The sequence below is a fragment of the Macaca thibetana genome, chromosome 7, assembly GCF_024542745.1.
Source record: "Macaca thibetana thibetana isolate TM-01 chromosome 7, ASM2454274v1, whole genome shotgun sequence".
Lineage (NCBI taxonomy): Eukaryota > Metazoa > Chordata > Mammalia > Primates > Cercopithecidae > Macaca > Macaca thibetana.
Window position 1 is genome coordinate 52,937,882 of NC_065584.1, and position 256,553 is coordinate 53,194,434.

Below are 256,553 nucleotides of genomic sequence, written 5' to 3' on the forward strand. Positions count from 1 at the left end.
CAACCTTCCCTACAACCATTGGGGACAGAAGGTCTTGGGCTGATTATGAGTCAGGGCCAGTGATAGATGTAGTGACTGTCCAAGGGAACAAGAAACTTTCATGAGAATTTGAATTCCTGGCTTGTGTTGTCTCTTCAGCTCCTGTCTGTGTTAGCACATGTAGTATGTGTGGATAAGACCCAGCTCTGGACTCCTGGATTAAACCCCCTGCAGCCTCTTCCAAACCATTGTGCTATATACATGTTCATTCCCCTCTAACAAGTGGCATTAAATCTCACTTTGGAATGGGGCTGTTGAGGGGCATCCCAACTGCTTTACTGTGTGGGTAATGTTTTCTCCAGGAATGAACATTCTATAACAAAGATCACTGGCAAAGAGCTACAGCTTTGCTGATGAAAATCACTAAGCAACCCCACTTCAGACACCATGCTGAGCTCTTCATGGTCCCTCTCCTTTAATCTCACAACTCTTACATTTACCCTCATTCCACACATTTCAAAGTGAGGCTCACATTTTCTCTTGCACACTTCTCTCTCCTTCCTTTATAATACTGCAGTCATACTGAGATATAGCTCATCTGGGTTACAAGGATTCAACTTTGTGAGGAATTATATTTTACATCTCAGCCTGTGAGAAATTTTGTTTCCAGGGACCAATTTCGATTTTACATGTCAGTTGAGCAGCTGAGCCTGATGAAAAGGGAGTCACTGTGTGGTCACTGTCATAATGTCAAGCTGTGGCTGCCTCTCAGAACTCGGGTTGTTAGGTGGCAGTAACCTCTCTATTAATACGGTTTTTGTTTTCACCTTTTATTAGAGGTTTAATTATATAAACTTTGAATATCATAAGCCAAAAAACAAACCCAAGGCTCAGAGACGTCAAATAACTTGTCTAAGATCACACAGCTAGAGAATGCTTGAGCCAGAATTCAAAACCAGGTGCATCTCTCCACTCATATGCTTAACTGACACAATAGTTAGAATACATATCATACTGGAATTAGAAATATTAGAATGAGATTTAAGTCATGGATACGTAAGCTCCAAAGAGGCTGCTGTTTCTTGATGCCATGATTAAGGTGTGAAATATTTCAAAGGCAATGAGGGGAACAAGCTATAAATAGCAATGTCTGCAAAATTAGAGTTTGTATTTAGAGACATGTCCCTAAGTCTGGTGACACATTTATTGGCTATTATGGGCACAGATGAAACTGCATAAATAAACCCCTCTCTCCATATTTTTGTTAAAAAAAAAAAAAAAAAAAAGCTCATAGCTGAAGATGTGGCATGTGCAGAATGGCAAGGTGTAGGAATAGTTAATGGAGATCCCATTCTGGTTTTTCCTTGAGGGGGCTATTTGACTCAGATCTTCTTTTCTTCTTCTTTTTCTGGTCTTGTCTTTTTTTTTTTTTTTTGAGACAGAATTTCCCTCTGTTGCCCAGGCTGGAGTACAGTGGCGCCATCTTGGCTCACTGCAACCTCTGCCTTCTGGGTTTAAGTGATTCTCCTGCCTCAGTTTCCCTTGTAGCTGGGATTACAGGCGTGCACCACCATGCCTGGCTAATTTTTTTTGTTTTTTTGTATTTTTATTTGTATTTTTAGTAGAGACAGTGTTTCACCATGTTGGCCAGGCTAGTCTCGAACTCCTGACCTCAAGTGACCAACCTGCCTCGGCCTCCCAAAGTGCTGGGATTACAGGCATGAGCCACCGCACCAGGCCTCAGTTCTTATTTTCTATTCAATCATGTATGTTGAAAAAAAAACAGACACACACCAGTGTTACAAAACCTTGTATTAATCATTTCCCTTCACTTTCAATATAACGTTGATATGAAATATAGCCATGATTCTTAGTTACATGGGAGGAAATGAATAATAAATACATTGTAGCAAGTTTAAACCACAAGGGTGTTTCACTGGTAACAACATTTGAAAACTGTACACTTGCAAAGAACAGCATCTTCAAACATTAGTATATCTGTATATCAGTAAAGCTTTTACATGTAACAAACATGCTCTTTCCATATATGACAAATTTAAAAAATATGCATTGCTTGGCAACATGAACTAGGCAAAAATATTTCTTTGTTCACTAACTTTATACAGGAAAACAGGACGAAAGGCATGCATGTACAATACAGATGCCTGCACAGGGCATGCAACAAAAGAAAGCTTTTTAAAAGTCAGCTTACATTAGGCATAAATACATGAGGATTATATATTAATAAGGGAGGAAGTTTTCTGTTCGACATTATTAACATTCCTGTTTTCTTCCTATTCCTCCCAGAGGAATACACATTCACCTTTAAGTAAAGATAAAGGAATTACAAAAAAATAAAACTCACTTTGCAAACATCTCTGATGACTTGTAAAAAAAAAAAAAATCAACATTAGTGTTATCACAGCTCCATGTGCAAATTATCCTTCTGCAGGTTCTTCTTGTAACAGGCACACCCGAGCGCCTTGGTCAGGCTGCTTCCCCAGGCCCAAGCTGGAGCTAACTGCTATAGACATCTCCAGGGACCAATGAGACCGGGCCTGCTTTTTGTCCCCTCGCCCGCCTTCTGGTTGCATGCCTTTGCATTCAGCCCAGCTCATCCCCCCAGCCCAGGCTCCTGGGGAACACACATCTACAACCTTGCACCGGCAGTAGCTACAAGAGGTGCAGAAGAACAAAAGACCTGGAGAAGGCTCCCATCCCTTAAAAGGCAGCCAAGGACACCTCAAAAGAAACCCTTGTTTCCCTCAGTGTCTCTTCAAACGAATGGGAGAGAGGGGGGCCCAGCTGTAGCTCCAATCCTGAGTACCAAAAAGGAACCCTCAATACACAGGATTTGAGAGCTCGGTGCAAAGAGCCGCCCCGACAGGCAGACCCAGCCACGTCTATTTTGCTTGCTGGCTCTCGTTTAAAAAGTGAAAACTCAAAAGCATGTGAAAAAACAACAACATATCAGCAGCAATGTTTCATGTCTTGTACACAGTTCATGTGTTTCTTCCTACTGTTTCTGGTAAGAAGCCACTATGAATAAAAAGCACCAATAAAACATCATACATGATAACAATATTGTAGAATACCACTGTCCCTAGGACAATGTAGAGATGCCAAGTACACACTGCTTAAATCAGAACAAGGGGGAAAACATGTAGTGAAATAGATTTTACTCTGAGATTTTAAAATTGTTACTATTTTCTTAATATAAAACAGTTGCATTTGGTGGGGGTCAATGGGTAAATACAAAAAAAGGCACTGCTGCTTTTATTACTAAATATCTGACTTCACAGCCTTATGCATGCAACTGTTTGATTCTTTTATAAATAAAATTCTTTTGCTTTAGGATTTTTAAATTGAGCTGTATACCTGTAGTCAACACAGGACTCAAAACAAGGTGGGGACAGGCTCTTAAAATTTATCAAACACTCAACTTAAAAAAAAAATTAAAACACTAATAGCAAAACACAACTAAGTAGATAAATCTATACACTGTCAATGAAAAATAAGCTTTTCTTCTTTAAAAAAAGAATTATGTTGTTATTAATAACAGACTTTATCATGGTTACCAGCCATAGCAAGTTAATAAGTAACATATCCAAAATAATATCTCTAATAATCAGATAACCATTGTTTCTATATTCAGTGAAGGAATAAATAGAAATTCAGATTTGCAAATACTTTAAGGTCTTCTTCCTTTTAAAGGATTCATGCGAATGTGATTGTGTTCACAATCTGTTTTCTGAATAACATGAGTCTTTATGGATATATGTGTTTTTGCAGCAGATCCGAATGCTTTCCTTTCTCAGCGAGATGTGTAACACCATGGTTTTTTCTCCTCTTTATTCGCTTTCTCAGTATCCTACAAACCCACATTCGCAAACCCTCTGGTCTTACCTTTGGCCTTCAACCTTTGACCTGTTCTTCCTGCCTTACATGTGATCATCCATCCCAACACATTCCCCAAGTAACACTAAGCTTGTTTAGAAAAGGGATGTGGGGGATGAATGTTAATGGCACTTGGTTAAAAATAATCAACTAAAAAATGCCATCTTTTTCTGCACATGGATTTGCATCTTTAGAACTTAGTCACCCAAGGAGAGGTCTGAAACTTTTTTTTTTTTTTTATTCATTGCATGAAATTGTGGCTTCAAGCCTTCTATGCTCACGAAAGGCTTTCTATGGTTACATTGTTCTCACCTTCTTAGACTCAAATTGACTTCAAAAACCTGGTGGCGGCATCCAAGACTGGGTTGGGTGTATGTTTTTGATCTTGAAAGTAAAAGAAAATTGTTCAGATTTCATTAAGGCCTTTTAGGTCTGTATGTAGTTCATTAGCTTTAAAAAAAAAAGAGACAGTGATTTCCATAGTCTGATCTTCTGAATTTCAACTCTGACTTCACATACACACACACACATACACACACACACACACACACACACACACACACACACACACACACACAAAAAGAAAGGCACCCGACTCATCCATGTAACAAACAGGTCTTGTACCATCTCCCTGATCTTGCCTCCGGCCGAGCATTCATACCTTCATTTACACAACCTGATTTTCCACACAGTTAACTCCTCTTTGATTTCCTCTAATACCCTCTACTGCGTCAAATTCTGAAATGTAGCCTTTCTTGCCCTTCATAGACAGAGCTATTACTTTGTGGTAGGTACCATAGTTTCTCAATCTCCCACCAAGTAACCAGTGTCTTTTCCCTCCCCTCTGTGTGGATGGATAAATCAACCAACACAGCAAATCCCTAATTCATACTGTGCGGATAGCGCTGTCATTTCCATCGTGAAATCAACCTTTCCTACATCTTTCATCGCCCACCGAGGATGGTGGGGCTGCGCCGTGTGGGCCAAACATCTCCCTTCCTGCGCTCTCTGGCACTTGCTGACGGACCCTCTGTACACTGTTGCTGGGCCTTTCTTCCCTCCTTTTCCTCAGCAGTGATGGGTGAAGTGGATGCAGCCTCCAGGCTCGAGTTCCTACAAGCGATCCTAATGTAAAGGTTTTGAGCTCGTTATCTGGGTATCAAACCTCTCACGAGGGGAAAAAGTCCATCCTTGCCTCTTCTCCTCCAGTGGAACTTGTACCCACCTGTGTGTGTGTGGGGCAAGGCTGGGAGTGACAGGATAATGCCCCATGGGTGGGGAGGAAAGGGAGGGAGGCCTCTCCATGACATGCAAATCCAGCACAGAAAGAGGCTGCAGGATTCTTTGAGAATCTCTGGGTGCCCTGCGAGCAAACCCATAACTGATCACATGATGTCCTCATCCTTGTGCACTCACCCAATGCTGTGCTCATTCTGGCCACGTCCATGTCCTTCAAGTCCACCCACACGCTCCTCCCGCCTAACGGTGAAAGACGGACAGCTCAGGCCTACGTGACTGCATCCATCTTCCCAAGAAACAGAGCTCAGCAGCCGTTTTAAAAAGACACTCTGCTGCTCTTACAAAAATAGAGGAAAAAAATGAATCCATAACAACAACAGATCCTTTACAAAAACCATAGTATGAAGAGAGGTTCTATCCAAACTCTTTACACATTATGTACCCTTTAAAATTATTATGTAAACAATACACAAATCAAAGTTTAGCTGAAGTTTTGTTAGAGGGAATTTCTTCCTTCTTTCCCCCGTTGCCATGGGCCCTCTCCTATGGCTGCTTCCAGCAGGGGCCTCAGGGAAATCTAATCAGGATTGGATTGGATATAAAAGGCAAGCCACTATCTTGCTTTGGGTGCACATGCCCACAATATCCTTCTGTGGCCTGCCTGTAAAGCCAGGCCTTCCGAGAAGCCTCCCCAGGGCCAGGGCTTCTGCCGTCCTCTTGTGTGTCTCCTATCTCTTTCATGGCAGTACTCTTTCCCCTGCCCCCTTTCCATCCAGGGAGCTACCTGCATTCCCTCCACTCCCTCCGCCCCCCTCCCAGTCTCATAATTCCCTAGAGACCCCTCCCCACCCCACACACCAAACCATCCCATGACAGAAACAAATGACAAAATAACCAACCCCAGGTCTACTGATATGTTTACGAGGATGACCTACGCTCTCACAAAATCAAAACGGGAGAGGGACCAGGGGAAAGAAAGGCTGCAAAGTATCTTGGAGGATTCTGTGCAACCCTGAAGATGGCGGACACTGGACCCGCAGCAGTCGATTTCACGGCCAGCGCGGTCACTCTCATCTTCAGCTTCTAGATTGTGGAGGTCCGGTCAACCCCGTCTGGGAGAGAAAGCAGCAAACAATGGGCACAGGTGAGCAAAACCATCCTGTTCGTGCCCACCTATGCCAATGCCATGCATGGTGGGCCTCCCAGCCTCTGAGGGCAGAGAAGGGCTCCTGTGTTCATGTGTTCATGCATTTATATGCCCACCCACACAACATCTGGGAAATAGCTATTTTTGCCAGGAACCATATTGAACCTGAGAACCAAGATGAAAATATCTAATCCTCACCTCCCAAGTACTTATATTTGAGGGTAGACACAGACATGAAGCCAGACAATAATGCTGTATGTGATCATTGCTATAACGATCCAAGATAGCAGGAACATGGAGGAAGGAATGATGGCTGCCCAGTTGGTCTGGGAAGTCAAGGAGTTTCAGAGAGATACAAAGTGACTTTTGTAGCTGGTGCTGGCAGGAGAAGGAGGAGGGTGGGGATGGCGTGCGGTGCACACATAGGCGGGATGGTAGGTCATCCAGTGGTGGAGCTGAGGGTGCATTGGAGGTTTAGGATGAAGGGTGGGGAATGGAGTAGAGGAGATAGGGTGAAGAGCCAGGCAGGGGCTGCGACAGACACGCAGGTGGACCTGTCTAGCTCACATCCCTTTCTTTGGCAGCCTCTCCTTCTCACCCCATGTCTCTGATGAGAGACTGGGGACAAGCTAGCTGTGACCCTGTCCACAGCTGAGCAGACCATGAAGGATGGATACATCTGATCCAAACAAATCCAGATTCTCTGTCTCGAGAATCTGATCAAAGGCAGAGATGTCTGAGGTAGGTGCTGTGGGCACTTAGAACTGAACAGTCTCGGGGAGGTGGGAGAGTGCTGAGGCCGCCCAGAATCTGCCACATCTACATTTTGGAGAAGTGGAAAACCCAAGCTACAGAGAAGGCAGGCGATATGCCCATCAGAGGTGTGAGGCCTGCCCGGCCCCTTTTTGGCTATCTGCTTACACATGGATTCTAGGAGGGTCCCCAGGAGCACACCATAGGGTCTTACATACCATGAACAAGAGCTTAGAGGTAGGTAGTTGGGGAATTATAAGCAGTAGAGTAATCAGATTTAATTTGAGAATGGTTTATCTGGTAGTTGCATCAGATAACCTGAAGAAGGATAAGGCTGGTGGCGGGTGGACCAGTTAAGAGGCCCCTATAATGGTCTGTGCCAGAACTGACAAGGGTCTTTTCCAGTGAGCAAAGACAGGCATGGATTAGCCATCACAGGCGGTAGAAATAACGGCATTCAGTGACCACTAGATGTGGGTGAGACAGGGCTGCGGGGTGCCTCTCTTTGCTGATGTCCCAGTCCAAGCCCCAGTATCACAGAACTGGTCCACCAGATGCAGCATCTCTGCTTGGCAGACCTCGGGTGTGAGAAGGGAGTGGCAGTGTGTTCCAGGGAAAGCTGGAGGACCCAAGTGATAGAGGGGGCGTGCTGAGGCCACCACAGGGGGTTCCTGGCCTCCTCGTGGATGCAGCCAGGCTGGCAACTCTGCCAGTGGGGCCTTGGAGGAGAAGCACTTCTTCAGTCAAAACTTTTGAGATAACTGTAGGTTCACATGCAGTTGTAAGAAATAGTCCAAACAGACCCAGTGTACTTGTATATAAGTTCTGTATGATTTTAGGGGAGATTTTAAAGAAAGGAAGCAATGGTCCCTGCGTGTGTCAGTGGTGTCAGATCACCAATCCTAGAGGCCAACAGATGTGAGCCTCTTCCTCCATCCCTGAGTCGCAAGCATCAGAACCTCTTTTACTGTGCTTTCCTCTCCCTGCCCATTCCTCTTCCTATAAAATGACTTAATTCATTGGCATACTGTCTCCAGCAAGGTCATCTTTCCTGGCATCTGGAAGGGGTCAGCCAGGAGAGAGGCTCTGTCATATTGGGAGGGCACACTGCCACTGTGCCCAACTAGGCCACCCTGAACTTAATTTGCATTCTCTGCTCAGGAAACTGCTTACGAGGCTTCCCACCGGAGGGGATTATTGGGAAAAAACACAGCAATAAAAAGGCTTAGGAGATTAACCTGATGAAAACATTAGCAAAAAACCCATAAGTTCAGAGAGGTTTTCTGTAAAAATAGAACAGACTGAAAAAAAATGAAGTCTTTTCAATGAAAACCTTCCTTTAATAAAGAGCGTTTGGTATTCTTGCTGCTAATGATGATAATGTTAGTACTTAGCAGTTTGATATGAGCCTCCAAAATGCCAATTGTCTGAGATGTATCAAGCCCTGGGAGAAAAGGTCAGTTCTCCTCCTTCTCTGGTCAAAACCAGTGAAAGACTGAGTCAGTCCCCCACCCAGCTGGCCACTGTAGAGCAGGGGAGCACAGGGACTTCCCTCCCCATGTCAGAACTCTGGCAGGCGCCAGCTCAGGGGACTCACTCACCAGCTGCCATCCTAACTCTGGTCCCAGGGAGACTCTCATTACTACTTTTAATTGAGATATTTGCATATCATAAGTTTCACCCTTTGAAAGTACACAATTCAGTGGTTTTTAGTACATTTGCAAAGCTGTGCAACCCTCACCACTATCTAATTCCAGAATATTTTCATCCTCCTCCCTTCAGCCCCTGGCAACCACTCATCTACTTTCTGTCCCAGTAGATTAGTCTATCCTGGACATCTCACATAAATGGAATCATAATGCTCTGTGGTCTTTCATGCCTGGCTTGTTTCACTCAGCATGTCAAGATTCATCCACTGCGTTGCATAGGCGGTACTTGTTTGCTTTTTAAAGGCTGAATGCTGTTTCACTGTATGGCTACACATTTTCTTGAGCCATATTCATCCTTTGGTGGACATTTGAGTTGTCTCCCATTACTCATTAGGGGGCTGCTGACCCAGTCTCCTCTATGAGGTAAAGATGAGCTGGTGGCACCTCCTGCCAGAGGTGCCAGGGATGGCCCAGTGATGTTCCTGAGATCTGAATGGCCACGGCAGAGAGCAGTGGTTCGCAAATGAGGCTCTTTATAGAGCCCCGGGAGAAGTCATAGAAGGGGCTGTGTCTTCCCACCATCTGTTTGGTGAAGCCCTGTGATGCCCTTGGAAGGCCTTCAGCTCCCCCTGGTACGGAGGTCAGGTGGGTGTGGTCCTGGCCCACCCCTCTGCTCCATGCAGAGCATTGATCTATTTCATATTTGGTTTCAGGATAAGATTGTGTTTGCAGAGACTAAACATCTAACAACCTTAGGTCTGGAGGACAAGGCTCTCTGAAGCAGCAGAGGATGGCAGTCTTTTCCTCACACTGCCAGGGGTGGTGCACATCTTGGCTCTAGGTGTGTGTAGACTGGAGAGGGCTATTGGAAAGGCTCATAGGAGGCCTCTCTGTGTCTCTGTGGCATAGAGCCTCCCAGGAAGCTGACAGGAAATGGCAGGCATCTCTTCTCTCCTCTGCCTGCCAAGCATTGTAAATATCCAGGCCCAGAGAAAGGTGCCCGCTTAGTACCAGGAGGGAGCTGAAGGCCTCCCAGGGCTGCTCCCAAGCATGGCTTCCAACCAAACACACGCGGGAGCACGGCTGCTTCCGTGAGCTGCGTGTGGAGCTGCAGCCCTGCACGGCCCAGCCACCATTCCTGGCTTGGGGCAGTGGATGTGCAGGCCCCTGTAACTCAACCTGTCCCTGTCACACAGGAAAGGACACCTCAGCCTGCTTTGGGCTCCAGGTGTCAAGAAAGCTGTTTGCAACTGGGAGATACACAAACAAGCTGGGTTTTCTGTTTTTCAAAAATTCTATTTTTAGGGCAGCTGGGCTACGCTTGGACCAGGCCGGGGGATCTAGTGCAGAGAAGGGAAGCATCCAATGTTGTACGGGATATTCCCACTAAAAGCCATGTCTCGTGTCCCTGACTCCTCCAGGACTGGCACTTGGCTGGGACAACCGCTGTGGTGTGATTTCCACATGTACCGGGAGGTGGAGCTTCTGGGGACAGAGGGACAGCTCTGATCTCCAGGTCCCTGACTCACCTCTCAGAAAAGGAGGAGGAACAGGGCACTGGCCATTGGCATGGTGCTGCTGGAAAAGGGTCCAATAGTACCCTAAGGTCACTCTTTCTCCCTGTCCCCTGCCTATCCCTCCTTGTCCTCCCCCAGTTCTCCTGAGCTCCTGCCACAGTGTAGGCACCAGATGGCCAGAAGTTCTCCCAGGCACGTGGTAACAGGGACTTGGGGACATGCAGGAAGAACACACTCACCTCCCAGGGCGTGTTCGGTCATACTGAGGCACAACGACTCCAGCCTGTTGTTGATGTCAGGTTCGGTCACGGGAAGCTGGAATTCTGCAGGGGATAAAGGGTTATGTTGGTGACAAGGAGGAGATAAGCAGGGTGCCACCTGGTTCCACCTGCAAGAGAAGGGTCTGGTGTGCCTCCCCGGGAGGACGTGGGGACTATCAGCGCTGGCACGGAAGGGGCTCCACTCAGGCTCAACCAACCTCTAAGGTCTGTTAAACACAGTCCACTGTGAACTTGGGAACCTGAAACAAAACAGAGACTAAAAATAGCTGGTCATGTCATAGTCTGTGCTTCCTCTGCTCAGAACCCTCCAGCGGCCTCCCATCCTGCAAGGCCCCGTGTGATCCAGGCCCTTGTTATCTCTGTGCCCTCACACAGCTCTCTCCTTCCTCCACTCCGCCCCAGGCCCCCTCCTACCTCAGGGCCTTTGCACCACCGTTCCCTGGAGTGGTTTCCATGGCTCTCCCTGCCTTTACATTTCTGGCTCTATCGTCTCCTCAGAAAGGACTTTGTTCCTTGTATGAGCCATGCCCCCACACTATCCCTTTCCCGTGCTTTATTTTTCTTCATAGCATTCGCCCACAGCTGTCATATTTGATATTTGTATTCACTTTCTACTGTCCCCCTCCCCTGACCCCGCTGAGTGCTCACCTCATTGGAGCAGAACTTAGCTCTGCCCCCTGTGCCTAGAGCAGGGCCTGGCCCGCATCTAGAGCGGGGGCGGAAGGCCAGGGCCCGGCACACACCTCTTCTGAGTGCGAGACCACGTGGGGGGCTTTAGGTGTGTGGGCTCCTTGATCCACCCAACAAGCCCAAGTGGGGTTGGGAGAGGTGAAGCCACACATCAGTTACCCAGTTCACATGGAGCTGGGGCCAGGCCGCCTCTGACTCCAGAGCCGGGCTCTGCCGCCTGCCACAGCAACTGCAGGTGACGGTCAACGCCCTCAGCCTTGAGGGCCTCTAGAACCAAGGGCTGAGATGCCCACTCTGCAGGCAGTAGGGGCTCAGCTCCCACTGCCCGACAGTGCTGTGCACATTCTCACCGCAATCTCCCCTCTATCTCCCCAGGTTCCAGTGTCGCCTGTCGTGAGCAGGAGGCAGCCCCTGGGAGCCACCTCCTCTCCCCTGCTGGGGCTCTCGCTGTCAGCACCTCCACAGGCCTCATCCGGTGGCGACTTTAAATGTCCTCAACTATCTAGAAGTGCCTTGCGGACAGTGATGATGCTTCCCTATCTCTCTGAATCTCCCTCAGCGCCCGGCCCTGGCCTTCTGCCTCATACATGTCTACTGAGTGAAGAAAAAGCGAAAGAAGTAGAAGGAAACTCTGACAGCTAAGAGTTGTGAAATCCCCCCTTTTTTTTTTTTTAAACATTTTGTGACACTAGTTTGAAAAGAATTGCAAAATCCTACAGGGAGAGGCAGAAAAAAAGTCCCAGAGGCGGTGTCCAGAGTGGGGTGTGTTCCAGGTGACCGAGAAGTCTCCGTGTTGCCACCACCTTCCTCCGTGAGCCTGGGAAGCTGTTCCCTGCTGAGGGCCTTAGCTCTTCTACTTGTCAAGTGGGGAAAGCATTCTGGGGTCCCACTGCAGGCCACCTGCCTGCTCCTTCATGTCTCCACCAAGGGAGCACATGGGCCAGAGACAGAAAGAGAAGTGAAACGAGGTTGGTGGCTTGGCGGGATAGGAAACTGAAACCAGTGGTTAAACCAAAGTTTTGTTTTCCTTGATTTGCTATACATTAAGATAAATCTCTGCAATGTGTGTTCCCATTGTCAGCTAATTCAGAGGCAGATGTTGCTTCCGTTATTTAAAAATTGCAAAGAGAAGGCTGGCAAAATGGAACGCTATGGAAAGCACCAGAGAGCTGACTGTGTTCTTCCTGACCCATGTTCCGGCGTCGATGGGTTTGGAAGACAACCGTGCCAGTTCGTGAGCAGACGGAGGCTGACTGAGCTTCCAGGGAAGTGGGGTGCCGCAGAGAATGGCAGGAGTCTCCACCGCCCCCACCCACTAGTTGCTGTTAGAGTAGGGTCGGGGCAATTAGACAATTCCAGAGGGAAGAGATTTTAGTATTTTCATCCATTCATGTGAAAATCATATGCATGCAAAAATTAGCAGTCTTCAGGGTGTGAAATCTATAAAATAGAAACACAATTTTATATATAGCGAGTTAGCAAATACGAAAAAAAACAAACCTCAGCAATTATAGCCATCCATATGCTCATTGTAAGATTTAGTTTACTCTCCAGCGCTCCCCTTTAAACAAACACTGTGGAGAGATTTGGATAAATAAAGATGCTCGACATTTGGAGAGAAGTGTTTCAGCTGCAGGATTTCTTGCCAACACGCAGCAAAATGCCATTTTCCAAGCCTGGGATTGCGTGTTCCAAAAAGGGGGCTGAGAAACGCAGGGCTCTCCGCTCCAGAATCCCCAAACCTTCGTGGCTGCTCTTTTAGGTGGGAAGTGGGGGTGTTCGCTCCTTCTCCCCAGCTCTTTGCTTCCAGGCGCTGGGGAGCCATGACCCCCACCACTCTGAGTGGCTCTGAAAAATTCTAAGTCTTGGGAGAAGCCCATATGTTCACACTGCAGAGTTTCCTAATAGTGTGACTTTTTAATTGTGTATTTGATAAAAACAGATCCATGCCATCTCGCCGCACGTATAAGACAGAAAGACCAGTTGGGTGCAAAACAGCTTCCATCTCAGGCTAGGAACCCTCAGCCGCATGGGGCTTGGTGCCCCAGAGGGGCATTCGGGCAGCTCTTGCCCCACAGACCAACGTAAACCACCAGGCCAACCCTTGCTGTGGCTCCTGTTAACCCTGAGGGCCCATCTCATTTATCCCAGGCCCCTGCCCCTACCAGCCACAGACCAGGCAGATGGAGATCTGAGTCCTAGGAAGGCAAAAGTTAAGACCCCTTTTTAACTGAGCCTCCTCTGCTGTTTCCCAAAGGGGGCATGTTTCTTCAGCTCAGATGGCATCTCTGAGGACCGTTCCAGTATTCAGTAAGGACCCCCAGTTTTGGAATCCCCAAGGTCTCGGCTGACTTGAAACATTAATTGTATCTTTTCAGAAGTCTCACATGTATGGAGTAGTCCTGTGCTCAGGCCCAGGGTCAAGAAGATTCTGGAAGAGAACGCTACCCATCCCTAATGAGGTGTTGCTGTAGCACCCCCCTGAGGAGCCCACAGGGCTTGTCCTTGGCAGTAACCGTCCATCCCTACTGGGTCTCATGTGTGGCACCCTTGGTACAATTCTGCAGTGCTCTTTCTCCAAGGCACTGAGGGTAAGGAGCCAATTTCTTTAGGACTTTAGAATAAGAAACAGGCTGGGGCATTCCAGGAAAAATCTGTAGAATCCCATTTTGCCAATGACAGCTGAGGCAACTCTGTTGGATAACTAGAAAGGTGTGGAGTCTGGTTCACTGAGGAGCAGGGTTGCTAGGAGGAGAGAAAGCAGGGAAGACAAAAAGGGACAGAGAAGTGGGACCTGGACCACTGTGATGAGATGAGTAAATAAGAAAGGAAGACAAGGGAACTAAGAAGAAAGGGGGAGGATGGTAACAAAAGGGAAAGAAATGGCATGGGTAGGGAAACAGAGGGGCGGGGCAGCAGGCAAGCTGAGGATGGCAGAGACGGCCATGGAGGGTGGCAGGAGGGTATGAGTAATGAATGGCATCCCTGAGTTGGCTATGGGAACACACCTTTTCTCTGGTGGCCTCCTAACATTCCTAAGCCTGCAGAAGAGGGTCAGTGCCTGTGGAGGTCCTCTGGGACCAGAGCTTTCACAAAAAGTGATGGGTACATGGTATAAGATGATATTGTACCATCTTGCCCCAAGTTGATGCTCAGAGGGAGGAGGCTGTGGGCCCAGCTGGGTTCTTGGCTATGACAGAATTGATTTATCAATCTCCCTACCCATTGTCTGCCAGTCCTGAACAGGGATGTCTGCCTTGATTTATTGGAAGACATGGAGGAAATATTTATCCAGTACTGTACGTGGGTCCCTGTTCTGGTTTCTGCCTCTGCATGGCAGCCCCTTCCACTCCCTAATGGACCCAGTGCACCAATAACTAACTCTCTATTCTTTCTAAAGGCAGTTCTCTGGAAGGAAATGAAAAATAACAGCCTGGAGTACTGTGCTCCCAGATATATGCCGAGTGCTTACGGTAGAAGAATCCCAATTGTGAGCTGGTGCTTAAAGGAGGTTTGCTGTGGTGAACAGGTAAGTCACACCATGAAATGCTGCCACGTGAGGCGCCACTGGACCCAGCTCACATCCAGCTGGTTCACTACCAAGGGTAGTTTGCATGTGGCTTTGGGCAAGGGAAGGATGAGGTTTCCAGAAGGCTGTGCAGCCTACCCTTCTGAAGGTTTTCCTTTGAAGACTGCTATGGGGTTCCCTGCCCTTTTCTGTTAGGCCCTCCAGGGGGTAAAGAACCTCCATGATCTCCTACTGTTGAGCCACAGCCACTCCAGGATCCTCTCCGACTGGTCCCAAGGACAACTAAGCCTGGGTCAGTAGGAATTAATTGCTTCCAAAATAAAGGATCCCTCTCCAAGCAATTTCCAAACCAATTATCTAGTTGAGAACACACCCTGCCTCCATGAGGAACGTGACCATTTGCACAGGCGCCACACTTGTTTTCTGGTGAGCGTATTATACCTCGTAGTGTTTCCTATTCATCACCGGCAATAGCCACCTTGAAGGCTCTCCTGGCTGGTCCCAGGAAACAGCTAAAACTTATCCGTGTGGAGGTGGAGTTTGCAGTGAGCTGAGATCGCGCCACTGTACTCCAGCCTGGGCGACAGAGTGAGACTCTGTCTCAAAAAGAAAAAAAAAAATAAGAAAACTTGTCCATGTGGGAATAACATGAAACACCACTCCCGAGGGGCCTCCAAGTGCCTGTGAATTGTGTAGAACCAGGAACAAGGGAAGTGTCCTGTAAACCCGAGCAAGGTGACTGATGAACTGATCCACAACTTGGAGGTGGGTTCTAGCCCTCTGTCTTCTCTGTATGAGACGTTTAAAGTCTCCCATCAGTAGAGTTATTTTAGGTTTACAGAATCAAAGCATCCTTCAAATGCATTGTAGTCTTCAAGATCTGCCCAGTTTACAATGGATTCTCTGAAGACATCTAACAGCCAGGAGGAAAACACTGCATTCATTGCATGATAACAGTTTTCTGAGTATTTACTTTTGGGCTGGTTACACATCTCAATTTCATTTTGTGTTCGCTATTACTCCTGTTCATGTACAGATGAAAGCCACTTTCTGACTTCCTGATTTTTGCTGTCCTGACATGATATTTGTAGTCTAGTTTTAACGCCTGGCCACAAGCCCCGGGAAGTCTCCATAGCGAACCAGATTGCACTGCTTCGTGTGGAAAGGCCCATCTGCAGAAGAGGCTCTGAATCCAAGATGAGGACCCTGACTCTAGGATGAGCCTTCGTTTGGACCTGCTTGGAGGTCAGAGGTATTGTCCCTGGGTAGGAGGCTGCCTCCTTGGGGGGAAGGAAAAGTCACTACAGTGACCCGTGGCCTTGACAACCAGCATTTGATTGGCAAGGGCTGGGGAACCGCAACCCTGTGCCCTTAAGCAGGGACCTTCTGCAGCCTCCTTCCCCTTCAGCGAGGGATCCTGGGTCCTGGGTCCTGGCCAGGCCCTGCCCTGTCGTGCCCTTTATGCATGTCCTGGAAGAGCCACCCAGCATGGTGCTGAGCATGCTGGGCAGGCCCTAGGAGTGGCTCCTGTCCAGCGCTCAATGGTTTATTTGCAATCAGGAAATTTAGAGCGGGCTTTTTCCTGTGCTTTGGCTGTTATTAAAAATGCTGTGTGAGGACCTTTAAGGCCTTGCTGGAAGTGGGTTTGTAATACTTGAGAGATTAAAAAGAACACTCAAAGGGTTCCAGAGTTTTAAGTCCAGTATGCGAAGCACATTATTTAGAGACTTGTAGGTAACTACAGTCTGCTTAAAGGGGTTGTGCCTGTGGGCTAGGGAGGGGAGGGGAGAGGGACAGTCACTTTTGCTTACAGGCCCTTCTGTGTTATTTGATTCTTTAGCCACAGGAACAAGAGGCTTCATATGAAGAGTGAAAATGATATTAGGTTCATAGTTGCCCTGAGCACAAGCCAGCCACTTGGCACTGCTGTGAAACAGTGGAGCGGAAACAAAGGTATAGGTGGAAGATTCTATCAACAAACCCAAAGTGCTCCGGGACGACCCAGCTCTTAGAAGGGGGACTGTCTGGACCTAGTCTTCCCAATTAAGATGGAGAAAGCTCAGGGAAGATTCCATATGAACAAAGAGGAAGGCTGAGAACTGGCAAAAGTGGCAGGAAGAGAAAAAAATCAAGAAGGCCTTGAGAAGATATAAAGAATGGAAGACAGCAGTCACTCTGCTGGTGACACTGAGGCCAGGGTGAAAGACCCATTCAAGGTGAAAGATCTCCTTGTGTGCAGGACCTCTTCAAATCTTGTCCAGAATCTCTTTTATTGGGAATGGATTCTACATAATTCTGTGTGAAAACAGAGGATGGGATGAAAGGACCCCGGGAAAAAGCCTTCACAACCCCCAAATGTTGTCATGTTTCTTCCCAGGAGGAACAATAGCTACATGTATAGAAATGGAGAAAAGGAGCTTTAAAACAAAAGTGAGCAAATAAGAGTTTTGGAAGTCAAGAAGCAATGTGAGCAGGCTTCTGCGCTGTGGTGGCTGTCGCTCCCCTCCCTGACATGCCGTTCCCAGCGGCGGGTCCTCTCCTTCAGCGTCCTCCTCCTCCCTGGCCTCCCAATTTCAGCCTACCTCCCTTCCATCCTGCATCCTCCTGCCTGACTTCTACTCGGAATCCCCCACATGGAGGAATCCCCCCAGGGAGAGTGGCCAGAGTCCAAGCTCCTCAGCTTTGGATTCCAAGTCCCCCACCATGGGCCACAACCTTTACAGCTCCCTGGGTCCACTTTCTGCTACCTCAGCCAGACCCTTCAGCCAGCCATGGCTTCTGGGCCATGCTGTGGTATTCTGGACCTTTGTGGTCTTGCTCCTGCGTTCTTTCTGCCTGTAACTTTGCCTTCCCTCTCTCTACCCTCTGCTGTGCCCTGAAGCTCAGCTCCAATTCCAAGAAGCTTCCTTGCCTATTCCAGGCCACAGTGACACTTCCCTTCCTTAAACTCCTATAGATAGGACTTACTAGACAGAGCGTTTCTACTGTCCAGGGCATTTTCCTACACGTATAACACATCTCTGGTTTGCCTGCCTTGGGTGGGGGGGTCCATCCAGATAGGTGCAGTATAATTGCCTGAGTGGCTTGTTATTACCCTTGGAGTCTACAAAGTCTACAAGATCACTGCCTGCATAGAGAAAGGGTTCAAGTATTCATTAGCTGTGCATAATTCCAACCACTCTGTTTTAGGAAGCATGATGAAAGCTGAAATTGACTTGAAGTGTGCTAAATTGCGCTTTAACCGAGTAAAGGAAAGATGGCTGGTACAACAGTCATCACTTCGCAAGAAAAAGCCCAAACCAGGGGGAAGGTCTCAGCATCAACAGTTTTCTCTTTCTCTGTCTCACTCTCACTTTCTCTTTCCACACACACACACTACACATGGAGCCCTCCCACCTCCCCACCACCAAAGCCCTCTTGTGCTATCTCTGGTTTAATCAATCTAGAAATATGACTAGTATCAAAAATATCCCCATCAGATTGCAACCAACTCTGGGGCTCCACGTGCTGGCTCTCAGCCAAGCCGCCGCTATTCATGCTGGCAAGGCACAGTTTAAAAAAGGAAAGGCTTCTATAAGCTCCAAAGAATGCACGGTGGCAGTCAAGGCTAAGCACTTTCCGGCTGGGTTCACTGGGGCATCTATTTTGGCCTCCCCTCTGTGTCAAGGGGACGTGAAGCGCCGGGCCCTACCTGGCTGCTGGAACATCAGCATATTCTGTGGGGAAGTGTGCACGGGCAGCGAGCGGGTCCTCTGGACTGAGCTGTGGGTGCGGCTTGGCATGCTATTGCTGCCCCCGGGGTTGGCAAACCACAGGTTCTAGTGAGAAAAGCAAAAGGGGAACTTGTTAGTTCAGCCCCGCTGGGGTGGACAGCAGAGCCTCCAGCAAGAATTTGGGAGGCAAAGATCCCAGGAGAACTCTAACTTCTAGAAAAGGGGCTTGCAGGCCAGCACTAGCATCTGCATATTTACAGAGAAGGGTTTAGATTCCATTCACTGTAATTTCTCTTCACCTCAGTGCTGGCCTTGCTGTAAGCCTCAGCTTCATCTGGACACCGCTCTCCCTGTCTGCAAAACTCTTTATCCCAGTTGTTGCTTTTGCTTTTTCCCTGCCACTCTTCTAGGAAATGGGGGAGTTCTATAAATGTATGCAATGAAGAGCACAAACTATTTCAGGGCTCTCATTTTGATTTTTTTTTTTTTTTTTAGATTCTTACAATGTACTTCAAAGCGAGGGGGAGAGAAAAGAACCTCTCAGCTGGCAATGAGCTGGCACAGCTTAGCTTGTGTGTCCCAGTAGTGACGTCTTCTTGAACTGATCTGGGGGCTGGGGAAAATGGTCAGAAGACAGGGCTTTCTGGTACCCAGGGGAGTGAATCCTGCCCATCTTGCCTGAAGCCCTTTTCCTGTTTTTAAGCTGATCTGTCATCCCTTAGTTTCTCCTGAGACCCCAGAACCTCAGACCTACTTGTGTCCCTCCGATGCTAATCCCCACCCACAGAGCTTCGAGAAGCTCTGGACACGCAGGCAGAAGGCACTAGGCAGGGGTGAGGACTGGGGCTAGAGGGGTATGAGCGACGGGCCAGAGAAGTCAGCTCTAAATTGCACAGCAAGAACCTCTGGGCAGGCTGAGAATGTGTTAACTTTCCCCCTGGCGCGCACTCTCAGACTATGTCCTGTGGATGCTCCACCAGAGCTGGGACTAATACAAGGGAGCTTTTTGCCACAGATAAAAAGGGAAGGAAAGTTCTCTAAGTACCAGGCTCTCCTGGAGCCCAGATTTGGGAGGTAGAAGGTCAAGCATGGGGCAAGGAAGAAATAGGTCTTGCATTTCTTTCCAAAGATACTCTTGTGCAGGGTCCCCAAGGTTAAAGTGGTCCTCTGGGCATCCTAAGCACAGCTATGGGGTTGCTGTGTCTCCCAGAGAACAACGCAAACAATGCTGTTACCTCTGAGGAATAGTGGCAACTGCCCCCAGCATAGTCCCCCTTGGCCTCTCTCCCCACCCTGGGGTCACCTGGGGGGACATCTGCAGCCTCAGGCCTTGGCTTGGCCATCCTCCTCCCTCCTCGGAGCAGAACAAACCTGTCTTCCTTGTTTCATGATGGTGGGGGCAGCTGTGGTGTTGCGCTGGTTGGAGCTGACGAATCCACTGGTGCCCAAGAGGCCCAGGCGGGCGGAAGGGACGTTCCGAGAGGGGATCTGGTACTGGCGCGGGTTCCGTCTGCCCATGCCACTGCCCATAGAGCCAGCCGTCGGGAGGGAGTTGGACTGCCCAAAGCCTCGACTGTGAGAGCCAAGAGAGAAGGAAGAGACGATCAGTTATTATTCAGCCCTTTTCAAGCCACAGGCTTCCCATGGGATGTTGCCTTGGGGGGTCTCTTCACTTTTTTTTTTTTTTTTTTTTTTTTTTTTTTTTTTTTTTTTGAAGCAGGGTCTCACTCTGTCACCCAGGCTGGAGTGCAGCAGTGAGATCTTGGCTCACTGCAGCCTTGACCTCCTGGGCTCAGGTGATCCTCCTATCTCAGCCTCTGGAGTAGCTGGGACTACAGGCATGTGCCACCATGCCCAGATAACTTAATTTTTTTTTTTTTTGTAGAGATGAAGTCTCACTACGTTGCCCAGGCTGGTCTCGACTTTTCAGGCTCAAGCGATCCTCCCAACTCAGCCTGTTGAGTAGCTGGGACTACAGATTTTTATATTTTTGTTGGAGACAGGGTCTACCATGTTGCCCAGGTTGGTCTGGAACTCCTGAGCTCAAATGATCCTCCTGCCTTGGCCTCTGAAAGTGCTGGGATTACAGACATGAGCCTACCGCGCCCCGCCTCTGCTCATACTTTGACAGTTGTAAGGCCTACAGGGGCTCTGTGCCAGCGAACAACTATAATTAAAACAGCAGCTAACATCTGAGAGGCTATATCACATGTAACTTCCTGGGACTTGGACATTATTTTTCGATCCTTGCAACAACCCTATGAAGTAGGTGCTCTCTCCTTTGTAGCTGGAGAAGTAAAACTGTGTGTAATCCTTGTGCACAGGCCACACAGCCAGCAGGGGGCAGCACTGGCACGCAGGCCCAGCAGGTTCACCAGCACTCTGCCTTCTTCTGCCTCCCCGCCGCATCTTCTCCAACCCATCCTGCTGCAGATGAGGACACAGGTCTTGAACACTCACATGCTCTCGAGAGGCCACATAGCAAGAAAACAGCAGAGCCAGGGTCAGAACTGGGTCTGACTCCTGTCCCAGTGCTCCCTTCTTTAATCCTATCATTGTTTCTCCTCAGCCTGTGTGGCAGACTTGGAGAAGCCTGTGAGGCCCACCAGGATGTAAGCTCCATGTCTGTCCTCATCCATCCTGCATGTCCGGTGCCTGAATCAGTTTCTGCACAGGGAATGCAGTTAAATGAAGGAACCAATGAGTCTCTGCCATCATGATGCATCCTCGAATGAGAGAGCCGATGCCACCTGTGGGGCGAGGGATATAAGGTCGGAGATGATGTTTGCGAATGTTCTGGACCTAGGACACAAACTGCCTTCACTCCACAGGCCCTCCCTGCAGAGTGGGCCGCATAAAGGCCAGGGCAGGTCCATGCTTCTCCTGGGTCCGCGCAGGGAGGCTGCCAGAGCCCCTAGCATCACATGCAGATGCCGGCTCTCCCGTTGGGTTGGTTGACCTCAGCACTGAAGAATGCATCCTCTCCGACACGCCTCAGGTCTGGGAGGTTACACAGCAGCCGGCAGGGTTTCAGGAACCAGCACATTCTTTCCAAGAAGAGTCAGCTTTAGTCATTCACGGATGAAGTCGAAATGCATTACCTCCAGCGGCCACAAGATGGAAGAGATCTACTTTTCCAGCGACACAGGGGAGGTTTGTACCAAGCCTATGGGGAGACTCCGGGAAGCTGGGCTGACGTAGTTTAACCAGTTGAGGGTGATAGGGGCCTGCGAACAGTCATTTCCTGAGAAGCAGAGCTGTGCCTGTGTGTAGGGGGAGGGGCATCTGAGCCAGCAGTGCAGATCTCAGAAAATCACTTTCTCTTCTCCCCAGAATTCCTAAATTTCCTAGGGCGAGAAGGGGCAGGGGGCAGAATTCTGGGCTTGTGCCTTTCTACTTCCATGCTTTGGTGGCCGTGGAAAGAGTTCTAGATTCTGGTCAGAAGTTCATCTAAAGGTGGTGAGGAGGACACTCACGGGTTCTTGGTATCTTTATCTTGGCCTTTCTTCCTTTTTTCTCCTATTTTCCCCTTTTAAAAATTTCGTTTTTATTTTTACTAAGGCTTAAGACTTTTTGGTTTGAAAGAAGAACTCAGGGCCAGGAGGGGTAGAAGAAATTTCACATGATGAGAGACCTCCTTTGGTGGAAGGACAATCTGACTATGTGAGGTAGACACAAGGGCCGAGTGTTTTTTTTGTTTGTTTGTTTTTAACGATGAAAACTAGTCCTTTGAGTTTTGAAGTCGGAATTTTGGCCACCTGGTAGATGATTCAGTATTCTGCTATGATCTTTCCTTATTTAGTGTGGATAGCATTTTCTCACTTTCCTTTTTGGTTGGATTTTTAAAAAGTTATTTCATATGCAAAATACAGAGTCAATGAGTGATGCTAAAATGATATGTGCTTCCAGGAAGGCAAGACTGTATTCTTAAGCAATATAATCTGGGCAGAGGACTCTGTTATGGGATACTTAGTCACTGGAGAAAGGAGGGATCCAGGGACTCTTAGGACTCGGCTGTATAGGGGAGGGGAGTAAAGCGAGAGAGTAGGACCCATCATGTCCTACTCTCACGCTTTACTAGATTGGCTAGGCCATCTTTCTCCTGATGGTAGGACCCTTCGAGGGTTGTTACAAAGCCAGCTTTGCAGAGGGTTGCCACTGCTGGCAATCAGAGTGAATGCTTGGATTACTTAAGATTGCTAGGTTTAATGAAATCATCGATGCTTTCTGGGGAGAGAACAAAGTGACAAAAGCAAGTTTTCCTTTCTCATTCTCTCGCCTTACATTTCTAAATCTGATTTCATTACATTGAAATGTTGAAATGCATGAAAAGTCTTTGAGAAAGTAACATTAATAAGAATCAATTAATTTGGGATTTATGATAATCCAAGCAGGGGCTGGGTTGCAGTAAACTTTGTATTATTGGAGAAAGAGGTCTTCAAAGCAAATTAATAGCACAAAAAGATCCCAGAGGAAATACTTGTGAGTATAAAACATCTTCCAGCATTTTGAATTGAATTCCAATTCCAATTGAATATCCACAAGCGATTCATTCTTATCTAATCAATAAAAAGACGTCCATTAGGACTCCAACCTGGCAAACCTTGGGTTAGCCCAATCCAAGTGTTACTAACACCCTGGAGAGGTCAAGGTTCATGCCCCCTGCTCCACCTCCAAAAGGCTCTCAGATGTAGACCAATGACAACACAGGGCTGACAGAGGCCAGGGTGGGACTTTTGGAGGAGCAGCAAAGAGCTTAAAAGCCCCATCTTCATCTCCAACCTCCAAATGCCTTCTTCCTCTTGGAACTTGTCTCCCAAGGGCCCGGGGTTGCAAGAGGAGTCTGGAACCTTTTCACCTGGGAAAAGTATTGCTGCTCTTAGAGAAAAGCCACTTGGGATGGGGGTAGGCCCCAGGGCAGGAGGCCAAGGAAGCTAGACCTTGCCTTTCATCTGGGCCATTGGGAATCCTCAGGGCAGAGATAGTCTAGTCCAAGAGCTTGGGGCCAGGGAACTGGTCCTGAAGTGTCGCTTTGCCTGAACCATCTTTTCCACTCATCAGCCTGAGACCATGAGAGTTGTCTGCTTCCACAGGGTTAAGAGCATGGAGCTGGAGCTGGTGCCAGCCTGCCTGGTTCAAATCCCCGATGCTGCTGCCTACGAACTTGTCTGTAAACTGGGGTCAACAACAGCAGCTCTACCTCACATGGTTGTCACAAGGATTAAATGTATTAATATTCTTAAAGTGCTTGGATACCACTTGGCATATGTAAGTGCTAAATAAATGTTTGTTTAATAAATAAGCGTTATATATGCTGGAATGTGATCACACTTCAGTTTTAAAATTAATCTTTCATGAAGTCTTTTCACAAACTCCAACTGGCCTCATCTCCCTTAAATACAAAACAGTGATGTTTTAAGGCACACTTATGCAAATAAATGCCCCAAATTTTAACACCACGGGCAAAGAGCTTCTATACATGCACCAAGAAATGAAACAAATTCAGAACCTTTCAGGTGCAAGTGAAGACATTATCTGCTCATGTTTTAAAAGTGTAAAATAGAATGTTAATTTTTCAGGATGTTTACATTCTCATTCCCTTATGTCCCCAAAATTCCCTATCATTGTTTAAGGCTTAACCCTTCCTCTACCCTTAATTTCTCCCACAAATTGTCACTGTAGTTCATCTTTAATATGCATTTGGATTCCTCAATTTAAAACTATATTAAGGTAATGGGTTCTAAAGTACAACCAGGCTTATTTTTATCTGCGTGCAAGAAGCTGAAGTACTATGAAAAAAATCAAGAATTGAACTGCTCCACTGTGAGACTGCAGACCAAAATAGACTAGCCCTGGGCTCTTCACCCTGCCACCAACTATAATTAGCTTGTCTACAGCTAGAAGGGGGAAAAAAATTACCACTTAAGGTGCTGATAGAACAACCCATTTTTATCCTTTCAGATCCCCCTTTTGTGGGTGATCCATCCTGTGTTTTGCCTGCATTTGTTAAATCATACCCACTCTCCCCTCTGATACCCATCTGGACTATTACCATCATTTTGACAATGCAAACGGAGTCACAAAAGCTCACATTCAGCTCTTCCCCTGGGAGTGCTCGCTCTCACAGCCTTTTCCCAGCCCCACCTGTTTAAGTAACGCAATTTGGAACTCGCCACAGGGCATCTTCATGAACAAGGAATGGTGCCCTGCCATATTCCTGCCCCAGGAACTGAGGTAGGCAAGAAGGTGCCAGGGGAACCACCATGCATTACAAAGAATGAAATCCCAACATACTTTCTTTGCTGTCGATATCCTGATATGTCTAGAAGGGTTTTCCGAGGGAAAGACCGAAAGAGCTTCTGCACCTGCTGTTTCCATGACAACAATCTTTTTTTCTGTGTCTCTGTAAATGCCTGCAAAAACAAACAGGACTTTTAAATGGGTGACACAGCCTGGCATTAGAGGGAGAAACATGCAATTAATAGGGGAAAACATTGGAGTCTCTGCAGTTGCCTTTTCTTCACCTGTTTCTAACCTGGTCCAAACAGTAGTCAGTTTAATTTGGGAGCTGCCTACTTTGAAAATTTAAATTATCTGACATTGGAGGTGCTTGGTAAGGTACATGCATCAAACTGTTGATAACCCTTATTTTTGGTTATATTTCTGGCAGATCCATAGCCACATTCCCCCTCCCTCCTGACTCTACTCCGGACTCTATTAACCAAGAATGAATTGCAAAATTGATTGGTGAATACTCTGGGTTTTGCAGGCCCCCCTGCATGTTCATAATCAATGAAAATTCTCAACCACTCCAAAAATCAATCTGCTTGATGGTGTGTGGCCACCCTAGAGTGGTCTCCAGGGTGTCAGAGAATGGACTCTATTCTCTGTGTTTCAGGACTTTGTTGAGAAATCTCCAGTTAATGGGTCTCTTGCCTTACAAAAATCCCAGTGTGCCAGTCCTGACTTAAACCTTCTCTAAAGTTTGGGAAAATATGTAGGTCTGATACCTTCAGAACTCTTTTCTAGCAAAACTGGTGTGTGTGTTTTGCCTACTGCCCTGTAACAAACTCTTATCTATATTATAGTTCCTTTTGCATTTAGCCTTTGTACTTGCCACAGACTAGGAAAGGACTTTACGTGGGTTAGGGGTCTCCAAGGCAGGAACTCTCAGATTCATGATATATTAGAATTAGCCAAGGGACAGTCAAAATTCAGATACATAGGTTCCCTTCCACAGGCCCAGAGCCTGATTTAGTAGATCTGAAGGAGTGTCTAGAGAGTTTGTGTTTGTAGCAAGTGCCCTGGTAATTCTGCTGCAGGTAAAGCATGAACATGGGGTGTTCTAGGTGGTGAGGACACCACGTCATATATGAATCCCCTGCCAAGTGCCTAGAACTGTAACTTAGAACATGTGCTGTTGGAAATCCATGTGATTTGATTGATTCACAGTAACAAGGATGGAGAGAAGATTCCGAAGTAGTTTTGTCAATAAGGCATGAATTCCTTTAAGTAGTCATAAAATATTACTCAGTAACAGACTAAATGACTAGTTCCCATAAAGGAAACAGATTCCTTAAATGGAGAAAAAGAAATGACAGCTTAATTGTCCCCCAGTGATGCTTAATCTTTAAGGACCTAAATACCAGGAGAGCTCTGTGGACAAAAGCAGAAGAATGTTAATCATGTGGCAGAAACGTCATTGAGGACTTACAAACCCCTTCTTCCCGGGTGACCTTAGCCAGATGCCACTAAGAATACGCATCAAGGCAGGCTAGGAGGCGAGGGCGTGGCTCTCCTCCACAGTCCTGCCCATTGGTTGGTGATGCTCCCTCTGCGTGTCCTGCTACACATGAGGACCTCTGAAACCGGGCGAAAGGCGAGCGTTTCTGCTGGACTCACACCGAGAGGGGATCATTTCTGCTTTTGACTGGCTTATTCAGCCACATGTTGTGTGAGGATACGTGGGCATGCTGGTCAGGGTGACCTGGGGAAGAGAGTTGTGGGCCAGAGGAAGGCTGTGGATGCAGACGGGCAGGGCTCGAATCCCTGCACACCTTTATGCACGTCCCTCTACCCAAGACTCAGTGCCTCCTAGAAACTGAGGATAATCTCTCTCTCAAAAGGATGTTGTGAGAATGAAATAACACATGAAAAACACTTAGAATACCTGGAATGTGCCTCACTCTTAATGATTCAATAGATGCCACTCACAGGTGTCACACTGGGGTTTGGTTTTGGACTGCACAGACCGGCCGTTTGGTGGTGGTAGACAGCTGTTCATCACATTAGACATTCAATATGACCTTGCACTCCAACAACAGCACACAGCAAATGACTTCACAGTCTCTAAACTATGATACTGAGCTGATCTGGAGCCAGCCTGAAGGACAACTGGCCTGAGTTTCCAAGTGACAAAGGAGTAAAGGGCTCATTTCATGGATGCGCTTCCTAAGACACCATTATAGACATGACATCTTCCCTGGTGGGAAACAGCACCCGAGAAGGTGGGAATGTTGGTGCCTCCACGGGGAGGGCAGCGCATTCCCTGAGCACCTCAGTGGGCGGTGGGGTTCCTTTCCTTCAGAGCTGCAGATGGGAGCCAGCCCCTTAGCAGTGCTGAATGAGAGTGGGGGCGGTTCTCAGTTGGGGCTGTGGTGCTTGGTCTTGGCTGGCTCCAGGAGTTTCTGAACACTGGTTCCTGACCTACAGAGGAGTGCTCAGTTACAGGCAATCGGCATTGGCTATGATGCCCAATATCTCACTGCAGCCCCAGGCTGGGCTGGGGAGCAGCTTCCTGAGGGGCCTGGAGGGGAAGGGAAGGCTTCATGCCCAACAACTGCCCAGGCACCCCTAGTCGCCACTCCAGAGTTCTGGCCCTCTCAAGCCTAGACCAATGCATCTGTCTGGAGGAAGATGGCTATGGTGTCCCAGTGTACGTGGCTGGATGAAAAGGCTCATAAAGAGGCAAGAGCCATTCTTCCCAGAGCCACCTCAAGACACAGTGAAGTGCCCAGAGGCCTGGGATTATCACTCAGGAGTCAAAGTGACTGGTCTCAGAAATAAAATTCAGAACTTCCCTCTCCTTCCTTTCATGACTCTGGGGACTCGGTCCCTCCATCCTGGGGAGGAAGGGAGGTGTCCTGGCCCAGTTAATACCTTCCCTGCTCCAAGCCAGCTAAGGAACAGCATGTCCGGGCTATGAAAGGGCGTCCTGTCTCTCTGCGCCCGGGTGAACCTTCTTCCAGGATGGAGGCTGTGCGCCTCCATGGGGCCTCACAGGCAGGGCGTGTTCTGCCCACACAGAATAACCAGAGGCTATGGAAAATTATTCAGACGCTTTTCCTCTCTCTCAAACTAAAACCATAAAAAGCCCTGAACAACATTTTCCCTTCCAAAGCGGCACGCAGGCCCCTCCATCCTGACTTGAACTTAGCAAGCAGACACCTCACCAGCAGCTTCCTGCCTGGGGCCCCCAGCCGTGAGAGGCCCCTCCGGGCCATCAGAGGAGATCACTTGGGGCTGCACGGAGGTAAAGGGGAAAAAACAAAACCAGAGCCAGGATACCCAGGGAGGACACCCAGGATGGCGGGAAAGCGAGAAGCGTCAGGCCAAAGTTTCAGGGCTGGCGAGGGACAGTTAGGAAGCCTGTGGATTGTTGGGCACGGGAAGCTGGAGGACTCATTATTTCTGTCTCAGGGGCTCAGCTGTCTTGAGGCAAGGTGGGCAGTACCGTGTCCTCCAATATCGATGCTGAGAGCGGGCGTGGGAGAGGAAGCAGAGTTCCGGTTCGCTTTTATCAGAGGCTGAAATCCTCCCCATGCTGTCTGCCCCAACCCACCCACAAATGTCCTACTTCCCAACAAAACACGGAGCCCTGCAGACATCGCTCTCTTCTGCCTCCTTATGAACCGAGTCTCTACCACCAGGACTCTCGCTTGCCTTCCAGGTTTGAGTGTGGAGAGGATTCCTCCATGGAAATGCCCTGTTCTGGCTCCAGGTTTGGTGCCCGTTGCTGCTCCTCTGTGCTCCGGGGAACGCAGGGATGACCTTATCAGAGGCCTTCTCATCATGGCTGTGATGGCCTGTTTCTTTCTGTCTCACCCCTTCTCTCACTACTGTAACCTGCCTAGTTCGGGACAGGGACTAGGTGCTCAGTAAGTATCTATGGAATGAACGAGTTATAACATTCTTCACTGTGTTCTTGACTTCTCTTCCTTCGTTGCTTTTTCCTGGCCAAAACAAGTCCAGTGTCAGGATTGGAAATAGAAAAGGATTACTCAAGCTTGTGGGGAGAAGGCCTTGTCCCTGAAACAAAGTCACAGATAAGCCTTCAATACAGGCTTTTGACAGTGCCTGGGTGCTCTAGGGAAGCCATTAAAGAGGGAAAAAAACATTTTTATTTTCAGTGAAAAGTCTAGTACTTTGGTATAGTTGAACATTTCAGAGGATGGCATGTCTGAGCCCCCAACCTAGGCGGCTGGTCACCGTCGTCACACTGACAGCTTTGGCCAGAGCCGCTTGGGCACGTAAGAATCCATATGGCCAAGAGGAGAAACTGCAAAAATGAGGGTCTGGGGAAGTGGGGAAGGGGGAGCTGGGATGGAATCCCAGAGGACAACTGTACCCTTGTATGTGAAGTGTGGGTAGCAGATGAGGGCCCTGAGAACTGAGTGAGACCTTCGATAGCCCAGGGCCCATGCGGCAGCTGGGAGGGTGAGAATGTGAGAGGGAAGTGGAGAAGAGGCCTGGCTGCTGTGCTGGGCATCTCCCTTCACCGGAGCCCACTGGACTCCTGGAGTACTGGCTGCCAATGCAGCAAAGGTGAGGAGGCCTGAGGCCTTTATTATCTTTTTTTTTTTTTCCCCCGAGACAAGTCTCACTCTGTTGCTCTCGCTGGAATGCAGTGATAGGATCATAGCTCACTGTAGCCTTGGCCACCTGGGCTCAAACCATCCATCCTCCCACATTGGCTTCCCAAGTAGCTGGGATTACAGGTGTGCACCACCACACCCGGCTATTTTTTTTTTTTTTTTTTTTTTTGCAGTGACAGGGTCTTGATATGTTGTCTAGGCTGGTCTCAAGCTCCTGGCCTCAAGTGATCCTCCCACCTCGGCCTCCCAAAGTGTGGGGATTACAGGCGTAAGCCACCGCCCCAGCTCCTTTACCATCTTATTCTCACATTGAAATCCTACAAAAAGACTTCGCCACCGTAGGTTTATCTGGTCCCAAGTTCTCTTTAATCTAGGCCTTGCCTCTGTAGCTCTTTGTGGGGAGGGAGGGGAGGGGAGCCCAAGGAGCCACTGGAGTTTCAGGTCTGAGGTGCAACTCCCTCTCCCTCATGCCCCTCAGGGACAGCCACCAGTGCAGATGGCTGCCGAGCCCTGCCATGCCCAAGTGTCTGTCTCACTCTGTATATGAAGACTATGCCTGAGAGTCCAGTAGGCACACCTGCAGCCCGCCTCAGGCCTCCTCCAAAAGAATATATAGCAAATATGATTCCTATAACAATCGCAAGCCCCCCCCCCCCCCACACACACACACTCATTATTTCTTTATGGGCTCTTTCTCCCTTCCTCTCTCCAGTTCCCTGAGCTAAAAGCCAAGAGTTCAACACAAGATTTTTAAAAGACTTGAAAACGCCCAGGGCTAAGCAGCAGGGCTCGTGTGTTATCCTGCGAGGCTTGGCCACCCGAGGCTGCTTCCCCAGCCAAAAGTCATCTCAGGCGTTCGCTGCACATCAGAGCACTCGGTCTGGGCAAATCTTTGGACACCAAAGTAATGTTCAAGCTGTGTTTGGGTTTGAGGCTGTCATAGCCTAGTTCTGCCCAACCTATTATTAATAACTGTCCACCACTCAAAAACAAGTTGTTGGAGACTAAAATGATCATATCACAGAAACTCTGAGAACCTTTTCTAAGCAATAAAAACAAAAAATTGGTTTTGTAAAACCTGTCACTACTCACCTCATGAATTAGACACTTGTCTATGAGCTGTAAATAGGAACTTATATTTTCCTCATCGGGTCTGGAGACCAAGAGCTGTGTGCACACTGTAATTAAAAAGAAAAGATGAATTAGACAAATGCACCCCTTTCTAATCTCTGGGACCTGACTCTCATTTCCCTTCAGGACCAACACTCTGAGAGGTATGTGTGTCTGCAGCTTTATGTGAGGCTCACAAAAAAGGCCAAGAGGCTCCTCATTCCACAGAAGTCAAAGGCTCAGACACCGTGGGAGCCCTTGCCTTGAGAAGCCCCTTGGGTTAATTCCAGTCGTGCCATTCCATGTGAAGCCTTCTGCAATAAGACACTTCGTGAGAGGAAGAACACAGCACTGAATAGTGGCGTCCTGAGCTCCATCTTTGAAAGTGGCTCTGTGTGAGGGGCTTCAAAAGCATCCAAGACCCTGACACTGTCAGAGAGAGCAGCCTCCGTGATTTTATGAATGAGCGCGCACCATTCGCCAGGTGCAGAGGCAGTGGCGTTTGTGTTTGGAGGAACGAGCTGGCACCTCCTGGAGACGGGGAGGTGTGTGGGTGTGCACATGTGCAGGAGGCCTGCTACTCACTCCTCGGAGGGTTGCTTTCTCAGAGTGATATGCACATTTATGCACACATAGGCGCAGGCTCACCTACACACTCAAGTCAGTGCTAATGAGGATGGAGCAGAGTTAGTCTGCGGGTAGAGTACACACACGCACTGGCTTTCTCACCGCTACGTTACTGTGGCCCATTCTGGTCTCATCATAGAGGTGACGATTCCCCAACTTTCTTAGTAGTGTTTACAGGGCCAGGGTGGAGATGGGTGGACAAAAGGAGTCAACCAGAGAGTAAAAAATGCCTGACACTCAAGAAGACCAAGCTTCAAACCTGGCATCATACTTCATTCCTCCCTGTCCCTAACCCTGCATGGCCGTTTGGTCACACAATCCCATTTATTTCTTGCCTTTGCACGTAGACTTTCAGTATAACAATGTTTGTCATAACAAAACCTTGTAAACCACCTCACTGCCTATTCATTGGGACTTTGTTAAATACATTACGGTTTATGCATACAGTGGAATAGTATGCCACCTTTAAAAAAACTTTGAGATGGTGCTATTTGTATTGATAGAAATATTGTAAGTATATATACTTTTAAAATTTTATTCTTTTTTTTTTGTTTTTGAGAGACAGGGTCTCACTATGTTGCTCAGGCTGATCTTGAACTCCTGGGCTCAAGTGATTCACTTCAGCCTCCCAAAGTGCCGGGATTACAGGCATGAGCCACCGAGCCCGGCTATCGTATTTTTTAAAAACCCATCAGCCTGTAGAAAAGAATGTAAATAAGGTCTGCGTGCGTATAAAAGTGAATATTCATGTGCTTATGTATGATGATGAAGTTTCTGAAAGGATATCCCAAAACTTAATAGTGACTATCCCTGGGAATGAGGATGGCAGGGTTTGGGGTGGGGGCAGGGTGGTTTCCACTTTCCACCATTTGGTTCATTGGAATTGTGTATGCTGAGCGTGAACTGGGGTTACCGTTTCCTTTAAAGTAGTTAAAATATAAAGAAGCAGTGCCATAGCAGTGTGGGTCTCTTAAGAAGTAGGGCAATGTACCGCGTGTTCAGTAGCTGCTCCACTTGGGCTTGGCGGAGCCGTGTCTTCACCCATGGGGAAATCTGTTCTAATCCAACACAGCTAAGGGGTGGGTGGGGGAGAGTGAGGGCCCACCCTGGCCATCAAGCTCCAAGGGAAGCTGTGAGTCATCTCTTCCACCAGATTACTATGAATTTAAGCCTTTTTTTTAGGACATGCCTTAAGGTGGGTGGTGGAAGGGTGGGAGTTGCTCTTACTGCAAACTGGGTTTTTAAAAATGGTCTGAAATATTGGACAATAACAGAGAAAAAATTGTTTTCCCCTTCCAAAGGAAAAGTGCTGGCATTACCACATGTTAGAAAATAATCAAGATGTCTTATAAGACACCAGATCAAGCATAAATTATTCTAATGGTGGATATTTTTGAGGATATGGAAATAAGGGTCTGCCCCAGAAAAGGCAGAGGGTAGCCCAGGTAGAAAGGGGCACTCTTACCCAAAGGACCACGCTGTGGATTCTACCCTCCCCGACAGGCGTGCACCCAGCATGTATGCTTGGATGGTCTTTGGGAAGGCCTAACTTTAGATACTGGTGTCATCGCTCAAGTTTTGCACCACCTACTTATGAGGCATCTACTGTAAGCACTGTGCTACAAGCAGGGTATTGAGTAGCTATTAAAAGTGGTCTGACTGTGCTGCAGACTAATGAAGATACAGTCAAGCAAACAGGCAATTACAGTCTAGTGTGAACTGGGCTAAGACAAGGAAAGTAAATTGGGACGTGGGGCAGGTGAGAGGGGGTACCTCACCCAGCCCAGTGGATTAGCAGGCTTCCTGGAGCATGTAAGGACTTGGCTAAGACCTGGAGAAGGAGGCATGACCCAGGTGAAGGGAATGGGGTGAGGAAAAGAGTGTTATAGGCAAGGCTGTCCCATGTGGATGTGCAGGCCGTGCACTACACAAGTGCATGCCAAGGTGAGTGCTAGCAGTGCCGTGTCCACCCAGACAGGGCACCATCTTGTAATTCACATGAAGGATGAAGGCTTTGTATAAACTAGTAGGGGCCTAGGTTCTAGGCAGAGGGGAGATATGTACAAAGGCTCAGAAGCCAAGAAAATATGCAAACTTTTGAGAACTCAAAGATATAAAGTCTGAAAGATATAAAGTCTATATCTTTGAGAACTCAAAGACATAGAACTCAAAGATATAAAGAGTATAGAATGGAAGTGGTAAGGGCTGTGGAGGTAACAAGGAGACACCAGATGACATGTGACTCTTTAGGTTTGGATTTTGTCACCTAAGAGCAGAGAGAACCATCACATGAAACTCTACCTTGTTCTATCTTGAGCTGATAAGAAGGCACAGTGGTAACTATGTGCATGATGGAGAGACTGCAGGGTTCAAATTCCAGCCCTGCCATCAGCTGTGTAAGCTCAGGTGGGCTAATTAGCCTGTGTGCCTCAGTTTTCTCCTCTGTAAAATGGGATAACTTGGGGATTAAGTAAGCTCTATAGGTAAAGCATGTGTCTGCTACAGAGGAAAAGTTAAATAAATGCAAGCTATTCGTACTAGAGCATTTCGCACGGCAGGCCAGCCGTGAAGAGAGAATATAAACACAGACACGGGAGAATGAGAACAAAACAGTTCCATGCTGGGAATTCTCCAAACCCTGGCCACATCTGAGAACACTTTCAGTGGTGACGAGAGGCCACTGCTAAGGCTGGCATCTTTCTACACAGGGAGATCTTTGGGCTCTGGCTAAAGGCGTCTGTGCCCCTTCAGTTTGTCACTCATTTTCTGCCACTTTTGCTTTGGGGAGAGGGTGAGATGCTGAGTGAATGGTTTGTTCCCGAAATCATCTTTTTCTGAGTCCTTCCCACCTTCCTCCCGCAAGGGTCCACTGGCCCAATGAGCACTGTCATAAAAGGGCTGGCATCCCCTGGTCTGAGGGATTTGGGAGAGAAAGGAGCCGGGATTAAGGAGTAGGTGTCCGGGGGTCACAAAAGGCTTAACCTCTCTGAGCTGCACGTTCCCTATCTGTAAGATGGAGCTAATGATGTCTACTTGGACAGGGAATTTATCCAGCACCCAGGGGAAGCCCCCAGGAGCCTGTCGCTCTGGTTAGTGGGATCCGAGAAGAAAAAAGAAATGGGCACATCGGGCTCTACCTTTCCCCATGACGCGTGTGAACTGCCCGGGGAGGTCCCCCTCCGGCAGGGGGGCGACGGCCAGCTCCCCATCGCAGCTGCTCAGCTGGTGCGGCTGGAGCCCCCCACTGGCCCCGGCCGAGGGGGTGGCCGTGGCGCCAGTGGCTGTGGCCCCATCTTTGCAGTCGGGGCTCTGGCTCTCAGGGCCCATCAGTGAGGGCTGGCGCGGGGCCTGGGGCTCCCGGGGGCGAGCCTCGGGCGTGGTGCTCGGGGAGCCGTAGGCCTTGATGGGAGTCAGGATCATCTGGTGTAGTTCCTGGAGCGGGACGCGCAGGCTGCCCCCCTCGATGATGTCCTGGACGAGGAGAGCAGGAAGACCTCTGTTAGGCTCAGGAATAAGGGTGGTCCACCCCTGTACCTGTCCTCCCCTGCCCTGAGCTCGGGATTCGTGGCTGCTGGTACCCTCATCAGGATGTTTTTGGGAAAAGGGACCACTTTCGTTTCATCATTCTAATATTGGCCCAGGTAGAAAATTGGAAAATACAGACAGGTATAGTGAGGAAAATACACACCATCAGAAAATCCCACTATCTAGAGATGACCACTAAAACAGTTTGGTGCATTTCCTTTTCTGCCTCCCTCGGTGCATTTCTGTAAAATGTGGTTATACATTTTACAGTCACACGCTTTGGAAGCTGTACAACAAAGTTGGGTGACACGATGGCTTTGTGTCCTGTGTATGCTTTGTTCTGGATGAAATAGCCCATTCACACCTTCACTAAGTGCACGGCACAAGCAGCACAGGGTAGCGATTAAGAGCAGAGACTCTGGGTCAGAGGCTGGGGTTTGGATTCTTGCACTCCCATGTGACCCTGGGCAAATGGCTTAACCACTTTGTGCCTCAGTTTCCCTGTGTACAAAATGAGCATATCGTAGCTGCCTCACTGTCTTTAGGGTTCCCCAGGGAGTTGACATCCAGCAACGAGATTACTATACCATGCCAGGGGCTGTGGTATGGGCTGGGGCTGCTGTGAGGGGAAGCTCCTGGAGAGGGTGACACTGGTGCAAGGACCCAAATGAGCATGGGCATGAGGATCCTGGGGAGAAATGCCTCAGGTGGAGGGCACAGCAAGGGCAAAGGCTCTGAGCGGGGAGTGTAAGGAACAGCAAGGAGGCCTGCGATGGAGCAGGTGGGCAATGGTGTCCCGTCAGCCACCTAGGCCTGAGCCTGGAGGCCTTGGGCCGGGGCAGGGATGCTGGAATCTAGTCTAAGATGGGAAACCAGGGAAGGTTTCAAGCAAGGGAGTGCCAAGTTTTACAAGAATCATTCTGGAGAGGAATATATATAGAACTGTAATATAATATATACATGTCTTTATGTGTTGTATAATAACATTGGATCATTCTGCACATATAGTTTGATATACTGGGCACTACTTATTAAAAACAGAAATAAAAGTTGATTCTGATAGATATTTCTCTCTGTGCCAGATGCTCACAGAGGCCCAAACACTGTGGCTTGGAGCATGGCTGGGGCTCGGGAGCCTGGGACCCTGCCTGGCATGGTGGCTGGGATGGGCCCTCTGCAACAAAGCTGCTCCCCCTGTGTTTGTGCACATCAAGGTCTTCCTAGGACCTGGAAAGGACATTGACAATCAGGGCCCTGATTATTTATGAAATATTTAATTTTTCTTTCTTTTTTTTTTTTTTCTTTTTGAGACAGAGTCTTACTCTGTTGCCCAGGCTGGAGTGTAGTGGCATGATCTCGGCTCACTGCAACCTCCGCCTCCTAGGTTCAAGTTATTCTCCTGCCTCAGCCTCCTGAATAGCTGCAATTACGGGCACGTGCCACCATGCCCAACTCATTTTTGTATTTTCAGCAGAGACGGGGTTTTACCATGTTGGCCAGGCTGGTCTTGAGCTTCTGACCCCGGGTGATCCACCTGCCTCAGCTTCCCAAAGTGCTGGGAATACAGGCGTGGGCCATCGCACCCGGCCCAAAGTATTTAATTTTCTGAGAGCTCAGAATTGCAAGGACATTTTAAAAAGGCTGATACATAAGTATCCAATCCATTCCTGGGGTCCTCTCTTACACTTGCTTGATGGTGTCAGGGAATGCAAACATATGAAATGTGATAATTTCTGCACCCAAACATTTCCAATCAATCCATCAGAAAAAGGAAAGCTGAGGACGGCAGCCTTGAATGTGCCTGTTTCAACTGTGGGCAGCGAAGAACACCAACAGCCACACCCTGTGGTTGGCAGGAACCGGCTTTGTTTGGCGGGGAGGGGTGGGAAGTGGAGCCTGGATTATGCCTTAGCCTAGTTGGCACGAAGGGTTTATGAAGGAAGTGAAATTTTAATTAGCCACGAGAACTGTCTCTCAAACCTGGCCAGGGCCACTGTTCAGCCTATTTTAGGGGAGAAAGTCCCTTTTTCTCTTTGGAGAGTTTCGCGTCTGCCACCTTCCTTCTACACATGACAGATGTCCCTGCAGCAGTCAGGCATGCTCCTGATCACTCCTTCCCTGCTGCCCACAGTAGACCCGGCCCTTTCCCAGCATCTAGACACCATCATGTGATCGGCTTCCTTGACTTGACCTGGTGATGTGACCAGGGAAGGCACAGGGAGGTGAGCTAGCTGACCCATGGCAGGAGAGCACCTACCACCTTTTCTGATCAGACTGCATGCTAACTAGGGGACCCCTGGATCCTACCGTGAGGTCCTGCCAGTGGCCCAACCAGCCCCTGGGTTGCGGGGGACACTGACCTCCTTGTCTAGCCCCTGACTAAGGAGGGGAAGGGAAAAGAGGGATGAAGCTTCCCTATGAAGAGGGGCTAGGAAAACCATGCTGGGGTGATCACATGGATCCCTACCGTGCCATCCCATGCAGCTGCTGTCAATGGGATGAGCAAATGCATGCTTGGGACACTCTGTCAACTGCACCAAACCCCTGCCTGCTCTTGTCACATGGCAAGAAGGTTTCTCCAGCTAGTGGTGAGAGGAGATTTTGGATATGTGAAGAGACTTCAAACAGGAAACATATGCATGCTCCATTCAAATCTTATCTGATTCTTCTATTGGAGGCAACCACACCAAAAATCAATCAATCAATAAATGAAAACAAAAATCAAAAAAGAAACCAAAGACATAATGAATAATGTTGGACACTTTCTATAAAATATAACTTCCCAGGAATCATGTAGAATTTTGTTTTTCCCTCATAGACATCAAGCCATTGTCTCAAAGATAACACTTGGCTTACAACCTGTTAGCTCATCCCCTGATCAAGCTGGCATCAGTAGCATGGCACTGTGACCATCAGGTCATGTTCCTGACACTTAAAAATGAATTCCTGAACTCAAAACAGAGTGCCCAAATTGAGAAGGAACAGGGAAATGGCCAGAATGGAAATCAATCTAGCACCTTTGACTAACTGTGAGAATTAATTCTCCACGTTGACAAAAAAATAAGGAATCCACCCAAGTCTTTACTGATCTCTCATACAGAAAATATAATCCCACACGATAAACACAAAGAGGCACAGTGAAGCTGTTCATTAACTAATGTGCTGTTACAAAGCTGAGGAGCTCCTTTGAGATCAGACAGCGGGAAGTCTGGTCCACCACTGACCACAGCCATCACTCAGGAGACAAGCAGGAAGGAAATTACTTCCTGACTTATACTAGCCCTGGTGTGGCTAACTTGGGCCTCGGAGGAAGGTTGGTTCAGTGCCTTTCCTGGGCATATGACAACAACAAGCTGCAAACCATCTGGAAAAGAGAGTCTTGAGCAGCCGAAGTGTCCCCAGCACTCATGTGGTGTCTCTAACTCCATCCTTTCCTTTGCGTAAGAAGAATTGGGATTCTCGCATAATAGACAGGACTCCTGTATCTAGCGCATTTGTTCTTTCCTCCTCTCATGCACCCATCAGCTGCTGAGCCCTGTCATCAACCAGGCACTGTTATACACTGGGGATATGAAAGCAAATTAAGTCATAATCTTTGCTCTAAGGTGCTTACAGTTTCTGGGACCCACATGGTATGATGGGCATCAGGGCAGGGAGCTGTGGGAACATATAAGAGGGACCCCTGACCACCACTGTATGTTTCAGGAAAGGAGAAACAGCAGGAAAGGAACAAAGGATGAAAGGACGCTGTACATGGTCGAGCAGGGCTCATTGAGATGAAGCTCAAGAGCTTTTCCAAGTCCTTAGGAACCAACTTGCTAAGGAGTTTGGACTCACTCGAGTTTCTTTTTCTTAAAATCAGGATACCAGCAGCTCTCCTGATTACCTTAGGAAGTTTGCTGTATGGGCCAAATCCACCGATAGGGGTGAAACATTTTTAAAAAGTATACAATGTACCTTACTAGTATAAGGCATTATTACCTCGGAAATATTTAGCATTTAATATTAAGTTTCTCTGCTGCTTCTCTGCAGCACTTGATGGAATCGGGGGTCTCAGATCTGAACCCAAGAGGACAAGATCTGGATGTGTCTGAAGAAAAGGCACAGGCTTACAGAGAAGCATTTCCTCCTCCTGTAAGCAGCAATACATGGAAGTGAGGTGAATGCGTGAGTGTGTGTGTGTATTTCCTTCCTCCATGCCAGGGACCCAGGCTCAGAACATGGCTTAGCTTCACGGTTTGAGAGTGAATTGAAAAGCCAGGATGGTGAATAAAACCACGTGGAAACATTTTCATTATTCAAGATAAATGTTGAAAAATCTGCTCCAGTGACCATTCTAATTTCCCTTTTCCACCATATACCTTGAGAAGTCTACAATGCTATACCCCATGGCCCCTCACCCGTTCACACCAACTGGTTCACAGGCTTCTGCTTCTGTTTCCTCCCATTCCCCTGAAACCCGTATCATCACGGCACAGTGACCTGCTGAGGGCCAGTTTCAGAGGACAGTGTTTCATCTCCATTGTATGTGACACTTCCATGGCACCTGGCGGGATTCCTTCCTTCAAACCCTCCCGACCCTCTGGGCGAGCACAGCCCGTATTATTGCTCAGCCCCTCCATATCTTACAGTGCTCCTAAGGGCCTGTCCACGCTCTTGACACACACTTCCCGGGAGCACCTATTATCAATTACACTCAGACGACGCACAATCGGTCCTTTCAAACCTTGTGGGCCTCCTGGACTGTAGGCCTGCTCTCTGGCCACTGACTTGCCACTTCCACTTGGGTGTCTCACAGGCACCTCACACTCAACCCTTCCCATGGACCTCCATTTCCTGCCCCTACTTCTCCTATCTTTTCAGTCCCCAAATGCTGTGACACTCAAACCCAAGCCTCGTCACAATCACTGGACTCCCTCTAAATGATCTCTATCCTCCTCCTCCATCCTCACTGCCTCTATTTTGGTTCAAGGTCCCATCAAGACTTGCTATAGTTTCCTAATGAGCTTCCCGGCCAGCGTCCTGCTCTTCTGAAGGCTTTACACCTCATCACTGCACAGCGGTCTATTTCACCTCAGGAAGCTTCCCCACCTGCTATGGTGATGACGTCGATCAGACTGGGTTATGGGATAATATGGTGCCATATCTAACTGTCCCAATGCACGTCCCCAGCTCCCCATGGCAGGAGCCATGTATGACTCACGGTTAACCTCCAGTGGATGGGGCAAATTGTGTCCCAGGCAGCTGCTTGATAAGGGTTCAGTAACTGAACAAAAGAGCTCTGCACACAGAGCTCAGACAGCCACCACTGATTATGAACTAACTATGGGCGGGGCCCCAGCTATCTCCTTAGAAATCTATGTGAGGTAAGAATATGGGAGGCAGGCAGGGGCAGATGACTCTTTTCCCAACAGCATCATCAGCCCAACGGTGTCTGGGAATGCCTGAGAAATGGCTGATTTGAGTCTGCCACTGGTGCCGTCAGTGGTAACAGGTTACAAACAACTCACTCCCTTGCAAAGCAAGAGTTAGGGGTTCCAGAGAAGAGAGGAGGGCCAGGGGATGAGTCCTCAGTGGATGCCTGAGAGAGATTCCCTCCCGCCCCAGCTCATCAGCTTAGGCAGGGACAACACACCGGATGTCCAAACATTCGGGTATTCTGACTCAGGCTCAACCCAGTCATCTGACACACATCAGCTCTCCTCTCTCAAAGAAGTCAGGCTCGATAAACTCCATTTCTTTCCACTTGACCACTGGCTGCCATCACACTCTGCTCTGTAGGTGGCACCTTTTAACTTTCCCATTCCAGCGAACAGGGGAGTCACTATTATTCTAGGTGCAAAATCTGGGACACAGAAAACATCACTGACTTATCAAAGGCTAGATGGAAAGTCAATGGCATGTCGGGGTCACCCTTGCTACTGGGCTGCCAGAGTGTTCCCCGTGCTGACTTCTGCCAGGCTGCAGGGAATAAAGCTAACAGGAATTTGTCTCCCAGGTGGGTGCGCTTTCCCAGTGATGGAGGATATGAATGAATCCTCAAGGCTGCTCCAGAAAGAAGGGAAAAAATCACTCTTTTACCATAACACTTAGCAATCAAATCCTTATGCAAAATGTTTTCTGCACTTTCTAACAAAGGAAGAGTAAATTGGTCTTTTGAATGTTCCCCCAAAGAGAATGGTTTCTCAATTTAAAAATGGCAATAGTCACTTAGACAAACTGCTTTCTAAAGTAGTATAAAATTAAAAACAACAACAAATAAACCTCAGGTTCAATTGGATATCTCACTTGTAATCTGTAATTCACTTTAAGTAAGAAGAGGTCTTTAATCACGGATGTGCACGTGAGAAGCCTCTGTCTGTCTATCTGGCCAGAGGTTTAAAAGAAACGTTCCTTACAAAGTTATATATGTATATTCTGTAAATATATACAACATATATGCATTGAATAGAACTTTATATAGTCTATATGAAATTATACACACACGTCTTTGTGCATCCGCTGAAAAGTTACCACTCCATTAAATGTTTATGTGCTCACAAAATTTGCTTTATCCCTACCTCCGTCAACACTCTGTCCCCTTCCAAAATCCAAAAGCTCCCTAGAATTACTAGAAGAGGTTACCTCTAAAGCTCTGCAGGCTGCAAATAGCCACAGAACTTCCCACCCACCACTCCTGCCTCCCAGTACTCATGCATAAGAATGCCAGCCCTGAGGCAGAGGCAATGCTGGTTCACTTGTGTGAGGCACGGGGCTTGCCCTCCTTGGGATCTTAGATGAAATCTTGTCGTCATTAAGTCCTAAAAATGACATTGTTACCAGGGCAGCATCCAGACACAAAGGTAAGAAGAGGACCTGTGTAGGCAGCAAACAAAATGGGACAGTAGGCAGCTGATCACTGCTTTTAACGTTGGAATAAACTTTTTTCAGCATTTAGCATTTCTGAGATGGTTCCTATCAGAGTCACAGGGACCAACTCTGTTGTTAAGTTAAAGCCTGAAATGATTCTCTTGAGAGCCAACTATGTCTGCCTGCCAAATGCTTCTGACCGCCTCTATCTGCAGCGTACCTGTTAGTATCACCACTCGGGGGCAGCTTTTCTCAAAACAGACCCTCCCCTGGGAGGACAGTGAGACCAAAGCACACTGCGCATGCCCTGCCCTGTTTTGCCAAGATTTCAGCGTCTGATTGTGAACTGGTCACCTCACTGATCTCTACAAATGTATACGAGGCAGAGACACAAATGCATATAAAAAGGGTGCATTTGAAAGCACTTCATCAGGGCTCTGGGACAGCTGGGCAAGGCAGCCTGGGCCCAGGGAATAAGCGCACTGAGGCATCGGCTTCCAAAGAAGCACGTGCAACCGGGAGGTTTCACTTCAAAATCATTCTGTTTTCTCTGACTTTGGGAAGGAAACCGCATGATACGCTCTAGCAGGTCTGTCGATGACACTTCCAATGGAGAATTTTCCTTAGTCTACTTTCCCATAACAAAAGTGGAAATGTTCCCTCATCCAATAACTTACCCTTTCCAAAGACTTCAGGAGATTTTGTCTTTCTTTGAGCTTCTGAATACTGATGACAATTTTGTGTCTTGCACCTTTGGTAACATTCTGTAATTAAACAACAAGTTACATTTAAATGTATATTTAAAAACATATTTTTAAGAATCAGCTTACAGGTTCTTGGAGGCTTTTACTGTCTTCTTTGTTCCTCTATTTTCACGGGCTCATCAATATCCACTTACCTCTTGCATTAGTACCCATCGTCATAAACCTCTTCTTACTAAATATTATTATTATTTGTTGAGACAGAGTCTCACTCTAGTTGCTCAGGCTAGAGTGCAGTGGCGCCATCTTAGCTCATCGCAGCCTTCACCTCCTGGGCTCAGGTGATTCTCTAACCTCAGTCTCCCAAGTAGCTGGGACTATAGGCCGCCACACCTGGCTAATTTTTGTATTTTTAGTAGACAGGGGGTTTCGCCATGTTGCCCAGGCTGGTCTCAAACTCCTGGGCTCAAGCGATCTTCCCGCCTCAGCCTCCCAAAGTGCTAGAATTATAGGTGTGAGCCACTGTGCCTGGCCATCTTCTTAATTCTAAATCCATCTGGCTACACATTTGCCTGTGTCTTTTGACCATACTTTTTATCTGTATTTGTATCTTTCTGTATCTTAGAGAGAGATGCGGAACGGCCAATTATTCTACTCAGCATGAAATTTCTTCACAGTCTTAGAAGATAATTTTTAAGTCATGCACTCTTCCTTTTCTCCAGGCTTTATAATTTCAGTCCCCCTCAGTTTCCCTGAAGGTCCCAACCCCATACAGACATTCATGGCTTTCTCAAACCCTCCCTGTGTTTTTACCCATCTTGAAAAGATGAGCAGCCCAGTAGAGTCCACATGGAGTGTCATAAAACATGGGGAATTTCTGCTAGGTTGCAGCCTGTCTTTTGTTACTCTAAGGAAAACTAGAATAGAAAATTACTTAAATTCATAATTCAGTCATCTCTTCCAGTAAATGATTAGGATTCACAGTAAGAGTTGTGGATTTTATCTTCTTAACTGGGTAGCAGTGGTGAGCCTAAGGATTTAAACAGTTGTTGATAATAGATACTGCAAATTTCCTGATAGACAGCCCTTTCTCAAATAAGGTCTCTAACTCAAATGTCTAGCAACTATTCCATAGAATTCTTCTTAAAGAAGGAAAAGATAGGAATATCAACAACATCTTTACTAGAAAAATAAAGACTCAAATGACAAGTGAACCCAGTCTCTAAGATGAAACACTAGGGGTATATTTCTGTTTACCCTTAACTTTGGGTTCTAGTGAATTAAATTACTCTGAAAAGTTTGTGCTGGCCTCTGGCTTTGCCCTCAATTATTTCTTGTTTTTTTTCCTCAAGTTGAACAACTGATGACTTAGATTTTTTTCAACTCTGACCCAAACACAAAAATGCTCTTAGAAACAGTTCTCATCAATCCCTGGGATTTCAAGGAGCAATCAAGATTCAAAAAGAGGTGGGAGAAATGTTAGGAAGTTGAAATGAGTGCCTTTCATTCTCTGAGAATGTGCAGTGACTTTGGGCTTTGTGTTGTGTCTCCATATTGGGAGTCCGCCAGGCCTGCAGGGTTAAATGAGGGTACCGAATAAGCACTGGGGAACCGGTGATCTGCGGGGAGGTGTGCATCCAGACCAGCCATGCCCAAATGGTACAATCTCCTCTTCCTGCAAAGGAAATATTTTTAGCCTATTCAGACCATCGATTCTTTTAAATCATTGCTGAAAGGAAACTGAGGCCAATGTGAAACATGCAAATAGCATTTTAAACAAGGGAAACAAAGACATTGGTCAGATCCATTCACCCGAGCACAGCGTAGCAGGAAACATGCTTAGTTTCAGGGGTTCTATTGACTGGCCTGTGGCATCCACATTGGGGAAAGATGCCTTAGGGGAAATGAAATTTGAGACCTATGGAAATCTCATTCTCAATGATTGTCTCAGGTTAGAAGAAAAAAAGTTTGCATAATTTTCTCCAATCTCAACAAAGACTGGCATGGACATGGCTTTTTTTTTTTTTTTTTTTTTTTTTTTTTGAGACAGAGTCTTGCTCTGTCGCCCAGGCTGGAGTGCAGTGGCCGGATCTCGGCTCACTGCAAGCTCCGCCTCCCAGGTTCACGCCATTCTCCTGCCTCAGCCTCCCAAGTAGCTGGGACTACAGGCGCCCACCACCTCGCCCGGCTAGTTTTTTTGTATTTTTTAGTAGAGACGGGGTTTCACCATGTTAGCCAGGATGGTCTTGATCTCCTGACCTCGTGATCCACCCATCTCGGCCTCCCAAAGTGCTGGGATTACAGGCTTGAGCCACCGCGCCCGGCCTGGACATGGCTTTTTAAAAATGTTGGGGTGGGTCTGAGGCATGACCTGGTGCTTCTACTCAGCAGTCCAGTTAGAAGCTGGCTGATTTGTAACTGGACTAGACAACAGACAATGGATCTGTCACTTCCCAAACAAGCCAAGCCCTGCTCGGGCAGAGGGAGGGAGAGAGTGAGAAAAGCAAAGGCAGGGATGTAGATTCTTTGTGGCATGGCCAAATGTTACTTCTCCTAGGAAATTCCACCGATTCCTCCCTAGCACCTGGAACTTTCGAGTGTGCCGAGATTATGCCTTTTCACACCACTTGATCTCACCCTCATGACCCTGGGGTTATCTGCTTGTCTTCCATCTCCTATTGGACTCTGAAGGCAAGAATCCACTCAGTTTTGCTCACCATGGAATCCTGGCCAGCACCCCACAGTTCCCATGACAGGGCGGGTTACTGTGTGGGCATAGGTATGGGTCCAGACAAGGTTGTCCAGGCCTTGAACTTCAGGTCCCGCCTGGGGCACCCTCTCAGGGAACGGTCACTTCAAGCACATACCTGCGCCTCCAGCTGGCACTCGGTGAGGGCCATCATCTCCTCATAGGTCATCTGGGAGAAAAGCGCAGCATATTTGTGCAGGCGGAGGCTTTTTAGCCAGGCTGGAACATCTGTGGTGCAAGATGTGCAAGAGATGGGGGGAGAAATGAGAGGGAATGAGAAGAGATGACAAGAGATGTAGGAACAGAGAAAGGAAAAGAGGGTGATGGTCAGAGGACAAAAAGGAAAAAAAAAATCTTTATGTTACTATGCATTTAATTTTAGCTATGATGCAGAAGTCTCAGGCCAGCCCTGACATTCCTACTGGTGGGCTCCTTTACTCTACTTAGACCAGGAGAACTAACTTGGGGTCCATGAGCTTCAGGGCATTCACAAATTCCCTACAATTATATCCCAATTTGTGAGTAGATGGGAAGTTTTCTGGGCAGAGGGCCATCCATAGCTTCTATAAGATTCCCAAAGGGGTTCATGAGCAAAAAGATGGCAGGAAACAACTGCATTAGCTGGACCGCTTCTTCATTGAGTTGGAAAGAGCTGGCTTCGAATGTTAGAGCTACATGAGCAGACTACGACCTCAAGATAATTTTTGTACATTCAGTGTAGATTTTCACACACTGTTTCAGCCACTCCCACAGTGATAGGAAAATGGTGGAGTCACCCATTCCTAGCCTGATCTTTCCCCACGAAAAATGCCTCCCTATATATACCTGAATGGGAAAAGGGGCATCCTGATTCCCAAAAATGTTTCTGTTGTGGGGGTGTGTCCACTGACCATTTCTCCAAGCCATGAAATGTATCCAGATGTATCTTTGACTTTTTACTTGATTGTCAACCAAAAATATATCAGGACTTGAAAGGCCCAAAGATTGGCTAGGCCATAGGATAATGGAAGTTCTAAAGTGCATCTGAAATAACCTCCAAGTCTGAGATTCCAAAGTTAAGAAAAGTAAATGGTAACTGTATTGAAATCCACAGGAGAACTATTACCTTGTTAAATAAAACCAAAACAAAGTATTTGCCTATATTCTTTTAGTCAGAGTTTTTGAGCTGATAGGATCTTTGGAAAGTTTCCAGAATCATCTTCCCTCATCCCTGGATCATTCTAAAGAAGAAGTCATGACTCCTAGATCAGAGAGCAAGTGTATGGTGAAATGGGAACCAGAACCCAGATCTCCTGATTCCTAGCTCTTTCCTACAATGTACCAATTCTTATAAAATAAGGACCAAACAGCCTATCAGTGGCTGAAAAACAGTGACAGTAAAGTACTCTGAAATGCTAAAGCATTGGGTAAATGTTATTCTTGTTTTTCATGAAGTATTATCCATCACCAACCATGTTGACTGCAGGATTCTATCAATTGCTAAATGCTTTATTCTGAGGCACTGACCACACATATTCCAAAACAAGCAAGAACCTTCCAATTTTTCAACGTTTAGAGTAGATAAATGTTGAGGTTGATGAAAGAGGCCTGGACTATTCTGAAATCAGGTCCTGCTTCCTGAGTGAAACACCTCTAGGTTTAGGGAATGTGGGTGTGGGATAATCTCCTGAACTCAAAAGACTTAGGTGGGGATGATGGGCCTGGTGAGATTACTTGTTGATTTGCAGTAAGGAAAAGGTCAATGAAGGGGAATTTCTGGAGAATTGAAATTGGACCGTCAATGGCATCTTAAGAACAGACTCAGTTATCTCAGGCTAGAAATCACTCCATTCTGTGCTTGAAAGCCCTTCACTCTACTATGACAATCAAGAGTCCCTCTGTTACCATTAATAACCACAAACAGACAAGGCTTCCCCAACACATCATACTAACCCCTTACATCATCCTCAACTCAAATTGCAGTTGGATCAAGAGTCTGGGACATGGCAGCTCAGGAGTCTGGAACCTTCCATCCTGCAACATCCTGGAGCTATTTTACCAGACTTCATTTTCCACCATGCTTTTATTTCTGCTGAAATAACGCTAATGCTTCTGCAGAGTGAGCGGCACCTATTTTAATTACGGCTTTGGCTTTCAGGCCAACGGCATGTTACCACTCTGTCACCAGGTTTCACGTTTGCTATTTACATCCTGAAAGTCCCAAGTCACTGCTCAGAAAACTCAATGATCATGATTCAGAGAAGCCTGGGTAACCCAGTGCTGCTCTTGGGCACAATTCATCACAAAAGAGAAGGGAGCAGTCTCTTGGAGCAAATTTTCACTGGGTGCCCTACAGCTGAACCGTGCAAAATCCACTGATGATGAACAGAATCCTGAGCTATTGAATCGTGTTGTAAACATGGTGCTTTATAAGCCAAGGTGATAATGTGGTGTTTTAAGAGTCAGAAATTGTGGGGTGGGGTGCAAATCCCAGCTCAATCAGTACTAGCTCCTTTTCTATAAAACTATTTTGACAAGTTAGAATTGCCCTGGTTACAGGAGTGGAAAAGCCGGCCTCACTCATTTAGTCAAAATGGGGGTCCATTGGGAGTAGGTTTCCTAAAAAAGGCTCCTATCCAACTTCAAAACATGATGAGTTAGGCCTTCCTGAAGAGTTACTTCTAGATGCATTCCTGGGCAATGTAAGCGCCTTTTGGCCCTGTGTTTCTTGAGGCAGGTACACATGGATACTGTTTTTAGAGCAAGCATTGTCCTGTCTCAGTGCCATGTGCTCAAAGAGCACTCCCTCCTGTAAGGAGAACAGATAAACAAAGAAGAGGAAATCCCAGTTCTTAAGAACATAGCCTACTAACCTTTCACCCTCTGGATTGTGGTGAGGCACCTTTCCTTGCCAAGGATTAGAACAAAACTGTTAAAAGAGAAACAAACCAGAGAAGCAAGAGCCTTGACCATTTCATTCCCCTGAAGTCAGGAATTCTAATGACTTGGATGCCGGGTTCTGTAAGCTGTTGGCCAGGGATAGACTCAAGTCCTTTCCCGTGGTCCAGATGCCACATTGTTGGATGCAATGCTAAGAACCACCTACTGTAACTTCCCATCTACCTTTTACATTCTGTGAAGCTGTGGGCTGTGGCTATGGTTGGAAAATACAGACAAACAGGGAGAAGCAGAGCTGTGTCCTGCAGAAGCTGACATGTGATTGAAGGCATGCATGCCTCTGGCTGGCACACAGCTGTTTAGCTTCCTTGGATGCTCCTGATGGACATGCCACTGGGGGTCTCAAACTAGAAAGTCATTCTCTTATGCAGTGTGAGAAAGATAAAGATGCTTTTGCTATATGCTGGGCTGACTTCTTTGCCAAGTGTGGGAATCCTGATATTTGCTCATTCAACATTTATTGAATGCCTATTATTCAATATTGAATACTGAACAATATTCAATATTCAATATTCAACAATATTGAATGCTTGGGGTCCAAGCTCTGTGAAGACGTGACCCTTTCATTAAGGAACTTCTAATCTAGAGAGAATGGCTGACTTACACCAAAATTATAATAGCAATAGGACAAGCGCTGAGTATACACAGTGTTCTAGGGGAGCACAGAACGATGAGCCTTTTGGTTTGCCATAGGGAGTGAAGGGCAGCTTCAAAGTACAATAACTTGGAGTCTCCACTAGGATGGCCACAGTGAGGAAGCCATTTCAGGAAGCAGGAAGGAAACACAGAGTCAAGAGGGCAGAGCAGGGTAGAGCAGACACATGGGTGGATGGGGGGAATGGCTAGAGACAAGGTGGGTCAAATAGGCAGGGGGTCAAATGGCTGAGATATGCCATACTGAACAAAGAGAGTAGACTTCATCTTGTGGGTGGTGAGAAACTGCTGAAACCTGAGTAGCAGAACACAATCAGATGAGTGTGCTAGAAAGGCAATGGCTGTCAACGTAAAAGGCTGGCCTGGCAGATGGTGACGGTGGAGGCCAGGACATGAACTTAGGAAGATCTTGATGGTGGCTTGGGATGCATGACAGAGGAGAAAGAAAGAATGGAAATTGACAGTACTTGAAGCTCAGGGAAGAGCAGGGGGTGACAGAGACAAAGTAGCTGGAGATGACTCCTTTGATTCAGGTTTGGTGCGACAGAGAAAACAGGGCAGCAGCAGGTGTGGGGTGAGAAGAGAGAGAGGGTAAACTCGATTTGAGATCAGCTGGCTGTCAATGCCTTTGGGTCATACAAGGGGAGAAGTCAACCAGTCAAGGTCTTGGAAGAAAGGTATGAGCTGGAGAGTAAGTTTCCTTGTCAGTAGCTCATGGTGGTTGTTTTAGCCACACAAGTGGGTGAATCTCTCTGGCGAAGAGCATGGGGTGAGACCCACGGTAGAGCTCTGGGAGTAACAGACTTTCAGGGGGAAGTGCAAGGAGAGAATGCCAACAGGTAGGAGGTCTCTGGGACAAAGCACCACCACGTATGTGCACATCAGTGGGTCTCATCCCACAGTCTTCATCCTTCAGAAAGCTCCTTCTAGACCTTGCTGCAGTCCACACTGATTTATCTTCTCATGGTCATTCTTGATAATAGTGCTGCACCCATCTTGTATATGCTCTATATTTGCCTGCTGGTCTTTACCAGTGGGATCCAGTTTTAAATCCTGCTGATTTCTATTTCCTTTTTAGAATTCAGATAAATCAGCCACAGGGAGGCTGTGTGGTGTGTACAACAGTTTACACAGAAGCGGGGCTCCAGTTAGAACTGGGACTGCTTGTCTCTAATGCATGCTGCAGAAATGGCTGCAAATTTGACTCAGATCAACAGACCATGCAGCACCTGACCCACAAACAGGGAAACCCCAGAAGAGAGAAAGATGGAATCAGTATTGCTGAAGAGCCCAATATCAAATGCAGCATGAAGGGCAGGGAGAAAGGCATCTCTGGCAGACAGAAACATGAACAGCCTTGTTCCCATGCAAGGGCTCACGTAGGGGTGGTCCTGCTAACTGCAGATGGAAGGTCAACTCCCATTTACCACAGCAAGCCAGGCTATTCTCAATAGCTCTTTCCCTCCAAGATACGACTGCACCCTTGGTCTCTGAGGGGGAGAAGAGGAAAGCCAACTGAGGGGTAAGAAGGTACCCACTCTTCACGTTCCTTTAAAAAATGAAGAGAAGTTTAGCAGCACCATCAAGGTTACAGAAGCTTGTCTTTATTTCTGGCCAGAGCAGAACAAGCAGCTCAGCTCTGTTCCAGCCTCTGTGCAAAAGAGAGCAGGATTGGTCTCAGGCCTCGTTGGAGCTGGATCCTCCTCAGTGTGCTCCTTGATGCCGGGAAGTGTCCATAGAGGCCTCCGTGGAGTCTCCAGGCTTGCGGGAAGCATATATGGGTCCTGGAAGGCGAGAGGTGGCCTATTTTGGAGTAAAATACCCACTTTGACATGTTAGATACAAAGAGGGCCTAATTTTCTCCCTGCAGTTTCCATTAGAGATGACAGGTGAAAGTGCTGTTTTAAAGCAGCCTGCTTTGTGTCTTTTTTTTTTTTTTTTTTTTTTTTTTGAGACGGAGTCTCGCTCTGTCACCCGGGCTGGAGTGCAGTGGCTGGATCTCAGCTCACTGCAAGCTCCGCCTCCCGGGTTCACGCCATTCTCCTGCCTCAGCCTCCCGAGTAGCTGGGACTACAGGCGCCCACCACCTCGCCCGGCTAGCTTTTTGTATTTTTTAGTAGAGACGGGGTTTCACCGTATTAGCCAGGATGGTCTCGATCTCCTGACCTTGTGATCCGCCCGTCTCAGCCTCCCAAAGTGCTGGGATTACAGGCTTGAGCCACCGCGCCCGGCTGCTTTGTGTCATTAAACAGTGGCTGTGTCCATATCAAAGGCTGCCCTCCATGTGCCTGCACAGTCCTTAACACTTCAGAGGAAAATATATGCTTGGTAAGGAGTGAAGGTTAAAAGTCTCACGACTTTTCGAATTTGGGGGGATCCTGAGGATTTGCTTCTCAAAGACCTCAGGGCTGTCAGCCTATCTGAGAAGAGTTAGCACAGTTCCTGGCCCAGGAGCACTCATGCCTGTGGGCCATGTCTTGGCATTTGGAAATTAAAAACAAAAATAAAGCACATTTATTCAATACTGGCCTTCCTTTAAGTGAATTCAAGCAGGCAGCTAGAAAGTCAACATCAAGAAAATAATGACCAGTGTCAATGGCAGCCATGCTGAAACAAACATGTCCCAGCCACTCATGGGGCTGTGCCACTCCCACTCCATCACTCAGACCTCTATGACCCTCGGAACTGCTGTATTTTCAACCCTTCTTACAAAGGTTTCTGACAGGTTCCTTTTTCTTAAAGAGGATCTCACCTCTCCATAACTTTTCCATTCTCATTCTGGAGAAGCAGAGGTTCAAAGGTCTGCATTTCAAAAACAACTGAAAACCCCAAACTGGCTATTTCAGAGTAGACAACATATTTCCTTTACTACGGAGAGAAAAAGTTTATCTAAGTTTCATCTAACGAAAGTCTCCTTAGAAAAGGCAAACAACATATTTTCACAGTCAATGGCCCCTCCACTCCTAATTGCTATATTTCCAGCAAGGTTCCTGGAGCCAGTTGTTTCTTTTTCTAGTTTTATCATGTCTATATACAAACGATGCATCAGTTTCAATGACTTCTATATTCGTGTGCCAACATAATGCCACACATCATAAGCATACCCGGTTGGTGTTGCTTCGTAACGGTGAGGCTGAAGCTCACAGCATGAGAAACAGAGTGCCAGTCTCCACCCCTCTTCACACAGGCAAGTACAGCAAGAAAGTCACAGAGCTCCTTGCTTCCTAGGAGCCCACATTTATGGTTTTTTCTACCCAGCTACCTGGAATGAAGTCCCTCAGATGAACTTGGTTTCAGGTAAGTGTAATATTATGCTGAAACTGCAGGTGAGGAGAGGAAGTTGGAGCTGTTAGCGAGGCTAAGCCAACCAAGAGCATGGTGCACTGTGGGGCCCATTAAGGGGGTTGCACACCTCCACTGGAATGTTCTACAGTTCCCACACTCACCAGGCCCCATGCTGCCCCCCCATCCCCCATTTCTGTTTCTCCTCCTCTATGCCCTTTGCCTTAGACAACACTGTGGCTTATCCAGATGTTCCAGGCAGACACCTGGGCATCGTTCTAAATTTCTCCTGCTCCATGCCTGTCTATTCAATTGGTTACCAAGCCCTCTCAGCTCTATCTCATGAAGAACCCTGAATACTCCTTTGTCTCTATTCTCACTGCTGCTTGCCTCGGTCCCACTTCCTTTCCCCTCTCAATTACTGAAACGTCCTCCACCTCTCTGCTGGCCTTCAAATCTGGAAGCCCCTGTCCCTTCCACACTTGGATGTATATTCCACTCTGCTTTGAAGGTCATATTTCTAATATGTAGACCTAAGCAGGTCATTCTGCTGCAGAAGTTCCTTCAATAGCTTTGGGATAAAAGAGAATGTCCTTTGCAATGCCCAGGGTCTGGTTTTTCCCTCTCCAGACCCCTTTTTCCCATGTGCCCTTAACACTCAAGCCATGGGATCCATTTGGTCAAGCGCCCTTGTCACTGTGATTTCGTGAATGCTGTTCCCTCTGCATAGAATGCCCTTCCTTCACTTACTATTTGGCTGACCTGTAGTCGTGCTCCGAGACTCAGCTCTAGGCCTCTCCTCCTCTAGGAACCCTCCTCTAGGAACCCTCCACCACTTTGAATGAGGGTCATTCATGGTGCCTGCCCTGACCCAGGGCAAGTCTTTAAGACAGCGTATTTTCACAGCAGGACACTTGCATTAAGTGTCTGTGGTTTTTTTTTTTTTTTCTTATCTGATAGTGATTCGCTTCAGGCAGGAACAGTATCTCTCACCCCTGTCTCTCCAGAAACTAGTTAGTCCAAAGTTTCTCTCAGCAGGTGCTCAAAAAAGTCAATTGACTTGAATGAGGACAAAAGTAACCTGTGAATCAGTAATTTCCCCCTCTCTTTGCTCCCATATAATGCAACCACATCATTCATCACAGCTGTGGCATTTTGTTAAGTCATAGGGTGTTGGGTTTATGCACCATCTTTGAGAACATGGTGCTAATGTAAGTGGGAAATGTGAGTCTTCTGCCAACTGACTTCTATACTTTCTCTCCAGGAAAGTAAGAGAATGTCTTTTCTCTCTCTGAAAGCCTTGTATGAGACAAGAGGCAACAGAGCACATTCCACTCATGAGTTGCCCAGGGAAAGAATGGTATTGCAGTTGAGTACCAACTCACAATCAATAATCTTTCCCCTGAGATGAGTCATAGTGAAGTTTTTGAAATGAACAAAGACACCTGGATGTAGAAACCAAACCAGCCTCCTTAGTCCAAACATGTATAACCAGTAGCCTCCACAGGGAAGGGTAAAAAGGGAAGAAAGTTCATATTTCAATTGTTTCCCACTTCTCTTGGGTTAGTTTCAAGTTAAATGGCGGATCTCATTTTTTCTTTAGCTAGAGATATTAGCGTGAGATCTTTACCTCAAGAGACATTTAATCTGTACTTCGAAGTCTACTTAAACCATAAGGATGGACATTTACTAAAGAAGGAAAACCAAAGCACTGTGGGCAGATGTGTTAATCCTTTCAGAGCAGGAGCTGGTCTGCTTGGAAGAGAACTTAGTGACAGTCCCTGGTAGGGAGTGCTAACACCAAGACGAGAAGGGGGCTTGATCCATGCGTGTGAAAAATGCAAAGAGCAAGAATGCTGGACCATGAGATTTATTCCATACGCTTGGCCCAAGAGGTACACTCCTAAGGGAGGATATGTAGCCAGACCTGGCCAGTCTAGCTGGATGAAAGGAAGGAATGGATGAATACCACAGTGTTTCAGAGAGATATTCACAGCTGTTGGCTGTAAAAAGGAATTCACACTAAATCAAGTTCAACTATAATAACTTTTTATTCTTTTCCCAAGGTGCAACGTGAGGGCAAGACACATTCTATATGGATTTGAGAACTCTTCCAATTCTACTAAGCTTTCTTGTTGTTCTTCTAAACTGGATGTTTAACTATTAGAAAAATAGCATTAGATGATGGCACCCCAAAGTGGACCAGCAAGTACTTTAAAACAGCTGCGACTCCTGCCAAAGGGCCTGGGTCATAGAAAAGAAAGATTGTAGAGCCAAGAGGAAGAGTCAGCTCTTTTTCAAAGCACCTCACTTGGTTTTATATCTCATTTCTTTATTTTTATTTTTTATTTTTTTATTTGAGATGGAGTCTCGCTCACTCTTGCCCAGGCTGGGGTGCAGTGGTGCAATCTTGGCTCACTGCAACCTCTGTCTCCCGGGTTCAAGTGATTCTCCAGCTTCAGCCTCCAGAGTAGCTGAGATTACAGGTATGCGCCACCACACCTAATTTTTGTATTTTTAGTAGAGATGGGGTTTTGCCATGTTGGCCAGGCTGGCCTTGAACTCCTGACCTCAAGCGATCCACCTGCCTCAGCCTTCCAAAGTGTTGGGATTACAGGCGTGAGCCACCACACCCGGCCATATCTCATGTCTTTAAAAGTGTGAGTTATTTTGAAAATTTAAACCAGCACCTGCTCTTAGACATGGAGATCAAATGACAAAGCCTTGGGTTATAAGCCGGGCTGCTTCTTGGGTGCACTCCTAGGAAGCCATTTCGAATAATATCTGGTGGCAGAAGAGTCCTCAGGGTCCTTGCAGCAGTGGCATCTTGCAGCAGGGCTGGGGAGGGACATTTGTATTGAACAAATACTGGCCCGTGACACTTCGGAATGCTAGTGTTTTTGGGTGTGGACATTTTTTCTGTCTGACCTGTCAGCTAAACTGCAAATATACTTTTCCCACAAATAGAATCCTTCATCATCTATAATGTTTCTTCCTTCAAACTTTTTTTTTTTTTCCATTTAACTTGCTATTGACTTTATACTTGGAATCCCAATCCAGTTCTTGGAAGAAGGGAAGTTCAGTAGGTCAGAGAAGGTGGAAATACATCAGGCCATCAAATAGCCTGTTTTCTGCCTGCACCCCTTGGGCCTATAAAGAAAATCCTGGATATGAGATCTTGTCTGTGTCATTTTTCTGACTGAATTGGCTCTGAAGAGACAGTTCTCACCAATTCTAACGAAAGGACTTGAATAGGCTTAGATATGGTATATTCCTTAACCTTTGCAATATTTTGGCTTTTGTCCTAAAATGGGGATAGGGCATTTATTCAACTTTTCTCTCATTCCTCTTTAAAAACCTGTTATCTTTATTTCTCACCTCAAAATGGCAGCACTCAATGAGCATACCTTGACCTACTTTGGGAGAATGTCAAAAGTGTGCATAAGGGCCTCAAAAAAAAAAAAAAAAAAAAAAAAAAGAAAGAAAACAAAGTAGAAGGGAGAAGAATATATATCCAAAAACAAGACAGTGGAATCAGCATTCTTCTTTGGGCGAGATCTTTCTCCTGGTGAATGGCCCTTCTCTGGGATCCTCCTTGCTTTTCAAACACAAAGGCCAATGCTTCATCCCCACAGTTACCAACTAGAACCGCAACGTGGGCTTTCTTGGAAACCATCCAGACACTGAACTTCACCTGGAAAGAAGCTAGTTAAAAGCAACGGCTGTCTCAGCCTCCCTTGGTCTTTCAGCTATTTTGATGCCGATTGACAGATGCCAAGCCAGGCTTACCTAGAGCAGGGTTGAGCCTCACTTGCTATGCACCACCTGTGGCTCAGCTGCTTTAACACATAACCATGTAGCATAAACTCAGAAATGAGTTTTGCTAGTGCTCCAAAATTGTGATACAGTCCCCTGAAAACTCTGAAGTAGAAAGAAGACACACATCCCCTTCGTACCCAAGTGACACATGGCTTTAGCTGCCTGTTATACACCTTTAAAGACCCATTTGTATCACCATTAAGACACATCCCCTTACTCTGGGCACTCAGCACTGGAACCATCAATGAAACGGGCGTGGGATGGAGAGGGCGCAGGCCTAAGCAGGAGGAAGATTCAAGGAATGTGCCAGGGCAGCAGCTTCTTGTCAGCCTGATTCTCAGAGTTGACAAGCTCCATTTTTCAGCCTGGTGCTCCCTTATAACCGGTAGTTGGGCAGTCATGGGCATACTTTCTGTGCCAGGCTTCCATGAAGACAGGGGAATCAGTACAGGGCTTCCTATGTCAACACTGATCATTTACAAGGGGAAGATCGGAAACAGCAAAACCTCAGGACTACTCTACTAATGCCAGCAAACAGGCTGTTCTCAGAGCCTCCCCTCAGCATGCTAGTCCCCAAAGCATGAGTGGTTACTGTTTCACCATCTAAAATTGTCATTAGTGTGTCTCTGATGCGCATCTTTGCCTAAGGGCTTCCCAGCCCTTGTACAAGTGGAGTTTAAAAATATAGCATGCACGTACCTTCTTTGTACCTATCATAAGTAATTTGGGAATCTATCTCCTGATGAATATCTTTAGAAGAGGATAGACTCACAAGGCAATGGAGGAATTTATTTATGCTGCACAAAAGGTCTTTATCACCTGTATGCAAATCTGTTATCAGGATTAAAACACTGTTAGAGATTCTCAGTGGTATTTTCATGTCCCTTAAATAGATGCAGAGGAAAGGGTTTAAAGGTTTCTTTGGATATCAAAGAGAAGAGGAGAGAGAAAGGAAGCACTACTGCAATTCTGCACTAAGATATATTTAAAAAGGAAAAGAAAAATCCCGTGGTTTGTTTTTCTGAATTATTGACAGGTCCCTAGCCACAGCAACGAGGTGGAAGGTTGGAGCAGCTCAGTAGCTTTACAAACAGAAGATCCTATCACTGTTAGCTGTGACTCATTTAATGGTCTGCAAGTCACTGCAATGCAAAACAAAACAAAACAAAAAAAGAGTGTTGACTTCTCTTACTCTGGTTCCTATTTGCCAGATTTTGGCAAGAAGCACTGGAAGGGGAATCTGAGCTCTTTCTGCCATGGTCAACCTGGAGTTCTTGAAGGGACAGATCAAATGCGTAAGCCTGGGGAAGGGGTGGGGTCCTTCTCTCTTGCTGACTACCTCTCTTTTTTTACCCTCTGGTCTCCAATAAAGGGAGGGGCTCTGTCCCCAGTGGTTTCTCGTTCAGTCACTCACCTTTCATACCACTACCTTCTTCTTGGAATGTGTTACGAGCAGTGGTCTGATCTTCTAAGTGTTCACTCCCACCACTTCCTGAAGAGGCTACACTGCTTTGTGGAGACAGGGGGGCATGATCGGATGGGAGGCACTGGGGTCCTCTAGCTCGTAAGTCCTCATGAGACATCCATCCATGTCCTAGAGGCTGGTTTGGCACATTCATGGGTGGGGTAAGGGACACAGATCGTTTCAAAGGGCTGTGGTGTGCCTGGCCTGAGAGAACTGGAAAAAAAAAATAAAATGAAATAGGTTATTCCCCCCCCTTTATCCTGGGACGCCGAAGAACCCACAATACCTCTTAACCCTGAGAGATACCACTAACTGTCTTACAACTCCATCCATGGTCACAGCAGGTTGAATACAGGCCTGGCATGGTCGTTTTCTTCAGGCGGTTTAAAAGGATGCTGTCTGTCCCTCTCAGTGGGTTAGGCTTCTCCGAGGAGGCCAAACCTATAGTGTCCACACATTGATCCTTAGCCTTTGTGGGTCTGGATCTGGTTTGGGTTCTAACTCTAGAAATCAGGATTCATAGGAGTGGGCCCATAAATCAGGCAAGGCTTGATAGCCATCTGCCAAAAGCAAAAAGAACATGTGCTGGACAAGTATGTTGCTGTTGTTTTTTAAACAGAAATTCTGACATTACCCATGTTGTTCAGGAGGACATCTTGAAGGGCAGCCAGGCTGGCCATTGTTTGGTATCTTTGCAGGGCTGAACCAGAAGAAGGTAGACTAGTCTTTCCAACCAGGATTCAGGGAACTGTGGCCTCTGAAGGGTGGTATGGCTCAGCAGGGGCCCCCGTACTAACATGACCCCAGGGTATGGGGCACTGCAGCTAGCTGTGGGTGAAAGGGCTGCTTCTTCTAGGGCTGATTCTTTCCCTTGGCCTCACAGGTTAATGCCAAACTTTGTATTGCAAACACTTCCAGGTAACAAGGCTTTCATTCAGAAGCCAGTGGGGTCCTCTCAGGAAGCTGGGAATGGTTTTTACCAGCATGTTCAGCCCTTCTGCACAGTGGACAACATCCGCGCAGCCCCCATCTTTAATTTCTTTTCCAGAAAACTAGGAAAAAGCAACATAACTCATATAACTAGCCAAATTAAATTGAAGTCATTCAAGGGAGGGATTTAACAAAAACCAACGCTGAGGGAGTCGATGTTAGCCTTGGTTGGTTTTTCTGGGTGTGTAAAGTGACAACTTTACAAAATAAGTCTATTCATAACATTCTCTCAGCACCAGTTCCTGACAGGTCCGGTTTATTTTGACTGCTGCTGTACTAACATGGAATTGAGCCACATGCATTTTTAAACATTTTTCAGGGAAGCCATTAAATTCCATCTCAGGCTCTATCCCCATCAATGAGGCATTTGCTCTCCCAAATTTAGATGAGCACTTCTTTGTGGGTGTTAATCTATGTTTTTCAGTAAGCAGACCAGGCATCTCAATGGTGAGAGGTCCTGCTTTTGGCTAAACTGCGTTTCTGGTAGGGCAGTCCTGACATAAAGGCCTGGGCAGATTACTGTGTTCCCTACTTCAAAAGATAAAGGCCAGAGTCAAAAGGCTGGATGTTTCCAGAAGTGTGTTTGGGGCAGTAGTGGGCTGGGTAAGCTGCTGCCAGGCAGCTGGCAGTCACCAAGCCTGAGAGTCATGGAGCTCAGGCCTCTGTGGTCAGTGTTTCCATTTGGCCTTGTGTGGCCAGAAGGGCAGCCTTGTATGTGAAGTGGGGACAATCGGAAGGGCTACAAACTTCTTTATGAATGAAAAGGGAGGACAAAAGAGGGCTGCCGAGTTTAGTATTTGTAACCTGAGAAATTTCCAATTTGGGTAGACTCTATCAAAGGCAAGGAAATATCATCTAACTTAAAAATATGCAAAGGGAACATTGTTTTAAAAATATTGACCCTAACAGGCTTAAATGGCTTGCATTGCTACTAAATAGACTAAGGAAGAAACTATTTAAAAAGGCTCCCTGGAAAATGCATTGCTACCTGGTTGGACCAGAATTAGCAAGAGAAAAAGGTGGGGGGGCGGGGTAGGGGGGAAGCAGAGAAAGAAAAAAAATAAAACAAAGCAGCAGCAAAAATGAAGAGAGAAGCCAATAGGAAGAAAAGCCAGACATCCAGAAAATCCATTTCATGCCTGTCTAAGTATTTATATAAAATTGGGCAGACTTGTTTAGGGCTGCCCTGAGTGCTGGGACATTCCAGCTTAGACATCTTTGCTTTCTGGTACTTCTGCAACCATTTCAGAATATCTGGTGGATGCTTTGACTGGTGCCTGCCAGGTGTATCCCAAGTGGAAGTGGGGGTTCCTCCGCGTAGCCAGGAGTAGTCAGTCTGAAGCCACAGAAACAGGGCTTGCCAAAGAGGGGCACACAGCTCAGAGACAGTGGAACCCTTAGTACCGGGGCTGGTTGGAGGCCATAACTGAATAGGTAACTAATCGCTAACCACGGGAGGTTACTGCTAGGACAGTCCTCATCTTTCGTATGGATGCTGAGAACAATACAATACATACACTGTAGTTGAATTCCATTATTGCACGGAGCCAATTTGCTTCTTTCCATTTTAATCTATTTTTTAATCCATGCTATCTCCTCCACTGAGGGGCATCCTTGGGGAAGTTGTCAGTTATCCAAGGACTTCACTGGCTATTGAGATCAGAGCTAAATGTTAACCTAACTTAATGGACTTACAGGGATTTGTACATAGAAACCCACACCCATTTCTTCACACTTTTCTGAGTTTAACTGCAGTCATAAGGGATATGATATGAACTTGGCCTGTGCCTCTAAGGAAACATCAATTATACCTGAGGTGCCAGGGTCTTTTCCTGATGACTTTCTATAAAGGGCTCATACCCTTTATATCTGAACAAACACTGCTTGGTTCCCACAGCTGCCACCAAATTCAGGAATATCTCTGTAGGAGCCAACGTGCTGTGGTAACTAAGCACAGTGTCTCACACTAAGCTTCTGATTTGCAGACAGGGCCGTGGGTTTAGAGCCAGGCTGAATGCCACACCTCAATCAAAAATCGTACTGGGTAAATGCCTCTGTTCTCCAAAAAGAACCGAGGCCCGGTAGCAGTACAGGCTTGTCTTCTTGTGGGAAGGAGACGAAAGCAGGTGACAAGTGCCTTGGCAACAGTGCCACTTTGGGGTGAAGACAGATATTCAGGTTTAGGCAATGGTGACCACAAAGCCGATTTTGGTGTTACCTCTTGCACTGGAGCACTTTGTTTGGCATAAAGTGGCAGAGGAAATGCTGTCATGGGCAGAAAGAGGCTACAAGAAAATAGGCCGTGCAGTTGTGGAATTGATGATGGGGCCAGTGGCAGAGTACCAGTGGTTGTTTCATCCCCAGCCCCTACCCTTTCTTAACTAAGAGATCTCATTTGAAGTGACAACAGAGGGTGATAGGGACATTCGGGCAGATTTATTTATTTATTTTTCCCTATGAGTAGGGCGGGAAGAGCAGTAAATACAGACTTCTGAGAAGCTTTTCAGTGTGGTGCTAGCTGCCCCAGTATGTCTCTAGCCAGAGGCTTCTAGATGTTCTTGTTTGTGGACTGCTGTGCAGTAGACAATGGCTAACGATTCACTCAGACCTCAGCTACCCAGAAGTCCTATTCAAATGCTGCCGAATTAAGTATACCTTAAAAAAAAAATCTCAACCTAGATTAGAAATTGGCAAGTCCAGCAGAACTGAGGTCCTCAATTTATACTGCATTTGTGACTTTCATAATAGTGCGGGTAGAGGGACAGCATATTTCAGGATGGATTCATTATATTGAAAAGCATACTGAAAATTACTCAGGGGAACAAAATTGTGCCTTTTTTTTTTTTTTTTTTTTTTTTGAGACGGAGTCTCGCTCTGTCCCCCTGGCTGGAGTGCAGTGGCGCGATCTCGGCTCACTGCAAGCTCCGCCTCCCGGGTTCCTGCCATTCTCCTGCCTCAGCCTCCCAAGTAGCTGGGACTACAGGCGCCCACCACTGCACCCAGCTAATTTTTTGTATTTTTTTTTTTTTTTTAGTAGAGACGGGGTTTCACCGTGGTCTCTATCTCCTGACCTTGTGATCTGCCCGCCTCGGCCTCCCAAAGTGCTGGGATTACAGGCGTGAGCCACCGCGCCCGGCCTGTGCCTTCTTACTCTTAAAACATGGAAACCAAAATGTAATAATTGTATATAGTATGGATCCAAAATTGTTTCTATTTTTAAAAACCTCTATAAAAATTTTAGGTCTGTAATATACACAATGTATGCCAGTATGCATGCATGCATACATCATTAGGACACTGTAATTTTTGAAACTTTTTAAATTCAAATGAATTAAAAGTAAATAATAAGTATTAACTAAGTCTAGTTGAAATATAGAAACAGCAGTTAAAAGTAATCTTGCTACAGCAGTCGGGCAGTGGGAGTCCAGAGGGTCTTATAATCTTGTTATAAACTTGGTCATACTATCAGGACCAGTCAACTTTTCTGACCTCATCTAACCTTATGATTTTTCATCTCCTAGCATCTTTAATGAGACCCCTTTCAGCACCTTTGAAGGGGAAAATATGATACCTGGCTCTGCATTCTGTTCATTTAAGTAATTTCTTTAAACCCTGGGATTCAGATTTCTTTCCTATTTCCTTTGACTAACTTTGACTCCATCTCGATTTTATTTATTGAAATAAGAGTCAGAAAAAGATGTTTCAGAATATTTAGTACTCTTTAAGGAAAATTAACTATCTACCTTTTTCTGCCTTCTAATATGAGAAATAAGGGGGTTTATGGATGGAAGAAAGTTTGGGATACTGGCCCGACTATCTCCTTGGTTCATTGTTAGGTTAAATACATACCTCACTGTCAAGGAGAAAAGTGATCCATATATGCTTTAAAAATTATTTAAAGCATAATTTTAAATAATTTATAATAAATTAAATGATTTAAAAATTATTTAAAGCATGTTTTAAAAATGTTGGGAACATATATTCCTAGCATTTTAGAACTGGAAGTCTTCTGAAAGAATATAATTCAGTAATGCCTAATCTGGGAGCTATGGGTCCCTGGGCAGTAGAAAGACCCCCAAATCCCTACATACACCAAGTATTGTTAGTGGATGAAATACTATGTCATGTATGCCTTTTCTACATATAGAGAGGTTATTGGAATTAATACAACATAAATTAATGTAACATAATTTAAACATATGCTGAGTACATAGACCTTTTGTCTTTTTTAAAAAAATCAGATTTGAAATACAATTGTGGTTTTAATGGGGACCCCGATTTTTAAATATTAGTTATTAACTTACACAGTTCATATGTACTTTTGATCTAGCACACTCATTTGACAGAGATGATTTGTTGCTTTATGCTGTCTTTGTTGAGTGAGCCTTCAATGGGCAGTCTGGGTAGCCTCAGGAACTTGTGTGCTATATTACCTTCAATTGGTCAACTATCTCCTCAAATTCAAGCAAACCATTACTTTCTTTTTTGCTGTCACTATGTGTTTCGAACTATTTCCAGGCTTAGCCTTTTGTTTTAGAGTCTAGAAGCTGAAGCTGCTGAAACTGCCAGAAATTTGACTTCCTTTTGAATAAGGGCATTAAATATCCCTACACTCCTAATATCATTCTCTATACCAAACCAGATTTGGGTTCTCAACCCAAGGTTGGGTTCTGTGCTCTCATCATGCCCTGTGAGTCCAGCCACATAGAGATGATTTGCAACTTTAATCTTTTTTCCTTCTAAACTAGTCTCTCTTCATTTTTAATTCAAGAAGCTGCCTTTCTCATAGAAAAACATACTCTTCATTAAATTTTCAAATTTCTAGATGCTCACATGATAGAATTCAATCCAAATAGTTAGCACAACTAAACCTTATAAAAATAAGTCATTCCAATTTAGGGGTTTTAAAAGGTAGAATGAGGATGCCAAATGTTTGCACATTATTTTAAAGTATCTTATCATATTCTCCTTGAATTAAGAGGTCCTGGCCAATCCCCTGTGACTCAGGTGATGTATGCTGTGTGTCCACATACTTAGGACAAAGCAGGGCAGAATTTTACTTTTATGTTGCTAATTTTACTCATCTGTTACTTTAACAATATTTTCTAGGCTCATTCCCAAAAGAAATTCAGAAGTATCAGTAGAACCTTCGCTGTAAACAAAAATTTGAGGCTTCACAGCATACAATTCTTAAGTTTTGCTGCAGGAGATTGTTTGATACTTATCAAGTCTAAAGAATAAAAAGGTCAGCCCACTGCCAGCTACAAAAAGGTGATTGTTTCAAAGGAATTGGGAGGGGTTGGGGGTTGGGAGTTTCTGTTCATTTTGTTAGGTTTCAGCCTGCTTCTCAGGGATATTTCAGTTCCCGTCCCACAAATTTTTTGGATAACACCAGTTTCAGACCATCTAAGAACTACTAAAGGCTTTCAATTTTCAAAGAATGTTCTGCTAACACCACTTGTATAAATAATTCCAGGCGTTTGCTTAAAAAAAGCCAACATTTTAAGCAAGGCTCAATGGTGAAATGACATTACACCCTGGATTCCTCTTCTTTAGTTGGTTTTGTGGTGTCACAACCAGTAATCTGAAGCCCTGTGATAGGAATCTTTGGAGAAGAAAAGATTAATAGTACTTCAAGAATACATTGTGAAACATACAAAACCAGAGTATTTGATCAGTGACATCATGCAAAAAAATAAATAAATAACACCAGATTTGTGTAAGTGGGGTAGAAGGGAGAGGAAGAGAGGGGAATATTAATCACTAAGGTTAAAAATAACATGCTCTGTCATCACTGCTTCAGGGAATAGATTAAAAGCCAATCTGAAAGGTTAAAAGCCTCAACTCTGCATGCTTGCTCTCTGCTTCTTGACCAAAGGTTTGAAAAACCAGTGCTTAGAACATCTGGACACCAGAAGACGATTCTCCTAAAAAGACTTTGGACTCCACCTCATTCCAGGGGAAGAAGAGAGAACATGCTACAAAGCAAAGATGTGGTTGGTGGACGGGATGTTCCTGACAAGCCCAAGGAGGAAGCCACACACTTTCTGTGAAAAGAAAGTGTATACTTGCCTATGCAAATCAAACCAAAAGGAGACTCTAGAAGAAGAAAAAGCTGCAAAGAACATCACAACAGGGATGACAAATACACACAGCTAACTTTCTCTTTCCCCCATGACGTCTCGTTTTTATACAGCACTGAAATGAAAGCATTCTGATTCAGGGAAAAGCAACTGGGGAGGCTTTCTCAGTACCATGAGTCCTTGTCACTGGTGTCAGCTCTTACTACTCTATAGATGGCTCAGTTTTCGGACAGAGCAAAGATGTATGTTTCTGCCTTCACATTATCACTTAAACATTTGAGCTTTTAAGAAATAAATTAGAATGTTTCTGGCAGACTTTTATTACCGCATTAATCTTTGGTACATTTCATCTGTCCTCTTTTGTCAGCTTCTATAATGGCAAAACTGGGTGTCATCCAGTAGAAAATCTATTTTAGATAACGGCTGTTTGACTTTACATTGTCATTATTTATGAAATACCTTAGATAAGAAGCCAATATGTATATACTTTAAATAGAAATCAGTAAATTTCACTCACACTTAACTTCAAATCAAGCAATCCTAAAAGGACACTACCTCAATCCTTTCATTCCATCCTATCAAAACCAATGACAACTTTCATCATCTATGAAAGCAATTTTACACCTTTGAAGCAGATGTGTAGGCTAATTCAAGAAACGATGGGATCAACTAGGCTACTTTGAAGTTTCCTTCATACGGGTTAACTTCTACTTTTCTGTACTGCTTCTTTTTGTATCTACCATTATACTAAACCCTTAAGTTTATCCATGAATTTCTATTCACATAAAATGAAGAGATTTCTAGAAATGAGTTTAGACAGAACTGTAGAATTTTATTATTTCACCAAGTAGGGAAAATAGAGTTAAGCATGTGGCCAGGAGTGAATTTAAGCAGATATTTCTTTTTTAATGTTCCCATGTATCTGTAAAAATGCTCCAGTCACTGTGTGTAGAGAAGCGAGGTAGTAGAGAAACTCAGAAGCGAGATGTTTGATGACAAAAACTTGCCTCCTACCCTTTTCTCAAAAGATAACTCTCAAATTGTAAGTGCTGTTTCATCAGCTCACATGCCTATGCAGAAGGTGCTTCTGAGGTTTATGCAATACAGCACCCATCCCGCGCTTAACAGCACCACCCAGACTGCTACTGAGTGTGGGAATCAGCAAGACCATCCAAGTTTGGAACTTCAAATAGCCAGGATTTCATGACTGAGCCACCAAGAGCCTCTCAGAGCATCAGTCCCAAGGAGATGGCCAGAGTCACTGAACACATCATCAGGGTGTCCTTTTTCACCTTGTTACCACCAGCACTTGTCAAGAAGAGCAGTGAGTCAATTGCTTGAATGGAGGTACCAAAGGATATTTTAAAACCATGTCTACTAACTCCTGTCTTGAGCTGAACCACAGGCCAGGTCTTCCTTCACGGCCGCTGAAGCTTAAAGGCTCACAGATAACATGGAACAGTGGCTCTCACTGATCAGGTAAGGACAGGCATCATCAGAGGATGCCTAAATCCTATGGCCAGCAGGGCCTTGCAGCCACATACATGACCAGGATTTCTGAGTATGAAACCCTAAAGTCTGCCTTGATCAAATAGCATTTTTTTCTTTTTCTTTCTAGTTTTAGGAGAAGGGCTGTAAATAATTAAAAATGTATTATGTAGCCCTGACTAATTCTTAACTTAGCTCCTTGATAAAAGGAGAACAGCAGATTCTCAGCATGGCAGCGAGCAGGGCAATTTACTGATTAGGGAATTGGTTCTTGTTTTCATTAAAGCATTCAATCTACATGTCAAATGCAACAATACACATAAATGACCATTCAAAAAAAAACACACAATTTGAGTTTACACTACTAATTAGATGATTTTTTTTTGTTGTTAATTAGGAGAAATTGGATGGTTTAGGCTCTCCTGGCTCCTTAATTATATTTGATTGAATCGCCATGTGATTCAGACAAGCTCTGGAGGCTCCACAACACCCCAATTCCCACTTTCACTTCACCTTCAGCCTCTTACCAAATTCTAAATCATCACAGCCTTACCCTGTGGGTGTTGGAACATGGTGAGATTGGTACTGTGTTTGTAAAACTGATTTACTGTGGTCTGTAATTACACATAACGATTTGAATTTTTGACTTGGCACTGCATTTTTCATTTAAACCGTACCGTTCTTCTCTGCCCCAGAGAAACAGCATTTACGTAATTGCTCTCAACTCATCTACTTGGGTATTATAAATCAGTCGTGCAATAAAAGACTTCCAGAGACACAACAAGCTCGAGGTTCCTCACATAATTCAACGCCCAGGACCGTTCCAGCTTAAGGACAGGAATTGAACAGCATTCATTTCTTACTGGATACGAAATTGAGAGGGTTGTCTGGAGCTACAGACCCCGGCAGCAAAGAGAACAGGCTGTGAGGGCGAACAGGAGGGCTGGGCTGAGCCCAGATGCCAGCTCATATCCAGAGGCTGGGCTCCCTTTGCTCTTGTTTACTGCTGGTTCTCCCTCACGTGTTATACAAACTAGGTGGTGTGTGTGTGTGTGTGTGTGTGTGTGTGTGTGTGTGCATGTTCATCTACATGTCTATATACCATTGACCTTCATTATTCATGGATTCTATATTTGTAAATTCACGTATTGCTAAAATTCATTTGGAACCCAAATCAATACTAGTAGCCTTTTCAGGGTCATACATACACACAAATACAGCAGCCAAAAATCCGAGTCTCCCCACACACTTGCTCCCAGCTGAGGTGGAGCAAAGTGAAGCACTGCTTTCTTGTTTCAGTTCTCTACTATAAACAAGTGTCCTTTTGTGGTCTATTTAGTGCCGTATTTTTCACATTGTTGTACTTTCTGTTGACAATTTCAGTATAAAATGACCCCAAGGCTGGGCGTGGTAGTTCACCCCTGTAATCCCAGCACTTTGGGAGGCTGAGGTGGGTGGATCACCTGAGGTCAGGAGTTCAAGACCAGCCTGACCAATATGGTGAAACCCTGTCTCTACTGAAAATACAAAAAATTAGCTGGGTGTGGCGGCAGGCACTTGTAATCCCAGCTACACGGGAGGCTGAGGCAGGAGAATCACTTGAACCCAGGAGGCAGAGGTTGCAGTGAACCGAGATTGTGCCATTGCACTCCAGCCTGGATGACAAGAGCAAAACTCCATCTAAAAAAAAAAAAATAACCCCCAAGCATGGTGCTGCAGGGATGCCTAGTGTTCCTGAGAGCAAGAAAAGAGGGCTGTTGGGGCCGGGCGTGGTGGATCACACCTGTAATCCCGGCACTTTGGGAGGCCGAGGCAGGTGGGTCACCTGAGGTCAGGAGTTGGAGACCCGCCTGGCTAACATGGGGAAACCCCGTCTCTACTAAAAATACAAAAATTAGCCAGGCGTGGTGTTGCATGTCTGTAGTCCCAGCTACTCGGGAGGCTGAGGCAGGAGAATTGCTTGAGCCCAGGAGATAGAGGTTGCAGTGAGCCGAGACTGTGCCACAGTACTCCAGCCTGTGCAACAGAGTGAGACTCCATCTCAAGACAAAAAAAAAAAAAGGAAAAAAAGGCTGTTGTGATAAGCTTCATTTAGGTATGAATTATAGTGTTCTTGGTTGTGAGTTCAACATTAATTAATCAATAATATACATTAAATAAATGATCTTTAAACAGAAACACACATAAAACAACATGTACTGATAAGTTGACAAAAATATTGCGACCAAAGGCTTGAAGGAACCCAGCCCTGTTTTTCCCCTAGGAGCAATCATTCAATATTCAATAATTCAGTGTTCACAGCAACTCTACAGAATGCATTACCCTGAATGAGTAACAGACTATCTGTACACATAAATACAAACTCTTCACTTTACCCTCCATCTTGTGACCCACCACATTTTTCTCCTAGACTGGTGGTTCTCAACCTTGGCTGTACATTTTAACTTCCTTTGGGCCTTTAAAAAAAAAAAAAACCCAGATGCCCAGGCCTCATTCCAGAATAAGTCACTGAGAATCCCTGCAGCAGGGTCAGAGCATTTGTACTTTTAAATGCACAAGATTGTGCTTGGTGGCTTTAGTGGATAGCCAGGGTCAAGAACCACTGCACTGGGCTGCCTTCCTGCCTCAGTACTTTCCCCCAAACTTTGTCCCACATCTTGGACAGTCTAAACCTCCCCATTTTGGCTGGTGCTTCTGCCTGGTCTTAATAAGATGCCTCAAAAGAATGGGCATCTTTTTTGTTTTCATGGAGCTTTTAAAAGACAAAATTCATATCCTCACTTTTCCCATCAATGATTATCTTATTTGCTTTGGATTCCCATGCAAAATTCTGCTCAGGTTCTTTAGCTCAGGGTTTATCACTCTTGCCCTGCTCTCTAGATAAAGTAAATGATATTTTGAATCAGTGTTCCAATCCAAATGATAGCTGGGCAGGAATGCCTAAAGACTCCCTAGACAAATATTTTGACTCCTGGGCAATAGTGCTTGCCTCTTGTGGTCATTTTCACCCTTGTAAGTAGGAAAGAGAGGGTCAGGGGTCAGCCTCAGGCCCCGTTTGAATGTGAATCAGCTACAGAAAGCTCCAGGCACATTTTCTCTTAGTCTGGAAATTCAGCTGGTGAGAGCATAACCAACTCACAAATAGTAAAAAATTACATTCTAGATCCATGGACCAGTAGCATTGGCATCACCTGGGATCTCGTTAGAAGGGTTGCCTCTTGGGCTTCACCCCAGACCTCCTGAACCAGGATCTGCATTTTAACAAGACCTCAGGAGATTTGTGTGTACATTCAAGGTTAAGATGCACTAACTACATATGCAGCTCTTGCTGGCTGATACTTGTTCTGTTGATGTTGGGGTAGGCATCAACCAAAACAAAAACGGACTGCTGAAGGGAGAAGAATTTGGGATTTGAGTTGGAAGTCATGTGACCCTTCTGTACTTCCGTACCTAAAGTTTTCTCCATTAGTAGATAACAAAGGCTACATTATGTGATTATTGGAAAAAAATCTAATCATTTAATGCACATTAAAATGTTTTGCATATTGTAAAGTGCTCTAGAAATATTAGTTGTTAGCTGTTAGAGTAAGAATATCTTGGTATAAACCAACACTGCTAATGGAAAAAGCATCTCAAAGTACTAGCTAATCTAATGACATTCATGCAGCATTTTCAGCCTATTACATGTGGCATGAAAAAAATATCTCTGATTACTTGATAGTGTTTCACAGATTTACAAGAGGTAATTCTCCATCATGGTCTGTCATACTGAAGAGAAAGTCACCTCACTCTTTCAAAATCTTTACCTATACTGACAAACTTCTGCTTTTCCTGGTAAGAATCTTTTTCCTTTCATTCAGATTCAACTTGGTTTTTCCTTTCCTCTCACACATTTTAAGTGTCCACATTTCGTGTATTTTATGGAGGGTCAGGGGATGTGAATCACCTCCTTTTCCACTAAATTTCAGTGCCCAGAACTCTTCATGAGAGCTTGTCTTTGTCCTGACATTTGTAAGCAATACAGATTGACTGAAATCCTTATTAAAGATTCTAAGTACCTCCATTATATTAAGAAATTCAGGCTGAGAACCTATTACGTAGCTCGGTGACATTGGGTTCCTCATATGCAAAGCAAGAGGTTAGAGCAGATGAATTCATTCATTCATCAGATATTTGTGGAGTGCCCACCATGTGACATGCCCTAAAAGCTGAAGGCACAATGTTGAAAAAGGCATTACAGCCCAGTGGCTGGTCTCAGCCCCTCCCAGAGCCAGTCTCCTGTGATACTGTTAGCCTATTTATGCACTGCAGTTCTCTCTCACACCCCAGCTCATTTGGATGAGATATTATTGTCCCCACATTATTTCTCCATATTTTAAAGTCTGCCTTATGATACCAGTGGAACAGCCAGCCAGGGTGTCAGGGTAAAGGAGCTAGCTGTTCACAAGGGCTGGATTCTGGAGAAGGGAATGCACCAAATTATACCATTCTTCCCTGTTCCCAGCTCTCCTAATGCTCTTGTTTTTCCTGTGTATTTAGGCTCTCATGGAAGGGTAACTGAATGAATGAACTCTCTTTTTGCTGTTTCCTCCTTATGTGCCCTGGGCTGGGGATACTGTACTGCTATTTTCCCAAATGCAACCCAAAGACCCACCCGTGAGGCCCACTGTTCCCAGTCCTTTGGCCTCCAAAGAAGAGGCCGCAGGAGAGTGCACACAATAGCATCAGCTACCATTTGCCAATACCGACTATGTATCAGCTTCTTGGCTAAATGTGTATACACGTTGTTCCATTTGATCTTCATTTAATGCTCTCTGAAGCAGATCCTATCATTACCCTCCTCCCACCCCCATTTCACAGATAGCAAGCTGAGGTGCAGAGAGGATAGCTGACTTGTCAAAGCTCAGAGAGCTGAGCAGTGGAAAGACCCAGAGTTCAAAATCCAAGGTTCTCTCACTTGCAAGCCTATGTTCTTAGCCTGACACCGTGCTGCTTCTCATGGCAGAAAGAACTCTGGGCTTAGCTACTGACCCTGACTCTCAACAATCGATATTCAAAACCCTGAACAAGTCCACTAGCTTTTCAGGGCCTCAGTATGCTCACCTGGAAAATAATTACAATAATGGTAATACCTTATTCCATCTACCTCCTGGGGTTGCTGTGGGGGTCCTATGAATGGATGCGTCCTGCATTCTTCCCTCCCTCCCTCCCTCCCTCCCTTCCTTCCTTTCCTTCCTTCCTTTCCTTCCTTTCCTTCCATCCATCCATCCATCCATCCATCCATCCATCCAATATTTGCTGAGCACTCCCTGGTGTTGGGCATATACTAAGCACTAGGAAGGATGATAATGAAGGCCAACTAAGATGATGTATGGGAAGATGTTTTTTGGAATGGAAAAATGATAATTGTTATCTTCCTGGAGAGTTAAGTTAACCTCATTCACTCATGCAATGAACAGTGAGCATCTCTCTGCATAGATACTGTACTAGTCACTAGGGATACTGATGCCAAAAAGAGTATTAATAAAAAACAAGGCTGCACAGATGCAAACAGTATTTTCTATCATTTATTAAGCCATCACCTTCTATCATTCAGAAACACGCAGCAGCTAGAAGCCACAAGGCAGTGTTAATATTCTAAGTAACATGAAGGTGAAGAATTGCTGAAGGATGTAAAAATTTTAAGTGATTTCAATTTCAATTAATTTGCCACAGTATCTCTAGGACTAATGAGAGTTTTTGAGGAGGTGGTAACGTACCAGGACCAAGATGCCTCTCTGAATTCTCCATTTTAGAGGGACAGTATCAGGGGATCTATAAGAAAGTCAAAAAAACCGTTCTTGCTTCTGTGGTAAACATACTGTTTCCCTGTCTGCAAGTTGGCTATTCCATGCAGTCATTTACAATTCATGGCTCTGAGCAGCATAAAGATTCCCTATAACTGAATTAGAAATCACCTGTCCGACCACATGGAAAGCATCTCTTTTTCATTTGGACTTTCCCCAAATGGTGCACAAAGCTTATGGTTCTGCTCTTCTGTGGGTGTTCTGAGGGCAGGGTAGGCAAGCATCTACACAAAAAATCAAACCAGAATCTTTTTAATTCAAATTAAATGCTGGAGGAGCAGCAGACCTAAGAGAAACACCTAGATGGGTTTTTTCCCTCTTTAAAAATATAAGATAACCATAATGTCTCTCTGAACGAAAAGCTGTGCTTCAAGAATGGTTCTCCCAGAAATGAACACTGACTCACAAGGTGCCAGATGGGGTCGGTATAGAGCTTTTCATTCCTGAGTCAGGCTCTCAAGGTAATTGGCAGAGAGCAATGCCAACATTTTATTGAAAGTAGAAGTTGTTGCTATTGTGTATGTGTCCAATAGAGTTGGCCCTGAGGGAACTTAAATGATGGTGCTACATTTCTTGATCCCTTCCTCCAAGAACATTATTTTCAGAAGACTGGAAGGTATAAGTAACACTACAATTTGTCTCCCTCATGTATTTACCCCCGAATTAACTCAAAATCCCAGAACTTTAAAACAGGAAGAAACATTACATATATGATTATATGAATATTATCTAATCCACTCCCCTTGCAGTTAAGGAATCAAAGACCTAGAGAAATATGGCAATTGCCCAAGATCACTCAACAAAGTTGATGTTGACGCTAAGACTTAGAACCCTAATGTTTTCGGTCTTCATCTTTCATAGCACATCAATGGTCATTAGTTTTCATATCAATATCTTTTTGACAAAGAAGGGTAAAAAAATAAAGTCGGTGATCTAAAGCAGATAATTCCTTATTTAACACCAGAGCTATACATTGCAGGGCCCAAATGTTGAGGCCTATAGATTTGTACAACAGCTTGAACAGCATAAACACAGCAGGAAGTAGGACATCAAATAAACAATTGTATGCCAGTGAGGTTGTTTCAGAACCAGAGCTGTCACATCTTCACTCTGGGCTGGGATTTTCCAGGTCTGGGCACTCTGAATACCTATCTTCTCATATTAGCTGTCCACCACACGAGACATATTATGGGACCTTCTCATTTTTGCCTAACCGGTCAGAGGGACTGCCACCGTTGATGTGAAGTATTGTTTGTGGACTGGAAAAAGCAACATCTTCTTCAGCCAAAGCTGAAGTCACCATGGAAGACTTATTTCCCCATTAATACTTAATCTTTTAAATCAGTTTAGGTTGTATTTATTTGTGTGATTTTTATTATGAAAATACATTTATGCAGAGGTTTACAAATGGGATATTTATATGTAGACTGCTAGAAGCCATCATTTATCTACAAAATTCTATAATAAACTGTCCAATTTGTCATTTAAAAAGACTGGGCATTTTCACAAGGATGTCACTATTTCTAAGACCTAGGCCCTAGAGATAGTTATTTATTATTTGCTGGCACTTTACAACTAAGCACAACAGTAGAATCTCTTACTTTAGAGCCTGAAAAAAACTTCGGGGATCATTCAATTAATCTTTCCATTCTCTTCAGCCCAGTTTCTGGATAAGACAATGCAAACCGAGAGAAGGAAAGTGACAGGCTAAAGGTACCATTGCCAATGAGAATGGTAGATCTAATCTTCTAGATCTAATCTTCTTCCATGTGGAAACGTGATCTTCGGGCAGCTCCTTACCTTCCAAATGCAGCCTTCATTTAACTATCAGAAATAGGCAACATCCTATTGATAATGAGAGTTATGGGGGAAGATTACTATCAAGAAAAGTAAGAGCTTAAAGAGGAAGCTCTTGAGAGGTAAAGGCATTTCAAACAGTCCCCAGTAAAGATTTCTATTTAAAATAGAAATAAATGGCTCTGAGTAGCATAAAGTTTGGTTTCATTATCTAATCCTCAAAATTGAAATAATTATGGGATAAGATAGTTATTATTTATTGGGATGTAGGGACTACACAAAGAGATCTAAATACATGCCATTCATTGATGCGCACATTCACTCATTTATTCATTCAACAAGCATTTATTGAACATCTACCATATGCCAGCCAGAGTTTTAGACAATGGAATGCTGTGGTGAACAAGACCAGGTTCCTGACCTCTTAGAATTTATATTCTAGTGGGGGAGATAGATAATAAACAAGTAGACAATTAAAATAGCCTATTTATGCGAACGTTCTCTCTGTTCCTTCTGAAAATTCACAAAGATGACAGCAAAGGCACAAGCTCACAAGGACAAAGAATGCAGGAGAGAAGATGATAGGAAATGATCAGGTTATCAGATCACTTGAAGTCAACAAAGTGTTGTAAGCTGGGAGACTGAAGGACATGAGGGAACTGACTCAGAAGACCTGAGAAAGGTGGTGTGTGTGCCCACAGCAAGGGAAAGCATGGCAGTTTATGTGGCAGAACTTCCAAGAAGCCCAGGACTTGGAGAGCAGGTACCTCTGAAGGCAGGGGTGCAGGGAGGGACTGGAAAATGGTGGTTTAGGGAACCTGGTGCTAAGCCATTCATAGACAACCTGTTTTTGCTTGGGTTTCATGTGCAGGCAAAAAAAACTGGTTTGTTAGAATTTATGTTTAAGGTACAGAGAGACCCTCAGATTCTCCCTTCTACCCTGCTCAGCAAGGCAACTGTCATCTTAGCACTTTACTCCTAACAGGCCCTAGGACCCTCACAGTAAGGCTTATATCCCTCAGGAGGAGGCTGGTAATGGGTTTCTTTAATGGTAATGGACTAGTCCACGAGAAAAGAATTGCAGATGGTGATATATGTGAGTTTCATAAAAACAGGCAGGTTAGGTTCCTATCTGATCTCTCTTGGTGAAATCTACACACACAAGGTTCTAGTCCCTTCCTCTTAAATAAAAGGAAAGCCAAGAATCAACAGATAACCGAGGAATGCTTCTCACTTGAGAAAGAGTCCAAAACAAACAGAAGAGAAAAAACTCCAAGAAACACAGACAATATTGGGAGCAGAAGAGAACTCCAAAAATCAAATGTGATATCTTCAGAGACATTAGAAAAGATTTGGCAGCCATGAAACAAGAACAGAATGCAATACAAAAAGGAACCTTAAAAAGACAAAAAAGAACTCTTGGAATTTGAAAATATGGTAGCAGAGATTTAAAATTACATAGTATGTTTTAAAGATCAAGTTATATGAATCACCTAGAGAGCAGAACAGAAAGATTAAAAGTAGAACAAAATTGACAGGAGAAGAAACATTAAGGAGATTAGAAGATCAATAGAGAAGAGTTATTATCTAATTTAAAATTCTTTAAAGAGCAAGGAAGAAAATTAATGAGAGGAAATTATTTTGAAAATTCAAGAAAATTTTCTAGAGCTGAAGAAGCAAATATTTTAGACTAGGAGAGCTAGACTGGGGGTAACTGACACAGATGGGAGTAGGAGAATAGAAGGACGTCTTCAAGAAAAAGATTGTATGTAGACCCAGAGAGGACTTTCACAACCACTTATGGGTGGCATTTAGTACTCCTTTTTAATTTGAGGAAATCAAGGCCAAGAGAGGTTAAGGTATTTCTCCAAGGTCACACAGGTAGTAATCAGTGGAACTGGGACTCAAACCCAGGTCAGTCTCACGCCAATATGTGCGCTCTGAACCACAACTTGATATTGCCCAAGACCTTTCTGGACTCTGATTCTGCCGTTCAGTATACTAGCAACCCTAGATATGTGTCATCAACACATGTTCTGGAATGAAACAGTGTGTCACAAAGAAGGGAATGTTGAGAAATAAGGGGTCATTTGTCCTAATTCTCCCTTCAATCCTAGAAACCAGGCCACCCCCATTGCTAGATTTGGGAGTTGTGGATCAGAGCTGGAACAATTTGGGAAAGTCAGACTCAACTTTGAATGATAGGACTTGAAGAAAAGCAAACTTCTCCAGAATCAAAGGAAGCCTTCAAGTCTACTCTGTCATGGGCTTAGGGCTATGATTCCCAGTGGGACCCTCATGACCATCATTGACCCATTTTACATTCACTGTATAGACTTGGCAGTGGGGTTAAGTTGAAGATGAATCTGGATGTCAAGCAGGTTTCCTTTCCTCTAGAGTTCTGACAGCCCAGCCAAAGCCCCATTCAAATCTTTGTCAGACTGGAGGATTCCAAGAGGCTGAGTCTAAGCTGACTGTTCTAAAAGAAGGAAGTGGAATGGGAAAAGGTGTTCCTTTGAACCCTTCTTTCCCAAAGTCAGGATTCTTTTTTTTTTTTTTTTTTTTTTTTTTTTTTGATGGACTTTTGCTCTGTCACCCAGGCTGGAGTGCCAATGGTGCGATCTCAGCTCACTGCAACCTCTGCCTCCCGGGTTCAAGCGATTTTCCTGCTCAACTTTCCAAGTAGCTAGGATTACAGGTGCCCGCCATACGCCCAGCTGATTTTTGTAGTTTTAGTAGAGATGGGGTTTCACCATGTTGGCCAGGCTGGTCTCGAACTCGCGACCTCAGGTGGTCCACCTGCCTCAGCCTCCCAAAGTGCTGGGATTACAGGCGTGAGCCACAGTGCCTGGCCCAAAGTCAGGATTCTTAAGGGAACTCTCCAGGACATGCTTTGTTTCTCTCAGTCTGTGTCATTTAGGGAGTATGGTCTCACAGGGTTAACATCTCTGGAAGTAAACCATTTACCCAATATGATATAGTGGAGTTAAAAACAAAACAAAAAACAAAACAAAACAAAACAAAAAAACAACTAGCCTGCAGGCAAAAGCAATCTGGGTCAAAGAGTTTCAGCAGGCCTTTTACTAAGAGTCATACTATTTTGAGAGTCCCACTCTTGAGTGTATAAAGCTTCTTGCTCCTAAGCCATTGCTGGAGCAGCCAAAAACACAAAGCCCTGGTTAAGGAGAGGAACATATCCTTTCTTTCACGGCCACTTTGTGGCTATTCTTCCAGTAGTGAAGCCTCAAGAAGTAAACATGAAATCCTTTCCTTGCTCTGTTCTTTAAGAAAAAGCATTCATTCCTTGTGTTGACCTTTCTAAAAAGTTTGTTTATGCAACTGCAAAATAATGGAAGGCAGCTCACATGCAGACATGCAGTTGTGAATGGGGAGATGGTCACGAGCGTGACCCCAGCTCTATCCCAGTTGAGTGCTTAAAGAGCTTTTCTCTGGGCAACTGCTTCTCTAGTACCCCATAATTAGCCTGGCCTCTGAATTGCATATAGATTGAATAGCTGGGGGAAGAGGAGCAAGAGAATAGCTCTAGAGGCAAATAAAAATTATGCAGCTGTCTCTAGCAAGAGAGAGAGAGAGAGAGAGAATCACCAACAGAAAATTGGGAAAGAACTGTGACCATACACAGTTTTAAATTTTCTTTCATAAATAACATAGATTGAGCAAAAAAAAAAAAAAAAAAAAAAAAAAAAAAAACCTTCAAGCAACACATTTGCTTGTAAGACATCTCCTTTTTCTGAGTATTGACAATACTCATTCCTGAACAACAGTGAGGTCTGCAAAGATGCTTACCTTGAATTTAGGATCTGCAGTTCAGATCTACTTTCAGGGACTGCCTAGCCTCAATTACATTGTCAGTCTCACACCCAAAGTAGAGACACTCTTGGGCATCAAGGACTCTCAGACTTTGAAATTTAGCACACAATATTTTGAGATTCCAGGTGAATTTGGAGCTACATTGCCAAAAGTAAACAAATCTATAAATGTGGTCATTTTTACCCAAAGATGCCATTATGGACTTTCAGATTAATACTTGTATGCAACAATGTGTTGGGGTATTAACATTATGCTGCTAAATCGAGCAGAATAAATAACAACATTGTAGGCACGAAATAATTTCTTTTCTTTCTTTCTTTTTTTTTTTTTTTAGAGACAGGGTCTTGCTCTGTAGCCCAGGCTGGAGTGCAGTGGTGCAATCATAGCTCACTGCAGCTCAAATTCCTGAGCTCAAGAGATCCTCCTGCCTCAGCCTGCCACGTAGCTGGGACCACAGGTGTAAGCCAACACACCTGGCTAATGTTTTATATTTTTTTGTAGAGATAGGGGTCTAGCTATGTTGCCCAGGCTGGTCTTGAACTCCTGGACAGGCAATCCCCCCTGCTCGGCCTCCCAAAATGTTGGGATGACAGGTGTGAGCCATTGCCAAAATAATTTCTTGAATAACGATGAACATATGTGAACAATACCCTTTCTCACAATGTAGCTCCCTAAGGCCTCATGACTACACCCAAATTTTCCCAACTTTGCAACCATGCTGCAATCTTGAGCATTCTCCCAATACATGCATTGGATGTAGACCCAGGCCAAATCCTCATGTCAATGTCTCTCCTCAGCAAGTTCTCTAACTCCTGATGTATTTGGGAAGCCTATATCCTGTGCATTTAGAAGCACCACTGAGAGGGGCATTGTAGTTGCCACCTGTCCTGCCCCCCAACTTCATATAAATGTGACTTGTTAAAAACAACAAAAGCCACTTAAATAATCCCAACATACAATCAGAGAAGAAGAAAACATAAATACTTAATACTTAATAATCCCAACATACAATCAGAGAAGACTGTTAGACACATTGCCAAAAAAATCATCTATAGAAATCTTTTCAGTATTTATTGTTTTAAATACTTTATATTCACTTTGTTAGATACTCCCAGGAACTGAGGACCTTACCCCCATTTAAGAGTTCCTGCAAATGAAGATTAGCAAGCAACTAAGAAAATTCATATTCTGAATCACAGTTTTACTCAATGGGAAAATAATTTGATTTAAAAAAAGGTTGTTTCAACAACTTTTTGGAAATATATACACTGTGTAAAATGAGACATCTCTGTAATACGTGTTTTGTCTCCTATGTTTCACCTGGATACTAACAAGAGATAAGGAGAGTATATTCAGTTTCTTAATACTACTTACCCTCTTGTCAGCCCTTGTCTTCTGAGAAAGTTTAATTTCTAGGCTCTGTAGGACAGCGTTGGGTGCTTTACCTATTGATTGATGCTGGCCTGTCAAGAAACTGGAGCTGAGGAATATATGTCTGACTTTGTTTTGACTTGGGTTTAGCAAAAGTTGTTTGTTTTTTTTTAACCGAAAATGGGTAGTTTTTGAGACAGGGCAAAAGCTGAGTGTCCCTGCTTCCACTGTGAAAATATTTGATTTAGTGGTACTTGAATAAGACCAGTAACATGCTAAATATTTATCAGACCTCTTAAAACAAAGAGCCTTCAAAGAGTTCACTTTTCTTATAAAAGAATCCGTCTTGATGAAACTACAATCATCAAGCAAGAATGGCTTTAAAGTGGCCTGTGATTCAGGTGCCAAGCAACAGAACTTGGTGATCCTCTGATTTTTTTTTTTTTAAGATAAGAAAGGATAAAGAATCCACATATATAATTGTAGCATGCTCTGAACTTTCTTCATCACCATGACCTTAAACAGTATTATTTTTGCCAATTTTCTTTTCTTTCTCTATGGCAGAGACTAAGGAACTCATGATACTGTGTTTCCTATTAATAAACTCTAATACATTTCTAAATTATCAGATCACTCCTTATTTAGCATTATTATTCCAGGCTGAATCATCCTGTTTTTTTATTTTAGGCTATCCTCTTTTTCCCCTCTTTCTTCACTAACATCTTCACATATTTCTCATTTTATACATTTTTAATAGGCAATACATGACATTAATACGGTGCTTACTTCAAACAGTAGGATGAGAAATAATTCCCCCACCCACCCCTGTCCACCAGACTTCCCTTCACACTCCAGGGAGCAGTTACTGATTTTTTTCACACTCCTTTTTAAAATTAGGGGGACCAAAACCACATTAGATTTTTCAGGTAGTATGTAGTTAATGCTGAATATAGCGGGAGGCTGTCTTCCTGGCTTTGATGCATCCCACTTCTCCTAGACATTTCATCCTCCTCCCCCACCCACCCCAAAATGAGTGCTATAGACTCATCAGCAGCACTTTCTGAGTTGAAGATTCTTCTACTTTGGAAGCAAAGAATAAAAGTGCTAAGAAGGATCCTTAGGGGTCATCCAACCCCACGCCTTCATAAAGAAGTGAGAATCCCCGTGAGTTTAAGATCATACACTGAGTTGGAAGTGAATTCACTATGGCACATTTTTTTTTTTTTCAAACACTCTGCCCTCTTGGGACTGCCCACACTTCCCTGGCCTGAATGTGGGTGCACAGCCTCATTTATTCCTATTAAATCCTATTCTGTTACTTAAGGATAATTTTTTAAAGTGTGAATAACATTCTTATCATTATTACTAATTTAAAAAATTATTCCTGTTCATAAGGGATCCCAAAGAAGCACAATTTTACCTTACTCTTTATTCTTTTAAAACCTGGTCCACTTTAAAGTATTTAGTAATATATATCACTAGAACAATCCTTAAGGGAATAATGGTATTTGTGGAAGGCTGGCTCTTTGTAGAACAGATTCAAAGTATCTTGATTTCAATTTAGCATAATGGGATAGCTTTGTCATAGGGCTTCCCCAGGGATCCTATTCCATCACAGTTTACTGCAGAGGCTGGGCTGGTGGAAGAAGCACTTACTATCACCAGCAGTAATAACAACAACAATAAGGGCTATCTTACTGGCAAGTGCTTTACACACATTTCTCATGTAATCCTCACAACCACCCTTACAGGCTCTCTTAACTCATCTTCACTTAACCAACTTGCTGAACCAACCACTACTCTCCATTCCCTCTAAACTACTTATCGATGCTTACTGCTCACTGACTCCCCTAGCACTTTAGTTTACTTGTGCCCTTCTGCTCCCACCAGCTGACTTGTAGGTGCACCAAGGATCAAACAGGTTGTTCCCAAGCCTGTTTATGTCAGATGTGCTCATTGTAAATATGTAATTTTAAAACACATCACAGAAACAATGACACACAAGTTATAAAGTTAACTGCAAAAAAACTTAAATGCTTTAGAAATATCCATTATTTTTGCTTAAAAATCTACTGTTGAATTCAGTGTGAGAAAACTATAAGCTAAATTGTAAAAAGAAAAACTAGAATCTAGAGAGAGTCTATGCTCTGATGTTTTTGCAAATGCCTTTAAATTCCAGCTCCATTTTAAAGAAATCAAAGACGATAACATATTAAGGGTGTGATTTATGCAGGAAAGACATAGAGCAACCTGTCAGGTACCCTCTTCTCAGAGAAAAGGCTATCATGCTATACAAAAGACTGAAAATGGATATAGATATTTATGTTTTAAGATAAAATTATGCATTTAAAGTCTTACTTGTTATGATTCCCTTACAATGAATGCATCAACTACCTATCTGGATCAAGTCAATGAAGAAGCCTTCTGCTGAAATTTATTCTCATTTTATAGATGAGGATAGGAGGCTTAGAGGTCAAGTAACCTGTCCATAACCATACATCTAGTTATTGCAAAAACTGGACTTTAAAACCCACTTGTCTGACTTCAAAGCTATTCTTGATCAAGACTGCCTCATTGTTTATGTCCCAACTTGAATCTCTAAAACACCATTCACAGCCTTATAATTAATTCCTTTTATACAGCAATGTCTTACTGTGCAAAGCAGAAGACTAAAGCATAAAGTAATCCATTATAAATCTTTTAGCTCCATATGGGTTTTGCTGGGCTTTTCCAAAAGGATGCATCTCAGAAAGGCTGGCTGTGAAACAAATCTCTAAAGCAAACCCTGTGCTCCCATTGGCTTCACCGTCTAGCTCTAGCCATGGAATTTGTCTGTGGAAATGGTCCAAAGTTTTAGCAAGGAATGACTACTCTGGAGTATGTTGGGAGTTTTAGCCTTCCTCCAACCCACTTCATAGCATTTTCCAGATTTTGGAGCCCCCTGCTCACCTGGCTTCCCCATCTCCACACCCTGCTCTTAACTGACTGATAACTGAGATTTCCTGAGAATATATTTTACCTAACAGAATGTTGACAGCTGGGGTGGGGATGGGGGATGGCTGGAATGAGATTTAGTGTTTAAGAGTTAGAAAATACACCCTAGATTGACAATAGTTGATGTCACTAAGATTCACCCTCACCTGAGACCATGAAATTCAAGGGTTTAATTTTTTGAAATTAAAGATGTCAAAGACATGTGTAAGCTACAGTCATGAGACATCTTTCTTTAGTGTAACCTGAGTTTACCCAGGATATCTTCAGAGAAAAAAAAAATCAGTAAATGCAAATTTAAAAGTTTTCTTGTCTATTTGTTTGTAGAACAGCTATAGTTAGTCTATTACTCTAAATCTTGTGAAATAATAGAAATCATAAGACTACAGGGCTCAAAAAGGGTCTTACAGAAGACATCCTGTTCAACTCCTCTTTCCTCCTCCCCTCTTCCAGGCTAGTCCAACTTAAGCCATTTATTCCAGCCAGAATCCATCCTATTTTTAAAGTCTGGTGGGGAATGAGAACACAACTGTCTTCCTCTGTGGCTCATCTAGTGTTTAATAACCCTCACTGTCATTGAAGTCTAAAAAAATCTTCCTGGATGGGGGATGGAGAGCACAGCCTCATGACCCACGGTGCACACAGCCCATGGAGGTCTCTGCCTTTTTCCAGGCAGAGGGATCTCTAACGCACGATCAACTAGCAGGCTTCTCACCCACTACAGCATTTTTCTGACCATTCTTCCCCAAGCCCTGGAAAACAGACACTAGGCATGACAAGGAAAAACACAGTCCTGTAAAAACTCTGGACTCTTAGAAACAGGAGAAGGATCAGCCAGTGGCAACATCGAGTCCTCTGAGATATATTGAGTCATGTTTACAATGTAGTATGTATTAGGAAGGCCAGTGCCATACTAAAAAAAGTTTCCCCCAAAGGGGAAGGAAGCTAAAGCTAAAAATATATCATGCCAGCTGTTATAAATGCTTCTCAAAGAAAGCAAACCAACTCTTTCATTAGTTACCTCTTTGAAGAGCAAATGAGGGGTTAAGGAAATAATGGAATTTTTCAGTTACATGCCAGGTTGGCTAGATTTTTGGGAGAGGAAAATTTTCCACCGAGAAAGAAAGTCTGCTGGTAAAAGTCAAAATAATTCCATGAAAATTTCAAAGGAACTCCAGACTACATCAGTGGCTCCAAAGGCTTTGGGTGCGGATGACCTGCAGCCTGCAAGATAGAATCAGGGTCTCCATGCTTCACTCTTCCTTTTCAGGTTCCAAGAGGCCATATGCAAAGGCCTCTTTTCTTGCCAGACCCATCTAGAGCTTGAGCTGCCTGGTATCTCTCCCTCTTTTGAATATCTGTGTTCTGATGGTTCTTACAGGCTGACTGAAATGCATTTGAAGTGGCTTGTGGCCTTGTGAAAAAAGGTTAAGGGCAGAAGGAAGAGGAAGGACTTCATGAGCAAAACAAGTACCTTTGAAATCGCTGGCTCTTGCCGCATTAGGGGCTGAGAGAAAGGAGGTTTTTTTCCAGTTGCAGATCAGGGGCTCCTAAGGGAGCCACTTTCCCTGAGATTCACTCCCACTCTTGTCCTCCACTTTGCTTGCGGAAGTTGTTTAGTTTCAGATGTTGGCTGTATGAGGCCTAGCAGCCATCCTTTCCATAAATGCAAGGACTTCCTCTACCCCTCAGGAAGACCAAGAACAAGGACCAAACCAATGTCCTCCCCCAACCCCCTCCAAAATCCAGGCACTGAATATCCCAAGTAATTTTTGTTTTTTACTTTTAATTTTGAAGTAATTATAGATTTACAAGAAATTGCAGAAATACTACCCAGAGAGGTCTCATGTACCCATCACCCAGCTTCCCCCAAGGTGACATCTTACGTATCAATAGTGCATTATCAAAATCAGAAGCTTGACATTAATGCAATACAACTAACTAGACTACAGGCCTTATTCAAATCTCAGCTGTTTTTGCGGTCACTAATTTTTTTGGGAATACATTTGTAACTATGGCAGTTCATCACATGTATAAATTCATATAACTACCTCTATAATCAAGGTATGTTTTTAAAAGTCTTAGTATTGAAACTGATTTGGTCAAATAAGTCACAAAAGGAGCAAGAGTAACAATAAATGTCACTAAGATGATTATGACAGAAGGCTAAATGATGAATATTATCACCAAATATTTAGTGAAATCCTAAGGACATTTTCTTGTTTATTTTGGAAATTCATTATTTTCATGAACATCTGCCTAGTGAGCTCAGGAATTTATTAAGTCCCTACTGATCAGCAAACACTTATGGCAGGGTGAGCAGACAAGCTTCAGCTCACATGCCATCTCTTATTGAATTATAGTGGTTGCCTAGAGGGGCATATTGAGGAGGATTCAGAGGCCACATCTGGGCTTAGCAAGGGACGGCCTTCATCCAACAAGGTGCTCTGCCACTGCAGCTGAATCTGTGCCAGGAATTTGACATTTCCAAAATTTCTGTGACTTTTTGAGCCACACATTATGCCAGATGCTGGGAAATAGGGATAAAGAAGATACAACCCCTATCGCCAAGGAGCTCACAGTCGGGAAGGATAGGTGAACATGGTGACCAAAAACTGACACAAAATGCTAAGAGCCGACACCGAGGTGTGTGGGTTGATGCAAAGACTGCTCCCTGCTTCAGAGAGTCACAGAAATGGGGCAATTCAGGCAGGGTCTTACACCTGTGGGCTGTGGAGACCATGGAAGCTGGAGGGTCTGTATGGGGCCAAATCCAGGGTCAGAGAAAAGCAAGAGTCTACTAGCTACTCATGCAATCAAACTCTGAGGATAGGATTAGGAGGGAGAGGCAAGTAATAACATAGATTTCCAGAGGCCTCACTGCCTAGGTTCATATCCCAGCTCAACTACTAAGTAGGTCTGTGATGTTGGTCACATTACCTAACCTTTCTGTGCTCCAGTTCCCTTAGTTGTTAAATGGGGATAACAATAATATCCACCTTCATGAGGTTATGAGGATTCAATGAGTTAATATTTATGTAAAGGGTTTTAAACAGTACCCAATATATAGTAAACACTATGTAGGTATTTGCTATCATTGTTAACTTACTTTTTATGTTCTATGGTACCAAACACATTATTTTTATCATCAGAAAAAAACAAGATTAATAAAATACTAAGATTCCAAAATGTACTATGAATCTGTAGAAGTGGACAGCTTAAATGGAGCATTCTGGCATAATTTAGGTATCCAAAGTTTCTGAGTTCTTACCTCATGTTGAGCTAACAAAGGCCAGCATGCTTTCAAATCCAAATGTCAATAATGCAAAGAAAAGTCAAGTGTTGCAATTATTTGAATAAAAACAAGTTTCATTCGTAGCTGCAGCACAGAGATTTCTTCCAGGTCCAGGTCCACCAGTGAAGAACAGACAAGGGTCAGAAAGGCAGTCTGGGGCAAGTGAGGTAGCACTGACCACCACACAGGGGAATTCTGTAGGCTCTTAAGAAAGCCAGGAAATACTTATTCTTTGTCTGAATGGTTTACTTTTTTTCTATAGCAGACCTTAGACAGGAAGCAAACCTAGATATGCTAATCCGGGTTCTATGTGCCTATATTTGGAATTGCTCTTGATGGGTGAAACAAAGTTGATCAAGCCTTGTGTAAGGTTGGTCACAGCCAATACCTTGGTCCTATCTGGTCCTACAGGCTTGTGGTGAAGAACGTGCACATTCTTGCTCTTAGTTAGCATACCCTTGAGCGGCCTTACTAGAACAAGGTACTAATAAATACATTCTTCTCTTTCTTCTGAAGCGCTCTGATGCGATCCAAAAGGCTGCATAACATTTTTCAGCCTATCCCAACCCACTCTTCCCTTATCTCATGGTAGAAAAGGTCCTTGAGATGTCACTTGATTTAACCTCTGCAACCAATAAAAGATACTCTTGCCTCTTGATTAATGAAAATAGGTAGATTCTCATTAGATTAGGACTTAGTTTTTGGCTCCTACTCAGCCTTATCCTAATCCCGTCCTTCAAAACTCTATAGCATCTATTTTTTTTTCCTTTTTTTCTGTTTTTTTTTTTTTTTTTTTTTTTTTTTTTTGAGACAGGGCCTTAAAAATTCTATCGTTCTGTCACCTGGACTGAAGTGTAGTGGTGTGATCTCGGGTCGCTGCAACCTCTGCCTCCCAGGCTCAAGTGATCCTCCCTCCTCAGCTTCCTGAGTAGCTGGGACTATAGACACACACTACCACATCCGGCTAATTTTTGTATTTTTTATAGAGATGTGGTTTCACCATGTTGCTCAGGCTGGTCTGGAACTCCTGAGCGTAAGTGATCCACCTGCCTCGGCCTCCCAAAGTGCTGGGATTACAGTGAGCCACTGCACCCAGCCTCTATCACCTATTTTTAATGCCTTCTAAACATCACTTTTCTCCATCTCAGTGCTCCAACATCTCAACATCAACATACATCCAAAATCTAGCATGTGACCGTTTGTCTCCCTCTTACCTCCAATCTCTTCGGAGCCATTAACTTTTTTCATCCCTCAAATACCTACCATGTGCTAAGTGCTCTCACTTTTACCTCTGCTATCCCTCTTTGATAAATCCAGTGGTCAATCCTTGGTCTTCATCTCATTAGCTTATCTGTAACATTTTACTCAGCCGATCACTCTTCTCTCCTGGAAACATTTTCTTTATGTGCCTTGTAAGACACACGCACTTCAGTTTTCTCCAACCTCAAGGGTTTCTCCTTAGTTTATTTTACTGCTTCCCCTGCTTTTCTCCAGCTTTCAGGTTGAGGTGCCCAGGCCTGGGGGCCTTGGCCTTCTTTATCTACAGTCTCAGCCTTTTCTCTCTGCCAGTCTCTGGCAATTTCATTTAGTCCCAGCATTAAATACCACCCATGTGCTACTAACTCCCAAATGTCTATTTTAGACCACTTCACTCTCCCAAACTGCACACTCATATATCCCACTGCCTACTCAGTATCTCCAACAGACATGCCAAACTCATCATATATGACACTGAACTCCTGAGCTTACTCCAAATCCTACTCTATCTGACAAAGACTTTCCCTGTCTCAACTGACAGCAACACCCAGTTGCCTAGGCAAAAAACACTGGAGTCCTCCTTCGATCCTCTCCTTCACACCCTTCATTTATTCTGTCAGGAAATCCTGTTGGCTCTACTTTCAAAATATATCGAGAGCCTGACTGCTTCTCACCCTTCTACTGTAGCCATCCTGGTGTGAGCCATCTTCTCTTGCTGGATTACTGCAACAGCCTCTTAACTGAGGTTTTCCTGTTTCTGTCCTTGCCCTATCTATTCTTAAGACAGCAGCCAAAGAGAATCTTTTAAAATATGAGTTGGATCATGTCACTCTCCTGTTGGAAATCCTCCAATAGCTTTCTGGTTTACTGAGAGCAAAAGTCCAAGTCCTTGCAATGACCTACGATGCCCATTCGGTCTCTAGCCTCTCTGACCACTGTCTACCTCGCTCACTCCCTTTCAGACACCAGACTTCTTGTTTTTCCCCTACCAAGTCAGGCACTGTTTTGTCTTGGGATCTTTGCTCCAGCTTTATCTCTGCTTGGAATACTCTGCTCCAGATGTCCACTTGGTTAACTCCCACTCCTCCTTCAAGTCTCTGCTCACACCCCACTTTGTAAATGGGGTCTACCCTGACCACCCCGTTTCATGCTCTAATCACCTCACTATGTAGGCCTGATCCTACCCTTGTTCCTATTTCCATATCACCTACCATCTTCTACCACACATATACTTTACTTATATACTACAATTTGTATACACTAGACTGCCAGCGCCCCGAGGGAAGGCAACTTTGTCTTATCCACTATGCATCCCAAGTGCCTTGAGCAGGCAAGACACAACAGTAGGCACGCAATAAACATTTTCTAGGTGAATGAATAAATAACTCAATAATGTATGTCAGGCTGGGTGTGGTGGCTCATACCTATAATCCCAGCACTTCAGGAGGCTTACGCAGGAGGATTACTTGAGCCCAGGAGTTTGAGACCAGCCTGGGCAACAGAGGGAGATCCTGTCTCCACAAAATATACAAAAATTATCTGGGTGTGGTGGTGCATGCCTGTAGTCCCAGATACTCAAGAGGCTGAGATGGGAGGATTGCTTGAGCCCAGGAAGTTGAGGCTGCTGTGAGCCATGATCACACTACTGTACTCCAGCCTGGGCAACAGAGCAAGACCCTCTCTCAAAAAAAAAAAAATTTGTCCATACCAATACTGAATCCTAATCCTAATAATTCCACCTAGGAACATTTCTAGTATCCATTCCTTCTGTTCCATAGGTGCTGCTGTCCTAATGATACTTTTATTACTTCACAACGTTGAAACCTGCTGACTCTGCACTTGTCAATGCCACTCATCTGGTTTGCTCACAGACAATCCATTTCCCCATACAGCATGTCACTCCTATGCCTAGGGTGTCAATGCTTGGCCTCTTCGGGACACTCAGATCCTTTCCCTCAGCCTACTTTTACCACCTGCCTTCACTACCTCTCCCTTTGTGAGCCTACCCTTCCTCTTCCCTGTCTTTCATCCTGCCTGTACATTGTAACTCCCGTCCCTTTGCTCTCAGTGCATATTCCTACCCAGGGGCCCCCTCCCCTCCAGATTCTCCTTCCTCTTTCCATCTTAGCTCACTTTCCATTTCCCCTGCAACAGCTTGCTTTTTCTTTTCTGTTTCTTTTATTTTTTGAGACACTCTTGCTCTGTCACCCAGGCTGGAGTACAGTGGCATGATCTTGGCTCACTGCAACCTCTGTCTCCCAGGTTCAAGCGATTCTCCTGCCTCAGCCTCCTGAGTAGCTGGGATTACAGGCATGTGCCACCATGCCCAGCTAGTTTTTGTATATTTAGTAAAGACAGGGTTTTACCATGTTGGCCAGGCCGGTCTTGAACTCCTGACCTCAAGTGATTCGCCCACCTCGGCCTCCCAAAGTGCTGGGGTTACAGGCGTGAGCCACCAATGCCTGGTCTTTTCCTTTTTTTTTTTTTTTGAGACTAAGTCTTGCTCTGTCACCCAAGCTGGAGTGCAGTGACATGATCACAGCTCACTGCAGCCAACTCATCAAGCTAATATTTTTTTTTTTTTTAAGAGATGGGGTCTAGCTATGTTGTTCAGATTGTTCTTGAATTTCTGGCCTCAAGCGATCCTCCTGTGTTGGCCTCTCAAAGTGCTGGGATTACAGGCGTGAGCCACGGCACCTGGCCCAAAGGCTTTCTTGACGCTCCAGTTCACAAGGATCTCTCCATTCTGCACATTCACAGCACTTACAGGATAGACCTACATTCAGCTGGCACTTCATCCTATATGCCTTGTGGCAGCTCTTAGAGTATGATTTTACTGCACTTTTATATAACTCATGAATTGTTATATGAAATTTCTATGGATAAGTCCAGCAAAAAGGAATATTTAATTTTTAATTGTGATACTGATTCATATGTCATATCTCTCCAATTACAGGCTCCTTGGAAGTGTTAACTGGGTCTGCAGCTTCCTGGTATTTCCCATGGACCTAAACACAGTGCTAGGCACACAGAAGATGGACAGGAAGCATTTGCAGGGTAAATGACTGGGAATCCATACAAGGAGGAAGGCACAAATGTTAAGGCACTCTGTTGAAGGCACAATGACTGAGGCGTAAAACAGCAGTGGAATAAACCAAGGTTAAACACAAAAACAAAAACTAAGGAGGTGGCTTTCTTGTTACTTTTCATTCACCATCATTAATGTAGCTGATAATTTGAAAATGTGTAGTACTAATTGATTTCTGTTTTTATCATCATGTTGTCTTATGCAGATTGTTTTTCCACTTGGAAAGAGGTAAGAAGTGTAGCTCTTCAGTGCAGTAGAAGAAGCCTTAAGTCCAACCCAATTTCTATTGCAGTGGAATGGCCAAAAATCACAGCATATTCAAGGCCCCTTAGAATACTCTGCATGGCTCTGGGCTTAGGGTAAGGTGCTTATGTCAGGCACCCATCAGAACTGAAAATGAGGGCACAGACTCTGCATATCAGTGTTAACACTTAGCTCCTCACCGTCTTTCCCAGTTTCTTTCATTTATTCATCTAACAGGCACCCCTGGAGTGCCTACTGTTGCTGCTCTAACCAGGCTGGGCATTTACATAATTGTATTTACCTTCACTACAGCCCTCAAAGGTAGATATTATGAATGTTCCAGTTTTACAAGTGGGCACCTTGATGGGAGAGGTTAAATTACTTGGCCAAGCTGTAGTTAGCAAATTGCAGGTCTGGGATTTGGACCCAGGAGGCGTTGGTGCCAAAGTCCTTGTTCTTCCCTCAGTCAGGCCGCCTCCCAGGTGCTCAGGGTTTATTGATAGAGGGACAAGTTAACAAGTGACCCAAAGGCTTGCGGTTTTGACTCACACAATTGAACCACCATAGGCAATACAGAAGAGTACAGCAATGACATTCACATTTTCTTAAAGAGATATTATTGACATACAAGTGTTGATATGGCCATGAGTGTTTGAATGAAACTTTCTGGAGGGGAGATCTGAGCCCTTTGATCTTCTCTGATGCTCTGGAAGAGGGCTCTAATGCCTGCCTTCTTCCAAAGGTATGTCATCTAGTCATCTAGTTAAGCCTCCAAGTCCTTTTCACTCAAGTATTACATAGGGCTTCAGAGATCAGTAAGGCCATGACAGTCATCTACAAATTTTCTACCCTCTATGGGGCTGGCTGGGTGGCCACAGCCAGAAACAAGTGCTTGTTGACTACAACCTGATAACTATCTTAAATGTACTAAATGTCAAGACCTGATCCTGAATGTATAAATCAGTGGACAGAAATATATAATGACCCAAGCCTAATTTCGAGACAAATGACATAAAACTCAACCCTTTAAAACACAAAAGACCATATTTTAAGAAGGCAGGCAGCTTACAGCTCGCATCTCTCCCAGCTATTGAAGAGTTTTGTAACAATAGCTAGATTCTGTTGCCAATGCAGAAAACTTAGACCAAGAGACTGTCATCTGCCTGCATGTGTCTGCTTTAGAAGTCACAGCCATCACTCCCTATCATACAGAGACAAGTGAACAGTTCCTGCTGGATTACAGTCTATGAAAGATACTGTCATCAGAACCTCTTATATAATAAATTAAGATGCAGTAATCACCTAATTCCCAAAATGTGCAAGTGACCCATATCTAAATGTAAAAGCAGAAACAAGAATTTTAAAAAATCCCATGTTGTAGCAGTATCAGTGCAGTGTCTTCAGTGTTTGCTTGGTTATTCCACTGAGGTACTGTTTCAGTTCATGTAGCTGTAATTCAACAATCCTACCTATTTGAGAAAGCCATTTAAAGAGGCCTGGTAACCAAAGATCCAAGTAGGGACAGATGCCAAGAAAGCATCACTGCCAATTCTTTTTCTTTTTTTTTTCTTCTGAGACCCACTCTGTTGCCCAGGCTGGAGTGCAGTGGCATGATCTCATCTCACTGCAACCTCCGCCTCCTGGGTTCAAGTGATTCCTTAACCTCAGCCTCCTGAGTAGCTGGGATTACAGGCATACATCATCATGTCTGGATAATTTTTGTATTTTTTGGTAGAGACAGGGTTTCACCATGTTGGCCAGGCTGGTCTTGAACTCCTGACCTCAAGTGATCTGCCCGCCTAGGCCTCCCAAAGTGCTGGGATTACAGGCCTGAGTCTCTGTGCCAGGGCCCCAATTATTAATCCTCTCGTATCTTTTAATTGGGGGTTCCTGCATGAAGACAGGCACATCAGGTCTAATTGCAAAAGCATTCCTTCAAGAAAGTTATCTTGGCACTGCCACTGTGTTCACGGACAGGTGTAAACTAGCACTAAGGAACACTGTTTGAAGACAGGGTGCATTTCCACATCGCTACTTTATATAGGCACCAATGGTGTGTTTGTCACTTTACTCGGCCTCAGTGGGGAGACAGAGAGAGGACTCCCAGCCCCAGTGCCCAGCTGAGGGTGCAGTACTTTGCTTTAGTGGTCAAAAGAGCAGAGGGCTGTTCTCCGCTCTCCCCACCCACAAAGCAGTTCCTGACCCACCTATCCTAAGGTGTTGGACTGAACGAGAGGAAGTCCACGGCATTCTCACCAGGCCACAGCACACAGCAGCATTCTCAGTTAGCAAACCTGCTCCCACTGGTCAGGAAAAAAGTGCCCCGACAATTGGGGATTAAAACCAGAAAATGCAAAGGGAGGAAACATTCCAGGGTGAAATTTAAGAAAAAAAAAAAAAAAGAGAGAGAGAGAGAGAGAGAGAGAAAAGAAAGAGGAAAAAATAAAATAAAAAAAAGCACAAAGCCCATGAGGCTGCCTGGTTAACCATGGGTTAGAATTAGGTTTAGAGAATCACACAGTAACTCAGTGCCTCAGCAAATCCAAAACCCCAGGGTGAAAGACATGGGTGAAATGCATCTCTGTTTGTGGAAACGGGAAGTTTCCTTCTTTCCTTTATTCTCTATTTATTTTTGGTCTGTTTATAACCCAAATTTGGACCATCAATCACTTTTACCATCCCAGTATTTTAATCTTTGCAGAGTCAAAGAGCAACAAATATGGGGTCCAAAGGACCTTTCCCACAGCCAATTCCAATCAGCCCTTCTCTCCCAGGGTCACAGGGTGCATGGAGCAGACACTGTCAGCGGGACATGCCACATACACAGCAAATCGCCAAACCAGACTACATGACAGGGTTTCCGGGGAACTTACTTGTACTTGTGCTGGTTCCAATCGTATTGATTGTGGTGGGGACAGATGAGGAGGAGTAGAGGGGCACATGACCATTCTCACACCCCATGCTTTTGTCCTGCCAGTTGGAGGCATTGATGCAAATCCCAGAATCCCGAGAGTTCTGCCACCCATTGAGCTTGTCGTCGGAGTTCTGTCTTTGGTGATAATAGTGTGTCTGTCCATAATCCACAGAGTCTGAGCGGCCTCGGTTCTGGCCACCAAAGCTGGTTGACGTGCGGTCCTCCAAGTGATTCAGCCACATGGCTAAAGCACTACGGTCTTCCAACGAAGTGGCTGGATGTATCAAAGCATAGGACAGCAGCTGCCTGCTCTCCTCAATGTGCTGGTTGTGTTCAATAGAGTGAGCCAGGATTTTGGGCAGCAGTTTCATATATTCTACTTTTGCGTCGAGGTTTCCTGGCTTCAGCAAAGGCAGATGAGTTAACAGGAGGGAAATCACTTTATCCTTGGATTCCTGTTGCCATTGGTTAATGATTCCTGAAAAGGAAAATATACAGGGCAAATAAGCAAATACACCCACAATGACTCTAAACAGATACTCTAAAGAGAATTTTTATGGATTAGGGTCCCAATCTACATACCCTGGCTATATTTTCTCCAAAGAGCCTGTGCATCAGATTGGTTAACTGGCCCCAGGTTTTCAAGGGCCAGAGACTCCAGTGAAACACAGATCAAACATTCTTAGATATTGAGTACTCAATCAAATTCTCATTCATGTTTCCAAAGAAGCTACAACTACTTTGGTACAATTGAATAGAATGTATAGCTGTTTTCTTTCTGAGAAAGGTCTAGCCCACCCCCTGATAGACATGGGGCTAAGACTAAGAAGCTCTCCATAGACAAGTAAGTATGAACAAAGGTCCTATTCCAGAGTCCCGGGGGTGAGGCTGCTTCCCCTCCCCCAGACAGCTCCCCAGACATCTGTTGAAAGTGATTTAAATCCTGGCAAAGGCATCTGTGTGAAATTGGAAAAACTTCCTAGATGGAGAAATTTGTCAGGGAAAAAAAGAGCTCCACTCATCTCTGTGCAGTAAGCCTGCACCTTTCTCATGAGACGCTAACTCAGAACAACTATGGGCTCAAAGCTAGAATAAGCAATGGACTCAAGACTTGGCTCCTGGGGCACCTCTAACCGCTGTTTTTCTTTATGTAGAGATCAGCTTGTTTTTATTGTGGTAAATACACATAACATTTACCATTTTAATCATATTTAAGTGTATGTTCAGTGGCATTAGGAACATTCACAGGCTGGGGGTGGTGGCTTATGCCTGTAATCCCAGCACTTTGGGAGGCTGAGGCAGGAGCATCGCTTGAGCCCAGGAGTTAGGGATCAACTTAGGCAATGAGTTGGTCCTCATCTCTACAAATAATGAGACCTCATCTCTACAAATAATTTAAAAAAAAAAAATAGCCACGTGGGATGGTGTGTGCCTGTAGATCCAGCTACTCTAGAGGCTGAGGTGGGAGGATTGCTTGAGCCTGGGAGGTCGAGGCTGCAGTGAGCTGTGATTGCACCACTGTATCCTGGCTTGGGTGACAGAGGAGACCCAGTCTCAAAAAAAAAAAAAAATTCACCATTTCATAACAGTGTTCAACTATCACTACCATCCATCTCTAGAACCCTTTCATCTTCTCAAACTGAAACTCTAACTACTCTAGGTACCACAGAGAAGTAGAATCATACGGCATTTCAGTACTTGTCCTTTTGTGACTGCCTTACTTCACTGAGCATAATGTCCCCAAGTTTCGAGCTATGGGAAGATCTATTTTTAACACACTCAGAAGTATCCCTTCTGTCCCCTCTCACTCAAAACACAAACAATGCACTTTGCCTTGATTAGCCTTTGAGAAATAGCCTGTCTTGGGATTGATAGTTATTCACAGGCTCTGGGACAGAGGAAAGAAAGCTTATTTTCAGAGAAATCATTCCTGACACCTGGAGATCTCAACACTGGCCCACTGATGACCCTACAAGGGCTAGGGCTGGACAGTCCTGCTGGCTTTTATGCCGTATCTGGAGGGTTGGAAGGGGTTTCTGGAATTTAGCAGAAGGGCTTAGCAATTCTAGCTAGGTGCAAACATAACAAGCCCAGTTATCACTGTTGACCATAAGCTACAAAGGCATCACCCTGTACTGCAATGCCGATCAAGACTACAGGAAAGACTATCTCAAGAAAAATACCAGCAAAAAAAGAGGCATGGTATATAACGAAAGAGCATAAGCTTTGGAGTCAGGCAAGCTGGGCACAAATCCCAGGCATGCCACTTAATTTGTGGTAGAACCTTGGTAAGTTACTTAACCTCTCTGAGCCCCAACCACCTTATCAAGAGTGGTACAAATAGCATCTGCCCCTCCATGTGCTGTGGGATTAAATAACGTAAAGTAGCAAAAGGGCCAGTCAAGTACTTGATGATGGAGATAATTCCTTCCGCTTGTCTCTGCATAGTCGGACTCATGTTAGAGCAATGTGGGTGGTTTGGGATACCAAGTTTTTAAAAACAATATAGAGAAGATGACCCAAAAGAAGTCATTAAAAATGATCAAGGAGGTAGAAAGTCAAAAGGTGACAAGAAAATGCGTTTACTCTGCTTACAACAATATGAAGAGATGCTTGACTCACTTCAAGTGGGGATTTCATAAGGAGATGCCAAAGAGTCAACTATTTGAAGTAGAAGTCTCCAAACCAAAAGCAGGAGAGATTAAGATAGGACGTGGAGAAGAACAGAATTGCCAGAATAATGAAAGACTCAAAATCACCAAGGAAGGCTTTAGAGTCTCTGCCCTGGGGGTCTGAATAACAGAGTGAGATAATCTTGAGAGCACTGTCCAACACTAATAAAATATAAGCCACATATAATATGCTAAACTTTCTAGTAGCCATATTAAAGAAGAGACAAACAGGTAATGTAAATTTTAATGATATATTTTATTTAAATAATCAAAATATTATCACTTCATTATCAATCATCATTAATAATTTCATAAAATTATCAATGAGGCATTTTTCCTGTTTTTTGAATTAAGTCTTTAAAAATCTTTTAAAAGTCTTAAAATGTCAATGTATTTTATCATGGACAGTACATCTCAACTTGGACCAGCCACAGCTGAAGAGCTTAGAAGCCTTATGTGGCTGGTGACTACTGAGCTGGCGAGCACAGGGCTGGAGACATTCAGATGGGGAAGGCTGGCGGGAGGGCACAGATGACCTCAGCAGGTCCCTCCCAGCTCCCTGACTCTATATTTAGCTAACTGCCACCTGACACAACACAACTCTCACACATTCCACTAGGTATAGCCTCCCTTTTAAAGTAGCACTGAGAGGTGAAGAAAATTCCATTTCTAACTTTCCCCTCAATTCATCTTCAGCAAATACCAGGCATGTTTTAAATGATGAATGTGCTTAGCATGAAGATAAAAACTATTCATTAAGCCCAAGAGGCACTGGAAAGAAGCAAAAGGGGCCAAGAAGCAAACGCGGTTATGTTGTAAGCCTACTGTAATCAGAGGTGGCTAGCGTACATCCTTGAAAATGGACATTTAAAGATAAAAAATTAGGAATGGCCTCTAATTAAAAATTCATGAGGCTGAGGAACTCCCTAGCTTTCTGCGAGGTCATTTCCCTGTTTGGATATGCTACCCTTCCACAAAATGTCAGCCTAAAAAAAAAAAAAATTCAGCAACAACAACAAAACGTAAATAGGAGTCATAGTACAAACTAAACATGTTATCTCCATGTAACCACTCTCTGTTGTGGATTAACCTGGGATTCAGAGGAGGAACAAGCGCAGCAAAGAGGAAGGAAAATGAGAGGCTGCTGGCCCCGGTCCCTTTATCCTCAGAACATGGCTTGGATGGTGGGACCAGGAAGACAAGTATGGCTTTTGTTTACTACCACTGGGAACATGGAAATCAGATTGCTCTCTGAGGGCTAACTACACCTACTGGATCAAACTATTTCTGCTACCACTCCAGCTGCCACCGCTGAGAGCCAACAGTATTGAATGTTTTCGAAGTGCCAGGCACTCTTCTAAGCCCTGTGCATTTAATTACTCACTTAATCCTCCCAAGAAGCTTATGAGGTAGGTCCTATTACTAGCCTTCTTTTACAGATGAAGGCACAGGGGCACAGATGGGCCAAGTTACTTGCCCTGGCCCCCTGCTAGTGAAGTGGCAAAATGGAGGTAGGCAGGTTTGATATTAGGTACATAATGGCTGTCCTGCTACAACAGCGTGGCCATAAGCCAAATATATTGATATTTATAACATAATTAGATGTTCTATAGTTATATATGATATAGAATTACATATAAATATGTAATAGTTATAAACATCATATAAATGTATTAATAGAGTACATGGATCATCAGAGGAGTTGGTGAGCAACGGAAGTATAATAAAAAGGAGTTACAGAGACAATGTAAGTGACACCTATTATGGTTTAAAATATGTTAACTATTTATTTGACAAACCTCTCTTTGAAAGGCAGAGCCTAATTCCCTTCCTTTTGAGTGCAGGATGGATTCAGTGAGTCACTTTCAGTAAATAGAATGTAGGGGAAATGGCGGCATGTGACTTTATGGATTAGGTTATAAAAGACACTGTGGCCTCACCTTGCTGTCTCCGAGTACTCACTCTAGGGAAAGCCAGCTGCCATGTCATGACATCATTCAAGCAACCCAATGGGGAGGTCCTTGTAGTGAGGAACTGAGGCCTTGTGCCAATACCTAGCACCAAGTTGCCAGCCATATGAGGGAGCCATCTTGGAAGCAGTTCTCCTAGCCCAGGTAAGCCTTTCGACGACTGCAGCCCACATACCATTTTGAGGAATCCTAAGCCAGAATCTCTCATATTTCTGACCCACAGAAACTGTGTAACATGTGTATTGTTTTAAGCTGCTAAATTAATTAGTACACTATCCAACTGCCCCTCTAGGTAAAAGGAAGTTTTAGCCACTTGGTTTTGAATAGATCAGTCTTTCTGGCAAAGTCATTCCCATTCTGGCACGGACCCATGAAGTTCCTGTTGCCACTAAACATTTCCCTCCCTCAGCCTCCCCTGTCCTGATTATCCACTCACCAAACAACCTTTGGACCATGATTTAGCTCCCCAGTTACCCTCAGGTAGAGAATGAACTGATCATAGAGACTTGAGGTATTTCCAAAATCTGTGATAATGATTTTTCAGGGCAACTTAATACAGAGTTTCTGATTATGATTTGGCTTCCTGTGGAGGCCTGCCGACAGGGACAATGTGTGCTGATTATATGGACTTTGAGTACGTCTGGTCTCTCTGATGATGGCTCCTCGTGGCAAATTAACCAGCCAGCATTGCAGTGCCTACCTCCCTACTTTCTAGTTAGCATGAGTCAGTCTTTCAGGAGAGTATCCCCAGGGTGCTGACAAGTGTGAACATCTCCACCTTCAAATGGAAGCCAGACCCTACATGCAGGGACTTGGTCATACTGGCTAGGTCCTGTCCAACTGCCCACTGGCCTTTGTGGCATCCACACCACCCTCTAGAGAGCAAAGAATCTTTGCTGAGATTTGTATTTAACAAATTCTTCTCCCTGGGGAAGATTCAGGAAGCCTCAGAATTTTCAATTAATTGATCACTTCTGAGATCCAGGCTCTACCATTACTCACCCCAATATCACCTGATTCAGGACACAGTGGAAAACTTAAGTGCGAGAACTTCAAGGTTTAGAGATGTCAGCTCACCTCTAGTATGTTTTCTGAATATTTTCTTTGTTATTTCTCTGTATAAGGAGCAGAGATGTAACAGTTTGCTGGATGTTTTATGTGGATAGAAGTTAATGATTTATAATTTGTAAGCCAGTGACATAGATGTAGTAAAAAAAAAAAAAATTAAAGGAGCTATAATTAAAGACCATGAGGATTAGGAAACTGTCCCAATGATTTTTGGAGTGACAAAGAGTGTGTTTAAATACCAAGTCTGGTATTATTACTACACAATGGTATGTCAATGCTTAAGGGCTCTAGTTGTTAGTAAATTACCCTTAAATTGCTATTTTATTATACCCTTGTTTTCAGTTTAATAACGTTTACCATAAAAGGGTTTCTCACAAGCGCATTTAGGCAATTTGCTCATGCAAGAAATGGCTAGGAATTAAATGCACACACAGAAGAAGTACTAGTGAAATGAATGTGCTAAAAAGGAAGGAATATTGGTGGGTTTTACATGGTCAAAGGCTCCTTGGAAGAATATATGTTACAAAGTCAATCCTAGACACATCATGTACTAAAGGCTTCTAAATATAGTGCAACTCTGCACAACTCAGAAGTGGATAACAACACACACCATGTATTTATTTGGTAGGGATGTGAGCTGAGCCCAGGGCACCTGAAAAATCAGGGCAAAAATACCAACATGGCAAATGGTGGGATTCCTGTGTTGGCATGGCACTTGAATTTGTCTCCAAGGTACCCTCTTGAGCTAGAGGTGACCAGAGAAGAATCCCCATAATTTGGTGGGAGCCCTGCTAGTGGTATGGATTCGACCAGTTGTGATGGGGAACCCAGTCTGGAGTTATGAGCCCTTACAGCTGCAAGTGGTGCTTTGAAAAGGTACAAAGGATTGAAAAGACATAAACCCTCCCCCTACTTTCAAGGAAGGTGATTGCGGGCTTCCAGGGTAGCCTCCATTGATCCTAGACTACTGGTATTCACCTGTGTGCTTTTCTCCCACACTGAATGAGAGTTGGTCTATGTGACCAACAGTGTGCAGTGGAGGCATTCTGACCTTAGGTCACAAAAAGCATTGCAGCTTCTACCTTGCTGTCTTGGTTCATTTGTTCTGGGAGAAGCCAGTCACACCAATTATGAAGATGCTCAGGCACCCCAGGGAGAGACCTGTATGGGGAGGAGTTCAGGCCTCCTGCCAACAGCCAGAATCAACTTGCCAGCCATGTGAGTGAGCTTGGAAGTGGCTCCTCCAGATCTAGTTTATTTCTTGACTACAACTTTGTTGGAGACCTTGAGCCGGAGCTACCCAGCCAGGCTGTTCTAAATTGCTGACCCTCAGAAAACAGAGATAACTTCTTGTTAAGTCATTAGGTTTTAGAGTAGTTTGTTACACAGCAATAGTTAACAAATACAGAGAGCTTTTGGTTACTTGGTAAAAATCACTTCAACATGTTACTGTCCCTTGGATTCACTAGAAAAGGCTGGGATCTATGTAGCGGACTATATAGACCACTATGATCATTTTAGTCTTTTCTGACAACAGGAAGGTCAGGTGCTGGTCATTCAAAGGCATCTGACCACCCTCAAAAGGCAAGAACCAGGTACCTCTTGCCCTAGCAGATACTTCCAATGAACCCTTCACCTCTCCAGAGGAGAGATCTGGTCATCTCTTTCATGGAGACTTTCCATCTGTAGTTACTTTTTCCCCAGGTACCGGCACAGCTAGGTGCTCCAGGAGTGCTCCTTTACTCCTTAAGGACCCAGGCCAGCTGGAAACTAGTCCTGAGATCTCGGCCAAGGACTCAAATTAGGGTTAGGATTCACCTTCAGGTTTCTGACCTCCTCCTGGCCATGACCAGTCAGGAGGTCTGAGGCTGGCCATTCCCAGAGGGCACAAAAACCAGGCCAGCTCCCCCAGCCACCTGCCTCGGTTCTGACGTCTGGCCCGTGAGTATGCAGACAACTCCATGTTTGTATCTGCAGCCCAGGTTTCTCCCCTGAGCCCCAGATTCACATTCCAACTGCATCCTCTCCATGCTCACTCAGATGATCTCAAAGTCAACATGTCTACAACCCAACTCTTGCTCTTACTCTCACCACATCTGCTTCTTTGTTCTTCTTTCCTATCTCAGCAGATGGCTTTCCATCTTTCCAGTTGCTCAGGTCAAAACCTTGGAGTATCCTTGACTCCCTTCTCTCATATCCTGCATCTAACCTCTCCATAAATCCTATGGGCTGAATTTTCAAAATACATCTGGAATGTGACTACTTCTCACCATGTTTCTTCATATCCCCACCCTCTCCAGTAGTCTATTATCAACCATAACAATCATTTATAAAAGGATCTTTTAAAACTAGAAGGTAGGTCATGTCACTCCCCTGATCAAACATGTCAATGGCTTCCTATCTCAGAGTAAAAGCCAAAGTCCTTATGATGGCCTGTTAGTCCCTCTATGATCTAGCCTCTACCCTTACTACTGACCCTCTCCTGTTTCAGTCCATCCTGGCTGCTGTGATGTTCCTTCAACATATCAGCCGTGTGCCTGCCTTGGAACCTTCACACTTGCTGCTTCCTCTGCCTGTAACACTTTCCCCCCACACCCATGTTTAGCCTCTCTCAGCTCTGTCTTTGCTCAAATGTCACCTTCCTACCTTTAGACAGACCTTATCTGTCGCCCACCCCACTTCTCTCAGTTTACACTCCCTTATTCCCAGGTCACGCTTTGCTTTTTCCATAGCACTTACCACCATGTGACCTGCTGTACAGTATGCTTATTTCTGGCCCCTCTCCATTAGAATGCAAACTCCATAAGGGTAATGAGGGTGTCTCCATTTTTTTCATGCATTAATATTCCTTATTAATTACAGTTGTTGTTTTTTTTTGAGACAGGGTCTTGCTCTGTTGCCCAGGCTAGAGAGCAGTGCCACAACCATGGCTCACTGCAACCTTAACCTCTTAGCCTCAAGCCATCCTCCCACCTCAGCATCCTGAGTAGCTCAGACTACAGGCATGTACCACCACACCTGGCTAATTTTTGTATTTTCTGTAGAGATGGAGTCTTGCTTTGTTGCCCAGGTTAGTTTCAAATGATCCTCCTGCCTTAGCCTCCCAAAGTACTAGGATTACAGGCATGAGCCACTGTGCCCAGCTAATTATGGCCTTTTGTTTGATAGTGTTTTAATAGTCTTTTGGATTTCTTCAAAATGTTAGTTGTTTCCTAGAAGTTTCCTTTAAATGGAAGGCTTAAGATAGAATAGATGACTATGACCTATAAACAATAGTAGGTACCAACTGTCACACACAAACTGTTCAATCACCCCTTTCTCATTCAACTTTGTTGTATTCTGATTATTTTTAGTTTTAACATCAAATAAAAACAGGAACATGAAAAAGAGGAAAATAAAATGATTAGCTCAATTTTCAAAATCTTTACTACCTCCCCCTTTTCAATATTCTGTTTAAGATGGAAAGTTTCCCCATTGTTTTTTGCTAGAAAACAAAAGCAAAATGGGTGCTTTTTGTGATTGTAACTGACACCAATTAAAGTAATCTTCATGAAAAAGATTTGAGAGGCTGAGACAGCAGAATGAAATGTATTTAATACAACTCTTGCAAACATCTGTTAAAGAAGGAAAGAAAAGCAATGTCAACAGGGTTTAAGACTGTTATATGTCTGATTTTTTGCAGCGGGAGGGGGGGACATTAAGTGATTATGTTTTAATAAAGCCTCATAGGAATGGGTCTCCTAAGAGTTATATAAATCAGAGGTGAAAAAAATGTTACTTCACTCGACAAACACAAGACACATTCTTGTAAACCACACTTGACTAGTTTTTTACACCAAAAACCCCTCAGAGGAGAGGCTGGAAGTGTTCTAAACGCAGGAAGCTTTCCCACTCTCTAATCTTCAGCGCCGCCCTCACACTCCAGACCACCACTGCCAAAACCCCACACACCACAGAGTGACACTCCAATAGTATCTTAAAATAATGAATTAGCAATCCTTATGCCGACCTTGCAAAGGAGAAAAGTGTGCTTTCTGCTTCTACGCTTAGATTTAGGCCTTGTTGCACAAGAGGTTCTAGACATGAGGGTCCCAAAAGAAACACACCATTGTCCACGTAGCCTAACTGCAATAATATTTCACAAAGAACTCCCAGGTCAGCATCCTTGGCAATGTCCAGACAGTCAACAGAGGAGTATCTTGGGAGGAGTATAAACAGATCGAATCACGAAAGAATATTTCATGCTTAATTCAGTGGAGCAAATGGAACAACAGCCATGCCACACAACAGGTTTATACACCTCAGGAAATATGGGAAGGGCTGGAGTGCACACATCCCACCCCTGACACCAGGGAGCCATTCTATATCTTTACATGACTGTGAAGTTACTGGGCCCCATGCTTTCTCAAATAACAAGGAAGTTGCTCAACAACTTATAGACAAAGTTTCCCAACTCAAGAGATGGGATCCAAAGTGTAAGTGTGAATGTAAGAGCCCTGTGGTGTGGTGTGTAACCATGTAAATATTGTCACCAAGGAACAGCATATAGATATTCCCAAAATATGCATGTTAGCAATGTTGATAGTGAAATGTATATATCACTCATTTAGGTATGAAATATGAAATAAAATACTTACACGCACGAGTCATCCAATGGGGGAGAGGATGAACAATTTTGTGGAGGCAGGATATTCGAGTCCATAGTCACAAATTAACTGATACTCTTTTTGGAAAGAAAGGCCTGGCTAACTGTGCAAGGACAGAGTTGGGTGACCCTGGAACATATTCAGCCCGGCTCTCCTGTCCTCCTGGGGCATGGCCCTGTAGAGGGAGCTAGAGACACACCTCCCTTCCTGCTTCCCCTCCAGCTGCCAGCCAACCCTGGGAATTTCTGCAACAGTAAGCAGTAAAAGGCAGCTGGTTTTCACCTGTTACTTGTGCACCAAACTCGTTTTCAGGTTAGTAGGTCTACTGATGCAATCAGAATAAGATTTTTCAGATTTTTCTTTTTTCTTTTCTTTTTTTTTTTTTTGAGAAGGGAAGCTACTTTTTCATTGCTGAAGTCCTTGGGCAGTGGGTAAGGAGAACAGATAGGAAGGACGATGGTGAAGAAAGCAGTTCTCTAAATAGGAATAAGAATGGCTGAGGCCATTTACCTCCTTCTCAGCATCCTGCTATGAAATTGAGTAGACCCAGGGCTCAGTGGCTGGACCAGAACCAGGAGGACTGATCAGATGAGGGCCCTTGGCTTTGGCCAAATTGGTGGGGATGCTATGGAAGGAGATAAGAGATCAGAGCTCATAGGGATAACATCTCCAGACAAGGGCCTCATCCTTTCCAAGTTGCAGGATGCCATCATCTAGAATTCTACAACAAAGGCAGGCACAAAAACAGCAAGAGGGCTCAGGCAGGGAAAGGTAAGGGGGAGGAGAAAGGCCCACTAGGACAGAGAGGAGCAGACGCAGAAGCAGAGTTGAGGACCGGTTCAAGCCTTGTCTACAGACCCACACAGCCTGGCGCAGGCAGGCCTGCGGGCTGTGTTGTAAGCACCTTGCACTGCTGGGAAGCTGGAGAGAGGACCAACCTGGCAGGAAGGAGCTCCTTCCTGGAAACAAACCTTCTAAACTCTACAGAGGAAGGCAGGAGGCAGCAAGGGGCCCCTATGTCCGGGGAGTTTGGAAACTAACCATTGTCTGCCCTCCCTCAACTCTACCCCGGGGTCTGAGACACATGGCCCAGTGAGCAGAAAGACAAAGCTAACTTCTAGCCACACTGGTTATGAGCTGGGAGTGACAGCAGTGGCCTACTGTGTCATTTTAATCTAGCTTCATACCATCATCTTTGGAGGTGGTTGTATTTATTAATCCATCAGATATCTATCTTTGGTTCCTATCAATGTATATGGCCTACTGCTAGGATCTGTCCTTTTCAATGACATTTGTGGTGTCAGAGATAGCCATAGGGAAAGTTTTTTTCCCATAGAAATGTCTGTAACACAAAGAATATGGGGGAGAATCAGACCAATGGGGTAGAGAAATACTTGGAGAAGGGCTCCATTTCTGGAACCAACAGGCAACACTGTAAGGAGTAGAATCCATCTTCGAAAGTACTCCTAGGCCCTCCAGCCAGCACCCAACACATTATTTGGCAGAAAAAAAAAAGAGCTAAGTCTATTATCACTATACCAGTGGAGACTTAACCTCCGGCTGTTTGAATCTCACATGAGATCACTATTAGTTATCATTAAATACTCTCTGCTGTAGATATGTCTTGGACACATCTGAACCCTCCCCCTCCTGCTCCTATCATCATCTGTGATGTAGTTTAAGAATCCACCTCTCTCCCCAAATGCCATTTACCCACTTGGGCTCTCATTGCCTTTTCTCTACCACAATTGAGCTCAGTGACCCGCACATCTGTATGACCCTCCTTCCCTTCACCCTCCTTGAGGGTGGGGACAGTCCTTCCAGTTCTGTGTCTCCTACTCCCTCACCCAGGTCAGTGCTGATCACACAGCCTTGTTAGACCAACCTGGTCAAAAAAAGATACATGTCCTTTTTCTATTATGGCTGATGACACGGCACATCTGTTCCTCCTCACCTTTGTGTCTCTCTGATAAGTATCAACAGCAGAAATCTCTGGACCAGGGTAGAATGGTGAGGGGACACTGAGGCTCCAGCAGAAGGGGAAGGCTGGCCTCTCTTCACAGATGATGTCCCCAGCATCTTCACATCAACACCCCTCCCTTGGCCTTCACCAGGTCACATGTCCAGTGTCTTTCTGCTAAGAGCCCCCTCCTCTTGTCTCTACTCAGTCACAGACACAGGTAGGGTAGCCGAGTCACCTGGACACTTGGAGCCCAAGGCGCTGGTTGTTAGTGCCTAAGACGGGTTCAGTTGTCTTGGGGGCTCCTTTCTGAGGTATTCACTCCCAAGAACTGTAGGAATATCAGGTGCTCTAAGTGACTTGGGGAAAACAGAAAGACAATACGGCGTGGGGAATGACAGCACAGATGCTAGCCATGTTGTCTGAGCTTCCACTGAGTGAGCTGTGTGAACTTGGGCAATTCACCTAACCACACTGTGCTTCAGTTCCTTCATCTGGAAAATGGGCTACCTCCTAAGATTGGTGATGTTTGAGTTACTTAATCTTTGTAAAGCATGGGACCATCATCTGGCCCATAGTGAGTACTATGTAGTTGTTAGCTGCTCACCATCAATCTAAGGGACCAGGATCATGCTCCATGGGGCTCTCTCCTACAGGATGGGGACAGGAGAAGGAGACCCAAAAGCCCTAAGGCACTGGTTCACAAAGTGTGGAGGAGGGGCATGCCCAGAAAATTGTTAGAAATACAACTTCTGGGCCGGGCGCGGGGGCTCACGCCTGTAATCCCAATACTTTGGGAGGCCGAGGTGGGTGGATCACCTGTAGGTCAGGAGTTTGAGACTAGCCTGGCCAACATGGTGAAACCTGTCTGTATTAAAAATACAAAAATTAGCCAGTTGTGGTGGCAGGCACCTTTGATCCCAGCTACTAGGCAGATTGAGGCAGAAGAATTGTTTGAACTCGGGAGAAGGAGGTTGCAATGAGCCAAGATCGTGCCATTGGACTCTAGCCTGGAAAATAAGAGCAAAACTCCATCTCAAAAACAACAACAACAACAACAACAACAAAAAACTACAACTACTTTTGGGACGCTGTCTATAGATCTACTGAATCAAAAACTGTGTTTAACAAGCCCCCAGATGATTCTGATCCAGGTTCACATTTGAGAACCCAAGAAAGTCATGGCCTCCAATTGATAGCATTTGGAGGATCGAGTAAGGCTGATGTGAAACCAGGTGGGAAACATGATTTCTTACCAGGAGAAAGGCTAGGAGGAAGAGGTTCAAAGAGTGGCAAGGACCTGTTTTTAGAGGAAGTTGTTGGATTTTTTTTTTTAAGTCAACAATAAATAAGCAAAATGTCATAATATTTCTAAGACAGGGCTGATCTCTCAAGTTTTCTATTCATAGCAATCTAACCAGTTAAAAGCAGCAATCGCTGCATCTAAGGATAGACAGGGAAGCCACGATTTGGCCCGTTTGGGTTTGAAGAGTGCCATAAGAATAAACAAAGTCTGGCCAAGCCTGTGCTGGCTCATGAATCGAATGAAGGTGAGAATTTCAGTTTTAACGCATCTTTACCACAGGCTCACACCCTCACAAACCACCCCCACACAATCCCCAGAGTTCTGTGCTGCTCCAAGGAGGAGTGTTGAGTCTGCAGAAGCCCAGAGAAGCCTGGGCGTGAGAGCCAGTACGTTACCTCTAAATGGTTGCTCCAGAGAGCCCTTTGGTGAAGTTTGGTATCAACTCACTGGTCTGACGATGAACCCACAAGATATGCAGTAACAGGAGCAAAATTCTCTTGATTAGAGGACCATAATATTTTGCTGAGTTTGGGGGTGAGGGCACAGCTGCTGTCCAGGTTATATGGAGCTGAGCACATTACAGTTGAACCAGGTGTTAGGTGAAAAATGTGTGAGTTGATGGAATGATCACATAAAAGATTGCTCCATCTCCTCCCTCTCCACTTTGTCCTTTTCCTTTTCTTCCCTCCTCTGGTGTCCACTGGGCACAGCTCATCATTATTGAGTGTCTGGCTGGGCATTGTGATGTCAGAGGCATCAGCTACAGAGGGCGATGCCTGAGAAGGGACAGCAGCCCAGCCCCGTTCGGGGACACGTGGCCCTGATTTGAGCTCCTGTGACATCACACTCCCTCCAGTTATCTTACATCTCACATCTCAAACATTTAACATCTTACATCTCAAACATTTCTTGAGGTCCTTACCTTTCCGATCCCCCAAATCAATATGGCACTTAGGGGACACCAAGGCACAGAGAAACTTGTCCCAAATCACGCAGTAATGCCCTGGTGCCACCGTGAAGAGTGCTGGAGCTTCCTGACCCCTTGTCCAGGGGACCTGGCTGCCTTTTATAGAAAGTTTCCATACACCTTCTATTCCTAACCTCGATCACAAGTAGTGCCGGCCCAGATGCTCTGTGTCACCGGCTTAGTAACATACCCCATTTAGGAGCATGAGCACAACTTGTTTGCACTGGGAATGAATTAACTGAATTCTAGATATTCTTTTTTTGTTTGTTTTTTATTTCAAACACAGCTAACTCATCAAGGCTGTGGACACCGAGAAGGCCAATTTTGATTCTTCAAGGAAAATCAGCAGCTGACCACACACCACCCTTCCTGGTCCTCCCCAAGATGCCCCAAACATCCAAAGTCTGCAGTTTTGGGGTAAGAAGAAATACTTGGTTCATAACTGCCCATGGAGGGGCAGGATCCATCTTTTCTCGTTCTTATTTTGCAAGATGACATTAAGAGGAACAGTGCTGAGAAAATGGAAGATAATCTAAAAAACAAAGATCATCACTTCTTTATATAATGTTAGACGTTTTCTGGATGTCTTGACCTTGAGGTCTAAAATGGGTAGAGCCTTTGGAGAAGAAAGCAAGCCCCTTGGGGTCAGTCAGGTGAAGGGCAGATGTATAACCCCTATCACCGGGTCAGCTCCATGAATCATTGCACAGATCCCACTGCCAAAATCAAGCCCTGGAAAGCACAAAGATGGGAAGAACTGGCTCATTTATCAAACAACTGATGGGTCGGGCAGGGAGCAACTCCCAGCCAATAAGTTGACTTGGTTTCTCAAAATGACATAAGTACATTTCAACTGTGTAGTAAATAAAACAAAATTTCATTGTAAAAGGGCCCCAACCATCCCCCATGTGATCTGCCTCTGCTGCCTCCTCATGTGACTGGCCTCCCAATTTAGCGCGTAACCAACTCCCAATGACCTGTAATAACACTATTCCCAAATTAGAGCTCTCAATTGGACTTGGCTTCGGTCCTTCCCTCAAAGCAAAATAAAGCATCCGTTTTCTTTTTTTCACATTCATAATACTCTCCTTTTGAGTTGCCAACTCAAACCCTGTTTCAGTCAGATTGAGCCCTTCCTCTTTTTTTTTTTTTTTTTTCTGGTTAGCCAAAGAGCCCGATGGAAAAACACCAAGAGACAAAAACAAAAACAAAATCAGACAAAAATTCCAAGTAAGTGACATTCAGCTGGAAAAGCTATGATTCACATGCAAATAAAAATCTCCCTGAATTCACTGTTATATGACGCAAGGCCCTGGCTTCAACATAAAAAGGGCAGAATGAAATCACCCACAATTAAACTTGCTCTGGAATACTGGAATTCTCTGGCTAGGCCTTCCCGACTAATGATAAGAAAACCCCCAACTGTAGCAGAATGAAGCTAATTGTGTTGGGAGCCAGGGCATCCCCACCTCAGCTGACATTCACTCCTGAAACTTCCCAACCCAGCACTCCCCATCTTTACCTACCTCCTCACCTGCATTCAGAGTAACCTGCATGGAGACAGGGCTCGGGTCCCCTAAAGGCATCCCTTCTTTCTAGGCAGACATGAGGGAGTTGTGCTGAGAAATCTGGACTCACCACCCTACCCACCAGGAAGCTAGAGTACAAGAAAGCTTTCACTGGAGCTCTGAAAAGATCTCCCTGAGACGACACAGGACCTTTGTATGAGCTTCACAACAGCATCAGTTTCTGATCTCAAGTCCAGGCCAGAGATAGTTTAGCAAGTAACCTCTCCTGACTGGTAGATAATTTACCATCCCACTTCCCTCCTGTCTCCCTCAGGAAACTGAAGCTGATCTGACACCACTTCCTTTTTCTCCAGATGTTACCCTTCGGATGCATACCTTAATCTGCCTGAAAATCATAGAATTCTGGAGATGGAAGGGACCTCAGAGATTTTCTGGTTCTCTCTGTTCTGGTGGTAAGTGTTCTCACCACACACCACTCCCAACCATGGGGAGCCTTTCCACCACTGAAGAGAGCTGGGGTTACTGAAGCCACAATCAGCTTCTCTGCAACTTCTAACCATTTGGCTAAGATCAGTTTTTCTGAAACCACAAAGAAAAAAATCTATGAACAAGTACTAGCATACCCATGTTCACAGTAGCGTTATTCAGAAGTCATAAGGTGGAAACAACCCAAACGTCCATCAGCAGATTAATAGGTCAACAACATGTGGAATATACATCCAATGGAACTCTCTTCAGCCTCAACAAGGAAGGAAATTTCAGCACATGCTATAACATAGATGGACCACAAGGACACTGTGCTAAGTTAATTAAGCTAGACAAAAAAGGACAAATGCTGTATGATTCCACTTATATGAGGTCCCTTGAGTAGTCAGAAAGCAGAATGGTGGCTGCCAGGAGCTGAGGGGGCAGGAAGAATGGGGAGTTATTATTTCATGGGAACAGAGTTTCTGTTTGGGATGATGATAAAGTTCTAGAAATGGATAGCTGTGATGGTCACACAACATTGTGAATGTAATTAATGCCACAGGACTGTATATTTAAAAATGATTAAAATGGCAGATTTCATGTTATATATATTTTACTATGATAAAAAAATACAAGAAGATAAATCTCCTTTCCCTTTAGGGGAAGATAGCCATTCACCTAAATCTTTTTCAGGCTAACAGTCCCCAGTTTTTTCTAATAATCTTTAGGTGGTATGATTTCCAGCCCCCTGCAGCTTCATGGCCATCCTCCTCTGCTACACTTAATGCCTCTTTGAAAACCTGATACCCAGAACTGAATGGTGGACTGAGCTCAGTTTCTCCTTCCAGGTCCTGCCCTGAGGCACCTGGCTTAACCCCCAAGTCAAACGCAGCACAGAGCAGGCCTGCTGCCTGCCCGCTCTAGAAGAATAAAAAGCATGCCACCACCCTACTACCCAGCTGCTGCTCCAACCCCAGACAGCTGTGGGCAGCTGCAGCTGAGAAGTGAAACTAGCGACAGCATCTGGGGGAGGGGGCGGCAGCCAGCTGAGCACACTACGCCCTTTCCGTAGATTTCCCATTTCTTGGGGGCATCTGGCCAATGGAAACAGGGCAGGCCCTCAGGGATGCCTCTTATCAGCAACCCACCACAAGTCTGTAACTCCCTTCATGGTATGGTGTGCAGGGCAGGGATGGGAGGCGCAGCTAGATGTGTGCAGCCCCAGCCTAAGCCAGGCCTGTTGGGTACCACAATGGGCTCACCCGCCTCCCTCGGTCCATCTGGAAAAGGTTTGAAAGCTTGAGGCAGGAAAGTTCCCTTTTGCATTTTAAAGTGTGTTGAAACTGAGTAGCCTGGGTGTTGGTCTCATTCCACAAGTGAGTAATCCATTTCCTGAAAGTAAGCTGCTCCCCCTTTGAAGTGGCCCAGCGTTTTGGGGGTGCTGTTAGAGGTGTCACTAGCTCAGTAAATATTTATTGGCACAAGCATGGAGCTTTTCTAGGAATATCAGTTAATTTGCTAAACTAATGGCTTTAAGGTAGCACCCTTGAAAAAAATTAATTCCTTTCTGATGGGTGAGCAGTTTATGCCTGGGACAGGGCACCAGACGGGGAGTATGTTTCACTTACTAGTTAGAATAACCACAAATAAATTAAAACCAGGCCTGACTTTAAAATCCCTACCTTCTTCCTTTTCTTGACTCCTGATTTTCTATTAATATCTGAGCCAGTAATGGATTGACTTTGGAAAACTCTTTTCTATGGCAATATTTTGCTGGGAGCTTGAAATGATGGAGTTTGAAAACTCCCTTTCATGTGAGTCTTTTGGCTTCTGGGATCCCATACGGATGATCTCATATATCCACCCCTCACTAAGACTGTGCCCACCTGGATCTATCTGGAGACACGCCTCCTGTTCTTCTGTGTAGAGCAATTTAGACTTTCATCACCTGGCTTGAAAAAGCCTTTTGCCTTGAAGAATAAAAACTTGGTTTCTTTATGGTTCAAACGATCACTTTAAAATCCTTTTAAAAAGACTCCTGTGCCACCTTCTGCTCCTTCATGAGACAGGCGGTCCTCAGGAAGGAATCTACATTTTCTGATCCAAACTACGGAGACAGAGGAGTATACTCAGAGCTCTGCCAGTAAGGGGATGAGTTTGTGTGTGTGGAGGTTCTGATGTAGGGATACATCAAGCTCAGGAGTGATTCTCCATGAATGGATGGTTAGAGATCTGATAGAAAAAAGTCATTCTGGACTCCTGATCTCATGACCAGCATTTTTCCTCAACCCTTCTTGGAACTAGCCCTTTTAGTCATGATCTTAGAAATCCTATGTGACTGACTTGGGCTCCAGGCATCACTGCCAACCACTTGGGTCTTCTGAGACAGACACGAGAGTCTTCATGACTCTCACTAACCTTGGCATGGTCCTGTGGCTCAGACACTATCCTGTCTCACAATCACTTGCACCTGCATTTTCAGCCATCCCTACAAGGATCATCCTGAGATCCAATGCCACCCCTTATTTCATCCCCTTCAGGGGTACCTGGAAAGGAGACAACTGCGAGATGATGGCCCTCCCTTGGTATCCTGCAGACTTGTACATAATGGAGCCCGAGCCCACGAAGCCCAGAGTGCCAGTACACACTCTGTCCCTCAAGAACCAGGCAGGGCACCCTTGGGGCACACAGCTTTCCAGGGAGGGCCCCCTCCGGCAGCACGTGACGGAAGCACTGCACGGCAGCCAGCAATGGGAGAGAACAATATGCTGGCTGGGGGGAACACAGGGTTGGTTATTCAGGTACCAGCAACACCAAAATCAGTGTTTATCCTTGTTCATTCATTTCCTTTCTTTCAGCAGGCCTATTACATACAGCATTGCATAAGTCACTCACTGAATGCCTGAAAAACAGGACTGGCCTATGTTGATAGTGTAGGAATTTGGCCTCTATTTCCTTTTATGCTTCAATTTGGTACATGTTTATCTTCCATGGCATTATCTTTTTACTGTTTTGAGGACACAGCCATAGTCAGAGTGCAGATCCAGAGCAGAACACCTTGGAGACTTGATTATGTGCTCAGAAACTCCCCTCTTAAATATTTTTTGGAACAAGCTGAGGTATGCATAAGTAAATGCTTCAAATATGGTATGGACAAGGATTAGCAACCATTATTATCAATGGGGTTATCAGGAACTGGGAAATATCAGATTCACAAAATGAGCCTTCAATGGGATGTGTGCAAAGAGGGGCACTGGTTGAGAGTTTGGGACCCAGATGGGGTGGTGTGCTTGTCACGTGGCTACCATTGGTACCAGTGTTCAATGGCCACAGGGAAACCTTATTATTCTGTGACTGCCTCCTACATAGGCATGGTTCAGGGAAGACAGAAAGGTCTCAGAGGAGTGAAAATGGAATGAAACAGTAGAGACGGGAGGCCGACATGGAACTGAGCAAGTTCTGGCTACTTCTGTTGCTTTTTGATTCAGGGGAATGTGACGTATGGACTCTTCCCCTATAAACTCATACCTCGAGATTCTTCCATGCACACAGCAGACTCCCCACAATCCCAAACATTAAAGGCCACAACCCAAACATTATGGGATAAGAACAGGGCTGCTTCTTCATCCAGAGATTTCTGAATCACACACTACTTTAATGAAATACCTACTTCAGGCACATGTTCACAATATTCATCCTTACACTCTGTCTGTAAGGCCAGTCCTGGACCCAGGTACTGCATGTTAGGATAGCGTAATTATTTTGTGGTCTGTCTTCAATGGCTCTGTGTTTCCTCCTAAAGTGGGATATTGCAGCAGTCATAAATCTTTCCATCCTCCGGAGCAGTGGTCTGTCACTGCTTACTTACACTGCTTATCTTTTGGGAGCGTTACAACTCTTATTGTGTTTAAACTTAAGCCCTGCTAAATTCATCTCCCTGCATATTTTTCATTTGGGGCTCTATCAAAAAACTAATTAAAATTAAAAAGTTTTCTAAAAGGCAGGGCTTGGTGGCTCACACCTGTAATCCCAGTACTTTAGGAGGCCAAAGTGGGAGGATCACTTAAGCCCAGGAGTTTGAGACCAGCCTGGGTAACATAGGGAGACTGCATCTCTACAGAAAATTTTTTAAAATTAGCTAGGCATAGTAGTGCGTGCCTGTAGTCCCAGTTACTCAGGAGGCTAAGGTGCGAGAATTGCTCGAGTCAGGGAGTTCAAGGCTGCTATGAGCCATGATCACGCTACTATACTCCAGTCTGGGTGACAGAGTGAGTCCCCATCTCCAAAAAGAAAAATAAAGTAAAATAATCAGTGTCTCATGAGCATAATGATCAATGCATACATACACAATCACATTTACCTACTTAATCTCTGCTTTCACATCTGATTTATTAGTATCTATCATCTGTGGAGTACTTTTTTTAAAAGGTGGCAAAATCTCTTTCTAAACATTATCACATCTCAAATGCAAGACAAGTGGGACTGTGGTGAGGAAATTGAGGTTCCTCGTGGTTAAGTGACACATGGTGGTTGGGAGGTTAGGGGGCCTGGGGGAGGCCTTTCTGTAGCCTAACTCCTGGTTCCCAGCCCAACAGCTGGTCCCCCGTCGGCTCACTGCTGAGGCTGAGCTGATGCTTGCTGGAAGAAAGGTTTGCACAGCGAAGCCTGACAGTTTCCCTTATGTTCTTGGTTCTCTTACAAAGGAATCTAAACCTTGACGGACATTAGAAATTTAATAATAGTTTCAGAGCAAATCCCAGCATGTCTCCAAAGCAATACAGAATCAAATTCTGAAAGCAAATAAGATACTGCTTTATTCTTCTCTCTCTGGCTCCGCTGGCAGGGTGGGAGTGAATTGGGTGTGTCGGGTGAGGGGAGAAGAGACTCCAGAACATACCATTATGATTATCTAACAATAACAACACTCTTACTGGCAGTGTCCTCTGAAAAGATTAACAACATGAGGTTTCTTTTACTCTACATGGCAACAAGCTTCTGAAGAAAATAAAGTAAAAATATAAACTGCTTTATTAACCACCAGTGATGCTGGTTACTTTAAGCTTTCTTAAAACCTTAACATTATAAACTGAGGAATGTGCTGAAATATGCTGGAAGTTTCTTGATCTTGTTTCAACTAATAGTCACTTTTCAATTTCTCAGAAAAGGATATTTAACAAATATGGCCAAACTTAAGTAACTTAAATTTCATTAATTTTCCCTTAAAACAAACATATCAAAAAGTAATGACACAGGAAAACAACAGTCCCAATACCCATATTGCAACCGTAAACATCATCTATTCACAGTCCAGAAACGTACGCAATCTGTTTTTCAGTAGCAGACCTGAAAATTACACCACATTGACAAGAAGCAACTCCGCTGCAGATGCGTTAAAAGATGAGTGGCAATTAAGGCCCAATTCACCATGGATTGTTTTAATAATTTTTATTTTCTGAGCAGTGACTTTTTTCAAATAGAAAATCTGGCAGTTGTATTAAAACCAATACTGTTAATTTTCACTTGTATAGTTCTTAGTCTACAACTACATGAAACCTAAGAAAAGATTTCTGTATAAAGAAAAATGTAGTGACCTCAGGCAAGCCAGTGAGATTTTTCCAACAGACACAACAAGGGAATAAATGGTGGGGGGAATGGGGCATGAGCCACCCATGATCTGAAGATGAGGGAGTGGAGACCCAGTAGGACTGTGAGCACACATGCTCCATCTTTTCTTGATGCACACACCTGTCCCACGATCATATTGCTTCCAAATCCTCAAGGTCACTATCCCATCATGTCCTATCTTAGGCCCAGACAGAATCCTCTTGTCAAATCTTGAAGACTTTCAAACAGAAGTATTACTGTATACACATTCTGAAATGGATTTGATGAGCAGAGGGAAGGGTTACTGTGCAGAGACCAGGAATGCAAAAGGGGTCAGTTCAGAGTTGTTTCCCAACTACAGACAGGACCTCAGGGATACAAGCACTAGGCTTTAGCTCTGGGAATGTAATCTCTTATGCCTCAGTTTCCTCATATTAAAAAATACACATAATGCTCTTCCATCACCCACCACTTCCAAAGAATGACATGGAAAACAACAGTTTGTGCATCTAAAGACTTAGCACTGGTACAACAAGAGACATTCACTTTAGATGCCCTTGTTTAAAGACCTTCACTCCTATAAGCTAAGGCCTTCACTCCCATGCAGGTGTCAGGGTAGCCACGGAAATTTGGTCTTTGCCTGGCATCCCGCATCATCTGGAAAGGGGAGAAGGTGCTTACACGTTCTTGGTTGCAGATTGGTATTTTCAGCATTTTTAGAAAAGACTAAACTGTTTTTCATATAATTCATTTCTCATAATATTAGCACTTGTGTTTTAAGAGCACATAGCAAGGAGCTATTGTTAGAGAAGCCAGGATCAGAATCAAGTGGCTAAGTGATAAGGGACACGGCTCATGCTCTTCTCTTGCTTCTAAATGTCTGCTTTATAGCAGCTCCAGAATATTCCTGGTCCAATGCATTGTAGACACATTAGAATCACCCAAAACAACTTCAAATATTTGACCTCCTGCTCCAATCTCCAAAAATGATAGAAAAAAAACCCCAGCGTATCTGCAAGTTTCCCCAAAGTCCTACCAGTCTGTCATACACAAAAATCCAAATCCGAGTCAATAAAACATAAGTGTTCGAACTGTCTGTCTGCCTTGTTTCCCCCACTTCTCCCTGCTGTCTATCTCTTGGCTATTTACTATTTTTAAACCTTACACAGCACAGAGAAAGAGGAATGGCATTTGAATGAAGTTTGGAGACAAGAGTGAGTCCAGAAGAAGGTAGCATAAAAGGCTGCGATGAAGCAGGGTTTCAATTATCCATGTTTTCCCTAAAGATCATATATTCCACATCCCTCCCCACCTGACCTACACACGCACACACACACACGCAATGATAAATGGTGATTACCCAAAATACGACACACTGGTATTGGAGAAAACAGCAGAATTAGGAAGGTCATTTTTAAACTCTCCTCCCTTCTCCCCTGAGGCAGGTCCTAAAACCTTCATTCTAGAGGTACCCTCCCTATACCTGGAGGAAAGGAACATCCTTATTTTTAAAGACACAGAGATGCCAAGAAGAATCTGAACAAACAGGCCTTGCTAAGTTCCCCTCAGTTTACTACCATTAGATCACATCCTTTTGTCCCCCAATCATACTTCTGCACAACTGTGCATTCTTTATCAAACCTAAGCATAAAAATATGCAGATTTCTCTGTTTCTTTGGGTCTTCTTTTCTGAAGTGTCCCATGTCATGCAAAACTTATATTTAAATTAATTTGTATGCTTTTCTCTTGTTAAAATCTGTCTTTTGTTGTAGGAGCCTCAGCCATGAACCTAGTGTTGGGAAAGAAAGATATTTCTTTTCCTTTACGATTGATAGACAGAAAGAATGAATGCAAATTGCTGAAGAACATTAGAAGCTATTTAGAAAGGATTCAGATACCAGTGTAAACCCCAAAAGACTAATTCAACAGACAAAAATGCCCTTTTAACAAAACAATTCCAACATAGGAGAGAATTTTCCTCTTTCTTCAAAGCCAAATATTTTACTATGCTTTATAAGGCTAATTAAAACAATATTGCGCTATTCGAGCATGTGTGGGTTATGGAGAGGAACAATCTGCCCCACAAAAATCTTTGTTTCATCAAGCAAACACCGCATCTATGGTGAGAGTTCTGTAGGATCCTCGGAGACTTTAGCTTTGTTTCATTAACATTCACATATCCACTTGGTAAGAACTGTAGCTTGGAACTACGATTTCCATTACAAAGCCTCTGAAATGCCAGGAATGAGTCATGGCATTGTGCAGCCTGGGCAGTGCACTGATTTTCTCCATTAACCAGGCGTACATTCTGACAACTTCCAGGAGAAAAGCTGAATGAGTCAGTTTCAGGAATAAACCACATTAGAATACTATGTCCGTGGAGGAGTTAGGGTAATAGGGATTGTTTTTTGCTGTTGTTTTGTTCTTTTAAAATAGAAATATTCATAGAATTCATTTCTCTGAAGATAGCAAAATAACATAGATCCATCCAATTATAAGGATTCTAACACCATGACCGATTTGGTTGCCCAAACATTACAAAGTGTAGTAAAACTGCTAGGATCAAAAATAGCTTTTCAAGGACAGTTCCACAGCCCCCTTAACACACAGAACACTACCTCTGAACCACTTCCAAACACCTTCTCCTTTTCTGATTTTCTTCTTTGGGTGTCTTACAGCACCTGACTTTCATAGAGAAATGGGAAGTTAGGAGATAACAAGTTAGATAACGAAACGAGGGAAACACATGGCCAGAATTCAGGCAGAGCATGTGCCGTGTTTCAGCAGGAACAACAAACCTGACTATAAAAATGGATCTCTGGCTTCAGTGGGAAGCAAAATGCATAATGCAAGGCTCCAGACTGCGGGGATCTCTTCTGCATCCTGTCATGTTCCCTGCTGCCATTTCGGTTTTGGAAATTGGAGTCCAAATCTCTTTAACCCTACATGTTCTCGAGAATTGCTTACTGTGTTTACGAGATGAAGGCCTAAAGCAGTGTCATCCTGGACCACCTACTAAATAAAGAAATCAGCAATATTAGAAGGCTAGCAATTTCCTGGCAAGGGGGAAAGATTGAAAGTACTAAAAGCAGGCTAGGCACAGTGGTTCACGCCTGTAATCCCAGCACTCTGGGAGGCTGAGGCAGGCGGATCATCTGAGGTCAGGAGTTTGAGACCAGCCTGGCCAACATGGTGAAACCCTGTCTCTACTAGAAATACAAAAACAATTAGCTGGGTGTGGTGGCTCATGCCTGTAGCCCCAGCTACTTGGGAGAATGAGGCAGGAGAATCGCTTGAACTTGGGAGGCGGAGGTTACAGTGAGCCAAGCAAGATTGTGCCACTGTGCTCCAGCCTGGGCGATACAGCAAGACTCTGTCTCAAAAAAAAAAAAAAAGAAAAGTACTAAAAGCATCAAATGGTTAACATCTTTTTAGAACTTCTGATCTTGTTTGAAACCAATACCATACAACATTTGAAAACTGAATGCAACCATGAAAAATGGAGATATCTGAATATGCCAAAGGCACTTTTAATACCAAAATGAGAGGCGAAGTACCTAGGGTGACTGTCAGGAGCCAGTATATCTCAGATCTAACATGGAGCTGCCGTGGTATTCAGGGGCTCCTGAATACTCAGTTGTTCAGGATCATACTCAGTTGCTCTCCATCTTTCCTAGTATCGAGCTGCGGCCTTGCTTTTTCTTTTTTTGGATTTGGCCTCTAATGTTTAGGCACGAGTCAGCACACACAGATGAATAGATTAACTGAGCTAATTTAAGGGAGCCCTCCCATGGAAGGATTCTTTTTTAGCCTTCTATATTTAGGCTAAGGTTTATGCCTGTGCAAGACACTGACTGAAGAACTGAGTTTTCCAAACCTCACGAGCAAGGATTCTCTACCATGAGATCTTCCTAACAAACTACTCACTTGTTCGCGGGAGCTCTGATGTCACCATAACCACAGAGTATTAAAACAGGCCAATTAAGGCAATCTCATTTGTACTGCAGGGTGACTCTCGCCTCACTTTCAAAAATGTGGTAAGCACATACCGTGTTGATATCCAGGCTGGTGAATATCCCTATCTGGTGAAATTTGATAAAACTTAATTTGATATGACAACTCTATTGAATTCCACCAGAAGCAATCATTTCAATGAAATCACACAGTTCCTAAATCTCACATTTAGTAACAAATTAAAGACTTTGAAGCTCTCCACTGCTGAAACATTGGTTCTCATGTTCTTATAACTATTGCTTAGTCAGACCTAAAGCATGGCTAAGGAATAAGTTTAAAGTTTGACTCTCAAGCAAAAATTTCAAAGATTCTGTGACTTGTTGGTCATCAAATAAGCTGCTCTCCACGGCAGGGGATTCTCTGCCTTTTTTTTTTTTTGAGACGGAGTTTCGCTCTTGTTGCCCAGGATAGAGTGCAATGGCGCAATCTCAGCTCACTGCAACCTCTACCTTCTGGGTTCAAGCAATTCTCCTGCCTCAGCCTCCTGAGTAGCTGGGATTATAGGTGCCTGCCACCACACCCGACTAATTTTTGTATTTTTAGTAGAGACGGGGTTCCACCAAGTTGGCCAAGCTGGTCTCGAACTCCTGACCTCAGGTGATCCACCCGCCTCAGCCTCCCAAAGTGCTGGGATTACAGGCACGAGGCCTGGCCTTCTGCCTTTTTTAAAAAAATCTCTCCCTACTGGGCCAGCCACAGTGGCTCACATCTGTAATCCCAGGATTTTGGGAGGCTGAGGTGGGATGATCGCTTGAACCTGGGAGTTCGAAAGCAGCCTGGCCAACACAGTGAGACCTCATCTCTACAAAAAATAAATTTCAAAATTCGCTGGGCATCATGGCACGGGCCTAATAGTCCCAGAACTCAAGAGGCTGAGGTGGGAGGATCACTTGATTCCTGGGAGGTTGAGGCTGCAGTGAGCCGTGATCATGGCACTGCACTACAGCCTGGGTGACAGAGTGAGACCCTGTCTCAAAAATAAAATAAAATCTTCCCCTAACCCACTTATTTGAGTATCATTTAGGGCATAGGTAATGCTAAGGGATCTACTATATTGTCACAATGATAAGAATGTCAATAGATTCTCTTCTCATGTCTTTGACATTTAAAGACACCTGCAGAAAGGTAGACACCATCTGTGTCCTCCTGCTGGCAGAGACTAAACACCTGCACGGTAGAAACCACACCAGTAACTACTCAGTGTCAGAAGGGCCTTTAGAGAACAGAATCAATTATCTATTGCCTTTCTCTTTTGTTTCACAAATTATTGAGCAGCTGAAGAGGTCAAGTTTTGAACAAGCTGCTTTTACAGTCTTACTTTTTTAAAGAACCTCATGCAAAAAATGTAAAAGCAAAAAGCAACTTAAAGGAGCAGCAACACTCCTGCCCTTCTCTCCCTAAAAATGGAATAAACTTACTTGGCAGTATCTCTGCTGCCACTGAATATATTTACTTCTTAAATGAGACAAACCTCTTGCCAGGCTTCTTGCCGACTCTGCAGGGACCTAGGCCTCCTTTGCATAAACACTTCTTTCCAGAGAAAAGAATGAGAACGCCACACTTTAATATTTTGGCATTCCTTGTTGGATTCAAGTGGAATGCTAAAATGGAATTAGGTCCCAGAGGAGAGAAGTGAATGAATTTTCATCTCTCCCCCGACTTAATTGTATGTGCCCCAAGCGTGGCATCTGATGACTCAGAGCAGGTTCCATGCTCAGATAGAGGCATCAAACGCTTCAGAAAGTAGGGAAGAGTGGCCTCCAGAGCTCAGCTCTCAAAAATAAACCAAACCAGATCCATGAGCTGAGGTCTGAAGTTTAAGACCGACGGCCATTACTGTTTACACAGACAGAAGACCGAAATTTGATCTCCCTTCAGCTCAGCCAATAAGATGACTGGGAGAAGTGCTAGGCTACCTCTCCTTAGATTCAGCTGCCTAAGGCTCTGTGGACGGCCTGCTGGGGCTGGGCTGCTGCTCCCTCCTAAGGGCTGCAGAGCCCTCCCACCCCTGCCCACAGGACCCAAGGGCCTCGGTGTACAGCTTTGTCCCAATGATGCCTGGGCATCCTGATAGCAGGTGAGAATTCACTGAACTTCCAGAGTGTTCCTTCTAAGCAGCTGAGAGGTTAAATGAAACCAGTCCAAATTTCCAGTGCTAAAAGCAGCAGGCAGCCCGCTATGCTGACGCTGCCGTCACAAAACCCATGGTTGAGTACAAGGCAGCCATTATTTATTTGTGATCCTGAGAATGTTTTTATTGCCTGTATTGTTTTCTAACTTTGGAAGCACCAAATAAGGATGACTTTTGGTGCAAGGTAGGAGCCAGGACTATTTATATGATCTCATTCTTTCTTACATAATATATTAAACAGGCCCTTTAGGTCTGAGTGTGAAAGAGCCAAATTATGCCTCTGGACAAACATGTGCTGCTCCCATTGAAATTGGGGTGACTTCGCTGTCAGACAGCTGTGGGGCAAACTTTACTCTTCAGCAAGGATATGATGGATAAAGAATTGTTTCCAAGCATGGAATACAGTGTTCTGGAAGAGAGCCACAGGAGGAATATGAAAACAAATCCCTTTAAAGCCCAAATCAGCAAATACTTCCCATCATTTACAGATAGGCTTGTCTACCTTCCAAGCCTGCAAGGTAACCTTTGAGAAAGGGCCCCAGGTACCTCTCTGGAGATCATTCAAGATCTCTTCCGGTGAGCCTCTAATGCTGGCAAAATGTAGCTTGGGCAGAAGATCACTCTCCTAACTTAATACGGTGATATTTCGCTCTTAGCCACTTCGTGGGAAGATGCATAGCTGGTTTCAGAGCAACAAATTACTTTATAGTTGCACTTCATCATTCATTGTTCCCATGTTACAGACAGACGTTTTATGGTAATTGATCTTGATTTAGTACATATACAGACTTATTTATGCGCTGCCTTGTTCCAAAAAGAATTTTAAATGACTTACATGTGGCCTTAGAAATTGCCCTACATCCTTATAACCCTTAAAAAAAATACTCTTCTTGTCTAATAAGTTAGATTTTACAGAAATTCATCATAACCTTTATGCAGCTAAAATGAAAAGCAGATCAAACCTAGTGTTCAAATCCTCCAATTTTTACTTTGGAAAACAAGTCCCAGGATGACAGGGCACCCTCTCAGGGGACCTGTGAACCTTGGTCAGCCCTTTCTGAAGTCCTACAGAATTCCAGCTATAGATGGGTAGAAGAGGAGGCAGAGAGTGACAGATTCCACATCATGACAAAGTGAGACGTCTGCAGATGACTGAAAATAGTCTCCCACGGTTGGTTTTAATCATCCCACCTTCCCTCCACCCTCATACACCCTCTGCGCTTAGGAAGAGTAAAGATGACTGCATTTAAGTGACTGACAGGCATCACAGGGATCGAAAAAAAATTAAAAGGAAAAAAAAAAAAAAAAAAAAAACAGCTGGATGTGGTGGCATACGCCTGTAGTGTCAGCTACTCCAAACGCTGAATTGCTTGAACCTAGGAGTTCCGGGCCAGGCTGGGCAACATGGCAAGACCCCATCTCTAAAAAAATAAATTTAAATTAAAAACAAAAACAAATTCCAAAACAGAACAGCTGACTATACCCTGAAGAAAAAAAAAACTATAATCAGAAAAGGAAGCAGTAGATGGGGGTAATGGTGTGACTTTTTCCTTCTCCTCATCTCTCCATCTCCCCATAACGCTACTCCCCATTCCTGCCCCCACTCCGATACCTCTGCAGCACATCCCCTTCTCTTGCCCCAAAGTTCAGCTTCCTGCTAGGGCCCTGTCACACCTCTTCCCTGAGGTGTCAATTCAGGCCTATGCTTTGAGCCCTGATAATCCAAGCTTTGATTTCATGCCTGCTGGCAACTGGTTCATTGCCACATTCACTGGCACTGAGATGTAGAAACCTGCTCTGAGACAGGTTCAGATTCAGGCTTCACACACACCGACTACAGCATTCTAGAAGACTGAGTTCATTCCATGTGTTCAGTAAAGTCCAAGATTCGAGGCCTGACACTCAAGACCGGCCACACTCTTGTCCCAAGCTGCCCTCTGTACCTCTCACCTTCTCTAACCCTGTGCCTCACTCAGCCCAGCCTCTTCCTTGGCTGTGCTTCCTCCTGGGCAAACATTGCCCTCCTCTTCTTGAAAGGCAAATCTATACCTGTCCTTTAACAAACTCATTTAACCACCACTCCCATTGCACTCACTAGGTGCTGTTCTAAGCACTTTCCATATCTCACTTAATCCTTACAACAACCCTAGGTACTATTATTAACCAAATTTTAAAGATGAGGAAGCAGAAGAATGGAGATGGGACCTAGCTTGCTCAAGAAGCCAGGACAAATAAGTAGTAAAGCCAAGGTTCAAACCCCAGAATCTGTGTCCCTAACAGTGATGCTGCTGGGCTGAGCTGCCTCTTCCATAAAACTCCCATGTCCTAACTCCAGCTAAAATTAATTTTTCCTTCCAAGTTCCAGAGCCCTTCAGTGATCTCTCTCTTACAGTCTAACCATTTTCTGCCTAACTTTTGCCATACGTATCTTTCATTTTTCATCTTTCCTGGCAGATGGTAAGTTTCTTGAAGACAGAATCCATGTCTGATTCAACTTGGGTCCCCTCAGCCACGCCTGAGCTCTGCACATGCTCGGTGGGTGCCTGTCAATATTTGTGGGTGGAAGGAGGGGAAAAAGAATTCACTCAGCTAAGGGATCTCCTGCTGGAGTGAGGAACACTTCCTCCTTTGTGTTCATCTCTATGTGGGTGCAATGTTTATATTTACTTTTGTTGTTTTAGGAGGAATTTTAGCTGCTCTTGGTAAGGAAAGCAGGTAGTCTTGAAGGTGAAAGCTATGTCTTATGAGCATGGGAGGCAACAGCAGTCAAGTTCTCCTCTGTTCCTCCCACATACAAGAGCTACTTGTGGAGGTGGTAACAATGATATGAAGACAACAATTGCAGCAATAACAACAGCTACCATCAATCACATACCATGTGCTAGGCACTTCATATCCTACATTTGTAATTCTTTCAATAAGCCTGCAAGTTAGGCTTTATTATCCTTATTTTACAGATAGGAATTGTGATTCAGAAAGGTTAAGTCATTTCGTTAAAGTCAAAAGCTGGTAAAACATAACGCTGAGGCTTGAACCCAGTTCCGCCTCCCCCAGGCTTGGTCTGGCTCCGTCCTCTACACAGCAATGCCTTTCTTAACCCTGAAGGAGCTTAGCTTTCTGTAGGAGTTAAGAAAGGCAAGTCACCTGGGTCCATTCATTCTTGGCTTCCTGGATTTTCTATGGTTTTGGTCTTTTATGTGAAAAGCTACCCTTACACATGCACATTTCCTCCAAGAAACCAGATGAACGGTAACCTACTTTCACAAAGCTCAGAGAGTCCTTAATGACTAGGAACAGACTGGACGACAATCACAAAAATGTACCAAGAGATTTACAAGAGGGTGGTGCAGATGGGGGCGGGGAATGAGGGATGGGGCCAGACAGACTTGCTTGGAGTCAGACAGGCAGAGTGAGAACTAAATGTTCTGTTCAGAAGAAAGGATACATCACTCTTCATTAATCTATAAAGTTGTCTTAGTCGGGCCACAACAAACCCTCAGTGCGTTCACAACGTGGTCACAAAAACATTTTACTGGTCTGGGTGTAAACGTTTTTTCTTCACACAGGAAAAGCAGTGCTTTTCACCCTGGGTGGTGGTGGCGGGGGGCGGGGTGGTGGTGTGGGTACAGAAGGGAATCCCTCAAAATGCAGCACACACTTAAACATGATTCAGCTCTGATTCATCGAATCTGGAATATTATTCGATTCACTCCGGGATTCTTGGTGCAAAGCGTCCCTTGCATGCTGGCAACGTCATCTTTCCATGCTACTAAGCGATAGACAACTTTCTTTAACATGCTCTGAAGCTCACAATATGTTTAAGACAGACTCTACCGCGTGTAAGAGAAAAGAGGTGCTAATTATAAGCAGAAACAGCAATACCTAGTGGGGGCCTAGTTAAAAACCAACACTATCAGTGGACTAAAGAAAGGAGTGCTAGCCAGGCATAGTGGTGCATGCCTGTACTCCTAGCAACTTGGGAAGCTGAGGCGGGAGGACTGCTTGAGCCTAGGAGTTCAGGGCTGCAGTGAGCCATGATCGGACCACTGCACTCCAGCCAACCTGGGCAACAGAGTGCGATCCTGTCTCTCTCTCTCTTCAAAAAAAAAAAGAAAAGAAAAGGAAGAAAGAAAGAAGTGGTACTTCTAAAAATAAAGCTCTCCTTAAATATTCTTTATCAGCTTGTTTCAGCCAAACTTGACACATTCGGTACACATTTCAGCCCTGTGACTTTTTTGTTTCCTGAGCATTCCGTGGAAAGCAGGTGCTCAAGGAGAGCCTCCAAGGAGGACAGCAGCAGCCTCCCCTTTTCTAATGGGCTCCAGGCTGGGGCATGTGAACCACTGAATAGTACCTTAGTTATGTCTCCTCTAATGAGTAGGATGTAAGGGAGAAAATGTGGGTCAAGTGTTCAGAGAGCTTCATGATGATCCAGGCTGTAGCCACTGACTCCACAGCCCTGCGGCTGCACCTCCTTCTCCCACGGATAGCTTAACGGTGGTATTTCTCCTCAATTTAAATTAAAGATAAAGCATGGTAGCCTAACCTAAATGTCCTCTGCTCTATGGCCTCCGGCACTGATTGGAGGTTCAACCTTCTTTGTGAACATTTCAGAGTTCCTGTCTGTCATTCCTTCTTGACCCTGCAGCGTGATATGGTGGAGAGAGAAGAGCACGGACTCAGGAGTCAGACTCCCTGGCTTCACACCTGACTGTGTCACTCACCAGCTTTGTGACTTTGGGCAAGTCACTGAACCTCTCTTGCCTCAGTCTCCTCACCTGTAAAATGGAGATGATGAGAATAGTATCTATCTCATAAGGATGTTATAGGGAGAAAACCAGGAGGAGGATTAAATTAAAACAATAAGTGCCACATAGGTATTTAACTAGTATTTTTTTTTTCCTTCCTATCTTCTTTCTTTTCCTTGGTTTCTACAAATGTTTATTGAGTATCCACTAGCTAATACAAATAAATACAGGCAGGATGCAGTCCTTGCCCTCCAAGTAAGGACAGAGATAGAAAGCTACAGTAGAAGAAAATCACCAGTCTGGCATTTGGGGACACTGGATGCTGGTCCCAATACTGTCATTAACCCCTCTGTGGCTTTCTCACCTGGAAACTCCAAGATCCTTTTAGAGGATCTAGACAAATAGAAAATGAATTCACTGCCAGGCCTCACATACCATGCCATCGGAGTGATTCTATGACAACCGCCCCTAAACTCCAAGAGGAGAGAAACGATTTCAAGTTGGGCCAGTCCTGGAAGGCATCAGAGACCCAGAATTTGTGCTCGGCCCTCGAGGATGGCTTGGAGATTGGAAGACGGAGGTGAAGAGAGGCTGTTTCAAGTGAAGGAAAGATACTGTGCAAAGGCACAAGTTGTATGTAGGAACGAGGCCACAGAACATGGGGCTGTATCTGAGAACTGGTTTTGGGAAAGCAGGAGCGACAAAAACCCACAAGGTCAACTTGTAGAAGGCTGGTGAGTTGTAAAACAATGGGCAGTTTTTGAGGTGGAAATCTGATCAGAATGGCAGTGTGTGGAGATGCATCTGGTGGCAGCCTGAGGGAGGGCCGGGGTGGAGAGAACAGTTGGAAGACAACTGCGCCAGGAAGGCATGAGAAACAGAGGGTGAGGGCAGAGCCCTCAGGGCTCCCAAGGCAGGCGGGCCCACTACTGAACAGCTGTCCAGTCTGGGGCACTCACATAACCTCTCTTGTCCACAGTTCTCTCCATTTAAAAAGAAGACAACATAAGCAAAGGCTAAGCATGAATGCGTGGTGCATGGTAAAGACTCAGTAAGCAAGACCCAGAAAATAAAGTAATGGGTGTGAGACAAGCTGTGATTGAAAAATTACCATTCACCTGAGTTACTGGTGAAACAAATCACACGTGACAGCAAGAGAGAGAGGGGTTCCAAAGAGCCATCCCCCCAAGTCACTGGCCCTGGGTGACAGGGAGAAGACAACAGAGAGGGCTGGTGATCCCAGGTAAATAGCAGGATGTGAAGGAATGACATTTGCCTCTCCTTGGCTCTTCAATGAGATGACCCAGGGTAACTGGACACTGTGGCTGACTGTCCTGGTCATCATGTATAACAAAGGCACAGACACAGGAGAGAGCAAAACCAATGCCTTCCCTGTACCTGGAACTTTGACCTACAAACACGGAGACCCCTGCGGAAGAAAAGAGAAGTTCCACCCTCAAACTTTCAGCTCAAAGCCACCAATCATAGATACTGTCACATCTCATAAAGACACAGTAAGCATTATCATTTCCATTTTCAAGATAAGGACATTGAGCTAAGGTCACTTGCAGAGTTGGTAACAGCTGAACCCTGAGCTGAGGACTTTGTCTTGCACTTGAAAACCTGTTCCCCTCCCAGCTGTCTCTTAGGGCCGTTTTCCCCTCAACCAGCCCTCAACTCACAAGCTGACCTAAAATTGCTCTGCAAAATACAAGAGCGTGAAATTAAAAATTAAATAGGTGCTTCTACATCTATTTAAATCCCATTTATTTTTAATAACTACTGAGGTTAGGCCTTGCACACAAGGTGAGGAGTTGGTTTAAATCTCGATTTATCTCTTGGTAGACTAGTAAAATATTGTCATTCTGCTCAAGTGAAGAAAAGGACCATCAAAAATGTTACACTTATTTAACTTTTCTTAAAACTAAGAGTCCATCTCCTGGGCACTTTCTTCTAGGGTCTTAAGCTCCCGTGATTTGACAGTGTTTGGTCTGGTAGCTTGTGCCATTTCTCCAACATTTGGGGGTACCTATGTGTTTATAGGCTTATGGTAATCAAAGGGTTAATGCTCCCTGTCAATTGCACAAAAATTCCCATCCTAAATGGGAATGATTTGTCTTCTTAGTTAAGTGTCTCTGACAATACATGCTATTTATAAGCTGATGGCATCTGGCTCAGAATGGGAGCTAATACAATTATAATCAAAATAATAATATAAATTGGTTAGCAGCAGAATGGCCAGGATAAGCAAAAACAATTACAGTTGACTCTTGAACAAGGGTTTGAAATGCGCGGGGCCACTTATACTCGGATTTATTCAATCAAACACAGATTGAAAATACCGTGTTTGCAGGATGTGAAATCCATACAGATGGAGGGCCGACTTTTCCTATAGGTAGGTTCTGCAGGGTCAACTAAGGGACTTCAGTGTGTATGGATATGGGTATCCAGGGGGTCCCAGAGCCAATACCCTGGCGTATATGGAGGGACAACTGTATGTCACTAAGGCTGCCCTAATATGGAAATAAATGAGGAATATCAAGCCACTAATCAAGACGCCCACACAGGCATTGTTTTAAATCCATGGAGCTTTGCTATATCCAGTACTTCCTGTGGGTCCCTCCTTCCAGTGATCTTGGGGCCCTCTCTTCACCTCAGTGGCCCAGAACACTTCTGGGGTTTCCCCACAATCATGAGCTTCTTCTTATGCCTCATTCCCATAGCTGGGGTGACCCCCTAACTGTCACTCTTGCTTGGTCAAGGATGGCTTAGAGTCTCTTGCCAGACAATCTAAGAACCAAAAAGTCTCTCTTTTACTAGGTTTTACCTGAACAACGTAGAAGCAATTTGTCTCTTAAACACTCTCCCTGAGCTTTGGGGTTCACATCCTGCCCATTTGTGTCTCCTTATTATCAGAACAGAAAATCTATGACTGTATTGCTAAATGTAAGGAAAATGGGGTTTCAGGTTGAGACAAGCCCTTTTCTTCCAAAGGCCTGAAACATCAGGCAGGTAGTTATTTTATCTGTTCTGAGTTTAGTCAGCACATCTTGGTTATTCTAGACCCAGAAAATCCTCAGAAATCAGGGTTCATTAGGGATGGTTAGGGAAGATGGAAATGGATGACTATCAATCAGGAATTAATAAGGATTGAGGAAATCCAACCAATTCTACCTGGAGATCTCTGTGGCCATCCATCTTTCCCACCAGCAGCTCTGAATTTGGATCTATGCTCTGACAGGCAAAAGACAAATCTATCCTTCTTAAAAGTCCACTCAGGTAAAATGCCATTTAAATTGTGGTATTGTCCAGAACTGCAGAGAGGAACATTTCTTTTCCAGTTAATCCGGCAGCCATCAGTTGTTCCCCATTAACTTGAGAGAAGCATCTAGTTTATGCTCTAGAATAAAACACCTCACATCTATCCAAATTAAACTCTGAAGAGCTATAACTGAAATGAAGGACAGTCTCTTATTTATTGGAGGTGGGTGGATTCCTGTTTTCCCACGAAGTTCATGTTCCAGCATACTTATCTTTGGGATCTGCATTCCCTGGGTGACTAGGAATCCAATGATCATACCTGTTTTATGATTTTAAGCATTCTGTGTTAGCCTAAATTATAGCACATTCATATGGCTTTTATTGTTAAAGACAACAATCACCTCACTGTAAAATATTATTCTTCCTGAGGGTTCTCAAATACCTCTGTTAACACGTTCCAGTATCTACAGGCACGCTCACATTTTTCCCTGCAGTTGTTTGTGCTCCGCTATAGAATCTAGGCACGACACAGAGACAGAGGAAGGTCTTTCCAAAATGTTTTTGGATCAAAGAGAACAGAGAACAACCTAAAACACACTGTATTTTAGGACACTTCAAATAAGATTTGTTTCACTACAACCTGATCTCACTTTAGGAGAAATAAGTGTTTTCCTGAACTATCTAATGTTAAGTCACACTTCAAAAAATTAAAGCTTATTATTTTAAGAAGTGTGAGTGTGTGAGAGAAAGAGAGAGCGTGTGTGTGTGTGTGTGTGTGTTGGATTCACATAATTAAACATATTCAAAACCTTTTAAAGCCAAAGATCAGATCTTTCATGGAAGAAGTACTTTGAAATACACTGTTGGTCAACTCCAAATGGTTTCTCCCTGTTTATTTCAGAGCCATATCATAGGAGCATTAAGTTCTTTGAACTCAACTACATTGTTTAGGGAGTAAGAAGGAGAGAGAAGAAGGGGGGCGTGGGGGAGAGGAAGAAGAGAAGGAAGCGGGGAGAGAGGGAGGAAGTACATTTGTGAGAAAGTTTAAAGATGGTTCTGCCCAGTTTCCCTCAGTTGGTCTGTGTCCCCCATGAGCATGTCGAGGGCGATGTGTGTCTGTGCTCTCCTCAGCCTGGCTCAGTTCTCTGGTAACCTGTTGAGTGACAGCATCTTTATATGCTCACTAGACAGGTATACTTTATACAACACAGCCGGTTGCTGCCACTACAAAAGACATCCTTTAATCCAAACTATGAGTGTATACCCATCTCAAACTTGGTAGAGGTATAGGGGCCATGCCTTATCTTTGAAGATGGGTCCACTGTCTGGAATTCCCAATTATCTTTCCTGTATAAACCAGGAAATTTGCTATGATTTTCAGGTTCTCTTTCTTTAAAGAAGATTTAAACAAACAAACAAACAAACAAACAACCAAAGGCAACTGAAAAGCCATCTGACCACAGAATCTGCCTAGATTTTTTACTTTCTCCTTAATCTTTTAGAGTTGTCTTGTTTGTATTTAATTTGGCCTCAATTTATTTTTTAGCAAATTCATCATTAACAAGTCTTTTCAAGGCAACGATGTAATTTTCGAGACAGCTCTCCTTTTCACACACATATTTAATCTGTTTAAATACTTAAACTTAGCTACATGTCTTAGAATAAGTACAACTAGCATACATAGGTTTGGGAGCACATGCTCTCACCAGGCCCCCAGTTGAGCTGATGGAATGGGTGGGATGGCTCACTGGAGAGCAGCCCACTAACTGACTGCCATAGATAGAGGTTGGCGCGTTCATTCACAGGGGAGAGAGAGAACAGGTTAACTGGCAGATGGATTAAGTGAGCTCCCACAGTACCTCCCCTAGGTTCAACCAAAGAAACAGCTAATGATCTATTCCAATACTGTAGGGGAAAGAATGACCACGTGAGACCTAACAGTCTCTAACCTGATGCCTTTCTAGGGATTGGAAGAGTAATTTTGTCTGCTAAGTTTTTGTCTCATTGACTATTGGATAAATCCCCTCCTAAGGTTCAGTAATAATGCTATAAATAGGACAGGAAAAAAAAAAAAAAAGTAGTCAAGCTAAGCAGAGAAAAACTATGAGGCAGAATGTATGCTTACCTGATGGAACTCATGCCTCATGTGGTGTGAAGGTTCACATTGTGTCTAAGATCTTTTGACCAAAAACTTTAATCCCTCAAGTTCAGGCTAGGTTGAAAAATCAGCCTAGTTGCCTTGGTTCAGTACTTTAGACCGCAGTCTATCATTTTACTCACTATTGCTACTCTACAGGGCTTGGATAAAAATATTTGGATGAAAAGTATCTGAGGCTGGATCCACTCTCAATGTCAAGCACAAGTTGGCTAATTCCACCTTGAAACATTTGCATCTGTGAGGGATGGTATATTTAAAGGACCTTTATTTAGCGCTTACATTTTGTTTATTTATAATTTATTATTTACATCCTGTCAACTTCCATGAAGGATTTGAGGCAGCTTAGCTCTTCAGTGAAGCCCATTCTTAATCAGTTTCAGTCACTTCTCTCTCATCCTGCTACGTCCAACTTCAATGGAGTAGTTTCCCCAGTGTGATTAATTAACTTGGACCCCTGTGGTCTGGGACTTCCACTGTGCAACAAAGGCTGTGCGTCTGCAGAGTCTGTGACCTTTGGTTTACTGCCCAGTGCAGGGAGCGGCCCAGCAGCACAGGAAACCCTGGCAGAACTTCCCAGGGCATCCCCTTTGATGCCCAAGACCTCTCTGGGGGACAATGTGGGGTGTGCAGACCATGTAGGATTCGCAGCGCCACAGCAGCCCCACACCCTGTGCTGAGGGAGCCAAAGGTGGCCACAAGGACCCTCCCTGGTGAGGGATGTAAGACATCAATAAGTGTCCCACCCAGGTCAGGTGCAGTGGCTCATGCAGTAATCCCAGCACTTTGGGAGGCCGAGGCAAGTAGATCACTTGAGGTCAGGAGTTCAAGAACAGCCTGGTCAACATGGTGAAACTCTGTCTCTACTAAAACAAAAACAAAACAAAACAAAAAAAACATACAAAAGTTACCCAGGTGTGGGGGCATGCACCCGTAGTCCCAGTTACTTGGGAGGCTGAGGCATGAGAATTGCTTGAACTTAGGAGGTGGAGGTTGCAGTGAGCTGAGATCGTGTCACTGCACTCCAGCCTGGGCAGCAAAGCAAGATTCCATCTCAGGAAAAAAAAAAAAAAAAAGAAAAAAAAAAAAAAAGAAGCATCTCATCCAGTAGGAGTCTTTGCCAATAAGTACAATAATCATACGCTCTTTCATGTGAAACAAGAGAAAGGCACAGCCTCAATCTCAGCTCCTTGTGGACCTCTATCCCTTCAAGTCTCATCTAAATGGAACAAAATATCCACAGGTGTTATTTCAATCTGCCATTGATCTCTGGGCTGACTAGGTCACCTAACTTAACCATGCTAGAGTTTTCCATCTGTAACTCAGTGATGAAAACCCCTTCCAGAGAGAGACATGTTTGAAGAACATCAGGTGAGAGCTCCCACATGTAGCTGCTGTAAAAAGGCCCTGAGTGTCCTTGTGTCCGAGAGTCACTTCTATCTGCCAAATCTGATCACCTTCTCTGGCTCCCAGCCCCTCGCTCTTGGCTCTTCTTTGTGTGAATGGAAGCTGCCAATCTCAATACCTGCTCAACATGTGTTTTTTGTTTTTCCAGATAGTGGATAAAGCACTGCTTTCAAGCATATATTCCTGTTACCTAGCCTACACACCTGTAAGTTCTGCTCTCTCAGAGGATAAACATGCAGCACCTGGTAAACAATTATTAATGTAAAGGGCTGTCTTCAGAACAGAGGTGCTTCAGACCATGTAGAGGTGTTTCTCTAGTAGTGGCGATGGGTTTGGGGCAAGTCATCCACACCTTCTCACCAACCTTTTTGCAACCAACATCAGACATCTGGAAATAGTTGGTTGAATCCCTGGGTGTGATCTGTGACTGTGGAATAGTCACAAAGCCAATTTGCATGCACAAAGAAGGAATCCATAACCCACACTAGAAGGTTCAATAAGGATGGAGGTTAATGCATAGACCACAGATCCAAATGCTGGCATTAACTAGGACGGGAACTATCTTCACAGAATAGGAGACTCTGGAATAGCAGATTCCTCCATGGTCTACTTTAGGGGCTAGCTTTCATCTAGCTAATTAGCCCTCTGTTCTAACCACCTGACTAACCAGTCACAGACTTATAAATACAGCAGGTGCACTAGAGGCACAGCTTCGAACTCTTTGGGAATAAAAAGGCATCAAAGAAATCTATAGAATCCACATTATATATCTAAAATATAGGTATGAAAAAGAATTTTTGTTCTACATTATTTTAATCTAATAGGTCAAGGTAAGTAAAGTTATATCATTGTCCTAGATATAAAAATGCATGTGGACCAAAAGATGACATTTGAATCACACTTTTCTATTTATAAAGCACTTCCAAAATTCTTAAAGCTACATTATGATCTTGTTTGACAGATAAGGAAATTGAGGCTTGGAAAAAACAAGGGATTTGCCCGAGGTCAAGAACTCAAAGTCTGCAGTGCCTGTCACTCTGTTATGTTCACACCATTCATGAAACAGGACTTTGCTGATCAAGTCCATAGGTGGAAATACCCTCCAGAGAACTAAAAAGATGCCTGAATAGTGTATGATTAACTGGCTTCCCTGAGCTCTCAATGATTACACACAGAAATTCAGATGTTAACAGGCAAACAATTCTGTGGCTGACAGGACTGCAGGGATATATGCTTGGATACCAAGTCTAATGGAAGCCATCCAAAGTTGGTGGTGGAAAATTATGCATGGATCTCACTTTGTAAAATAGCTGTATAAATGTGGTTCAAGGGGACTGCTGTTAAAAGACATAATCAGATTCTAAACAGTCTCTCTCTCTCTCTTTTTTTTTTTTTTTAAACTTTCAAGTTGATGTCTTCTCCAGTCCTTCCATCCAGAGCACAGCAAATGTCAAAGTCAGTCAAGCTGGAAAATGAGTTGTGATAACTGGATTCTTCACCACTGGTAGCATCAAGAAAGTCTGTCTCCAGTCTTTCGTGACCTCTCATCCTCCTGTTCTGGAAACTCAAAGCTCCCTGGACTCCTGCTCCCCACAAGGGGATACTCCTCAGTATTAGGGGAACCTTTCTCTTTGCACACTGAAGTGACTTTGTGACAAAACTTTATGCTGGGGCAGATGGACCTCCAGAAAAGCAGATGGTTGAGTGGCAACTGCCTGGGCTGGCTTATGTCCCTGGCCCATTACTCTCTGGGACAAGCTACCCTACCTAGTTTCTCAGAGGACTCTTGGTTTCACCAATTCAAATATGGAGAAAATAAAAATAATGCCTACTTTCCACGTTCCTATGAGGATGAAAGGAAATAAGGCAAGTTGTGAACAACACAGCACCGTAGAAAGAAGGCTTTAGGTATCATTGATGTCCGGGAGGTTAGATACATCAAGCCCCTGGAACAAGAGAATGACGAGAGACAAAAGGCTCTTTTTTTGTTTTGTTTTTTGCTTTTTTTTTTTTTTTTTTTTGAGATGGAGTCTCGCTCTGTTGCCAAGTTGGAGTGCAGTGGTGCCATCTCAGCTCACTGCAACCTCCACCTCCGGGTTCAAGCGATTCTCCTGCCTCCGCCTCCTGAGTAGCTGGGATTTCAGGCATGCGCCACCTTGCCCAGGTAATCAAAAGGTCTGTTTGACTTCTCCCTCACCACCCAGCACCAAGCCCCGCTGACCCGCAGTGAGGACATCAGGCCATAGGCCACCAAAACTCTGTCTCCGCGTGTGCCATTGTACAGGGTTCTGAGGTTGGTCAGGTAATGTTGCAGCACGGGTAGTTTCCAAACTAAATTTCCAGAGTTCAGAGACATCCCACACTCTAACAGCTGGGCTCCTTGGCCTTTTTCCCCTCATTTTTAGGTTTCACATTATGCCTCATGACTATCAGCACCCGAGGTTGGGGAGGAGGGATATTCATCTACCTTTGTTCCCCCAAAGCACCAAGTAGAATAACCACAGTAAATATTTGCTGAAGAATGAGACACAGGATGAGGAGTCATCTGATGACTGATTATTCATGGTCCAGGTAAAAGAAGGTTATAGAAGAGCAATAAACAATCAAAATCCCTCAGAAACCAAAAACGAAAAACCCACACTGCGAAACCAAACAAACCAAAGAGAGAGAGAGAGACGGACATGTGCGTGCGCGCACACATGCACACACAGCACACACACAGAGACAGAGCTCTGATAAGAATGAATGGATGCCACCAAGGGAAGATGGCATCTCTCTCAGGAACTGTTACACTGAGTCCCCGACTATGACATATTTCAAATGCATTCCACACCCACAGAGATTTTGATCTCATCAGTCCTCATGCAGCCGAGCAAGGCCCAGGATAGCCGGGTAACCCCAGTGTGTTGAACACATGTTAGCCTGTGTCTGGGCATAAAAAAGGCTGGGAGAAACCTCTGTAAGGGACCAAGAAAACACATATCCTTTTAATATTACCAACAGTCAGAAACAGGATGTAGTACTGGATTCCAGGTTTTGTCTATTTCCTTCCTTGCCTGATTTCTTCCTTATGATGTCAAGCTCTGAAGTGTCCTGTGAGCCAGGCATTCTTGGTTTACAGGGGTGCAAACTGAGTCTCAGAGAGGCCAAGTGACTTGGCCAGGTTATCCTGCCTAAGTACAAGCCTGGCCCTGATTCCTCTGCCCCCCACAAAGGGTGGAGAAGGTGCCGAGCCAGGGGCATGCTTGAATCCTCAGCCTGACTTCTAATGAGTGACAATAATAATACGAGGCTATGCAAGAGCGTCAAGAGTAAGGACATTAGGATGGGATATGAGTAGAGAGGCTTGGAGGAACACTGGGGAGATGGAATGACCCTCATTTGGAGACTGAGTGGACACAGTACTCGGAGAAGTTCCAAGGTGCTCAGCCAGGTGACTGTGGGAATAGCCCAAGTGGCACAGAGAAGTCAATGAAGTGGCTGAGTAAGGAAGAGGCTCTTGTACAGGTTGACTGTGATGAGGCCAGATGGCTACTCGGAGCAGGATGTCAGACAAGCTTTTGGACATACAGGTCCCAAAGGATGGGATATACTCCAAAGGGTGACATACATCCCCCTTAGGATGGGGGCCTAGCTAGAGGTGGGACTCAGTGGTCATTTGTTCAGAAAAGAAGGTCAAAATTTTGAGGGTGACTGAGGCACTGCAGGAGAATATAGCACAGCACTTGTCTCACAAGGGGGTCACTGAGCCAGTGTGAGGAGGTCTGGGTGGTCTGATACCTTGGCCTAACACGATTATTTGGAAAGCCAAATAGTTACATTCTCTTTTTATTTTTTGAGACAAGGTCCTGCTCTGTCACTCAGGCTGGAGTGCAGTGGCACGATCTTGGCTCAATGCAACCTCCACCTCCTGGGTTCAAGCAATTCTCAAGTCTCAGCCTCCCGAGTAGCTGGGATTACGGACACCCGACACCACGCCTGGCTAATTTTTATATTTTTTTTCTTTTGTGGAGACAGGGTTTCACCATGTTGGCCAGGCCCGTCTCAAACTCCTGCCCTCAAGTGATTCGCCTGCCTCGGCTTCCCAAAGTGTTGGAATTACAGGCGTCAGCCACCACACCCGGCCACATTCTCTTTTAAAACTTCTCTAACATCTACTTCATGGAGTTCAGTTCATGAATATTCTTGACTACAAGGTCCTAGAACCTAAAGTTGAGCTGCTCTGTGGCTGTTAAAGGTATTTTCACACCTCCAGCGCCTCAGCTCCTGGGATGGATGGGATCTCACAAACAAGTAGTCTTTAGACTATCCAGGCCCAACAAATGCAAAGTAGAACCCAAGGAGGCCGGTCTCACCTCCAGGGGATTAGCGGAAGGGTGACTGGCTCTTCATTGGCTGATGTGGACAGCCCCTATATTAGAATCTTAATTTCCACTTACACAGCACAGCTGACCCCTAGAAAGGAGACTGCTGGTCATTTTACACGGACCACATCACTGCAGAAGACTGGAAAGATGTCCATGCCTCAAGCAGAAAACCCAACACAGTCTTGACAACAGGCTGCAATACTCTTCAGTAGAAAACTGTGACTGCAAAGCTGGAAACAGTCAGTGCTTCTAGCCTACTACCTCTTCTCTTCTCAGAAACTTAGCACCTCTGACTTCTCATCTGGTGACGAACAACAACAACAACAACAACAAACGAAACAGCCCAATTACATCATTAATTCTAGCTGTCCTGGAAAGTGAGACAGGAGTCAAGGAAGAAACACCTGTCCTTGAAGAGATGGGAAGGCAATGGAGCTTTAAGGAAAAATTCTTCGATGTAGGAATTGATAGTGTCACTTACAGAAGGAAAGTTTCAGCTGATTATCATTTTAAATTTCTCATTATGCCACAGATAGGTGGTAGGTGGATTAATTTGCTTCAGTGGCCAAGGTACCTGGAATATTTTACAGTAGAATATTTTAATGGCCAATATTAACTGTAATTTATCACTGCAAGTTTAGTGAGGAAATTGAAAAATCATATTACAGGTGTTAGACATATCTACAGATAAGATGGAATGCATGCCTTCCTATAAAAGGCATCCTGAATACCAGTCAATTTGCCATTGGCTTCCACTGTAAAATAGTTGTTAAGTTTCTCCGGCGGGGTGGAGGGGGGAAACTAAAAAAAAAAAAAAAAAAAAAAAAAAAAAAAAAAAATCACGTCAGTGGTTTCTTTGCCCTATAGGTTTGGCAAAATATGAGAAATCACATAAAAAGCTAGTTTTGTGGCTCACACCTGTAATCCCAGCATTTTGGGAGGCCATGGTGGGCGGATCACAAGGTCAGGAGACCGAGACCATCCTGTCTCCACTAAAAATACAAAAAATTAGCAGGGCGTGGTGGCTGGTGCCTGTAGTCCCAGCTGCTTGGGAGGCTGAGGCAGGAGAATGGCGTGAACCCGGGAGGTGGAGCTTGCAGTGAGCCAAGATCGCGCCACTGCACTCCAGCCTGGACAATACAGCGAGACTCCATCTCAAAAAACAAACAAACAAAAAAACTAGTTTCAGAATCAGCTTTACTATTATTTGTGCAGCTTATTATTTTAAAGAACACCTGTGTAAGTATCTTGGCATCTCTCAGTATCTGGCAGACAGGTTGGTACTTGGTATATCAAGAGCCACGGGGCTTCTCTTGCCGCTACAAAATAAGTAAAAGTTCAAACTCAAGGGGTAAAGGCCAAAAAAGGTGGTGACCTAGAAAGAGAAGCTGACATGGGTCCACATACCATGACTAGAAGCCTCTCCAAAGATGTGAGGTGGAGAGAAAAACCTTTGATGGTTTCAGATCAGAGCATCTCTCTATATGTCAACAAGGAATAGTCAACTGTAAATGTAATCATTAAAGAACAATCTAGACAGAGTGACGCAGTTGGAAAATCCACTGAAACAATGAAGAATAACAAATGGAAACCATAGGTTAGTGGAGAGTGAATTCTACAATAAGGAAAGTTAAAGGGTAAGACTCAAACCAATTCTGCCTGTCTGATTTGTGTTCGTTTTTCTACGTCCACCACAAAACTAGCTTCCTTGGTAATATTAATATTACGTGTTAATATTTAATATTTATTGCCATTATATGCCAAACACTCTTTAAAGCACTTTCCATGTATTAACTCCTTTCCTCACCAAAACAAACCTATGAGGCAAATATTATTATCCCCATTTACAGATGATAAAATGGTGGCACAGAGTGGTGAAATAAGTTGCCCAATACCACAAAACTAGTAAGAGGCAAGGCTTGAATTTGTATCCAAGCATTCTGACTCCCGGATCTATATTCTTAACCACTATGTTTTAATGTCTCTCAACAAAGAGAAAACAATGTCAAAGAAGTAGAATGGGCTCTTCCTTAACTTAACTGGAATAAACTCAGTCAACCAATTGCCATTGCACTGATTCTGCGTTCTTCAAGGAAAGTGTGCACCATAACCACTGCCCTCGCATCCACTCCCTATTCCCAGCTGTGGGAAGGACATGGGATTGGAGGCAGACTGATCCATCAGTGTGGTCTCTGAAAAAGTCTATCTTTCATCCACAAAATAATGAGCTGATATTTTTGTTTATGGGGTAGCCTCCTGTGAGCTTGGATGTGTAAGTATTTCTAGGTCATCCATAAAATACGTGATAAAAATCCAGCTTCAGATCTGCACAGCTGAGGCTCAGATCCTAGTCTCCCATGAAAAATGCCAAGGAAGAGCTGTGTCCCTTGAAATCCAACCAGAAATGGTCAAGCAGCCTAATTAATGTCTCTGCTATATGGACTATCTAAGAGAATAAAAATCAACACCATTTCCTGAGCACTGATGACATATGAGCCAGGCACTGATGGGCTGTCATGCCCTCTTCCTCATGCACACTGCTCCTGGGGAGGGGCAGGGATGCACCAACCACGGAGTGAAGGCTGGTGGTTCCCAAGTATCACTGCTTCTGTGATAGAACTTTTGCTGACCTGTGGCTAAATAGGAAAAATCTGGATAACACAGTACAAGTTTTTCCTGAAGCTACATGTGTCCAGGATAGAGGACTAGCCTTCATTCTGAGATGTTATTCTTCCTACTTCTGATGCTGAAGTGCCTATTCTTTCATGAAAGGACTGTAACATTACATGACAATTTCAACATTGCTGTTTTTAATATCCTTACTTCTCAAGATCAAAGCTAAACACTATGTTAAACCTCCTCCATTAGAAACAATTTTATTTTTAAAGGTTAAATCAAAAAATCCTAGTGTGGTGTCACTGGCCCAGGGGGTTGCTATCCTAGATTTTTCCTGACCTCAACCAGGGAGGGAGTTTCCCAAACAAAAAGAGAACCCTAACAGCCTGAATGTACCCTGTGCTGCTGCTGTCTTCCTTGATAAGCTCCCATCTGACCTCCAGTCACTCCCTCAGTCCCCAGTGGCTACTACCAGTAGGAATTCCCTGTCCTTCCTGGCCAAGCTGACATGCTGGGCAGAGTTCAGGACACAGCTTTAAATGTGGTTTCCTGATTAAAAGGGAGACTCCAGTTAGACAGGAAGGAGCTCAAGCTTGGGTATTATATGTCATAGTCATCTACCGGTTCTGAGGAATGAATACGTCGACTGAAATGACTTGGAGCAAAACATAATTCCTGAGAAAATCCCTGACAGCCCAGCCAGAGACGCTTACCATTGTACTCCTTCGTTTGTGTCTTCTTTTGGCAATAAAGCGACATGCTGAAGACTCAGTTACTCTAAAATACTTTTATACTGAATGGTATTTGCAAGGGCAAACGGTGGTTGGAAGAAATGAACACTAGGAAGCACCAGATGCAACATCTGTAAGACTCCCTGGCTAAGACAGAGGGTAGTAAGAGGAGAACCGCACAGTGGGAGGGGGAAGATGTGGTGGCTGACTTGGTCCTGCCACTCCATTGCCTTAGAATCCTAGGGGACGTCATTTTCAGGTTTTCTGCTTCCTCACCTACAAAATAAGATGGCTGGTCATGCAAAAATCCTAAAATTCTGATCCAATTATTGCCTTGAGAGAATCACAGGCTACTTTCATGTGTCAAGAAGGATGGTGAAAAATAATATTAAGAGAGGCCAGGTGCGGTGGCTCACGCGTATAATCCCACAACTTCGGGAGGTCGAGGTGGGTGGATCACTTGAGGTCAGGAGTTCAAGACCCGCCTGGCCAACATTGTGAAATCCTGTCTCTACTAAAAACACAAAAATTAGCTAGGCGTCAGGACGCATGCCTGTAATCCCAGCTACTCGGGAAGCTGAGGCAGAAGAATTGCTTGAACCCGGGAGGTGGAGGTTGCAGTGAGCAGAGATCATCACGCCACTGCACTCCACCCTGGGTGACAGGGCGAGACTCTGCCTCAAAATAATAATAATAATAATAATAATAATAATATTAAGAGGAAGTCTTGAGAGCAAAGTTGAAAGTTCCTCAGAGGCCTCAAGGCCCTGCCTAGACATGAGTGAAAAACAGCTGAGCCCTGGAAACATCTCCAGGGGGGTTCTCTGCAGGGTGAACTTCCTAACAGAGTGCGGAAATGAAGAACTGGGCCTACACTGCTGAGAGTAAGGAAGAGAAGGTAAGAGGGAAAGAAGGAAACAGGAGAGAAAGAAATGTAGAAAAAGCAAAGGCCAAAAATAAGTGGGCTCTGACAAGCAGCAGGGAGCATGTGAGAGGGCATGAATGAAGACAGGGCTACGTAAGGTTCATAGCAGACAGCTGGAGAGGCAGGGAGGAAAGAGAAGGCTCACAGAGGGAACGAGCAGACGAACAGAGAAAGAGCAAAAATGGAAGAAGAAAAGAGAATCAAGATTCTCATTTCAAATAGAAACAGGATTACTTAACTCTCCCAATATCCATTCACCAAAAGAGTTACCAAATGCGAGGTCTCGTGGCATCCTGCCAGCTGTGTCTCCATGAAGAGTCCGAGATTAAGTAGAGAAAACCTACACTCTTTAAGAGAACAATATAGTACCATTTTCTGCTGTGTGAACACAGATGCAACCCATCTGCACGCAGATACGAAAGGAAAAAAACTGCACAAAGGGTCCGTAACCTTTAAAAAAAATGATTCTGGGCTAGGCTATCCAGAAATAGAACATTTTGATTACAAAATAAAAACTAGGTCAATAAGATAATGGACATGATTTAAATGAAAATCACAGTATTTGTAATGGGCTAAAAATGGTATCAATGTTACTGCAGAGAAGGAATATAATTAAATGTATTTTTAAACAGCAGCTCCCCGCCCCAGTCCTACAAGTCCCAGGCCAGCCACCAGTATTCCTCCATCTCATCGGAGAGGAATGTGCTGGCATGCCGCAAGTTGGTCTGAAGAATGCGGAGTTTCCGTACTACTTCAGAAGATCCCAAATGACACTGGTTAGCTACATTCTTTCACTTTTAGATCACTGTTATTCATTTATAAAGCAAAGGAATGGAAAGGTTAGGGATTTGACCATATAAATCTCTTTTTACCATTTTTACTATATGGCCAGGAAACACACAAATGCAGATATAACTGCCATGATTCCCAGGCTATTGAAACAAAAGATTTTGGGAGAATTCTAGATGGTTATGTGGGGTGGATGTAGACAGATCCTAAAAGGCTTTAAGTACAGGCTAAGAATTAAGATAAAGGGTAGAAGTGCAAGGTTCTGGTGTGCTTTCTACAGCCTGTGGTCTTATCTGGAGAAACCTAACTCTTGAGTGTAATTCACTTCTAAATCCTCCCTTGGAAAAGAGGAGCAAAAAGGAGCAAGATAAATGACACCTAAAGGATACGGTTCCGGATGCTTTACAATTACCAAAGTAGGTACAAGAAAGTTGCCATAGCATTTCCTCAAATGTCTATATAAGAGTCATAGCCAAGGAGTCTATGAAACATCAATGGCCCTTCCAAATTTGGGATGCCTTTGGGGGCAAATGGAAATAGTGAGACATTATCTACGATGAGTATATCACTACTTTGGCTCATATATATTATTCCTTTATTAGAGGAAATTGCATTGACATTTATACCCCAAAAATCTCAAATAAAATATGCACATGATTACATATAAATATTAATCATTCAAAAGAGATTATTCTAAAAATCTCTTGTGGATAATGCATATTTACTAGTAAGTTCTGGAAATGAATTAACTCTTTAATATGTTTAAATTCCAACATATGACCTATTAGTTGCAAAGCATTCATTCATCCATAGAAAGTATAAGTTTACCTCCCATGAAGCAAATCTGTTAAACGACAACAGAACTTGTCAAACAAAAGAGAAGCAGGAGACTTACTCACTGTATGAAATCACTAATGTCATGCTGAACTCCCTAAGTGCAACTAAGTGTGTTTGTGTAATATCATTAAGTTAGTGCCCACATCACCTCCTCTTTACTTGGTGCATTACAATAAAAGGTATTTCAATAAACAGCAAGTTGACAGACACCATAACCATGGGTTCCTTCTGTGACTTAAGGAGCACCAAACCCCTGGAATTCTGAGTGAAGTAAAAAAAGTCACTACAATAGGTCTTGAGGAATTCTAAACCAAGAAAAAGCCCAAAGGGTTCAGGATAATCTGAGCTCCTCCTAACATTTTCAGACCATGCTTATTTACAGTTCCTCACTATCACCAGGGTATCTAAACTATGAAGTGAAAATAGTGAAGAAATGTGTGGCAAGGGTCACTGCAGACTGGGGAACCTCTGCGAATATCTAGAAAGCAAGGTGCTCAGTTTTCTGAAGAAAAGCATTCAGTTGATATATATTTTTAAAACTCTGACCTTCCACGACCTGAGTTTGGAGACCTCGGTAGGGATGAAAGAAAATAACTAAAAGGTCAAGCAAGTAAAGAACACTGAAAGAATGTTCAGTGCAAGCATACAATGCGGGGCACGCCTCTGTTCCGTGAGTCTGGTGGGAAAAAATAGATTATTTATAGGGAAAGGGAAACAAGATGACAGAATAAGCTCTTGACAAAGAGGAGAAAAGCTTATGTTGGGAACATCTGGGTGGGAGGGAAAGGCATTGGAGTCATTTGCACTGTCACGGGATGGAACTGGTCTAGCAGTGACTTTGGCATATTTTGGCTTCTCAGCAGGGAAGAACCAGTTGGGGGCTGGGGAAACCAGTGTTTTTTGGAGAAAGAGAAACAGCTGTTTAAGCACGAGTGTCGGAAGGAAGTCCTGTTCCCTACTGCCAACCCACGAGGCATGACCACAATCCAGTCACAGGAGCTGCTATAACAAGACGACAAGGAGGCAAGACTGAGCCACTATTGATTAATGCCTGTTGATCTTCAACAATGGGCCATTCCAACAAATGCAAGAAAGGAAAAATCACTAGCCAATAACATGGGGATCCTCTCCTATAAACAGCAAGGAATCCCATGGAAGGAATTCTAATTTTATCCATTTAAGCAACTATTGGTTACTCATGCAGGTTCAGAAACAGACTATGAGTTGATAAATGATGTAAAGGTTTATCAACTATATGTAAATCCTCTATCTCAAGTCTTTTATCAGAATTGCTAACAAGTTGTGAGTCTGATTTAATTTCTTTCATTCACTTCCTTTCTGTTGACTTTGGCAGGTAAGGATCAGTGAATTAGAGGAGGTAAGTGGAATTCAAGAGAATACTCTCTGGAATATGTATTCCCTTAGAGTTCTTCAAAAGCCCTTATCTTGCCCTAGTGGTATATCATAAGTCAGTAACAGTAACAGAAAATCTTGTTTTTTTAAAACTAAACATTCCAATGCCTAAAAGTCTAAACAGACTAAGAACAAATGCCAAATAAACCAAGATGTGCCATTTTAATGGGAAAAAATATGAAATATGACATGTAAATAGAAATCCCACATTTATAAAAGCAGGCAAATGATAATGTGTGACAAATACTTACAGGCAAATGAGAAAAAGTAGAAAAAGTTCCTCCTTCTAAAATAATCTTTTTACAGCATACAATTCTCTTAAATTCTGACACTTATGCCTGCTTGAAAAAACAATTTCAGTCAACACTTCCCACTCTGTTATTCAACCCCAAGGAATGCAATTTTTCTTAAATGGTCCCAAAATACGTTCATGCACAAGAAGCAGGCATCAATTGACTTGCAACATGACAAAGTCATCCTACAGGTTGACTTCTACCCAGTTGCTATGTCATCAGGTACTAAACCTCAAATTCTCTGTGGCCCACTCCTTCTCTCCTTCTCCTTCCTTTGAGGACTATCACAAAGCCTCTAAGTGCGGGATTCTTTGCAGTGATCACCACCCCACACTATGCACATCCCTTCGAAAGACAGCTTTGCAGCTTCAACGACAGTATAAGCAGAATGGCGTGTTCCTCTCCTGGGTCAACTCCTCCATTCCACAACAGGATCCTGCAACTTCCCACTCCCTAAAATCTCCATCTCACTCTTGAATACTTTTGTCATTTAGCTTCTCTTTCTCTTCTGGCTCCTTCCTTCCTTTAAAAACCTTAATAAGTCACAACTCACCAAATCATGAGACAACTCCAGGATCACATGCTCAAATCTTACTTGACAGCCTCACTAGGCCATCTAAAGGGCATGTCTAGCTTATGTCCAAAACTTGATCTTGTTTGGAAACCTGATACTCATTCAGTGTTCCCATCTCAATCAATGATACCACTCAAATGGCTCAGGACAAAACTTTGGAATCATCCTCAATTCCCCTCTTTCTCTCACACCACACATCTCATTCAACAACAAATTCAGGCGACTCTGCTTTCACAATTTATCCAGAGTCCAACCACTTGTCTCCACAGCTGCCACTGCTATCCTGTCTGAGCTACCACCTCTCCCACCTGGCATACTGAAACAACCTAAATGAACTCCCACCTCCTCTCTTACTCTTTCATTACTCTCTGTGCCACATTCAGAGGGGTCATTTTCAAAGGTCTACGAAGCTCTTTCATTCGCCTTCTCAATTTTTCCAAAGGCTTCCCATCACATCTAGAACATAACCCAAAGTTTTACATGACCCACACAGTTCCTAGAAGCCCCAGAGCCTACAAGGTCATCTCCAACTTCATTTCCTACCACACTCTGCCTTGTTCAATCCATTCCAGTCACACTGACTTTCTTACTATTTTTCAAACACACAACTCTGAATATCATTGGTGCACATGAATTAAATACTACCTCTCTGCAAACATTAAATTGATCCATCTACCAACCTGCTTCTCTGATACAGCCTCAGGATACACATTCTGTCTACAAGGTGTCTCAAGCTAGATGTTCCTATGCCAGCACAAATCAGACAATGCAAAAAGGAGCTGCTCCCCGATCAGGAGGCTGGAAGCCTTGAAGTAGCTGCCAACCTTCACTGTACTTCAACCCACAATAAGTTGGCTGCCAAATCCTCCCGTGTTCCTCAGCGCGAAGTCTCAATTTGCCCTTTCCTCTTCCTTCCTCTATTCAGAGTCCTGTGCTTATCCTGGTCATCTCCTCACTGAAACCCCACACCTCTTCCAGTTGCCCTTAGTTTCCTCCTACGGCTATAACAAGTATCCTTCCAGAAGTCTCACAGAAGATTCTGTCTATATCCGTGTTCAGGTGCCAGGGAGTCAGCCTCCATTCCCCTCCCACTTAATCCTCCTATTGTCTTCTACTGTCCACATGTGGCTACTGCAATTAATTAAAAATCCAGTTCCTCAGCTGCACTAAGCATATTTTGAGTGCTCAAGGGCCATAAGTGGCTGGTGGTCACCCTACTGAACAGTGCAGCTGCAGGGCATTCCACTTTAATGCATTTATCCCCCATACGTTTATCAACTCAACATTTTATACATTTATCAACCCAACACTTTTATCAACAGTGCAGCTGTAGGGCACAGGAAGTTCTACTGGATAGTACAGAACCTATCCCCTCTGGCAAACCTATTCAAGTCCCACAACAAAATCTTTGAGAATAGATCCCATACCCAATCAGCCCTTTGAACCTGATTTTTTACTAAGACCTCATGTTTCAATTTTAAGGAGGTCCTAAAATGTTCCTCCCTGAGATCCGTCCAATTTTAAAGGAAAGGTATATTACACACCCATCTCCCTATCCCTCATAAACATGACTTCCCTTTCATAAAACTTCTCTTCTATGCAGAGTAAATATTTACATATTAATATTCAATGTATACCTTTTCCAATTCTACTCAGCTGTTATGCGTGAGTACATAGTAAATGTGCTCAACATGTTGACTATTTTAGACGGAATGGTTTTGGGGGCAGAATCAATATTGAATGGTGCCAAGCACAGAAAGCTCTTTAAAAAGTGTGTTTTCATAAGGGTGATGACATAGTGGGGAAGCAGTTAGACTTTGGAGTTACCCAGGTCTAGAACTGTTCTGCCACTTACTAGCCAGGGACCTTGGACAAGTTATTTAATTCCTCATCATCCTCAGTTTAAGTATTGGTAAAAGAGAAAATGGTAACTGTCCTCCTTATAGAGAAGTGACAATCAAACGTGATCACGCCTGCAAATCATAATGACCACTCATTAATATTAGTTGATGATAATAATGTATCAATCATTTAAAATCATTATAAACAAGATAAACTTAAATAATACTTGTGGAAGTTAAAAGCAAGATGAAAAGATATCCCAAATGTAAGTACTTGTCTTATAGAATCAAATGAATGTCTTCAGATACAATGTAACAGATATTACTTAAATATCAAACCTTGGAAAATAGGTATCAAAGTAACATAAATTTGAACATTTCCATTCTGTTTCTTGTATAAAAGCTGCATTGAGTTTCCAGTCCTTTGGAAAATTTGTCTCAGGGATAGTGGAACCTTACTTGGCAGGTTGAATAAGTTTCCATTAGTTAAATGCAAGCAGGATGATTTCATTTTAAAAGTGAAATGTGAAAGTGGTTAAACAGGCAGGATACAACTAATCATACTAGTCTTTTTAAAAATTTGAAAAACAAAACAAGAAGATGTCTAATTCAAAGCACATGTGGGCATTATTTTGCATTAGTGCTTAAAGGCCCATTCTCCCAGTGGACTGATAAAATAGGCACAAACAGTCCACGCATTTGGAGCATGAGATCTTTCTCCCTACCTTCAATAGCTGAAATTCAGAGGTGGCTACACGGACTCAAAAGCCAAAGCCAGTACTTAATTCTGCCTAACTGGCCATGCATTTTTCTCTTGCTATGGCTTCTAAATGGGCCAGTGGTTCTTAATGTGTGCACCGTGGATCAATAGCAGCAGTATCTACCTGAGAACTTGCAAATGCTTGGGCCTCCCAATCTACTGCATCAGAAACTCGGAGGGTGGGGCCCACCAATGTGTTTGAACAATCCCTACAGATGTTCTGGTGCCAGAGCATGGGAAGTACACCTGGGCTGCATTTATGCCCTCTGTTTGGGGGCAGCTTCCGCAGAGAAGCCATTAGGACTCTTCTTAGGTAGTAATGAGAAAGCTTCCACTGGCTCTAATATGGACTCATTCGCACTGACACATAATATGGACTCAGCCTTCCTCACTATAACTCAGTTCTCTGATATGAAAATTAATGGAATCACTTATAATGTTCAGCAGCGCCTAGGAAGTAGGGCCTCTGTGACAAACCTGGGCCATGTGGAGAAAGCAAACCCTAATTAATTCATTTTGTCAATCACAAAGAAAACTGGCCAAAGAAAACTCCTGGCCCAAAATCGTATGGTTTAATTTCTTCGCCTCTGTAGGAAGAGTTATTGATCTACAATGAGAGATGGAATAACTACATAAAAGATGGAGTATCGCAGTTAGTTTAGGAAAGCCTCTAACACTTCCTTTTTTGAAAAAAAATAATTTTGCAAAGCAAAAGAATCACAGAATTATATAACAAATTCCCACTGACTATATAAAAAACGGCAAGGAAAGACATACAGGCAACCCTCTTCAGATGTTTTTCAAGACATAACATTTCTTAACAGTCAAAACTCAGAGGGAAACAGAGAAGTATTCTGGATCTCAAAACGTGAATAATCACGCGAAATGACTTATAAGCAACAATGCCTTAAATGACTTTTGTTGTCATGTTTTAAAAGATCCAAAACAAAATGAAAGCTCATTTTAATACTTTGATGCTTCCATAATGTTGACAGTTATATTTTCACAATTCAAATATATTCTCCAGCAGAGCGCCTTATTCATTTTTTAGTGGAAGGAAATAAAATTCAATATGCATAAATTTAAGGTCTTATGCTTTTTAAAAAACAGGCTTTGAAGTATTTTTTAAACAAGCATCCGTCACATATTTTTGTAATTAAGATAATTTAGAGAAACGAGCAGTCTTTCATAAATTAATGTAAAAGATACTGCATAGTTATATATGGCTCCAATTTCTGAAAGGAGAACCTTAACAGTAGTTATGTCTGAACAGTGGGATAGAGATAGGCATGGTAGAGAAGTAAGACTACTTTTAAAAAGTAGTTTTTTGTAGAGATAGGCTCTTACCCTGTTGTCCAGGCTGGTTTCAAACTCCTGGGCTCAAGCAGTCCTCCTGCCTCAACCTCCCAAAGTCCTGGGATTATAGGCATGAGCCACTGTGCCTGGCCAAACTTTACCTTTTTCACTTTAAGTCCTTCGGTCCTATTCAAATTTATTTTTGTACATATTTTGTATAATTTTAAAAACTACACCAGTTAGAAATAAGTTAAAAATAATAAATCCATATTATTACACCATCAACCTTTGGTACACATTACGCTGAATGTCACTTAAAGACTTCAGGTTGCCATTTCAGATAATTTTTTTTTTTTTTTTTTTTTTAACAGTTTGAGTACACTATCACCAGATACCAGTAGATTCTCATCTGGTAGTGGTAGAAGTTAGCCACACTGCAAATGAAGAAATGGAGGCCCAGAGAGATTAAGGGATCTTCCCACACCATGCAGTTTACTGATACTGAAGGCAAGGCTTGCCCTCAGTCCTTTGACGTCTCAATTTATGCTTTTTAAAAATATCATATCATGTTGCCGTCACATGTCCTGCAACACCACTTACGTTTAAGATCTGAATCATACTTACTAACTTACTACAGGTTTTACAAAAACATAACTCCGTTAGAATTAAAGCTGAACACCAGAATCAAACCCTTCCCTTACCAAGGGCCATGCAGAGGCTCCGCAGAGGCAGTGATGGAAGGGTCTTGGACTTGGGACTTTCTACCTGAATCTGACTCCTCTGATTACTAACTGTGTGACTAACTGCGTGTAGCCTCTTTATGTCTTCTTTTCTCACCTGTGCTGTGGCGATTAAAAACATCTGCCTACTTACTAGTGTTGTGAAGGTGAAATGAACTAATTTCTGTCAAGTACATAGCCAGGTGCCTGGTACACAACAAGTGCCCAATAAAAGTCAGCTATTACCCATCAACATTTAAATTAATAAACTAGGTGCAATTTAGAATCTCTCTCATTTCTATTTTAAATCTATTACAAGTATGGTATTTAACCCCCAAATTTGATGAGAAGTGCCCATCTTTGAGAAGATTTACATTTACCACAAGTTAGTAACCTTAGACAAGTTACACCTTTCCATCCCATTCTCCTTAGCAGTAAGGGCTGAGATGCTCAGATTCAAGAAATGTGTGTGAAAACGCTGGAAAATGGCAGAGTTACCTAAACAAAAGGTAGACTTTGTTTTTAGCTTACCCTGAATCACAGCCGGTAGTCAAGAGGCCTTCTCAGTGGTTTGCCCTGAAACTTCCAGATCACCCAAATGACCTTTGACTGTTTCTCCCAGATGTCTGCAAAGAGCATTTGTTCTACCAAGTCCCTCCTGGACCTCCAGTCTTCCCCACCAGTGTGAAGCCCTTCTCCCCCGCCTGCCCTATAGTAGAGCCCCTCTTTTCTTCTTTCTTTGGTGGAAAGGCGTCTCTTCTCCAGGCAGAAAGCACACACAAAAAACCTGTGACTAATTTCTTTTCAAATCTGAAGGCAGTCTTCCACTATTCTCCTCAGGCACGGAGAAGTAAGTCGAATCCTTGTGACTTCCTTAACAAAAACATTCTTTGAAGGCACAAACAGAATAAGCAATAACTGACAATTTAAACATACCTAGAATACTTTACCACACATATTTCTTGAGTGTCTTATAACACCGGCAAAACTTCAAAGAGCATACCAACTCTTGCCTACCGGCTTAAATGGAAATATCTAGGCCCATTGTTGAGGCATTTCCGGGATATTTAAAAATGTTTACTGGAACTGATAACAACCACCTATTGAGAGCGGGCTGCTGTGAATCTCCCGGCCTAGGAGACCTCCTAGCTCGAGGCTGGTACTTCCATAAAAGGACTGACATTTGCCAATGTGGTTTAGCGACAAAGTCAAAAGAACAGCTTTGGATTTTTGAAACCGAAGCATCAAAGATGGGAGGTATGCATTTGCTGTCACCAACAACTGGGTGGAGGAGAAGCTTCCCAGGCAGTTTGTTTGTATTGAGTTAGGCCCATCATGAGGCTACTCAGTGAGCACCATATCAGGGAAGACCATTCTGAAAGGTGTATGCTTTTTCTGTCCCCCTCAGAGTTCTTTTTCAAACCCAGATGTTTTTGAAGAGAAGTAAATCGAGTAAACAGCAGATGGCGTGCTTGAAGTCAGGTTCTAACTTCCCAGTCTCTGCCTGTTGTCTTAAAGACTTTCCCCCTCGTTCCTTGTTGATTCAACTCTTTATTCTTATTGAGTATCTGCTTTTCTATCCAAATGTTAGAGGAAGCAAAGACGGAGCTGAATCAGCAAATTGCCTTGAGACCTTTGAGGAAAGGGAGTTTGTTTCCCACAAAGTCCAAGGCTTTCCAAGCACCATTACCCCACATATTGGGCTCACTGCTGAGTTCTGTGTCATCCAGGGGTTCTGGTGAACCAGGAACACTGTGTAACGCAGCTCTCAGCGTTTATAAATGTTCACAGGCTGATCACACCGTGTTCACGCATGCAGGGTCTGCAGGTTGGGTTATAGCAGACTTGCTTCCTCTTGACTAAGAACGCTTTTCTCTTCGTCTGACTCTCTATCCCTTCTGCTTCCCCCAATCCCCTCAACCTGATACCAGGAAGCTGGATCATCCACTCAACAGGATCTTTCATTCCTGTTATCTCAGTGATGAACACAGTACCAGGCACATAGCTGGTACTGAATGAATCTCCATAAATCAGTGAATGAATGGGTAAATGAATTGATAAATGAACTCAGTGCCCACTGCTATCCAAACCACATTAAAAGGCAAGGATTTGCCTGGAGATTTGAGGGCAGAGTCAGGGACAACAAGTTGCAGGTCAGGATGAATTCAAAATAATTCTATGGAGAGTCGATAGCAGCAGTTTACTTCGGGTTTGCAACACCAGCTTCCACTTTTGTGTCTCCTCTACCCACCCACCAATTCCCAGAGTATACATTGTAACCCTTCATTGAACAAAGTCCCCTTCAGTGAACACAGTAGTCTGTGCTCCCCTAGGACCACTTTCCCAGTCTAGAGAAAGCCTCCTCCACATTATCATGACCTCAGTCTCCTGCCCTCAGTGAGATGTCAGGAAAGAAATCCAGTAAATCAGTTCAAGCCATCATGCTAGTACATGACTAGATATAAGCATTTTAGTGAGAGACTTAGAACTAATATCTACCTTCCAAGAACTTAAAACTTACTGACTTCTGGCCCAGCGTAGTGGCTCACGCCTGTAATCCCAGCGCTTTGGGAGGCCGAGACAGGTGACCTCACTTGAGGTCAGGAGTTCAAGACCAGCCTGGCCAACATAGTGAAACCCAGTCTCTACTAAAAATACAAAAATTAGCTGGGCGTGGGGGCGTGCACCTGTAATCCCAGCTACTCAGGAGGCTAAGGTAGGAGAATTGCTTGAACCTGGGAGGCGGAGGTTGCAGTGACCCAAGATTGCACCACTATACTCCAGCCTGGGCAACAGAGCAAGACTCTATCTCAAACAACAACAACCTTACTGACTTCTTGATAAAAGCCTACGTAGAAAATTAAAGGTCACTGATTCTCCACAGAAAAATTGTTCCACATAGAAAAAAACTACTGGACTTGGAGTCAGAAGACTTGAGTGTGAATATTGGGTTTGCCTCTTAATGCTGGGTTGTCTTAAGCAAAATATGTACTCTCTGGGTCTATAATGCTATCATATGTAAAATGCTCCATGTCTCATATGTTGCTATGTGGACCAAATGTAACAAGGTTTTTAATACTGCTTTGTGAAATCTAATGTAGTGAATGCATGAGTATAGTGAAGCAGTAAAGAAAAAAGACACAAGGAGATTATTCTTTGAGAATCCAGAATTAAGATAGGAGAGGAAATTGGCATCACATTAAATGAGTTTCAGAGAAGACTAGGTTGTGATCTGTAGGGGTAAACACACACTCATAACACCGCAAGTACAGGTGGTCCCTGCTTATAGACCCAGCGTATGCCTAGAGATGTTGGTGATGAAGAAGAAAGTGATGGTAATGCCTTTACTAAGTGATAACTATGTATCTGGCATTAATCTGAGCACTTTATGTGTATTATCTTGTTCAACCTGACAATAGCCCTGAGAGGTGTGCAATACCATTATCCCCATTTTACAGATGAGAAAACAAGTTAAAGTCTAGCGAGTTCAAGTCATCATTAAGTGGAATTCCCTCTGAGCGCACACTTTTCAACAGACTGCTGAATGAGAGGATAAAAGCATTAAGGAGGAACAGCCGAGCTTTTATTCCGCAAGACTGAAAGGGTGAATCGGAGAGAGGTGAAGCTCAAGAGCAGGAGGTGGAATGAAGTTACAGACACTGAGAAGAAACCTGTGAGACTCCTAGTGTGAAAGACCAAAAGGAAACTCTTGATAATGGAAGACAAAACGCAGCCTGTGTGTAAGGGGAAGGCCAGTAGGAAGCAGGGAGAATGTAATTGTTGGGAAATCAGTGGAGATATACCACGGCATTCTCTCTCCCCACGGCCTGCCCAATGCACCAGGCACACTAATCAGCAATGTTCTCATTCTCGGAGGCAGAACCTGCTGCTGTGACAATCGAGGGCTGGAGTGAAGGCATGCTGATGAAGCTGCTGCCATCCCCACAGCCTCGTGCCACCTCTGAGCATTCAGCGCCATTCCCGTGAGCAGTGACAGGCAGAAGCAGCGAAAGCTAGCTGTTACCACCAGACTGCTAATGAAAACCAGAAAGTCTGCAAACAAAACTGCCGGCTTCTCCAGAATCGAACCAGAATGGTATCAATTTGGAAAAGGAGCCCTTTCCACTGGGTACAGGTTTCCCCCGCGGTGAGTCCCATCAACCAAAATGAGATCTATAAATCCTGACAATGTCTCTGCGATTCTGCATTTTTCTTCTTCTAAATCAATAAATAATTGATTCTGTGTCAATAGGGACCTCTTATATCCCAAACACAGATAAGAGATTTTAGAGATAAGCTACAGATCTTTACAGTTACGAAACAGATTTACAAACCCAGAGTAAAACATAGAAATCTCATAGCATGAAACTTCCAGGTACTGTTGGGAGAGAGACATGAGGGGGCTGGGAGTTGAAGGACGAGGGAAAACCATTTCTGGGGAAAGAGTAAAGGCCTGGTTATTGGTTTGGTTTTGTTTTTTCGGGGAAGGCAACAGAAGCTACTCTTCCTTGACTTGCTTGGAGTAACAGACTTGCAGATGGTGATTTGAGGGCACACTGCAAACAAAATTCCAAGGCTATTTTTTTAATCAAACATAATTAGCCAATTAAAGCAGACATTTTGGCTAGACATATCCTATTGAAAATAAGCAGAATTACAAGGATTTGGCATTTTAAAAAGGAGTAGTTTGTCAATGGCAGAATGTTAGACTGCTTCTTTATATCCTTGTCTATGAGCCAGACATAGCAGAACTAGTAACTGGTGGCATGTAGGGGGGTGTGTGTGTGTGTTTCAAGCAACACTGACTTGACATTCAGAACATCTGCTCGAGGTAGGCAAGTAGCAGGCATCCCTAGAAATGAAAGTACAGTGCTATGAGCTGCCATGTTTGAAATACTGAAGCAAAGGAGAAACACCTTAAAACCCCAGGGTTGAACGTGGGATGAAGGCTCCACATAAAAGTGCTGAGAGATTCCGAAGGGAGGCAAAGGGAAATGCTGCCCGCTCTAACAGGCCACCTGAGCTGCCAATGCTGCGTGTGGCCCAGCTGCTGGCGGCTGTGAGGAGTGGCCCCCACTTGTGAGGCTGGTTCCCTTCCTCCTCCCTTCTTTGCCCCCCTCACTCCAACCCTGCTGCCTTAGTTGAGGGAGAACGCTGGGTTAGATGAGGGCAAGGCATTTTAGACAAGGGTGTGAGACACATACAAGAAACAGAGATGCTGAGAAACTTCACCAAGCTCAGTCACCATGTTTCTTACATCTCCATGATTACAGACTAGAGGAGATCATAACAACAGCAGCAGCAGCAGCAATAACAGCTGCCGGTTATTTTGTGCCCCCATGCAACAGGCACTGTGCTCAGAACTTTACATATAATATTTTATAGATTCTCATATAACTCTGTGATGCAGGTTATTTTCCCCACAACAGAGATGAAGAAATAGAAGCTTGGAGGGCTTAAAGTAATTTGCTGGGGTCAATAAGTACCAAATGGCACGGTCCGTGGATCTGCTAAACCATGTCCTTTCTCTCTAGCATGCCAACCTTGCTCAGGCATCTAGTGAGACAAATAAGTTTCTGTGCCCTAAGGTTAATAAACCTAAACTTAGTCAGATTTCAAAAAAAATAATAAATGCCAAGAAGCAAAACCAACCTGTTTAATTTAGGTAGGAAACTCTCTTCAACAACACTATTTAAAATAGTACTAACTGCCAAATGTCCACTCTCTTAGAATATCGGTATACACTGGATCCAGGTAATAAAATGAACTTTTCGATTTCTAGCTATACCAGAAATTATTGTAAATAGTTTCCATGATAAGATAAATTAGTTTGGGTATTACATTATAACTCAGAGTATTCTCTTTCCTGAAACTACATAATAAATGACTAGCTTAATCTCCTAGAGAAATGTCTCTTGTTGCTCAAAAAATAGCAACAGAAACTGTTTTACTTATAGACAAATCTCGTTCCTTGTTGATTCCTGTTTTTAAACTGAGGACTTATAGAGGAAGATGCTTTCAAATTAGGGAATTTAACAAACAGCCTCTTTGATAACTTATCATAACTTCTCTTTCATGTTTATTTTGTTTAAGATGACAATATCCATAATGCTAAAAGTTTACAATATCCACCACTATTCACCCTCAGAATGCCAATATTCTAGAATTCCGTTGCTCTGGCTCAAGGGAAAATATTAATGCACGCAGGGATTTGTATAGGATTGACAGAGCCAACTCAGCATGACAAATGGGGGAAATTCCATGTGCAACATTTATGGGAAACATCAGGTTAGTATGCTGCTAAGACCAGCTGCTCCGTGTGCTGCGGCTCCCCCGTGCAGTCCCCCATGAATCACGCAGCCACACAGTTGCCCTAAGCCTGTGGCATCTACTGAGTGACTCGCTTAAGCAAAGACAAGACTTTTCTTCTGCTCCTGGAGAGTGAGGACTCCATATGTTGTGCCATAATCTCCTTGTAGCAAAAATAGTCATAGAGATTTCTATCACTTATAGGAAGGAAGGATGTACAGGATGGTGACCATTTGGCAAAAAGCTGGCAAGGTTGGGACTCTGTGCAATAATTGACTTACTTTGATGCTGGAGCCCTTCCTTATATACAAGAGCAATGTGTTAGCAGAGAGGCTATGGAGTCTGTGCACAAGTTGTTTATCGGTGTATGAGGCTTTCTTAATAAAAATTTCAAGAATTCAAGAGATCCTGAGTGGCACATGAAACAAAGGAGAAATAAATTTCATCAACTGGGGATTCTAACAGGTCATTTAGGACTGATTTAATGTAACTAGTATCAAAATAGGGTCAGAGGTACATCACTGTGTCACTTAAAATCTACCTTCCACCCCTGCTCATTCCTCTCTGTCTTGTGAGGCCAGACCTGATGGAGGAAGATGCTTTCCTTTCCTTCTGGGGCTGCTGTTGGCAAGCTCTGTGTCCATGAGGCTCTTTCTCAGTATTCCCTGTGCTGACACATGGTGTGGACTCCCAGGTCTCTTCTCCAGGTGGAAAGAGGTCGGACTCTTCTTGCTTGGCTTCTCAGACACTTTGGACACATTTCATCACTTTCCCCTTCTTAACACTCCTTCTTCACCTAGCTTCTAGAGCTCTACCCTCTCCTGGCTTTCTGCCAACCTCACTGGTGTCTCCTTCTCATCTCTTCTGCTAATTCCTACTCTTCTTCTTGCCTCTTTTTGGAGATGGAGTTTCGCTCTTGTTGCCCAGGCTGGCGTAGTCTCGGCTCACTGCAACCTCCACCTCTGGGTTTCAAGTGATCCTCCTGCCACAGCCACCCAAGTAGCTGGGATTACAGGCGCCTGCCACCATGCCCGACTAACTTTTGTATTTTTAGTAGAGACAAGGTTTCATTATGTTGGCCAGGCTGGTCTCAAACTCCTGACCTCAGGTGATCCACCTGCCTCTGCTTCCCAAAGTGCTGGGATTACAGGCATGAGCCACCAGGCCCAGCCTGTTCTTGCCTCTTAATGTTGAAATGACTCAGTTCTTAGTCTATGTCTCTTCTTTATTTGCCATCACTCCCTTGGTGAGCTCATGCAGTTCCATGCCATATAGTTGGTATTTAAAGTAAACTCCCAAATGTGTGTCTCCCCTCTTGATCAGTCTCTCTTGAATTCCAGACTTATATATCCAACCACCTAGTCAACAATGGGACTTGGAGGTATAATCAATATCTCCATTTCAGCATGTTCTTAACTGAATTCCTGAGCTTTCCCCCCAAGTCCAATGCCCTCCCCATCTCTGTGATGGCATCTCCATCTTTTCAGTTGCCCAGGTCAAAAAGCTTAGGATAATTCCTGACTCCTCTCTTTCTCTCTCACCCTGTATCCAATCTGCCAGGAAATTCTGTTGTCAGGAAATCCACCTTCAAGATGTACCCAAAATATATTCAGAGCATGACCACTTTCACCAGTTACACTGCTGTCAGCTAAGTGTGAGCCACCATCATCTCTTACTCTACCAGCCTTCCAACAGGTCTTCCTGCTTTCCACATCTGCCCTCCTCAAGTTTGTTCTCAACATAGAAGCCAGAGTTCTCTTTTTAAAGTATAAGTCAGATCATGCCACTTTTCTGCTCAAAACCTGTGATGTCTCCAAAATTCATTCCGAGTGTGGAAGCCAAAGGGCTTACACTTAGCGTACAAGGTCCTGCGTGATTCTCAGTGCACGACTCCCCCACCACCACTTACCTCTTGAGGTTTCGCCTCCCACTACCCTTCCTGTTGATCACTCCTCTCCAGTCACACCAGCCTCCTCGTACATCCCAACCTAAGGGCTTTTGTAATGGCTGTTTCCAGTGCATGAAACCTTCCCCTCAAATGCAAATGAAAACTGCCTTCCCTACCTAACATCTCTTTTCAAATGCCACCTTCTAGCTGAGGCTCACACCACACTATATAAAATCACAACCCCTGGCAAAACTCCAAGCAACCATAGCTTGCCTGACTTTTCATTTTTTCCACAGGACTTATCAGCTGTAACATACTCTGTGATTTACTTATTTTACGCTACGTACTGCTTCTTATTGTCTGTCTCCCCACCTCCCCCCATTAGAATGTAAGCTCCACGAGGGTAAGGATCTTTGTTTTGTTATTCAATGTATCTCAAGAGTCTAGACCTGTGTTTGGCACATAGCAGTTGCTTGATAACTGTTTCTGGATTGAATAAACGAATGCTGAGCTGTGGTGTGCAAAAATAGGATCACTGAAATTTCAAGTCCTGGTGGTTTAACTTGCAGTGCTGATGTTATTTTTCTCATTTTTTGGATAATTTTTTTTTTTTTTTTTTTTTTTTTGAGACGGAGTCTTGCTCTGTTGCCCAGGTTGGAGTGTAGTGGTGCGATCTCGGCTCACTGCAAACCTCCGCCTCCCGGGTTCAAGCGATTCTCCTGCCTCAGCCTCCCAAGTAGCTGGGATTACAGGTGTGACCCACCACACTCAGCTAATTTTTGTATTTTTAGTAGAGACAGGGTTTCGCCATGTTGGCCAGGCTGGTCTCAAACCCCTGACCTCAGATGGTCTGTCCACCTCGGCCTCCCAAAGTGCTGGGATTACAGGCATGAGTGATCGTACCTGGCCCGCTGGATAATTTTTTATTTTATTTTATTATTTTTTGAGATGGAGTTTCACTCTTGTTGTCCAGGCTGGATTGCAATGGCATGATCTCGGCTCACTGCAACCTCTGCCTCCTGGGTTCGAGTGATTCTCCTGCCTCAATCTCCTGAGTAGCTGGGATTACAGGCGCCTACCACCATGCCCAGCTAATTTTTTTGTATTTTTAGTAGAGATGGGGTTTCACCATGTTGGCCAGGCTTGAATTCCAGTCCTCAAGTGATCCACCCGCCTCAGCCTCCCAAAGCGCTGTGATTACAAGTGTGAGCCACCGTGCCCAGCCGGATAAGTTTTGAGATTGTTTTATGTCTCACAGGCACTGCTCTTAATTATAAAAGTGACTTGTGAACTATTAAGAAATGAGATTCACTTTTATCTACAAATGTTCTTGAAAAACAAGTTCCTGGGTTCAAAACGATGTAATTGATGTGCCCTGGATGTACAACAAGACACAGAGACCAAGACCTGCAGATCCCCAAACTTTAGTTCTTGACTTGTGGTTCTGGGAATCAGACCCCAAAGACACATTTTAACTTAAAAGTCTTGCTGACACTGCTAAGTTTATTACTGCATTAGTAGATTTTTAGAATTTATTTTTAACTATATAAATAATGTGTGAGTATATTCACACTATTTCAGAGATGGATGGATGGATGGATAGATAGACAGACAGACAGACAGACAGACAGACAGACAGACAGATAGATAGATAGATAGATAGATAGATAGATAGGTAGGTAGGTAGGTAGGTAGGGGTAGGTTAAGGGATAATACCTGGGCATAGATAGATAGATAGATAGATAGATAGATAGACAGACAGACAGACAGACAGATAGATAAAGGGGTGCCCAACCCCTGGGCCACAGACTGGTACTGGTCCACAGCCTGTTAGGAACCTGGCCGCACAGCACTAGGTGAGCGGTGGGCGAGCATTACCACCTGAGCTCTGCCTCCTGTCAAAGCAGCAGTGGCATTAGATTCTCATAGAAGCGCGGACCCTATTGTGAACTGTGCATGTGAGGGATCTAGGTTGTGCACTCCTTATGAGCATCCCCATCCCCACAGCCCCTACCCTGGCCCGTGGAAACTTTGTCTTCCATGAAACCGGTCCCTGATGCCAAAAAAGTTGGGGACCGCTGATATAGATCATGTAAAGCTATCCTTGTCAATCACCCAATCCCATTCCCCTTCCAGTGGGTCCTACTTCTATTCATTCATTCATTTTATTCAACAATACTTCCCCCAACTCCCACCCCACACCCCCAAGACAGAGTCTTGCTCTGTCGCCCAGGCTGGAGTGCAGTGGCACGATCTGGGCTCACTGCAACCTCTGCCTCCTGGGTTCAAGCAATTCTCCTGCCTTAGCCACCCTGAGTGGCTGGGATTACAGGCATGCACCACCCTTGGCTGACTTTTGTATTTTTAGTAGAGACGGGGTTTCACCATCTTGGTCAGGCTGGTCTCCAACTCCTGACCTCAGATGATCTGCCCAACTCATCCTCCCAAAGTGCTGGAATTACAGGTGTGAGCCACCGCACCGGCTGAATATACATAATTTTATTCAGCAATACTTAGCGACTATCTATTATGTGCCAAATACTCTTCCAAATGCTGAGGATACAGTAATAAGACAGACAAGAAGATCCCGCCTCCAACATTTCCAGTCTTCCCCATCTCAATACGTAATAAAAGCTGATATTTGTTTAGCATGTACCAAGCATTTTACATAAGTGATATATTCATAACCACCATATGAGAATGTGACATTAGTCTCCTCATTTTATAAAGGATAGTAACGCAGAGAGAGGAGAGATTATTGCCCAAGGTCGTACCTCTAGTAAATGGCAGAACCAAGAAGGCACATAGTCCTTGAGTCCTAACTCTCCCTGTCTCCTCCCGCCCCCTCCCCATCCTTTGTATCCATCAGCAAAACCAGCATGCTCCACCTCCTCCATCCCCACTGCCCCCCAGGCACCAGGCTCACTGGCCTGGCACACTGGCACGGCATTAGCTCCTGACCAATCTCCCTGCCTCCCTCTACTTGTCCCCAACTACTCTCTACCCCACATCCAGAGTGATCTTACAATGTTCAGACCCCCTAATGGCTTCCATTTCACCTAGAACACAATCCTAAATCGGGTCTATATGAATCCTGCCTTCCTGTCTACTCACAGCCCTGCACTCTCCTCCTTACCCACCAGTCTCCAGCCAAACCGGCCTGCTTTCTAGTCCTTGAACACAGCAGGGCTGTTTCTGCTGTGGAGCATGGCCCCAGCTGTTGTGATCCCAGATATTACATGGCTGGCTCGGTTTCACCATCTAGGATTTAATCCCAATGTCATATCCTTGACCACCCAAACTAAAATAATCTCCCAGCCTCCACTCCCCATGCCCACCCTTATACAATATGGTTAGGACTGCAGGTTGGTACAACCTCTTCAGACAGCCAGCTGGCAGTTTCCATCAGAACCTAAATCACATACCTAGCTGTTTGACCCAGCTATTCTACTTCTAAGAATTTATTCTAAATATAAACATGTACATGTGTGAAATGAAATATATTACAGGATTATTCACTGCCGTGATGCTTCTAAAAGCAAAATGTTGACAAAAACTTCACTATCCATCAGTGGGGCCTCCTTAAATAAATTATTGTACATAGTGACAGATAAAATACATTAGGTACTTTCTATGTGCCTAACAACAACCTTATGAGTTAAGCACTGTTATTAAGTCCTATTTTAGATAAGAAAGCTAAAACAGAGTGTTACTTAAACTTACCCAAGATGCATAGCTAATAAGTGGTAAATTGAGGATTCAGACCACAGGTTCTTGGTCTCTATGCAATACTGCCTCCCAGTACACATTCCTGTGGTGGAATACCACGCAGCCAAAAAAGGAATGATGCATTATATACAGAATGATATGGGCTGATCATCAAGGCATGCTGTTAAGTGAAAAAAAAAAAAAAAGTGAAGTGCAGAACAAGTGGGTAGAGCTTAATCTCTTGGAGTTTTGGGGTGTTTCTAGGAATACAAATGTATATGTTTGCATACTTCTATGCAAAGACATATAAGGAATAGTGGGAAATTATGTAAAAACAGTGGCTACTCTGGAAAGGGAAACTATAGGTGGCCAGGGCAGGGGTAGGAGATTTACATTTTACTGGGTACATTTTGTCCCTTTTGGTTTTTGTTGTGTATGCACAAACATACACATACTGACTATTCAAACACTTAATAATGAAAAACAAAAAGATCAGATTTAGATATTCCCAAAAGGTAAAAGGATACAGCCAAATCATTACCATATAACCGTTTGCATTTTCTTTGTATATCTAATAGTAAGTGGTTTGTTTATTAGTGTATCTGCAACTTGACTCTAGTGGAGTCATCCTCTAAAATGGTTAGGTTTTTCTTCGTGGTGGGGCTGTGGTAGTGTGGCGAAGGCAATGCATGTTTATTGTACTAGCTTTGTAAGCTCACTAGACCCCACTAGAATGTACGCTCCATGAGGGCAAGGACTCTGTGTGTACAGTTCAGTGCCATAGCCCCAACATTTAGCACCCTCCCTGCTGTACAGTAACTCTGAATGAATGAATGATAGTGCCCAAAAATCTAGGGGTGTGACAATCAAAGAGTAAAACTGTAGGAACTTTCTTTACCAAAAATGCACAAAAATTATTAATACTTTAGACCAACACTTAAGTTTCTCAGTATAAAATATTAAGATCTTAGTTTACAGAATACTTCTATACTTTTTTGTTTTGTTTTGTTTTTAGATGGAGTCTCACTCTGTTGCCCAGGCTGGAGTGCAGTAGTGCAATCTCAGCTCACTGCAAGCTCCACCTCCCAGCTTCACACCATTCTCCTGCCTCAGCCTCCCGAGTAGGTGGGACTACAGGCACCCGCCACTACACCCGGCTAATTTTTTGTATTTTTAGTAGAGACGGGGTTTCACCACGTTAGCCAGGATGGTCTCGATCTCCTGACCTTGTGATCTGCCCGTGTTGGCCTCCCAAAGTGCTGGGATTACAGGTGTGAGCCACCGCGCCCGGCCAGAATACTTGTATACTATTAACACCAATACTCAAAGTCAAGATTCTGAATAAGTGATACTCACAATGATAAGATATATGTCCCAAGGGATTTCACTTAGGCTTATACAGGGTCAGAAAAATGCTAATAATGGGCAAGAAGCAGTGAGGTTATGAAAGAAAAAGCAAACAGCTCAAGGCTTAAAAAGCAGGAGAGATTTAGAAAAGCTACATGGACATGTACAAAGTTTCAGTTACTATTTTAGTAATTTGGGATTATAAAAATTATTGTTGATTTGGTAAAAGGAAAACTCCTTCTTTGAGGCTATATCACGCTAAGGGAAACATCTGCCCTAGAACTGACCACCTGGAGCCCTCCAAAGTTGCTTTGTCTTGTTATACCTTCACATGAAAAGGAAGAGCTCAATAACAGACTTGAACCATAAAACCTACAGGAAAATGATGACCCTGAGAATGTTCTTCATCTTCAAACTAATTAGCAGAGACAGAGGAGGAGAGCATCATTTGTTAGTGCTGCATGATTGTTAGTTTTATGTGTCAACTTTGCTGAGCTACGAAGTGCCCATATATTTGGCCAAATGTTATTCCGAGCATTTCTATAAGGGTGTTTTGGGATGAGATTAACATTTATATCAGCGACCTGAGTAAAGCAAGCTGCTGTCCATAATGTGGGTGGGCCTTACCCAATCAGCTGAAGGCCTGAACAGAACAAAAAGGCTGATCCTCCCTTGAGTATGGGAGAATTCCTCCTGCTTGGCTGCCCTTGAACTGGGACATTAGCCTTTTCCTGCTTTGGACTCAAATGGAAACATCAGCTTTCCCCATGTTTTGAGCCCATCAGCCCTTGGACTGGAACTATACCATCAGCTCTCCTGGATCTCCAGCCTACTGGCTCTGCCTGAGCTCTTGTCAGCCTTCATATACATGTGAGCCGATTTCTCATTTTTTTTTATATATATATCTATATACACACACACACATACACATAAACACACACAAGATTTATTATATGTGTAATAAATATAGCTATGTAATTATAAATATATAGTTATATTTATTATAAAATATACACATATATGCATACACACATCCTATTGGCTCTCTTTCTCTGGAGAACCCTGACTAATACATGTTGCTTCCTCTGTTAGAAAACTCACCAGAGTGAAATACTCCTTGATACAACCTATCACTAGAAGCCTGATAATGAGAATACAATATCCCCATGACCACCACCATGAAAGTATTCTCAGCTGGTGCAGAGAGAAACAACAGCTTAAAAGCTAAAGACTTATACATATATCTGATAAGGGGTTAATACCCAGAATATATAAAGAACTCCTACAACGCAACAACAAAATACAATCTGATTTTAAAAATTGAGAAAGGACCTGAATGAACATTCAGAGAAGATACACAAATGGCTAATAAGCACATGAGACGATGCCCAACATCACCCATCATTCAGGAAATGCAAACTAAAACCACAATGCAATATCATCTCATATTCATTGGGATGGCTACTATTAAAAAACAAGACAGAAAATAACAAGGGTTTGCAAGGATATGGAGAAATTGGAACCCTTGTGCATTGCTAGTGGGAATGTAAAATGATGCAGCTGCTATGGAAAACAGTATGGCAGTTCCTCAAAATATTAAAAATAGAATCACCATATGATCCAGCAATTCCACTTCTCGTTATATACCCAAAATAATTGAAAGTAGGATTTCAAAGAGATCTTTGTAAACCCCTGTTCATAGCAGCATTATTCACAACAGCCAAAGGGTGGCAACAACCCAAGTGTCCACTGATAGATGAGTGGGTAAACAAAATGTCATCTATACGTGCAGTGGAATATTATTCAACCTCCAAAAGGAAAAAGATTCTCACACAAGCTACAACATGATGACCCTTGAGGACATTATGCTAATGAAATAAACCAGACACAAAGGGATAAGTCCTGTATGATTCTACTTATATGAGGTATCTAGAAGAGTCAAATTCATACAGACAGAAAATAGAACAGTGGGTGCCAAGGGAAACAAGTAATGGGGCGTGAATTGTTTAATATACACATACGGTTTCATGTTTGCAAGATTAAAATAGTTCTAAAGATGGATGGTGGTAATGGCCATAGAGCAATGTGAATGCACTTCATGCCACTGAACTGTACACTTACAAATGGCTACGGTGATAAACTGTATTTTACCACAATTGAAAAAAATTTTTAAGCCAAATACTTAGAGATCTCCAGGATATACCAGTAAGCTCTGAAGAAAAAAAATAGAAAATGCATATAATATAGGTTCAGTATATAAAAACTAACATAAATATACATGCATAGAAAGGAGACAAATTGTCACTAGCAGTTACCAATAAGATAGGAAGGGACAGATAAAACGAAATGTTCATGTATCACTCTGTATGCCATATTGAGGCTTATTGATTGAATCTGGTACAATAAAAACATATCTATATTAGCTTCCTAGGGTGTCTGTAAAATACCACAAACTGGGTAACTTAAAACAACGGAAATTTATTCTCACAGTTCTGAAAACAAATCAGGTTGTCCGAAATCAAGATGTGTTGGCAGGGCCATGCTCTCCCTGAGACACTGAGTAGAATCCGTCCTCGCCTCTTCTAAGCTTCTGGTGGTGGCCGTCAATCCTGGGCATTGCTTGGCTTGCAGCTGCCTCACTCTAACCTCTGCTTCTGTGATTATTAAAACCTGGCGCTCTTCCTGTGTGTCTCTCTTCACATGGCATTGTCGCCTTCTTACAGGGATACCAGGCCCGTTGCATTAGAGCCCACCATCATGTCATAACTTCATCTTAACTTGCCTACATCTGCAAAGACCCTATTTCCAAAGAAGGTCACATTCATAAATACTGGAGGTTAGAACTTTGACATTCTGGGGGAGGCAGGACACAATTCAACCTATAACAATATTTGTGTTAAAAAAAAACAAAAACAAAACTACAGTTAAGGTTCCTTGAACACTCTATTTATGAGCCCATACAGATCCATTAGAGACAGTATTATGAGAATGAAGAACCTGGATTAAGGAGCCACACTGTAGAGGTTCAGATCCCAGCTCAGCCACTTACAAGCTACATAACTTTGAGGCAGTTCATTAACTTCCCAGTGCCTCAGTTTCCTTATCTGTAAAATAACAGCACGTAGGTCAAAGGCTTGTCAGGAGGATTAAATGAGTTATCAAGTGCTTAGCACAATGCCTGGTAATGCAGTAAGTACTCAATCAACATGAGCAATTGTTGTTATGATTATCACCATTTTCAGCAACCCAAAGACTCCCCTAGAAAGCATTCTTGGGGACAGAGCACCCTTTATTTTTATAGAACCTACTCAAGGCCTATTTCCATAGTTGCTTCCCCAATAATTTCATGCTTGACTTTCAGAGCATCAGCAATTTCATCTGATACAGGGTTACACTGCTGCAGTAAATATTCTTCATCCATGCCGTTATTCAATTCCCTTCCTGGGTGCAGCCCCCTGTGCAGCATGGCAGTCAAGCTCATGAAGGCCAGCGGAGTCTCCTAGCAGCACCACCTAGACCATCCGGGCAAAGCGCCTGTCACTTCACATGCAGCACCAGGGAGGGACACAGAGCAGTCTTCGGCCTCAGTCCTCCCACCTTCTGTGATCAGGGCCCTATATTTGGATTTTGATCTCGGCCTGACTTGCTGCTAAATCCGTAACCAGTTACTCTTACAGGGTTGTGGGGGAGGAGTCATGTTGCTATGGCAATCCAACAACTCTGGGAGAAGGAGAGGAGAGGAAATGGAATTTCAGGGCCCGAGACCACCAAGACTCAGAAATACCCATTTCTGCCTGTGTGCCACAGAAATGAATCTTGATATGCTAAAATAAACAGACCTCTCTTCTCTTTTTCCCAAATTTCCAACCATTGACAAAAATAAAAGCCTGCTTATACAAGAACTCTATTCACATGTCATTTCCTAACAGGACAGAAACTAAAACTCACACTTCATTCAGCAAGTCAGGAAGTCAGCTGATTTCCTTTAAAACCCTCTCTCTGCATGAAACGACCAATTGTCTGGTCTGGATTTTATACATAATATTACTTTTTGACCTGCAGTTTACAAATAAACTAACAGAGAGACACAGATAAAGCTTCGGCTTTCTCATCTCCCACTGGTTTAAAGGAGCAGGAGGAGAGCAAGGAAGGATGAAAAAAACTGCCTGGTAACTGAAAGACCTCATCTTCAACAATGACTTCTACCCTGCCCACGCAGTAACAGCCGCTGACACAAAGCTGAGCTGACTTGTTAGGGTCTCACACCACTGTTTTCCTGTCCACATTCTAGTAGAGCCTCTAAGGAATCTAGCTGAAAGGCAAATCAGAGTCAAACACATACACAAACACAAATCAGGGATTAAGACTGTCTGTGTGCTACATATTCAGGAGCTAGATCATCTAATGAATGGGCTAAAGAACGTTCTGGTAGGCTAGTCCGGGACAGGATCAGCCAGGGAGCAGCAAATGGAATGGACAACCTGCATCTTTGAAAAACTACTCTGGTTAACCTTAGTACTCACATCTTAGGGGAGTTGTATGACAAAATGTCCTTTAAAAAAAGTCAGAAGCACCCCTCAACCTGATTCTCTTTACTTTCTGTCCTTTTTATCTCTTTTTCCAAGACAATTTTTCTGAGCTTGAGCTAGGGTAGGGTAAGTACTGAAGGAAAATTTAATTCCAGAGTCTGGGGGTTGGAGGTAAAAAGGTAATGAGTTAGTTGAGTTATAGTTATGTAATTTTTCCTAATTTTTAAGGAAATAGCAATTGCTTAGACTTATAGAATAAGATTATATGGATGAACAGGTCAGAGAAATAAGATGTAATCGGTAGAAAAACCCTAAGGCAAGAGTCAGAAGATTCCAGTCCTTGGCTTGGCTCTCCCACTTACCCAAATAATCACAGACAAGCTGTTTAACTTTCCTGAACTTCTGTTTCTTCAGCTCTAAAATGGGTATAATAATGCCTGCCCTGACTTCAATTATGAGATCAAATGAAGTCACATATGTGCAAGTCTTCTGTAAACTATTAAGAACTGTTCAGTGAATGTATTGCTATTCTACCAGAATCTAGATGTGTTGAACAGAGAATTACTGTTCTCCTGCTTTGTATATCCCTCAGCCTCCATAGGAGTTCCTTATATCTAGCAGGAAAAACAAATGCAACTGGAAACAAACATGTGCTAACCAAATATGCATATAGGAGGGGTTTTTAGAACAAGTTTCCAAAAGCAGGTTTAAGGGAGACCTGTTCAACTTGGAAAGTCAAAGCTGGCCATCACCTAGCAATCAGCAATGCATTCACAAGGTACAGAACACCTGTGGGCAAAGCCACTCTCCCTTCCTGAATGGCACCTTCATAATGAGAACACTCACTGTTGTGCAAGACATAAGAAGTTTTAGTTCATAAAATTCTAGTTGGTAGCACGCCATGTCAATTAGCTTCTTACTCCATGTTCACAGCATTGTCACTAAATTAGAACTAATTACCATCTCAATTGACAATTTAGAGGTCATTAAAATATAGATTAGCCTGAAAGAAATACGGTATCCTGTGGAAAGTGAAATTCTGATGGAGAAGAGATAAACTCTAACATCTAACATTTAGTGTGGTAATGACCCTGTAACTGGTGCTAAAATAGGATGTTAAAGTAGAGCCACTATTTTTCCTGACCTCTCGGAAGCCAGAGTCTGAAAAAAACAAGATCTCTCTCTCTTTCTGTCCCTCACACACGTGCACGCACGCGCGTGTACGTACACACACACACACACACACACAACTAGCAGTAGAGCTGCTATTCCGTAAGTATGTCCCACAGTCAATGTCAAGCCTTGGTCAGGCACTAAACACAGACTTTGCTTAGCGTGCTTCGGAAACAACTAAAAGCTTTGAAGCAGAAGTCAAGAGATAATTAGAGTGGGACAATTTAAAGGTACAATGCATGGGGGAGATGAAGTGGGGAAGAAAATAGACAAAGTTAAGTAAGAGTGACCATTAGTCATGAGCTGAACATGCCCCATGAGCAAAGCTGCACAGCTGAGTTCAAATTTTTGATTAAAAATTTTATTATAAAGCTCTTTTTCTTAGGTACTTTCTAAGTACTTTACATTTCAAACCAGCAACTGCTTAACTATGTGGCCCTTTCTCCGAGAAACTTGCAAATATGGGGACACGTTTTTAAAGAGGTGTGGAGGGATTTAACATTTCATTTTGTAAACATCACCTGGAGATCCGAAGAATCACAGTTGTCAATAAACAAGCCCCACCTGGGTTCACAAACGAATCCAAACGGCTTTGCCAGGTTCTGGAAGGAAACTTATTCTTGCTATTTTCACTGCTGAATTTTCGGGCAGCTAATCTCAGAATGACAGTGTTTACATTTCATTCCCTACAACCTCACACCTAGTGCAGGGAAGACTAATGACAGAATGTCACAAAGCAGAAATGCAGAAACGTGGGAGTAATTGCGCAGCAAGTCAGAGAGCTTTCGATCTGAAGGCATGCAACAGCAGGAAAGCCCATTACTCCAACTGCTGAAATTATGTCTCACTGGAGTCAAGTCTACAGAAATATTTATAGAATTAGCAAAATACTATCATTGGCAGTTTTGGGGGTTGCCTAATCTCCTGAGAACCTTTTATGGGGTGTGGGGAGAGAGCTAGGGGGAGGGGGACATAGGAAGCCATCCACCAAAGAAAAAAAAAAAGGCTAGGTGTTAAAATGATCATTTTGCCATATAGTATAGTATTTTTTGTTTGTTTGTTTGTTGAGACAGTCTCTGGCTCTTTCGCCCAGGCTGGAGTGCAGTGGCGCGATCTCAGCTTACTGCAAGCTCTGCCTCCCGGGTTCACGCCATTCTCCTGCCTCAGTCTCCCGAGTAGCTGGGACTACAGGTGCCCGCCACCACGCCCGGCTAATTTTTTTGTATTTTTAGTAGAGACAGGGTTTCACCGTGTTAGCCAGGATGGTCTCAATCTCCTGACCTCGTGATCTGCCCGCCTCAGCCTCCCAAAGTGCTGGGATTACAGGTGTGAGCCACCATGCCCTGCCAGTAGTATAGTGTTAAAGAAAGCATGGGAAACAAAATTCAGGTCATAATTCATCCTAAAGCACAAACTGACTGACTATTGCTGTCATTCCAGATACGTATTTCAAAGACTTCTATTAGTGACAAAACCTTTACATTTGCAAAGCATCCTGAAAGGTTGTATTTATTTTTCTGATACTTAAAAAAAAAAAAAAAAAAAGTCTGTATATCTGTGCTGTATCCGTCATGATTTAGTTATTTATGGCCACTTCCCTCCAAAACAAAAAATCTCTTTTCCCCAGGTTGCCCTTTATATTACAAAGTAATTATGGTGCTCACAACTGAATTTAGTAATTCAGGATAATTGTACAGCCATATAAGTAAAACTATTTGCTTTCTTGCCAATTTGGTCAGTTCTCAGTCTATTAACAATCACAAGCAGCTCAGAGAGAAGACAGCATTTACTTTTGAGTCTCAACTACATGCTTTTTACCAAATCTCAGTCAGCACATCATTTGTGCTCAGTTAAACTCGTTGTTGCTGAAATTCCCCGCTAGCATTGAAATAGATGTCAGGGCAGGTGGTCTTCGAAAGTTCTTAGATCAGCACTGTTTGGGCTCCTTGGCTCAGTCAGGGTTTGTGTAGTAAGGGTTAGTGGAGGTGGTTCCGAAAGAGAAATACAGAGCCCTTCCGTGATGTTTGATGCCTTCTTTTTCTTTCCCACATCGCACACTGACATACAAGTTATCACGTGACCGGAGAGGGAATAATAGAAATTAAATAAGAGTGGACTGGGCGCAGTGGCTTGCGCTTGTAATCCCAGCACTTTGGGAGGCTAAGGTGGGTGGATCACGAGGTCAGGAATTCGAGACCATCCTGGCCAACATGGCAAAACCCTGTGTCTACGAAAAACACAAAAATTAGTTGGGCGCGGTGGCAGGCGCCTGCGCTCCCAGCTACTCCGGAGGCTGAGACAACGGAATCGCTTGAACCCAGGAGGCGGAGTTTGCAGTGAGCCAAGACTGCACCACTGCACTCCAGCCTGGGCAACAGAGCAAGGCTCCATCTCAAAAACACACACACACACACACACACACACACACACACACACACACACACACACAAAACCCAAAAAAAACCAAAAAAGGAATTCAATAAGAGTGGATGAAAGCAAACCAGTTCCTCTCAGATACTGTTTGTTAGATTGTCCCCTCACACCAACTTATGAAAACAGAACCATTCTTCTTTTTTCTTTCTGGTTAAGTTAGAGGAGAAGGGGCCCTGGGCAGCCATAGTCCACTTCCTTCTAATGTTTCAGGAAGTATGGAAAGAATGAGAACATTCTAGGTCAAGAGACTCTAAAAGAAGTTTTGCAGTAATAACTGGGACCGCCCATGTTGTTACCCTCCCCCCCACCAGCTACGTTCAGAACATTTCTACATGGATACCTGTCCTTCCCTCGAATTCAGCAAGTGCAAATTAGGCACATCCTTGTCCCCACCCTCCCCAACTGATCCCTACCTTGGCTTCTTTATTTCCACCAACAGAATTGGCCATCATTTTTCCAGTGGCCAAGAATTTTAGAATAATCTTTTATACCTTTCCTCCTTTTTTTTTTTTTTTTTTTTTTTTTTTTTTTTTTTTTTTTGTTTTTTTTTTTTTGCTGATGTCCAGGTTATTTATTAACAGAGGGGTCATCACAGTTGTTGGTTATATTCACAGACTTAGCTGTGACTATAAATGCTCTCCAACCTGCTCAGGGTCTTTAATAAGTGGAAGTGGGCTTTGTGAGACTAAAAACAATTTGGAAAGTTCATGAGGATTACACTGAGGCTCTATTGAGAAGCTGGAAGTGGGAGCAATAAGATGGCCCTCTGAGAGCAAAAACATAGGAGAAATACCATGTATAGATGGGCAGACCAGCAGAGATGCCTCATGGGACCACAGAGCAGCAAGGCCATCAGGGTCCCAGAAGAAAGAGAGCTGGCCTGACATGGGAACAGGGTGAGGAGAGTCCTTGGGGGATACATTGGCAGAACCCACACAAGCCCTGGCAGGGCTGGTACACTCATGGGAGCTGGGAGAAGAGTGCTGAACCAAACAGGTCCTGCCCTCACAGGGCTGACAGTCTAGTGAGGGCAACGGAAAACAACCAATCCTAGAACACGTTAATTTTCTTTTTTTTTTTTTTTTTTTTTTTGAGATGGAGTCTTGCTCTGTCTCCGGGTTGGAGTGCAGTAGCACGATCTCGGCTCACTTCAAGCTCCGCCTCCCAGGTTCACGCCATTCTGCCTCAGCCTCCTGAGTAGCTGGGACTACAGGCACCCCCCCACCATGCCCATCTAATTTTTTGTATTTTTTTTTAGTAGAGATGGGGTTTCACTGTGTTAACCAGGATGGTCTCGATCTCCTGACCTCGTGATCTGCCCACCTCAGCCTCCCAAAGTGCTGGGATTACAGGTGTGAGCCACTGCGCCTGGCCAGAACACTTTCATTTTCAGGTGACATTCAGACCCATCAGCCTAAGACGGCTATAAAAAGTGCCTCTCAGACTTTAACGTGTACACCTGGGGTTCCTGCTGAAATGAAGGTTCTGATTCAGCAGGGCTAGGGTGGGGCCTAAGAATCTGTATTTCTAACACCTCCCAGGTGATGCCCGTGCTGATGCAGAGACACCCTTTGAGGAGCAAAACTCCCCATGCCCATGCTGCACGACAGATGAGTCAAATCAGAACCATGAGGTCTGAAACCAGAAATTAGTGATGTCAAAGCTCCAGGAGGATTCCTAGGGGAGCCACAGTTGAGATCCATAGGCCCAGATGCGTATCCAGGGGCAGGAGTCCTCTCTCAGCCCAAATCACTGCTCTTCACATTCAGGAACAAATCAACAACGCTCTTTCTACAGAGGCTTGGGCTATTTCTACTTTTTCAAAGTTCTTCAGTGCTAAAGCAGAATTACTCAAATGTGGCATATTTTAAATGTTCACATTTATCAAGTCAGTGCCTTTAACACAAAGCACAACTTTATGTATAAGCTCATTTGAAGATAACATCACATGCCTGCCTCTGAGGCCCATCATAATCCTACATCCTGCTTCGCTAGATAGGCCCTGAACAGTCCTTCCATTCGTTGCCTGGTTATCCGAGAAGATTTTTCTCTAAGAATGACCACGTAATAAGAACACAAATGGAAGAGAGACATTTATAACCACTGCTTTCCAGTAAAACATCAAAATTGGTGTAACAAAATAAACTCTAAATGATTAATTTCTAATTTATACAAAATATAACATTAATATAAAGAAAAATGCTTTTCTACCCATTAACAAGCCTTATCCTAGTGTCACTACCACAAAACATTCCCATTCAAGAAAATTCATTTCTTTTTTTTTTTTTTTTTTTTTTTGAGACGGAGTCTCGCTGTGTCTCCCAGGCTGGAGTGCAGTGGCATGATCTCGGCTCACTGCAAGCTCCGCCTCCCGGGTTCACGCCATTCTCCCGCCTCAGCCTCCCAAGTAGCTGAGACTACAGGCGCCCGCCACCACGCCCGGCTAGTTTTTTTTTGTATTTTTAGTAGAGACGGGGTTTCACCATGTTAGCCAGGATAGTCGCGATCTCCTGACCTCGTGATCCACCCGCCTCGGCCTCCCAAAGTGCTGGGATTACAGGCTTGAGCCACCGCGCCCGGCCGAAAATTCATTTCTTGAGTGAAAATCATTGAGACTGTGAGTAGGTAGGCCATTTTTATACATGAAAAATCAGCAAAATACTTCCTTTGCTCTAGAGAAAAATGTTTATTATTCTAGTCCTAAATTTCATATAATTTGAGTAACACAAAATACACAATGAGTAAGGATATTTTTAAAAGATGAGTTGTTTCTCCCCAAAACACTGCCCCCTCCTGCTTCGCTGGCATAACAGAAATGCATCTAGTTGAACTTGGACACACTTTCCAAAACCAGAAGATTTTGCCTTTTATCTCTCAGATAATGCATAAGAAAGCATCAATGTTCTGTAAATATTAGGGGACAGATTTATTTTCTTTGGGTAAAGGAGACCAGGAAAGAAAGGATCTGGTCTAGAATATGGGAATGCTTATGTATATCAAAACTGCATTCTGAGCTGGGCACAGTGGTCACCCTATAATCCCAGCACTGTGGGAAGCTGAGGCGGGTGGATGGCTCGAGCCCAGAAGTTCGAGACCAGCCTGGGCAACATGGTGAGACCCTGTCTCTATTTAAAAAAAAAAAAAAAAAATTAGTCGGGCATGGTGGTGCCTGCCTATAGTCCCAGCTACACAGGAAGCTGAGGTGGGAGAATCACTTCGGCCCAGCGGGTGGAGGTTGCAGTGAGCTGAGATCATGCCATGGCACTCCAGCCTGGGGGACACAGAAAGACCCTGTCTCAAAAACCAAAACAAAACAAACAAAATATGTTCTGAGAACAAACACATACAAAGCAGTCTTCAGGCGTTTTTAACCAGGAGGGTCTTGCTTTGTGACATCTGGACTGTCTGTGGTGAGTACTAGCGAGGGAAGACTACTCTGATTGTCATGTTTGAATTCAAGAGTTGCTATTTGAAAAGCTGAAAGAGGAAATCAGGGAGTTGAAATGTACAAAACCTTCGCCTTAAAGGTCATGCCTACCAAACAGCCCTAAGATGTCAGCCCTTCCTCTCTCCTTTCTCCGCCTGCTCGAAAGCAAACTTCAGTGGCTCTCACGCCTATAATCCCAGAACTTTGGGAGGCCAAGGATGGAGGATCACTTGAGGCCAGGAGTTTGAGAGACCAGCCTGAGCAACACAGCAAGACAAAAAAATGTTTCATCTCTACAAAAAAAATTTAAAATCATCCAGCATGGTGATGTATACCTGCAGTCCCAGCTATTTGGGAGGCTGAGGCAGGAGGATGGCTTGAACCCAGGAGTTCAAGTTTACAGTGAGCTATGATTGTGCTACTGCACTCCAACCTGGCAAACAAAGTGAGACTCTGTCTCTAAAATAAATAAATAAATAAATGGAGCAATGATATTTTTTTCTAGGTTCAATTTTAAATTGCAGATAAGTTTGCTCAGAAAATACCACAGTTTCAAACGCATGTCCCTTACGACTTCTTTCCTGCCTGGTTTAATTTTAATTTTAAAAAAGGATCTTAGACCTAAAAACAGTCTAAAACACTCTGCCCTATACCATGAGAAGCCGTTCCTAACCTGACAAGGCAGGGCCAGAGCCATAGAAATCTGTGGCATTTATTATCATTTGCCTCATTTGGAGATCTGGGTCTACAGCCATGTGAGCGGGAAGGAATGCCACAACTATTCTGTTCACCTGGCATTTTATGCAGGCCTTACCAGTATGGCTGTGGGGATCATACTGACCTATTTTTGATGATGATGATGATGATGATGATTATGATGGCTCCAACATGGTGCCTATTTTTGTTGGTGACGCTGTTCTGGACAGTTTCTGTTTGCTTTTTCTTTCAATCCTCAAAACAACCCTATGACGGGGGTACTGACACTAGGCCCCCTTTGAAGATGGGTTTTGGCTCAACAGCTGCTAACTGTGAGACCTGGGGCAAGTTAGTTAAACTCCCAAGCTCTCTGTTTCAACATCTAACAAATAAGAGTTATAATAATGCCAACCTCATGAAATAATGTATATAAGGCTCACATAGGCCTAGAATGTATGTAACACCCACCCAAGAGTAGCCATCAGTTTTAGTTGGATGCCTGGTAGAAGAAATGCTAAATTTAAGGTCATCTAGATGATAGCAGTTCCCCTGAGATCAATTAAAAGAAAGAAAAAAAAAAGTCTTTCAAGTCCAAAGGAAAACAATACTTTAAAAAATGAACTGACTTACCTGACTCTGTTTTTGTCTTTCAGTTATAACAAAATAGGCTGAGTACATATACACCATGGAATACCATGCAGCTGCGAAAAAGAACAAGATCATGTCCTTTGCAGGCACATGGATGGAGCTGGAGGCCATCATCCTTAGCAAATTAACGCAGGAACAGAAACCAAATACCGCATGTTCTCACTTGTAAGTGGGAGCTACGTGCTGAGAACACTTGGACACACAGAGAGGAACAGACACTGGGGCCTATCAGAGTGGAGAGGGTGGGAAGATCAGGAAAAATAACTAGTGGACACTAGGCCTATATAACAAAACCTGCATGTGTACCCCGAACTTAAAAGTTCAAAAAATTAAATTAAAAAAATAATTAAAACAAAAAAGGGCATCCCTAGCCAAGGCACAGTCCCCTCCCCAATTTCTTTCTTTCTTTCTTTCTTTTTTTGAGACAGAGTCTCGATCTGTCGCCCAGGCTGGAGTGCTGTGGCCGGATCTCAGCTCACTGCAAGCTCCGCCTCCCGGGTACACGCCATTCTCCTGCCTCAGCCTCCCGAGTAGCTGGGACTACAGGCGCCCGCCACCTCGCCCGGCTAGTTTTTTGTATTTTTAGTAGAGATGGGGTTTCACCGTGTTAGCCAAGATGGTCTCAATCTGCTGACCTCACGATCTGCCCACCTCAGCCTCCCAAAGTGCTGGGATTACAGGTGTGAGCCACCGCGCCTGGCCCCTCCCCAATTTCTTAAGGTGCCCTTGGTTAAACCTGTGATAGTCATTCCCTCTGAGTATATGTTACACAGGGAAAGAACACCTGCTGTGTAAACTGGACTGAGCACTAAGTTACAGCATATAGACACAGTCAGAAAAGAAAAATGTAGATGAGAAGGCAAGAGTTCAAGATTACCCCTCCTACCCCTGAGGCATTAAAGAATTTTAAATAGAATTTTGGATAGGATGAAAAGAAAGTTATCATTTTCAAAGTCTTGATAACAACCATATCTGAACTAAGAAACTGATTTTGATTAATTAACATTTTGACTTAAAATAATGACCTATTAGTTGTATCAGGAGATTATCATTCTTAGCAATTTTCCCACTTACAGGTCGTTCTATTTTAAATCATTGTTAAGAATGCATTTGATGGCAGTTGTCTACACATTGGAAATGATTCTATAAATCCACCCTCAAAACATATGTAAAGGGACATATATTTGATTAATAAAGGGACTCTTTTTTTCTTTCTATACAAAAAATCAAAATTTCGGCATTTTTAAAGACATGATTTTTTATGATGCTAGTCCTATTATATAGTTAGCCTTAGGAGAAAGTATATTCTTTTTTCAGAGATCCAATAAATATCTGAAGTGAAACATTTTTCTTTCCTGCCCAAGATATCTTTGAGTAAGTAATTTTTCCAAAATACAAGTGTTAGCTTAAAAATAAAACAAACGACAGGAAAAGGGGAAAAATGAAAAGCATCTTGTCAGTGATTGGCCAACTTCTCTGAGAACAAGCAAAAGCAGCCCTGAGGAAATACACCTTAGTACCTTAGTAACCCTCCAAACTCTAGAAAGACCTGTCCCCAGAAGGATCTACTAAATCAAACAGACATTTAAAAATATACTCAAAGACATATTTATCTATTCTAAACTTGACTTAAATTCTCCGGTTGATTTTCAAGTTTGAAGAGAAGTTTGATAAATGCTTAGATGGAGATGGTTTGGCTAAACCTGTGATTTCTTAAAGTCGAAGACCTTAACTTGATATTTCCTTTGTGATTGCTTCTCAGTAGATAACTGCTGAAACATCTAAAAACTGTAAATTTATTATCTCTTGGTTTTTAAGCAGTAGTGTGTTGGTAAATATTTTAACAACTGGTTCTCATGGGGCAGAGGGATGGATTTGTAGCATATGCCAATTTCCTTGGTGTAAATACTCCTAACATGATGAAAGCATAGTTGGAAAAAGCTGTGCATGATCAGCTCGCAGAAGCTGGCGGGAGCTGGCTCCAGCACACCACTGGAAATAAAGTACATCAGCAATACCATATACTGTATGCCAATTTTAATCTGAGTTGCACCAGAAGCCACCTTACTCAAGTTGAGAGTATTTAATATTTTATTCTTACAAAGTCTGTCAGCAAAAGATTGGTAATTTTGGGCACCATCAATTGCAAACTCCTTGGGGCAAAAACATGGTAATAAATAGAATGGCTTCTTAAAGAACAAATTCTATCACACTGATCTCCACTAACTCAGGGCCAGGCCTAAAAGGCATCATCCATTTTGATGTCAGGAAGGCTTTGAGGTTTTTTTCCAACCAGTGTAGTTATCAATAAAGTTGTGAAAACAATTTATATCATGGCTAAAAGAAGGCACCCAACTTTCAAGAAATTCACAAGCTAGGCATGGTTATGAGTGCAGAGAAATGAATTGTTGTGGGAACACCTGTTAAATGGTGATCCAGGTTCACTTTAAAGTTGTCATCAGTAGGGCCTGAGTACTAATTCTGTAGTGTGAGTAGTGGCAGTGAGACTGCCATGGAGGAAGAGGTCGAAAGATTTCTTAAAATTAATCATGAAATCTAATGACTCATCAAACTGACTGCATGCAATATCAGTACATGGAATACAAGACATTTGTTCATTTTCTCAACTTCAAAGAAGACAAAAATGTGAAGCCACTAGGGACCTGGCCAACCTAAAATATCTTCCTTGCTCCCCGACTTTTCTCTGAAAAAAAAGGGAAGAATTCTCTCCTCCTTACAGATTCTTTCTTACAGAATTCTAGCAAACCTACCCTGAACTTTGACTGAAGAAAATGGTTTAGTGCTTTCAATATTAATGGGAATTCACATATGCATGTTCTCGTAATATAATTTGTTGATCATTTGTATGTTTTAATGCACAGTTATATCTACTTTTGTTGAAAGAATCCAGTGTATTTGAGGAATCATATACAGTTGAGAAAGAAATATCATATTTTATCCTATGGAATATATTATTTCAAGAAAATGGGCCAGGCGCGGTGGCTCAAGCCTGTAATCCCAGCACTTTGGGAGGCCGAGACGGGCGAATCACGAGTTCAGGAGATCGAGACCATCCTGGCTAACACGGTGAAACCCCGTCTCTACTAAAATACAAAAAAAATTAGCCGGGCGAGGTGGTGGGCGCCTGTACTCCCAGCTACTCGGGAGGCTGAGGCAGGAGAATGGCGTGAACCCGGGAGGCGGGGCTTGCAGTGAGCTGAGATCCGGCCACTGCACTCCAGCCTGGGCAACAGAGCCAGACTCCGTCTCAAAAAAAAAAAAAAAAAAAAAAGAAAATGAAAGAGCCTTCCATCTTCCTTCCTTTATTCTCATAGAATTGTAAAGAATATTACCATATTTAAAACAAACACACTAATTAAATATTTAATTTTGAAACCTTTAAAAATCCCATGGTTTTTAAATATATATTGTAATTCATCGGTGTTTGAATAAATTGTTTAACACATAAGTAAAACAAGAATAAATTTTACCCTCAAAGGTAAATTGGCTGGAAATAATTTGAGGTCCTGGCTTCTTCAGCTTTCACTAGTTCATATTCAAAATTCTTATTTTGTAATTAAAGGACAGTATTTCTTCATTACTACCCATAAAATGGAATTTTCCATGTTTTTAAATTCAGAATTCCTGTTATGTACATTGCTACTTCAGAAAATTGGAGTGAAAATAAAAACTACAAGTTTGATGACCAGATAGGCATTAAAAGACTTTAAATTGTCCAAACAAAATAATTATTAATAAATCAATAAGTTTAATTCTGTAGAAACATAGCTTAACCAAAGGAATTCACAACCATTAGGTTCCCATATTATTAAGTAATGGAGTGAGCCAATAATGGCAATTATGACTATATCTGGTTATCTAAAGATAGAACAATTTGTTTGGGATTATGTGGGATACCACCTTGCCAGCTTGGGGCCTCAACCAGGAGTGAGCCTTCCCACGTTCCCATGCTTTAAATTAAGAGTACTGATGGACACGACCATCAAGACATACACAGCTACATACAGTGACACGGAGTCCTCACTGGCAGAATAGACTTCTAATGCAATGAAAAGGCAAATAAGAGTAGTGTATTAGTATGTGGTTTTTTCTGCAGATGTGCCTGTTTTTGAAAGTTTTAAGAACTTCTAAAGAATCAAAAAGGAAAAAAAAGGCATTGTCGAATAATTCAATAGTTATAGAAAGTATTTCCCCCAGAATATAAGAAAGTGTGGGGTTAATGCTGAACAGTTTTAAAGAGAACAATAAAGACAGGTATAAAATGTGCGTGAGCAGAGGGAGCAAGGCAATTTATAATCTTTCCTATGGGAAGGTTTATGTTTCCATTCTTGAGATGAAACTTAAATAGAGGAAGCTATTTGCCTATAGTTATCTTCTCTAGAAATAGTGTGTGGTTTTATAGAGTCACATGGGATATACCACAAATTAGATAGCCACTTATAAATACAAGTAAATTTTACCTGAAAGGGGATGGAATACAGCAAAATTTCATTTTTACATAGGAAATTTCTGGTAAGAGAATTTTTCCCACTCACTTCTATTTTATAATTAAATCTGTCTTCTATTGGGGGAGGGGAGGCTTCCTATACGTAATAAAATAATGAAGTAAAGCATTTTTAAATATTATATTTTTAGAGCCCGTGCTTTCACTTTAAGTAATATTTTAATGCTTAAAATATTAGTAATATCATCTATTTCAAGAAAGTCACAAAATAAAAATGGTAAACATTAAAATAGAGTACACTGAGTAAATGTAGTTAATTTAACAAAATAAAAAGAATAAACTCCACAATAGAATGATTTGTGTTCTAAAAATTCATTTATAAATAGGTTGTGTGGAACCTGGAACACTCTTTTAAGAAATCATGCTATAAGAGGTGATCAGGGATCTAGGTCAACCCACAAATACCTATGTAGCCCAGGATGTTCCTGAAACATAGTACTTACAGTGCCATCAGTTCTAAAGGACCACAGGTATTTCCATGTGAAATAATTCAGAGTTGCAACTTGAGGAGTCAAATACATCTCCTGTGCTCTGAACATGTATTTTTCGTGGACCAAGAGACTGTGGTTCATGTAAACATTGGCAGAGGTTTTGTATTGTTAGGAAAAGGAATAGAATTAAGTGTCATCACTTAATGATCACATAATCTCAGGTATTTCCTCAACTGCAAAATGGAAGTAATGACATCTGCCCTACTTACTTCAAGAGGTTTGTTGTGAGAATTAAATGAGGTAAAGCAGCCAAAAATTGCCATGTAAATTATAAAGCCGCATCCCATCTCTCCAGGTGGCTCAGTCTTCAATGACAGATGACCAAGAGCACCAGGGAGGCCGGGCAAATTCCCAAGGTTCCAGGTGAACTTGTGAGAAGCCAAGAGAAGGAGCCAGGACTGAACTTCTCAACCATCTCCTCTTCACTAGATACATGGCATCTGACCACCCTTTTGGTAGTTAGTCTTAATTGCACACACACTGGGCATACTACTAAAGAAAGACGGTGCACTAAGAATGGCACATTTTGAGATGATTAAGCTGAACTCAAAAGAACCAGGTCCCATCCTGGTCTCCCCTCTGACTTGAAGACTTCATTAGACAATCACAGAGCCATTGCCCATGTCACGGGTCTCTCTTTAAATCGAGAGAAACTAGCGGGCTTCTCCAGTCTTCCTCTCAGGAAGCAGGTACTTTGGCCTTTATTTTATAAATAACTGAGAATCAATGAGATTTTTGTTGTAAAGCTTTGCGTTCCTTAGGCAAAAAAAGGCAAAACCATTTGCTTTTATTAAACTATTATAGGCAACCTGAAACATTTTATGAAAAGAAAATAGATAGTATTTAAATGTTTCTCATGTTTATAGAAAGAGGAGGGAAAGGTGCCCACCACTGGCACAGAAGAAAGAAGAGGCCCAGATAAGTGCTTCTTAAAAGTCCCTTTTGTTATTAATACCCAAGTTTATGGTATGCATTTGTGTCTTTAACAAACAGAATTTTTCCATTATCCAAACAAATGCTTACTTGAAAGCCATGGTCCTCCAACTTTTTAGTCTTTAGACCCATTTACACTCTTAAAAATTACTGATAACACCAAAGAGTTTCTGTTTATGTGGATTAAAACTGAGATTAACCATATTACAAGTTACAACCAAGAAACTTAAAAAATATGTATTCATTAATTTATTTTAAAATAACAATAACCCCATTAAATGTTAACATAAATTACATGTTTTATGAAAAATAATTATCTTTTCCAGAAAAAAACTTTGTGAGAAGAGCTACAGTTTTTTAATTTTTACAAAACTCTTTCATGTATCTGTTAATTGCAGTCAGCTAGATTCTCATATCTCCTTCTGTATTCAATCTGTTATGATATGCTCTTTGGTTAAAGTATATGAAGAAAATCCAGGCTCACAGAAATGCAGTTGGAAAAGGCAGCAGTATTTCGATAGCCCTCTTAGACAATTGTTGATATTCCTTGATGGACACTAAAACTTGACAACTGGTCACTTCTTAAAGGTTACTTGTGGCATGGAATCTAAAATCTTACGGGTGAACTTGTACTCTGTAAATTCATGAGATAACATGAGCAAAAAAGGACAAACAATGTCTTAGTGTTATTGCGAAAATGGGTTTGACCTTGCAGATCCTCTGAAAGGACCTTAGGGACCTTTGAGTCCACATCACACTTTGAGAACCTCACTTTAAAGATACAAATTGTCTTATGATGTGTAATCGGTGGAGTAAAAGCAATACCATGTGAAACTTAAGGAACAAGGTGAAATAACCTTGCAAACAAGGGATGGAAGAAAGAACAAATGCAAACAAATCATTCATCCCATCGTCTATCTTCATATTCTGGGAACTGGAAGACAGACACTATATGTCAGGAGTGCAGAGAAATGGCCTTAGCTGGAGTCTTGGAATAGTGGTTGCACCATAATGGCTCAAACATCTCAGAGAAGGTAACTTTTTCAACAATATGTGAGAACCCTTAAGTGAATTGTCAAGATACTTTTATTGTATCAAGACTGTTCATAACCAGCCCTAGCCCTTTAAACCAGCCCGGCATATCACGCACAATGAACCTACTTACCAATAGAGGTGATGCCTGCTACCTACTTCATTTCACCCTAACCTGCTCCCACCTCCCTCTGGTCTCCACCCGGCCCCTGCACCAGGCCTTCTGATCCTGCATGCATTTCTGTTCTTGTCAGAATCAGTGAGCATCTCTGCTCTCCTTGGCTTTACTTTTTCTTTCCTTTCCTTCCCCTTCCTTTCCCTTCCCTTTCCCTTCCCTTTCCCTTCCTTCCCCTTCCCCTTCCCCCCTTCCTCCCTCCCTCCCTTCCTTCCTCTTTCCTTCCTTCCTTCCTTCCTTCCTTCCTTCCTTCCTTCCTTCCTTCCTTCCTTCCTTCCTTCCTCTCTCTCTCTCTCTCAATCTCTCTCTCTTTTTCTTTCTTGATGGAGTCTCACTCTGTCACCAGGCTGGAGTGCAGTGTCGTGATCTCAGCTCACTGCAACCTCCACCTCCCAGGTTCAAGCGATTCTCCTGCCTCAGCCTCCCGAGTAGCTGGGTCTACAGGTGTGTGCCACCAAGCCCTGCTAATTTTTGTATTTTTAGTAGAGACAGGGTTTCACCATGTTGGCCAGGATGGTCTCGATCTCTTGACCTCAGGTGATCTGCCCGCCTCGGCCTCCCAAAGCGCTGGGATTACAAGCATGAGCCACCACGCCCGACCGGCTTTCACTTTCTATGAGGACCATGGCTCTTTCTGCTACTGACTGCTTTGGGTAGTCTTTCCACCCATCCTCTATGCCAGTTTTAGCCCCTTACACCCAAGCCCTAGCACGCAGATGGATGAGGGTGGGTGCAACTGCCTTGAATGGGTCATTTAAAAAAACAGATGTTTTTCAGTCTTCTTGTACGAATTTTTCTTTTTGCCTGTTTCTTAGCATAGCACAACAGAGAACATGGAAATAAGTCATTTTCATGCTATTAGCACATTTAGGAAACAGGCTTCTACAGTAATTAAACTAATGAAGATGACCCTAGATTGAAGAAACAGCAATTATAATTGACTGAATAGGCATTAGGGGAAATGAAGACATTCACATTCAAAAAAAGATGAGATTTTAAAATAAGAAATCAAATTAATAATAGTCCAAACTCTATCAAGCAGGAAAGAGCTTCTAATGACTCAAAGAAGACTTGGAGACATATGTAGATTAGTCTATAATATTCAAGTGAATACAAAAATGATGGTATCCTATCATGAAAATAAGGACATTAAGGGACAGACTGAAGGAAAGCAAAAAAGTAGAAGAAACTGGCTAACTATATACAACCTAAACCAAAATGGAAAGGCTTTTCTTTGAAAAAAAAAATTTCCCCATGTAAATTTTTAGTTGTTATTTTCCAAACATCAACAACCAGCTTTTAAAGTAGCAACTCAAATCCACTGCAATAAATAAATGCAATTCAGAAACAAACAGAAACTCCATTCCAGTGGTGCAAGGCCCCCATCACTGCCCATCTGGCCCCCTTCAGCAAAGAACTGCGGCTCTGGTGTCAATCAGGGTGATGGCATGATCAGAGGGTTTCTATCTGCAGTTTGAGTAGATCTATCTATGCTAATCAGTAGCAATGATAACAGTTATTACTGGCTTCTTCTCTTTTCTCTCTTTTTTTTTTTTTAGACAGAGTCTCACTAGGTCACCCAGGCTGAAATGCAGTGGTACAATTTCATCTCACTGCAACCTCCACCTCCTGGATTCAAGTGATTCTCATGCCTCAGCCTCCTGAGTAGCTGGGATTACAGGCATTTGCCATCAAGCCCGGCTTATTCTTATATTTTTAGTAGAGATGGGGTTTCACCATGTTAGCCAGGCTGGTCTCGAACTCCTGACCTCAAGTCATCCGCCTGCCTCGGCCTCCCAAACTGCTAGGATTACAGGCATGAGCCATGACGCCTGGCCCCAACTGGCTTATTTTCTATCAAACTCAGTGTGCTGGCAGAATCTAATATGTCAGGTTCTCTTTTCAACCTTACTGATTCAAGAGGCCACAATGGAGGGGAAAAGGCTAGCGTAAGGAAGAGTTTCTTCAAATGCCTTCTCTAGGCTACAATTTTTATGTAAAGACTGATTAAGTGGTTTGCTGGGACCTGGAGTTGCCCGAGGAATTTCTGCCCACTCGGAAGGCCACTGGTGTCCAGAGTGTTGCTCATTCACCAGAATGAAGCGCTCTGTGAAGCTGTGAAGGCCACTGGTGGGGGAAAGAAGGAATATGCTCATTCTTGTTATTGCTGTTGCTATTAATAAACATGGCTTTATGGATTAAAAGGGGAGAGAGCTATGACATTATTAACATTAATTCTTCTTCATTAACTAATCTTTGAATTTTTTAGTTTTTTTTTTTCTTTAGGATACCCAAGCCCAGCCAAGATTCAAAGGCTTCCTTTTATAAACTAAAGTACAATATTTCTATGTCATTATTATATATAGCCTTGAGTAATCACAATTAATATGATTTTTAATGTACAAATTAAACATGCCATAAACTCTAATGATCATCATGCAGGATTTTGATCATTATTATTATTAGGTGAAACCTTAAAAAAAATTTAAGCCTATCATGAGTCCTAACAGCTTTTTATTTTAATTCTACAGATTTGGGCATATTGGCTGTTCAGAGAGAGAAAACCAAAACCTTCTCTTTTTCCATCTGGCTATGAGTGCTTTTCATAGCTTATTTTTTCCACACTCACCCCTAAAAAATGCACTGGAGCTGAGCTATTGTAAGAATGTGTCAGATTCAAATGATTATATCATTGACTATCTGCTATTTCACAGGAGAACTGAACTGTCTGACTTTTTAAAAAACTCAGCATGGACTTTTATAGTAGCAAGACTTTATCAACAGTGACTTAGTGTTACAGGCGACTAGGCTCATAAAAAATTAAAAGCTTCAGAAATTAACTTTATCACAGAAAACATTTAGTCGTAAGCAACCCCCAGCTGTAGAGGCAGAGAACCAAAGATCAGAGAGATGTGCCAAAAAATACTTTTCAGACCCCGAGCAAAGAGAATAGTAAGAGCTGGTGTCAGCCCATTGCGGTGCCAGGCCGAGCTAGCTGGTAAGGTCTCTGGTAAAGAAAACGCTTTTCTGGGACGACTATAATGGGCACTCTGTGAGCTCCGGGGCCTGGAGTTGCTTTTCGACAGATGACTTTGTTCCTTCTTTACATTGTAAAGTTCAGTTTATATTTTTATAGAAATACATTCTTGACATTTCCAATGAAAATGCTGACTTGGCTGCATTTTGGTTTCATCCTAATTGGAAGAAATGAGCCCTCACTTGTTTGGAAGAAAAAAGGCTACGAAAACTTGTGTTCGTTTTAGAAACTTTTATTAAATATTCAAAACAGAATGAAAGTGATCTAGTTCTGGAAAAGCGGCCTCATATTTAGAATTAAAAACAAAAACCAGGTTGCAGAGACATCAAAAGACAAAAGGAATTCACTAACCAGATGAAAGTTAAAAACACGGCATATATAATAACCTCATCACCTGAGGTACGCTGACTTAATATCAGCAGTGCCAACAAAGAAAAGTAAAATCATAATGGGCTCCCACCTCTCCAAAAGCAAATCAATGCCTCATTGTGAAAAGAAACCCACAAAGAGATGGTGATTTTACTTTTATTTCAAAGACCAAATAAAGTATTTGGTCCTGTAAGCAAGTTTTAATACTGTAACAAGATATTCTGAATGATTTTGCTAACTTCTGCTGTCAGTCTGACTCATAAAGGACTTAATTACTTTCTTCGACAATCAAGAAGGGTCCACTCAGTGGAATTGTGTGGCAGAGAAAAAAGGGCAATGTGGCCAAGAGAAACCTATAATGATGCACTCGTCAATTACAGCTATTTCTTTCAAACTTGTCTTGTTAAATGTACCTTCCTTTCCAGATGTCATAAATTAGCCCTCCATTAAAGCATCTGAATGCCAAACAGTACATTATTCTTCACAAGGTGACCATCAGGAGCAGGCTATGCTGGAATTGTATTCCTTTCCAATTGGCTGCTGTAACAGATTACCACAATCTTAGTGGCTTAAAATAACACACTTTTATTATCTTACAGTTCTGAAGGTCAGAAGTCTGAAATGGGTCTTACTGGACTAAGATCAAAGTGTCAGCAAGGCTTCACATCTTTGGGAAGCTCTAGGGGAGAATCTCTTTCCTTGTCTCTTCCAACCTCTACAGGCTGCCTGCATTCCTTGGCTCATAGCCCCTTTCTCCATCTTTGAAGTCAGCAATGGCTAGTTGAGTATTTCTCACATCACATCTCTCTCACTGACTCTTCCTCCTCCCACTTCCACTTATAAAGGTGCTGTGATTACATTGAGCCCACTAAGACAATCTGGGATAATCTTCCTATTTTAAACTCAACCAAGAACCTTAATTTCATCTGCAACCTAAATCCCCCTTCTCCATGTAACATAACATTTTCACAGGTTCTGGAGATTAAGACATACACATCTCTGAGAGGCTGTTATTCTGCCTACCACAGTCACCAAGAATAAAATGAACATTTGCCTTCATTAATTTTCAACAAAAAACATTCTGACACATGAAAAGCACCTTTTACTTACTCTTGTTAAGTGACTTTAACATCATCTTAAAAGATCTGGACTCATAGCTCTCTTTGGTGCTAACTGTCCAGCCATGGTTTCTCCACACCCTCACCTTTAAAGTGGGATTAGTATGGAGACCATGCTCTTGCTTCTTCTGTCCGTTCCACCTCTATATCTATGATTCTTTTTATATTCTTACTAAGAAAGTCGGAGCCTTCTTCTCCCACTAAAAATACACACTTGGGCTGCTCTGAATGTAACTCCCTTTCTCCAGCTAGTGTAAATGCAAAATCCATTGCTGAATTTGGCGAGACCTTCATTCACCAAATATTAACTCAATACCTACTATGTGCCAGCACAGCATGTCCAGTATTGAACAAAAGTGGCATACTTCCTGCTCTTATTGGGCTTAGCATGGCATTTTCCAATATTTCCTGTGGGGATACAGAGGCAAGCTATTTTCTATTATTTATGCCCCATTTCCTTTCAATACATATGTGAGAGCACATGATCAAAAACATACATGCAACAGGAATATTTACAATTAGGCAGTATATAATAAAAAGCAATTGTTATTATGACAGGTGAGGACCTGGACTCAGACAGAGAATGGAGGCAGATTTTCTATGTTTTGTACAGGACACCACAGAGCTTTCCAATACACCACCTCCCTGATCCACTTACAACTGGGCCAGGTATGGAAAATATTATGATCATCCCCAACATGCAGGTGTGAAATTCAAGTCCAAAAAGCTCCAGTAACTCAGCTAAGGCCATAAAGTAGGTAGCAAAGCCCAGGACTCAAATTCAGGTCTTCTTAGTCCAAACAGTTTGCTCTCTTGGCTTCTGTCCTCTCAATACTAGTGGCTGAGGGTTCTCCTTTTCTGGCTTCTGGGATGGCATGCTACTTTTCCGAATTTTTTTTTCTTTTTTTGAAATGGAGTCACCCAGGCTGGAGTGTACTGGTGTGATCTTGGCTCACTGCAACCTCTGCCTCCCGGGTTCAAGTGATTCTTCTGCCTCAGCCTCCCAAGTAGCGGTGATTAGAGGTTTGTACCACCACGCCTGGCTATTTTTTCTGTTTTTAGTAGAGACGGGGTTTCACCATGTTGCCCATACATAATAGTCAAATACCAAATAATGGAGCAACACACAAATTATTATAGCCATTAAAATGAGACCTTGAACTCTTGACCTCAAGTGATCCACCTGCTTCGGCCTCCCGAAGTGCCACTTTTCCTAATTTTTGACTCCCCTTCCATCCTGTATACTTCTTACTATCTCCTGACTAGAGGCATTTTCCAATACATTCCTGTCTTCTCACAGCCTTAACTAACTCCCCTTTTAAAATGAAAACAAAATCTACCTGCCATGATCTCTGGATCTTCATTCCTCAGAGGGCACGTTCCCATCTCTCCCCAGCAGCGCATCAGGAATGTCCTCCCTCCATGGGAATGACACAGCCCATGCTGTTCTGCTCCATTCTCTGACCCCAGCTGTATTCCCTATTTCCCTCCCTGTCACTGCTTTCCAACCTGATAACCTTGAAAGCACTGAACTCCTGTCTCTCCTTTATGCCCCGTTCAGCCAAGGCCCTGTTCCAAGTCCAGTGGTAATCCCAGCTCTGGTGAGGCCACTCCCTGAGAATCTCCACTGGCAGGCTGCACCCTGCTCTCCAAACTCCACCTCTGCCTCCTCACCAACCGAGAGCCATGACACAGCCCAGTGAAGATCTTCCCTCCAAAGGAAGCACCGAAGACTGTGTTGGCAAATAAGTGAACATGTGTTGACCACAAAATTTCCACAGTGAATAAGACAGGCAATCTGTAGATTCTTCTCAGCCACCAAACTAAAGGAGGGGAGTATAAAATACTTTTAACTGCCACATACCATGTAGCTTGCTAAATTAAGAACTCTCTGAGTCACCAAATCTCATTGGACTTTGAAAACTAAATCTTTGAAATATACACTATATAGAAACATTTCCTAGAAAACCCCAAAGAAAGGTGCTGAATGAACATGGTGAGACCCGGTGATGATTTCTAGAACATGGAGACCAAACAGGGCCCCTGTGCCCTTCGTCTTCCTGAGGTTACTGTGCCTGCCTCAGACAAGTGGCCTGCAGCCTGACAGTGCAGGGGCAAACTCCTCCCGCCCCACCCAATCTCAGCTCTGCCTCCCACAAAGGACGCGTCGGAAGCAGGCATATCAGATTAGGCAGCACCAAGCAACACTTTGCAAACAGCTTGTAAACATCAATGCCATATGAATCTGTGGTGGCCAATCAGGATAGCAGGGTGCTCCCCAATCTGGAACTCTTGTTATTGGAAACCAGATGAGGCAGACCCATGGCAAGGAAGTAGCATTGCAAAAATGAGTGTACGCGTGCGCGCGCGTACACACACACACACACACACACACACACACACACACACACACAGCCCAGAAGTAAGGCATAGAGGTCTGAGCTCTTTTCCTTGTAACAGAAATAACATGCTTCATATTTTCTAAAAGGTAGGGCTGCCCCTTAAGCTTCTTTTTGCAACTTCCTCACTTTCCTAGTACTTAGAACAATCTGAAGGTAAAAATGGGTACCTAATAAATACCTGTTGAAACAGGTTGATTATTGTTTAATTCTAAGTCAGGCTCCAGTCTGTCTCTACCAGGGCAGTCAGAGGAATAAGGATAAATATTGACTATTTAACAAGAATGTTGTAAATATATGAGTTCCTTAAAATGTCTGTAATGGAAAGTGATCAGTCTGTAAAATAATTTTTTAAGTCATATACACACACACACATACACACACACACATATATATATGTAGGTATGTTTAATGCCCCAATATGTTTTAAGAAAATACAATTTTACACACAAATATGTTTATGAGAACATTAACTATAATAGTTAAATACCAAACAATGGAACAATACAGAAATTATTATAGCCATTAAAATTATATTTATAAAAAAACAATGCCTTTGGCCATAAGCGCAAACCTAGCAGGATGGGCATTTGACAGGGCCTCCCAAGAATTGTCAGTTTAGGTATTCTCATCCCTGTGGGGTTTCCCTGCTCATTCTAAAATAATGCCATTTGATGGCTACTGAAAGTTTTCTACCCTTTCAAAACTTCGCTTTTCACCAAAGCACATATTTTAAAAAATATATACATCCAATCTTGGATCTCTGGAACTTCAGATGGCAACATATAATTCACATCAGAAATGAAAGCGTAGTACTTCAACGCCCCAATCATGTACCCAGGAAATACTGCTACCTCAACCAGATTTAATGTTCATGACTTAAAGATAGTTTCCATTAGTTACGCTCTGCTGGTTTTTTTGCTTTGTCCAGGGCCTGAGTGGATTTTCGGTGCACAGGCAGCTTGCCTTCTGCACAGCAGATACTCAAGCTGACTGATCCTCATCCTGTGCTCAGGGAAGCTACCACTGCTATAATTGTCAAGTGAAACAGGGAAGTAAACATCACGAACTACACTATTATTTTAAAGCAGGAAAACTAGCTTGTTAAAGATCAGTTTCCAAGCAGTAAGATTTAACTGTTCTTAAGTCCAATATCAGACAGATTGGAAATCTGAAAGGAGTTTGAGCATAAGGTAAAAATGGCTGAGCCACTCTCACTTGGTATTCACTGATATAACTGCTCACAAATAAAACACTGCAATGCACAAATCCAATACATTAAAGCAGTCTAGAAATGCACAGTAACAGAGACAGCTTCAAAGACACTGGTAATGTTCTGTTTTTTTAGGCTGGGTGGTAGGCACAGGGGCATTCGTCTTATTAAACTTTAACAATATATATTAATAAGTTATATACTCTTTTGTATGTATGATAGGTTTTATAATTTTAAAAAGATCAGAAGTGCAATGGAAACTCAAACTTTAAAAGTGCATATTAGATAGAACATAAATTTAAGGCAGGGAGCCCTTTTTTTCTTCATTTAGGATTTGTAAGCAACATATACAAGCATTCATACATTTTCAGAACTACAAAAGATTGAAGATCATCTAATATAATGGTTTTCCAAAGACGTCCCAGGAATAAAATTCTACCTTGCATAGACATGCCATCAACTCCTTATTCAGGGCTGTGAGTTTTCTTAGCACAGGAAGCTCATTTTGTGTGGCAGAAGAGTGATCCTAAATCTCTCCATACCTAATACCACCACTCCTGGTTCTTCCTTTCTTTCTTGATTCAAGAGCCTCTTCCCATCACCTGAATTGCTTCAATAAAGGTATAGACTTATTTTGTGTTTCTTCAATAAATTCAAACAAGAGTTACAATGTGCATTGAAGAGACACATTCTTGTTAAAAGGCATTGTGGGAAGCCACCATTCTTGCTGGTGGATTCCAACACCTTAAAACACCAAAAACTGGAAGAGCAAAGCAAGGAGCCAATGGCTAATTCTACCGCAGACAACTATGCTCAGCAAGGGCGAACTAAGGGAATTAAGGATACAATAAAATAATGGAGCCGAGTGTGGTGGCTCACACCTGCAATCCCAGCACTTTGGGAGGCCAAGGTGGGTGGATCATGAGGTCAAGAGATCAAGACCATCCTAGCCAACATGGTGAAACTCCATCTCTACTAAAAATACAAAAATTAACCGGGCGTGGTAGCGCACACCTGTAGTCCCAGCTACTCGGAGGCTGAGGCAGGAAAATTGCTTGAACCCAGGAGGCAGAGGTTGCAGTGAGCCAAGACCGTGCCACTGCACTCTAGCCTAGAGACAGAGTGAAGACTCCATCTCAGAAAAACAAACAAATAAATAAAATAATGGATATACAAAAGTTCTTTTTTTATTTTTATTTTTTAAAAAGGCCTTCGAGGATGCTGAATGCACCAAATGTAAAAGAACTATAAGTGTCCCTGGGAATGAATGACCCACGTACAGCAGTCTTGAATGGTCTAACTACTTATTCATAGAGTAGTACCGAAACAAGACTCACTTGCTCACTCATTTCTTTGGCTATAGGCCAAATGCCTGTACAACCATTTAAAAAAATCAATTTCACAGGCTAATGGGCATGGTGGGAGCCAGAGCTATGCACACTGGACTCTGAACAGAACTGGGCACCATAAGCTTTATAAGCCGATCAGTTCCTACTAGCTTGAAGCAAGAGGAAGCTATTGTTAAGTCACTAGACAGCTCATTTAGGTCAGAGTTAAAATCCATATTCATAAAACTGCCTAAATTATACAGAGTCTACATATTTTCGGGTTTAATTATCTTTGGGCTAATAAAAAGTAACATATAAATAAAATGGGGACATACTAAAATAGTTATGGCACTACAACTAGTTTTGTTTTTAAATAAATTATGAGATTATCTATTCACTTTGTCTCCACAACTGAAGACTACCAACACCCTTGATGGAAATGCTATGAGCTAAAAGAAAACCCAGCAGTCTTAGATTATGTATAAGATGTACCTCTTGTGGCCCTAATATGTTCATGCCAAGTCACATGGTCCGGCCCGCTCCCCCAACCACCACTGGGGTGGGCACCTAAGTAAGGGGAACAACTCTACGAGTAACCAGAAACCTACACCAGTGTTCCTCAAACTCTAATGTGCAAACAAATCACCAGGGGGTTCTGTTAAAAGGTAGGCTGGGATTCAGTAGGTCTGCAGTGTGACCTGAGAACCTGCATTTCCAACAAGATCTCAGGTGATGTCCATGATGCCGACCCCAGTGTGCACCTGAAGTAATGAGGATCCAGACATTTAGCCTGACAGGCATGAACCGAGAGAGAATGCAAGAAAGCGAAAGTCTTAAGTCGCCAAAGCTTCCCAATCCTAGCCCCCATGGGGCTGAGGTTTCTGTCCATGGGGCTACTCATGTCATTCACACAAGAACATTTTTATATTCTTGCAATAAAGCTCCATCTCCTTAAGCTGGCTTGTACTAGTTTCTGTTCCATGCAACCAGAAGAGACTAGAACAGACAGGAAAGGAAGTATCTTCATCCCTGAAAGCCATTGTCTGTGCTATCCTGGTGTTTCTAGTGCGTGCGTGTGTATGTGTGTGTGTGTATGTATTTTAAGGCAGTCCTCTAGCAATGAGAAAATACATTATTATGGGTTGAAAATAAGGAAGCAGCCTATTGGTATGCTTCCTCTTTGTACAGTGATTTCCCAGTTAATCCTAAGGAAATAATCCAGACTTGGAAAGATGTCCCAAGTAAAAGGGCATTGATTTCACAGTTATCTAATCCATGGCCAGCCAGTCCCACATTCCTCTTCTAAACCAGAAGCCCCGTCTCTGGGGCTAGCCCAAGTGAGGGAAGAAAAGTTGTTTCTGGTACTAGGCGGATCCCAGGACCCTGCTGTTTCTGTCCTGCTTTCTCCTTTGTTTCTACATTGCTTCCCTCAATTTTCTCTCCATCATGGTTGCCAGATGTCTTTGGAGTTTTCTTCTTTCTCTAATGACTTAGCACCATCAACTTATCCCAAAGTCTTTAAGTCATTCTAGCCAGACTGTAGTTTTACAACCCTAATACCCATATTAGTTCTTAGGATAGTGATATAAAAGTGTCTGAGGGGTTAGAGTATTCTGTCCAAGTCATCAGCCTTGGTTTCTGCCTCAAATAGCAATTCTTTACACACAGACGCAAGATTCAATTAAAAAGCTCTTTATAAATTCCCACACTGGAGCCTCCAGGGGAGGTCCTGGCTATGGAGTCCACTGTTGAACCGCAACAAATTCCACTGATTACTCTAACCCTACCATACCTAAGCCAAGTGGTGGCCCTTTGATTTACATGAATATAAAAATATTTGTACCATAGGCATTAAAACTTTAGGCTTTAAAATGTCGCTGGCTTTCTGTTGAGACTCATTCCTGTTTTTCATCCCCACCCAGTATGAATGAATCAAAAAGGATAAAGGAGAAGTCCAGAAGGAAGCAGGAGACTAACACCAAAGATGAACCAATAATGTGACTGTGACAATAATACGAGTGATACCATTTTATTTACAATCTGGACTCTACCTACTTCCATAATGGATTTTAAATGGCTCAAAATAATCACACGGGCAGGATAGTTGAAATAAAGAAAAAAAAGAGCTAATCCACATGGAAGAAAGGGGAAACAACTACCAGGAAATAGAGATGAGAGTTATTGTAATGAAGCACTAATTTTGGCTTCAAGCTTTAGGAAACCAAAGCTAAAAAGGAAACAGGATAGGTTATGAATTCTCAATTTCATAAATGAAATTGAAATGTGGAAGCAGATGGATTTGTCAGGAGGGACCGTCCATTTTCTACTGCTGAGCTCGAAGAGGAATTTATGGTATAGTCCCCTCCATGAAATACACTAAGAAACAAGGAATGGCAATTTCAGCTGAAGCCAGATGGCCATTTCTCCCTTTAATTGTTGGTAGAAGCCAAAACCCAGATACTGAAATGCAGCTCAGTAAAGGCATAGCTATGCATAGCTGAGTTGATGTAGTCTAAGCATGCTGTTTGCTGGTGCTAATATGATAAAATGCTAGCTCTTGGAGAACCTAGAGTAGTTCATGACTAACCCGCCCTGCAGATTATCTTCCCCAAGAAGGGATTAAGGTTGTTGGTGAGCATTTCAAGTGCAGTGTGTCAGTACTGTTGGCCAATGTTCTGTCAGAAAATCAAAGGATCCAGCCTCCCGGTAAAGGGGCTTTCACCTTCAACAATGGATCCTACTGACAAGACCCATATTATTTTTCAATAGCAAGCTCTCAATATGTTTTCCATCCTAAACAGTTACTTGGGAGATGCCAACTCAAAGTTCTGGACAACAAAGAAAACAATTTCAGTCTAGAAAATTGAGGGCAAAGGTTATCTGGTGGCTAACTCAATCACAAAGACACTGCAGTGTAGTTCCAGTAGAATAGCAAATTCTGAAAGAAATTATATTCTGTTGACAGTTCACTGAATTCCAAGCAGCTGGGTCAATGGAAGCACTGGATGAACTTAATAAAAATCTGTTTTAGGAATAAACAGAAAAACAAAAACAGTAACAGCAACAAAACCCTGGATAATGCCTTCCAAAGATGCTAATTTCAGGGGTGGGGCAGTTAATGGCGGAATATTATTTCTTCAGCAGCTGCCTCACCAGACTGCCTGGGTTTATGACAGTGACATGCTCAGGAGAAGGTGCCTGGTTTTCGTTTGCTCTGGCACAACCAGGCATCTCACTTGCCCCCAAACAGAAAAGGACATTTAGCTATAATTGAAAAAGAAGAAAGAAAGGCCAGGACACCGCTTTGCTTCCTGAATTCTAAAACTGAAATTTGATCTGCCAAAAGGTTGTCATTACTCACTCCAGCCTGGCAGTAGGAAATGATGTGGTACAAGGTTTAGAGTAGAATTAAAAGTAGGATTAATGATTTGGGTGTATACAGGAATACATGTCTCTTCTCTCCAGGATCCAAGACTACAAATCTATAAACTGTCTCGAAATTTGTATTTCAGATGAAGAGATCTCAGTGTTTTAGGAAGAAAAGAGGATCAGAGGTTTAAGAGGATGTCTACCCAATTAATTAGCCTGCAGTATGAAGAATAGTCAGGACTACACTACAAAAACTTCGGAATAGGGTTGCTCTTGCTACCAATGATATCAGCTTATCTGTGTAACATTTTAGTTTACAAAGTACTTTATATTTTCACCTATGGTATTGTCTCATGTAATTCTGACAACAGTCCTGTGAATAGTGGTGCTGTCTCCACTAAATGGATGAGAAGATTAAGACAAGTTAACTGACCTATCCAAGATCACAGAGCTAGACAAACAGCTGTGCCAAAATTGAAACTCAGGTCTTCTAACTCCAAATCCTTCATTATAGATATTAGGGTCCATTTCTTTTGATGCAATTGAAGCAGTATAATATTTTTTAAAATCTTCTCATAGGGCAGAGAAAAAAAACATTTCTCATGAAAAATTTGTGGGCCTCGGGTATCCTACCTAGAGTTTAAAAAGAAAAAGTAAGGTGCTCAGGTTACTTATAATGGATGGCACCCACAGATAAAAAGTTGTCAGTCTCTGTCAACACCTAACAGGTTGCCTTTATGTTGGGTTACATATAATCTTTTTTTAGTCCTAATTTCTTTAAATTGTGTTTATTACTCCATATATAGGGGAATTTGACAACAGGAATTAAAGGTCTTAAAAACAGGTATAATATTTGGGACTGTCTATCAAAAATTTAAATGTGCATTATCCCAGCAATTCTTCTCTTGGGAAATTTTTGCTAAAGAAATAAGGACAGGGCCAGTCACACTGGCTCATGCCTGTAATCCTAGTACTTTGGGAGGCTGAGGCAGGAGGATCGCTTGAGCCTAGGAGTTCGAGACCAGCCTGGGCAACATGGTGAGACCCTGTCTCTACAAAAATACAAACATTGGTTGGGTGTGGTAGTAGATGCCTGTAATCCCAGCTACTTAGGAAGCTGAGGTGGGAGGATCACTTGAACCTGGTAGGTTGAGGCTGCAGTGAGCTGAAATCACACCACTGTACTCCCGCCTGGGTGACAGAGTGAGACCCTGCAGAAGAGAGGAGAGGGAGGGAAGGGGAGAGGCCACAGAAATGTAAATAACACATGTTCCCAATAGTGGTGTTTATACCAATAAATAACAGATTGTCTATTTTCTACTTTGTCTTTATTTTCTGACTTTTGTTTTTTGCTGTGAGCCTATGTTTCCTTCAAAACCAGAAAAATAAAGCAATTTTTTAAAGGGGTGAGAGAAAGGAATAGTAACTTTTGACACAGCAAATCTACTTTTTCCTAGGGAAGAGAGTCCAATGAGTGTTTTAAAATATATGTACAAAAGAAGTGCATTACAATATTTTATAATAGTGAAGAGTTGGGACAAAACTAAATTCTTTAACCAAAATAATATCTACCAAGTGTGACGTGTCCATAGGATTAGCTATTACACAGTTATTTAAAATGTGATACTTGCTTTTATTATTGAGATAAAGACAGCCAATTATAAAATAGGATGCTTACAGTATTACCTCATTGTGTATCTGCATGTAACTACATGAATATATTTGTAGAGGAAAAAGATTTAGAAGGCTATGGCAATATGGGATTGGCTTGGTGGATAGTATAACATAATAGCTATGTTACGCAAGGACCCACAAACACACTAAGTTTGAACGCTGACTGTGTCATTTTCTAGATATTTAATCAGAACCATGTTAACTGTGTTTGTGCCTCAGTTTTCACATTATTTATCTCTGTAAAACCTTCTAGTTAGTCTAACAAATGCTCAGACTGTGTCCCCAACAAGATTAGTCTCCCTGTCTCTTTCTTCCCTTTGGAGAGAAGTGCATCTTCCAAGACAGAACTCACTCTCTTTCTAAATTAGCATGACTCATCTGTCCTTCCTTCTCTAAACTGCTTTATGGAGACCAAGGATCATAAACTCAGATGTCTATCACGACCAGGGAGTAGCAATGTGTGCTTAAGACCACAACAGGGGGCACTAGTGTGATGGCTCACGCCTGTAATCCCAACATTTTGGAAGACAGAGGTGGGCAGTTTGCTTGAGCCCAGGAGTTCGAGACGTGGGCAACACGGCAAAACCCTGTCTCTACAAAAAATACAAAAATTAGCCGGGCATGGTGGCACATCCTATAGTCCCAGCTACTCTGGAGGCTGAAATGGGAGGATCGCTTGAGCCTGGGAGGTCGAGGCTGCAGTGAGCCATGATCATGCCACTACACTCCAGCCTGGGCAACAGGGTGAAACTCTGTCTCAAAAAAAAGGAAAGGAAAAAAAGGAAAGGAAAGAAAAGAAAGAAAAGAAAAGAAAAGAAAAGAAAAGAAAAAAAGAAAAGAAAAGAAAAGAAAAGAAAAGAAAAGAAAAGAAAAGAAAAGAAGGAAAGAAAGGCCGGGCACGGTGGCTCACGCCTATAATCCCAGCAGTTTGGAAGGCTGAGGTAGGTGGATCACTTGAGATCAGGAGTTCAAGACCAGCCTGACCAACATGGAGAAACCGTCTCTCTACTAAAAATACAAAATTAGCTGAGTGTGGTGGTGCATGCCTGTAATCCCAACTACTCAGGAGGCTGAGGCAGGAGAATCGCTTGAACCTGGGAGGCAGAGGTTGTGGTGAGCCGAGATCACACCATTGCACTCCAGCCTGGGCAATAAGAGCAAAACTCCGTCTCAAAAAAAGAAAAAAGAAAAAAAAAAAAAAAAGAAAGAAAAGAAAAAGAAAAAGACCACAACAGAGAGATAGATGTGGGGATTGAGGCAAACTGAAGCATGCCTACCCGTCTAACAGGACAGCTCCTACATGTTAAGCAGATTGTACACACATAGGAATGCATATTTGGTACTGCCAAACCTTCCATTTTTTGAAAAAAAAAAAGAAACTCAGATTTTGAGGTGTCACTCCCCAAAGCTAATACAGATATATGGTGTTTTGTTTGCTTTCTTTTTCAATAAAATGCAATGGGCATGAAACAAAAACACTTCTTCATGGGCTCCCTTTCATGAGATCTGATTTAGAGGTCTGGCTACAAGCAACAGAATCCTAACAAATGAACACAGGAAGGCTATGAACAGAGAAGGCTACTTTTCAGAACCTGAAGCTTTTCTCTCCTGGCTGGATATTCTGCATTTACCCCCTCCCCCACCAAGAACCATTCTCCACCCTTCTCACCCTGATGTGTGCGCTGGAAGGCTGCCCTCTCAGACTACATCTCGTGGTTCCCTGGGGTTCATTTGGGATGGCCAGCAAGACCCTGAGGAGAGAAAGACTGGGGCATCTCCCACTCGGCTCCCTCCGTGGCAGGGTGCTTTGTCACAGCTGATCTTCTGCCTAAGGCCTCACCTCCTAGGAAAGAAGGCCCTTTCTACAGCTCTTTCATTGTTTCCTTTTTTGAGATGCAGTCTCACTATATCACCCAGGCTACAGAGCAGTGGTACGATCTTGGCTCACTGTAACCTACCCTCGCAGGTTCAACTGATTCTCCTGCCTCAGCTTCCCAAATAGCTGGGATCACAGGCACGCACCACCATGCCTGGCTAATTTTTGTATTTTTAGTAGAGACAGGGTTTCACCATGTTGGCCAGGCTGGTCTCGAAGTCCTGACCTCAGGTGATCCACCTGCCTCAGCCTCTCAAAGTGCTGGGATTACAGGCATGAGCCACCACGCCCGGCCCCTTTCCTTGTTTCTTGAGGACTAGGAGTGGTGATGGCTTTCTGTTGTTGTTATTTCTGGTATGCTTTGCCAACTCTTGTTGATTTCCCTGACTCCTGCCTACGTCTTTGTTAGTAGCTCCTTTATTTAGGTCTTCTCAATTACCTCCTTTGAGGATACCACCTCTTTCCTGCCAGGACCTGACTGATACTCTTCCCACACCACATACCATGATCTAGTTACCACACTAAATAGACAAGACCGAGATCCTTCTCTTCCAGACCTGGGAGTCTAATTCCACAGAGGAAGAGATCCACTAGTGAAGCCACTTCAATTCGAATTTTTCTAGGTTGAAAAGATACTATTTCTTGAATCTTTCATGAACTCTAATTTCCAAATCACAGTTCTGAATTACTAAGATTCTTAGACTATCAGTCCCACTCTGGAACAGTTAAAATGAAAGGCAAAAAACTAGTATCATCCTATTAAAAATAAAATTTGGAAATCATGTATGCTCCATGGGACAGAGATCTTTATCTTACACTTTCCTAAAATGCCCACATAAGAATGTTAATAATTTTTTTACAGTTTTTGAATGAGAAATGCCACTTAAATATGTTATATTGAAGCTTTTCCTCTCAGTTAACCCCATTCAACACTTTCAGTACCCTGCTTAATCCAAGTATATCTAAACATGTAAGTATCATAAACTAAAATTCTGCATTAAGAGGGACACTAGAGTGAACCTCTTCCCCTCTGAAGGCTGTTCCTTCTTTCCTTGTATTGTAGTTAGGAGTGTAAGGACATTAGTTCGCCTTACTAGATCTTTTAGTTCATTTAATCATTTATTCAACATATACATGCAAGTATATATTATATATATTTATATATATATAATAATATATACACATATATAAATAAATACATATATATACACACATATATATGGCACCAGCCCTGTACCCATTTTGACTCTGGAGCTATGAAGATAAGAGGACTCTGACCTCAAGGAATTCAACATGTATGTTATTGTATACGTATAAGATAGTAACATAAAACTCTAGTGAAGATGTCTTCAAATGTGAGAAGAATATCAATGAGATTTGCTAAGACAGTCTGTAGAAAGAGCTAAAATGGCTATACCTGAGATGTGACCTTGTGTTGGGAAATGAAAGCTGAGAGACATGTGGTCAGATAGAAGACAGGAAGGTGTTCCAGATGAATGGAAAAGCATTTGCAAAATACCAAAGAATGACAGGGGCAAGTTTTACAAGTTTGTACTCCTAATATTCATGGCACAGAGTAGGTATTTTTTCAATGAATGAATAAAATGGGATTTCACATGCAAAAATGTCACTGTCTTCATTATTTAAAGTCCTGTTAGGGTAGCAATATAATTAATCATTCATGGTTGGCCCTAAACTGGAAAAAGGCCTTGTAAGATGTATTATTTGAAGTGGTTCCAAAATCAAAAGAAAAAAATGTTAATGTCAGCCATGCATATTTCTGTCACTTAAATTCCAACACAAAAATTATGTACCAATAAGTTGCTGATATGTTAGTATGGCTGAGACTAGTTTAACATTTTAAATTCATTCATGATTTAGTCATCTTGTAGTAGTGACTGTTTTAATGTGTTCCCAAGGGAAAAAGTACAACCACCAATTAAATCTGATTCAGTGATAAAAATTTAACCTCTGAATACTAATAAAAATTTGGGCTTTTACATTTCCTTTTTCTTAAGTTTTCCCTTCCACTACAATTTCCATACCCAACAAGTTCTGTCCTGCTGTTTGTACTTATCATCTTACTTCTAGCCAGGAGAAACTGCATGTGGTCTGTATACTTCAAAGGTCTGAACATGTACTGATTATCTAATTAACACTGGCAATTTTAAAAGTAGCTTTTTTTTTTTTTTTTGAGACAGTCTTACTCTGTCACCCAGACTGGAGTGTAGTGGCATGATCATGGCTCACTGCAGCCTTGATCTCCTGGGCCCAAGCAATCCTCCTACCTTGACCTCCCAAAGTGCTGCAATTATAGGCATAAGCTACCGCACTCAGCCAAAGAGTGGCATTTTTGTTCTGTACCTTATGCAGATAATATACACTTAAGAGGCAGAAAGAAAACCAAGAAGAGCATAAACAGAGCTGTTAACAGTGTTCATTTAGTGGGGAGGGCTGTGGTTATGGAAGACTTTTACTTTCTATGTTATCTACCTCTATCATACATTTATGAAAATCTACTTTTTAAATAGCAATCATAGTTTGCTTCTGCAATAGAAGAAACAAAGACTTTTTCTTAGAGTAGGTAGGTAGGCACATGAGTCATCTTCCTGTATATGATCTGGTCTGAAAATTTCAACAAATACTGCAGAAGAAATCCCATCAGAACTAGGGCAACAGCAATCCTTCCTTCCTTTTCACAAGGCATCAGTAATACCACCGCTCTGATTCTCCCCTACTTGGCTCATCCTCCCATGCCTCTCTCCTGGCCAGACCTAAGAAGGCCATCTCTCCCCACTGCCTGAGAATGCACCTCCTTAAAAGAGGAGCTGCTGGGTGTTTTTAAATACCAAATATACTTATCAAAATATACATTTAAATCAGCTTGAGAAAAACACTCGTACCTATTGGTTTCAAGTGCACTTTAGCTTAGAGAGTGACTATTCCAGCCTTTAGAGGGGGGCCATTTTTCAATCAAAATTAAGTGAAACTAAGCATTTGTAAAATCATTTTTCATAGGGCAAAGATGATAATTTATAGGATTTCATTTCTCCTGAAATCATTTCCTCTTTCCTTCTTGTACTTGCCCCTAAATCACCTAGAAGTAAATATCATCTTCTTACATTGCCAGTTTTCAGTTTGATCTAAAAAATGAATAGAAAAACCTGTTGTTGTAATTCACTGAGACCCATTCTGGCTAACAAAAGAAACAGGTGATGGGTGGAGAAAAGAAAATGACAAAGAAACCAGCCACAGATATGAAATACAATAAAAACCCCAGAATACAAAACTAATAATAATCAAGAATTACTTAATGATGAAGAAATTAATTAGGTTCTCCAGGAAGCAAGAATAGTAATTATGACCAGAAAAACAAAAACATAAGCATCTGTAATTATAAAAAACTAGAAATCATCTAAATTTTCAGTAACAGAGAAATGGTTAAATAACTTATATATTTTCCAAACAATGAATGGCATGCATTCATTACAAATAGCATATTCAGAATGGCAGAATGCTGATAATTACTGAAGCTGAATGTTGGGTATTTAGGGGTTTATTATATCATTCTATTTTTTCTAAGTCTAAAATTTCCCATAAAACATGTTTTCTAAGACTATTTAGTGACATGAGAAAATGCTCATAATATAACATTAAACGAAATGTGAAGGAAAAGCAAAATACAAACTGTATAAAGTACATGATTCCTACGTTGTTAAAAACACGCATAAACATAAAGATGACGGCCAAGAAGGAAATGCTCTAAAATAAGAGGCAATGAGTGGCCCTGGGTGGCAGGATCAATGATGACGATTTTCTTCTTTTACTTCTCTGTATTTAAAAATGTCTTAACAATAGCCGGGCGCGGTGGCTCACGCCTGTAATCCCAGCACTTTGGGAGGCCAAGATGCGCGGATCACAAGGTCAGGAGATCGAGACCATCCTGGTTAACACGGGGAAACCCCGTCTCTACTAAAAATATAAAAAATTAGCCGGGCGTGGTGGTGGCGCCTGTAGTCCCAGCTACTTGGGTGGCTGAGGCAGGAGAATGGCGTGAACCCAGGAGGCGGAGCTGGCAGTGAGCTGAGATCGTGCAGCTGCACTCCAGCCTGGGCGACAGAGTGAGACTTCGTCTCCAAAAAAAAAAACAAAAGAAACTGTTTCACTTCGGTAATAAGCAGAATGATAGACATTAAAGGATACATATTTGGGGAAGGAAAGAAGAGAAGAAAGTGCAGACCATGTGTGTGAGCTTGCCAGATGCAAAGTGTTTGTAGACGCTGCATGGGATGAAAAGAAGACTAAGACAAGTTTACCACAGGAAAGGAGCTTACAAGCCATTTGAGGAGACAACTTAAACATACGGTACTCAATGCTACCAGGCTGCATATAGATAAGTGTTGAAGGAGTTCTTGCAATTGCTAGGGTGGTTCAAAAAAATAGAAAGTCACAGAGCTATGGTGGTCGACGAAGAATGAACGATGACCGAACCCAGCTGCCAGGGAACAGGGCTCTGATGGATGGCTGGGATGCCCATGGTGAGGGGAAAGATGGGGGGAGCTTTGAGGAGGAAGGGCAGTTTAAGCTTAAGGCATGCACACATGGAGGAAAAGGGAAAACAGCACACAAAGCAAGTCACTTTGCCTGAAACAGGATTCATGGAGAAGAGTGGTGAGAAATATGGCTGCAAAACTAGGTTAGAGCGAAGGCTTTCAGCCTCATCAGACTCCAGGCCTCCTTTGCAATCCTGAAATGAGAAATCACAGACAATATAACCTAATCTGCATATAATTTTAATAAATCAATGCTATGACCTAGTTGCAATATAAAGGAGAAATAAAAGGGAAAGAACTTATAATGATACAATATACATTACACTATGTAGATGTTCAGGCATAGGAGCTGTAGAAAACACAATGAGGTGGTCAGCTTCTTGCCCCTAGGCTACAGTCACCATGAATGGGGCAGTTACACATGCTGACTGATAGGCCAATTTCAAAACCACAAGTAACTATACCAACATGGGAAACAACTCCTGGTAAAGTCTCAAGAAAAAAAAAAAATACAGGATTCCCTCCATTTAAATTATGCAAAAAATACCTTTTGCTTATAGAGATCATTTAGGGTCTGATGACTACCAATAGATTTTTCATTTCTCTGTTGCCTGGCAGGCATTTGAAAGTCAAATGGGATGTGGAGCAATTGCCCTATACATTGCTTGATTTCTAGCACTCTTGGCACCACCCACTAATTGCCAATGGCAAATCACCCCCTTAATACTGTGAAAACCACGAATACACCCACAGAATTCTAAAGTACCCGTAGAGGCTAGGAACACCCTTGCTGAGAACCCCAGGGATAGAGCTAGAGTCAGCCTTTCTCACCAGGGGTACCACTATCATTCTGGGCAGGACAGATCTCATGCTTGCACGATGTATCCCTATCATTCCGTGCTAAAAGCCAATCATGGTGACAGCCAGAAAAATAGCCCCTCATTCATCCTCTTTGCATGCTACCTCTGAGAGACGGTGACCAAGATCTTGGAAGGCTTGAGTGACAAGCTGCTTCAGCAATTGAGGGTAAAAGTCTGAGATAAGAAACTCTGATTTTAAAAACTTTTAAATCCCTCTATGATGCAGCTTTCAGAGAGCTAAGCTTCAGTACCATGTGATTGTTAAAGCAGAAAAAGAAAGCTATAATAAAAGCACCCTTGAACATTTACTAACATTTGACTATTTCTCAAACCCAAAGGTGGCCTTTGGCTACTTCTGAAAAAAGCTAGGTGCTGGAAAGCATGCTACCTGGTAGTCTGGGGAATATACAGCTCATGTGTGGAGCACATTTGGGTTTTCATGCCACTCATGGGAAGGTCATGAAAAGAATGCAATGTCACTCCTTAGAAGGACTCAGCACAGCTGACGGAGAGACTACCACCAGCTAGGAGAGAGAGGAGAGGGAGGGATTCAAAGACACTCAGGAAAGAGAAAAGGGAAGATAAAGCTGCCTACAGAGCATCTTCCCACCTTTTATAACCTAGGCCATCTTTAAATATTCTGTTTACTTTTTGAGACAGGGCCTCATTCTGTCACCCAGGCTGGAGTGCAGTGGCACAATCTTGACTCACTGCTGACTCGACCTCCTGGGCTCAGGAAGATCCTCCCACCTCAGCCTCTCAAGTAGCTGCGACTACTACAGGCGCACGCCACCATGCCCAGCAAATTTTGTTTTGTTTTCCATAGAGATGAAGTCTCACGATTTTGCCTAGGCTGGTCTTGAACTCCTGGGCTCAAGTGATCCTCCTATGTTGGCCTCCCAAAATGCTGGGGTTACAGACGTGAACCATGAGAACTTTCTGTCCTTTCCCCTGCTTTATTTTTCTTATAGCACTTATCACCATCTACAGTGCCAGACACATCACAAGCATGCAAATATTTAGTGAATTAACTCATTCAACAAATATTTATTGTGTGCCTACTATATCCCACAAACTATTTTTTTATGCTAGAGAAAAAGCAGTCAACAAAATCGACAGCACCCTCATCTCACAGACCTTACATTCTAGCATACGGTTTAGATGATAAACAGATATGTAATGTAATGTGCCATGTGGTGATAAACAGCATGAATAAAATAATTCAGGGCAAGAGGTTTAGAGGGATAGTTGATAATGCTTTTCTGAGGAGACATATAAGCAGAGACCTGAAGGATGTGAAGTAAACCACGCAGACATTGAGGCAGTCGATCAGAAGGAAATCCTGCCTTATATGAAAATTAAAGTAAAGATATCATGATTAACAAATCACGCAAGATAAATCAGGGCAATGGACTTTACTTTCAAACTAGGGAAGGGACTGTGTCACGTATACAGCTGGACTCTCAACTTCTAACACAGTATATGTTCTTATGAAAAACATAGTTCCATATAGGCACAAAATAAAAATTAGTGAATGAATGAATGAGTGAATAACACAAGCCACCTTGTTCCTTCCCCAAAAGACATATGTGTTTCCCACACAGAGAATCACTGGCTCTAGTAGATGTTAATATCACTAGGCTTGTTAAATAATTTTGCTCATAGTTGAGTCTTGCTACTTATATTGCTAACATAAACTTGAGGCAGAATGGTCCAAAAAAAATCAACATGGAAAATCCAACCAAAATATCTATATCACACATGGCCATAAAATTTAGACTCATGGGAGTAAAAACATGAGGCTTTTTGACCCATTAGGTGTCTGTGAATCAGAGAACTATCAGCTTTGAATAACCCATAGCAGTCACTGTTTCCATCCTCATCTCTAGGCATTCTTGATAGATGAGCATGTAAATTACTCCATCTTCAGAAAATTTCACCCACAATGAATCGTTTATCCATTTTAACTCTTGTCCCACCTCAAATGTGTCTTAAGTTGAAATAAAATAGACCAAAATCCAAATGTAAAACTTTCTAAGAGTACTAATTTGAGCTTTTTGACATACTGTTTAAATAGACAATGTAAGTACAAAAGTGTTATAATTCTTAATATATATGTTATATACATTTTAATAACTTAAAACTCTTCTGACAGGATTAAACTAAAATTGAGCAGTTCCTCTTCCTTCCTTCCTTCTGTTAAACTTAACAATACCACCCAAGGGAAGAAAATACACTTTTAACAGAAACATCATTTGCTCTTAAAAATCCTTTCCCTGTCAATTGACTGCATAAAAATGTAAACTTCCAAATATCAAATATACAAAATGGGGGGAAATCCATATATATGACAAAGAGTGCTAATAAATTAATAAGAAAAAACAAATGTTCTCATGGAAAAGGAGACAGAAGAAAAAATAAAAATGACTAGACCATAAATATATGAAAAACTATCACCAAAGAAATGCATCTGAAAATAATGAGAGTCTCTTCAATCAACAAGGGTTTCTTTTGTTTGTTTTTAACAATATCCATTGTAGAAAAGAGTGTACAAAAAAAAAATACTTAAATGTTCACAGGAGCATTCATTGGCCCAATCTTTCAGAAGGATGTCATGGTTAGCATTAAATGCCTACATCAAAAAGTCTGAAAGAGCACAAATGGACAATGTACGGGCACACCTCACGGAACTGGAGAAACAAGAACAATCCAAACTCAAACCCAGCAGAAAAAAAGAAATAACAAAGATCAGAGCAGAACTAAATAAAATTAAAACAACAACAACAAAAATACAAAAGATAAATGAAAGGAAAAGCTGGTTCCTTGAAAAGATCAATAAAATTGATAGACCATTGGCGAGATTAACCAAGAAGAGAGAAGATCCAAATAAGCTCACTTAGAAATGAAACGGGAGATATTACAACTGATACCACAGAAATAACAAAAAATTATTCAAGGCTATGAATACCTTTACAGGCTTAAACTAGAGAACCTAGAGGAGACAGATAAATTCCTGGAAATATACAACCGTCTTAGATTAAGCCAAGAAGACACAGACTCTCTGACTAGACCAATAACAAGCAGTGAGATTTAAATGGTAATTGTAAAAATTGCCGACCAAAAAAAAAAGTCCAGGACCAGACAGATTCACAGCTGAATTCTATCAGGCTTTCAAAGAAGAATTGGTACCAATCCTATTGCCACTATTCCAAAAGATAGAGAAAGAGGGAATCCTCCCTAAATCATTTTACGAAGCCAGTATTACCCTAATAGCAAAACCAGGGAAGGGCATAACAAAAAAAGAAAACTACAGACCAATATCCCTGATGAACATAGATGCAAAAATCCTCAACAAAATACTAGGGAACTGAATCCAACAGCATATCAAAAAGAGAATCTGGGCCGGGCGCGGTGGCTCACGCCTGTAATCCCAGCACTTTGGGAGGCCGAGACACGCGGATCACAAGGTCAGGAGATCGAGACCATCCTGGCTAACACTGTGGAAGCCCGTCTCTACCAAAAATACAAAAAAAAAAAAAAGAAAAAGAAAAAAAAAAAACTAGCCGGGCGAGGTGGCGGGCACCTGTAGTCCCAGCTACTCGTGAGGCTGAGGCAGGAGAATGGGTGAATCCGGGAGGCGGAGTTTGCATTGAGCCGAGATCGCGCCACCGCACTGCAGCCTGGGCGACTGAGTAAGAATTCGTCTCAAAAAAAAAAAAAAAAAAGAGAATCTACCATAATCAAGTGGGTTTCATACCAGGGATGCAGGGATGATTTAACATATGTAAGTCAATAGATGTTATACACTACATAAGCAGAATTTTAAAAAAAATCACATGATCATCTCAATAGATGCAGAAAAAGCATTTGACAAAATCCAGCATCCCTTTATGATTAAAACCCTCAGCAAAATTGGCATAGAAGCCACAGACAACATTATACTGAATGGGGAAAAGTTGAAGGCATTCCCCCTGAGAACTGGAACATGACAAGGATACCCACTTTCACCACTTCTATTCAACATAGTACTGGAAGTCCCAGCTGGAGCAATCAAATAAGAGAAAGACATCAGGGCATCTAAATCAGTAAAGAGGAAGTCAAACTGTCACTGTTTGCTGATGATATGATTGTATACCTAGAAAACCCTAAACACTCATCCAAAAACCTCCTAGAACTGGTAAATGAATTCAGCAAAGTTTCAAGATACAACATTAATGTACACAGATCAGTAGTTCTGCTATATGTCAACAGTGATCAAGCTGAGAATCAAATCAAGAACTCAACCCCTTTCACAATAGCCACAAACAAAATAAAATGCTTAGGAATATACCTAACCAAGGACATGCAAGATCCCTACAAGGAAAACTACAAAACACTGCTGAAAGAAATCACAGATGACACAAACAAATGGAAACACATCCCATTCTCATGGATAGGTAGAATCAATAGTATGAAAATGACCATACTGCCAAAAGCAATCTACAAATTCAATGAAATTCCCATCAAAATACCACTATCATTCTTCACAGAATCAGAAAAAACAATCCTAAAATTCATATGGAACAAAAAAAGAGCCCACATAGCCAAAGCAAGACTAAGCAAAAAGAACCACAAATCTGGAGGAATCACATTACCCAACTTCAAACTATACTACAAGGCCATAATCACCAAAACAGCATGGTACTGGTATAAAAATAGGCACTAGACCAATGGAACAGAATAGAGAACCCAGAAATAAAGCCAAATACTTACAGCCAACTGATCTTTGACAAAGCAAACAAAAACATAAAGTGGGGAAAGGATACCCTATTCAACAAATGGTGCTGGGATAATTGGCAAGCCACAGGTAGAAGAATGAAACTGGATCCTCATCTTTCATTTTATACAAAAATCAACTCAAGATGGATCAAAGACAAATATAAGATGTGAAACCATAAAAATTCTAGAAGATAACATTGGAAAAACCCTTCTAGATATTGGCTTAGGTAAAGACCTGATGATCAAGAACCCAAAAGCAAATTTAACAAAAACAAAGATAAAAAGATGGGACTTAATTAAACTAAAAAGCTTCTGCACAGCAAAAGAAATAATCAGCAGAGTAAACAGATAACCCACAGAGTGGGAGAAAATCTTCACAATCTATACATCTGACAAAGGACTAATTTGCAGAATCTATAAAGAATTCAAACAATTCAGCAAGAAGAAAACAAACAATCCCATCAAAAAGTGGGTTAAGAACATGAATTCTTGAAAGAAGACATACAAATGGCCAACAAGCATATGGAAAAATGCTCAACATCACCAATTACCAGGGAGGTGCAAAGCAAAACCACAATGTAATACCACCTCACTCCTGCAAGAGTAGCCATAATAAAAAAATAAAAATAGATGTTGTTGGGGATGTGGTGAAAAGGGAACACTTTTACACTGCTGTTGGGAATGTAAACTAGTACAACCACTATGAAAAACAGTGTGGAGGTGCCTTAAAGAACTAAAAGTAGATCTACCATTTGATCTGGCAATCTCCGGGTAGGTATCTACCCAGAAAAAAGAAGTCATTATAGGAAAAAGATACTTGCACATGCATGTTTATAGCAGCACAATTTGCAATGGCAAAAATATGGAATGAGCCCAAATGCCCATCTATCAATGAGTGAATAAAGAAAATGTAATATATACGTCATGAAATACTACTAAGCCATGAAAAGGAACTAAATAATGGCATGTGTAGCAACCTGGATGGAATTGGAGACTATTATTCTAAGTGAAGTAATGTAGGAATGGAAAACCAAACATCATATGTTCTCACTCCTATGTGGGAGCTGAGCTCTGAGAATGCAAAGACATAAGAATGATATAATGGACTTTGGGGACTCGGGGGAAGGAGTTGGGGTGATGAGGGATAAAAGAGTACACATTGGGCAAAGTGTGCACTGCTCAGGTGATGGGTACACCAAAATCTCAGAAATCACCACTAAAGAACTTATTCATGAAACCAAATACCACCTGTTCCCCAAAAACCTATTGAAATAAAAAAATTTAAAAAATTTTAAGAAGAATGATGTCATAGTTAACGTATTATATATGCTAAATTTTAAAGAAGCATGATCCAGAAACTACACTTACAGGCATATAACCTGAGGTCCGAACTGTGCTTTAAAGGATGTTTACCACGGCATTGTAAGAAACTGGAAATCACCTAAATGTACAAGTGTAAGGGTTTGGTTTAATAAATTATGGCACAGCCATACGTAGAACGCTACATGGTCATTTAAAATACTGTTATAAAAGAATTTATGATGGTGCATTAAAATATTAATGACACATTAAGTTTAAAAGGCAGGGTTTTTTTCACCAAGTGGCGCATATATACACACACACACACACACACACACACCCCACTGTACAATATGTTCAAATGGACCTAATTTTGTATATTTGTTTAAAAAAAACTTGTATATGGTAGAAGACACTAAATATATCCAACAAAATGAAAAACAGGATTGTAAGTGTTATTTATGTAACTTTCTGTTTTTAAAATATTTCCACAATAGAAATACAATCCTTCTAAGAACATTGTCTTTTTAAAAACTCTTCTACCTGCTTTGCTAGAACCTGATTTGGACAATTTGATAAATTTTTTTAGGCACAAGAGAAAGTATACTTAATAAAATAGACTTCTCAGAAATAGCCTATGTGTAAAATTCTATTTCATCTATTTAATGCTTCTAAATCTTTATGCTATAATCTAGCATAAACTTAGATAAGAACATTTATTTTAGTCAGAAAACATGTTAACAATTGTGTTGCCAAGCAATTCGGTAAAGGGCAGGAACTGAAAGATCGTCTATTTCAAGTAATTAAATCATATTTAATATTAAACAATAACCCAAACAATAATTGTCTAGTTTATTCCATTGAACAAATTTTACTTTGTGTACCTACTGTGTGTTAAGCACTGTACTGATGGTTAACTTGACAGAGTCTTCTTTAATGCCTTGGATTTGAGATCAAAGAAAATTCAAGTCTAAGAGGTTAATCTGAACAGTTGTCCCTAAATCTAAAGCCCCGTAGAGCAGCAGCTCCTCCAATAGAAATTCCTCTGATGCATAAAGACGACCCTGGATGTTTTATGCCTCAGCTGCTATGTCTTATCTGCAAAGCTCTCCTACTCCTGCACGTGCAAGACACCCCATCCTCAACCCAAACCTCAACACTGAAATGCAATGTGCCAAAAATGAAGTCAGTCTAGCACATAATCATAATTCCAAAGGTAAAATAATGCAATGCTTTATTTGAATCAAATTTCAGTGAAAGTAAGCCAACTAAAGCCACCTGTTACACGCATAGAACCGTCTTTTAGCAGTTCAGCAACCAAAAAACTAGAGATACTCATTCTTTATGAAATTACTGAAAGGTCACTTTTAAAGAGAAGGTTATCTATGGGACAGCTGGCAATAGACTAGTTGTATTTAAAGACTCTACACCTGCATTTTAGAAGGCACTGGTAATTGAGAACATTGTAATGTACTATTACTACACTGGTGAAGAAAATTAATGAAAAATATTACTAGGTGTATAATTCTAAAGAGCATTACATTTGATAATTTAACTGTGAAAACCAAAATCATTTAAATTCTAAAAAACACTATTTGCTTGAACAGTCTGCACACCTTTTCAAAAGGTTCATTAAATAATCCCAGTGTTACAAATAACCTCCTTAACCTCCTATAACAACAGAATAGATGTTCAACAGCTGTCAAAATAGATTCCAGTATCCATTCTATTCAAGTGTGTTAGAAGAAGATCTTAAAACTGTCAAGGAGTGTCAGAATGTGGGTAACTTAGTAAAAATGTAACTGAGCTGATTCCACCAACTACAGAGAAAAGGGGAAAGCTCAAATCAGCTCAAAGTAAAAGATCAATCAAAGGGAGAAGGATAAGAGAAGATCATATCCAACTACAGGTAATGTCCCAACTCCATACTCAAATATAAAGGGTTTTCTCTAATAGAAGACTGCAGAACAGAATTCTGAAGAGGCACCAATCATTCCAAATAACAGATCAACACCTCCTACAGGCCACCCTGCTGCTTCTTGGGGCGCTGCTGATTCGGGACAAGGTTGCCAGACTCAGCAAATAAAACTATAGGACCCCTAGTTACATTTGAATTGCAAATACGCCATGAATAATTTTCTAGTATACGTGGTATAAATATGCCCCATTGGCAGTTCAATTTAGCTGGGGTTCCCGTCATTTCTCTGGCAACCCTACATGAGGGAGATAAAGCACAGTCCCTTCCTTCTGGACTCAATGTTCCAGTGTAGGATTTGTTAAAAGGTAAAAAATTTATCTTTTTATCCCATCTCTACTAAAATACAAAAAATTAGCCAGGCGTGGTGGCACACGCCTGTAGTCCCAGCTACTCAGGAGGCTGAGGCAAGAGAATCACTTGAACCCGGGAGGTGGAGGTTGCAGTAAGCCAAGATTGCGCCACTGCACTCCAGCCTGGCAACAAAGAGAGACTCCGTCTCAAAAAAAAAAAAAAAAAAAGAAAAGAAAAAAGTTAAGCTATACAAAAGTTAAATTAGCAACACACTTTACGCTCATAAACTTTTCACCAAGATTCACCTACTCTTAATTTGTGTCACCTTACGTATAAACATTTGAGAATAAGCTGCAAGATGCAAGAATAAGATGTAAGTCCTCATCCCTAAAGACTTCTGCATGCATCTCCTAATAAGGACATTTCCTGGTGTGACCAAGGTACAATTATAACAGAAGGACATTTATAATTGATACAGCATTATCCCCTAATATATAGACTACATTTAAATTTCACCAATTGTCCCAATACTGTCCTTTAGAGCAATGTTTTCTTCCCAATCCAGGATCCAATCCAGAACTTCATGTGGCGTTTAGCTATCATATTGCTGTAGATTCCTTCGCTCTGGGGCATGTCCTCACCTCACCTAACATGGCAGTGTCAATCCAGTGTGCTAAGTGCTGAGCTGGTGATATGCAGATGCCGTGTGGGAGCTTAGGGGATGATGAGGCATCTTCTTCTTTGTCTTCGAGGCATCTTCTTTGGCCTCGGACAAACATATCTGCTCTGTTCAAGGACTGAATAACAGCTGATGGACACCATTTGCCAGTTTAACTTGTGAAGTTCAACAAAATACCCAAGCACCTTCTATTTTAACTCTGGGCATCTTTCTCTCTCTCAATGAGAAGGCAGGAAGGTCTTTAAAAAAACAAAACAAAACAAAAAAAAAACAAAAAAAACCCAAACCAGCAGCAGCAATTCTTGTCCAAATTATTCCTATCTAAAATGTTGTGAACTAAACATACATACGCCACAATTATTTCCATAAAACCTACCAGCAGCTTAATATCAGACTCACACGAGGCTCCAGTTTGACCTTATAGCTCAGAATTTCAATATTTTAACTGTGCTCAGATCATCTGCAAATACCACAATAATCTGGAAAATGTGCTAACACAGCTCATTCTGCCACAAAAAGAAAATGTGAAAATAGGGAGGTTTTGTTAAAATAATAACAACAAAGAACAATGACAAGAAAGCCTTCTCTTTTTCCAACTAACGCTTGTTCAGTGAAAGGTAAAAGTGGAAATAATATTAAAGAGCAGAAAGCAAAGCATAATTATTTTCTTGTTTAGCTGAGGTATACAAAAATACTCAAAGGTTTTGCACTGAATGGGTTTAAGTTTAATAATAATTTTATCCAGTGTTACCTCTTTAAAAACAGAATTTTAAAAAATTATCAGAAATTTTTAAAGAATCCATACTATCAAAATAGGTATAGAATCCCTGTGGCATGCTTTGAATGGCTCCATGACCACTCATACTGGAATCTTTACAGGCAGGGATACAGAGGTCACAACACAAGATTTTATGTAACTTTCTCCAAAAGAAATTATTTAGCATGGACACCTGAGTCCTTCATACTTGAAGAGAGTACATTCAATGATCTAATCAATTAAAAGGATGAAAGTGAACACAAACTTAACTTTGATGTTATAGACAGTCCAGCCTGCAGAAATCAGGGCCACAAGGCTTAAAGTCCCAATTGAATTGGATCATCGGATCCAGGCCTTCGTTCAGGCCCAGAGGGGCCTGCTGTTCGCCAAGAGAACCATGTGTTTATTTCAGCTCTTGCTAACAGTGCAAAAGCTCTGAAAAAGAAACCATGGTCATCTTTTCCTGGACCTTTTAAAACCCACATTCCTGAATTTGTATCCCATTGTTTCAACTGGTACTTTTGAGAAAAATGTCACTCTGCTTTTGTATAATACGATACAGTTTACAAAGTACTTTTACACATCCATAATCCTGGTAATAGCCTTGTAATTTCTGTAGTGGTAACTCTATTTCACAGATGAGGAAACTGAGACTCAGAGAGCTTAAATAATTTTTACGAGGTAACACACGTGATGACACCAAGACCCCTAACCCAGGTCTTCTGTAAGGGTCTGAGGGGAAACGAGCATCTATTTCCTCTGGCCTTTATCACATATATCTTGGTAACAGCGTGAGGATTATCATCTTGACCTGTTTTGTTAATCAATCTGTATGCACTTAGATTTATCTCACAACCTAGATGGTAAACCCCTTGTGGATTACGGATGTCCGTTAAATTTTTTTTAATTCATTCACCCGCCCTTTCAACAAAAACGTTCTGAGATCACCTATGTGCTAGACACACTATCAGGCACTGGAGGATAAAAGTGACTAAGGCACAGGGTAATCAGATGGTGAACAACACCAGTAGCCTGTGACTAGTGCTATACAAAGGTATCAGCAGGGCACCAGCAAGCCCTGAGAGACTGGGGAAGACCCTCAGGAAGAGCTGTCATAGACAAGGAGACTCCTGGTTGGTCCACACCACCATACACATTAACACCCAGTAAGGAACTGTTTAACCAACAAATGAATGAAATTTCTCCCCACAGGCAGTGAGCAGTCATGAAGGACACCCAGTGCTCCACTAGGGTTTAGGGCAACTCCAGAGCGGATTCTGCATAAACCAAGAGGACATTGCTGGAACAGTGATTATAATACGTTTCCTACATTGTAACACTCTGCAATTTCAAAATATTAGTGCTACTCACTTTCCAATCCAAACAAATCTGTGCTTTATCATGAGTAAAGAAACAGAAAGGAGTGGGGGAGCCTGGAAATGACTTTGAGGGGACAATTTTAATGAATGTAGTCTTTGAAATTCAGGTAAATAGAGCCTCTCTCATTTCCAGCACAAAAAGTCATTCACTGTGGCAGCCAAGTCGGCCATGAGAAAGTTGTGATACCAAAGTCTAGGTCATAGATGGTCGGGAAGCGACTGGATGTAACATTAGCTTTTCCGCTACTAACAGGTGCCCTTAGTGGACCCCAGTACACCTCAGCCTTCTCAAGTCTTCAACAAAGGGGCTGCAGTACGTCAGGTCTCTTCCACTTCCTTAATTGCATGTTGCTAGTAAATGAAATAAGTATAACTCACTCTTACACCAACTGTAATATGTTTTCCTAAACTAATGTTCTGAAATTTTCCACCACTTACAAACAACAGGAGAGCTCATTTTAATATACAGCCCTCAGATTGGTGCTTTGCCTAATTCCAGATCCTATGGAGATCCTGACCCAGCACATCAACTCCTAGTTTGTCAAAGTCAAGGACGTCATGAGCAATTAGATAACACATTCCTTAGGCTTTCCCTTCTGCAGCATGCAAGGCCTATTTCCCTCCCCAAGCCCAGTCCACTCATGCAGAGGCCAGAGAAGCATCCATTCCATGAGTCTTCCTTGAAGGAAGAGAGAGAGTTAAATCAATGCCTTTCACTTAATTTTTTTTTTTTTTTTTTTTTTTTTTTTTTTTTTTTTTTTTTTTGAGACGGAGTCTTGCTCTGTCACCCAGGCTGGAGTGCAGTGGCTGGATCTCAGCTCACTGCAAGCTCCGCCTCCCGGGTTTACGCCATTCTCCTGCCTCAGCCTCCCGAGTAGCTGGGACTACAGGCGCCCGCCACCTCGCCCGGCTAGTTTTTTGTATTTTTTAGTAGAGACGGGGTTTCACCGTGTTAGCCGGGATCGTCTCTCGATCTCCTGACCTCGTGATCCGCCCATCTCGGCCTCCCAAAGTGCTGGGATTACAGGCTTGAGCCACCGCGCCCGGCCTCACTTAATTTTTTTAAAAGCCAGTGGAAAAACAAAGCTAAGCCATACCAAGCTATGGAGAGTTAAAATGTAATAAGTAAGAGGAATATTTAAATGGACAAGCTGAAAAGAATTTTTCCAAGATGAAACATATACGATGTTACTGTGAATTATTAAAACTACCATTAAAAATACATATTTTTCGTTCAATTGCCAACATTTTCATTTACCTAAGAACTGGAATCTATCTTCAGCATTCATGCAATAGCAAGGATTCAACACAGGTTTGGGGATCAGAAAGATGTTGGTGACATTAGGCACATTTCCAACCACTGTAAACCTAAGTTTCGTCATCTGGAAAATGGAGATAGTATCTACATTGTGGGATTTATATAACTTAGAAACCAGTGATTAAGTACTTACAGTGTCCTTGACTCTGAGAGGTCAGCCCATTATCTAATTATTGAAATATATTGCATTTAATTTTCACAGCCACTCGTTCTGCTTCTTTGTATCATTCATCCATTCAATAACAGGAGATAGTGTTTGTGTATGTATGCTGCTGTCTGCACACTGTGCGACACACAGAACATGCTAAGAAAAAAGAATGGACGCTCTTACCATTCAAGGAAGAGCATATGGTCATTTTTAGAACTACACGGAGAGAACAAAAAAGATACAGAGATTTAGACCGCAATTCTGAGTTACTTTTGTTAATAAGTGCCTAACACACTCAGCACTTTTCACTGTTTTTGCGTGACCCAAAAGAAGCAAGATTCAATTCACTTCATTACATCTTTTTCTTTCTTTCTTTCTTTTTCTTTCTTTCTTTCTTTTTTTTTTTTTTTTTTTTTTGAGACGGAGTCTGGCTCTGTGCCCCAGGCCGGAGTGCAGTGGTGCAATCTCGGCTCACTGCAAGCTCCGCCTCCCGGGTTCACGTCATTCTCCTGCCTCAGCCTCCCGCGTAGCTGGGACTACAGGCGCCCGCCGCCACGCCCGGCTGATTTTTTTGTATTTTTAGTAGAGAGGGGTTTCCCCGTGTTAGCCAGGATGGTCTCAATCTCCTGACCTCGTGATCCGCCCGCCTCGGCCTCCCAAAGTGCTGGGATTACAGGCTTGAGCCACCGCGCCCGGCCGATATCTTTTTCTTAAATGTGGAAGCCCTACTCATCACAGTGATCTAGCCTTTGACTGTCTACTATCATAAAAGAACTGAAAATTAATCTACAGGTATATTTCATAAAAAGTCACAAATCTGTGGTCCAAACAGGCCAAGAAGTGCGGGAGGAATACACTGGAAATCAGGAAGACTTTTATTTTTATTTTTTATTTTTTTAAGATGAAGTCTCACTCTGTCACTCAGGCTAGAGAGGAGTGGTACGATCTTGGCTCAACCGCAACCTCCGTCCCCTGGGTTCAAGCAATTCTCCTGCCTCAGCCTTCCGAGTAGTTGGGACTACAGGCATACACCACCACGCCCAGCTAATATTTTGTATTTTTGGTAGAGATGGGGTTTCGCCACGTTGGCCAAGCTGGTCTTGAACTCCTGACCTCAAATGATCCACCCACCTAGGCCTAGCAAAATGCTGGGATTACAGGCCTGAGCCAGTGGGCCCACCAAGAAAACTTTAAAAACCACCCTTATTCATTCACTCATTCATTCATTTACTCATCTTGTCTCTCTTTCTCCTCTGCTGTCAATAGTTTTGTGTTCCTATCTTCATTCCTGATTCATAGAAATCATAGAATCTTAAGGTCAGAAGGGACTTTGGAAGTCATCCAAGAAATCAGAGCTTCTTTTCTAAGCAAATAGACGCTAAATCCCTACCGTAGAGAGGCACATGGGGTGGTTCCGAAGCCAGAGTGCTTGTTTCCTCCCTGACAAATGGAATAATGGCAGTTCCCACCTCATCTCATAGGGTTATTGGGAAGAATAAATGAGATCATGTTATGCAAACAATTGGCACAGAGCAGGTGCTCAATAAACAGGAGCCAGTCTTATTCACAAGGATTATTCTGCTCAATGCTAAAGGCTCGTCCAACTCTGATGAAGCCCAGGCCACTGCATTGTTTGGGCAGCCCTAATCATCATAAAGTTTTTCTCCGCTCTGAGCTAAATGAACGGCAGCTTCCACCCACTGCCCTCTACATGGACAGAGAATTTAACCCTTCAACTCCAAGCCAGCTTTCCGAGTAAGCAGTGACAGCTCTCTGCTCATCTTCTTCTCAGGTCACCCTGGCTTTCGAGTGCCCCCCACCATCCTGTCTTCTCTGGTCACATCCTGATTTGTTCATCTCCCTCAGAGTGTGTACCCAGAACGGCCTCCTGGACTCCAGGAAGAGTGCGGCTGGTAGCACAGACTTATTCTGAGTACAATGACTGTATTACAGAGTTTAGTGGCTTTGGGGGCAACCACATTGTGACATTATTCATATGAAGTTGTAAGTGAGTTAAAAGCCAGAGTCCCTTTTTATGCATGCTATTGAAGCACCAGGCCTTCTCTAGCTTAGGTTTAGGGGATGCCAATGTACGGGCTACACTTTAGTGCTTTATATATCATCTTGTTACATTCAAATATTTTGATCATGATTCTGTCATCAAGCCATCAGCTATCCTTCTAGGTTCATCCATAGATTTGACAAACACCTTCTCTGCTTGGATTACACTGAGGCCCTTGCTGTGGCCCCCAGTTTCACACAGGTATAACCTGACAGCACCCTGCCTTGGCTGCACCATGTCTTTCTAGCATTCTGCCTTGGGGCATCTTTGAGACACCTGCAGAAACATGTACAAACCTGAAAGTACAGGGACTCGGTACCTCCGGGACAACCCTTGGCCAAGGGAAGAGGGGAATAATGGATACGTGCCTACCTCATCTGTCCTTCAGCTACTTCCCAGGCACATTCTGTGTGGCTCCTCAGAGGATCCCTGTGGCATTAAGCCCCCGCTGCCCACAGCAGTGACCAGCTTGGTAATGCAGGCTTGTGTTGACTCTTCCTCCTTCCTGTTTCTCTCTTTCTAGCCCCTTCTCCTGTTGCCTGGGATCAGTGCCCAAAATAAGCCACCTGCACACCAGCCCTTGCCTCAGGCTCTGCCTTCTTGGGGACCCCAGGCGAAGTCACACTCCATCAACACTAGTGATAATGTCCAACACGTGAGCTTCAATGTACAGCACCAGAGATCTCCCTTCAGGCAGACAGTGGCTGGAGACAGGCCTGTAACAGTCACTGAAACCACTCTAAAGCCACACAACTAGATTCTCACCTACTGCTATTTCTTCATTAATTCATCAGGAAATAAGAGGCTTTGTCAAAGCCTATGCTGAAACTTAGAGATGGGATTCCCTGTGATCTGCCTGGAACACAGAAGTCTCTCAGCAAATGCTATCCCCCCTCCTTTCCCACTGCCCCATCAGATAGGAAACGGCATTAGTTCTCCATGGTCTATCCTCCCACTCATAGCAAAACCATGCTGGTTCCTATTTCTTCATCCATACGCTCACAGATCATGTTTTAAATATTCTTCTGGTATCTTGCACAGGCCCAACATTAACCTCTGAGATGCCTACAATGTACAAAACCTGGTTTCTCCCTCCTTTTTCCTTTTTCAAACAGAGACAAGGTTATTTATCTTGAGGCACATGGAGTGGTTCTGAAGTCAGATGGTTTGTTTCTCCCATTCATTTACCACTCTTCAAAATTTCAAAACTGGTTCAGCATTGACATTTTAGTCATGCATTTTAACTGTGTTTAAATCACATGTTTGGTGCACATACACAGATAGAAACGTATACAATGAAAGTCAATGTTGTGTATGTATTTATGCTGCGCACACAGATGCTTGGATTCTATGACAGATCAGGATAAGCTGCTTCAGAAATTCCAATGATGGCACTTTACGGGAGTGCTCTGGGGAAGCAGGGGAAGAGATCTCTCACATTCAGTCTCTGGAATGAACATTCCTGCTCTTTCCAGCTCAACTTTACAGCCCATAGCATCAGAAGAAAAAAAAAAAAGAAAGAAAGAAATCTTTCCCGGAGCCTCATTTTCCATAAGACACTGATCACTAGAGTGCCTGGAAATTTCAGCATATCCAAAAAGCTCAGGGAAATTCTCCAGCCTTCTTCAAACCCAAACTCAGTGCAGGCTGTGAGAGGTAGTTCAAAGAACCAGTGAGAGAATTATTGCTGAAAGCAGTCTATAAAATTCTCAAATAATTTAATGAGTGACCATATTACCAAACTAAAAAGTGTATTTCAGTGCTTACATGCGTAAGTAAAACTTGAACAGATTTTTAAGTCAATAATTCCATCATATGAAACACACCTGTACCACTAGGATACTATCTGACTAAAGCAATCCATGGGGATTTTCCAGGGCAAAGTGACTTCAAAGTGCCCGTAGACACTTAGCATGCATTTTTGCACATTACTAGTTAGGACTGACCATAGTGTCCACCTTGTCCTGTCTTTCTCCTTCCCCTGCCTTCCAAAGAGGTCCCGCCACCAGAGCTAAGAAAGATTTGCTTTGCTCTGCATGTGAAGTCAACAGAAAACTATAGAGAGACTCAGAAAATGACCTTCCTCATAGCAGCAAGTTCAAGGGCTCTAACAGGTTACTGCCATTTGATAGGGGCTGAGACAGGAGAAAGAGCATTGGACTGAGGAGAGTCAGATTCTGATCCCAGATCTTCTGGCCATAGCCTTGTCAACCAATGTCTTGTCTCAGAGCCTGGGAAAAACCACTGCCCTTGGTCAGATTTCCAAACTGCTCTCCTAGGACAGTTAGGTTTGGGGAGTAGGGGATTGGGGGGACATCCACTTCCCATAAGCCTTCATCTAAGTTCTCATTTGCAAACAAAAACCTTCTGACACATAGCCATAAAACTTGAAAGCTACTGCACCAAATTACCTCTAAATTACCTTCCATTTCTAACAGTCCACACTCAAAGCATGGTCTGCAGATATGCAGCATCAACATTAGCCTGGAGCTTGTTACAACCCCAGGTGTTCAGCGCCACCTCCCCAGGCCTCCTCAATCAGAGTTTTCAGTACAAGATCCCAAAGTGATATGCATGCAACTAAATTTTGAGAACTAGTCTACGACTCTTTATCTTTTCCTCTGTTTCAGATGTTATTGCTCTACACTAGTTATAGTCAAAGCATCCTACAAAAATATCCCACTAGGAGAAGCCAAGAGAACTATTACTAAGTCTTATAATGTTATGCATACTTAAGTGGGATGAAAATACTAGGTGACCAGATGTTCCATTTCCCTATCTTTAAATATGCTGGAAATCATAGAGTGTTGGGACTGATTCTCCACTCACCAAGCAATCACTCATGATGGTGAATATCCCTCATGCTCCCCTCTCTCTAACCTATTGACACTCATCCTTCAAAGGCCCAGGAAGCCTGCCCCTTCCATGGCACATGCACAGTGTCCCCTGCATGTGTGGTTTCCTTGATGAAACTGGCATTTGAGGTACTACAACAGCAAGAATCTTCTGAGCCCTAAAAGCACTTACTTCACGTGACACAGTCAAGTTTACTTCTTCCATTCAGCTTCTTCAACTGCCCAATCCACCCTGTTCTCTCCTTTCACTCAATTTCAGTTTTGTTCTCTAATCAGAACCACAGCACTTAGCAACTGTGTATGATCAAATTATTACATCTTTTCCTATGTTTGTTTCAGCTCTGCAACTGGAGTATAAGCTACTTGAGAGGAGTAATGTGTATTTCAGCTTTTGACGGGCCCTGGGCTCTCTGCTGGGGTATTTGGTAAATGTATATGTGCCGAGGAACTCAGTCCCACTTTCTTACCAGCTACACTCTGTCAGGTACCATTATAATAGCACTGTATTATCTACTGTGTAAAAGAAACCACTGAATCATTTGATTGTTTTTTCCTAGTAAACTAAGACAAGAAAGCTATTTTAAAATGTTGATAAGTGGAATGGGAACAAAACCCTAGAATGAGCTTCCGGGTTCCAGGGAGTCCCATGTTCCTACATAAAAGCAGACGGGTCCTCTGAATTCCAAGCTGACTCTTGGGATGCAGGCTGCAGAGCAAGGCCCAAGCCTGGACTCTCGGCCCCTGTTCTAACAGTTCTGCTTTCTTTGGGAAAATCCTGCCTCAGGCAGCTTCAATGGAAGCAAAAATAGCTCAGAAGAGATGTCTGATTCTGCATCTTAATCTATGTGAATTGGATGAGCTCAGTGAGGCCTTGGAAGGAATGATCAGGAGAGATGAAAAGGAAGAAACACATTAAAATCTCAAAGTAGTGATTGTATATTTTAAAAAGGAAAAGAAAAGATTTCTAAGAGCACCACACCTTTCCTAACAAATGAGTTACACAAGGCACTTCACCCACAGATGAAAACCCCAAATTTCTCCTCGGGTCAAGGAGAAGCAATATTTTCCCTCTTCTCTGGTGTTGTCAATTCTCTTTAGAATTAGACTTCTGTACGACAGTCTGGGAAGTTTTCAGTTACTTCTCAGCCTCTTCAACCGTCATCTTGTGTCCTCATTTGTTTACTTAAACAAAAACAAGCCAATTTGCTGTGAAGTTTGTCTGCCTTTTACTTGCTTTGACGGGGACTGTTTATAATGTATACTCAATTGTTGAAGGCCGTGAGCACCCAGGTGATACAACCAAACCCAAATTATTCACGAAAAAGAGTACAAATATGTATGACCTGCTACAACTTACAATCAGCAGTAAACTGCAGGGTCATCCCAGAATGACCCAAAGAAAATTACAAAACCCTAAGTGAAAAGTGCTTCGTATATAGAGCCCCTATATATTTCATTCAGCAAAACGATTTCTTCTTTTCATATTCACCAACTGAAGGAAAAAGTGTTGATAAGTTATTTGGGAAAACTGGGTCAGGGCTGCATATTTTTAGGAGAGACAGTGAAAAAACAAAGCTAAAACATAGAAGGTGGGTCCCAGTAGACTCATATCTTTTTAGGGTTCCAAGTCATTCTCAATCTCCTCTTTATAATCCTTTCTGATAAGATTTCTGATCATTTAGAATAATATTATTTATATCAATTCTATAGTAATTAAAGGCAAATTTAAACCTGAGGGATAGAATAGATCCTTGCTGGATCATTAACAAGTAACTTTCGGACAATAACAAGGTTTTATAATCACCATTTCTCAGATAAGAAAACTGAGGCTTAGAAATTATTTAACTAGCCCAGGCTGATTTAAAAATCTATACTCTAAAAATCTGCTACAACTTATGCCCTCCTACGGCTATAAGTAAGTGGCCACCTGGAGAATACTTTTTTCTCTATTTCCATCCTTCCTTCCCCTGCATATGCCAACGTGGACAGCAACCAAGCTGCCCTCAGAAGATAATGCCACCATGTGGCCAAAATGGAAACTGTCTGAACTAAACTGGCTCTTCCACTCATGCCTCTCAGAGGATCATGCATGTAGGCCCATACATTAAAGGGGATAACACTATATTCTGCATGGGAGATACCTTCTTGCCCCCTCTTTACAATCCTTTTTACATTAATATATCGAACCATCTCCTATTCACCTCTCAGGACTCAGCTCAAACGTATCTCCTCCTCAGGGAGGTCTTCCCTGACTCCCCAGGCAATAAGCAACTAGGTTCACAATGTTCCCGGTATGCCTCTCCTGGTACTTTTTATCCCCATATCTATGCTTCAGCACCTATGATTTTATATTAGTCATTTACCCCACACTGAGAATATCTATCATGTACTAGGCACTGGACTAGAGTAAGTTACTTTTGTATTTCCATTGTATAACACTGGTTCAGGAAAATAGCAGGCAGTCAGTCAGAAAATGTTTGTTGAATGAATACATGAATGAAAAAACTACAAACAAGATCTTATCCATATCATCAGGAAAACAACTTCTGCTGTTTTCTTTTTATTCCATTTGTAACCTTAAAAAGTAACGCAGGGGCCAGGCGCGGTGGCTCACGCCTGTAATCCCAGCACTTTCGGAGGCCGAGGCGGGCGGATTACCAGGTCAGGAGATCAAGACCATCCTGGCTAACACGGTGAACTTCTGCTGTTTTCTTTTTATTCCATTTGTAACCTTAAAAAGTAACGCAGGGGCCAGGCGCGGTAGCTCACGCCTGTAATCCCAGCACTTTGGGAGGCCGAGGGTGGCGGATTACGAGGTCAGGAGATCAAGACCATCCTGGCTAACACGGTGAAACCCCATCTCTACTAAAAATACAAAAATTAGCCGGGCGTGGTGGCGGGCGCCTGTAGTCCCACCTACTCGGGAGGATGAGGCAGGAGAATGGCGTGAACCCGGGAGGCGGAGCTTGCAGCTTGCAGGGAGCCGAGATCGTGCCACTGCACTCCAGCCTGGGCAACAGAGTGAGATTACCGTCTCAAAAAAAAAAAAAAAAAAAAAAAAAAAAGTAACGCAGGGTACAGGATGGCATACTTGTACTACAGAAACCAAAACCATAAAAATCATGGAACCAACATACCTACCCTCTAATGACAGCAAGTTTACACAAATATGGGGTGAAATTGACAGCCCCTCATCCCATTCTAAATGTGTTACACCCAATACACTGTGATTAAATTTTTTTAAAGTTAGAATTGTGTCTAGAATAAGAGTAAGTACATTCTGAGAGGTAGTCTTCCATCTCCACAATTTTTTTTTTTTTTTTTTTTTTGTCTCAAACATCACGATTTTGGATACTCTTTTCTCTTGTATTTAACTATAAGTATAGGAATTTATTGCCATTTACTTACCACAAACATACACAAATCGTGTATATTTTGTGGGTTACGTTTTTGTGGATTAACTTATAAATCTCTATGAAAAATATATTTCAAGTCCAAGTGACAAAAGCCATAAATAAATAATGCCACAAAACCTATTTTTCTTTTGGAAACTTCAGGTAAAGTCAGTGGGTTGCATTTTTGCCACTTGTAGGTATCAAATGACCTGCTAGTCCCGGAATTGAGACTGGCCAGAAGTCTCAATTGGGGCAGTAGCTGTTCAACTGGGGCAGTAGCTGAAGAGACTTATCTAAGGTTATAAGGATTCTGGAAACAAGACTGTACGAGAGAGCTGATCATGACTGTATCTGTTAAAAGAAAAACACACCCACAAATAAATCCATAGGGATCAATTCAATTATTTTCTCAGAATCTCCAATGACCATGAGCCTGAGGCAAAGGATGAACCAGTGAATCACTAGATTCTCAGTAAATTTAAAAGAATGAAAGCACCAAATTACATCCCGTGGATCTCAAATGAATCATGTTTAATGTGCAGGATATCTCACTATTTATTTTTTTCTTTATTATACTGAGATCGAGTCCCAGATATGAATTTGGTTCCCATTCACCAAGTTTTAAAATCTCTAAACACTAGATGAAATGTGAGGGTTTTTAAATTGATGATTACAAAATAAAGTGATACAAGATGACTTCGGTACAGGAAATCTCAGCCATCCAATGAATGAGTCATTCTGCACAGCCTAGTTTTCTGAATTGGTAAGAGCCTTGCACATGAAAACAGCTCGGAGGTTAATTATTCTGGGTGTAAATATTTCCAAAGTATATTGAACATTTCCTTCTCTTCTTAAAGAGTGTGTCTAAAAATGTATTCTTTCCATAGTTCACTGTTAACAACAGTAAATAGCAATTACTGGTTTATGTTATTATAGAGTGGTGCCTGCAAGGTCAATGGAGGGTTCCTACTCTAATATTTCCAAGCTTTCAAAGTTTCTGCTCCAATTCTTGCCTAAAGTTACAGTTTTTCTGTCTTTTTCCTAGTTGTCAGGCTGTCAGGGGTCACCTTTTACTACCGATTACAGCAGCTCCTCACCCCATTCTAAAAGTGTTTACCCCCAATACACTATGGATTATTTGTCAAATTTTTTAAATGTTAGGATTGTGTCTAGAATAAAAGTAAGTACTGAGAGAGGGCCTGAAATATTCTCTTGGATTTTCATACTATCTACTCTGGTTGCGAGTGGACTTTTTGCCCCCTTCCTGGTTCTTGGCTAGTTTCCGGATACGCAGAGAGCCACACTACAGACTCAGGTATGCTATGATGACTGCTGATGCTCTTTATAATCCCCACACTCCAAATGTAAACCAAATCATCACATGACCTAAGAAATTTCTGTCCTGGCCACACAACAAAACAAGTGCAAAGATTTCCGTGCAGGCGAAATGTCTAGGTTGAAGGATTAATCCAGAAACTGGAGAAGAGTTCCTATCTTACATAACAGTTCTATATTTTGTATATCTACATCATTTAGCAGCATGAACAGGTGGGTATCTTATACAAATAAGTATGGCCAAACATTTCTTAAGGGAAAAAATTACCAAATGACTTAAAAAAACTCACAGTTCAGTGTTTTTAACTATGAGATTTTTTCAATTAGGCCATCTCATTTTAACATTTAACTGTTTTACTTACTAACCTGCTATATTGGGAAAAGTCATCTCCATTACTCAAAGGGAAAAAGTGCTGCTCCAACATTTGAATAACCTAAAGATGAGTTTGAATAGTCCCTACCAGCACTGAAATCAAGCATTCAACCTAAATGGCTCTACGTAAATCCTCTGCAATCTATAAAATGCAAAAGTTTATATAACCCTGTTTGTCAAACCTGAGAAAGTAAAACGGAGCAGGTAAACCAGGCTTCCCGCTGAAATTAAGAACACAAGCAAAGAGGGTGGATCATCAATTACCCTAGTTATGCTTCCACACCCCAGTGAAGGAGGCTGGCCCTCCAGCTATTTATAAACGTGGAGCTCAACTAAAGGGGGCCCTGTCATCACCACCCCAGTGAGTCCAGGTGTGAGCTGGGAGGCTCGGGCTCAATGGAATCTCCCTCAGTACGGCCCTCCATACTTGGCCATGCAGGATCTTTCGGGTGCAGTCCTGTCTGGTCAGGAAAAGAACTGTGAAGATTTCCAGCGGTCACTTCCACCCTATGATTCTATATATGGAAGCATCCCATTCTAGTGTTTTCACCATCGTGCACACCATACTAGGGAGGAGGAATGAGTAGGCCGGCTCGCTTCTTGCTGCTCTGAAGGCACACTCACTTTAGTGTCTCCCAGGCCCCACTGCCCTGGACTGGACCTTGTCATCAAATGGCAGCCCAGACCTCTGCTGAGCTTTGCAGGCTCGCAGCTTCAACATGGAACAGCTGGAAGAGGACCCTGCATTCTTTTCTCTGCATAAACACTGGGGGCTCTGTTCACCCTCCTGCAGCCGCATGAACTAAAGAATTTCCCCTATCCAAAATCACAACCATCAGACTTTTCCCCCATCCCCCAGCCTCCTCCTACCCTCCAGGATATAATTTCAGTCTGTCACCACCCACGCTAGCAAATAGGAAACTGCTGGACCTTTCGACTATATTCACTTTCCATACTAGTTGAGGTGTCTGTAAATACTAGCAGGGTAATATGAAACGATTCTGTTCTATTCAGTAAAGTTTCCTGACGAGAAGCATTAGGGAACCCACTTCATGCCTGTCCTTTCTCCAAGACCCTTTCTACAAGATCTGTATCAATATGGATAATGTCACGAGCGGTAAGCTTAACCCCATAATACACATACTGCAAATGTCATTTTACTAGTCTGTAGCGTCACCTGCATATTATTCTGAAGACGAAGCTCTAAAACCAGAATATCCGTGGGGAAAACCGAATAATAAAATTGGATTTTCATGTACTCCCCACACAGCCTTATCCAAGCCTGGCTTCTGAAGGGCAGTCCCGGGCATCTATCATGTGTTGCTGAAATCCAGCGAGCCACGTTGCCCAAAAGAAGAAGGAGGAAGGAAAAAACACACACACCCAGAAAATCCAGACTCTACGTGACGTGACTTACTTATTTCCCAGGAAACTGCATGAGAGAAAAATCAATCATTCATGCTACGGTAGCTACCACACGGAAGGGGCTGATGGAGTTCACAGTGGACAAAACCCCAAAGCGGCCGGCGGAGGTAAGTGGGCGGGGAGGGGGGGCGGGTAAAGGAGGGAGCGGATTGCGAGGGCCTCGGGGGCCGCGCGGTCCGGGTCCTGGCGGAGCGGCTGGCGGGGGCGGGCCCCGGCCTGGCCCGAGGCAGGAAAGCGAGGGGCGGGCGGGACGGTGGCGGCCGTGCACTTACCGGGGCTGTTGGCCTCGCGTTCGAGGACGTGCAGCTCGGCGCAGTCGGCCAGCGAGTGCTCCAGGCAGAGCTGGAGGAAGCGGGCCTGGGTCTGGCTCACGCGCTTGAGCAGCGACAGCAGCGCAACAGTCTGCTCGCACTCGTTCCAGCCCTTAAACCAGCCCGCCAGCACCCCGACCTGGTCGCGAAACATCATGGTTAGGGGGCCGCCCTCGGTCTACAGAGCCCCCTGGGCGCCCCAGACCGCCCCGCCCGCCCCAAAGTTTGGCGGAGCCGCAGCCCCGCAGCCGGAGACGCGTTCCCGTTCCAAGGTGGCTCTGGTGCCCGGACGCTGCAGGTACTGCCTGGGCTCCCGCCTCTCTCGTCTGGTTTCAGTTACGTTCCGGTGGTTCTGGCTGATTTCCCCAGAGACGATGACAGACAGTAGCACGGAAATGTTTCTTTAAAAAAAATAACGACTTTTTAAAAATCCCCCACAAGGCACACAACTGAATGAAGAATGCTTTCTCCCCCCTTCTTGCAGCTTCGGGATGGTGATTTCCGGCGTCCTGGGGTCTCCTCCCCACTGGGCGGCAGCTCGGACCCTTCACGCCCGCATTCCCGAGCGGCGATCACCACTGGAAGGAGAAAAAGAGCTGCAGTGAGACCTCGGCCAGCGGAGGAGCGCGCCCTGGGGGACCAGGGCATCAGAGGGGGTCGGGGGTGGGGGCGTCCCGCGGAAGGTTGGGTTCCCCGAAATCTGGCCGCCCCCTCCGCACCCGATGCGGGAGATGGGTTATTCCCGGCTGGGGAATAGCGAAAAGCCTGCTTCCCAGGTGCGGGAGGAGACCCCGCGGCTTCCTGTTGCTGCCGCTGCCAACGGCTGGTGCTCCCCTCACACCCCGCCCGGGGTGGCCTCGGGCGCCGTGCCTGCGAACGCCAGCACCAGCAACAGATCTTCCCCGCGCAGAAAACTTGCAATGCGGCTGCGAAGGGGCGCGGGGGTGGGGGTGGGAGCTAATGCAAAGCAGAGGCGGAGGCAGCGGCAGCCCGAGTTCCTTCCTCCTCCTCTTACTCCTCCTCCTCCTCCCAGAGAAGCAGCCGAGTGGCTGCAGCTCCATCTACAGCAACAGCCAGCATCTCCACCGCCAGGCGCCCCTCTGGATTTAGGCCGTGAGCAGCCGCGGCAGCAGCTCGAGACAAAAATAAACTCTCCCCACCCAAAGTTCCGCGCCCAGCGGGCGGCGGCGCAACCCAGAGCCCCGGCTCCCCCGCACCGCGCCGCGCCAGCCCACCCGGGAGGTCTCCCAGGGCCTGCTCTGGCCGGAGTGGTCAGTGTGCGCGCGCGTGTGCGTGTGTGTGCGCGCGTGTGTGGCAGGCATCCTGCCGCCGCCGCCTACGGGCGGGTCTGTCCGGCCCGGCGCCTCGCCCGCGCGTCGCAGGCCGAGGGTGGCACAGCCCCGGGCACACGCCGCGCGCAGGGACTGCCGGGGTCCGCAGCGCTACCCCCTGCGGCAGGCGGGGCGGCCTCGCGGGGAATGCGAATCGACGCCGCAGGCACACGCCCCCCAAAGACAGCAAAGAAGAAAGTTCGGCTGCGGGGGTTCCCCCAGTCCCAATCTCGGTTCTGGTGGCCGCCGCCGGCGGGGAGAAGAGCACAGCGGCTCAGCCTTCAAGGGGCGACTCGCTTCCAACAACACGCTGCTTCCGACTCCCAGAACTTCTCGGGCGGAGGGGGAAGCCCCCGGGGAGGGGACCCCAGTGACCGGCGGGTCCCCCGCCGAGGGCCGTAGGGAGGGAGCGCTCACCTCTGCGCGGCTCATGCCGGCGGCACGGGGGCCCTTGCGCGGGTCCGGGACCGCGGCGGCTCTCAGCGGGGTTGGGGGCGCCCGGAGCGCGGGCCGCCGGCCATGCCGTCGGGGCGGGCGGCGCGGGGAGAGTGCGGCGCTTCGAGTCGGGGCCGCCGCAGCCGCTGCTGCTGCTGCCTCCAGTGTCGGCTCGCGGAGGACTGAGTCGCCCGAGCCGGAGCTCCCCACATGCTACTGATTAACATACACCATTACATCATGGGCTTGGCAGGGAGCGCCCGAGCGGGGGGAGAGGAACCCGGGCGGCGGCGACGGCACGCGGGGGGAGCCGGGGGGAAGAACCCCGGACCCGGCGCAGGGAGGGGGGACGGATTCCTAAGTGGGGACCAGAAAAAGGGGAGGGGAGCGGAGTGGGAGGAGCTGGTGGCGCAGAGGGGTCGGGTAGAAGGAACCTCGGAGAGGAGCGAAGAAGTTCGAGGAAGAGGACGGGTCCGGGTGAATTTCTTCCCGCGGCCGCCTGCGTATTCTGGAGGGGCCGGGACACTCAAGCCACTCGAGCCCCGACAGAAAGGGACCCGAGGGCGCTCGTGCGGGGGCGGTGCTGCCACCCGCTGCTCGTCCTTGGGAATGTGGTTCGTCAGCTCGGGTGACCCTCGGCCCTTCTGGGGCCCGGGGGTGGCCGAGCTGTGTGGCCCGCGGGCGGTGAGACCCGAGGTCACTGCAGCAGATGCTGGGATGGTTTCCGGGGATCGTGGAGGCGAAGGGTTCAAGAGGCTGAGGGGCAATGCACAGGGTTGGACGTGCCCAGGCGCTGGGCTCCGTGCCGCCCTAGTCCAAGGGCCTGGCCCGGGTCGGGTGCCAGATGCCCTTTCCTCTGGCGCAGGCTCCTAGAGGCCGGCCCGGTGCCTGGCTGAGTCCCACTCTTCCCCGGGGAGGCGGCCCAAATCCTGAGACCGGTCGGGGGAGCCGTGCCTGGCGCGCGGGCTGCGGCTTCGGGCCTGGAGCGTAGGCGAGCGCCGCCCTGGGCGACAAAGAGGCGGGGCGAGGCCACCTGTCGGCGCTCAGGCGTCGCCAGACCTCACAAGCTTCACCTGGATCTGGAGAGTACGCACGGCAGCGGCCACACGGGGGCTTCAGGTCCTTGCCGCGTGAGAGGCGAGGAGGGCGCGGCGCCAAGGCTGAGTGGTGCAGGGTGGGCTGCGAAAGTGCCTGATAGTCTTGCAAGTAAAGGTTTGGTTAAAAATACCCTAAACCCTAAAAACCTCTGTACCTCCTGATATGGGTTGAATAATCGCAAGGAGGACTTGATGACTAAATCTGGTCTATCTCCGTGATTTCAGAGGAAGCACTGCTCCCTCCAGCAACTTGAGGCTTTGTTTATACAGGAGTAATTCTGAGAAGGCAATGAAACGTGTGCTTCAGACCAGCCTTTCCTACTCCTGCTAATCCACTGTTTTGAAGAGAAAGTATCTGAGATATTATTCCACTAATTAACGCTTTTGTTTTCCAACTCCAGCATATGTCCCTGGAATTTCAATGTTTTCTTCCCTTCCTCCTCAAATTTAGTTTCTGCGGCGTATAGGTCGTTTCAGACACGTGACAGCACCTAACCATCTGTTAGGGTTTTTGAAAGGTCTTGTCGAGCTGCAAAAATGTGGATTTTTTAAAAAGTTAATTATTAACCATACAGGTAAAGTATCCGCATAATTTAATGAATATTTTGCCCTATTTAGAAAACAAGAAACCTGGAGTCAGTGTTTTATTTTTGTTTTATTTTGTTACTGTAGAGGCAGGACGGCTTGATAGATTTTGTCCAAGAGATTACTATCAATTAGCTAATTCTTAGTAATAACATATCAGGAAATAGGGAGGATTAGAGAGTATGGTCAACTTCAGTATATATCTTGCTATAAATTGTAGGAAAAGCAGATGTTCTTACAGGGCTTTTGGAAGCTCCCAAGAGTGAATTTCTTTTAAAAGAAAGTGAAAGAAATTTCATTAACATGTGTTTTCACCTGCAACTTACTAAAGGTATAGTAAAACTAAAAACAAAACAGAAGAAAAAAAAGAAAAACCTCAAAACGCTTAGGTTGGCGAATGAAAATACTGCCATCTACTGGAAGAGTGTGGTTCTTACAACAGCCTTTGACCTAAGAAAAGACATTGATTTATCTGATTTTTGAATTCTTACTGTTCAGGACACTCTGTAAGACATATAAAGTTGAGCATGACCTGAGCTGTCAGTACTCTTGTATTTGTTTGTTAACAATTCCTTTCCTCTGGGCAAAAGAAAGGCAGTATAAATGAAACCCAGGGATATGGCCTTGCTATTCCCCCAGAGTGAAGTCATCACTCTAAAGGAAAAAAAAATACCATTCATTAAATATAAGTTATTGTATTAAGTGTGGATTTTTCCTATGTCAACCTGGACCCAGTATTATTGATAAATAAGTGCCTAACATTTAGTAAATATTCACATCACTTGAAAAATGAATGAAAATATCCTTTCATTAAAAGATATTACTATGTCTATGTTCACTATATTCGTATTTATTCATTTGAAAAATACTTATTGTGCCACCTTGTGCCAGGCACTGGGTTAGGCAATAAGTGCCCTGAGTATTCTGAGTACCAAGTACAGGCACTGAGTACACAATGGGGTACTAACCAAGAGATACTCTGTATGAATAAAACACAGATCAGATTGTCAAATGAATTAACATTCCCAACATTATTTTGCTTTTCTCCTCCTTGGAATCTGGGAAGGGAAGAAATTGTTTTCTGAGTGAATAAAACTTTTGATCAAATAATTCAAATGTTCAGATGTTCCAAAGATTACTAATTCTAGATAAATCATTGACATATTTATAAATCACTGCTTAAGAGGATGTCTGGGTATTATTTGCATCAATAAGAAACCCCAAAGATTTCATGTTTATTTTAAATTTATATTTCTTCTAGAATAATCTAAAACAAAAGAAATGCATTCGATATAAAAACATTAGAGCTATAAGCTTTAATTATTTGCTTTATAAATGAGCAAAAGTATTAAAATCTCTACATAAAGGGAAATGACAATGGATAATTGCCATTCATTTAATCATTTGATAAATATATAGAACACTTGTTCTGTGCCAAGTCCTCAAGATAAAATGTTAAGACATTTGGTATTTTTTATCTAACACAAAAGCCCATATAACAAACATATATATGATTATATTATATATCAAGAAAATATATAAATAAAATTTCATATATTCATTACACATTTTTAAATGCATATATGTGCCACAGGAAAATGTGTGAAGAGATTTACACCAAAAGGGTAACTAATGGTGAACTTCTCTGCATGGTAGGATTTCTGAGGATTGTTGTCTTGTTTCTCTATATTTTCTAACTTTTCTACTATGAGTAGGAAAACTAAAACCAAAACACTACATGAGTTCAGGCCTACTGTCTAAAACTTAATTTTAAAAGAAACTAAAACTCTACTATAAAATTTAGGTCTATAACTCCCAAGAATTGTTTGAGCCTGTATCACTTCCTACCTAGGTCTTGTCCTTGACTCATTATTGCGTCTCCCTTCCTCAGTTCTCATCTCTCCACTCTTTAGCTCAGACATTTTCGGTGGTTTCTGAATAGACACTGAATACATTCCAGGCTATTTGGGCTGGCATACAAAGACTCCAGGATTCAGATACTATCTGCCCTTCTGCACGTCTCTTCTACATTTCATTCACTGATTCATTCACAGAAAGTATTTGTTGAGTATAAATCACTGTGCTGGATAATTAGAAGAGACAAAGGTAGAAGAAGAACCGTGCTCTCTTGAACCTCCAGTGGGTAGCATAAAGTATGTTTTTGGCATGTGCACGCACACACACCCACACTTCACAAAAACGTACAATGTGAAGTGGGTCTGAGGGGAGGCAACATACAGTGTTGAGAGAGACAAGAAGAGGCAGCAATTCTGCTAGAAAATTAAGGAAGATGCTGTGGATCTGTTGCCTTTTGAGCTGATGTTCATTGGATAAATAGTTTCAACACAGATAGGCAAAATTTTAAACATTTATGACATCCTATGGGGACCAGGATATCTAGATATTATTTGTATCAAGAAAGCATCCTGAGGACTGCATGTTTGTGTATTTTAAGTTCATATTTCTTCTAGCAGTTATAAGTAAAATAAGGGAAGGAAATGCAGGTCCTCCCAGACTTTGCTGTACGCTAGTGGAAAGTGATCCTCCAGTAACACCATCTACTAAGTAAGCTATTATGTGTCCTTTTTCACATTACCGGAGAATGCAATTTTTAGGACTCTACCCCACTGAAGTAAAAGCACCATTGCTATAAGATAAAGTATACTAAAATATAAGTATAAATACAAAAATGTTAATTTTAGCAATTTGTAATGGCAAAATGCTAGAATATCTATCTGCAGGGTAATGAGCAAATAAAGTATTAAACTGCCATATTGTGAACTTTATGCACTTTTTAAAAATATATATATATATTTTAGAGACAGGGTTCACTATGTTGCTCAGGCTGGTCTCAAAACTCCTGGGCACAAGCGATCCTCCCAAAGTGCTGAGATTATAAGCATGAGCCACCTCACCCAGCCTTATGCACTTATTTTTAAAAATAAGTTATACTTCACCTGTAATCCCAGCACTTTGGGAGGCCAAGGTGGGCGAATCATGAGGTCAGGAGTTTGAGACCAGCCTGGCCAACATGGTGAAACCCCGTCTCTACTAAAAATACAAAAATTAGCCAGGCTTGGTGGCGAGCACCTGTAATCCCAGCTACTCGGGAGGCTGAGGGAGGAGAATCGCTTGAACCCGGGAGGCAGAGGTTGCGCCACTGCACTCCAGCCTAGGCGACAGAGCAAGACTCCGTGTCAAACAAAAAAAAGTTATACTTGAGTAAAATGCATCAAAATATAATAGACTGATATTATAGAGAAATAGATAAATTAACGTGATAATGTGATAAAAAACAAATACAACAAAATGCTAATTGTAGCATATTGGTGGTGAGGATATAGGTGTTCACCGTTTAATTCTTCCAAATTTTCTGTATGTTTGAAAATGTTTATAATAAATTATTAGGGATAAAAAGGAATGATTCAAGTTCCCACATATTGGCCTAAAAAGATAAGTTTTAAAAGTGTCTTTAGTATAATTCTATTTTTATGGTTTAAGAAGGCTGGCTCTAGAGCAAGAGTCCTGAGTCTTCAAGCCTAGCGCCCTGTGATTTACCAGCCCTGTGACCTTTCTCACGCCACTCCCACTCTGGTTTAGTGTTACTGGAAACTAACTTACCTCGTTATTATGAGGAGTAAATAAATAATACACTTGATTTCTTAAAACAGTACCAGACATGTAGCAAGTATTCAATAAATACTATTATTAGCTGTGATTGAGAGGAAAAAAGGGGGCATGTCGGGTGGGAAGGAGCAAACCTGTCTCTCTCTCTCTCTATACACACACACACACACATATATATATATATACACACACATATATACACACACATATACACACACATATACACACATACACACACATATATGTGTGTATATATGTTAAACTTGTATATATGTTATATATACACACATATATACACATACACACACGTGTGTGTATATATGTTAAACTTTGTATATGTTATATATACACACATATATACACATACACACACATTGTGTGTATATATGTTAAACTGTATATATGTTATATATACACACACATACACACAGATATATATGTGTGTATATATGTTAAACGTTGTATATATGTTATATATACACATATACACACATATATATTCACACATACACACATATATATGTGTGTATATATGTTAAACTGTATATATGTTATATATACACACACATATATACACATACACACATGTGTGTGTATATATGTTAAACTGTATATATGTTATATATACACACACTCACATATATACACATACACATATATGTGTGTATATATGTTAAACTTTGTATATATGTTATATATACACACATATATACACATACACACACATATGTGTGTATATATGTTAAACTGTATATATGTTATATATACACACACACACAGATATATATGTGTGTATATATGTTAAACGTTGTATATACACACATATATATTCACACACATATACACACATATATATGTGTGTATATATGTTAAACTGTATATATGTTATATATACACACACATATATACACATACACACATATGTGTGTGTATATATGTTAAACTGTATATATGTTATATATACACACACTCACATATATACACATACACATATATGTGTGTATATATGTTAAACTTTATATATATGTTATATATACACACACACATATACACACACGTGTGTGTATATATGTTAAACTTTGTATATATGTTATATATATACACACACACACACATATATTTGTATAGAATGGGAGGAGGACACACATACAAACACACACACGACATTATTTTTTTTGTTTGTTTTTAAGTGTAATGCAACCCCATAAGGAAACAATCAGAGAAATCCAGAAAGAAAGACATTCTCCAAGATAACTGGCCTGGAAAAAAACAGCAGGACTGCTCCAGATTAAAAGAGACATAGGACACACCACAGTCGTAAGCAATGTATGACCCTTCATTGCATTGAGGTTTGAAAAAATAGCTATAAAAGACATTTGGGAGACTAGTGAGGAAATATTGAACATAAGCTGGAAATTAGCTGATATTAGGGAATTATTATTAGTTTTGTTAGGTGTGACCATGGTATTGTGGTTATGAAGCAGAGTACCTTTTCATTTCATTTTTAAAAAGATGTTCATGCTGAGGTGTCTGGGTAAGTGGTCAAGATGTTTGCAACTTAGAAATAATTCAGCAAAAAACACATACATAAACACATAGATAAATGTGGCAAATGTTGCATCAGGTGGTGAATATAATAGGTCTACATTGAACTATTATTATTTTTTTGTTTTGGTTTGGTTAATTTTGAGACTCACTCTGTCACCCAGGCTGGGGTGCAATGGTGCGATCTCGGCTCACTGCAACTTCCACCTCCTGGGTTCAAGTGATTCTCCTGCCTCAGCCTCCCAAGTAGCTGGGATTACAGGTGCCTGTCACCACGTCCAGCTAATTTTTGTATTTTTAGTAGAGACAGGATTTCACCATGTTGGCCAGGCTGGTCTCGAACTCCTGACTTCCAATGATCCTCCCCCCTCAGCCTCCCAAAGTGCTGGGATTACAGGCATGAGCCACCACACCTGGCCTGAACTATTATTTTTAATTTGTGTGTTTGAGATTTTTCTTAATAGAAAGTTTAAAAACAGAGTTAAGTAGAAAGTTTTAAAACACAGACATGGAGGGTTGTGAACAACATTTGCAAACACAGGAGATGTGCAAATTCTTAGTAAATACTGTCACTGTCAATGCTTTGGCATTAAGAACAAAGACATGAATTGTAGCAACATCAGAGTTTAATGCAGTGTTTCTCAAAGGGGTTCACAAACCTTGAGCATCACAATCACCTGGGCTCTTATTAAAAATGCAGATCCCTGCTGGGCACGGTGGCTCACACCTGCAATCCCTACACTTTGGGAGGCGGAGGAGGGAGGATTGCTTGAGCTCAGGAGTTCCAGACCAGCCTGGGCAACAGTGAGCTCTCGTCTTTATTAAAATTCAAAAAAAAAATTTAGCTGGGCATGGTGGTGCATGACTGTAGTCCCAGCCCCTTTGGGGGCTGAGGCAGAAGAATGGCTTGAGCGTGGGAAGTCAAGGCTGCAGTGAGCTCTGAGCATGCCACTGCACTCCAGCCTGGGTGACAGAGTGAGACTCTGACTCAAAACAAACAAATGAAAAAAAGCAGATCCCTGAGTTCCTCTGCAGTTACAGTGAATGGGTTTTTCTAAAGGTTCCGGGTGAGTCTCAATTACAGTGTTTACCAAACCTCCTCGTTACAAGACGCACCTCGAGCATTCACTAAACATACAGATTCCCAGGCCCCTGGCTTGGTAATTTTGATTCACTTGGGCTGGGACTGAGCATCTGCATATGCAGCAAATGTTCTAGGCAACTGTATGATTCAGCAAGTTTAGAAAACACTGTTTAAAAACTGAATGCAGGCCGAGTGTGGCGGTTCATACCTGTAATCCCAACCCCTTGGGAGGCCAAAGTGGGTGGATCACTCGAGGCCAGGAGTCCAAGACCAGCCTGGCCAACATAGCAAAACCTTGTCTCTATCGAAAATGCAAAAATTAGCCGGGCATGGTGGCACATGCCTGTAATCCCAGCTACTTGGGAGGCTTAGGTGGGAGGATCTCGTGAGCCCGTGGGGCAGAGGTGGCAGTGAGCCGAGATTGGGCCATCGCACTCCAGCCTGAGCGACAGAGCCAGACTCTGTGTCGAAAAATAAAATAATTAAATAAATAAATGAAGTTAATAAATGAAAACTGAATGCAGTTTCCTAAACACACTTGATAAGAATCACCTGGGCTGCTCATGGAAGTCACCCATATTTGCGGACCTCACAAAATCTTTCTAAACAGAATCTTCTGGGAGTGGGCATGGAAGTCTGTATTTTTATCAAGAGACTCTGGTGGTTCTTGACATCAGACAGCTTGGGAAACATCAGAGCACAGTTATGCAAAGCCATCTGAAAGGATGGCCCAGAGAAGCAATAGGGCCAGCTACAAACAGATAGAATGAAAAGGGGATGCCCATGCAGTGTCCACACAAGCCCTCTCTACATGAAAGACAGCATCCCAGCCATCTCACTGCCACTCGGGCCCGTCTTTTTTTTGTTGTTTTTTTGAGATGGAGTCTCGCTTTGTTGCCCAGGGATTACAGGTGCCAGCCACCACATTGGGCCCATCTTTAAGGCATCCTAGTCCCCATATTCCAATCCCAAAAGCCTGATTAGAAGATGTCGTCCCATATGGAGTAGCTACAGGAAGAAAATGTGCTGGCAGGAGTGTGCAGGATTTGGGTGCCCTCAGTAGTGGAGTTCTCACTGTAAATTAATTCTCTTTCATGTCAGATGCATGCAACAGTCTCACTATCTTGCTGAATGTACGTCAGCTCCTGAAAGATGGCCTAATTGGCCTGATCCTTTTTTTTTTTTTTTTCCCTGCACAAAGGAGGGCCCTGGCGAATTTGCTAAGGTAAATGTGTCCCTTTGGAGATTTCTGGGAAAACACCCAGACATCCCTTTCTTTCCAAGCAGTTTCACACTCTACTATCCTCTGGACTTCTACAGCATATTTAGACGAAGAGAAGTGTCTGTTGGCGAAGTCAGGTTTTTGGAGCAGTAGAGTGGGTTTTTAGCTGGACATGCTAGAAACATGCCTTGCCTCCCTAGCCGGCTACAGGGCCCCCACTCGCCACCCTGGCCTGCATTCAGTTCCTCAGGCGCATTCAGCTCCTTCCCTTCTCCAGGTCTTTCCGCTGATATGCCTGGAGAATTGTGTCTCTCCTACTCCTCACCCTGAGCCTCAAAAAGCGACTCCCTCAGGTTTTAGCTCAAATGCCACCTACTTAAAGAAGACTTTTTAGACCACACTATCTAAAGTAGTGGCCCCTTTCTTATGGGAGCACTTACCACAAACAGAAATGATGTTGCTTATTCATTCACTTATCTCTTTATTATTTCTCTCCCCTTACCAGATTTTACACCCTTATTACAAGCACCTTATTTGTTCCTAGGATCCTCAATATGTTCATACGACCTGCCATGTAGAAGTGCACAGTATATACTTGTGAATTGAATGAATGAGTCTCAGGGCTGGAAAATATCTTAGAAGAGCCCGGGTGTATCCCCATCCTATAATGAAATGCCCTCGAACAGTTTTGAGACCCGCTTCATGGACTAGTACCCAGCTCATGAGGGTGTTTTTACCTAAACTGCAGCAAAACAAAACTAGTAAGAACAGTGCTTTTTCATTGTTCTAACTTCATTCAACTTAAAGGACTTTATGCTAAGATTATGCTCTTCCTGTTTTGGGGAGGTATTAAAGTATCTTCTATTACATTGCGGTGATAATAGGTGGTATTTAACTGTTTAATGTCCTTACTTGGAAAACTAAAAATAAAACCTTGGTGACTTTAACTGGTCTTCTGGTCTCTCTGACTTGTGACATTGAGAGTACTGGAAGCCACTGGTCTCACATCCATTCATCTGTGTGACTATTTAGATGATGTTGAAGCCACTGGTCTCACATCCTCTGTATGACTATTTCGATGATGCTGAAGTGGCCATTGCCTCCCTGGTTACCTTTGATTATTAAAGCATGCTTTTTATTTATTTATTTTTTTTTTGAGAAGACAGAGTCTCACTGTCACTCAGGTTGGAATGCAGTGGTGCAATCACAGCTCACTGTTTCTCATCCTCCCAGGCTCAATGCTATCTTCCCACCTCAGCTGCCAGAGCAGCTGGAACCACAGGCACGTACACCACCATGCCTGCCTAAATTTTTTTTTTTTTTTTTTTTTTTTTTTTGTAGAGAAGGGTTTTGCCATGTTGTCCAGCTGGTCTCAAACTGCTGAGCTCAAGCGATCTGCCCACCTCGGCCTCCCAAAGTTCTGGGACTACAGGCAGGAGTCACTGTGCCCAGCCTATGCTTTCTTTAAATTTTTGTTCTCCCTGTGACTTCCACCTGTGGCATGGAGGTGCACTGCTCAGCTCTCCTCCCAGAGAGTCTGCCACTGTGTGGTAGCCAGCTCCAGCTGTTGCCCTTTGGGTTAACCATAGTTTTCATGTCAAGGCCATGCCTCCCTGGGGCTGCCTCTAGCCAGTGATGGAGCACAGCATGGGTACTAGGGCTTGGCCATCCCTGACCAACGTGAAATTCCTCCAAGGGCATCAAAGGAGGGACACTCCATCCACTTAGCAGAGACTTTCTCAGAATGGTGCTGTAGTGCTACCCAATCATTCTCCTCCTCTCTCCTTTCACATGTACCATACCTGCGTCCTTGTCTGACGGCTCTCCCCACCTGTTTTTGCTCTCTCTTGTTCAACATTCACAGGTATTTCCCCCAATAAATGGCTTGCATGTCTATCTCTTCTTGGCATCTGCTAGTTCAAGAACCTTCCTGAACTAACTTATCCCTTGGCTTACAGGGACTCTAGGAACTAGACAAGGTATTTCAAATGTGATCTGATCAGCTGTGCAACTATGGACAGTTAATCTATTTCACCATCTGTAAGATGGGGATATTACTACTCACCTATAGGGTTGCTGGGATACTTGAAGGGAATAACATGTGAAGTGCCTAATGGTGCCTGGTGCTCTTTAAATGGTAAAGGCCTGTCCCCCGCTGGCTGCCATTATGAGAAAACCACACTGTTTAAAGGCTGTTCTGAGCTACAAAAGTACATTTTATATGTTCAAATAAAAAGTGACCAAAAGTGTAGATTTTATTTTTAATTGCATATTTTAAAGGACCTGGAGGATTCTTAGGGTTATCAGGTGTGATATCAGACAGTCTAATGTAAAATGAATTTTAGTGCAAAGTCTACCTTCCAAGGAGCAGATGACTAGGCAGTAATCTGGGAGGAATGGGATTCAGGGGAGAATCATGGCCAGCAGGCAGGGAGACCATTTCCTTCCTAGAAGGAGACCAGCACAGGTGATTCTCTGGACTCGATTCAGGACAGGTGCAGAACTATTGACAAATGAGAGTTTGCAAGTGAGCACAGGTTATTCAGATCTGGACGTGGAGAAGGAATTGACTAGTAAAAGGTTGGACTTGGGTAATGGAACAGAAGTGCCCAGAGTTGAGGAAAGAAGACCAATTGGAAGCAGGCCCAGGTGGCATCTGCATCAGCTAGACCTCTTTCTCTGTATTTGCCACTAAGATCTAGTGTGTTTCCTGAAAAGTGGGCCCAGCTGTGGGAACATAGTGTCTATATTTAAAATATTAAATAATTGTAATGCCTGCTCTCTTAAGCTTGTTAAGAGGTTTGAAAGTAACTGGCACATTACTTGGAACATAGTAGGTACTTAATAAGCATTAATTTTCTTTCTTGTTCGACACAAATTTAAGTGTGTTGATTTGGCTAATGTGCAGTGTGGCTCTGCCTCGCACAGAGAGATGCTTTATTCAGTCTTCGAAGACGTGGTCTCTCAAAGCCATGTCATAAGGCCTATGAGAAGATTGCCAGGGCTTGAATCAGGATTCAAGGGGATGAAGAGAGAGAGGGAAGGAAGGAACTGCAGAACTGGTGACAGATGGCATGTGGGAAGGCTAAATCAGGAGTCAGGTCTGCTAAGATAGCAACAGTGAAAGGCAAGCTGGGAAGGCCTAGGACTGTGGCTTAGGAGGACTAAACTTGAGTTCAGATCTCATTATAAGGAGATCAGAAATATCTTGGCGTCGGCAGGGGCACACATTTGAATAGCAAGCCAGCATTCTGTTAGCCCAGGGCAGAACAGTAATTGCCTGCACCAATTTTCTGATTCTCTATCACCTTTTTACACTAGGGGGGTCATGGCCTAATAATCCAAACCCAAACCACAGCTGCTGGCCAGCACAGGCAAAGCCAGGCCAGAGTGAGCCTCAGGTGAAGCTTTGGGACCCTTGGGGAATCTGTTTTCATTTTTCACTAAAGTTCTTACTATTCTGAGGATAGTTTTCAAATTGTCTTCAGTTTCTCAATTTAGAGAATTTTTTCCAGAAAAACAGACTCCTTAAACCCAGTTTTAAGTAAATAGAATGCCACTACCCAAAGGCCATGAGCAATTTTGGTTTGATTTTTGAAACGGAGTTTCGCTTTTTTTGCCCAGGCTGGAGTGCAATGGCATGATCTCAGTTCACTGCAATCTCCGCCTCCTGGATTCAAGCAATTCTCCTGCCTCAGCCTCCTGTGTAGCTGGGATTACAGGTGTGCACCACCAGGCCCATCTAATTTTATATTTTTAGTAGAGATGGGGTTTCACTGTGTTGGTCAGTTTGGTCTTGAACTCCTGACCTCAGGTAATCTATCTGCCTTGGCCTCCCAAAGTGCTGGGATTACAAGTATGAGCCACCCTGCCCAGCCCTGAGCAATTGTGATTTTTATTCTTTAGGAGTCACATTGGAATGTGAATTAGACAAGCATGCTGAATCCATGAAGAAAAATACATGTTTCATTGTGTTCAAATACACATAACATGAAACTTACCCTTTTCACCATTCTTAAGTATACATTCCAGTGGCATTAAGTACATTCACAATGTTGTACCATCATCACCGCAATTCACTTCCAGAACTTTTTCATCATCCCAAACTGAAACTCTGTATCCGTTAAGCAGTACCTCCCCATTCTCCCTCCTCCCAGCCCCTAACAACCACCATTCTACTTTCCGTCTCTATTAATTTGAATACTCTAGGTACCTCATGTAAGTGAAATATTTGTTCTTTTGTGACTGGCTTCTTATTTCACTTCTCATAAAGTCTTCAAGGTTCATCTACGTTGTAACATGTATCAGTACCTCATTTCTTTTTCTTGTTTTTTTGAGGCAAGGTCTTGCTCTGTCACCCAGACTGGAGTGCAGTGGTACAATCATGGTTCACTGCAGCCTCGACCTCCCTGGCTCAAGCGATCCTCCCACCTCAGCCTCCCAAGTATCTGGGACTACAGGTGCATACTACTACACTCAGCTAATTATTTTTATTTTTATTTTTTGTAGAGACAGGGTCTCACTATGTTGCCCAGTCTGTCTCAAACTCCTGGCCTCAAGAAATCCTCCTACCTTAGCCTCCCAAAGTTCTGGGATGACAGGCGTGAGCCACTGTGCCTGACCATCTTTCCCCCCCCCCCCCTTTTTTAAAGAGATGGATTCTCACTGTGTTGCCCAGACTGGACTCAACTCCTGGACTCAAGTTATTCTCCCACCTCAGCCTCCTAAGTAACTGGGATTACAGGTATGAGCCACCACACCTGGTTCCTTTTGTTGTTGTTGTCTGTAGCACTTGGCCCAGTGAGTGGCACATAGAAGATACTCAATAAACTCAATTAAGTAAATGAAGATGTGCTCACCCCCCATGCAGTAATAAGCAGTGTCTGGCTGCAGGAAGTACTTCAGTCCTTTTTAAGGCAGAGTAATATTCCATGAAGAAAATTTTCGAGGCAGCTTTCTCTGGAATGGAGTCAGATGACAGGGGCTAACTAATTTTTTGGACTTGCTTTAGTCAGGGACACTGTATTTTTGACTGATTTTTAAATCAAAATTTAAATAGTCAAAATAACTCAAACCAATTAACTGACACAGTTATTCAAATACAATGTAAATATAAAATGAACCACAATTTCAAACAGAAATGCAGATGGGTTCTCACTTTTTAAAAATAAGCAAATGTGTGAAGTATTAATTGTAGGCCTTTTGTTTTTACAGTAGAATGTCTCATAAAGTATCATAGATAAATTTTCAAGTAAATACATTCAGAAAGTTAAATATAAGCATTGCAAAATCACTCCTATTTAGAGGATTTATACAGGTCAGGATTACAAAAGCGGGACTTCAGATCTTGTGCAGAGATAACCTGCTCCCAGGCTGACATGAGAGAAATGAAATAAAAGTTGCTTAGACTGGAAGTCATCAAATACCTATTCTTACCTTGGTTATTGATCCAAGAATTGCTTATATCTTTTTCAACTGAAGGTGAAATGGAAATGTATCCACAGGTTGAAATAATTTAAATGCAAACAAGTACCAATCCAACATAAACAAAGACCAGAATCCCCTTCCCCGAGATTTTTTTAAAAGCAACTTCTGTATGATGAGAGCATCCCACAATAGCTGGCACCATCAGGTTTCTCCTAACCAGGCACTACTATTGGACGGGACACATGAGATTTGATATTGTTTAACTCCCATTTCCACATCCTTGGGATGTTCCCAGTCAGGACATTTATAAGAAACTGAGAGCAAATGTAAATTTTATTCCAAGATTTCTCGGAGGCTTTCTTATGCTAATGTTCATTGTGACTCTTCCGAAGAGTACACCGTGTGATCATTCTTGAGCTGACTTGAGTCCAGAATCTACATTTCACAGGTCTTCTTGTAGTGCTATTGTCACTTGGGATATATTTTGGGAAATGCTGAGTCTGATAATAGGTTATAGAAAAGCAATAAAAATAATGAAAGAATTTGGAAATTATACCTACAGTTTGATGTTTAAAAACCATGTATTTTTCAGGCAATGTAGGAAGGTGACTAGTTTTTAGAGCACAAGCTTCAGGCAAAACAAAACTGGATTCAAATCCCAACTCTGCCACCTTGTAGCTTTGTAATATGAGCTAATTATTTAACCTCATTTGGTTTCAATTTTCTGTCTACTTTAGGAAATTGTGCCAGAATTATAGGAGATAATATCTAATTATATCGATTGAAATCCAGCCAGGAGACAAAAAACACACCAATTATTTTATCAGAGATTAACACAAAGAGTTGTTAACTGAAAAATCAAAAGGAAAACACTAAGGTATAACACTAGTAGCAATTGCAGGAAGCGGCTACCATCCACAGAGCTGGGGAAACAAAGTGAAGTTGGAATTACAAAAACGTAGAAGTTTGGAGGAGCCCGACAGATCTGAAACACTGAAACCTCTGAAGAGGGGGTGCTGCTGGGCCTGGGGCTGGGTCCTGGGAGGGGGTGAGGAGGCAGGTTTGGCAAATGTTGGAAAAACTGCAACCTGGATTCAGCTGTTGCTCCTGGAATCAACCACAACTGCCAAGGTACAGAAGTGAGGCTGGGGGGTGATGCTCACAGGAATGAGAAGCAAACAGGAAGCTCGTGGGAAACAAACAGGAAAGAGCAAATCCCTCCTTCCTCCTATCTATCTTCCAGTCTCCCTCCATTGCTCTGATTTGTAAAGCTTCATAGGAGCAGCTGGGAAAGCATTAATGTGGTTTGCAGAGTCCTAGTCCCAGCATCACTAAGCAAAGTATAGAAGGGTGGGTTTGGGGCTGACAGGTGGGTTTGGAGCTGCACCACTGGCACAAACACAAAGTGCTTAGAGCAGAGAAAACATATGATGGCTGTTCCCCCTCCTCCTCCTAATCTGACTCATTAACTCAGTCTTACGCCTGGTACATATCTGCAGAATTGTAGAGGACCTAGCTATGATAAAGACAGAAGAAATTAAATGCCTGGAGGTTCAACTAGTTAAATAAACGAGGTAGGCTCAACATTGCATCTCACATTTAACATGTCTGAAACTGAACACTTGATTCCTCCAAATACATTTCTTTCTCAGTCTTTTAAAAGTGGAATTCAGAAAAGGTCACTTCCCAGCTTCAACTCTCCGATGTCTTCTCACTGTATAGAAGACAATGTCGACTCCTACCCACAGCCAGTAAGACCTGTCCTCTCTCCAACTCCATCCATGTTGATCCTCCTTGTTTATTCAGTTCCAGTCACACAGGCCTCTTTTCTGTTCCTCTAACACCTCAAGCTCTTTTCCACTTTGCACCACTGTACTTTATGTTCCTTCCACCCAAAATGCTACAGACAGGCTCTTGACAAAGCTAGGTTTCTGATAATCCTGAGGGCTGAGCTCAACTGAAGGCTTTTCAGAGATACCTTCCCTGACACTCTCCTATCTACAACTACTCCCTGACTTGTCTGTATCCTTCATGGTGTCTTCATGATATTTTTTGCTTACTGTTTATTGCTAGTCTCCCCTCACCCTTACCCATCCATGTGAGTTGCTCGAGGTCCGGGACCTCTGGTATCTTGTTCATCCTCTCTCTAGCACCAAGGACAGCAGCTTCAAAGTATTTTCTGAATGAATGAATGAGTGCTTGAATGAATGAATGAAGGGTGTTCTCAGGAGAGAGGCACAAATATGACTAAGACAGTCTTGCCTCCAGGGAGCAACACTCTAATGGAAAAAGTGTACATGTGCTCCAAGGTTCACTGACTGTTATCATTCACCTTACGCAAGTCAGAAGCATAAGAATTATCCTAAGTCACTCCTCTCCATTATCAAAAATCAAGTCTTCTGGCCCTACTGTTCCTCAACTGTATTACTGTAGTGGCATCTTGATCCTAATTTTCCTACCTCTAGTGTCCCCCAATTCAAATACTAAACAATCCTCCAAATTTGTACGTTTATTGATAAATGATTGACATGTCCTAAAGCTAATTGAATATTAGTAAAATTTAATTTTCTATGTAGCTAAAAATAAATATGAGTTCCAATACTTTTCCCACACATCACTTTGTAGACTGTTACACTTCAAACCACTTCCCATACTGATATTTTAAAAATACAAATCTGATTATATTGCTGTATTTAAAATTACCGCAGTGATTCCTCAATACTTTTAAGATTCATTTATTCATTTCAAAAATATTTGTTAAATGGTAAACTCTGTACAAAGCAATGGGAATACATGGAGAAACAAGTCAACTCCTAACCTAAGTAGTTTCTAGTCTACTGAGAGACAGAGAGAATTAAACAAGCAAATAACACACAATGTGGTAAGTGCTAAGATGGGTTTAAGCATGTTATATTGGCCAGGCACAGTAGCTCATGCCTATAATCCCAGCACTTAGGGAGGCCAAGGCAGGAGGATCACTTGAGGCCAGGAGTCTAAGACCATCCTGAGCAACACGGCAAGATTCTGTCTCTACTAAAAAAAAAAAAAAAAAAAAAAAAAAAAAAAAAAAAAAATTAAAATAGCCAGGTGACCAGGCATGGTAGCTCACACCTGTAATCCCAGCACTTTGGGAGGCCAAGGCAGGTGGATCACCTGAGGTCAGGAGTTCAAGACCAGCCTGGCCAACATGGTGAAACCCCGTCTCTACTACAAATACAAAAATTAGCCGGGCATGGTAGCACGTGCCTGTAATTCCAGCTACTCGGGAGGCTGAGGCAGGAGAATCGCTTGAACCTGGGAGGCGGAGCTTGCAGTGAACCAAGATTGCGCCATTGCACTCCAGCCTAGGCAACAAAGTGAGACTCTGTCTCAAAAAAAAAAAAAAAAAGCCAGGCATGGTAGCACATGCCTGTAGTCCTAGCCACTCGGGAGGCTGAGGCAGAATGATCACCTGAGCCCAGGAATTCGAGGCTGCAGTGAGCCATGACTGTGACACTGCACTCCAGCCTGGGTGATAGAGCAAGACCCTGTCTCTAAAAAAAAGAAAAAAACAAATAAAAACCATGGTATGTTATGGCACATGAAAATGGTACAGACTAGCTGGAGTGTGGAGTGTGAAAGGGGAAAACAAAGGTACAGAGGCTGCAAACACAGACTGAGGCAAAATCAGAAAAGGGCTTGATAAGATTTAAACTTTTATCCTGACAGTAAATGGGAGTCACTGAAGGGTTTTAATCAGAAGTAACTTGATTAGTTTTTTTATAAAGAGCTACCTGGTTGGATGTGCAGAATGAATGGGTATGATGGGAAGACTCAAACAGGAGGCCAAGAGACTGCTAGGAGATGGCTACAAAGTCATCTAATGGTGGTAGTGAGAAGCCTAGAATGGAGGTGGGGAGAGAGGCAGGGGTGAAGATAAGACTTGAAAGATATTTAGAAGAGGGTATGAAAGAGGAGTGATAAGAAATGATGGCCATGCTTCTGGTTTGGCCAACAGGGTTGGGGATGGTATCATTCATCAAGATGAAGAACTCAGGAAGCAAAACAGAGTTATGGGGAATGTGCTGAGTTGAACTTTGGACATGTTGAGGGTTGAGGAACCTATAAGACAGAGTGGAGATACATGGGTCTAGGGTTCAAAAGAAAGTTCTAGCCTGAAGATAGAGAGTTTAGGAATTGCCAACATGGGAATGGATGGAATCAGCCAAAGGATTGCTGAGGCCTGAGCATTGAGGTACACCTACCTTTAAAGAACCAGGCTGAGGAAGGTATAGTGGAGTCTAGGAGCATGGGGTAAGTCAGGTTTAGCAGGCAGGGAAAGGGGACAGACAAAGAAACTAATAATACAGGAGTGGAATCAAGATTTGCTGACTGATCGAATATTGGGGGAGAGACAAGAGGCCAGAAGAAGGGGAATGTGGGATTTTGGGAAGATAGCAGTATTACTAACTCAGGAGGGGAAAGTGAGAGATACACAGGTTTTGTAGGAAGATGTGTTCTACTTTGGACATGGTGGAGGGGCCTGTGGGAAACATGAGTGGAAACATCCACTAGCCACTTAGCAATGAAAGTTTCAAACTCAGCAGAAAGACCAAAAATAGATAAATTGATTTGAGAAGAATCAGTCTAGAAGTAAGGGCTGATTGCAATAAATAAGAGACAGCATAGACAGTGCACTCTTTGAGAATAGCAGGTTTTTGCTTGACTCCTCAGTGTCTATTCCATGCACTGCCACTCTGTGGAAATGGTCCTTAACAAGGCATTGGTCCCATGAATGATGCATGAGGGGAGACCTGTAGAGACCTAGGGAAAGATTCAATTCATGGCAGTGATATCTGTGGACCACCTGCTTCGGGTGGTGGCTCACACTTGTAATCCCAGCACTTTGGGAGGCCAAGGCAGGTAGATCACCTGAGGTTGGGAGTTCGAGACCAGCCTGACCAACATGGAGAAACCCTGTCTCTACTAAAAATACAAAATTAGCTGGCATGGTAGTGCACGCCTGTAATCCCAGCTACTCTACTCAGGAGGCTGAGGCAGAAGAATTGCTTGAACCTGGGAGGTGGTGGTTGCAGTGAGCCAAGATCACGCCGTTGCACTCCAGCCTGGGCAACAAGAGTGAAACTCCATGTACAAAAAAAAAAAAAAAAAAAAAATCATCTGAAGGCTTGTTAGAGGGGTGATTCCTGGGCAAGATCCTAGACCTATTAAATCAGAATTTTAAGACAGATAGATCTGGGGATCTGCACTTTTACCTCTCCCCTAAAAGCAGTTCTTAAGTACCATTGAAATGCAGTGGAACATGGTGACTCAGAAACCAGGAAAAGTAACTTTCTAGGAGGAGAAAAATAGTTATGTGTAGAATCTTTCAAAGAGGGGCCATGAAGAATGAGGAGCAAGGAAAGGTCATGGCATGGGGTAAACAGGAGCTTACTGGGCACCCTTGGGAAATCACTTTAAGTCAAATAATCAGAATATAAAAGAGGGGGCATAATTGTGAATAAGAAACAAGAAAACAAAAATGACCATAGTGTAGGATTCAGAGGGTCCCAGATTCAGTAGTATTAGAATTACCTGGGGAACTTCTGACTCAATATGTCTAAGATCTGAGTTGTGATTCTGCTAATTACCAGCACTGGGGAATCATTGTTGCAGAATTTCTCAAGATGTCTGGAACTAAGAGAAACAGTAATAGGATGGAAGCTAAATAGGAGTTATAGGGTGGAATAAGAAACAGGGTTGGGGTGGGGGAGTTCTTTAGTACTGGTAATATCTAGCATAATTTGAGGCAGAAGGAAATAAGTTAGACTGAAGATACAAGAGAAAGGAGATATGCTAGTATTCTTTTGTTCTCTCAAAGACATCACTCCTGCAATTGCTCCTAGTATCCCAGCATTATCATTTTTTCCCTCTCCACTGATTTGTTCTCATGGGCATTCAAACATGCTGCTATTTTCTCTCATCTTAAAACTAAACACTGTTAAACCCATATTGACAGTTACCACACTATTTCCGTGTTTCTCCTTATAACAAAATTCTCAAAAGAGTTGATTCTATCTTCTGCTTCCCATTCCTCTCTGCCCATACTCACTTGGGTTTTCACCACAGACATAACCAAAACTGGGCTTATCCAGGCCACACGTGACCTCTGCATTGCTGAATCCAATGGCTAATTCTCATATTTCACATAATCTAATGGTATCATTTGACATAGATCACTCTCTCCTCTCTGAAATACATTATTCACTTGGTGTCTAAGAAACTAAATAGTGCTGGTTTTAAAATCTGGGTGGAGATTCATTTGTACTTCTTTGATCAAGAGGTGGAGTCTGTATCTGCTTTCCTTGAATCTGCATGGGCTTGTGACTGTTTGACTAACAGGGTGCAATAGAAATGATACTGTGTGACTTCCAAAGGTGGGTCATTAAAGGGCCATGCCCCCTTAAGATCAGGCACAAGACAAGGATGTCTACTCTGCCTATGTCTATTCAACATTGACATGTGTAAATGACATATAAGGATAATGGAGGCTAGGAGGAAAGAGTTAGACAGGAAGTTCTAGCCAGGCAAATTAGGCAAGAAAAACAAATAAAAGGTATTCAAACTGGAAAGGAAAAAGTAAAATTTACTTCTGCTTGCGTATGACATGATCTTGTATATAAGTCTAAGGAATCCACTAAAAAAGTATTAAAACTAATAAACAAGTTCTAAAATTTGAAGAGTACAATATCAATATCCAAAAATCAATAATCAAAAATCAAATTATTTTTATATGCCAGTAATGAATAATTCGAAAATGAAATTAAAATAATTCTATTTACAATAGCATCAAAAAGAACAAAATGCTTTGAAATAAATTTAATAAAACGAGTACAACTTATACTCTGAAAACTTTAAAACATTATTTTAAAAAATTAGAGAAGAGCTAAATAAACAAAAGATATCCCATATTCATAGATTGGAAGACTTAATATTGTTAATATGGCAATATTCCCCAAATTGATCTTAAGGTTCAATGTAATTGCTATCAAAATCCCAGTTGGCTTTTTTTTTTTTTTTTTTTGCAGACATTGACAAGCTGATCCTAAAATTCATACTAAAATTCAAAGGACCCAGCATAGCCAAAACAATCTTAAAAAAGAACGAAGTTGGAGGATTTTTGTTTACCCATTTTGAAACCACAAAGCTTCTATAAGTGAGAAACTACAGTACAAGCATAAACATAGCCATATAGATCAATAGAATAGAATTGAGAGTCCAGAAATAAACCTTCAAATTTACAGTCAATTCAACAAGGGTACCAAGACAATTCAATGAAGAAAGAGTAGTCTTTTCAACAAACAGTACTGGCATAATTAGATATCCACATGTTAAAGAATGAAGTGGAATTCACTTTCTTCCACCAAATTTAAAAATTAACTCAAAACCGATCAAAATGTAAAAGCTAAGACTGTAAACCCTTATAAAAAATATAGGTGTAAATTTTGTGACCTTGAGTTAGGCAAAGCCTTCTTAGATATGACACCCAAAACACAAGTAACAAAAGAAATAATAGATAAGTTGGATTTCATCAAAATTGAAAACTTTTGTGCTTCAAAGGACACTATCAAGAAAGTGAAAAGATAGCTCACAGAATGGGAGAAAAATATTTGTAGATCATGTACCAAAAGGGACTTGTGTCTAGAATATATAAAGAACTCTTACAGTTCAATAATAGAGAACTGTTACAACCTAATTTAAAAATGGGTTGGCTGGGCGTGGTGGCTCACGCCTGTAATCCCAGAACTTTGGGAGGCCGAGGCGGGCGGATCACGAGGTCAGGAGATCGAGACCATCCTGGCTAACACGGCGAAACCCGTCTCTACTAAAAATACAAAAAATTAGCCGGGCGTGGTGGCGGGTGCCTGTAGTCCCAGCTACTCGGGAGGCTGAGGCAGGAGAATGGTGTAAACCTGGGAGGCGGAGCTTGCAGTGAGTCCAGATCACACCACTGCACTCCAGCCTGGGTGAAAGAGTGAGACTCCATCTGAAAAACAAAAGGGTTAAAGAACTAAGTAGATCTACAAACGGTTAATAAAAACATGAAAAGATGTTCAATATCATTAACCATTAGGGAAACGCAAGTCAAAATCAGTTATACCATAAAATGGTGGTTGTCAGGGGCTGGGGGAGAAATGGGGAGTTGTTTAATAGATACAGATTTTAGTTTGGCAAGATGAAAAAGTTCTGAAGATCTATTGCACGAGAATGTGAATACATACTGAACTGTATACTTAAAAGTGAGATGGTAACTTCTGTTATGTGTTTTTTCTAACCACAATTTAAAAAATACACCACAATTATACCACTTCAAGGGTATTCAAGTGTAAAGTGAGGTGGTATAGGTATCCTATCCCACTAGGATAGGATAGCTATAATTAAAAGATAATAACAAGTGTTGGGGAGGATGTGGAGAAACTGGAACCCTCATGCATTGCTAGTAAGAATGTGAAATGGTACAGCTGCTTTGGAAAACAATTGGGAATTTCCTCAAAAGCTTCGACATAGAGTTTCCATATGAGCCAGTAATTCCACTTGTAGGTATTGAATAGGTCTGGAATAAACCGCTGTGACATAAAAATTATTTTAAGCAGAAGGTATTTGAGTTCCTGAAGTCTCTTTTCTGCCTAACAGTCTTCCAAAAGAAGTCAAAATAACCGAAACGTCATAAATCCCCATCTCAGGAACAACCAGGGAAGATTAACTATTATCACTAGAGAGAAGATGTCTCCATATCACACCTAAATAGATGTTTGTCATGAAAACTATCATATCTTCCATGTAATCTCCCAAGGGCCCATTTATCTTTCCTGAAAGTCACTGTTTTCCCACAAGTGCCCTTCTCCCTTTTGCCTTCCCCTATTATGACTGTATATAAGCCCCAAATAATCACCCCTTTGAGTCCCATTCCATTGTGAACTCCGGTCTGTATGTGATTAAAATGTCTTTTCTTTTGCTAATCTTGCATTTGTCCATTTAATTTGCAGGCCTCCAATGACTAAATCTAAAAAATAGATTAAAAGTTTTTTCTTCCCCACAATATATACCCAGAGAAATGAAAACATATGTCTCTACCAAAACTTGTACCTAAATCTTCATAGCATTATTCATAATGGCCCAAAAGTGGAAAACCCCAAGAGCCCATCAAATGCTGACTGGATAAACACAACATGGTACAGCTACACAATGAAGTCTCATCCAGCAATAAAAAGAAATAAAATACTGATTCACACTACAACATGGATGAACCTTGAAAACATGCTAAGTGAAAGAAATCAGTCACAAAAATCTTATATTGTGTGATTTAATTTATGATTCTACATTTGATTCCATTCCATGAACTGTCCAGAATAGACAAATCTATAAAGACAAAGTAGATTAGTGCTTGCCTAGGGCTGGGAGGATGGAGGGATTGGAGATGATTGCTAATAGGCACAGGGTTGCTTTTGGGGGTAATAAAAATGTTCAAAATTGACTGCGGGGATGATTATAAAATTCTGTGAGCACATTAAAACTATTGAATGGTACACTTTGAGTGGGGGAATTGTATGGTATGTAAATTAGATCTCCACAAAGCTGTTTTTAAAAAAGACACACAAAAATGGCCATGCAGCTTTTGTTTTGTTCACTGCAAACACTTGATCTTACAGCCCCGAGCCTCCATTAAAGAAGCCTGACTACCCTAAAGCCACCAGACTGTCACAAAACCCAAGCCACATGTAAAGGCCATGTGTTGTCCTAGCTCAGCCCAGCTTTTTCATTGTCACAGCCCAGGCACCAAATACCTGAGTAAAGAAGCCTTCAGATAATTCTAGCCTTCAGGCCTTTGGGTTACCGCACTAGCCATTCAAATCTTCCCAAATAAGGTTCCAGACAAGCCGATCTGCACCAAAGCCTGTCCCAATACCTGACCACAGAATATCGCAGCACGATAAAATGGTGGTTGTTTTACCCATTCAATTCTGTTAAGAGGAAATACATCACTGTAAAGACCACTCTTCTAGTTTTTCTCCTATCTCACTGTCTACTCCTCAGTCTATTGGTTCTTCCCTAATCTCCCTGAATGTTGGAGTATCCCGTGTCAATCCATGGGCCACTTCTATTCCTATGCTCACTCCCTTGGCGCTCTCACGTGGTCTTTTGCCTTTAAGTACCATGCTAATGACCCTCAAATTTATATCTTCAGCCTGGACCCCTTTTCTGAACTCTAGATTAGTATATTCACCTGCTTATTAGACATTTCTACTGGATTTCTAACTGGCATCTAAAACTTAACAAAAACACAGTTGTTCTTTTCCTCCAAACTTGCTTTTTCCAATCATCCCCATCTCAGTCAACTCCAACTCCCAGCCTTGCAGTCATTATAAGACCTCTTCACTGCAAACTGGCTTACTCCCTGGCCCCCTTCAGGTCTCCACCAAAATTCCTAAAGAGGCCTTCAAATACAGAGTAACCCAGTCTGTGTCCCTCACATTCCCTACCTACCCATCCCAGCTTTGATCTCCTCCAAAGCACTCACTTCCACCTGATCCTCTTTTACTAATTGGTCTCTTTCTCTCTCACTAGAGTGTAAGCTCCATGAAGGCAAGTTTTGCCTATTTTATTCATTCCTTTATCCCCAATGACCAAAGATGTGTAGTATCTTTGGCACTCAATAATTATTTGTTTAGTCATTGACTGAGTAATCAGATGAGTTCAGGGGCAAGCAGGGATGAAATCAAGACCATAAGTAAAGTGTTAGCCTCAAAAGGAGATATAATACATCTCTTCTCTTGGGGAAGAGAAAAAAAAATGTCTACTGATTTTGAACATCTAAGCAAAGAAATGACAGTAGAACCAATCTTACATGGGGCTTACTATGGAGGTCACAAGTGTAAACACTTTATACACATTCATGGGTGTAATCCTCTCAACTGCCTGTAGGCAGGTTCTTTTATCATCATTTTATAGATAAGGAAACTGAGGCAGAGTGAGGTTAAGTAACTTCTCCAAGGTGACTAGCCATTAAGTGACAGAGCTGGAATAAAAATCAAGTTATCTGACTTCAGGGTCCATCATAACCTCCACACCATACTACATCTTGCAGGTCCTTTACTGAGGGTGGTATAATAGTGGTGGGATACAGAACTTGAAAAAAGTAGAAGAGGTCTGAAATAACTATTTAGGAGTTCAGTAGGGAGTCCATTAAACTAAAGAATTGTTGAGAAGCATTGAAGACCTGGTGCAATTAAACTATATGGTTTTGCAATGGACTCCATTAAGTTGGGAAGAAAGGGCCACAAAAAGAGGAGGTGGCTACTCACCTGTCAAGTCTGCTTAGATGTTGCCCTGGTTCCAAAAGCTGCTACTTTTGAAAAATAGCATCTATATAAAGCAAATATTTTATCTAATAATCCATTGAAATAAATTTATAGTTGTTCTCACAAAATGTCACTACTCAC

General features: G+C 43.1%; 1 protein-coding gene across 7 annotated transcripts; it reads right to left on the reverse strand.

Annotated features, from left to right (window-relative positions):
• Window positions 1-1,776: 1,776 nt before the first annotated feature.
• SAMD4A (sterile alpha motif domain containing 4A) lies at window positions 1,777-230,657 on the reverse strand. Of its 7 annotated transcripts, none has more exons than XM_050798252.1 (13): window positions 230,469-230,657; window positions 228,682-229,298; window positions 92,140-92,658; window positions 56,936-57,199; window positions 44,948-45,057; window positions 42,057-42,143; window positions 34,143-34,476; window positions 30,361-30,446; window positions 24,689-24,807; window positions 19,766-19,967; window positions 18,373-18,499; window positions 10,421-10,504; window positions 1,777-6,227 (listed from the first exon to the last, which is right to left on the reverse strand). In XM_050798252.1, exons 2-13 carry the CDS (start codon window positions 228,875-228,877, stop codon window positions 6,199-6,201), a joined length of 2,157 nt encoding a protein of 718 aa, XP_050654209.1. In that variant the 5' UTR covers window positions 228,878-229,298; window positions 230,469-230,657; the 3' UTR covers window positions 1,777-6,198. The 7 variants fall into 7 exon arrangements, with proteins under 7 accessions (XP_050654209.1, XP_050654208.1, XP_050654207.1 ...); XM_050798251.1 differs by lacking the exon at window positions 230,469-230,657 and adding an exon at window positions 229,736-229,828; XM_050798250.1 differs by lacking the exon at window positions 230,469-230,657 and adding an exon at window positions 229,440-229,676.
• Window positions 230,658-256,553: the final 25,896 nt, after the last annotated feature.

Coding starts and splice junctions, on each gene's coding strand:
- SAMD4A (XM_050798252.1), bottom strand. CDS start 228,877: ATGATGTTTCGCGACCAGGTCGGGGTGCTGGCGGGCTGGTTTAAGGGC. Junction 92,659..228,681: donor ACGCGAGGCCAACAGCCCCG/GTAAGTGCACGG, acceptor TTTCCTTTTCAG/GAATCATTAACCAATGGCAA. Junction 24,808..30,360: donor ACAAGTGTCTAATTCATGAG/GTGAGTAGTGAC, acceptor TTGTTTTTGCAG/GCATTTACAGAGACACAGAA.